At 35.7% G+C, this 253,775-nt stretch overlaps 4 protein-coding genes across 7 annotated transcripts; 3 read left to right on the top strand and 1 right to left on the bottom strand.

Annotated features, from left to right (window-relative positions):
• The first annotated feature begins 37,614 nt into the window (after positions 1-37,614).
• On the top strand, positions 37,615-76,096 carry LOC129260840 (anoctamin-4-like). 3 transcript variants are annotated; one of them, XM_064114190.1, is made up of 22 exons: positions 37,615-37,764; positions 43,462-43,863; positions 45,157-45,229; positions 47,906-48,006; positions 48,424-48,499; positions 49,125-49,279; positions 54,799-54,971; positions 55,433-55,591; positions 57,816-57,901; positions 58,253-58,374; positions 59,216-59,305; positions 60,233-60,385; positions 60,726-60,762; positions 61,152-61,261; positions 61,536-61,681; positions 64,091-64,271; positions 64,927-65,056; positions 66,632-66,765; positions 67,402-67,482; positions 68,549-68,606; positions 71,228-71,254; positions 72,854-74,242. In XM_064114190.1, the coding sequence occupies exons 2-22, from the start codon at positions 43,483-43,485 to the stop codon at positions 72,856-72,858; spliced, it is 2,478 nt and encodes an 825-aa protein (XP_063970260.1). In that variant the 5' UTR covers positions 37,615-37,764; positions 43,462-43,482; the 3' UTR covers positions 72,859-74,242. The 3 variants fall into 3 exon arrangements, with proteins under 3 accessions (XP_063970260.1, XP_063970261.1, XP_063970259.1); XM_064114191.1 differs by lacking the exon at positions 71,228-71,254 and having other exon boundaries at positions 72,854-76,096; XM_064114189.1 differs by lacking the exon at positions 71,228-71,254 and having other exon boundaries at positions 68,549-68,808; positions 72,854-76,096.
• A 1,791-nt stretch (positions 76,097-77,887) lies between these two features.
• Positions 77,888-107,188, top strand: LOC129260841 (motile sperm domain-containing protein 2-like). 2 transcript variants are annotated; one of them, XR_010296722.1, is made up of 17 exons: positions 77,888-78,004; positions 84,900-84,957; positions 85,303-85,455; positions 86,263-86,349; positions 91,145-91,299; positions 92,611-92,671; positions 92,882-92,920; positions 93,531-93,655; positions 95,340-95,528; positions 98,393-98,467; positions 99,089-99,159; positions 99,513-99,621; positions 100,226-100,322; positions 100,935-101,067; positions 102,030-102,117; positions 102,613-105,502; positions 105,715-107,188. XR_010296722.1 is itself a non-coding variant. In XM_054898834.2 (16 exons), the coding sequence occupies exons 1-16, from the start codon at positions 77,939-77,941 to the stop codon at positions 102,823-102,825; spliced, it is 1,719 nt and encodes a 572-aa protein (XP_054754809.2). In that variant the 5' UTR covers positions 77,888-77,938; the 3' UTR covers positions 102,826-107,188. The 2 variants fall into 2 exon arrangements, 1 of the variants encoding a protein (XP_054754809.2); XM_054898834.2 differs by having other exon boundaries at positions 102,613-107,188.
• Positions 107,189-108,315: 1,127 nt separating this feature from the next.
• LOC129260842 (kinase D-interacting substrate of 220 kDa B-like) lies at positions 108,316-158,337 on the bottom strand. The gene is made up of 21 exons (XM_064114508.1): positions 158,237-158,337; positions 155,090-155,188; positions 154,190-154,288; positions 147,388-147,486; positions 147,026-147,124; positions 141,408-141,506; positions 137,626-137,724; positions 131,971-132,069; positions 131,355-131,453; positions 130,741-130,839; positions 129,417-129,594; positions 128,421-128,582; positions 127,928-128,137; positions 127,368-127,524; positions 125,770-125,921; positions 124,599-125,281; positions 118,513-118,711; positions 117,028-117,193; positions 115,565-115,743; positions 114,816-115,003; positions 108,316-114,460 (listed from the first exon to the last, which is right to left on the bottom strand). The coding sequence occupies exons 1-21, from the start codon at positions 158,315-158,317 to the stop codon at positions 112,499-112,501; spliced, it is 5,208 nt and encodes a 1,735-aa protein (XP_063970578.1). The 5' UTR covers positions 158,318-158,337; the 3' UTR covers positions 108,316-112,498.
• An 82,017-nt stretch (positions 158,338-240,354) lies between these two features.
• Positions 240,355-242,654, top strand: LOC135157716 (uncharacterized). Its single transcript, XM_064114403.1, has 3 exons — positions 240,355-240,691; positions 241,905-242,029; positions 242,460-242,654. Exons 1-3 carry the CDS (start codon positions 240,562-240,564, stop codon positions 242,535-242,537), a joined length of 333 nt encoding a protein of 110 aa, XP_063970473.1. The 5' UTR covers positions 240,355-240,561; the 3' UTR covers positions 242,538-242,654.
• Positions 242,655-253,775: the final 11,121 nt, after the last annotated feature.

The raw sequence follows: 253,775 nt of genomic DNA, 5'->3' as shown, positions 1-253,775 counted from the left end.
TTTAGTTCTCCGACGAATCCCCAGGGTTCACAAATAAGGTAGAGAGACAAGGTTCCAAAACAGTACCATCTCATCTATAATTGGATGGTTTGGGGGAATTGTCTACGCTTGATTACAAAATCTCATCACAAATCATAATTATAATACAGACTACTTTTTTGAAAGGAAATGTATTTTAATTGTACTATTGCCACTTAAATCGTAGTCTGTCTTTTCGGTATTTACTTCATGTGGTTATGTTGTGCATAGATTTCCTGCTGTACTTCAAAGTAATGAGTGAATGCTACTCATAAAGATGTACATGTACGATGCTACTTCAATGCACTATCATGAGGGGCCAGACATTATGGGGCAAAATTTATAAAGAGCTGTGAGCGAGCAAAAATTCTGTTTTATATAGAATTTGACATAGCATTCTGAAAATGGTATCATAATTATTTTCATTTACTTTCCTTTCCACTTTTTCTCGTTTTCTTCTTAGTCGTGTTTTTTTTTTTTTGGGGGGGGGTGGGGGTTAATGATCCGTTCATCCCCATCCTCTCCAAATCATGTACACCAGTGGCTACTTTCTTGTACAGCACGCCCTCTCTCATGAAGTTGAGTCAGATCATGCGAATCGTGCGACAGGTGTGTATCATGGAGGTGGATAGAATATCCTGAATCCATAATAGCTCTATCTATGGAATATCCAACTCTATATGGTGTGTATGTGGTATGTTTAAGATGTTTAAGAAAATTGATTTATCAATACACGGTCATGACGGTATGCATGGAGAATGAATTAGTTATCATAATAACATGATTCGAAATTTCTAACCAAATACGCCAACTCGCCAAGGGATCAGCCAACAGGGTACCTCGTGATCATGAAGCATGCGCTCTCTGAAATTCTACCCAGAACATCTACTAACACAGTGCACCTTTACAATTTGTCTTATTTTTAATAGGCCTATAGGTTTATAAAACTGATTCCTAATTAAACTGTAACGCAATTGTAAATACTATGACCAAATAGGGGGATGAAAGTCCCGAATCCTGGAGATGTTCTCTATGGGGAATTGAATCGTGTGCAATTTGCAAAGGCTTATTTGCCAACATAATTTATGATAATCAATAGACCAGTTCGTAGTTACTTCATGGACAATTTTGGTCAAATGACCTTTCATTTCTTTCATTATGATAGGCAGATTTCAAAGCAAGATATTACGTAAGCTTGCCTTACATAGCAGGATGAAGAAAATGAATAGACCAGGTGACTAGAATAGCACACCAATGAACACTTTATGAAGGTATTTGTTGCATTCCTACTTTGAATAGCATGTTGCACAATGTACTTGGCAAACTGTGAAGTCGTTCGTGGACGCATTGTTTTTTTTTTATGGATGTAAATGAATACCACTATTCAAAAGAATATATGAATAATCAAGACATCAAAGTTGGTGCTTATCTCATTAGATTTTAAACCACCATGTCACTTTAGTACAAATGACCTTCCTCTGATCATGCGTAGAATCTTTTGATCATGCGCAGAAAGGAACTACGAACTGGCTTAAATATTCTGTCCGTCCGTGGTCTGACCAAGCACGAATTTGACCAAATTCGTCATTTACTTCGGGTTTTCAAAGTTCTCAACAATCCTCAAATTCTAGACTCTTGAAATTTCAAGTCCAGTTTGGTTAAGCATGCTTTTTTACAAACCAATTCTGGTCAAAGATCAAATAAATCATCAAATTTGAATTTCTATTTTTACTCATTATACTGATTGAATCACCATTTTGCATTCGCCGTTTTAGCTTGAAGCTCCGTTCGCTCAGACAAAGCAATCTTTGTAATTTGTCTATCTAATTTTTAACAATGATCTAAAATTTCATTCCATCACTCTTGTAATGCTCATTTTTCTTTATATTTCAAAATCCACTCCTGTTGACATGGTCTTGAAAATCAGCTTTACTCGTGTTTTTATATGGAGAATCGAAACTAAATGCAAATTTGGCGCGTAGAGCGCATTATGATTATGTAAACAGTTTCTTGATCACGATCTACTTCATTGAAACAAAACGATTCTGCCTATTTGGACAAGACAGACCTAAATAAAGACTTTGGGTGAATTTCTAAATAAAAATGTTTTGTTTAAAATAGGCCAATTAGTATATAGCGTAATTTCTTAGTAACTCGGTTCTGTAGAGGGCGCATGGAAGATAAGGCTTATTCTAACTACCATAGAGATAGACTATTCAAACACAATTGTCAATAGATAAATTTGCTAAAATTGCTCGATGGGCACACATCAACAGATTAAAGACGAAAATAATACAAAATGATGTGATAAGCTATTTGTTTGGTGGTGTTGACAATCGCGACAAAAACACATCGGTGAGCTTCAGGAGTCAAACATAGAGCAGCTCAAATAATCAACTTTGATACAAATGCATCTTATAATACAGCAAAAAAAACTGATTATAAGCGAAAGCCAAAAATGTTAAAATTTGAAGACATCCAAGTTTTATAAAGGCTCTACTTCCTCTACGAAATCCAGACTCAAATCAGAGATTCATTCATTTTTATCAAGGACATTTTCTTATGCAATTTTTATTGTGCTAACTTTGAAATCATAAATGAATGAATCTGCCCTTTTCCGATCAGGCCAGTATATCAAAAATTTCAGCTCGCGCTTCGCGCTCGCATTATTTAATCAGGGCTTATAAGAATCATTTTGTTTATAGGGCTGTATAAGTATATACCCATTATATTATTAAGCTGTATTAAATGAGACAAAATCAAAGCCCCGTATACATCAAATTTATTAATGTGTAAAGGGATGCTCCGGGCTGGGAGTAATATGATTTAAATAAGATTATAAAGAAAAATCAGATATTTTCACAAAATATTGTTTAACTTCAAAATTCAATAACGTCGTTATTTGTTATCCGATTTTGATGAATTTTTTAGCATTTTGCTCTGTGAATTTTACTCTATTTATTTAGATATAAATATGTTCAGCCCGGAGTAACCCTTTAATACAAGCATTGCAATATTTTGAATCGTGTGTAATCATGAATGCCACTCTACCAACTACATGAGCCCTTGCAATTTTTTAATTAATCAGTCACAATGGCGCAAATTTAATATGTTAATGTGCTCTCATAATCATTTAAGGTATTTATTGAGCTTTCACATGAAACTAATTTTATGACAATACCTCACAGTTTAAATGAGATATATGACCGTATAAATTAAAGCTAATGGAATTAGAACACGAAAAGTGGGACGAGTTCAAAACACATGGGAAGGGGTGCTGGAGACCCTAACAACAAAATGTCACCATTTTATTCAATCAAATTAATTTTACATTAGTGACAATAATGACCATGCAGATCGAACCATGAAATGTTTGAACAATGGTAATTCCACATGTTGAGAGAGGAATAATTTTTTTTTCACAGCTAGGACAATGAGAAAATTGTAATATTTAATATGTAATATAATAAAATAGAAAATAAATAGTGAGTGGGTGGCGTCATCAGTCCCCTCCTTTACATTAAAAAGTGATCAGGACGTGTATAGGCCTATAAATATGTTTCGTGAAATTAAAAGGGAAGTTCACCTTGAAGAAAAGTTTGTTGTAAAAATAGCAGAAAAAATAATAAAAAATATTGGTGAAAGTTTGATGAAAATCCAATAAAAAGATTCAAAAAGTTTTTAAATTTGTTAAGTCATAAACGAGCAGCTGCTCCACTATTAAAAATGCATAAATTTCAATTTTTAATGGTTCGTGATTCCTTTTTTTTTCTTTGTAGTAACGGGTGTGAAATGATTTGTCTATTGATATACTGAAAGTACAGTAAAAACTATTTTCAATTTCCAAGAAAATGAAATTTCCTTGATTTTTTTACCATAGGACATGTAGGAAAGCTGCAAATATCAAATAATAAAAATTCTAACTTTTTAAATTCTTTGATGGGTTTTGCTCAAAACATTTGGCTATATTTGTTCTTATATTATTTTTTTGGCTAGTTTTACAACAAATCTTTTGTCAGGGACTCATGGTGAACTTGGGTCGTGTGGTCTAGTGGTTAGAGCATTGGACTCATCATAATCGCAAGGTTGTGAGTTCGAATCCCTACTCTACCATTGTCTCGAGGACCCGAGAGTAATATCTGTCGTCTATCACGTCAGCCACTATGACTGATTAACCTAAACGTAAAATGTTTCCTAGGTAATACATCAAAAATATCTCTGTCATGCCGAGTTCCAATGGGAGTTACCATTATTCTTTTAAAACAAACAGAAACTTCCTCTTTAAAGCGAAACTTTAAATCTATGTAACTTTCTTATTTTAAATTCGATTTTGATGACATTTTCAGTGTCACGCTTGTTTGATTTTTTTTTCGTTTTAATAAAGTCACAATTTTGTTGGGGTTGACTTGTCCTTTAAGATCTGGTTTTCAACAAGACCAGGCCATGCGTAGCTCCCATACACACCGTACCGACCGGGAGCATCATTCACCGGCTCGGTATCGCCTTCTGCAAAGATAGTTAAATGATGACGCATTGTGTGATCTCCTCCCCACCCCCATTCCCCACCCTACCCCCTTCCTCAAGATCTCTTTGAAGTTTGATTCACCCCTTCCAACTATGACTTCTTCATGGCCAAATTGCCATTTCATCCACTGCCAACTCGTTCGACTCACCCCCTTCATTTTAGTCTAATGCCATTCCGTCCATCGACAATTCGATTATTCGTCTACCATTTGGTACATCCAATCATCACTTCGTCTAATCACCAGTTCGCCTATACCATTTTTGGTCTCATAACCAGTTAGTCTACTATATTTGTTTTATTTTCATTCATATTGCCCAATAAACACTTAGTCTAAGTAATGGACCAACTGGTTATTAAACAAAATTTTGAGTGGAGGAAATACAAATTATAGTCCTGATACAAGTGATAGTATTAGTAGTCGAGTTGGCGATTGGACGAATATTATTAGCATTTGACCAAATGAAAATAGAGTTAATAGACCTTCACCACCACTACATAATATTAATACGGTATTGCATACATGACAATGATTAAAAATATGAACTTATTACTATTAGTATATTGAAACGTAACCGACCCACGTGGAAATAGGCAACACGAGGCCGAGGCGAGGAAAGTCCCCATTCAATTTCTTTGTCATGTTCAGTCTCAGCTCCGGTCATATTCATCCTTCCTTTTCTTCCTTCCTCTTTTCTTCACCAATTCACCCATTTTTTTCTCTCTTTCTCTCTCTCTCTCTCTCTCCTTTACAGACACACTAACTCAAATCAAACGGTACTAAATCATGGAGAAAAGAGTACAATGCATTATTATCGAACATGAAATCATGAAACGAATACACTTACCCTTTTTCTACCGTCTAAACTGGAAAATTTTAACAGGATTTCCTCAACTTCGCCGTGGAGATGATGTCCAACTAACTGTGCATGTTGCGCACAGTCTCATTGTCCAATCGAATGTGCACGGCATATACCGGCATGCGGTATGCCAGAGCAGCGCATACACACACAATATACCAGCACACACTGACACACAAAAGGCAGTTTATAAAATTGTGGTAGATTTCCAATTGCACGCAGGATCAGATTGAGACACACAGATCTTTGCGTACTTACTTCGTCGATGGTGATGAAGGAGGTTCCGTCGACGCTTTTCGACGAGGATGGATGTACAGAGAGAGAGCTAGAGAAAGAGCATAGAGCTATTAGAAAGAGAGAGAGGGGGGGGGGGGGAGAGAGTGGCAGAAGTGTGTGTACGCTCGTGCGTGGATTTATACGCGAAAGTCTTTTCGTGCGGTGTTTACATTAGGCCGGGTCGCCAAATCCTGTGTCTAAAATAGAGGCATCAGTAAAGGATGGAGACAGGACAATGACTCCGTGATGTGAAACTATTCTTCGTAAACAATCGACGAAAAAATAAGTGTGAAGTTAAAACAAAGTAAATAACCCGGTAAATAACCCGGGTAAATAGTGGCCAAAACACATTTTGCAAATATCCTGAGCATCAAATTTCAAAGACCTAATCAATACCAGAAGATCAGAAGTTATTGTTAGACTACCCATCCGGGCTACCCATGAAAGAATGATATTGATCGGATTAATTTTGATCAATAATTATGTGCGATTTCGTCGACCAAGAAACAGGTCTCGATGCCCCCATTCATCACCATCATGCGCATAAGCGTTCAGCGACACGTGTGAAGGGGATGGGACACGGAGGGAAGTAATTTCCTTGTCTAACGCCCCCCCCCCCCCCCAGTTTCTGGTAAGCCCAGTCACTTTTGCCTCACAAAAAGGAAATCATTCGGCGTGGGGGGGGGGGGGTAGATAAGGTTCCAGTTGACCTATATATAGGACCAGATAAAGCTAAGCGAGATTAAATAAGGTGGGTTTTTTGTGGGGGGTGTTGTTGAGTCATTACGTGAGCGTTTATAAGAAAATGGCTATTTAACGTCAAAACAAGAGAGTTTAAGACAACGGGGCACCTATTTCCGTTCCTATAGGCCTATAGGTGCACAAAATAATATATCATTATTGTTGAAGATCAATGCATTATGATATGCAATATGACTGTATAAATAAAACTGATAACAAAATAGGGGGAAATGGAAAAGTATAATCAAAAGGATTAAAATGCATTTTTAAATTAATGCCACGCAATATTCACTTGTTGGCGGTCAATTTACCCATTTCCTTTTAGGATATAACACACTTAATAAGAGGTGTCATTGTGCTGATGACAGTCTCGCAGATCACTCACAATAAATGATATTATAGGTGTCTTTTCCCAACATTTGGTTGGGTTTTACCATGGACCTATTACGTAATAGGTCCATGGTTTTACAAAGTCGCTCCTATTCAGCAAGTGGGATGCAAAGCGACGCAACATGAAAAATGTTTTTGAATTCCACTGACTTTATGTTGGAAAGTTAACGTCCTCAGTATGTAAGTTTATTCGTAATTCATAATTATTCATAAGATTATTCCTAATATTATTATTGTTATGAAATAAATATCAATCAGAAGTCAGCTCAAAAGGGCTTTGTTCAATTTGATTAATACAAAACACACAACTACTCACGCATGGTGGAAATATCCGTTTGCACCAAAATGCCCATTATGACATTATAAGTGCCCTTTTTTTGGCTTTGCCCCCACCCCCTGATCGCCACATGTAAGTCCATATATTACAATCCGTCTCTATATAAGTACAACTCTTCTATATTTGCTCCAATACACAAACATGTCCCACTCGCAGACTGGGGCGGCGGAACCGGGACCCGGGGCACCCCCCCCCCCCACAAAAAAATCCCGAAGGAAAAATGCCCTTTTTTCAAATGAAATGTCCCCTTTCTCAAAATGAAATACCCTTTTTGAAGTAAAACATAATAAATTCAGGTTAGAAAATAACAAAATTTTTGGCTCGCGCTTCGCGCTCGCATCAATTATCGTTTAGTAAAGTACTCATTCTGTTCATGGTTACAAAAATGCTTAGAATGTCCAGTTTTCAAGTTGGAATATTGGCGTATCTAGGGGTGCCCCGGGTGCCACTTGCATGGCGGCTAAAAAAAAAGGGAAAAGGGGCTCAAATAAAAACAAGTAAAACAAAAAGAGAAAAGGAATAGGAATAAAGGTGCAGAAAAGGAATACCACAGAAGGTGATTGATACAACCGTTCTATATGCTTTTGGTAATGCCGTTTCCAACACATTGATTAATTTTTGATGTCTTTACCCAGGGATGAATATTCGTGCCAACTTTTGATTACTGATATATTTATTCTCTTGAAAGATTTCCATCAAACAGTCCATAAAATATATATTTTTCAAACGCAAATATATGAATTTTTATCTTTAGCTGCGGGTTTGCATTTTGATACGTAACTCTTCATTAATTCTTACATACAGTTCTGGGGCCCGTCTTACAAAGAGTTGCAATTGATCCGATCAATCACATCTATGGACGGCCAGCAACGTCAACATCTAAAATGCATGTTCAAAATGTTTTCTAGATATGACGTAAATTACGTGAATTCATTGTTTTCTTGACAATTTGGTGTGTTCGCTTTTGTTTACAAAGGACATTTGGAAAATTTTATGTAGAAAAAATAATGACACTGAAGGATTTCCATAGCGTTATGATTGATTGGATCAATCGTAATTGTTTGTAAGACGGGGCCCAAAAATACATACTTTTATGGTTTGATTGTCAAAGCTTTTCATCACGCGCTGATTTGATAAGGGTGGCCTTTTTCACAAACAATAGTTGAGGATATATATAAAACAAATGTACTTCGCGCTCGCATTACGCTGATGAGATACGTTTCCTTTTCATTAAATCCTTAAAATTTCTCCTTGATATAAAAAAAATCAACTCACCCCTCTTGCTTACATTAATTGCTTAGTTAGATCTGCATCGTAGGAATAGGTCTTACTTCTCCCTAAAATGTCCCAATTTCAGATCTACATATCACAATTTTGTTAGCTCGCGTTTCGTGCTTGAATCATTGTTTATTAAGGTACTCATTCCGTTACTGGTTACAAAAAATTCTTAGTTCATTGCAGTTTTCAGGTTGGAAAATCACATTTTTTAGCTCGCGCTTCGCGCTCGCATTAATCGATTGGGGAGATATGCATTATATTAATGAGTGACTGAATGCAGTCCTTAATAGATTTTTTCTGGTCAGTATAATAAAATTTTTATCTCGCGCTTCGCGCTCGGGTTAATTTTTTTTAGTTAGATACACATCTTTTTCATGATTACAAAATCTGCTCGGAATGTTTGATTGTCATGCTTAATACATGAAATGTCAAAAAGTTTGAGCTCGAGATTCGCGCTCGCAACATCTCGCAAGGTTGCCCTTTTCACAATGATTATATAGCGCCATAATTGACCAAAAAGCGAGTTTTATAACTTCAGATTTAAATTTTTTCCAAACCGCTCCCTCGCAACGCTCTCTCGCGGAAAAAATGCCTAAATATATTTATCTTACTAATCAGAAATCACTTAATATGACTTCGCGCAACTTGATGACTACATAACACACAACTTCACGCAGACGATAACCTCATAGTGAAAATATATCCGTTTGCACTATTTAATGCCCATTGTGACATTAAGTGCCCCTTTTCGGCTTTGCCCCCCCCCCCCAAGGAAATACATTCCGCCGCCCCTGTATCCGAGATATTCTTTTTGAAATTTTCCGCAGAATGATATAGTGTAATGTATTTGCATGCAAGGATCTGTATTGAATGTGTACATAACTACTTTCAATTTAAAGGACAAGTCCACCCAACCATTAGTTGATTTGAATAAAAAGAGAAAAATCCAACAAGCATAACACTGAAAATTTCATCAAAATCGGATGTAAAATAAGAAAGTTATAACATTTTAAAGTTTCGCTTAATTTCACAAAACAGTTATATGCACATCCTGTTCAGTATGCAAATGAGCGTCCTGATGACATCACCCACTCACTATTTCTTTTGTATTTTATTATATGAAATGTGAAATATTTTGATTTTCTCGTCATTGTCATGTGAAACAAAGTTTCATTCCTTCCTGAACACGTGGAATTCCATTATTTTAACATTTTGTGGTTCAAGCAAGGAGATCCTATTTGTCAAATTCGTAAAAATTGAAATATTGTATAATTCAAACAATAAAAAACAAAAGAAATAGTGAGTGAGTGACATCATCTACTCTCTCATTTGCATATCACTGAGTTGAGCATAGAACTGTTTTGTGAAAAAATAAGCGAAACTTTAAATTGTCATAACTTTCTTATTTTACATCCGATTTTGATGAAGTTTTCAGCGTTATTCATGTTTGATTTTTCTCTATTTTATTAAATCAATTTTTTTCTGGGGTGGACTTGACCTTTAACCCTGTGGTTGCTATCTCTTAGTAACTCCTCTCTCTCTCCTCCAAAGTCCAAATAGTGGACATTCCATTACTACAATTCATTCTTCTATATTCTTCTGAAATTCTGCTCTCTCCTCTCTGACTCATCATTAGTAGCTTGTAAAAGAGAAAGTACTCTGATTTTGTGGAATAAACACATCTATAGTTTAGACACCAACTAGTGAAGTCGCACCTCTTCTCTGTGCAGTCTGAAGTTCTTCTAATATACCCCAATATATAACAGATAGTTTTTTCTTGTATAGGGCCTATAAACATAATCATCAAACTAGATTCCTGATTATGCTATACTAATTTTTTTTAGACCTAATTAGCCCCTAATTAGCAGGATTAGAAATCCGTGTCTGTCTCTTGCTGAGAACCAATGAACAAAATCGGACAAAGAATAAGGAAAATATGAATTTCTTGAACGAAATTAATGAGACAAAACCCTTTCATTTGTAACTTAATGATTAGATTCTGACAAAAATTGGGTATGTGCCTTAGTAATTTTGTTTAAGTTTTCTTATTCTTTGTCCGATTTCTGTCCAATATGTTAACCATGCATGCAGAATCTATATTTTCTTTGTGCTTTCACGCATAATAATTATCATCATCATTCATATTGTGTATAGGTTGCTCCACACATGGCCAAGTTTCCGATGCCTCGACCAAGATGTTTTCTGTTCTAATTAATCATCATGAATATCACTCTTCATGATTGCTACATAATTTTATGCGTCACAGAAAAAAGGAAAACCCATCAATGAAGTTTGGTTTACTAAAAACGATTGGTTTTTGTGGAAGTATCGTATCGTTTCAAAATGCGTTGCAGCTGCGTTCTTTGGGCATCAACTTGGATATATCACATATACTATGATACAAGTATGTATATCACCGGCAATACATGGCCAAAGACAGACAATTTCAATTGACGATATATAGTATTTTAGTATTTTTGCAGAGATTTGAAATTGAGTCTGCTATACTTTTCAGAATAACGGGACGTTATAGGCGCCATTGTTAAGCCAAGGAGGTTATTAGATTGTTACATTATGATAAGAATAGCTGGCCAAGTCAGTCGTGCCCCACTGATATTTATTGTTGTCTCTTTTGTTTCGTTATGCAAAATACCATGGGTAAAATTCTTACCCATGTTATGCATGATAACATGGGTAAAATCTTTGTTCTGAATATTATTATATAGCTATTAAAACGTTTCACACGGGCAGTGGGTGCATTAACCCAAAGATGATCCGCGGGCAAATACATTCTCATTGCTCCATGGTCGCATTATCAGAAATTATGCAACTTATTTCAAAAAGTTGTAAGATAGTTTGGCAAGAAAGATGGAATAAAACTAACTCAGCACTGAAAGAACTGCAACCATCAGTGCTATCCACATATAAATGTAATCTAGGAAGACAGGAAACTGTGCTCCATCGTCTCCGTTTTGGAGTCGCTGGTCTTAACCAAGATCTACTAAGAATAGGGATCCATCAAACAGGGTTTTGTGATAGATGTCCTGAGGTAGAAACTGTCAGACATTATCTTTTACATTGTCCAAAATATATAATTGAAAGATCAATGCTCCTTGTAGAATTGAATGAATCACAGCCAGGACAAATAATGGAGTATTTAAAAAAAGATGACCCAGGAATACAGAAAGCATTTTTACGTTTCGTTTCAAGAACGAAACGTTTTAGTAAGGAGTGATGTACTATTATTATATTGTATTGTTTATAAGAAATATGAAAGAATATGCTTGTACAAGTCTAATGTGAAAAGAATATAAATATATATATATATATATATATATATTCGAGATCAAGTGTATGGAGAGGGCCGTAGCAAGGTCAATACCTGTCTTCATCAAGCTTTCGGGCACATGCCCTTCATCAGGATCGTAGGGTCCGTAAGTATAGTGTGTTGTACACTATACTATACTTACGGACCCTATACACACTATACTTACGGACCCTACGATCCTGATGAAGGGCATGTGCCCGAAAGCTTGATGAAGACAGATATTGACCTTGCTACGGCCCTCTCCATACACTTGATATCGAATATAATTATGAAGGAGACCCGTACACGTACATCGCCAAGATTGATCACACTTATATATATATATATATATATATATATATATATATATATATATATATATATATACATAATAATGTATGATATAATATATACAATAATTATGATATGTTCTGCACATATAACTAACAAAGCCCACAAGTGTTTTCGCCTTGTTGTTGCTGTTTAAACAAAAAAAATAAAATTATTTTAATGTTTAACCCATCTGTAAGCACAGGTACACTAGCGCCCCTCGTCTATGCATGGGTGACCTAGGCATTTATGTCCGAAAAATCGGCACAATGTACCGTGCTGACCGGTATGATTGTACTTTGAAAGGGCAGGGCAAGCGCAACTAGTTGGAACTGAGCTGAAGATAGCGGTTTGTTTTTGGTAAAGACTTGTTTATATGCCATTTTGACAAGAGTTACGACAAACTTTTGTACATACTATAATTATCATTTTTCATATTAGAAGGATGCACAAAAAAAAAATTCATATATGTATACATCATATTGGTAATAATATCATTATGTGAGAAGTGAGATTTTTTATTATTAATAGAGTCAATGGCGACAATAGTCAAATATGACTAATCGCCACTCAAACCAACATAAGAAGAAGAATAAGTGATTTGCCGAATGGTCTAAACACACACTCTTCGTCTTTTCCGGTTTGGTTTCATTCCTAATAAGGGTCTAATCCAACTTAGTCGAGAACCAGTTGGTCTGCTAACTGTTTGCCGGTCTAATACCATTTAGTCAATTAGGGGGCCTACCCATTTTATCTAAATTTCCAGTCAGGGTTACATCTAGTTCGTCTAATACCCTCTTGATATATCACCACTTATTAGTCTATAGGTGCATATTTCCTATTGATTAAAAGTGGAAATTATACCAACGGTGCATTATAGCCTAAATGGACATTAGACCCCAGGAATTAGACGAAACACTGTATAGTGTATATAGACCAAACGGCAAATAGACTAAATTGGTAGTGGACAAAATGAGTTAGCCTACCAGACTTTCTGAAATATATCCTAACTGCTTTATAGATCAAAAGCTAACCCATATATCAGACATGGAGCATCAACACTGTGCACCCTCCGTGCGTGCATGGTAAAGATACTGTGCAAGAATGTGCAGCCTACTCATGCCTTGTGTACTGAAGGCTCTCTTGCTCAGAAATGAATCAGAAAGTTTTGTATATGTGCTAGTCTTTGCGTGGAGACCCACTTGTTGATCAAATTTTCAATCAGGGTCTGTACCTGCAGACTAAAACGCAGCTCTTGATAACCCATATAGATGTTTTGAGGATTTCAGAATTATGATGAGTTATGCAGATTCTAAGAAATAACCTTGAGAGGAGAAAGAATGAGCAGCGAATCGTATAGAATTTGCTTGACTACGTTTACTATCTGAATACATGTTTGCTTCATAATAGCCCTATTTAATCTCATCTCACCTTGCACGCCTTGCTTAATGTACTGCAGGGGCGGATCCAGCCTTCGCCAATAGGGGGGGGGGGGGCGGATTTTTTTTTCCAATCACATTTTCCCCAATCGGCCGCTCGAAGTTGATTTTTGTTTGTTTCTTTGAAGGGGTAGTCCTAATAGTCACTTCTGAGCTTTATTCTTATAATAATTTCATAAGCATTATTTAAATAGTGCGAGCAAGAAGCGCGAGCTATTTTTTCATATCATATATTGTGTCCTAAATTTCAACATTCTTGGCAATGTTTGTGATCCTAAACAATATGTGTATCCAACTAAATAATTACTGCGAGCGCGAGCAGAAATTTTCAACATACGTTCTGATCTGATCAAAAAAGGATCTGTTGACGGCTGGTTGCAGTTAGCCATGAAGACGTTACATATTTCAACAATCAATAATGCGAGCGCGAAGCTGAAAATTTTGACATTTCTTAAGGGAGTACCACAGGGATCTCTCCTTGGACCCTTACTGTTCAATTTATTTATTGATGATATAATTTCTGTATTTCAAGAGTGTACACCTTTATGCTGACGACACAGTAATATATTTATCACATAAAGATATTAGAGTGATCGAACTCGTCCTTAATAAGGAACTGGAAAGTCTATATATATCTGCCTGGATGAACAGGAATAATTTGAAAATAAAATATGATAAAACTGTAAGCATGTTGATTGGAATACCTAAAATGCTCAAAAGGTCACAACATTTACAACTAAAAATTGACTGTCATTTACTGACTCAAGTGAATAGCTTTAAGTATCTATAGGTGTCTTTGTGGATGAAAACATGAAGTGGGACTATCACGTAAATTATTTATGTAAAAAACTGGGGAGAATGATTGGTTATATTGCACGGCTAAAGCATTTTGTTAAATTTTCAGAATTATAGTTAATATATAACTCAATAATTTTACCTCATTTTGATTATGGTGACATTATCTATCAATCTGCAAACAAATCTCTACTTGACCAACTTCAAAAAAATCAAAATAGAGCTGGAAGAATAATCTTGAAAATTGACCCCTATTTTTATTCACACACTTGATATTATTCATGTATAAGATTAGTAACAACATGTCCACTGAATATATGAAAAATATATTTCATACAAAAGCTACTCCTTACCCTCTTAGAAACGAAAGTAATATATGTTTACCCAGACCTAGAACCAATAGTTGTAAAAGATCTTTCTCTTATATACCGAGCTGCCTCTGAATTCAACTGAATCCCTTTGTGCGTGCGTAATGTCACTACTTTCAATTCTTTTAAAAATACATTTTTGAAATATATCTGTGCTATATGAAATTAAATCACTGATTTGTACCGGGGGAAGGGGGGGGGGAAGGGTAGGTGTAGGTTATACGATTTTTCTTTGTTATTAATGATTTCACTTCTATGTCTGATGGTCAACTTCCCTTACTTTATGGTAATCATAGCCTTTTTGCAAGTAAACTGGCTCCATGGAAGACCAGCAGCAATGCATTATTGCAGCTGAATTATGGACTACCAGCCGTATAATTTACTTTATTTCTTACCTTTTATTATTGTATCTTAACATTGACCTCGTCATCTCATGTTATATGTATTTTATCATGTTATTATGTTATTTTATATACGGAAATAAAACAAACAAGCAAGAAGCGCGAGCTTAAAATATTTGATATTCCGATCTGAAAAAGGCTTAATTAAGCTCTGTAGTTCAAGCACTTTGTCGGAAAATAATATGAGGCGGATATGTATCACAGTTAAAAAAAGAGCTAAACTGTTTCATTATTATAACTTTGAGTTTTGACATACGACCGGTACATTTTAAGAACATTATGTCATCATACTTCTCTTCCAAAGCGAGAGATGAACTTGTCGATATTCCATTCTGAAAAGGGACAATTTGATTATTAAAGTAATATCTTATTTATTTATCTAATTTAAGCCTAATGAGAGCACGAAATCTGTTAATATTGTGGCCTGAAAAGTGGACATGCACTCAAAGCACTTTTGTCATTATTAATAAGATGCATGAGTTAATTTATTTTCAACAATCAATGCCATTGCAAATCGCGAGCCGAAATTTTTGATAAAATCTCATTAAATGGGGATTTTAAAGGTCAAGTCCACCCCAGAAAAATGTTGATTTGAATAAATAGAGAAAAATCAAACTAGCATAATGCTAAAAATTTCATCAAAATCGGATGTAAAATAAGAAAATTATGACATTTTAAAGTTTCGCTTATTTTTCTCAAAAAAGTGATATGCTCTAAATTACAGGGATTTAAAACAAGTCCACATGGACTGTAGTTAGGGACCAATCGAATTCCGGATTTAGTTTGAATCCTTAAGATTCATTTTTAAATCTCGAAAGATTTAAATTTAAATCATTTGAGATTTAAATTTAAGTCGTTAGGATTAAAACTAAATTCAGAAATCGATTGGTCCCTAGCTACAGTCCATCTGGACTTATTTTAAATCCCTGTAATTTAGAGTGTGCACAACTCAGTGACATGCAAATGAGACAGACGATGATATCCCTCACTCACTATTTCTTTTGTTTTTTATTGTTTGAATTGTACAATATTTTATTTTTTACAGATTTGACAAAAAGGACCAACTTGACCGAAGCATATATAATATTAAACAATGCTAATTCCACATGTTCAGGGAGGAATTAATCGCTGTTTCACTTGACAATGAGGAGAAAATTATAATATTTGATATTTCATGTAATAAAATACAAAAGAAATAGTGAGTGGATGACGTTATCAGTCTCCTCATTTGCGTATCAACCAGGATGTGAATATAACTGTTTTGTGAAATTAAGCGAAATTTTAAAATGTCATAACTTTCTTATTTTACATCCGATTTTGATGAAATTTTCAGTGTTATGCTTGTTGGATTTTTCTCTTTTTATTCAAATCAACTTTTGTTGGGTTGGACTTGTCCTTTAAGTAGTTTGTTATAGAATTAATATTGAGATATACATAACTCACCAATCAAATAGCGAGCGTGCAGCGATAGCTGATACGTTTTGACAATCTGACCTCAATGGGGATATCTGTGAACTTTATGGAATACAGGTTAAATAATAGGTATCTGACAAAATCAAATTTTGCGAGCGCGCAGCGTGAGCAGAAAACGTTAATATTAAAACCATAAAAAAGAAAATTTTCAAAGCACTTTTTAAAAATCAATTTGTAAATCAAAAAAAAAAATCGATTTCCGAGCTGAAATATGTTTTTTTATATTGACTTCAAAATTTGATATACATGTATAAGCTCCATATTGAGCAAGATATGTAAATCACCTAAAAAGGCAATGCGACCGCGAGGTGCGAGCGAAAATTTTATATAGTGACATGAAAGATAAAAAAAAAAAAATTTCCAAGTCTTCCCCTCATCTTATTCTATTTACTCGTCTTCCTCCTGTTATGTTTTCCCTTCTTTTGTCTCCTCTCTTTTCCCTTCTTTTTCTTTTTTTCTTTCTTTCCCCCTTGTTCTTGTTTTGCCTCCGCCAATAGAGGGGGGCGGCCCCCTGGATCCGCCTATGTACTGGTTTGTCTTTTAAAAACCATATGAGCGTAGCAAATAAGGGAAAATAAGAACCTTCTGATCTGTATTATTTCGTCTGCTTAATATGGATCCAAATAAATAAACGACCTTCAAAAGAGATACGAATGGGTGATTCCATACGTGTCGTACGGGACATTTTGACAACAATTTCTAGTTTCCTAGCCGAATGCTTGAGCAAGAAAAAAAAAATTGTCAGTGATAAAGCTATAGTGGGTAGTCATGTGAAAAGCTAATAACCAACACAAAAAAATTGATTATGGGTAAATAATAGGTGAAAATGTTGTGTGTCTAGTCGTACGGGACGCAGAAATGTCCCGTACGACACGCAACATTTTATTAAGCTCTAATTCATCTATATACACTACTAAAAAAAAGTTAAGGACCACTTTTTAATGTGTGTATACAATTTTCAAACCGGGTGTTGTATTTCTAGAAATGCCCGAATATGGCTGTCTTGAATCTCCTCAAACACCCTGTAACAATTTCACACATGGGTGGTTTCAGTTGTTGCATGATGTCTCTCGCATTATTGCATATCCTGAAAAGTGGGCCCATTGTGAAGTGGTACAAATGTGGATTCAAATGCATTTTCTGTCTTTAGTCTCTCCAATCAACAAATTGCTGACAACAGCAATGCCAATATACAGCTGTCCAGGATGCCATCAAACACAATGAAATCAATTTCACACATGCAGTTCTTTCATGTCTCTTGCATCATTGCAATGTGCCCGTACAAAAGTGGCTTCCAAAGCATTTTCTGTCTTTAGTCTCTACAATCAACAACTTGCTGACAATAGCAATGCCAAGATACAGCTGTCCAGAATGCCATCAAACACAATGACATCAATTTCACACATGCAGTTCTTTCATGATGTCTCTGGCATCATTGCAGTGGGCCATAAGACAAGTGTCTTCCAAAGCATTTTCCGTCTTTAGTCTGTACAATCAACAACTTGCCTACAACAGCAATGCCAAGACACCACCTAAGTGAAACAGATGTAGCCAGAGCCCTAGGGATGCTGGAAGCTGGCCTCAGTCAGCGAAGAGTAGCCAGAATGATGGGCGTGTCACACAGTGTCATTAGCAGAGCAAATCAAAGACACCGAGAGACAGGGCTATACTCCGAGAGACCCCGCAGTGGCCGACCAGTTTCGACAACCCCTAGAGATGATCGCTACTTGACGAATCTCAGCCTCCGCAACCGCTTTCACAGTGCACGCCGCCTCAACAATGACTTCGCTGCAGCAACTGGAGTGATTGTTTCCACTCAAACAATCCGTAACCGACTTCACAGAGCCAATATGCATGCCAGACGGCCAGCTCAGTGTGTCCCACTCACCCCTGCTCACAGAAGAATTCGTCTCAACTGGGCCCGGGAGCATGTCAGATGGACCAGACAGCAATGGCGTAGAGTTCTGTTCACAGATGAGAGCAGATTTTCCCTTGACCACAATGATGGACGTTCGAGAGTCTGGAGGCGACCAGGAGAGAGATTTGCAGACCCCTGTATTGCAGAACATGACCGTTATGGGGGAGGCAGCGTCATGGTGTGGGGAGGCATCACCTACGCCAACCGTACTCGTCTCTACGTGGTCCCAGGGGGAGCAATGACAGGAGTGAGGTACAGGGATGAGGTCCTTGAACCTATAGTGGTGCCATTTGCAGAAAATGTGGGACAAAACATCATTTTCATGGATGACAATGCCCGTGCCCACCGAGCTAGGGTGGTGACCGAGTTCCTTGAGGGCCAGGGGATTGAGCGCATGGAGTGGCCAGCGAGGTCCCCGGACTTAAACTCGATAGAGCACGTCTGGGACATGATGGGGAGGAGTCTCGAGCAGCTCGAAGCCCATCCACTTGGACTGCAGCAGCTGGGTGTGGCTCTGGAGGCTGCATGGGATGCACTGGACGTCAGAGACATCAATCGCCTCATCAGCTCCATGAGACAGCGCTGTGAAGCCGTTATTGCTGCAGGAGGTGGTCACACTCGTTACTGAACTGCCTGAAAGACACTCAGACATTCGTTTTTACCACTTCATGTCGGTAGCTGATACCCCTCGGGGCCCACTTTTCAGGATGTGCAGTGATGCGAGAGACATTGTGCAACAACTGAAACCACCCATGCGTGAAATTGATTACAGCGTGTTTAAGGACATTTAGGACAGTTGTACTGAGGTATTTCCAGAAATAAAACACCTTGTATAAAATCTTTATGTACGTTTTAAAAAGTGGTCCTTAACTTTTTTTGAGTAGTGTATATGGACGAAATATTTTTGTTGGTTGTCAGGTTTTTGCATGTCTACCCAGTAGTACTTTAATATTACCACAAAGCAAATTGAAGTTCTTTGTTCGTTTAGACAGCAGGTTGATAAATGTTGTGAAAATTGCTGATTTTTCTAGCATGGAATCGCCCGAATGCAGTAAAGGTGGAATAAGCATGAAAAAGGAGTAACTAACAACATGGTTTCAAATAGAAAACAAATTCCGTGGGTAAACCTAACGAACCTATAAACTATCAATATGATACGAACATGTTTTTGCCAGTATAGGAAAGGAAACAGATTTAGAAAGCCAGGAGAGTAAAATAAATAATAATGATAATAAAACATAACCCATACATCTCTTATAATACTAAAAATGTTATTATTCTGTTCAAAGGAAAACATTTTCTTCACTCGCTTTGCTCGCCCATAAAATAAGAAAGGTATAGAATCGGACCGTAAACAATATTTGAAAAGTTAGGCGCCAAAACATGGAATCAATAAAAAGTAACGTCGGACTGATGAAAGGGGAATTATTATTTCTGTCCACATTATGTACCATCTTTATTATTTCTCTGAATAATGACCTTATTTCCCTGTAAAGACTAACAGCTTTCTTCTTCCTGGCCACCAGGCCACAGCGTTCCTATTTATTCAAATATAACATGCAAGCCACTCTGTATTACGGCTAGCGACCCCATAATAATATACTCCCATTATGACTATATCAGACATTCTCTATGATTATTACTATATAGTTATTTCAGTTGATTATGAGTGGGGCGTCGTGGTCTATGACTATCGCCTTTCAATCAGAAGGATCCCATGGCGCAGATGAGTATAGGCACATGCAGCGCTAAATACAAAATTTGACGAACGAGCTCTTAGGGAAATCTACACTCTAAAACAAATCAGTCAAAAATGACTAGTTAATAGGGCCAGCTGGGTGCAATTGTTATTCTAGTCATATTTGACTATTTTCTTGTCACATTTTACCAGAGCATTTCTGACTAGAATATAAAATGTCAGAAATGTGATTATCAGTGTCATAACAGTTGCACATGCAGCTGACTACTGGTCTAGTCAATTTGACTGATTTGTTTTAAGAGTGCACTTGAATTATAGCAACCATTTTCTCTTTTCATTACTATATAATCCTTTTATTTTATTATGGCAAGCGACCATCTTCTCCTGTTCTAGTAACCCACTTTCTAGTGACTCTCTTCTCTTGTAACGATCCTTATCTCTCATTATGACTACACTGTTTAAAAAACCCTGATTTTACAGAAAAAAGAAGATTTTGCAGAAAGCAATAACAGAATCATTCTGTAAATTCATAAAACAGGAATTTTCTGCAATTTAACAGAATAGGTCTGTTTAAAAAGGGGAAAAGGGTGTTTTCTTAAAGGAAATTTGTAAGGTTCCATATACACCAAATACCAATTTCCTGTAAGATTACGCAATCTGGTAAGTTTACAGGTGTTCTCGAGACTCTGCTGCAGGAACTTCTGTTATTTTAAGGATAAATTTTCTAACAGTGTAGTAACCCCTCTACCCCTATTATGACAAGCGACCCTCTTCTCTTCTTAGCCATCCTCTGTTTTCACTTGACAAGTGACCCTCTAATTCCATTATGACTATAGCTACTATATAATGACCCCTTATGACTTCTTCTGGTATTAATGACTAGTGACCATCTTTGTTGACTATCGGACTATAGCGACCCTTATATGATGAATTACCCTCAATGTTTATCGGATTTTATGACTAATGTTTTGTATAGTGACCCCCTTTTGTTTTATGACTCACGAACTTTCGGCTATACAGGAATTTACGCGTTATGAATAGTGGCCCTTTTACGAAAACTTAATAACAAATTTGTAATAACAGTTCAAATTTAATGCAGTCATTCAATATGATTGACTGAAAGTACATTTTTTTTATAATAAATCGGGACCCTCGTAATATTGGCTTCAGGGCCCATGTTTTAGTCATATGAAAGTGTTAAATATTGATACGTTTATACGTCTGGAAAACCATGCATTAAATGTTGATTGAAAGTGAAAGTTCTCCCACCCATATTCAACCGCGTAGCCAGGACGGTAAGTAACTTACTAAACAAGTAGAAAAATACATGAAACCTGAGTAAAAATGAAGAATAATGTTTTCCAAATGTGAAAAATCAATGTTTATCTAATACACATAATATGAATATTCATACTGAGAATATGCAAATTTACTACTTGCAAAATTTTGTTCTTATATTTTGTATTGTTTTTATATTTATTTGCCTATTATAAACAATAAATGTCTAATCTTCTGTATCTTGTTATAAATATTTTGATTTTTCCTCACTGTGGAACAAGGTTTGATTCATCCCTGAGCATGTGGGGTTGCCAATTTGCCATTGTTGCAACCTATTGCATGTGATTTACAAAAAAAATGCATCCACATTTTCAGATTTTGCAAACAATATATGCTAAATGAAATATAGTGATCGGATGACATCAATAACTCTCTCATTTTCATTCACACATCACTGTGTTGTTTTGCATGTGGAAAATAATACAATCTTTAAAGATTTACATCCGATTTTGATGAAATTTTCAGCATTTGGTTTGTATAAGAGGCTCTTTATATTCACAATCCGCTTTTTGTTGGGTCGGATTTAAGACTGCATGTTGTTCTTAGTGACTAGTGTACCAATTCGTAATTTCTCGCTCGCTCGCTCGCTCGCTCTCGAAATCCATATGCATGCATGCAGGCAGATCGATCGAATAGCGATATTTCAACAATCTTGGCGTCCATGCATTAATGCATGCGCTTTTACGGGATGCTGAATTGGCATGGGGAAAAAAAGACAAGCAAACAAAATAGAAAAAATAAAGAGAATAAGAAAAAAGATCAATAGTGGGCATTTCCTCTCCAGAAAACAGGTCATGAGTCTAAAGCTTGACCCCTGTCATCGCACCCGAATGCCCGAATGAAGGCAACATTTACGGGGTGCGCCGTGCACCTCCCATAAAAATTATATGCATACGTGCACTCTCCCCTGGATCCGCGCCTGTTGTCGACATTAGTAAACGGAAACAAACTCAAAATATTAATCGCGTATCAATAATAAGAAAAATGTATAGATATTTAGTTAAACAAGCAATCCTCGATTTACCTCTTTTCTACTTGAATATGTATTTTTATTTATTTATTTATTACGTCTTATTTTACCAGGGTGATTCTGTCAGTGGTTCAAACACTGTTATACTTAGAGGCCCTGGAATACAATAACAAAAATACATTAGAAATCAATTACAGAACATGCACATGAAACTTATTGTCAACTACATATAGTTCAGTGGAGTGGAATCAGTAACCACATGGTGTCAGGCACGTGAAATTGTTTATTAGTATACTAAAATTGGTTAGAAATATAGATATGTAAGATACTGTATTTAGGTGAGTTAGTCATTTACTAAAGAAATTTCAAGGGTGTTGCCTAGTTTTGGGTCACGTACTTATTAATCTTATGAATCTTGCAGAAAATGTGTGTTTAGAAGGTGCCTGCCTTACATCATGCGGTAAACGATTCCACTCCACAGCACCAATATGGGAAAAAGCTTGTTTGCCAGAATTTGTCCTTTCTTTAGGTATCAAAAGTCCCCGCATCAGTTATTGCAGCTCTGCATGGTTCTGTAACCATGAATGGAATTCGCTTTGTCAAATAAATTGGTCAGGTATTTTGGTGCCTGTCAATTTATAGCTATGTATACCAGCTTACATCTTTGCATTTTCCACCGATTTTCAATTGATGTCCAGTTCAACTGACTCAAAACATAATCTGTGGAAGTACGTGTACCAACTCCAAGGACAATTCGTGCCATTCTTTTATGCTGTTTCACAAGCGACTCTTTGGTCGTAATTGCACAATTTGACCAGGGACGTGAGAGGCCCTCTCACGTCCCTGATTTGACCAAGCAGTGCTAGAGTAGTCGAACAGTGGCAATACCAGAGCATTTGCTAACATCTAGATACTATCTAGTGGTAAAAATTGTTTCAATCTTCTCAATAGAGCTAATCTAGGTCCATTTTTTTACTAACATGTTGTAAGTGCTCCTTCCAATTTAGGGCAGGATCTAAGATTACACCTATAAGTATTTGTAGCTGTCTACTTGCATTACTCTATGATTGTCCAAATGTAATGAAAGGGGTCTGCTCGTACTTGCTAATTTCTGGGGTGTTTCAAAAATCATAAATTGTGTCTTAGTGGGGTTTAACCTTAGTCCATTATTATTAACCCAGTTACTGATGTGTTTGTATGAATTTGAAATCGAAATTACTAAAAAGATAGCTGAACTTTTTGTGATTCATTCCTATAAATAATTATTGATATTGATCATGTAAACTTGGTTTTATTATGATCTCTTTTTTTGCCTTTTCTCTAATGATTGCAGAGGAGATTGAGATGGAAATAACCAATTTTATCTGCATCAAAATTTTACTTCAAACTTTGGTTCAAATTTTGTCATTCACAAACCATATGATATTGATTGATGATGTTACGATGTTTGACGATGTTTAATGATTATGGAATTGGAAAGCGAATTTGCTGTCGCTGGGAGTTAGTGACGTATCACGACATTGATATCTAATAATCTGCATGATCTGTAGGATGGAAAAAACAGATTTTCGATTTTGAAATGAACATGATGTTAGTGATTCTAATCGACTAGGTTCTAAACAACGTTATATGACTGGTCATTGATCATTAGAAGGAAAAATTAAATATCTTCTCTTTTTAATAATAATAATTGACAATTAATTTCGGATCTTATTCTTTCTGTATTATAATGCTTTAATCCTTTGTACAGGGCTCTACTTTGCTCTGATGTGCTTAATCTTAATATTGAGTGCATTACCCAATAAAAGTTGAATAACGGTGTACTTTAGGCTCAATAGTCTTTCTTTGAGTATGTTAAGGAGGGGAAGGCGGGGTAAGTTGTGACATTTTTGCTTGTAAGAATTGATATGACTAATAATTTTCTAGAAATAAGTACCTTGCCTTACATTTTAATTCTTATTAAATATTTTCACCTATATATAACTTTCTACCCCCACACTGAAAGTCATTGTCACCTTTGAAAAAAGAGATGTCAAATGGCTCAACTTGCCCCATCTGTGGGGTAAGTTGAGCTACAAAAACTATGTACAAGATGTGTGGAGGAAGAACCAGCATGTAATTTTTTTTATTTAAAGTCTTTTCACTTGCTAATTATCTATACATTGTAAATACTAACATCCTCTAAAACGAGTCATGTAAATTTGCTCCTTTCTGCCTACATATCGATGGTTTTTAAATTTATTTTTATTTACATTACCATAATAATTACCATGGCTCAACTTGCCCCATGTTGGCTGGCTCAACTTACCCCATAGTCCGAACTTAATGCGACAATTTCACATCCACACATATATTATGCATCCATCATGCAAAAGACTATGACAAGAATGAAGATCCATACCTGGACTAATAATATTGTTCTTATCTCTTTATTATATTTAAAGACGTATATGTGTGTGTAAAATGCACTTATCTATTTCACACCTTTTTTTTGGTTAAAATTTGTATTTTTCCCTCTAAAAAAATACTTTTTGTTTCAAAGTTGAAAACAATGTGGTGGGGTTAGGGGTTATGGAATAGACCCGTAGGTGACTAGAATAGCACACCAATGAACACTTTATGAAGGTATTTGTTGCATTCCTACTTTGAATGCATATCATAGCATGTTGCATAATGTACTTGGCAAACTGTGAAATACCAGTCGTTCGTCATGTTCGTGGACGCATTGTTGTTTTTTGTGGATATAAATGAAACCACAATTCAAAAGAATACATGAATAATCAAGACTAAAAGTTGGTGCTTATCTCAAATTCAAGTTCAATTCAAGTTCAATTTATTTAAAAAAAACAGACATATTATGAGTACAAATCAATGATCGGGGGAGCGTTTCATGAAAGGACTTGTCGGACGTTTTATCCGACAAGTCCCATTTTATCCGACAGTTACCATATAGTAACAGTACCTCTCAACCAATCAACATCAGAGAGAGATGTCAGATCTGACAACTTGTCGGATAAAAATGTTGATGAAACACTCCCCGGATGGTACAAAAGAACACATGATACAATATGAACGGTTTTCTAGGACCCCGAAGAAGCACAGCTTGTGAGTGGGGCCCTATACCTCTAAATAAGATGTAGATCTAAATGTATAAAATGACAAAGGAGAATACATATAAATAAACAGATATATCGACTACAAATATGTACAAAATGTACATTAAACAAGTGTCAGCATAAACACACTCACACACACACACACACACCCTCGCAAACACACATGACTAGGGTGGCCAACTACGAGATACATGTAAAACATAATAGACTCTATGGAAGAAAAACTTTCTAAATTAACTAAGATAATATATTGTCAAAGAGGTATTTTTTACATTGCACTTTAAACCGATAAAGAGTTGTACAGTACCTAATATCAGAAGGTAACCTGTTCCACTCCTTGATACAGGTTGTTATGAAAGAATTTAAGGAAACATTAGTTTTTACATAAGGTCGGTGGATAAAGTTATGTTGACGTGTATTGTAATTGTGTATCTGAGAGTTAAGGGGAAATAAGTCTTTTAGTTGGCAAATTTGGGGGCAAAAATGAAGATTAAACATGAAAATCAGACAATTAAATGCAACTAACTCGTCAATCTCATTATATTTTAAACCACCATGTCACTTTAGTACAAATGACCTTCCTCTGCTCATGCGTAGAAACTTTTGATCATGCGCAGAAAGGAACAACGAACTGGCTTATTGGCCTGGGGCTGGTGGCTCAACTCGCCCCTATAGGCTCAACTTACCCCGCCTTCCCCTACTCCACCCAGCCCATGACGACATAGCCTCGATTAAATTGAAACTAGCTCTTCAGCAAATTACATATTTTGAAATCAATTTTTCAATACGTATAAGTGCAAATGAAAAGTATTTCTTCTTTGTTATTATTTATATACATTTTTAGAATATAGGCATATAATTTTCCAACTGAGAGAACAGAAGCAAAATTGCAACAAAAAACTGCAACAAAACAAAACCCACAACTATGACAACTGTAATATTTCACCAATAAGAATGCAATATGTTGCATGATTATTCCACCAGACTGGAGATCTTACCTTATATATTCATATGATTTCGCTCATGCACAGGCTCTTCAAATCGTCAGGTCTTAGAACTCTTTAGACTGAGATCTAGAGGTTATATGTTTAGCCAGCTAAGCGAGACTGTTTTCACCCGGGGTGTTTTCAATGGGATACAGATCAGATATTTTATAGTGTTTGTGAATTTGCCTCACACAAACTTTGTTATTGTCACGTGAATGCGAACCTTGCCCATCGACCGAGAAAATCGTATCCGGACATCTACCCCCTGGACATCCACCCCCCGGACATCCACCCCCTTAGGACATCTACCCCCTAGGACAAGTACCCCCTAGGACATCTACCCCCCGGACATTTACCCCCCGGACATTTACCCCCCCCAGACAGGCTACCCCCGGGCATCTACTCACGGATATTTTGGATACGGGGGGGGGGGGGTAAATGTCCGGGGGGTAGATGTCCAAGGGGTAGATGTCCGGGGGGTAGATGTCCGGGGGGTAGATGTCCGGGGGGTAGATGTCCTAGGGGGTACTTGTCCTAAGGGGGTGGATGTCCGGGGGGTAGATGTCCGGAGGGTAGATATCCGGGGGGTAGATGTCCGGGGGGTAGATGTCCGGGGGGTAGATGTCCGGGGGGTAGATGTCCGGGGGGTAGATGTCCGAGGGGGTAGATGTCCTAGGGGGTACTTGTCCTAAGGGGGTGGATGTCCGGGGGGTGGATGTCCGGGTGGTAGATGTCCGGGGGTGGATGTCCAGGGGGTAGATGTCCTAGAATCGAGAAAATAGTTAAAATGAAATCAGGCATGATGGAAAGATCAATGAATTATTGGATGAAAGAGTCGATATTTCATGGAATTCGTATCTTGATTTCATATTCGGGAATTGCGTTTGAAATTTTTACTTGCATTTAAACGCAGCTCTTACTTCGGTGTAAATTCCCTAATACTGATGTCGTTGTTTAGAATAATGATTATCATTTAGGTTCAATGATCAGGATCTACACAATCATATTTGATCAATAATTCTTCTTTCGTTTAAGAATGAGAATGAAAAAAATACAGACCTGTTAGCCTATATCACCCTCTCATAAAAATCATACAATTTTGTGGTTATTTTGAAATCATATTGGATATTGAATATTATGTTTCCGTATATATTCAGGAAAGAGAAAGGAGGGCCCTATTGTTTTTCATGTTAGAAACGTATTTTCAAGTTATTCTAATATCATTAATATAAATGATTTTGCATCATGAAAAGTGGTCCATAACCTGACTAGACCTATACAGAGATCCTCATCTAAAAAAAAAAAAACAATAGTCGTGTACACGAAAATGGTCGTTTAATTGAAAAAGTACTACAGTTACTTTAATTCATAATTTTGTTTGTTTTTATTCTGCATGGGAGGAAATCTCGACCGATTTTGGCATTGATTATAGGATAAGTGGACGAAAACCAAACTTTGTTTGACAAAGTGAACTATACCTCTAAAAAGACACCCCCAAAAAAACTAATGAGGGCTTGCTGTCCCTCTTAAACCAATTTACAGCTGATTATTATTTTCGAAATTCTTGCACTGTCAGCATCACAATATAAAGTTAACATCACGACGGGTCATGACTGAGAATTGGCGTACAATAAATTTGTGGTTTATAATATCAAAAAGAAAACAGATGTTTACAACTGTTGCATTACGTGTTACCTTTAGACTCATAAAATTAATGATGCCTGTAATGTATTTACTTTTGTTTTCCCCTTCCCCACATATTGCTATGTTTGCATTTACTCCTTTGTGATTTACATTATTGTATGCATCACTCTGTAAACTATATGTTACGGTAATCTTTATGGTAACAATACCAATAGAAGATAAGTTATTTTACGTCCTTTATCTCGTGGAAATTTCTAGATCATTTTATAGGTCAACCGGGGGGGGGGGGTATAAAGTCAGTAGTCAAACAAATTATACATTTTTTTCTCGGTCAACTCGGAATTTCCTCACAAATTTTCGACCGGAGGAGGGAAAGGGCCGGGGATCGGGGTAAAAAGGGCCCTACGTCAAAATTTTCATAAGATCTGATCATAGCCGTGTGAGTAGATTAAGGTAGCTACTAAATAGTACATATTTTTTTATATTGAAATTGTGCATTTGTTATAAAAAGTCCTTATGAAACAGGACAGTCTATATACAGGGCGTCCCTGAAAAAAAAGGAAACCGGGATTCCTATGTCTTTTTTTATTCATAGACAAATTAATTATGATATTTCATTTACATAATGATATAATTCAATTATTCTTCTTTATTTTGATACCTAAAATGAGACAAACACTTCACGCATTGATAAGCAAGGAGAGTTTGAAATTGTAATGTCAGAGCCGGGTTGCGCAGAAAAAATTGGACAAGATTGGTTCGTGATACGACGACCGTGCATTTTCGACGATTGGTTCATTAGCATTATTTTGCATTCTTTGTTAATTATTTTTAATCTGCCATGCGTGAACGATTTAGCTGTTGGTTTTGATGAGAGATGAGATTCCACTCTTGCCATGACTATCAAATTTATATATTAAAAACATATTTAACAATTGCGAAATCTATCTCTGAAAACGGGTTTCCTTTTTTTGTGGGACGCACTGTATATTGTTTCCTTTATGAGGCCAGTTTATAACATCTCCTTTTAAAAATTGGTACCAAATTCAACTGTTTCAACTCAATATAGAGCTGCCAAACGACTCCATGCTACACCAAGGGGAATGTTTACGAATTAGGAATTAGAAGCGGGGATTCTGGTAGGGCGGAGCATGCAGGAAGGGAGGGGGTGGGAGTTGCTGCTTACCAGTGGCAGCACCCCCCCCCCCCTGGAAATAAGGTTTACTGGCTAAAATATCGAGATTTGACCCAAATTTTCGTCATTTTGGAAAAGTAACTTTTTTTTTGCTTGTACAATTTAGAACAAATCCCCTTTATAATTTGGAGTGGAAAACTTGTTTTCGTTTGGCTTTTACAAACAAGCACCCTGGGGAGTGTTCCATCAACATTTTTATCCGACTAGTTGTCAGATCTCTGACAACTTTCCTTGATTCTGATTGGCTGAGAGGTACTGTTACTATGGTGATTGTCGGATAAAACAGGACTTGTCGGATAAAATCCTTTCATGAAACGCTTCCCAGATCTATTCAAAATCGTTCCCAGGGCCCTAGATGGACATAGACTTTCTAAATGAGGGTCTTTTGTCATCAACTCTGTTAATTTAATGCACCTAACCAACCGCCAGACGGGCCGACAGACTAGAGAGAGTAGCATCAAACTCCGCAGAGCCCTGCATGGGAACGATATTTTTACTGAGTGCTGATCAGGGGCGGATCCAGCCTCTGCCAATAGGGGGGGGGGGCCGAATTTTTTTTTCACCCATATTTTCCCCGATCGGCCGCTCAAAGTTGATTTTTGTTTGTTTCTTTGAAGGGGTTGTCTCAGTGGCGTAATGAGCCCAAAAAAATTGAGGGGGCTCGATAAGGGGTATCGCGTAAAATTAATAAGAAGTTACGAGCGAGTGAAGTGAGCGAGCAAAAATTTTGACATTTTGATTACAAAAATTCAAGTTCGTGATAGATTTTGACATAATATTTGGAAAATAATATATATATATATATATTTTTTTTTTTTGGGGGGGGTGGGGCAAAATGCCCATATCCTAACAGTAATTTCTTAGCTTTATTCTTACAAATAACATAAATGTGTAATAATTTCATAAGCCCTATTTAAATAGTGTGAGCGCGAAGTGCGAGCTAAAATTTTTTGAAATTTCATGTATTTTGTCCTGAAAATAGAACATTGTGGGTAATGTTTGTGACATTGTGGGTAATGTTTGTAAATAATTACTGCGAGCGCGAAGCGCGAGCAGACATATTTATAGTGCGTTCTGGCCTTGTCGGAAAGGGACCTGTTAAGGACGTTTTGCAGTTAGCCATTGACACGATACATATTTCAATGATTAAATAATGCGAGCACGAAGCGCGAGCTGAAATTTTTTTGACGTTCCGGCCTAAAAATATTAACGTTCTATGCACTTTTTGTAATCATGAAAGGTATAAATATCATGAAAACCAAAAAATTGATGCGAGTTCGCGCGCAGTGGTGTAGCTACGGGGGGGGGGGGCCTGAAAAAAATTGGCAGAGCAAAAAAAAAAGAAAGGGAGAAAGAAGAAAAGAAAAAAGGAAAAGAAGAAGAAAGACAGAAGAAAAAAAAAGAAGAGGAAAATAAGAGGAGGAAGACGAGTGAATGAAATAATGTGGAGGGAAGACTTGCAAAAAAAAAAAATCTTTCATGTTACTATATAAAACCTTTGCTTGCGCTTCGCGCCAGAATTGCCTGTTCGATGAGATTCATATCTTGCTCAATAGGCTGATATGGAGCAAGTTTTGAAGTCAATATACAAAATGCATTTTAGCTCGGACATCGAGCTTTCATCAATTTTTTTTTCATTAACAAATTTAAGTGCTCTAGCTGTTAAATGTCCCTTTTATAGTCTACATATCAGCATTTTTAAGCTCACGCTGCGTGGTCAAATTGTTTGATTTGCCAAGTTCCTATTGTCTACGTGTATTCCATAATGTTCCAACAAAAAAATGTATTCAGACTGCCCAAATTCTAGGTCTAAATCTAAAACATGCGCGATAGCCTGCATGTTCTTTATATTAAATGTACTTAAATTATCCAGTTTCACATCAGAATATCAATAATTGTCTGCTCACGCTTCACGATCGCATTATAAATGATACCCAATTAACTATATCCTATTTATGATTTACAAAATATGAATAGAGTGTCCCGCTTTTAGGTCTAAAATCTCAATTTTCTTCCTCTCGCGCTTCGCACTCGCATCAATTGTTTAGTTACATACCTATCCCATTCATTAATACAAAAAGTGCTTAGAATGACCATTTTTTTAGGTCGGAATGTCAAAAACATTTGCTCGCGCTTCGCGCTCGCATTATTGAAATATATACCGTCTTCGCGTGGGTAACTGTAAGCAGTCCTTAACAGGTCCCTTTTCGATAATGCTAGAACAGTTAATAAAAATTTCTGCTCGCGCTTGGCGTTCGCAGTAACCATCTAGTTACATACGAATCTTGTTCAGGATCACACATAACATTGCCCAGAATATTACATTTTCAGGACAAAATACATGAAAGTAAAAAAAAAATCGCTCGCGCTTCGCGCTCGCACTTTTTATAAGGCTTATGAGATTATTTCATGTTTATGTTGTTTTATAAGAATAAAACTAAGAAGTGACTGATCGGGGAAATATAGGTGAAGATAATTTCGGGCCCCGTCCCCTATTGGCGAAAGTCAGATAGATCCGCCCTTGTAACACATACACACACAACGGAAAAAACGGTGCCCCCCTGAAAAAGCAAGGACCCCCCAGTGCCCACCCAGGAAAAAAATCCTAGCTACGCCACTGTTCGCGCGAGCAGAACAAAATGAGATGTCATACCTAAAAACGGGACACTCTCTTCGTGTTTTGTAAATCATTAAAAAAAATTGGTATAATTTAGTGCCTTCCTACATTAATAATGCGAGCGCAAAGCGTGAGCAGAAAATTTTTGATATTCTGATCTGAAACTGGATATAGGCTCATAATGATTTAAATAGAGAACAAGCTGCGTATCTGAATAAACATGCGTGCACGTGTTTTAGATTTTGACCTAGAATCTGGGCATTCTAAATACCTTTTATCATCATGAAAATCAATAAAGCGAGCGCGAAGCGCGAGCTTAAAATATTTGATATTCCGATCTAAAAAAGGGTCAATTTAAGCTCTGTCTTTCAAGCACTTTGTAGGAAAATTGTGAGGTGGATATGAATCACAGTTAAAAAAGATCTGATATGTTTCATCATTATTACTTTGAGTTTTGACATAATTATGAATAAGATGCATGAGTTAATATAAACCCCTCAAATAAAGTTTGGAAATCTGTGTTTGGCCATTAATTTCTCCCAACTCCCAGTTTTAAACAATGCATATTTTACATCATTCAAAAGATCATTTAATTTTCTTTAAAATGATACCATGCTTGTTATGATCATCCAATCACGAAAAGAGCAGGATTCAAAAGTGTTGGATGAGGTCTGCAAAACGAGCAAAAAAAAAGTGTTGGACGAGGATAATCATGCCATCACGAAAAGAGCAGGATTCAAAAGTTTTGGATGAGGTGTGAATTGAAAAGCTGCAAAACGAGCAGAAATAGTCTAGAAGGGTCAATACAGAACATGATTCTTTTGTCTGTGTCAATAGAGATGAAAATCCATTCAAATCAAGCCCCTGCTTCTGTAGTGATGGTTCTGTGAGATAACATGGTTTGAGTCGTGGTTTGAAATACCCATGCATGTTTGTTTGTTATGTGCTTGCTTGTGCAGAGGTGTGTTTGATTCCATGTTAATGTTGATGTTAAGGTGCATACAAACAATTAAAAGAAACCGCTGAGAAACTCACTCATCACCACTGAAAAAAGAACAGTGACTTTCAATATTGTGTAATTTTGCAACTTTTGACATTTGACCTTGCCACACAAGGCACTGCACCTCCATGTGAACCATAATCAAATCATGTAGGGTATCATTTTAAAGAAAATTAAATGATCTATTCATTAATATTAATTACACATTGGTATTTACTAAAACCGATGAGAAATTATCAATCAAAGTCAAAAGAAACCGCTGAGAACTTGAACTCACTCATCACCACGGAAAAAAGAACAGTGACTTCCAGTATTGTGTCATTTTGCAACTTTTTTGATTTTGACCTTGCTTCACATTTCAAGGCACTGCTCCTCCATGTGAACCAAAATCATACTAGTAGGGTATCATTTTAAAGGAAATTAAATGTTCTATTCATTAATATTAATTACACATTGATATTTAATAAAACTGAGGAGGGATTATCGATCAAAGTCAGATTTCCAAACTTTTTTTGAGGAGTTTATTTTCAACAATCAATGCGAGCGCAAATCGCGAGCCGAAATTTATGATAAACTGTCATAAAATGGGGATTTTAGTTTGTAATAGAATTTAAATTGAGATATACATATCAAATCACCAATCAAAATGCGAGCGTGCAGCGCTAGCTGTTACGTTTTGACAATTTGACCTGAATAGGGATATTTTATAACTTTATGAAATACAGGAAAATAATAGGTACCTGACAAATCAAATTTTGCGAGCGCGCAGCGCGAGCAGAAAATATTAATATTCAGAAGATAAAATATAAATTTTTACAGAGCACTTTTTAAAAATCAATTTGTAAATCAAACAAAATAATGAAAGTTCGATTTCCGAGCTGAAATATGTTTTATAATATATTGACTACAAAATTTGATATTTGAGCTCCGTATTGAGCAAGATATTAAAATCACCAAAAGTCAATACTGTATAGTGACATGAAATATTTTTAAAATTATTTTCCAAGTCTTCCCCTCATCTTATTTTATTCACTCGTCTTCCTCCTTTTATGTTTCCCCTTCTTTTTTCTCCTCTCTCTTCCCTTTTTTTTCTTTCTTTCCCCCTTTTTTCTTTTTTTAGTCCGCCAATAGGGGGGGGGGGAGGCTGGGCCCCCCTGGATCCGCCTATTCTGATGTTAGATGTCTTCCCTCGAACCATATTAAGGACTGAAACGAATTGAAGAGGCCTTAGACAAAAAAAAACACGAAACACTGGATCTCGGCACTGGACTCCTTAAAACAAACAAACAAACAAAAAGTCACCCCAAAGCCTAGTAAGTATTAAAGTAACCTGGGGCCTGTTGCATGACGAGATGAGCGATACGTAGGAACGTCCTAGGACCATTCTTCCGAGATAGGAAGATTGGCGACAAATCAGCGCTTTCCGTTTCACGAAGCAATTTTGTCTTTCAAGTCCGCGACATCGTTTGATATCGAAAGTATCGGAAAAATATTTAGTCTTCATCGTCACCTGAACCTTTTATTTCGGAATGACGACTTTTCATAAAATCATATATTTCAATAAAAGGGGATCAACTAATGTTTTATTTATTACTGATTGTAGAATTGATGTATGGAGCGTACTTTATGAGGTAAAAAGAGAAAAAAACTTTTAAGATTCACAAACATAACTGGATAAAATCAAAATTTTCATTATTTCCCTTATTTAGAACACGGTGTCCTTTTAGAGACACCTTTCATTGATATTTCAACGAAAGAGACCCTTGTCCGACATAAAAATTGATTTAACTAAGTAATTTCGACATTTTATTAGTCAAATATACTGATTTTTTATAGAATACATATATGTAATGATGATTTTGCAAATTATTTGTTAATATGATATCTGTTGAGGTAAAAATAGGGTTTGCATGGAGTAAACAAAATCAACAGTGTCTGATTGTATAAGACTAAAAAGGAAAATATGAGAGGCTGCCTGTGAAAAATCTAATTTATTTATTTTATTTGTCAGATATAAAGCAAGAAATGCAAATGTGAGTGTTTAGAGTATAAACATGCCTCAGTTGCATGAGTAACCGAAGACAAGGAAAATATGAAAATTGCTGCAAACATGTCCAAGTGGATAAAGTAGTGCTTTGCAATAACAATTAAAACATAGAAAAAGGTGTGCAATCCGCAATGAAAAAAATACTATTTACAGAAATAATGCTAAATATTACAATGATCATAAACGTTGGTCATCTTTAAAGTTGATCACTTAATTTATGGAAGCTTATATAAGAATATAACGTTTAAGAATATAAAAAATATATATGTTCAACATTTCAAAGTTGAGGAGTAGGGACTACATTATTGCTTTAACATTTTTTTACATAGGGGCCGAAATGGGCCTACCCTACGATTTAAAATGTGCCTCTTCGTATGGACTTTCCATAATATTTTCTTTAATGAACTAGCGTATCTTCATTTGTAATAATAGAGAGCGGTGTTGGCTCAGTCGGTAACGCGTCTGCCCGTCGAACCAAAGATCGTGGGTTCGAGTCCACCCCGGGCGGATGACTGAAGCCAGTGCGTTGTGTGTAAACGTCTCTCCCATGTTTCATAGATGCAGGCTATGTTACAATGGAAAACACTCCGTCCCTCGGATAGGACGTTAAATGGAGGCCCCGTGTAGAGGAGAGTCACCACCTTTGCACGTTAAGAACCCACTGCACTATTCGTATAAGAGTAGGGGGAAACCCCGGTGTAGTGGTCCACCTGCATTCCCCCAATCAGTTATATCGGGAGGAGAGACCTGCGGGTCATAGTGATTCAGTTCGCTTTTCGCCTCCCAGGCACGGGTGACGCCAAAACAAAATAATAAATAATAAATAATTGTGATGGATTCGTAATTAGCTATAGGCCTAATCAATTAGCTATTTTGTTACTGCAGATTTTTTGTTTTGTTTCACTGTTTCACATTTCAAGTTAGCCCAAATCCGACAATTAATTTTCATTGATTAAAATTAATCTCAGCAAAAGAAAAATTATTATAATGAAAATGAAATGAACATAAATGAATGATTTACCAAGTTTAACATTTTAGTTTTGTATCGTGTTTTTTTTTCAGAACGTTATAAACACGTTTTTTACCTTACGTACTTTCTTTTAAAGAAATTTGTTTTCATGTTGTTTAATTATCTATAATGAGAAAGCATGAGGGGTCAGAGAGAAGGTGCCGCCCATTTCGATATTTCAAAAAAAAAATTAATGGAAATGGTGTGGGGATAGGACGGAGAATAAAAGAAAACATAAAAAAAAATATTTGGGCCTATACATTACCCCCAGACATAATGCCCAGAGAAGTTGAAATGACATCTGTTTTTGGTCGTCTTGCCGTGCAAAAAGACGACCTGAAATTGATGACAACTAGCCCCCATATAAAAAATAACTTGGCGCCATCCCGGATAAAATGCATCAGTGTGCAACCCAAAAAAATTTTAAAGGTGATATGTCAGTGTACGTGGCTTGCCATAAACGCATTTTCTCTCAATGCCGACGGTGGCGGGCGGTGTGCAAAGAAGATCATGCCTACGTAGGACATGTCTGGAGGTGTCTTTCCAAGGACCATTCTTCGTATCGCCCAAATCGGCTTTGTGAAACAGTAATGTTGAGCGATATCTCGTTCTTACGTAGAATGGTTCTACGAAAGACCCTTTCATGCAACAGGCCCCTGCTTACTCGGTGATCTCCACAAGTCAATTTGGTGCAGTTGCTCCTGAATACAGCAATGAAAACTCTGCAAGCAGTTTTATTGGAAAAGGCATGGAGCTATTAATAGCTGGAAAAGGAAAAAGGTGGAAAAGGTGTGGAAAAAGTCCCTGAACATGTACATGAAACTCTTTTTTAAGTCCATGCTCTACCCATGCCACTCAACGCCAAATAAGTTTAGGTAGGATGGGGGTCGGGTGTCCGGACACTTTATAATTTTGAAGCCTTCTTTTTTGTCTGTGGATTACACTAAAAATATGAATTCAATTCTTGTAATCATCTTCTATTTGTTCTTTATAATATTCCTAACATTTTGTACTAAAAATTTATGAAACTTCGCTTGTAAATTTTTCCAAATGACTTTCTAAAATTGATCGTCCGGACACACAACAACTGGGTATACCAAAAAGGGACCAACGTTTGGATACAGAGGGGCAAATAAGTTGTGTATAACTTTGATCTGCCCCCGGGATCTGCCTCATTTTTTTTTTTAAATAGAATATTGGGCAGCCAAATATTGTTTAATTATAATATAAATTTAGTTTGCAAACAAGTAAATGATTATACATGCAATACTTACTAGGCTATAGCTAGCTATATAGCTATACCACGAGCGCAAGCACTCGCTGTACGAGAATAGTCTGCAGGCACAGACCCTGATTGGAACTATGATCAACAAGTGTGCCTCCACGCAAAGACTAGCACATACAAAACTTGCTGTTCCAATACGCGAGAGAGCCTTCAGTACACAAGGCATGAGTAGGCTGCACATTCAGACCCTTAACTCGAGCGAAGGGTTTGCCCAGCAGACTAGTACGAGAACACGCCTTGGCAACGGTTTCTAATGACATCACAATACTTTTACGCATGCGCTGTGTTATAAGATGGCTGCCAAAGTTGTATTTTTGTGATGTCGTTTTCATTTCATTTGTGGTGGTCAGTGAACGGATCATTCGGAATTTTAATCAGAGTTGGTAGTAGATTCTTATAACAATAGTAAGTGTAGTACCGTATTAGTATTTCAATTTGTAATGAAATGTAATGTAGTCGTACCATGGCGTATAAATTATGCCAGGCTGCATATGGGCTGGGCCTGGGCTTCCCCCTTGGGCCTTGACTGAGTTGCCGACGGGACGGGGCTGGAGCTCCGCCGGACGGCCGGAGCTCGGGAGTCGAGTCGGCACGTGATGGGGGACCTAGAAAATAGTAGAAAAATGTAGCTAGGCCTAAGCTACGCACTCTGTTTACAAACGATAAAAACTAGAAATCTATGCCAAATGGCAAATGTTAATATCATCTTTCAGTCTAAATATAGCCTAGGCCTAGACCAAAAGCTTCGGTCTCTGTTAATAATTGGTTGTTCAGCTGGACTCCGTTGGCTTCACTCACCAAATACAGAGACCGAAGTTCTAGCGCGATCTGTACAGGGGACTCAATGGCCATATGTTTACGTATATATGTTCGGATAAAAGAGGGAGGTGAAGTTGCGCGACAGCCGAGGTACATGTAAGTCACTGTTTTTGTTCCTTTTAACTTTATTTTCCCCGTTTTTGGCAATTAATGCCAAGAGGGAATATTAATTAGCATTTCGGATGCGTTAATTTTCAAAAGTTTGATTCATTCAAGACAAAAATTGAAGAGCCCCGACGGGGGGATTTTGCATTGTAAGTCCCCTAATGGTGGCTGCACGATAGCGAGCCGTCTGTGTACGAGGAGAAATTTAAAAAAGAAAAAAATTTAAAAAACTCGAAACAGACGGCTGCCAGCTGTCTAAATATAGCCTAGCCCTAGGCCTAAATTAAATCAAGAATGACACGATCCTGCAAGAATGAAGAAGAAAATGTCACAAAACTCATTACAACTTGTGCCCCAATAATATAATGGGACACTTAACGTTAAGCATTATTTGGACCAAAACAAAAATATGATGGGGGGGGGGCCTAAAGCTACGCACTTTGTTTTCAAACGATATTAACAGCTCTGCCAATTTTGATATTTGAACAAATTATATTTCACTAATTTGTGGTACACTGTAGGCCTAGTCATAAGCTTGTAACCGATTTTGCAATCGGCAACCGATTCCATTAGATTTCACCACAATCGGCAAACACTTGCCGATCTTCGATCATGCCCCTTGAAGGAAAAAATCGAAAATAAAAAATCGGCGTAGATCTGGTTACAGTGCGTGATCGTTCAGAACATATTTCAAGATTGTTTTTGAGGTGCTAGCTATTATCTATGGCGATGTTTAAGAGGATAGATATCTTCTCTTCCAACTAATGGTGATAGCGGATGCCGCCGTGAATTTTTAAAGGTCGTATTACTGACGGAGATCACTGCGCTACTCTCTCACATCGTTTATGATGATATACATCTTCTCTTTAACCTCGAGTTGATAGCGGACCCCGCCATAAACTTTTAAAGACTGTACTATTGACGGAGCTTATTGCGTTACTCTCTTACATCGTTTATGATGATATTCATTTTATTTTCAACCTCGTGGTGATAGCGGAAGCCGCCGTGAACTTTGAAAGGTCGTATTACCGACGGAGCTCACTGCGCTACACTCTTACCCCCTTTATGATGATAGACATCTTCTCTTCAACCTCGTGGTGATAGCGGATGCCGCCGTGAACTTTGAAAGGTCGTATTACCGACGGAGCTCACTGCGCTACTCTCTTAACCCCTTTATGATGATAGACATCTTCTCTTCAACCTCGTGGTGATAGCGGACCCCGCCGTGACATTTAAATTGATTTGAAAACGCTAGCTACCCAAAATATTTTAATAACATATTTCAAATCATCGTGCGTGCTTGCGTCTTCTACTTCATTTTAATTGCACTTGTGACTTTAAGATGATGCGTCGTAAGAGATCATTCCAATAATTCTAAATCGCTAGCACCTAAAAATACTTCTAAAAGATGTCCCGCCGATCGTTTATTAACCTGTGATCTATGAGAAATATTTTCATTTTATTTTCCTTTGCGCCTTTGCTCTGAAGATCTCGGAAGATGCGTCTTTCGTTTATCTTTCTAATAAAAATCACTCGGTTTATTTTAAAGCAATAACACCTCAAAACCCCTGGCTTTAAAACATGTTCCAAACGATCGCGAATGTTGGCGGCTTCCATTCCAATGCATTCGTCTTTGTGACTTTGTTAGGAAGATGCGCGCGACCGCGAACAACATTTTGATGTATTCCTTTGTTTTTAAACATCGCCTATTCGATTTTCGATTCGATTTCGATTTTAGAAGCTTAACTGCCGATCCGATTTTCGATCTGATTTTTGATCCGATTTACAACATTAGTCCTAGAGTCTAAATTTTAAAGCTCCTTAAGGCTTAACCAAGAAGAAAATGTCACAAAAGTTAAACTCTCTACTACGAAAACCCGCCGTGTTTTCAGAACACCTCTTAGGCTCTTGATTTTGCCCCCCGATGTAGAAGGGGTCCTAAAATTATGCACCCTATTTATCATGCAAAGAGATAATATTCCCTGTGTGCCTCAATTTCTAAAATATGTTCTGAAAGGAAAATAAGAAATTAGTGAAATTAGTGAATATACATGTAGCTTCAATCGTTTGTCACTCTGCAGTCACAGTTCCACACACAGAGTGCGCACTTTGCCATTCCATTGAAATTGTATGCGCGATGAGTGGTGCGTAGCTTAGTTAAGGATCCCCTACCATACTAGTGTGGTGTGTGAGGTTGGTATTAAACCTCACATGAGTGTGAGTGACACGAGTTGAACTGTCCAACAAGCATGTCTTGTCTTTCCGTGATTGCCCACAATCATTCTATTATGGCAATTGAATGTCAAGATTGACTTGACTTTGATTTTTGTCAGGACTGGCAGGTGCAATACACCGGGTGACAGTCCTTCATGTTTATAATTTCGTGGAGCTCAATAAATCGCTCTCCTTATTTTTTCGAAGAGCTCATAAATTGCTCTCCTAGAGGAGCTCAATTTAATACAATACATGTATGTTCAATTGTAGATTTTTCTTAAAATTGTAAATGCAATAGCTGTGTAGCTATTAATTAATCTGTGGTTTACAAAATATCGCGCTCCTGCTAAAAAAAAAAAAGCTACAATTTCACATTTTACATCTTTAAATCCATGAAATGGCCATCTATTTTCCATAATTTCTTGAAATTATTTTGATTTAGGTGAAAACTATCAGGTAAAATGAAGATTATTCAGCTCTTTCTTGACTCTGATTGATGATGTTACGATCGTTAAATATTGTAGTCCCACATGTAGACTTCCACGGTGTTGCAACATTAACTGAAAACGATCGTTATTGATCATTTAACACTTGGTTAACACCATGAAAATCTACATATGGGACTACAATATTTACCGAGTTTAACATAATAAATCAGAGTCAGGAAAGAGGTGAATATTCTTCATTTTTTTGGTAGTTTCCAACTAAATCAAAATAATTTTCAAGGAATTATGAAGATAGATGCCTATTTCATGAATGTAAAGACATTGTATGACAAGGAAGGAATGAATGAAAGAAAGAGAGAAAGGGCTGAAATAGAAGGAAGAAATATAAAACAAGAAAGGGTAAAGAAAGGATGGATGGAAGGAAGAAAGAAGCAAAGAAAGTAAGAAAGAATGAAGGAAAGAAAGGGTAAAAAGAAGGAAGGAAAGAAAGAAAGAAGAGATAAATATAGGATGGATGGACTCAAGAATTAAAGAAAAAGAAAGAAAGAGAAAATAATATTTAATAGGATAGAAAGAATGAAAGAACGAAAGACAAAGAAAAAAGGAAAATTAAAAAAAGAAAGTAACAAAAAATTAAAGAAGAGAGGGAAGAAACAAAGAAAGATTGAAAAGAAAGAAGGAAAGAAAGAAAGAGAACAGAGGAAGAATGCTGAAACTATCATCATAAATAAATTAACAGTTTCTTTTTGGCTCAATGAAAATATAGCTACGAAAGACACCAAGTGTATCAACACACACACAAATGCATATGTGGGGCTATCATGTATTCAGACGATATCACTAAAAACCCGATCTGTTTGAACTAAAACAGTTCTAAGTGAAAAATTTTCCTTTTACTGCTTACAAATGATAGAGTTACCCCAATTTTTAGGAAATATGGACATTATATAAGAGCTTTTCATGAGTGTGAAATGTGAATTTTGACAGTTCTGCAAGAGATTTCTGCCAGAGGTTAGCCAAGCTTCGTTCGTGCAGCCGGTAGAAAATTTACCATGTGGCTGGCAGCTGGCTACATGTACACTGTATGTTACCCTAGCATTACGTCAAACCCCCGTTTGGAGAAAGACTGCAGTTCAGATTGCAAACTGCGGTGTTATACCCCATTTTTCATTTGGATCTCCCAAAAATCATTTCCAAGCCTTTATCAACCGCGCTTGGCCAGGTAATCCCCACTGTCTCAATTTCACCTCCACAGGCCAGTATATGAGCGTTGAGCAAAGGACGAAAAGATAAACAACAGCTGTGCTATTACGTAAGACTTCTCTGCCTGTAGTAGGACCTTCGGAATGAAATTATTGTATTCGATATTTAATCACGTTTTCAAAGGCATATTGTATTCAGTAATCCAATGTTAGTTCATTTTCAATTTCGAACGAAGAAAATCGACCTTAAATTGCTTGCTTGGGGCAGTTAGGGTTTGTCGTACTTGGAGAAGAAAATTGATGAGAAGGGAAACTGGGGTATAGTGTTCTCAAATGGAAGTTTTTCGTCATGGTAAGAATTGCATGCGATTCATTCTGTGTGTATCTGTGTGTGAATGACAGAAAATCACGGGAGGAAAATGGTTTGCAATTTGAGTCATGGAATATTTATTATGTTTATGTTGGACCAGTGAATTTGACCATTTCTGGAAAAGTTACTGGCCCAACAATGGTTTTTATTACTGGTCATGTCCGAGCTATAAGTCTTGCTATTTTTTGAAAAATTACTGGCCCGACAATGATATTTTTTACTGGTCATGTCGGACCAGTAAATCTTGCTATTTCTGAAAATCTACTGGCCTGACAGCGATTTTTACCGGTCATGACCGTCGGACCGGCGCTAGTGTCGTGCCCTGGCATAATGTGCAATTCAGTGGCTCTCACATGCTTGACTTTTAACATACAATGTGCTATGACGAATGAAGGCCGGTACTGTCAATTTTGACCATGAAACATGGCGATACATTTATAGGAAAGTTTAAATTCAACATTGTAATTAAAAATAGACAAATATATTTAGCAAACATTGATGGAAATACTGATCTGTGAAAAGGAAGTTTAGGACAATAAAACATTGCAGAAATGCTTAACATGTCGAATCTTGGGCAGGTCAATCTACAAGTTTATCCTGTTTAGATCTAGACCTGTAGACTGTAGTACATGTAGATCTAGATCTACTCAACTACAATCTTATGGCTACTGAGGTGTACTCTTAGTAGATCCTTCCAAGAATTCACGGTAATACAAGATACTACTAATCTTAATTAGTTGAATTTTCAGGAGATAAATTACCAGGTATAGCACATCATTGGGCAAGATACTATTAATTTTGAACAATGATGTGCTATACACTGTTCCTGGTAGATTATCTCCTGAAAATTCAAATTAATTTTCATTTTCATTAATTCTTTTTATTAAACACTTTTTGATATCATGTATAATAAAAATACTTGTTTTATTATTTATTTTTGTTATAGATTCTGTTAGATGAGATATAAATGGAACCTATTTATGATGACACCTATGGGGGTAGAGCCCTAAATCTTGCTCCAATTGAGATGAATGGCACTAAAAAGAAAAAGAAGAAAAAGAAGAAGCACCGGAAAGCGCATGAGGCCAAAACCATATCCAAGAGAATAGACTATATATTGGTGTACAAGCACCGTGAAGAACATTCCTTTGACACAGTGGAGGAGTTTGAAGAGTACAACAAGGAGAAAGTGCTCCGAGATCGATTCCAGGAGGCTATGGTCACCAAGGAGCGTTTGGAGGTCCAAGAGGAGACGGTAGGAGATCACACCTATGTCAAGATTCACTGCCCATTCAACAGGCTTTGCAAGGAAGCAGAAGATATCAATTTGGAGATGCCACTCAAAGGGGTGAGATTATATCTTTAGCAGCAAAATATTAAATTTTAATTTTTATACCGTTTAACACAAATAGGTGTACCTTTAAAGGAAAATAGCATCAATGATGTTTGATGTACAAAAATAAACTGTATTTACACACTATAAAATGTATGGAGGAGATATAGTTGCTCATGTGGTGAATCATCACTTATCCAAAACCCTTCTGTAGAAGGTCCTTTCGATCATGTAGTGCCACTTGATCCTTTAGCCAATGCCATTTCATCTATTTTCAGTTGGAATACTATATGTCCATCGATTATCATACTTGCGTATGGTGCAGTATAGATTATGAAGGGGATGTTACAAATAAATTTTCAATCTGCATCAAGTTATTCTCAGTGTTGTGCCAGTGACAGTATCAGACGAGACATAGACACACAAACACTGTATGGAGACATATCTTTTAGACCAAATGAGACATGTCATCTACATTGAGTGAGATGTCTCAAGACACCCAATGTTTAACAATCATAAATCTTTCAATTAATTGCAAATCTGCAATTTCTGATGTGTTTCTTTGAACACAAACTATAAATTGATTTTCTATAGTTAAGATTGATCCATCAATTGTGAATTGGCCATCAATATATGTTATTATCAATTGCAGTAGAACTCCTTGAAACACCCAATATACCATTTGAGTTGTTTGATGTACATACTAGTAATAAGGAATTTGGAAAACCAAGAAGTTGTAGTATATGTCACATGAAGATATTTCTGGTTTACACAAAATGACATTTATCCAATTTAGGCAGAATGATACTGTCATTTTAGAAAAAAAAATTTGACAACCTGACTGATAGGAGACCCACGGGCTATAAACTATGGTTTGGATCCTTTTTGTTTTGGTTATGCTCGGCAGTGCTTTTACATGCATATATCATTTAATTTGTTGAAAATGGAACCAATGAAAAACATTCTAAAATAGACCTTTTGTCAGCAGAAGGCATTGTTCCTTTCAAAAGTAATGTTTTAGTTCCAATAGATATTTCTTTGTTCAACATCGGTTGTGATGACTGATTTGTAGATTTGCAGTATATCCTTAATACCTGAAGAGGAATAAGATTTATTCCTCATTTCCTGAAAGTATCTTGGTCTTTACCTGGTATTTTCAATCAAAGAAATGACCATACAATTTACATTAAACTCTGAATGATAATAGATTTTGTGATAAGTGAAACATCAAGGAGCTACATGTAATAGGTGTACATGTATTTGATTATAATGTATGATTTTTTTCTTCTCCATTTTCAATTTTGACAGGCTGCGATAATCCCGAACAAAAAGCATGGATGCATAGCTTCAATTGAGAAAAGGTTAAAGACTGATGATGAATGTAAGTGTAAAATGTATGGGAGGGGGGGGGGGGGGGTTGTAAAGCTTTTGGTTATCCATGACTTTGTGCACAACTGGTTCTTGTACTTACATGTATAATACATCCCTAACATTTCTTTAGTGTTTCAACAAAGTACAAAGATAGATTTAATCTTCCCCCCCAAAAAAAAAAAGGGGGAAAAAAAGAGATAAGTAATAATCTTTGCAGATGCTTGTTAACATCTTGAATTTAAAGTATATACTTGTAGATCAGATTTGATCTGTATAAAGTTTCCCACGATTTTCCCCACAACTTTAATTAAACTCAATTCAATTCAGCGTTTATTTCCAAAGATAAAAGCATTAAAACATTTCTAAAGTTACAATACAATAGAGATAGCAACTTGGTAAGCAATGCTTGTGACAGGTTCGTGTGTTTCTGAGATTTTTCTCCAGTATTTCAACGAAGTGAAATGCAATATCCTCTAAACCAAATTAAATTTGCATTCAAATGCATAACAAGTTTAATTTCAATCGACAACGATCATTTAGTTTAGATGATTAGAATCAGAATTATGAAGAATTTCATTTAAAATCCAATATCATAAATTGTGTACATGTAATGTGCATGAACAGCTTAATGAAAAAATAACCCAGTGTATGTTTATTCTACAGTGCGTATCAAAAAAAAAGTTTACACTTAGAAAAAATCCTGTAAAATTATACATTTGTGATATCCTGAAGATTTTTCCACGTTTTAACATTGGTACAGATCCATTTATGCAAATGACGATATAACTGTTGAAAAATATTTCCGCGTGAGTGAGCACCACTTACTTTTGAAAAGGTAGTGAAAAATGATTTGCCCAGAACTTTTAAATAGTTATGCAAATAAAAGTAGACCTTAATCCTGAAGAACACATGGAATTTAGCTAGTAAAATTAATTTGAAGATATCTTTTACCTTTTTTCACTTATTCCTTGCCCAAAACACTTTGAAAAGTACATTGTGCCCCACAACCGCGTAGCCAGGATTTCATTTTGGAGGGGGCAGTAAATGCACGCAAAGCGTGCCAACACTTACAGAGCGCGCGAAGCGCTCTCCCTAGGGGGTTGGTGCAGGGAGGGGGAGTTTCCCCCTCCCGCGCAAAGCTTTTGGTGTTTCATAAATTAGAATGAAAAGGAGCTGTCTCTCTTGTCTCTAGTACCTATATCAGCTCCAATTCAGTTGACTATATTGTGATTTTGAACCTTGTTTTCAAAAGTGAACGCACAAAAAGGAATACAATGGAGGAAATTAAAATCATAATAACCCCGTAACTTTTTAATTATCAGTATAATTATGATAATACATGTAAAAAATTGTAATCCGCTTTTTATATAGTGCTTAATACATCGGAATGACATGTCTAAGCGCTTTACAGATATATTATTACCCCGGTCATTGCATTCAATCAGTGTACATGTATAAAAGATATTCATTGTGAAGTTCTACAGTTCACTCCAACAATTGCGGAGATGTATGATTCATGTACATTGTACCTCCATGGTTTTTTTAAAGACTTTCAATATTTATTTCCTGTAATGTGATCTTTTTACAGAAGCTAATGTTTCATTGACTTCTTTTAAAACACTGATATGGATATCAGGAAGTATCACCAATTAACATGACAATGTAAAGCACAGCTCAGTTTTCATGATATATTTCAAAAGATTTGATTTATTCTATGGGCAGTTTATAAAAAAATTTGTTCCAGATTCCAAAATCACTTATTCAATCAATCAAAATTGCAATCCTTTTGGTCAGACAGGAATACGTCAGAGCATTACTGTATTATGCTTTTCACACTACAGAAATTTCCCGGGTTAAGCTTAGCCCACTTCGGTTTCACACGACGCTTTACCAAAGTGGGCTAGCACGGTAAATAGTACAGTACTATCTGGCCCTGATAAAAAGCAAGGTTAGCCAGCTTATTGTGGTGCTAAGAACTAGTGTGAAATCAAACCAGGCTAAGGAAAAGTGGGGCTTAGCATTAGCCAAACAAAGAAGTCGAAATTGCACGTAAATCATGTTCTGTGTGGCAAAATCATCAATATTCATCAGCTTTGCGATAGTCCGGGGCATTAACCCCAAGTAAGCAAACAGTATGAGGTTAAGAAAGACAGTGTGAAACCAAAACAAAAGATAGCATGGGGTTAAGGATAGTCCGAGTCTAAGGATAGTATGGGGTTAAGAAAATGCAGTGTGAAAAGCATACATGTATATGACATTATGATTAAGGTACCACCATACTATTAATAATTCTTCTTCTGCTAGGCATTATCTGTGTGTGTCACATGCTGCTGTGCTGGACCATACAATACCTATACAGCAAAACTCAATTATTTGTATCCTCTTCAGATAGTTAATGACTTCCATTTCATATATATGTGCAGTGTAGTTTAGTTATACTAGTATTTGATTATGAATACACTGTATATAATATTAGGAAGAGATGTGGCATACCTCTCATTACATGTATATCAGACACAAACTCTTCTAAATAGTTTTGACAAAGTAAATTCTTTCCTTTTAATGCTTCAGTTGACCTGTTAATACTGTGCATGTCACCTTTCAATATCATATTTCTCTAGATAAAATCTTTCCTAGTGTAATATGTGATTAACAAAGTTTTTTTTTGTTCAATGTATGCTGATAGTGGACTTTGTGAGTGCTCCATTCTGTGTTCAGAAGAGGAATATCTTTGATGGGATTGATGATCCTGAGACATTCTTTAGATCAGCTTCAAGAAGTTATCTGGTAAGTTGAAAGCTCGAGTGATAAACATTCAATGAAGATGAATCATTAACAGCTCATTTTCAGAGAAGTCTTAGCATGTCTGGGCCATGTATCATGACAGATAACATCGATTGTTCAATTAAGCCTAAGAGAAATTGTCGGCAATCCACCTGAAAGAAGTTGAAACAAATTATCACTTATATTTGTTTGTTTTTATTACCCCAGATACCTTTGTGCCATTCATGAATAGGGTCACCATCCTAGAACAAGAAAGTTTATGGTTAATATTTGTTTCAGAATGCTTTGTTTTTGTTTAGTCCTAGATTACTTTACTTACTGACTCTTTACTTACACTTACAAGATGGAAACCTGGCTAGCCATTTTGGGAAGTAACTCATGTTTGTATTTGCTCTCTCTCTCTTCTCTTGTCATTTGTAGACTCATCATATATTGATTAACATGGATGTCAGAGATCCTGGAGATAAGAGTGATAAAGATTCAATGAGGAGAAAGGGTAAGGATAGTCATAAATCCTTCCATAATATCGATCAACAATCAAATTTTTTTGCTCTAATACTGAAAAAGTCTTCTTTGTCTGTGCTGTATTTTAAGTTTTCTTACTTGTGTTATGCATAGCAAATATCTGTATATATATTTTATTGTATGATCTCTTAATCTGATATTTCAATATTACAGGTATGTTTGAATATTTTATTACAGTTAAATTTTCCCCCTGCAATATTTGTGTTTCTATAAATGATTCCACATTTCATCATCTGTAAATCTGTACTTCTACCTTTAAACCATTGTATACTCACCCTGTTTAGTTTTGTTTTCTTTTAATGTAAATTTACTCTTCAAAGTTCCTTTTTCCTCTTTTGATGAAGTACAAATACCCTTTTTAATTCATTCACAGACACAGCAAAGAATCTTACATAATTTGAAAGGACATTTATTTAAAATGATTTATCCTCCATGACCAGCTAGCCAATATGGAATCAAGTTATACTTTTTTTAAAGATTTACCTTACACATACATAATTTAGAAGTCATATACAGTATGTAGAAACCTTCATTCTCAATGACCAGTGAATTGATATATATAAGGATGAACTTTTTTTTTTCCTCTGTTGTTTTAGGACTACCATACATGATTTTGAGGGGCATCTATGTAGATGGTTTCATTCTCCATGATGAGTCATTATACGAGGACTTGGATGAGGATGAGAGAGATGCAATGAGAAAAGAGAGCGAAAGGATGGGACACTTCCAAGCTAATCTGGATCCTAGAGAGGTATGTTATGAAACACTTCAACTCTGAATCGATAGGGCAAGAGTGTGTGTGTTGATCATCTTGGAAATGTATCTTGTGGCAGAATTGTTTGGTGGAAATATATATAGTTGTCTGCTGTTGATATTTGTACAATCATAACACCTAATACTAAGACACAACCACCACCATGTCTAATAGTACCCCCCACCACTATGTCTAATAGTACCCCCCCCCCACCACCATGTCTAATAGTACCCCCCACCACCATGTCTAATAGTACCCCCCACCACCATGTCTAATAGTACCCCCCACCACCATGTCTAATAGTACCCCCACCACCATGTCTAATAGTACCCCCCACCACCATGTCTAATAGTACCCCCACCACCATGTCTAATAGTACCCCCCACCACCATGTCTAATAGTACCCCCACCACCATGTCTAATAGTACCCCCCACCACCATGTCTAATAGTACCCCCACCACCATGTCTAATAGTACCCCCACCACCATGTCTAATAGTACCCCCCACCACCATGTCTAATAGTACCCCCACCACCATGTCTAATAGTACCCCCACCACCATGTCTAATAGTACCCCCACCACCATGTCTAATAGTACCCCCACCACCATGTCTAATAGTACCCCCACCACCATGTCTAATAGTACCCCCACCACCATGTCTAATAGTACCCCCACCACCATGTCTAATAGTACCCCCACCACCATGTCTAATAGTACCCCCACCACCATGTCTAATAGTACCCCCACCACCATGTCTAATAGTACCCATCACCATGTCTAATAGTACCCCCACCACCATGTCTAATAGTACCCCCCACCACCATGTCTAATAGTACTCCCACCACCATGTCTAATAGTACCCCCACCACCATGTCTAATAGTACCCCCACCACCATGTCTAATAGTACCCCCACCACCATGTCTAATAGTACCCCCCACCACCATGTCTAATAGTACCCCCACCACCATGTCTAATAGTACCCCCCACCACCATGTCTAATAGTACCCCCACCACCATGTCTAATAGTACTCCCACCACCATGTCTAATAGTACCCCCCACCACCATGTCTAATAGTACTCCCACCACCATGTCTTATAGTACTCCCCCACCACCATGTCTAATAGTACCCCCACCACCATGTCTAATAGTACCCCCCACCACCATGTCTAATAGTACCCCCCACCACCATGTCTAATAGTACCCCCACCACCATGTCTAATAGTACCCCCCACCACCATGTCTAATAGTACCCCCCACCACCATGTCTAATAGTACCCCCACCACCATGTCTAATAGTACCCCCACCACCATGTCTAGTAGTACCCCCCACCACCATGTCTAATAGTACCCCCCACCACCATGTCTAATAGTACCCCCCACCACCATGTCTAATAGTACCCCCCACCACCATGTCTAATAGTACCCCCACCACCATGTCTAATAGTACCCCCACCACCATGTCTAATAGTACTCCCACCACCATGTCTAATAGTACCCCCACCACCATGTCTAATAGTACCCCCACCACCATGTCTAATAGTACTCCCACCACCATGTCTAATAGTACCCCCACCACCATGTCTAATAGTACTCCCACCACCATGTCTAATAGTACTCCCCCACCACCATGTCTAATAGTACCCCCACCACCATGTCTAATAGTACCCCCCACCACCATGTCTAATAGTACCCCCACCACCATGTCTAATAGTACCCCCCACCACCATGTCTAATAGTACCCCCCACCACCATGTCTAATAGTACTCCCACCACCATGTCTAATAGTACTCCCCCACCACCATGTCTTATAGTACCCCCACCACCATGTCTAATAGTACCCCCCACCACCATGTCTAATAGTACCCCCACCACCATGTCTAATAGTACCCCCCACCACCATGTCTAATAGTACCCCCCACCACCATGTCTAATAGTACCCCCCACCACCATGTCTAATAGTACCCCCCACCACCATGTCTAATAGTACTCCCACCACCATGTCTAATAGTACCCCCACCACCATGTCTAATAGTACCCCCCACCACCATGTCTAATAGTACTCCCACCACCATGTCTAATAGTACCCCCCACCACCATGTCTAATAGTACCCCCCACCACCATGTCTAATAGTACCCCCACCACCATGTCTAATAGTACCCCCCACCACCATGTCTAATAGTACCCCCACCACCATGTCTAATAGTACCCCCCACCACCATGTCTAATAGTACCCCCACCACCATGTCTAATAGTACCCCCCACCACCATGTCTAATAGTACCCCCCACCACCATGTCTAATAGTACTCCCACCACCATGTCTAATAGTACCCCCCACCACCATGTCTAATAGTACCCCCCACCACCATGTCTAATAGTACCCCCCACCACCATGTCTAATAGTACCCCCCACCACCATGTCTAATAGTACCCCCCACCACCATGTCTAATAGTACTCCCACCACCATGTCTAATAGTACCCCCCACCACCATGTCTAATAGTACCCCCCACCACCATGTCTAATAGTACCCCCACCACCATGTCTAATAGTACCCCCCACCACCATGTCTAATAGTACCCCCACCACCATGTCTAATAGTACCCCCCACCACCATGTCTAATAGTACCCCCCACCACCATGTCTAATAGTACCCCCACCACCATGTCTAATAGTACCCCCCACCACCATGTCTAATAGTACCCCCACCACCATGTCTAATAGTACCCCCCACCACCATGTCTAATAGTACCCCCCACCACCATGTCTAATAATACCCCCACCACCATTTCTAATAGTACCCCCCACCACCATTTCTGTTACCACATTGTCTGTGTATATGTAGCACAAATGCTGTAATATAGCCTTGTTCTTTTTTTATTGATCTATTTGCTTGTACATGTACATGTATATCACGTAGTCTTGATCAACATTAAAGTGGAAATCCTTTGTCCAAAAACGATTTTATGGGAACTTGACCAAGTATTATAATTAGCAAAATTCACACCCTTCCGATTACATGTATGTTGTGATTTGTAACTCTTGAATAATTTATCGTAAAACAAGCCTGCCTGTTTAGATATAATGCATTGTACCCTTCAAAGTTATTAATGTTCAAATGAAATGAGACGAGTGACCCCATTCATGTTTATGATCAATTCTTAAATGAATAGGATTTTTGTCAAAACTATAGTAAAAAGTTTTGATGATATATTATATCTTTTGCACTTAAATTGCCAGAACTTTTTTTCAGTCAGGTGTTCAAGCATATCTCCTGCCAAAGTGTTTTTCCCCTCCTCTCCACTGCACAGCATTTACTTATACATCCAAACTTAAACATGTCGCATTAATTTGTTGTATTACAGGCCTTGCATCATATAAAGCACTGTCATTTGTATCAGATGTTTGAATTGTCTATGTTGTTTGTTGTTTATATGTGTAATTGTGTAAGTGTTCTTTGCACATACAGAGAAAGTTTAATGTTACGCATCGAGACCCCAGATTTGTAAGTCACTTTGAATGAAATCAGACTAAAATGCATGGTTTTGTAACTCATGCATTAAACTACCATATAGATCATCAGAGCGCTTGCATGCCTATAATTCTATATTTGCTATGATGATTTACATTACTAACAGCAGGAACGTGACAGCATGTTGGTCGCATGTCTTAGCTAATAATTGACCTGTATCTTAATATCCTATCCAAGGGAATCTGTAATTTACTTGTTTTTAAACTATCAAAAAGGGAGATTTTCCATCTGTAAGTATTATAATCAGGATTTGGAATGTACATGCATGTATTACGTAATCATTAAGTTTTTGGATTAGCAAAATTAGTAGAAATTAAATTGCTGTAAAATTTCAGCTTATGCATTAACAAGGAATCCAAGCAAACTTGAAGTTGTTTTAAAAGAAAAAAAAAACTCAAGAAAAGCAGATAGATGAAAAGTTGAACAAAACTGCTTTATTTCTCCTCCAATTTCTTTCATATTTTCGCCATGTTTTAAAACGTTTTCTCCTTTCATACAAATCATTTACTACCAAGGTTGATTTCTTTTTTTACTATTTTTATATAATGTAGAGAATACATTTGAAGTGACATCATGCCCCCTCCCAAAATCATTAAGCTTACATTGGAGGGGCATATGCCAAAATGATCTTTTTTCATGCTAATACTAACTCGTACTTTTTTTTTCAAAGTGAAATTCTTTTGAAATGTTAGTACTTATCCATCAAATCTCACATACAATAGCGTATGACAAAGATTAAAGCAATTGTGACACCATGGAGCTATAATGCTCCATGGTGACACCACGCTTCCAGAGAGGTACAGAGAGAAAGAGAAAGGAAAGGGGAGGGGGGTTGTTAGAAGATTATTTGTTTGAAAACATAAAGCATTCTGCACTAATATGTTTATTCTGAGTTGACTGATTTAACACTCTTTTTTTCTTTATTTTTTCCCCCATTTTTTCTGAGCAATTTTTTCTAACCCCATAGAATTCATTAAAAGCATGCTAGTTTTAATGTATTTTTATACTTGTTCATCGTGATTAAGAGCATGGATCTATCATGACAAGTGTCTGACAATTAATGAAAATTCATGAAAGCAAATGACTTTGTATTACTATTATCAGTTTAGAAAATTCGAATCTTGTGTGCTATTAAGATGTAAATACAGCCCCCCCTAAAAAAATCCTTTAAGTTTTCAGGCAAAGTATCAAATGATACTAGAAATACTCAACCTTTTTCCTATTTCCTTCTTAAAAAAATGGGAATTGGTCAAAGTATTTTCCTCTGTTTTCTTTGCCTCTCTATTCATGCTGAATTGTGTGAATTCGTATCTCTCAGCTTTATTTCAGACATCTTTTCTTGCTTTCTTTTGATACATGAATTTCTGCATATCTTGAGTTTCTGATGATGTGCTCATTAGGACATTTACTTCAAGGAAAATTGATAACGTGTACATTTAATGTTTAGATTGCCATTAAGAATACATTACTCTTTCATTTTCTCCTACAGTATTTAAAGAGATACAGTGTAGTAATTTCCAAATGTAAGATGTACTTGTTGAAAAGTTGAACATAGTCAGTTTATTTTGAAATATTTGTAGTCAATTGAAGGATTTTAATATTACTCTATTTCGAGTTCCGGACTTTTAAAAATATATTGATGATCTATATAGAGATACAATAATTGACCTTTATGTAGTAATCTATGCAGAAATATTTTCTATTTTAGGAATTTTATGAATAATACCATATGAATATCTACATGTAAATGTGAAAGGGCAAGATACAAACAGATATTATAGTTTTAAAATGAAATATGAATTGTAATCCTCTTAAACTAAGAATTTATCTGAAAGTTTACGCACATTGTACTATATTACTTTAAAAAAAAAAAACCCTCGTTAAGGTTTCTGTCAGTCGCAAAAGAGCCTGTGTATTGAAGTTGCCATTTTGAATGAAGAGAAGAAGTAAAAAGTAATGTTTATTTTCCTTGATTGTATTCAGGATATGCAAAGAACATGGGTGAGATTCTTCAAGTACCAACCATTATGGAAGATCAGGAATTACTATGGAGAGCAGATTGCTTTCTACTTTGCATGGGCAGGAGCATTCGCCACTTATCTCTGGATACCAATGCTCATGGGTCTCGCAATTTGGGGATATGGACTATTCCTCAGGTAAAATTAGATTGAAAAGAAAGCAAAATTATGTGACTTTTAGACTGGGCCATTTTGGAAAAACATGGATTGTTATAAATATAGAGTATTATTATTATTAGTTTAATTAATATTCTTGTTTTCTTCACCGCATTGCATCCAAATATCCTGTTATAACACTTATAAGGGTGCTAGCTAGGTAAATGGCCCACCCGTTTATTGAAACTTAACAATACCAACAAGTGTCCTATGACAAATGCGAAACCCCTATGTCAATTCACTACCAGCCTATCAAATGATACAATTCCAGTAGCTTTAAACAGCTGTATTTATCGTATCAGTTTATGAAACAGGAACTTGGTACTGTGAATGCTCATACAATGTTTGATAAAGAATTAATCCAAAAAATGTGTGAACCCCTTTGATTACCTAATTTCTTCATCCATTTTCTTTTGAAATTTTCTTTTTTAATCCTACCATAGCATTGAGAATTACCAAGATGGAGTGGAAGCGAAAGAGAGGCAGAGAGAGCTGATGGAGGAACTACAAAGGAATCAGAGCATTTATAATCTGAGTGATGCAGATGAGAGTCTGTTAGCAAATCTTACTCAGCAACTAGAGGACGAATCTCTCCTTACCATGTGAGTTTACTATTTAAATCAATGCCTCAATTTTATTATTATTTCTTTTTTACTTTTTGTAATTTATGTTTTGCTTATGATTTCAATGTGCAAAAGAAAATCAACAATAGAGTGCACAAAGAGAAAAAAAATCAAAAGACGACTGTACATTTCCAGGTCCCTGGCTCATATGTTCAAAGAGTTATTTATCAAATCAATATTTATTATGGGAAGCTCATAACACTGTTAGCTACAATATATTATGTTAATTCAAAGTATTCCTTTAAACTGACAAATACTCATGCATACATCACTGTTTATACCAATTGACACGTTCCTTAACGTTACAAAAGGACAATGCGTTCTCTTTCTAGATGGAGTATTATGTAGGGACAGTGATTTTCCGCGATCGCGGAAAACGGACGGAATTCACGGAAAGGGCCTTTTGAAACGGAAAATGGCATTTCAAACGGAAAATCACGGAAAACGTATTTTCCCTCAAAATACACAGAATAGCAACAGAAATTACTCCAAAATCACAACAAAATGAGAATATTAAATGGCCAAAAAAAAACAGAAAACACGATCTCACTTCGCTACTATCATGACAATTCACACATCGTGACTGCACTCGACATCAGCAGCACACTCGATTGTACCCGTACCCCGCACCGTACCCGTACCCGGCCGGCCGGGTTGGGCTTCACATGCACACATGTATCGTTCAACTACATGTACACAGTTGTGTGTTGCTGCCCTCTACGTTTGAAGATGTAACAGCACGATATCGTGGTCTTAAAATCCAAGATGGCGGATTGGGAAAAGACGTTGACTGATGATAACGATGTCCAAAAACCCCCAAAATTATCGATGAAATATCATTTCACCGTGAAATAATGCTAATAATATGAAAGGTGAGGATGTATGCATGCAAAATGGGTGTGTTAAAATATTTTATTCACCCGCATAGATCCGATTAGAACGGATTTTATTGTGTTGTTCGTACAGTAGCAGATACAAATTTTGACCAGTGCGAGTGTGCATGTAAATGTGTAAACGGAATTGTCACTTTTCCGTGTGTACAAAGTCTATGGGGAAACGGAATTTCCGTTTTCTGACATGCTGAAACGGAATTTGAGATTTTCTGAAACGGAAAAGGCAATTTTTTTAAACGGAAAATCACTGTCCCTAATTATGGCATCAAGCATCATCCATATTTTACACTTGTTGGCCAGTCTTCATAATTTGTAAGACATGGCCAAGGTTGGGATAAAATAGATTGATTAAAAAAATTATCCAATTGATTGATGAATATTTGATTGATTAGTTTGAAATGAAAGAAACCATGTTTATATAACTTGTTTCTATATTGTACAGGTATTTCACATTGTCTCTTGATCTCTGTAGAGTAAGAATGCTACTTTTGTACTTGCTTGCTTCATTATACAAAGCTCTGCCTATGATAAAGATTTCAGGCTATCTTTATACTCTTCCACTGTAGACTACAGGGATACCCACTTTATAATTTATTGAAAGAAGAAAATCGAACAATCAATCGAAGAAATCGGTTATTCAAGGATTAAACAGTTTCTTTCGACAAAAACTGAGTTGTTAATAACATGCTTTAAGACGGTGACAAAGCTGTTCAGATGTAATTGCCTAATCAATTATTCAAATGCCATTAGTTTGATCAGACAATGAGATTGCTGCTCTGCAAATTCCTGGATTGGAGTGGATTTGAATGTAAATCAAGTTATTTCTAAATGCAAATTGAAATAGCAAGCGTCCAAAATGAAAGTGTGAATAATGTATAAGGATTTTGGCTCTGCCATCTTGGCAAATCATACAAATCCTTTTAATTCTCATTCAGATTTGGTGTAACAAAATCCAGCCACATTTGTATTATGTTTAAACGTATTGAAACACTCCCCTCTGTCTTGCTACTAAATCCTCATGATATCCTTCAAATGTAAAATAATAGACTGAAGGCGACTTAACATACTCATAAAATCATAATGATTTGATTATGATATCATGATCGAGTTTGTCCAAACAACTCAGGAAAATTTTGTTTGTGCTTCATAAATAAAAAAAAAACAGGGAAAAAATATATTCTTAACACTATCACATCATCTGGTATGAAATTACTGGAATACAAATATATTGACCTATTGATATGGGATGATACAGATTATGTTTTATAAACACCCTTCGTTTAATCTTTAAAAAATATATGCATATACAGGATTACAGATGCAGGCCTAACAGTGTTCAAGAACTCCTTCGACTCAGATGTGACTCCATATTATGCTCTTGTTATTTGCCTTTGGGGTAAGTCTAATTTATTTTAAGCTCCTCTGTTTTTCTCAAAATGACATCCCTGTGTTATTTTGTAAACTATTCTGCTGTTTCTCATAATCAGCATTATTAGTCTAAAATTTTGAGAATCCTGTTGAAATGGCATTGATTCATTTTCTTTTGTATCCTTTGTCCGAGTCAAATGTCTCTTTAGGGTCTTGCTTGAAGATCCTTCTTATTTCCTTCTGCAGTGTCTTCCTTACATCACATCTCTATAGAATTCATGATTTTATTGTCTTATCACATATCCTCATTCATCTAGTGATGAATGAAACACTATTTGACCTTTAACTTTTTAACCTTTGACCCTGTTGACCTGTATAGGTACAATATTCCAGGAAGTATGGAAGAGAAAGCGAGTGAGGCTGGCCTATGAATGGGATGTTGATGGCTATGATATGTCAGAACCTGACAGACCTGAGTTCTATGGTACCAAGGAGAGGCCAGTAAGTGATCAAGGATATTTCATGAATTCATGAGTGGTATGAAGTGCCAAAGTAGATTTATAAAGTGATTTCATGACAGTTTCATTACAGTATGACCCTACAAGTATATTTTTTTTACATTATGGTAAAGATAATATTTTACACTTAGAATAGATATTCTTATTTATTTATTTATTCATTCATTAATTGATCCATCCATCCATCCATCCGTCCGTCCGTTTATTTTATTATTTTTATTATCCACCCTTTCATTCATGAGTCCATTGTTTTGAATTAATGAGTCTACTGTTTTGAATTAATGAGTCCACTCTTCAAACAGTGGACTCGTGAATAAAATAGCGTATCTAACCATGGTAACATGCATCAATTTGGCGCACTGTGACAAAAGCGTGCATCAGCATTGGAATTTTTTATACACGCACTCGATACGCGATAAAATAAGCGTAATTTATACAGGTAATCTGCATAAACTATGGATTCAACCGTGGGTTTTCAAAACCACCTTTGTGAATTCAGGCCATTGTAATATACAGCATGCAAATAGGGTATGGGTGTCAAAGCCTACTACCAATTATACTTTGCACATAATTCAGTAGTTTTTATTCCTAGAGAACAGTTGAACAAGTCCTAGAAATGAGCAAGATGGTCGAAATCTGGAATGATGTCTTGAATTTGATTTAAGATATGTTTGTTAGAATAATAATGAATATCACCAGTTGAATTGAGATAGATGATACCTTTACATCAATGATAGGATGCTATCCATTGATCCTAGACCATCAATACATGCCTATTCTTAAACTTTGTTTTTGTCATTAATATTTTTGTTTGTTCCCATCAGGATCCTGTATCTGACCTGCCAGATTGGTACTACCCATTCTACAAAAGCTTCCTGAAATTCATGGCATCGTTTGGTATCCTTGTATTTATGGTAAGCTATAAAGTTTGTTTACCCCTGGTGGACTTAATTAGGTATGCTAAGTGGTATTAAACAAAGTTGGTATGTGTATAAGGTGGGCAAGGACCAATTGGAAATCTGCCAAATTTCTAGAAATGCTGAGTGGCAAGTTTGCGAGATGGCCATTGTATGAACTAACAGTAAACAGACTGTTATTGCTGAGACCAAACAAGCTTCAGACAATTCATGGTTTATTTACATGTAAAAGAATCTGCAGCTCAAAAACTGAACTTGTTCATTTAACAGAAAATACACATACATCAATATGACATTCCATTTAAATATTAAAAAAATTATTTATTGATGATTTAATTAACATAAAAAGAAGTGGGAGATGCATAAGTAGCAATTTACACATTGTTGAACATGAAAAGGGAATAAGATTTCAATCTAATTTTTGATTTCATATTTTAGACATTTATTCCAATGTTATTATGTAATGAAATGAATAGAGAGGGAAATTTCATATATGCTTTTTACAATTGTTCTCTTTAAGCTCCATGTGATTGTACCTTTGACAGTGATGAATTAACATGACTCTCTGTTTCTCTTTTCATGAAATAATTTATTGTCCTTGAGATCAACTTAATGAAAGCAAACAAAAAATATAGGGAATTCTGCCTTTAAGTAAAATCTCTTTAAACCACAGAAATCTGTTCAACTTGGAGGAAATTTGACTAATGTGTATAAATATATGAAAATATATTGTTTTTCACAATCATTATTTTGAATTTCTGTCAGTTGAATCGATTCAGTAAATTTGACTAGGGCTTTGCATAAATTGGTTTGAAGAACTGCTTTGATTTCAATCAATTAAGTATAATATGCAAGGTTGATGAATGTAAATTTAATAATATGTAGCTTATACAGTAATCATATTCCTCTGTTTTTTTTTTACAGGCAATGCTTGTTATCGTGAGTGTTATCAGTGTGATCATCTATAGATTATTCACAGCTGCTCTTCTCTCTGACTCAGACAGTGTGGTGCAACTTCTCGTCTCTGTCTTGGTCTCATCTCTTCTAAACTCAATATCCATTCTCATCTTGGGAAAAGTAAGTTCTTATTAACCTAAGGGGTGTTGTAAGAAAGTATTTGCAATCAATTGCAAATTTTGTTGCAAATTTTTGTTTCAATTGTATAATTGATAGATGAATTTCAACTTCAGCAATCAGTTAGTACTCCTGGTTGCAAGAAACTGATACGCAATCAGCAAATCCTAGGGCTGATTGTACCATTGATTATAAACAATAATTAATGAAATCGATCATAAATATCAGCCCCATAGTCAATTGCTAAGCTTCATGTAACGGGGCTTTGGTCAATTTAATCTTTATATTAGATGGAATCGTATGATGAACCTAAATGACTATTCACGACCTCTTTCTTTTTCAGATATATGAAAAAATTGCAGTAAAGCTGAATAATTGGGGTGAGTAGAATATTCTCAATCCGGATTTGAAAAGAGCATATTTTTCAATCATTCCATTTTAAAAGAATGATAAAAATGATACTACACTTTTATATGACGCTTATCGGAATGACATCTCCATTAGCACTATTACCATTACCTCAGTCATAGGATCCTGGCTTACAATGAATGTAGTTTCTCCTCTCCCTGCGGAGCATTCCAACAATGTGATCATCAGTGTTCCTTGGTTTGTTTAATGCTGCACTTCATCATAAATAAAAATGTAAAAAAATGATTATCATTATCATTAATTTTATACAGAGAATCACTGAAGCATTTTTTTAAATGCTAAACTCATAACAGAATTAAAATAAAAATGTTCAAAACATTATGCTTACATTTCTTTACAGAGAATCACAGAACAAAGAGTACATATGAAAATGCTCTCATTGTGAAGCTCTTTGCCTTCCAGTTTGTCAACAGTTATTCATCTCTCTTCTATATTGCCTTCTTCAGAGATGTAAGTTTCAAGAATTACTATAAAAACAAGTTTGTTTGATTTCTATATCGTGCTTTGACAGCTTAAGATCGAAATATACAGCCAATATGAAACTCAAGTTATACGTCAAAATTATCCAGTTTCCATTTGTAATAAAATCCCATTTTCACACATCTTGATCATAGCATGTTATTTGCATGAAGAATGAAATATTGTTATATCATGCAAAACTTTGATAATGATGATGATGGTGATGATATAGGTAATTTATATTGTGCAAACTTTTTCTTTTCAGCAATCTGGTTCAGATTCATTTCTTGGCATAGAAGGTTTGAGGGATTCCTGTACGGACAATAACTGTATGTCTATGTTGTCTCTGCAAGTCTTTGTACTCATGTTGGTCAAACCAGTTCCCAAGTTCCTCAAAGATGTCATCCTCCCGTAAGTAAAACCAAAGAATCATTACTGTCACTCATGTCCCCAACCCATCTCCAGAGGTCTCTTAGGATTTCATCCCTGCCTTACACCAAGGGTAGTAATGATATTCTGCTTTTTATAGCTCTTTAATACATTGGAACAATGTCTCCAAGTGCTTTTTTACAGATATATTATTTCAACAGCCATCTGTAAGAGCTTCAAATAATAATAATAATAATAATAGACAGTTCTTGTATAGCGCATAACACATTATAAATAACGTCTCTATGCGCTTCCAAAGGACTTGGATATTATTACCCTGGCTTTAGCCAGGGTAGTAAATGCTAGGAATACTACATTGGTTGAAGATGAACAATCTCTTTAATATAAGAATTGTAATAGGACAACTTTTGATTTATGTTGTTTGTTCTGTTTTTGTACTAGATAAGAATAGTCAATATTTAAAGGAAAGAGAGATTTAGATTTACTCGCAAAATAATTTATGGGGCAATTCTGTAACATAGATACATCCAGCCCCTAGACGTAATTTGTCTCTGCGTTCTAGTTCATATGAAAAGATGTAATACTTGCAAATTATCATGGAATTATCAGTTAAAGGTCAAGTCCATCGCAGGAAAATGCTGGCTTGAATAAATAAAGAGAAATCAAACTAGCATAGTGCTGAAAATTTCATCAAAATCGGATGTAAAATAAGAAAGTTATGACATTTGAAAATTTCGCTTATTTTTCACAAAACAGTGATATGTACAATGAGGTGACTCAGTTGATGATGTCCATCACTCACTATTTCTTTTGTTTTTTATTGTTTGAATTATACAATATTTCATTTTTTATAGATTTGACAATAAGGACCAACTTGACCGAACCTTATAGTATTAAACAATGCTAATTCCACATGTTCAGGGAGGAATTAATTGTTGTATCACTTGACAATGAGGAGAAAATTAGAATATTTCATATTTCATATAATAGAATACAAAAGAAATAGTGAGTGGATGACGTCATCAGTCTCCTCATTTGCATACCCACCAGGATGTACATATAACTGTTTTGTGAAATTAAGCGAAACTTTAAAATGTTATAACTTTCTTATTTTACACATGAGGAAATCCTTACGTTTAAAAATTGAAACATTGAGATGGGAACAAAGGAGAATTCCAGCCCTATCAAAGAAAGTAAACAAGTCCCTCAGGGCACTTATCTTCCTACGACCAGAAACCGCATCAACGCAACGCAGATGATAGGTAGTCTTGTACACATTTTGAAGGCATGAATGGTTCATCTCTCTCACTCGCTCTCTCCCTCCATCTCTTTGCCATCTATCTCTATCTCTCCCTCTCTCACACACACACACACACACACACATACATACATACCTTTTATCTCTTCATCTCTCTCCTAACTCCCTCTTCCTCCGTCAAAATAAAACCATAAAGTCAAAGCAAACATTTACGATGCTGTAATAGTGGTCTAGGAATTAGACTAGTGAAAGATGACTATAGAAGTATGCAACTCCGTGAAACATTGAGATCCGAGTTTTGAGGCGAAACTCGGAACCCAATAAGTCAATATGCGTTCGTTCGTCCGGAAATAATCTTGGCTTTTACTCGGTCCTTATCAGCCATTCAAAGTAATATCTGGGGTAACTATCAATTTAAGAAATCTTTTTGATAAAATTAAAATGAATAAAATAGCATGCAAATAAATCATAAATGTCCAGAAATTCAAGCCAGTCAGAATTAATCTGCTCCTGAGGTCAAATTTCAAGCCGCAGCCCAGCTCGGGTGATGGGGGAAGTGCAGTGTAAACAATATATTTTTGGCGAATCCCTAGAGATGCGAGTCGATCATTAGATTGTTCATTATTTCATTGCAATATCCCAACTTCTTCTGGTCCCTTTTTCATGCTTCAAAGTTTATTTCGGGATATGAATGTTCGTTGGCACTTGGCAACTTTACCATTTACAATTAATCAATTTTTGGCATGGAGACTTTCATTCACCACGCCGGGTGATTTCAGTATAGCGATTCAGTCACTGCTTATTATCTGCGGTTATCCCTAGCGCTCGAGGGCATTCTGTGGTTTGCGGAGAGGACTAAGCGGGTGCAGTAGGATTCCATCTCAATGTTTCAATCCCGAGTTTGAAAGTAAAAACTCAGAAAAATTCAAACGTGCCTGTCTCGTAATGATCCGATTTTGATGAAATTTTCAGTGTTGAGCTTGTTGGAATTTTCTCTTTTTATTCAAATCAACTTTTGTTGGGGTGGACTTGTCCTTTAAATGAAGTGAAGTAAGAATGAGCAGAGATGGGAGTTGTTTGTACAAAAAGGTTTTTTTATTATCTGGAATTGCTCAACATAGAATATGTAACTTTATGAATCTTTATGAATGTGAATATACCACTTCTTACAGATGGTTGATCAGGAAGTTTAAGAAGCGGACATGCTGTCGGCCAAGCCAGGTCAAAGACCTTGACATGGAGAAGATGAGTCCTCATGCTCAGTATCTTACGAGAGAAAGGAACAAGCCACCTGTAGGTGACCTCACACTAGGCGAATACAATGAGAAGGTCATTCTCTATGGTTTCCTTATGGTAAGAGAAAGTTCTTCCTGGCCCTTGTTATCTGTGATTTTGAACCCATGGAAACTCTTATGATACCTTTGCTCAAAAGGCAGTAAAAAGATTTCTCAGTATTAACCATTGATTACAAGGTAATTATCACAGTCCTCACCCCTTCCTTTGAAAAGTAAACTATGTTAATTTAATGAATATTTTAAAAAGTCAATGAAACAGGTCCATATTAGCATGGTTCATTTTTTTCAAGCATGCATGTAGTGATGCCTATAGTTATTTTGAACTGTTTTATAGACTTTTTGCAGGTATTCTTGATATTCATCTCAATTATGAATTCTAACTACAATCCTAGAATTGATCGAGTAATTGAGTAGTTTTGCCAGGATTCTGTAGAATTAGATTTCAATAGGATGATCGCTCCCAGCTTTGATATGGCACTAGGCATTCATTTTGTTTTTCAGTATTAAGTGATCTTAATTACCAATCTCTATATTATTATTATTCTATATTATTGTGTTAATCATTATTCTGTCCCAGATCTTATATCAGGACTATTTTGAATCAATGTCTTTGCATGCTACGAGGCAAAAAGAACTGTTTACAGGTATGGATTTTGTAGAATTAGATTTACCCTTGTGTATTAATGATCTTTGTTTCATTATTTTTGTAACAGATATTTTCTTCTGCACTGCCTATTGCTCCCCTCATCGCTATCACTGTTCTGCTCCTGGATATCAGAATAGATGCAAAGAGACTACTATGGTTCAACAGAAGGCCTGTAGCTTTCATTGCATCTAGTATTGGTAAGTTTAGTATTGGAACTAAAGAGTATGATAAGAAAGCTCTTTATTTAACCACCAAGCTTTAAACCCACACTTATTTGCAAATCAATGTTCTCTCTTTAATGTGATAGTTGTTATTTGCATTTCAAAGTGAAAATTTTGAAAGTTGTCTGAGGGTGTGTTTATGCTTCCATTCCGTAGACAGAATCAGCGTTTTCAAACGTCATTTTAAAACGCCGATCGCAAACGTAGTTATAAGAGTGCTGTTTATGCTTGATTTTTCAGAGGCGTAATCGCGATCTGCAGCTGGCTTTGCATCGTAATTTTTGTTGAGCAGGAAAGCGAGGTCAAATTGGGTGCGCCCTTTTTTGAAAGTTTTTTTTTTAGTGTTGTTATGGTCGACTATTATTTCAAGGGATTTCAACTTCAAACAATTTTTAATCTTTAAGTAATGGCATGGAGCTGCTTGACATAGCTATAGAATTTTCACCATGGTGAGGATAATAGTAAGATAAATAAAATATATTAAAGAATATGTAAGAAAATAATAAGACATCTATTTGTTTATGCTTCTGGGGCTTATGGCTCAGCGATGTCTCCTCATTATAACTCAAGTTCCGCTTTGTTTTTTTGTAAATCCCTCAACATTCATCGTGATAACAATAGTACTTAACTTAATAATCGTACATGCAAATGTACATTGGTCATTCATTATTATAACCAGGGAGATGAGAGGTAAATCTGTGGAGGTAAGTCCATGTTAGAATAAAGCGACTATTTTGCCCGCAGATTTTCATCTCACTGGAAGCATGTACCAAATGATGTCATTTAAACACGTTTACGATCGCGGTCCTGTTTATGCTTCCCCAGAAACCCTGATTCTGGCCAAACAACATTTAGAAACGCACCTTTTTGTGAGTTTACGATTGTCATTCTGAAACATCGTTTAAATGAAAGTAAGCATGGACGCAACCGTGTTTTGGACTAATCAGGTATGAAAATGCTAATTCTGGCCTGAAAAGTGGAAGCATAAACCGGCCTTATTGTAACAGATATATTTTCCTCTTCATACTGTTTAAAATGTACAGTCATAAAATCATAACCAAATCAAGATACAAGTAATTTTTATTTTTATGTTTAAGTAATCTTTTTAGTTGATCAATAATTACAACTTGCAATATCATTTTGCTTTTTAAACAAAATTTTGGCAGATTCTTTTTATTCTTTTTATTTTTTTATTTATTCATTTATTTCTTTCTTTTTTTATAGCAGTACTCGTATGATATTTCCTAGTTAAAGCTTTGTGTATTATATAGAACATGGTGTATGACATAAGCTGATTTTAGTACTTTTTATTCTGAGTTTCCTCTGAATTTATGTATGACCCAAGACAAAGAAAAAAAAGGAGATCAAGAAGATAAAGGGGGAAAAGAAAGAAGGAGATGAGAAGGAGGAAGATGAGGAGGAGAAGGTGAAGTGGTAGGGGAAGAGGAAAAAGACAAAAGAAAGGATGAGGAGAAAGAAGAGGAATAAAGAAGGGAGAAGAGAAGTATTTTTAATTTTCTCTTTCTTTTTTCATGTGGAATTTTCATTCAGGAATGTGGTTCTCCATCTTAGACTTCATCAACTTTGCTGGTGTTATATCCAATGCTTTCATCATTGCATTCACTGCTCAATGGGGAAGGAAGTACTCTAATGTTGAAAAGCTTTGGATTGTCATAGGATTTGAGGTAATCATAAATTTTCTTTTCCTCTGTTTGGAAACGTTTATATGCATAAAATTTGAAATATTTTTCTAAGAAAAGCGATTTTCATTCACTTTCAAGAGACTTCTTCTAAACTGCCTCTTTCGTCAGTGAATATAATGAAATTGCCACTGTGGGAACCATACATGCACCTATGGCATTGAAAATATTATTTAAATGAGTCAGATGTTTCTCTTCAAATGATGTGATTGCATAGTTCAGGGAGCAATTCATTAAAGGACTTGTCAGACATTTTATCAAACAAGTCCTGTTTTATCCAACTGATCAAAGAAGCTGTCAGATTTGATAATTTGTCGAATGAAAGTTTTTGATAAAATGCTCCCCTGAATTTTAGCTATTAAATATTCAATAAGTTTTCAGTGTTTTCTCTAAATTATAAGCTATGTTAAAGGTGCATTTAAGCTCATGTATTAAAAAAAATATCCATTAAAAATCTAAGAAATGGAGTTTGCTATATTTCCATGTCTGTGAAACAATCTCTATTTTTTTTTATATAGATTTTAATCTATCCATTGCTTATTTCAAGAAAGATCCATGAGAATTTAAGCAATTGTGTTCAATTAAGTGTCCAATTCTCAATTTATTTTGATTTATTTACAGCACATTGTATTTGCAGTGAAGTTCTTCATTATGTACATCATACCAGATGTACCATCTGATATAGCACTGGCTATGAGAAGGGTAAGTTGGGAGTTTATATAGCTAACATACTGTACCTTTAAACTCCAAGAAAAAAAAAATCATTATTGGGCACTAGTTGTTTTGATATTGAGATATGATTATATCTGAAGAGTTTGATTTTTTTTACAAGGCAAAGTATAAAAGGTATATGTTGTACTCAAAGTATTAAAAAAAGGCCCATGTCAGGTTATTAAGTATGTCTTTCTGTTCGTAAATGACTTTAAAGGAGAATTAAACACTTGGAGCAAGTTGGCTTTTGTGAAAGCAGAAAAATCAAAGAATAAGATCAACAAAAGTTTGAGTAAAATAGGACTAGCAATAGAAGAGTTCTGAGCATTTGAATGTCGAGATCACTAATGCTATGGAGATCCTCCCATTGGCAATGCGACCAAGATCTATGATGTCATAGATGAACAACTCTCCCCTTTTGGACACTGAACATATACCCCAAAACACCCCTTTTTGCTCATTCTAATCATATGACAAACGATTCATCAATGATATAATGTTGTGAAACCTCTGTACTTGTCCTCTCATAAAGAGAACACCTCACCTTGTGATAGACTCTATAAAAGTGAGAATATAAGTGAAATAAGTACTAAAGTAATGAGGGAGTTGTACGTGTGTGACATCACAGATCTTGGTCGCATTGCCAACAGGAGGATCTACATGGCATTAGTGATCTCGATATTCAAATGCTAATAACTTTCTTATTATTCATTCAATCTTCCTCAAACTTTCAACAATATGTTTCTTTGATTTTTCTCTTTGATATGGATTCAGCTGGTTTCAAGGGTTTCATTTTCCTTTAATTATAATAATAATAACAGTATATATAACAAAGGGTAGCCATTCAGTTCTGAAAACTGTTCTCCCAGCGGGCCATGCTATTATTATTACCCCGGCTTTAGCAGACCACATGCTACAGTATAATAGGAAGGAGCTTCATGATATTTACATAAAGGGAATTTTTTGCCCCTACACTTTATTGGCTGTTGTTACTTTCCACTTTTAAAATATTCCATTCATTTCATCCTCTATTTCTTACTTCTTTTTGTCTGTATAGGAGAAATTCCAGGTGGCGAAGGTCTTGGAGGATGCTGACACCCAGCCTCCAATGAAAAGTAAGGACTTTATGAGTCGAGTGAATCCTAATGGGTCCAACTTCAAGGGCCTTAATTACTATACCTCTGAAGTGGATAGGATTAGCAGCAGCTGTCAGTCGCTTGAACACAGTTTCAACGGCTCCATCAATTATGAGGCCTCGGCTGCCGATGCCGACGACACTTACGACAGAGAGCATGAAATGACTGCTGATAGAACAGAGTATGCCAATCCAAATAGTTTTATTTTGGTGGTTGGATATCATTTGAAAATCAACATTTATTGGCATGCTTGTATCTTTCATTTTGCTTCATTTAATTTAGCATGTTTACCCATGCTCTGTTCTTGAAGTTTGATTCATTGCTATATACTGTGCTGTGTGGTTAAACTTAAAACCAAGTCCTGCCACAAAAATGTGCATTGATTTAACTGAATATCAACTATGGAAGGCCAGGAGCACCATTATTCATCAAGAACATGTACACTTCAGCATACTGCTCTTGAGAGATAGTGTATAATTGTGCATCCATCATTGATCTGATAAACCATCAATCATGTTTTTTTTTTTTGCTTACAAATTAAGGCAAAGTGCATGACCTATATATGACAGGTTATTGCACTTTTGGCTTTCCATATTTGAGTTTTGTTTGAAGCCGCAGCTACACTTCATACACCTTGGCCCATTATGTTTGTATGCTCGCTGTAAAATGGAGGTATTCAGGATTATGAAAATTGGAAATTCTTCAAGTCTCCTCGAAATTTTGTCATAAGTATGAGAGATTATATAGGACTTGATTGTGCCCTCTTGTTAATATAAAGTCATTATCATAAGTTTTTTATATTGATTTTAATTTTACAAATCTGTTGAATTTTCTAAACCTTGGCAGTTTAGGCAATTCTACATCCATGAAAGGTTCCTTTATAGGTTTAAAGTTTGTCTCTGTTTGCATGTGTGTGAATTAACTATATTAATAGGAATAAAAGTATTACGGGGTGAGGTTTAATCACGCAGCACAGTATTGATCATATATCCATGCAAAACTCATTACAGATTATTGTTCAGATTATTTGTAACACTTGCCGTCTCATTTGCATGCATAATATTAACAAAGTTGTCTCTTCCAATAACCTGCTTTTGTGAGCACTAATATATAAATCTTGTGAATTAACTTTATCAATGTATTCAACTTCCATTTTCACCCATTTTACTGTTAATTTTAAACAATATCCTCATTTTTGTTCAGTGGTACTGAACCATCTTTTTTGCATCTGTTTTTTATGTTGGTTTTGTTTGCGTACATTTGACCTGGTATTAAAAAAAAATCAATTTTATGGATAATTTTTTTCACATGATCTATAAACCCTCCACAAAAATATATACTTGAAATATTAATGCTTAAAAACTAAATACTTCAAACTCTAAATATTTCAAAAACTTCTTTAAAAAGGAAAAGCTATTTATATTTTTACATATCGCAAAGTTCGTGAATATACCCTATAGTCCATAGGTTGAATGTCATGAAACTTCTTTAGATGATCTGCACTTAATATTAGATCATTCATAATTTGTTTTCTTTTCCAAAAATGTGTCCTGATCCATTTTTCTTTCTCCTTTCATTTTGATAATTTGCCCTTTAGTCCTGATATTTTTCTCTAAGATATGATTCACAATCAATATCAATGCTCATTGTCTTCATCAGTATCAGAAAACATTCTATGTTTTACCATTTGATGGTCTTGTGGTCATGTGTTAAATGAATCAATGATAAGATGTATCTTTAAATGAATTACAAAAAATCCTCTTCATTAAGGCAGTTGATATGTTTACTAACTCTTTATATCATTTCATACAATTATATTCATGATGCAAATACAACTCACTTCTTTTGTTGAAGTAATTTTGTTTGATGGCCCACACAAAACCCATCTCGGATTTAGTCAATTGTTATGTTGCCCTGATCCGACGAATCCTAAATTGCTCCTTGTCATTGTTTTTTTTTTATAGCAGACTCAAAATAAGCAAATTTATGCATTGTTTTTGTGAGAATATGTTGGGGTTTGGCGAAGAATTTTCTGAAGTGTGTATTCAGTAGCTGAAAATATGTGTTTTGAATGCATAAAGAATCATCCCATTTGATTTAGTTTGTGCAACGCAGCACCAAAGGTATATGTGTAAAAATAAAAGAATGACTGACTGCTCCATCTTTCTGATTTGGGGCTTATGAGGGCAACATGACAATTTCTTTAAGGCTTTACATGATTTGAAATTATTCAAACTTTTCTTTCAGAATTTTCTGAAATTTCCCTTTCTATTTCAGCTATTGTGCTTTATTATACAAGCATTTGTAAAATATGCTCCAACTCTTATTAAACTCTAACCAACTCTTGTTTTTGTGTCTGCTATATCTCTTTGCCTCAGTCTCTTACAGTTTAAGGAATTATTCATTACTACTAGCATTGCTAAATGTACAATAACTTTTGTTTAACTCCCACCAATGCTTGTTTTTTTTATCTGTTTATCTCTTTACTGCAGTCTCTTACAGTTATAATAATGACTTATAACTACTAGCATTGCTAATTGTACTCTCCTTTAACTCTAACAAACTCTTGTTTTTGTATCTGCTTTATCTCTCTGCTTCAGTATCTTACAGTCTATATCAAGTGGAGGGTATGTCTACTAATCCCACCTTAATACAGGTTCTTTGAAGTGGTTGGTCATGTGAAATCATTGTAATTGAATATATAAAACATTTTATCCCATCTTTTAGAGTGAAATTGGGTCGAAGCTTTCTTATTATTTATACTTGCTGTGAACATCCTTTTTCATGTCGTCCACATTAAATTCTTATTACCTTCAGGAATGAAGCAAATTCAAGCAATATGCGCGTGCGATATGTAAATAGATGTATATGTCGAGGCAATACTATTATCAACCAATTCCATTGTCACCAAATTTTTGAAAGGATTGCATATTCTGAAAGAAAATCATGCAAGCAAGAAAACCTGAAATAAACAAAATGAATACACAAACAAATATTAAGTTAAGCAGTGCATAGTGTGGCCAGTCTACAACCAGCTCATAGTAAAAAGATTTGTATTAATGCAAAAAAAAAATAGATTTTAGTGCTACATATCATTCTTTTCTCTGCTATATTAATATTTTTCGCCAATTTACTTTCGTATGTAACTACATTCTAACAAATCATCCATGTGTAATCTATTCATTTTTAAGGAGAAATATTGTTCTCTGTTATCTAATAATTATATAATGATTTTTTTCATTTATTTGTTTTACCCTTTCATTAATTCCGGTACACATTTCAGTTAGTTTATTCATGACTGTTTTCAAGTTTTCAATTGTTAATTATCTGATTGTTTAATTTTATTTGATGAGGACTGTCATAGCATTCACAACTTGAAATTAGCTGTTCTTTATTTTGAGCATCATACCTATCTCCCCAAAAATTTTAGAAAAAAAAGCTATGCATGTTGAACAGACATATATCATTTATCAAATTTAAAAGTGTAATACATGCATAATGACATTTTAAATAGTTAAAATGTGTCTTTAAAGGAGAATGAAACCCTTGAAACCAGCTGAATCCATATCAAAGAGAAAAATCAAAGAAACATATTGTTGAAAGTTTGAGGAAGATTGATTGAATAATAAGAAAGTTATGAGCATTTGCATGTCGAGATCGCTAATGCCATGTAGATCCTCCCATTGGCAATGCGACCAAGATCTGTGATGTCACACACGTACAACTCCCTCATTACTTTAGTACTTATTTCACTTATATTCTCACTTTTATAGAGTCTATCACAAGGTGAGGTGTTCTCTTTATATGAGAGGACAAGTACAGAGGTTTCACAACATTATATCATTGATGAATCGTTTGTCATATAATTAGAATGAGCAAAAAGAGATGTTTTGGGGTATATTTTCAGTGTCCAAAAGGGGAGAGTTGTTCATCTGTGACATCATAGATCTTGGTCTCATTGCCAATGGGAGGATCTCCATAGCATTAGTGATCTCGACATTCAAATGCTCATAACTTTTCTATTGCTAGTCCTATTTTACTCAAACTTTTGTTGATCTTATTCTTTGATTTTTCTGCTTTCACAAAAGCTTACTTGCTCCAAGAGTTTCATTCTCCTTTAAATGCTCATATTCGTAGGCACATGTAACATCCCGTATTAAACAGAGAGAGATTAGATAATATTTTTCTTCATCTTATGACTAACATTGATATTTATTATCCTTCAGGTTAACTTACGATGAGAATGGAGATTCGTACATAGCCAACGGCAATCCTCCCTTATTACCCCCTGTGGAGCCGGTCAAGAAACGCAAGAAGAAGAAGAAGGTTAAGACCCCCCGCTCAGAACCAGTTGATCCTGACCTCCCCCCTATCCAGGGTGCAGGGGTGTACTCCGTCATGAATCCAAACCTTGCTTACCCTCCTAACTATGGTTTCCATCCCTCCTATATGCCTGACAACAGCTTCAACGACACCTCTCAAGAAGTACCAGTCGCATACCCATTACCGGTCAGTAATACATTTACAGGCCCATTCTAGCACTTCATTCATACTCATCGATATGTAATTTGCAATGAAATATTACATCCATCTCATTTTTAGTTTGTTTCTTAGAGAGTTAATTATTCATCCTTTTGAAATATTTTTTGAGAGGCTATTGTAAATTGTGTGGAGATTATTTGTATGTGTATTGAGAGGCTTTTGGATCGGGATTGTCTCCAGTTTTCTTGACAGTTTAAGAAGAGTTGTCTATAAGGGCTGTTTAGCGAAGATATAAAAATATTGAAAAAAGGTGATTATTTGTCCTGAAATAAGTTTTAAGGTGTCCAATTATTTTTTTTGTGTGAAAATGTAACATGGTTTTTAACCTGTAGTTCAGTTAATAATTTCAAAGGTGTCATTCCATAGAGCTGTAGGTTTAATACTTCCAAAGGGAATAAAGAAAATCCTTTTTATAGGTATTGATGATGATTGCAATATATAAAGTCCTTATTTTCCTTGCAAATATTCTTTTGATTTGGTAAAAAATGTAACACTTCCATCATATTAATTTTTGTCTGATTTTGATGAACCTTTATAAACCCTGTCTTTACCAGTTTACATAGGGGTTGGTCTTGCCTTCTTTACTGCCACTGTCTGGAATTTTGAAGTCACTAGTTTCTAACATTCCTCTTACTATTATTTGAATAGTGTATTTTTATATTCATAACTCTGTGTAATGTCTTACCCTGCTTATGAATCAGTGATGCAAAAAGTGCTATTATGAAAAAATTACTTGTACTTAGATTGCAGCTGTAGAACTGTATTTTGTGTCATACTGTATGATTATGAAAGTATATGTATGTATTTTCTTATTTCTGTTATGTATGTATATTTTTGCATTGTATGTGTATACTGCTTTTTGATGCAAATTGTAGTTTGTATATATTGCTTCTGCTGTAAATATCAAACCAGATGTGTACAATTATTTTTATCTATCTTATAACATGTAAATATATTATTAAGATAATGTGCAGAAGTATACAGTGCAAAGATCATTAGAGACTTTTTACTGTGTAATCATTATCAATCTTTCAAATGAAGTGCAAAATAACAGATTGTACTTTATCTACTTTTTGAGAAAAAAAATTCACTCAGGTGACTTTTATGGAAAGCTACTGATATTTTTTTTATTTTTTTTAATTTAAAGATCTTCCATTGGTTGCAGGGTATGTGAAGACAATTTTATAATTTAACAGGGGTGTGATAGTATAGCATTTTCCCTAGCTTATTTTCAGTTTTTTAGGGGTATCCTAAAAAAACACCAAAAGTACATGAGCTTTTGCAATTTCACCTCTTTTCATGTTCTTTATTTTTAAAATTATTTTAGTCATCCACAGCTCTGTTATTATCCTATAAAAAAGGTATGACCGGTAGTTTAATAATAAAAATTTTGTAAAATGTATCATGTTAACATATGATTGCAACTGTTCAGTAGTATTAATATTTAAGTTTGCAGATAATTTTTGTACTATAAACAAACAAATGCGCATTATGTTTTCAGGAAGTCTGAAATATACTACCTCTACCCATGAAATAGCTGAAAGGAACAGATTATGGACATAAAATATTTACATGTAATATTATGCGATTTTGAAATGTATATTTCCATACAATTGTTTTGAACTGGGACAATCACTTTGTATTGTTATAAGGCATGTATCATGAATCTTGTAATCAAGTTTGTTGTTGGGAAGTTAAAGGGTGGGGGACTCTAGATAGAAATTTTTATTTATTTGAAGCAAATATTGCTTAATTAAAAAATAACAATTTGTGATTGGATATTTCAAAATCTGTTTTGATGACAAGTTTGAGAGTATACTTGGTATGTTTGAGATAATCATGAATGTTCCACACTATCTGCATTCTTTAAACTCAATATTATATCATATTGAGCAAGCCTTTTATTTACACCTTTTGCTACAAAACTGTCGGCAACAAAATTATAAATGTTACATAATGTACTTAAAGTTAATACTTAACCTAGAATATGATTACTAAGCTGTCTTTTTATTACGTGACATTTTTATACAATTACTAAATTTAAATTATGAAGTGTGTGAACATACTTTTGGGAAAAAAGATCTTAACTTTGTATGAAATTATTTTTTTTCTCCACATTTCACAGTTGATGTGAGATGTGATACATGCATTCCTTGTATACAGTTGCCAAAGAAGATTCAATGATTTGTCAATGTTTATAATGCATGGTTTAAGATACCGCTACAGATGGGCCACTTGGGGCCATTATGCATGAATCAGCTGTGTATTATTGTATTATACTTGTATTTGACTTAATCATAGTTTCATTTATATACATGTTTTTTATTAAGTAATTAATTTTCTCTTCTATGTGCAATTTCCAAATCGCCTTGAATCATATTTAATTTCGGCATAAATGTGCGATAAAGCCAGGTGAATGATTTTTACTAAGATAACTGTACCTTGATTATGATAGCAAAGAAATATATATATACATCTGAATATAATAAGTACTTAAGCAGATGATTTACTAGAGCAGGGGAGAAATGTACATGCATGCATTGAAAGATTATGATGACCTAATGAAAACCATTTTTTACCAATACTTTACAAGTTCTTTGTGTTATAGGGTACAATATCCTATTACATAAAATGTACTCTCAATTATTGAATGAAGTATAACTGTATGTATATTGCAAACCATGTACTAAAATTACAATCAGTTGTAAAAAGTATGCATATCTCTTGTTACAACACCCTGGGTTCCGTAACACAAAGGTTAGTGATTAATCGTACGCTTGATTTTTATGATTGATTGTACATTGTAGTCATTTCAATCAATCGTAGAAAAGTGTTCTACGATCATTGCTTAGCTTTGTGTTATGGGACCCTGATGACATTAAGATGTGAAATTTTTTTTTATAAAGTTTCTTATTTTCATGTAAAAATTTTCAGTCTCAAGGATTTTATGTTTTTTTGAATATTCAATCACCCCCAGCATTGTTTTCAACCCAATATTTATACCTTGGTCACATTTGCTCTACGGCGGCCGTACGGCGAGTTGAAAACAGCCGTTTTAACATTTTTTTGTCCAACTACATATAGGTGGTTTGAATTAAAATTAATAAAACGGCTGTTTTCGACTCGCCGTACGGCCGCCGTAGAGCAAATGTGACCAAGGTATTAAACGTGCACTTTTTTCACATTTCCGATTTAGAATTTTGTACATTAGTAAAAAAGCCTATTTATCCTCCTTCATAATGATGCCCATTCGTCACTTGTAATTGAAGAATGTGAAGTACACTTGGATGGCAGCCAAGTTTAATAGAAGTGTAATATTACTAAAAATGAATCCTTGTTATTTTTTCTGGATGATAGTTTTGTCTCAAAGGGACTTTTAATTTGGCCAGTTTCACATTTCAAATTGCTGCAAATTATACATATGACATCATTGTAAAGAGGAAGAAACTGGTGGAACTACATATCTGCCTCAAACAATATGAAAAAAAATATCAGATGCATGCATTTCATAAAAAAATTGACTATATTTTTTAATGACATTACTCTCCTATGACCTTTTTGTCAATGGCTAAACAAATATAAGAAAAAAGGGACTGAAATCCTTGATTATGAACTGGATTTTTTTCTTCATAAAAACAGGTCTTTGTGTAGATATTTATTGTGCAAATGTATGTGAGTCACCTTGAATTGAATGCCTTGTTGAAGTATTCATAGAGATCTACTTAATTAGAAGTGTGTGATGTATGATATTTTGTCTAGGATATATTTCTTTGATTGAATGTGATTATAAATTAAAATTGGGAAAAATGAATAATTCAATTAAATTAATATTGAAATAATTGCAACTTTGTTATTTTTTGTTGTTGCTTTAGTTTTCTATTTAGCTACTGAACAACAGATGCAGAGTTGATTTTTTTTGTAGAAAAAAAAAGGAACTTTAGATGGGGAGGGAGGGGGGAGACAGATAGAGAGAAAGAAAGCGGGAAGAGAGAGAGAGAGAAGGGAGAGGAGGGGGTGGGGGGGGGGGGAGAAAGAGCAGTTTGTAGGGTTGATAACCTTACTTTGATCAACCAGTACGCACATTTATTTTCAGATGTGATGATAGGCTTACGTTACTTCCTGCTTTTAATTCAGTAAAGAAATATTTGTGGCAGACTTACAAAAAAGCTTACTATTTGGCAGACAAGTGTGGAGGTGGGGGGGGGGGGGGTCAGGGCCGGGCTTCAGAACATTTTTTAAAGTTGGGTTGTGTGCAAAATGGGGCAACTAGTCATTTTAAGGGAGAAAACTACAGATAATGTCACTCTGATACAACATATACATAGTTTATTAAAGTGTTATACCATATAACTCCATGGTCTTTACAGGACCATATAATATTTAACATGCAACAAAAAAGAAAAAAAATGTACATGGTAATGTGGTTTGTTCGGGAATCAAAGGGAACAAACATTTCCACATTCATTCATGGTGCCCTGGGCTGCTCTTCCCCACCATTTCCCATTTTTATCCGCCGCCCCCCCCCCCCTAATGTGTGTATTATGAAGAGCCAAAATGGGAGACAAAGTTTTTCATGATATAACAGATTTTCATTGTATTCAAAATGATTTTTTCAACAGAAATATGATTTGCTCCCGAATTTAACCTATAAAAGGAGTTGCTTTTATCGTATCAAATGTAAGCTTTTACAATCGAGACACATTTGGCTTGGCATAGTTCTTGGCATTCATCGCACAACTTAACAAACAATAACATTAAATTTAGTCTTGATGAGAGGCGAGGAGAAAATGGCTGGAGCCGTAACCTCAACCGATGAAACTCGACAGAAAATCGAGGTACGTCTGAAGCTCTATGTATGATTATGTTGTTCATCATTATGTTTATGGTTATGTTAAACTTTACATTGATATTGTGTTGTGGTATGGGAGTTAAGAGAGCAGTAAAAGCAAAACGGGAAGCAGGTTCGCTAATACTAATAGACCAAAAGCTTCGGTCTCTGTTATGTTGGTTGTTCAGCTGGGGCCTGTTACATGACGAGATGAGCGATACGTAGGAACGTCCTAGGACCATTCTTCCGAGATAGGAAGATTGGCGACAAATCAGCGCTTTCCGTTTCACGAAGGCAATTTTGTCTTCCAAGTCCGCGACATCGTTTGATATCGATAGTATCGGAAAAATATTTAGTCTTCATCGTCACCTGAACCTTTTATTTCTGAATGACGACTTTACATAAAATCCGATATTTCAATAAAAGGAGATCAAATAATGTTTTATTTATTACTGATAGTAGAATTGATGTATGGAGCTTACTTTATGATGTTAAAAGAGAAAAAACTTTAAAGATTCACAAACATAACTAAATAAAATCGAAATTTTCATTATTTCCCTTATTTAGAACACGGTGTCTTTTTAGAGACACCTTTTATTGATATTTCAACGAAAGAGACCCTTGTCCGACATAAAAATTGATTTAACTAAGTAATTTCGACATTTATGAGTTCAATATTCTGTATTTTTATAGAATACTTGTATATAATGATAATTTTGCAAATTATGCGTTAATATGTTATTTGTTGAGGTAAATATAGGGTTTGAATGGAGTAAACAAAATCAACAGTGTCTGATTGTATGAGACTAAAAAGGAAAATATGAGAGGCTGCGTGTGAAAAATCTAATTTATTTATTTTATTTGTCAGATATAACGCAAGAAATACAAATGTGAGTATTTAGAGTATAAACATACCTCAGTTGCATGATGAGTAACAGAAGAAAATGAAAATATGAAAATTGCTGCAAACATGTCCAAGTGGATAAAGTAGTACTTTGCAATAATAATTAAAACATAGAAAAAGGTGTGAATCAATCCGCAATGGACAAATACTTTTACAGAAATAATGCTAAATATGACAACGATCATAAACGCTGGTCATATTTAAAGATGATCACTTAATTCATGGAAGGTTTAAGAAATAACATAAAAGATTTAAAATGCGCCTCTTCGTATGGACTTTCCATAATCTTTTCTTTAATGAACTTATCTTCATTTGTAATGATTGTGATGGATTCGTAAGCTATAGGCTTAATCTGTATCTTAAAGATAAATTCCAGTTTTGGTAACGATCTCAAAATGACTTTTTACAGAATCTAATAAAATGACCACCCAAGTGTCTGTTTGTATGAATAAAAAATATGTGCCAAAGCATTCTGGAAGAAATTGTGTAATTGCTGAGAAATAAGCAAAATAAGCGCGGATTCTGTCACTTCCGTCGGGTCTTTATTTCAGCAATAATAATACACTGTCCCACGTGTGCCTATCTGTGTTGGCGATCTTCAGTGTGAACATTTTTCAGCGTAGATTTCAAGATTTCACAAAGTTCAGTTTATGTAACTGTACCAGATCTAGATCCTCGATGATATACGGACATTTAAGCCTGGTTTTACAGACTTTCTCATGAAATCTTTGTTTACTGCAACTACTGGCATTTCTCTTTAAATTCAATATTAGCTGCAGGTTTTTTGTTTTGTTTCACTGTTTCAAATCCAACAATTAATTTTCATTGATTAAAATAAATCTCGGCAAAAAAAAAAAATTATAATGAAAATAAAATAAAAATAAATAAATGATTTAGCATGTTTAACATCTTAGTTTTGTTTGTCTTGTTTTTTTTTGCTGAATGTTATTGAACACGTTTTTTACCTTACATAATTTCTTTTAAAGAAATTTGTTGTTTATCTTTAATGAGAAAGCATGACTGGGGTCGGCTAAAGAGATATAGTGCCGCCCATTTCAAGTATTTCAAGTTTATTTTTTTAATAGAAAAGGGGTGGGGATAAGACGGAGGGAGAATAGAAGAAAACATATTATTTTAAAAAATATTTGGCCCTATACATTACCCCCGGGAATAATACATGTACCCCGGCCGGAGAAGTTAAAATGACATCCGTTTTTGGTCGTCCTGCCGTGCAAAAAGACGACCTGAAATTGATGACAACTATAGCCCCCATATAAAACATAACTTGGCACCATCCCAGATAAAATGCATCAGAGTGCAACCAAAAAAAATGTTTAGAGGTGATATGTCAGTGTGGCTTGCCGTAAATGCATTTACTCTCAATGCCGACGGTGGCGGGCGGTGTGCAAAGAAGATCATGCCTACGTAGGACATGTCTGGAGGTGTCTTTCCAAGGACCATTCTTCGTATCGCCCAAATCGGCTTTGTGAAACAGTTGAGCGATATCTCGTTCTTACGTAGAATGGTTCTACGAAAGACCCTTTCATGCAACAGGCCCCTGAACTCCGTTGGCTTCTCTCACCAAATACAGAGACCGAAGTTCTAGCGCGATCTGTACAGGGGACTCAATGGCCATATGTTTATGTACTTAAGATCGGATAAAACGGGGAAGTGAATTTGCGCGACAGCCGAGGTAAGTCACTGTTTTTGTTCCTTTTAACTTGATTTTTCTCCGTTTTTTGGCAATTGATGCCAAGAGGGAATATTAATTTGCATTTTGGTCGCGTGAATTTTCAAAATTTTTACTCATTAAAGACAAAAATTGAAGAGCCCCGACGGGGGGATTTTGCATTGCAAGTCCCCTAATGGTGGCTGCACGCTAGCGAGCCGTCTGTGTATGAGGAGAAATTAAAAAAAAAAAAATGTTAAAAAACTCCTCGAAACAGACGGCTGCCAGCTGTCTAGTTCGCTAACTAACTTAGCTAAGGCCGTAAGGGCGTTTCGATATTGCGATATTTTGTCCACGAGAGTTGCGGCGGAAATTTTCAACAGCATCGCCCCGTTCTACCGGCTAGCTGGGCCCCCGGGGGCGCCACTTACATTGACGAGTGGATACCATGCGCGACCAAAAAACACGTAAAAAGGATGTCTTTTTCAAGAAAGGGCACGTTACGTACTGATAAGGGTGTCAAAAACACAAAAATAATGAAAAAAAGGGTATCTATTTCGCTAGGAAAGTTACGTGTTTAGCATGTTTAGCCTTAGGCCCTTTAGAGTTTAGGGTCAAATTTGCGGGGATGATAAAACAATTGAATATTAAAACGTTTTATAAAGGATGTCCTTTTTGCCCGAACACTACGTGTTTAGAGTCCGATTTGCACGAGGTGTGGAAGGTGGGGTTGTACTAAACCAAATGATGTGTATTACTATTAAAAGGTAAAACCACTCATTCAATGAACAACGTTATGATTAAGCCTGAGTCATATCACCCAAGGGTTCATTACATGCCGCCGCGCACAGAAAAATCAAGCCATAGAAGTCGTGTGTTGTGGACCCAAGAAGTGAGATCCCAGCACGCGCGACCCAATAGTTAGAAATCCATTGCCAAACGCGGTTCGTGGTGCGAGGTTAGTATACTAATACTAACCTCGCAATACGTGTGAGTGGAGTCATATCGATTATTTTGAAAACCGGTGTTCGACAGCTTTAATTCGATCGAACATCGATGCATCGAATTTTGAAGGCGGGGAAATCGAGTCATTTTTTTAGCTCCAGCCGTCGCATCGATGCACTATGCACGCACTGCGCTGCATGCACTGACGGTATGCGCTAGCCGGGTGAGCGTTGCACAAGCAGATGAAGGAGCAAATTTTGTTTGTATTTTCCATCACAAAACACAAAAAAGGCCGTTGACCAATGCAGAATTCTTCCTAAAGTATCTCCAACAATGATATTTGCAGATGACAACATATAAGTTTAAAATGAAACAATATTAAAGACATGAATCAAGCAGAGTCGATCCGAATGATTTTCGGTCAACTAGCACTCGCAGTCCAGACTCGCACACACCAGCCCCGGCCGTACACTCACTCTCCCGAGCGCCAGCAAACAAGTGCGACCAGCGGAGAGCGCTGTAACTCGCCTGAGATTGTGTAGTTGGCGGGGTAGTTGGATCCAAAATGAGCTCCAAATAAATTGATGGGAATAAATACGTAATTTTCTCTGGATGGTCATTTTAATTGGTATTCAATGCTGATATAACGATTGTTAGGAAATATTGTGGAATATGAGTTATGACGATGTTCGAGAATTAATCCTGATAATCCATTCTTTATTTTAGAGTCAGACACAAGAGCATGCGATCGAAATAAATACGAATGTCTCGGATCGAGCTCTAAATTCATATAAAGTATTATTGGATGTTAAATAATTACGATTTAATAAGATTTTATGGCCATACTAAAAAAATGACGATGTCAGCAAAGTATGTTCATATGGAAGAATTAATAGTATTATACTGGCATTTATCTTTATTTTTATTCCATCTCTGGACGACATGTCCGAGCTCCAAGAAAAGAAGCACAATGCGCATGCGCGTTCGATGACGTATGACATATTTTCCATTCATGAAATCAGAGCACAAAGTTGGGCACAAACTAGCTTCAAATTGATGGGAAAAAATATCAAACGCAATTTTCTCTGTTTTGTCATGTAAAATGTTATGGTGATATTACGATCTTGAAAAGAATTTCTGCATGTTTAACAATGTTCGAGAATCAATCCTGACGTGATAATTATTTTTTTAGACAAGTGCACTCACTCAACTCGATCGTCATGTGATGTCCGTCATTGAAAATTGATACGAAATACAAACGTTTCACATCAAGCTCTAAATTCATACTAATGATTATCATATATGCGAATTATTGTCAATTATTACGATTAAATCGTGTGCTATGGTCATGATTTTAATTTGGTTCATGAAAGCAAGATTTATTTTACATTTATCGCGCCAATTTTCCGGCCATTTTCTGGTTTGATTAAAGCACAGTACTGCGCACGCACGATCGATGGCGACTTCCGTTCATAAATTCATCGTGCATACATTATCTCGGCACGAGCAGACTAGTAAGACTCGAACTATGATCGAAATAAACTTCAAATTAATGGTGAATAGGCATCATAATTAAACAATCGGTTTCATTTTGGGGGCAATATAAATCAAGTAAGTAGTAGTCAAGTTGGACATTACTGTTATTTTGATTTTTGATGATTGATTGTGTATTTTTTTTTTTTGATGCACCAATTTTGCAAAATCTGCACCGGCGCTCGATGATATCGATCGAACACCGATTTTAAAATCGATTCGACTCAGGCTTAGTTATGATATAAGTTATAACCTTGTTCTCAGTTATATCTCCATGTGTGGCAAAATAAGGGTGGCAATGTTTGGCTTATTTTCTCTTTTTTGGGGGGACAAATGCTTGATTTTTTACACTGACAGTTTCCATTACACCTATTCGTCATACAACTTGGCCCCTAAGTAAATTTGATTCTTTATTAAATTATTTTTTTCTTAATTAAAAATAGAGATAAAAAATGAAAATTTTCTTGCCATATTACTTTCCACCAATAGAGGGCGTGCACAAAAATATGCCAAAAATTCAAGTTTTTGAGCGCTCTAGTGAATACAAAAATTATTCCCAAGTTACTATTGAAAAATAAATTGCAACTGTATGGAAATTAGTAATTTGGGTCACAAAAATGATATTTTAATGATTTTTTAAGTGTGTGCTCTGTACAGCATTGGCATGCCATAGTCTCCTACCTGTAGATTCCCCACAGGCAGGATGGTTGCAGTGAACAAGTGGGTAAAACCAACGACTGAAGGACCCGTGACAAAATATTCCTGTACTTGTTAAGGGGTTCATTTCAGGGAATACTTGCCAAGAGTATCGTTTTGTTTCCAATACTTGTTAAGGGTAGGGTTTCACACGCCAATACGTGTTAAGGGGTGCATTTTCAGAATATGGAAAATACGTGTTTAGGGTGCTTTTTGAGACCCAATGGTCGCGCATGGTATCCACTCGTCAATGGAAGTCAATCCAATTTGTCAAGAAAATATGTAAATTTTGAAATAACGTACATGTACCTTAGACCAATAGCTTAAATTCCTTAGGTGATCAAAACATAGTCATCCTCGGTCCTTCGGTAGTACCATAAATTACCATCTTGAATCACATCATCATCCTTTATAGACGTCTTTACCATTTGCAATATATCGCAATTTTTATGCTGCTCAGACTTGTCTTTGTATCGCTAATTGTGTGCACGTTCTGAACTTGTAGTTCGCATTAATTGGCCGGGATATCAGAGATTCCATAAATCAGAATGTCTTGATAAAACCCTAACTATAAACAACTTGGCTGCCAGTTTTTCATCTCCGGTGATTAATTTAAGAAAACCAAGAAACAAAATATTTTTACCGTAAACTGGGGTGACTTCAGAAACAGGGGTGACTTTGGACACAGTAGAGAGGGGGTGTTGTTACGTTGGTAATGTATATTTTCAGTATTTGATCCGATAATCAGTAATATCACAAGAAATCGTATAATCTATATAAAGGAAACATGTGGGTATTAATGTATTTCATACACCTATTAAAATCAGAAGAAGAAATGCTAAGAGACAATGTTTCCCCCACCAAATTGGTGGAAGGTTTTACCCATGGGGCTCGTACTATCGGGTTACCGTCGGTGAATGGGGATGATAGTAATATGTCTGAAACAACGTTTTTTCCTGTCTAAGCTGTGCCTGGCATCCCATCGCAGCAGGTAGGCATTAAACAGTAGAATTAATAGCCAAGAGGATATACAGTATATGGACTGGGTATGATCTTTACACATTGTTGTTTTGGACAAATAATCACAATCAAAGACACAAGGGGAATACTATAAAATAAACACTATAAAATGCTTGTGCGATTGTTTCATTACAGGAAAATAAGGAAAACATTGAGGAACTTCGAAGGAAATTTTTTGAAGAAAATGCTCAAGGTTTGTTTCTTCTTTTTTTGCAATTTCATTAGATTTGGATGAGTTCAAAATGCATGACCTTACAGTGTATATGAATAATTTTCAGTGATTGTGCTAATTTCAGAAGAATAACCCAAAGAGAGATGAATGTATTTGAACCTTGAAACTTCTGTAATGATCTATAAATATTGATATCGCTTTTCAAGCACTACTGTGTGGGATTAAAAAATAATTTAATAGTAGTCAAATGTGAAATACAGCGTGATATCATCATTGGACTCATCATGTTTTATTTAAAAAAAAAACTAAATCAATCAGTAATTTAGTATTCTAAGGAATTTATTTTTGTGATTTCTTGTCCAACAGATGACCCAGAATTTGATGCGAGAGATTTGGACTGGATCCGAAGCTCTGATGCCTACATGTACCATGTCCTTCTCATTGGAAAGATGAACCTTGATATTGCTCTGGATAAACTCACCAGGATATTAAAATGGAGGAAAGAATATGGAGTGAACGGTGAGTGAATTCACAGATGATAGGTTTATTACATAGATGATGCATAAATGAATAGTTAGATAGATAGATGGATTTGTAGGTAGGAAGGTAGATAAAAAGAATATGGAATGTTTAGTAAATCAATGTATAATACAGCATCAGAATTTTTCCATACAAGATCTGCAGTTGATGGGATAGAAAAATGGATGGATAGATTGATGGATGGATGGGTGGATGGATGGATGGATGGATAAATAGGTGGATGGATAGATAAAAGGATGGATGGATAGATGGATGGGTGGATGGATGGATGGATAAATGGATGGATAGATAAATGGATGGATGGATAAATGGATGGATGGATAGATAAAAGGATGGATGGATAGATAGATAGATGGATGGATGGATGGATGGATGGATGGATGGATGGATAGATAGATAGATAGATAGATAGATAGATAGATAGATAGATAGATAGATAGATAGATAGATAGATAGATAGATAGATAGATAGATAGATAGATAGATAGATAGATAGATAGATTGAATAGATAGATAGGTGAATAGATATATAGATAGACAGACAGACAGACAGATAGATAGATATATAGATAGATAGATAGATAGATAGATAGATAGATAGATAGATAGATAGATAGATAGATAGATATATAGGTGAATAGATAGGTAGATAGATATACAGTCCCCTTAAAAACCACTATACATGGGAGATATGAATATATTCTCATAAAGTTGAATTTCTTGAGATCATACAAATCTGTTGACTTTTGGAAGGTTGACTCATGTGTATCTTTTTTCCCCCTTCAGACCTTACCTTTGACTCCTTCCCTGAAGATCTCCAACAAATGGGTGGTTTATATTCTCATGCAACAGACAAGAATGGGCATAGAATCTGTAAGTACTTATCAGCTTATCACAGGTAAAACATTAATTAATACATGCTCACAAATTTGAAGTAAAGTCTTGGTATACAGGGAATAATATTGCTTTTTAATATCAAATTTGATTGGCAATTTTGGTCATAAGAGAAAAGCTCACAACTATTAAAGTTCTCTACAATCCTATGTAAAAATCTGTTATGCAAATAACTTTTTGTGTAGCAATCTTTTAAAGATATGGAGCAAATTGCGATTAGGAAAATTATTCCCTGGTAAGGTATACCTCAGTATAAATATCAATGAAACATGTTGAGTCAGAGTAATACACCTTGAACTCTTGAGGACTTTCTCAAACCATTCTTGTCTACATCTGTTTTTCTTCTTTTTGGATGGTGTTTTTATTATTCATTTTGGTGATTGCTACATGTATGTATTCTTATTAGCTATATGTTTATATTGTGGAGGCTTATTACACAGAAAGGTAAAGAACAAAATCAATGACTTGAGGTCTGAAAAAGTCTGGAAAATCATGGAAAATGAATTTTTTTGGTTGGTTACGTGGAATCATATTTTTCAAATGGAAACTAGCAAGTCATTGAAAATCTTTGAAATTATTCTGGGTTATTGGTCAAACCTGTATACATGTATGTACATGATTATTGCCACATTTGGATGATCTGTATGTTGTGGAACTTGAATTGCTTCGACGGAAACCCAAAGACCTGTACTGGTCATGGAAAATATCAAACTGGTTCATGGAAATTCTTGGGGTTTATTCTTCAAAATATGTTCTGTTGGGATAATACATGTATAAGATAGAAAAGAAAGGAAATTCTGATCATCCAAATTCATTATCACTTTTGAAGAACACTTTGTGTTGAGAATCATCACATGATATTTGACAGGAAGTGAGAAATTAGTCTGCTAACAAATAACTAGCTTGGATACTTGCCTTAATGTGCATGTTATGAGATTTACTTTTTGTTTTATGACAGGTATTTTTTTCATGTAATTATGATCAGTTGATCCTTGAAATCTCACAAAGGATAATTTATATTGCTTTTCGATATAAGTTATTTATGTGTGCGCCAGTCAACGACAATAATCTATTCACAATTCTTCTGGGTGATCCCTGTCTTTGAATGGTACTAGATTATGATAGTATTGTTCTGTTATCTTTGTACTAATACTCTAGTTATTGTTTTCTCATCTAGCCTAGTTATAAAATCTACAGGTATGAATAGATGAATAACTTTGTTTTTATAGAGATGATGTGATCAATATTTTATTTCATTTATCATATATGCACAATAAGGCTAAGTGAGCCATTCATCACGACTACCAAGATAAAAATCTGCATTTTAATACCGCTTTACGCAATGTTAAACCTTGATACTATAGGCAAAAGCTCTTTTGTGCACTTGAATGATATATTGAGAAGTCAATACTCATCCACCGAAGTGCTAATAAACTTGATTCCTGCATGTATCATTTATTTTTATCTCTCCTGTGTGAGTTATTCAGCGACAATAGTGTTATCAACACAAAACCTTAACCTAAGATTCAAGCTTGGAGGTACATGTACCTCCATGATTTAAGTGAATCTAACCTTGATGATAAAGGACTTTTGTGAAAGCAGGAAATAAGTATAACAGGATAGTTAAATTTATAAATATAAATGAGAATGTTATGGATGTTTGATAAATATTAATGAGAATGTTATAGATGTTTGATAAATATAAATTTCAATTGGTAATTTGGTGATGAGTAGATGGTGACAAAGTTAAGGAAAAGTTCTCTCATTTGCTATAGCCATGTACCTCATTATTCATTTGATGTAAATCCTCAAGTTAGTGTTTAAAGGTCAAGTCCACCCAAGACAAATGTTGATTTGGATAAATAGAGGAAAATCCATCAAGCATTACACTGAAAATTTCATCGAAATCGGATGTAAAATAAGAAAGTTATGACATTTTAAAGTTTTGCTTATTTTTCACAAAACAGTGATATGCACAACCCAAGTGAGACAGTCGATGACGTCCCTCACTCACTATTTGTTTTGTTTTTTATTGTTTGAATTATACAATATTTCATTTTTTATAGATTTGACATTAAGGACCGATTTGACTGAATCATATACATGTAGTATTAAACAATGCTCATTCCACATGTTCAGGGAAGAATTAATCGTTGTTTCACTTGACAATGAGGAGAAAAATAGAATGTTCCCTATTTCATATATACTAAAATAAAAAAGAAAAAGTGAGTGGATGACGTCATCACTCAGTCTCCTCATTTGCATACCCACCAGGATGTGCATATAACTGTTTTGTGAAATTAAGCAAAACTTTAAAATGTCATAACTTTCTTATTTTTCCTCCGATTTTGATGAAATTTTCAGTTTTATGCTTGTTGGATTTTTCTCTTTTTATTCAAATCAACTTTTCGTTGAGCTGGACTTGTCCTTTAAAGTACACATACATGTACATGTAGGTCCAGAGAAGAAAAAAAATCAAACAAACTATTTTGTTAAACTGTTGAGGAAGACAAAATTGTAGTCATTCTTTGTTTAAACAGCAAATTATAACCAGTTGTCGTGACATTTATTTGCTGTACATATCAGAATACTGATATACAGCAAATTGCAATGGATTGGTAAGTTTGATATTGTAATTGCAAATTATACAATTGAAAAAAAAAAATACTTTCTAGATATATGAATTTTTTCAAATTGCTACTTATATTGAAGATAAACTTTTAATCAACATGTAGGTTGGTTAATCTTTGAATTATTTATACATTATTCTGAAAATGTATTATACTCACAAAACTTGACTATATGAGCTACATGTATCAGTTATCACCAATCAATGGACTGGACTTAACAAATTCATAGTAAAATGTTATTTCAGGTCAACATACTAGGATTCTGTTCTGATTAAAGAAAATAATGAAAATACCTTTTCTAAGAAATAATATTTTAATTTTACTGATAATTTTGAAAATGTAAGTTCCCATTTGCGCTTAGAAACGCCTGTATTAAGCGCCCTATAAATGTTTTTTATTATTATTTTTATTATTCCATGAAACCTAGATATACAATATACACAATATCCAGTACCACCAATTATATTATGAAAGGGGAATGAAACCTTTGGAACAAGTAGGCTTGTGTCGAAACAAAGAAAGTGTAATAAAAAACAGACAAATAATGAGAAAGTTATGAGCATTTGAATATTGCAGTCACTAATGCTATGGAGATCCTCCTATTAGCAATGCGACAAGGATATGTGATGTCACTTGTGAACAACTTTCCCTTTGATGGACTTTAAAATACCCCCAAAATGTCTCTTTTTGCTTTTTCTTATGGTGTATCCATGATGTATTCTTTAAAAATCTGTATTACATGCCCTCTTATACAGTGCGTATCAAAAAAAAATTTACACATAGAAAAAATCCTGTAAAATTATATATTTGTAATATCCTGAAGGATTTTCCACATTTTAACATTGGTACAGATCCATTTAAGCAAATGACGATATAACTGTCGAAAAATATTTCTGCTTGAGTGAGCACCACTTTTGAAAAGTTAGTGAAAAATGATTTGCGCAGAACTTTGAAATAGTTATACGAATAAAAGTAGACCTTAATCATGAAGAACACGTGGAATTTAGCTAGTAAAATTGGAATAGATGATATCTTTTACCTTTTTTAAACTTGTTTCCTTGCCCAAAACACTTCGAAGAGTGCATTGCGCCCCACCCCACTCCCCCACACACCGAGGCCATCGTGACGATATTTGCTTTACATTTAGCTGTGATTTACATGAAATGGCTTAGGCTTCATTTTCATTTTGTTGATCATTGTCAAGCTTGGGAAAGTGTGGAGAAACAAGTATTAAATGAAAAATGAAATGTAAACCCACTTTAAATGTTACAAACTTAGTGAAAAAATGCTGGAGATGTCTGATATAAACTTTTGTTCAGATTCAGTTATGTCCTCAGATCTAGCTGGCACAAAAAAGGGTAGAGGTTGTGCTTACTAAGTGTTGAAATTTCAATTTGGGTGGCAAAATTGTTACAAAATGCTTGGATGTATCCGTTTTATTTCAATTGACTAAAAGTGCAAGGGAAATGGATGAGAAAAGTTTCGCAGGGTAAGTTTGATTTCGCCCCTTCCCCTTTACACAGCGTGAAAACGAGCATTTCTGCGCAAACAGATTTCTGCGAGCTTTACAAAAATGGACAATGCTCACTCAAGTGTAACATTCTGTCAAAACTTTTTACTTTCATTAGATAGATGAGACCCAAACCCAAGATTATATGTGAAAAAATTACCCACATGTATATGTTTTAATTCCCAGGGCTTTTTCAAAGTGTAAAATTTTTTTGTTACGCACTGTAGAAAAAAATATATGCTCTACTGATAGATGTGAAAAAGAGGCAGTTTAAGTGAAATATAAGTAATGGGGAGAGTTGTTCACAAGTGACATCACACATCTTTGTCGCATTGCCAATGTGATGATCTCCATAGCATTAGTGATCGCAATATTTAATTGCTCATAACTTTCTCATTATTTGTCCAATTTTTCTCAAACTTTCGTTGATCTGTTACTTTGATTTTTCTGTTTTCACACAAGCTATCTTGTTCCAAAGATTTCATTCTCCTTTAACTTCTGATTAACTTCATTAAAATCATGTAAACTCAAAAGATACACAAATTTTAAGGGGACTGTTACATTACGTTTGATGCAACATGCATATCCAAATGATGACCTTTTCTACCACATGATGATGTTATATTGTCAATAGTATGGTACCGGGTGAAGCACTATCAGAAGGGACCTGAGAATCAGATGTGGGCTAAAAAGATGACTGTCTACTGGTTGAACAAACTCCAGAAAGAAGATCCAGAGAACAGAATTGTAGTATTAGAGGATATGACAGGTGGAGGAGTATCAAATATGGTGAGTTAGTGAGAATGGTTGAACTGTGGCATTAGTTGGATGAAATGTTATTCCCAGACCTGCCAACTGTCCCAATGTTATCAGGATCATCCCAATTTTCAACTTTCAAAATGGCCCCAAATCAGGACATCCTGGTTTCTGAAATTTCATGTGAGAAAATTAAAATGGGGGAGGAACTACCATAGACCAATCCATGTCTCCAGTCCTAAATACATAGCTCAATCCTTCTAGGGTTAGTTACTTCAAATCCAGGAGCTTCAGGGGGCACTGCCTTTTTGACCCCCACATAGGGCTCTGTTGCTGAACCCTGCCAGGGGCATACTGTACATGTAGTTGACCCCCTGGATCGCCAGCCATTGGTTGTTTAGATTTTGCGTTTCTAAATGTTGGCAGGTATGTATTCCTTATCCATAGTGCAACTTTAGACGAGCCTTATGTTGCTCTGTGTACTACCGACTTTGGGTTGTGGATGTTTTTAATTGAGATCCTGAAAAGATATTATTTAAAACTAATGAAATGTATTTTTTAAAATATGTCATCACTGTGATACTCCATATGATTAACATGGTTTCTATTTAGTATTGATTCTGAAATTCATACTTAAAATATTAGGTACATGTATTGTCTTAAAAATGTTAAAATTTATACTTGGACATAAAAAATATATGCTGGCCCTATTTAATTCGTCAGACATGACTTAATATTGATTATCTTCTTTACTCTCTTGTTTATCTATTTATTTTTTTTTCATTTGATCTTAAAGTTTATGTTTCTTGTACAATTTTATTTTTAAATCTTCTATTTTTTTTACTTATACTAAACCATCCCTTAGCTTTTTGCTCCCACCATTTTCCAATCCAATTTAAATTCCAGTTAAAAAATATTCTGCATTAATTTTTGTGTTAAAGTGTGTTGTGTTTGTCTATAGATATCTTTTTTTTCACTCTTGTATATCTACTGTTTTGTGAAAGTATTTATCAAGTCTTCTTTGATATAAATTTGTTATATATCATATCTGAATTGGTTTGGAAGTAAAGTGTATCTAAGTTTAAACAAAAAAATAAAAACCCAATCAAAATAACAAAGTTGAAGTATGATTTTCCCCATTTTCTAAAGCATGCTAATATCTAAAAAAAAATGTATCCACCTGCAAAGCCCTTATCAATTGAGAAACGTTTACTTGTAATATAATTCCTTGACAGTAGATCTTTGCAGTCCTGCCAAAGATCCGCTAGACCAAATCATTTCTATTTCAGTCAACTCATTTACATCTTCCTTCTCTTATTATTCTTCTCACATATCATCTTACAGGATATAGATTTGATTCGATTCAAGATCCAGTGCTTTGAGCTATACTTCCCTGCTCTCGTTGGTAAGTATTATTTTAAGGATACTCGACCTTATCCATTTATAATAGATTGTATGACATCAAGCTGCTCTATGTGTGAGTAAGAGTTCTTGGATTTTTACCGTATGATACTGCTTCAATTATACTATGTACGTTATATATGCTATATGTAATGCATTATTTTTTGTAAATTACTTGTTCTGACTTACCTTTTATATTTGTTCTTTTGTGCAGAGATGCTGTATATCTATGATATGCCTTGGATACTTAACAGTAAGTATATTGTTGATATGTGTGCATTTTATAAATGTATTGCATTTTGAAGAATATTGGCATAACTAAGAGCATCAACACTCAGCTTTATCTTGTTAGCTATTAACAGTCATTAGTTACTGTCTCACTTGACTTTGAGGAGTTTTATCTGGAGGTACAGACTACTTGGAAATTCATGTATTCTTTTATGATCAACAAATCTTACAGTTAACCTGTGTTATGGTAGATTTTTGTCTCCATCCTGACAAGAAAGAATGATTCTTAGTTTTTTCCTCCTAACGGTCTTGACTTTAAAGAGGGCAAATTAGCCCAGGGACAGATTCAGTTTGTCCATATTTACAGCTCTGTCAAGAAGTTCCACAGCTTTACAAACATCTTGTCAATCAGCTTTGCCACATTCAGGGTTTCACGATAACTTTCCTGATCCCTATTTTGTCAGTGCAGAAACTTGAAGATTAAATGGGAAAAGACGCTGAGCAAGATCTCTAATTGGCTTTTAGATATATTGGCAATATGCCTTTGTAAATATTGAAGCTTTAAATGCCTGACTTGTGAACCGATAAGAATCCTCATCTTATATTCCTTCCACCCTCCCCCTTTGTCTTCACAGCCCTGTGGAAAATCGTTGAGAAGATCCTCTCCCAGCAAGCCAGAGAACACATCAAGTTTATCAGAGGAAAGGAGGTTCAGACATACATTGCTCCAGAATCATTACCAGCACATATGGGCGGCACAGTGAGTGCATGAAAATATATATTTTTTAATATTTAGGGGTCTCCAGCCCCCCCCCCCCCTTTCCCCAATCCCCCCAGTATGCCATTGTTTATGTTTTACAAATAAAGTAGTTGAATTAACCCGTTGTCAAGTAGAAATGGGTTGTCCCTGTACATTGCCTATGGGAATTTCAGAATTCAGTATTTAACAGATTAATACAAACAATTGCGATGGTGTAGGCATCTAGGTGGAGCCTAGCAGCTTTTGACACATTGTGATATGTTATTGACAGAGCGATTATGTAGCTATGAGAATTGCTGATACATTGTTTGTGTTAGAATTCATATAGGTTGGTCTACAACTCCACTCCCCGTATAGGATCTTGGGATAAAGGATGTGGATGAAGGCCAATGGAATATAAGGATTTCAGTAGCTTATCATGATGATGATGATGCACAGCATTTGTATCGTGCCATCTGTCAAAGACCTTCAAAGGCGCATTTTTGGAGGAGCCAGCCAATCTGGGTCACCTATAAGGCGCGCACACAGAACTGTGACCCGCATCTCTCTCCTCCCGATATAACTGGTTAGGGGAATGCAGGTGGACCACTACACCGGGGTTTCCCTCTACTCTTATTCGAATAGTGCAGTGAGTTCTTAACGTGCAATGGTGGTGACTCTCCTATATGCGGGGCCTCTATTTAACGTCCTATCCGAGGGATGGAGTGTTTTCCACTGTAGCATAGCCTGCATCTATGAAACGGGGAGAGACGTTTACACACAATGCACTGGCTTCAGTCATCCACCCGGGATGGACTCGAACCCACGATCTTTGGTTCGACGGGCAGACACCTTACCGACTGAGCCAACTTTGCTCTCAAGCTTATAACAGTGGGTTAAAACTTATTTCTTTTAGGATCCCTATGAGTGGGTCAACATCCCTGAGGATCATGAGATTGAGGATGCAAGTGAAGGGTTGAAAGTGATGAAATTCATCTTGACCAATGGAATAGCAGTATCAGTAGCTTATAACAGTAGCTTGTAACCTATAATTTTTGTTAGGATACTATGAGTGGATCTACATCACTGAAGATCATGAGATGAAGGATGATGAAATGCATCTTGACCAATGGAATAGCAGGATTTCAGTAGCTTTTAACAGTAGATTGTAACCTATAATTTGTGTTAGGATACTATGAGTGGATCTACATCACTGAAGATCATGAGATGAAGGATGATGAAATGCATGTTGACCAATGGAATAGCAGGATTTCAGTAGATTTTAACAGTACTTAGCTTATATCATTTCTGTTAGGATCCCAATGAGTGGGTCTGTATTCCTGAAGATATGAGATGGAGGATGATGAAATTCATCTTAACCAATGGAATAGCAGGATTTCAGTAGCTTTCAACAGTATCTTGTAACCTATACAGTACTTTTTGTTAGGATCCTATGAGTGGATCTACAGCCATGAAGATCATGAGATGAAGGATGATGAAATGCATCTTAACCAATGGAATAGCAGGATTTCAGTAGCTTTTAACAGTATCTTGTAACCTATACAGTACTTTTTGTTAGGATCCTATGAGTGGATCTACATCCCTGAAGATATGAGATGGAGGATGATGAAATTCATCTTAACCAATAGAATAGCAGGATTTCAGTAGCTTCTAACAGTAGCTTATAACCTCTCATTTCTATTAGGATACCTATGAGTGGGTCTATGTCCCTGAAGATCATGAGGTGGAAGATGCAGGTGAAGAGATGGAGGAGGATGATGAGGAGAAGAATGGAGATACGTCTTTCAGATCATTGGATGGTGACGGAGACCCATCTCTCTTACCCATTGTAAATGCAGCTCGGTCGTTAAGACAATCTAGGCAACCAAAGAAGGTATGTTAAGTGACACTTGTCTGTAAAGACTACTCAAGGGAACATAAAAAGTTACATTTCCAGGCAGTTTTTAAAAAATTGCCATTTGGTCTACACCTATTTTGTCTACTTTGCATTTGGTCTACTGTATATGGTCTTTACTTCATTTACAACCATTTGGTGTGAATTGCCATTTAGTCATTAACCCTTTTGTCTAATTTCTGGTTTATAGGCTATACCTATTTTATCTGATATCAACTTGGTCTTTACATTTGATTAGATATGCTGTTTATGAACCCAGTTTTCATTCGACAAAGTAAAAAACAGTGAGTGGACGGAAGTGGAAATTAGGCCAATGGGCTTTACACTAAATGAGAATTATTAAAGGAGAATGAAACCCTTGAAACCAGCTGAATCCATATCAAAGAGAAAAATCAAAGAAACATATTGTTGAAAGTTTGAGGAAGATTGAATGAATAATAAGAAAGTTATGAGCATTCGAATGTTGAGATCACTAGTGCCATGTAGATCCTCCCAACGGCAATGCGACCAAGATCTGTGATATCACACACGTACAACTCCCTCATTACTTTAGTACTTATTTCACTTATATTCTCACTTTTATAGAGTCTATCACAAGGTGAGGTGTTCTCTTTATGAGATGAAAAGTACAGAGGTTTCACAACATTATATCATTGATGAATCGTTTGTCATATGATTAGAATGAGCAAAAAGAGATGTTTTGGGGTATATTTTCAGTGTCCAAATGGGAGAGTTGTACGTGTGTGACATCACAGATCTTGGTCGCATTGCCAATGGGAGGATCTCCATAGCATTAGTGATCTCGACATTCAAATGCTCATAACTCTTTTATTGTTAGTCCTATTTTACTCAAAGTTTTGTTGATCTTATTCTTTGAATTTTCTGCTTTCACAAAAGCTAACTTGCTCCAAGAGTTTCATTCTCCTTTAAGTATTTCTATGATAAATGAAAATGCCATAAATTTCCAATTTGTATCTGATTTATATGGAATTTTCCAGTGCTATTTTTGTTATGTATTTTTCTGTAATTAATAAAATCAACTTGTTGGCCTGGACTTGGCCCTTAATCAATAAAGAAAGGGGGGTGATGTGGCACTCAACTTAATTGCTGTACATAAGGTCAACCACAGATTTTCAACACCACCACTACCTCAGGCTTTTTTACACCCTTAATGTATATATTGCATCTCAAGAAGCCAAATTTCTCTGCACACATGTATTCCTGGTCATGTACATGTATAGAAATATACTTGAGTACACCCCCCCCCCATCTCTCTCTCTCTCTCTCTCTCTGAACTTTCATCATGATGAATTCAGAAATGACTCATCATCTTGTCTTGGTCTCTGTCCTTTATAATATTTTGATATTTACTCTGTCATGTTGAATATTTACATGAACACAATCTCTTTCTTAAGCCACCTTTGAACTTTGAAACATTAGCATCATGCTCTCAAGATTAGGGGAGCATTTTATGAAACAAATAGTCATTGATTTTCACTGTCTGTTGTTATAAGCTACAGAAATCCTAGCATCTGATTGGCTCAGAGAAAATGTATCAGTGAAAATCACTAACTATTTGTTTCATGAAACACTCCCCTGATAAGCATGTTTCATTGTACATGTAATACTGTACATCCTTATTGTCGTGTTGACCTGGGATCCAAATGAATTGTTCATTGATCTTACGAAGTTTCACTTTTGGAACATATAATAGAGGCAAATTCATAGTTTTTATTATTAGTTTTGAAATGTGATGATGTACTGCAGTCTTGATTAGTTCAGTTTGTACTGTCTGTTGATGTGTGTACTCGGGAAACAATTAGATTCTAGACATGGATGGTGTTTTGTCTCAAAATGTCACTTCAGACAATACAAAGCATGTAAGTAGTGCATGAATTATATGGGGCAAAGCTCACCTATTCATTGGTATTAAGGAAGTGGGGGTAAATATAATGAAGTCTGTGTGAAGATAAGGTTCAGATTCATTAGTAGGAATTTTATTGAATTATTGTCCTGATAATCCAATCTTGCAAATGTGTAGCCACAGTGGCTGCCACTGTTACATGTATATATATTTATACATACATGTATATATCCTTTTCATTGACTGGTTCTTAATTTTCATTGATTAGATTTTGCACCCTCTCTCAGCAATGTTTTTATTTTGTTAAATAAGGGCCCATCAAATACCTATCTTACAAATTTAGTGACTGCTTGTCAGGAAGCTTTTTTTTGCATCTTGAATATTTCACCCCGTCTTGTGTGTTAGATGTAGTTTTATACTCCCCCAAAGAATTCTAATTTCTTATTTTGGGGGGTCAGAGACCCATCTCATTTACTTCAGATGTTTTTATAATAAATTTTACCAATAAATGTCAGATTTTACACAAATTTTTTTCATGATACTGACAATTGATTATAAAAATGAACATGAATTATCTTTAGATTTGTTTGATTTAACTTAATTTGATTGGAAAAGTTTATTCATATAATATTGCACTCCACAGGCAAATGGCCAAATCACATTCAGTGTACATTAAAATGCCATTGGCAACGTTTGAAGAAAAAATCCTGTGTTAAATCTATACTGCATTAAGCACTGCATCACTGGCATTCAGTGGAATTCCATGCACCATTACACGTAATACTAGCATTGAGTGAGTTTAAGAAATTTTGCAAATTTCTAGTGAATTTTGGACAATAATGCTTGGAAGTCTCACTACTCATGGGATCTTATCTTTTATCACTGGAATGTAGGTTTATCCTATCCCCTTGTGTGCACAATTGAAATTGAAAAAGTAGTAAAACATATACCATTTCATTGAATGTATATTTGTTTTCAGGTTCACTTTCAAGATGATGTTGATGGCAAGGAAAATGTTGATCCAGATCATTCGTCATCAGGTAGAAAAATTCAAGTGAGTTAGTAAAAGAGCCCCCCCCCTCCTTTGCTTCTCCATGCCCACTCTCAGCAATTTATTGTTTTATCCTGTTTTAAATACAGAAATATGAATTTTGGTGTAATGTATAGAGTAATGAATTGTGACATCATTTTTGTTTGTGTGTGTGTGTGGGTGCATTTCAGGATTTTCATTACCCTATTTTAATAGTAGAGCAATGTGAAAAACTTGCACACTCCAAATTTGTGTGATGTTCTGTATACTTATTATGGGTGTCCTGTGCAAAAATACTTCAACAAATGTCTTTCTGAAAGAAGAGCTTGAAATTGCTTTGCATAAAAATTCCTGTAAATATATATCTTACTTTTGTTATTACAGGCAGTAATTATTGTGCATACAAAAGTATGCATAAAAATAATGATTTTGATGTTCTCTAAATTCTGTATCCTAAAAAAAAACCTTGTTTTAAAAATTGATATTACAATGATGGATTTGTAAAATCAATTTGCATCTTTCAATAGCATTAGCTCTATGTATGCTGCTATGATAAACAAGTTTGACAAAATTGAAGTCGGTCTTCTTTCCTAAATACTTCATATATATTTCATGTCTTTTTTCCCACTTTTTATTAATCCGCAGCGGAAACTTGGCAGCCACCGTAGAAAACCAAAAGTTATGGAAGCACATGCTGGGCCATTAGTGACTATTAGGTAAGACAAAAGACATCATCATCATCATCATCATCATCGTTATCATCACCACCACAACAACGACCACCACCACCATCATCATTATTGTCACCATCATTATCATCATTACAACCACAATCATCATCATCATCATCGTTACCATCATGACTACCACCACCACCATTATTGTCACCATCATCATCATCATCAGCATCATCAGCATCATCAGCATCATCATCATCATAATCATCATCATCATCACCATCATCATCATCATAATCATCATCATCATCATCATCACCATCATCATCATCATCATCAATGTCACTTCTGACTTCAAATGAGTAAATGACAATGTTCTCCCAATCTCTCAGGCCTGGTGAACTACTTGTCTTTACACCTCCTGCTAGTATATCAGGATCAGAGGGGATCTCAGCTAGCCTAACCATCACTAATATCACCGATAAGAAAGTTGCTTACAAGGTCAGTAATAATTTTTGCTTCCTTTATTTCCTTATTGTTATGCCTTTCCCTGTTGTAGACACGTCTTCTCATTGTCTGTCTGTCCGTCCCATTTTCATTCTCAAGGTAACTAAAGAACAGTTTGACTGATCAAATTCAAACTTGGTCCAAGTATCCATATTGGAGGGATGATTAGCTGATTTGATTCGAGGGTCTACAGGTCAAAATTAAAATCAAAATGGTCATTATATACCTGAAAGTATCCTGTTCTCATGAAAACTGAAAGGACCATTTGAGGTATCAACTTAAAATTGGCTCATGTATGCATATGTGATGATGAAATAATTTGATTTTAGGTTCACAAGGATTAGTCAAAGGTCGGTTAGTTCATCATTGAAAGTTTATTATAGTAGTTATGTAATGCAGTACATTCTTTATATTGCAATGGTAGAGGCATCAATATTCACTTTGTCCTGTCGAGAATCTATCTAGTTTGTTTTGTAATTGTGAATTATAATCCAGCCTTAATCATTACTTTTTTAAAGTCTCCTTAGGTAGGCTGCAAATTCTTTAAGTTTTGATAATATAACCTTTTCATCATGATCTTTCTTTTTTCTTATTCCAGATGAAGATAACTACTCCAGAGAGGTATAAAGTTAGGCCTAGTATGGGTCCTATCAACCCAGGCTCATCAATACATATTTCAATTACACTTCTCTCAGGTGAGCCTACATTGATAATGCAAAAATTATATCCTGTATATCAATTTTTTTTTATTAAAGAAAAAGTGGAAAAAGGTGTAAGCAAATTCAAGTAGAAAATGAGAAAATAATACCATTTTGCCAAAAATTTATTCAGATAAGTTTGGATTGAATTTTAGTGAATTAAAATGAGCAAAATTATCAAAATGAAAATGAGCAAAATAATTGAATTCTATCCAATACTCATTCAAAATCAGATTCATTTGGATTATCTCAACAAAAAGTCCCAAGACTAACAATGTGAGTTTACAAAAAACCTTTAAGAATACAACAACTGAGGTGAAAATTCTAAATGAGCTATGTATAGATATATAAATATTCAATTCTGGTTAGAGACAAGTACCGGTAAGCCTATACATAAAGAAGAAGTAGCAATATGACAGAGATCAGTAATGAAACATGAATGGGTCAGATGAGTTTCTTCTGGTATTCATTCCCTCATCATTGGCATTAATTGTGAAATTTATGAAAAAACTCAAAAAAATATACTTTGTCCTAATTCATTGCCCATTTTTATTTAATTTTCTGAAGTTTCACCAAATAACAAGCATTTGTAATTTTTTTTTACTTCAGGTCCAGGAGAGTATGCGGTAAGAGATAAGTTCTTAATCATGAGCAGTGATCCTGGTGATGCATCGTTCAAAACCACCTCAGAGATCACATACTTCTGGAAGAATGTTAAAACAGAAAATGTTGTGGAGCACAGGTAAGGCTTCATAGATGATGGAGGTTTGAGACAAGCGCTGCTGAATTCTGCTACTGAAAATGATATTAAATGAATATCATTATATTTAAAAATTGTTGTGTCGGTGCTAGAACTCCCTTAACACCACACTTTTGCACATTGCATTGCGTACATTGCGTGCCCTTAGCAGCACACATAAGTGAAATATACAACCTGGCGTTTCTGCCCTGATACTGTGCGTGTAAATGTTTTGCAAAGGGCGTTCTTGCACCGACATGACAAAATGTAATGAAAGGTTTATAAAAAATACCTCTTGTGAAGTTTTTGTTTGGAGGCAACAGAGTCCCTATACAATACAGCCACCAGTAAGGCTGTGACTACTCCCAAATTGTCTTCCTTCAATTTTTCAGCAGTTACTCCTTATATTTTGAATGTAGGGCATCTCGGGAAAACTTTATTGCAGTGGACTACCATTTCATAATATTCTTCCTTAATATTGAAATAATTTGATTTCTCGCAATGAATATTTCCATCTTTCTCCAACTACCGGTAGACAATGTGCAATGTCAAATGTGGTGTTGAATGTTATTGTTGGTTTTGAAGTGAAACAAACGCTAGCCATTGTATCCAAATTGAAATATGGTTGATGTCTCTGTCTGAACTAAACTCACTCAGTTTTGAGCAGTTGATACTTCAAGTTTTGATTTTCAGACCACTTCAGCAGTAAGTTATGCTCTGAAAACTTACACCTGACACCATACTTCAAATCACCAGATGTAATGATATCCTGTGGTATTTCTTGACTCATCATGAGCAAGTTCTTTTGGGTACTTCTCTTCACCTACTTACCAGTCAGATAGTAACAATGAACGTCTCAATGATATAAAATCCTATGTTGAATGAGTATGTATACTCTTAATCTCATCTAACTTTGAATCAAGGTGTAAATTTATGAAAATAAAGTGATATTTTTGTATTTTTAGGATGAGTTGTATATTCAATCCCTTGAAGAGCTCTAAAGGAGAACCATCACATCCAACAGATAAGAATATGCAGAATGTACTTAATAAGGTAAGAAAAACATGAATATCAAAACTGGTTATGCATCTCTTAATAGAAAACCTTGGAATACAGTTTAAATATGAATTATTAGATTGCAGGTCAATTATTGGTTTGAGTTTTTATTGCTTCTGGGGCTTAGGCACAACAAACTTAAAAGTACAGGTCAAGTTTGAATCATACTACTTGCCAAAGTTCACTGCTCATTTGATATGCATATTGGTTTTGAGATGATAAGCATGGGCATTTGGAATATCAATTTTTTACTCAAGATTTGATAAAGGGGTACACAGGTGTGATGTTTAAGCTTTGCCAATTTAGGTGTAGGGACTTTTTATCAGAAAATTGTTATTCTTTTTTATTCTTCAAAATATTTGGATAAGAATGTTAGATGATGGAAAATGCCTAGCAAAGAATATGTTGCATATTTCTTTCATTTTGAATTTCCTTTTTATGAAATTTGAATTTCAAAGCAGAATTCAACTTTTCCAAATATTATTTTGACAGTTAAAATCAATGGAAGAGCAGATGAGTGAATTAAGGAGTCAGAATTCTAGAATGATCTGGTTACAGAGTCTACTGTTCTTCATCATCATGTTAGTCTTCCTTTACGTCTTCATTTTCAAAACCAACGAGGGTGCTGTTCTTACTCCTGCTCCTCCGTCACCTTGCTCCGAGGCCACTGAGAAGTTCTTACGAGGAGCGAGAGAAGGCTTGTAATAAACAAAAAATATTCAGAGTGTGTTGGACGTAGATTTGTCTTGACTTGAGTTAGACTGATCTATGGCAGGTCATTTACTGATATTGAATTAGGTCGGATTAAACCATTGCAAGCCATTCCAGGGTATTAAGGTTTCAAGGAGTTCTTCAGACTGATAATAATACTATTTGAATCAATGATTTTTTGTTGTTGTTCATTTCCACTACACCATACATAGAAAGAGTGTAACATTACATTATCAATCCAACTATGCCACATGCAAAATTACAGATCACAATTCTTGTAAGTGTAAATGGTGCAGATTAATTTTTATTTAACTTACTTTATTCTTACCTTCCTTTTTCTTTTCTTCACCTTTTTCCTTTGCCTTTTCTCCTCATTTTTGTCTCACCTGCATAGCAGAGTTAGACTATAGGGGCCGCTTTTCCGACGGCGGCGTCAACACCAAATCTGAACCGAAGGTTAAGTTTTTGAAATGACAGCATAAATTATAAAGTATATGGATCTGATTCATGAAACTTGGACATAATAGTAATCAAGTATCACTGAACATCCTGTGCAAGTTTCAGGTCACATGATTAAGGTCAAAGGTCATTTAGGGTCAATGAACTTTGGCCAAATCGGGGGTATTTGTTGAATTACCATCATAACTTTGAAAGTATATTGGTCTAGTTCATAAAACTTGGACATAAGAGTAATCAAGTATCACTGAACATCCTGTGCGCATTTCTAGTCACATGACCAAGGTCAAAGGTCAATGAACTTTGGCCATAATGGGGGTATCTGTTGAATTACCATCATAACTCTGTAAGTGTATTGGTCTAGTTCATAAAACGTGGACATAAGAGTAACCAAGTATCACTGAACATCTTGTGCGAGTTATAGTAGTTTTCAAAGTCAGCACTGCTGCTATATTGAATCGCGTGATGCAGGTGAGACCGCCAGAGGCATTCCACTTGTTTTTTTTACCTTTTCCTTTCTTGCGCCCCCCCTGAAAGTGGCGCTTGGGGCATGTACTGCGCCCTAAATACGCCACTGATTGTTTGCAAGATTTAAAAAGTACTGTTTTTCTTTCTAAGACTATTTTTTTATGTTGATGAAGGTGGCATCTCTACATCATCAATATGTGAGTCTACATTTCTTTTTTTATTTTGTGATATAAACTAATGTAAATTTTTATTCATCCAGAAAACGTTTCAGTGTTTGGTTATTCAAATTTTTCTCTATTCATTCAAATCACATTATTATCAGTGCCCCTTTCAATTTGGCATTATTTTTTGCCTGCCAAAGATGAACAAGAGAACAAAGAAAACCCTATAAAGCTAGGCTTCTGCTCTAATGATGGGTTTATATAGGCTTGTGATTATCATTAAACAAATGATAATTTGTTTTATAATTGATGATACACCAAAGCATTTTTTAAACTAAAATACGATTGTTCAAAAAAAAATTGATGATCAGTAGATTGCTCTGATTGGATGCTGCAAAATATTTTGTATAAATTGAGGTTCATATTGGGACAAATAGGTATTTGTCTATATTTTATGCAAATTATCATGCATTGCATTATTATTTGCCAGTGTGTGAGAATAAGGTCCTTTTCCAATCATTGTCTGCCATTTTATTTGATACCATGAAGGAAACATTATTTTGTATCATTTTTGTAGCATGTAAGTTTGATGTGTATAAGTCATTTCTACATTCTTACTCTTTTATGAATCGAGTGTATTGCAATGTTAATTTGCAATAATTCTTATCTCTGAGATAGACTTATGTACTTTTTATTAATACAATATTGTTTTTTAAAGATTTTTTTTATAATAAAAAAAATATTTTATCAGATTCTGACTGTAAAAGAAAAATCATAAAATAATGGTTGGTAGGGTTTGAGGAAATATTCTGTCGGTAGGACGAATCTTTTCTTGAGTTTTTGACTGATCTTGTATGATAGAAACCAGTTACCAGTATGTATGTCTCTGTGAGAAGAATGCATGTTTTACATAGATATGTGTTGTATCAGGTTTCCAATGCAGATAGAGTTGAGTTGTTTAATGCAACTTTTCAAGTTAGTGCACATCTCAAACGTATGCTTGTGAAGGGTTGGAAATCGAATTGCGTTTGATTTTTAGATTATTTAGTTTATTTATTGCAACTTTACAAGTAAGTGCAAATCTCATACGTATGCTTGTGAAGGGTTGGAAATCAACTTGCGTTTTATTTTTAGATTTGCATTTAATTGCTGCTTTCTGCTATGGGGCCCTGATTTATCTTCATAGATTTGCTCTTGCCATTCTTAATATTAATATGTCAACTGTCTTTATAGAGATCTCCTAGGTTGTAGTAATTATATTTAACATACTGTGTTATTGTGAATATTTATTACAAACATGATTTGCTTACATTGAATGAGATTTATGGGCCTAAATTCACACACAAAGGTGGTTTTTAATGGGGGGGGGGGGATGAAACCACGGTTCTTGAGAAGAAAGCAACTGAACAGGTGAATTGTCATTCCCTGTAATTTTATTCTATGACAGACCTGCCAACCTTCTACAAAAAAAAAGTATTCAGAAGGAAAAAAAAAGTAGACAGGTCATATTACTGTTCCGACAAGTTGGGAGCCTGTGATACGGTACTTAGAATGATTTTTATAATGTTAATTAATTCACATAAACAGTGGACTCACTTACGGTTGTGCTAAAAAGTTAGTGAACCCCACCAGAAAATGCATTCTTTCATGCCGAGTGTTGAATATAGACAACCCTACAATGTTCAGTAAACCAAGAGAAACAATCTTTATTGAATGGAAATATTTTATCACCTGACTTCAATATAAAATATCTGAAACATGGCGGAACCTTAAAACTTTAAATATGTTCATTTTCTAGTGGGGTTCACTAACTTTTTACCACCACTGTTTGCAGTCACCTCATAAATAAGTGTAACAAAAGTAATCATTCAATATTGGACTCCTTTTCTATATTGTAATCAATGAATGCATCCACATGCACTAAAAAGCATTAAAATTTTTATTTTCATGCATGAAATTTTAACAAGTTAAAAATTTTGGTATCATCTAAAAGAGTTATAAATGTTCGACAACCTCTGTTAACATTATCTTATCTTATTCTGTCAATGAACTGGTAGCATTTGAATAGTCATTATGGTACAGGAATTGATAGTCTTCAACAAGCAAAGACCTTTGGTGCTGTATGAGTTATACTTCGTTGTTAAGACCAGAACCTGTGTTTTTGTCTCGCCTGCATAGCATAGCGAGACTATAGGCACCGCTTTTCCGACGGTGATAGCGGCGATAGCGACGGTGATAACATCAAATCTTAACCTAAGGTTAAGTTTTTGAAATGACATCATAACTTAGAAAGTATATGGACCTAGTTCATGAAACTTGGACATAAGGTCAATCAAGTATTACTGAACATCCTGCCTGAGTTTCAGGTCACATGACCAAGGTCAAAGGTCATTTAGGGTCAATGAACTTTGGCCAAGTTGGGGGTATTTGTTGAATTACCTTCATAACTTTGAAAATTTATGGATCTAGTTCATGAAACTTGGACATTAGGTTAATCAAGTACCACTGAATATTCTGTGCGAGTTTCAGGTCACATGACCATGGTCAATGGTCATTTAAGGTCAATGAACTTTGGCCGTGTTGGGGGTCTTTGTTAAATTACCATCCTAACTCTGAAGTTTATGGATCTATTTCATAAAACTTGGGATATAAGAGTAATCAAGTATCACTGAACATCCCCCTCTGAGTTTCAGGTCACAAAACCAAGGTCAAAGGTCAGTTAAGGTCAATAAACGTAGGCCATGTTGGGGTAATTGTTGAATTGCCATCATAACTTTGAAAGTTTATGGATAGAGTGAATGAAATGTGGACATGGGTGTAGTTGACAAGTCTTAAGTCACTGTTCAAATGTCATCTATGGTCAATGAACGTGGTATTATGTCATTATATGAATGGTGTTTTTGTGAATGATTATTTTATAGTAGTTTTCAAAGTTAGCACTGCTGCTATATTAAATCCTGTAATGCAGGCGAGACTGCCAGAGGCGTTCCACTTGTTAAATGTAAAGAATACTGTTTTTTTTCTTCAATTTTTCATACAATTACATGTATGATTGTAAACTGAAGAAAAGATATACTTTGAATTGAGATTCTGCAAGTGTATTATGTTAATCATTCTGAAAACAACAGATCTCAATCATGTTTACATTTTTTTTCATGCCGATTTGGATTGAACTTCTGTGCAGGGGTGTGAGTGGTCACTATATAAAAAGATCAGAAAAAAGCTGAAACTTGTAGAAAAAGTCTGAAATAGAAAGAGCTCCCATACTTTTTGTACAGAGGAAAGCCAAAAATAAGCTGAAAATCAAAACGAAAAAAATCTGAACTCTCACACCCCTGCATCTGTGTCAAGTTCGATCCAAATATTTTAGGTCATTGATTGTCATGCTTTAAAATCACACCACCATAAATAGCAACATCATTTATTATCATATTTTGTTGGCAAGATAGCTTAGATTTTTTTTATCGCTATATCAATGAAGGGTACATACCATACGTACCCTTTTTCTTTGATAATAGATGTACTTATCATGTGTGTTCATGATATGGAATAACAGTTGATTTATTTATTAATCATGAATGAAATATTATATCAGTATTGTCCATAGATTGTATATGAAAATTCCTATTTTTGTAAAGATTTGTAAAGTGAAATAAATTGATGGTGAATCAAAAGCTTGTTAGCATAGTGATATATTCTTGGTATAATGCCAATAGGAATGACCATTTCCAATTATTTCATATATAACTCTCTATCTCCCCTTTCCTCTCTCTCTCTCTACCTCTCTGAATGGCAACAGCCAAGTAATGTTTAACAAACATGGTGCAATTCATATATACCTATCATTTAAAGCTCATAAGACATCAGGGAAATGTCATTTGAAATGGATGTGATATAGTGGGCGATGAATTGCACAAAGTTAAGTTTTCATGCGGCACAGCACTTGATTACAATTGTGAATAATTTGCCATATATTTGTGTATATTCGTAGATTTCAATTTCCAAGTTCATTCTCAATGTCTGATATTGTTAATGGACTATCTAGGAATTACCTGTACTTTCGGAGGGAGAACAGACCATTTCAAGTAAAGACTGTTCATGACCCCCTCCCAACCCCCTTTATCCCTTGTGAGGGTTGCAGCCTTAATTGCTCATTTAAAAGAAATTTAATTGTGAAATAATTGGATTTTAAGGTTAGTCTTGTCAATTAATGATCCCTAAAACTTTGTATGTTTTTTCATTCCAATAAATATTCTTATATCAATATTGGATAGGTAGACCTGCTTTTTCCCCAAAAATGTGAAATGATTCTCTTGTTTTGGTAGTCTCGAAATCTTTCTCTCTCTTTCAATTCCCCATGTCATTTCATAAACTCGAAAAGATCACAAGACAAATTCCGTTGCATTTTTTCAAAGTTGCTTTCACGCCATGAAAGCTATTTATATATTTTCATCATCAATTTTCAAATAGTTTCAACACTTGGTATGAGGTTAAAAATTCATAGTGGTACACCATACACTAAGAAACTGTTCACACATCTCATCTGTTAATACTGTACATTGTGTTCTAACTACCAGTATCTTATTGTCAGACCGGAATATCAAACGTGAATATGGCCTTCATGTATTCTACATCCTACATAAAAAGCATGTGAGATATGACAAAACTGTGGGCATAAAAAAAGGGAGAAAAACATCTATTTCAGTAAATACAATTTGTACTGTAAACAAAAACAAAACAAATCCCTATATAAAGTAGAATCTGCTCCACTTCTTCCCCATATCGACAAATCAAAATATACAAATAAATACAAAACATAAAATACAGCGAAATGGAGAGTTTGTACATTATAATTCATCTCCATATGATAATCTGCTGTCCTCAAACTAGGCAATTGCACACAATTTTGTTTTTATACAGATGACAAACGGTGACCTAAAATGATTTGGCTCTCTTGTACTGGAAATGCAATGTATATTGTAAATTTACTGTAATACTAAACACCCCTCATGTTCAAAACAATCATGAGGTTGGGATAGGTAGACACAAAAACCCTTTCACGTAAAAGCATGCAGTCATGTTCCTTTATAGCTAGATTATAAATCACTAAATAGAAATGCAATTTGCTGTTTTATGGGAGATTTGGACGAAAAAAAAACTTCTCAAGCTGCAAATAATGATATAATTTCGCACCTAAAAAGTCTAAATAAGCTTCAATGATAATAATAATCATCAATATAACAATGATCTAATCCACATAGCCATTTGCATTTATTCATTTACTCACACACAAGGCCAATAATTGCAATAAATCAGATCACCAAAATATCAAATTAGACAGGAACAGGTAAAACAATTGTTCTTATACCTACATGTATATGTATCTAACAATATATAAATTTCTTATGAGAAATTCAGCAAGATAAATAAGAGACACAAAACTAAGAAAATGTTTAGTAGATTTCAATCAAAGATAATAAAACATTATGCTTTAAGCAGTTCAAAAGGGGACAATTTAACTCCCAACACCCCCCCCCCCCCCCGGCAAAAGAGAATCATTTAAGAAAAAGAAAACTGAAAGTATGATGGAAATCCCACTATATATAAATAGACATTCCAATAAAATCAATCTCTAACTTGATATTGAATACATGTATGTTAATGTTGCCACTGTGATGCTCTCCACTTCACAACCAATAAATTCAAATCATGAGGTTCAAAATTGGTTCCCATACATTATCATCATACCAAAACTTTATATCATATGGTAGACAAAATAATACCATTCTGTACTGGCTATTTGACATGTACATGTACACTGTCATTACAGTTGCGACTGGATTTGATACAGGTCTAAGATCACTTGCGATCGTATCAATTTATGATTTGAATTTTGATCGCAACTAGCTTCAAATTCATTACTTTTTTTCACAACTACCTGACACTTTAGCCCATTACAGGGCTTACCTGACATGGCAAACAAGCTAGGAAGAAATATTACCAGGCACTCAGGGGAAAGATTCATTGTTTTGAATACATTTGTTAGTATTGTAAATTAATGTAAATAAATGAATGTAAATGTATTGTTTATGGTACCTTCAATGAACAAATATTAATTTAATGAAGTGAATAGCTGGGAATTAAATGCCAATTTATCATCCATTTGACAATAGTTGTGTATTCACCAAACTGCATTATGAAAATTTATTAATTTCTGACAAAAAGAGAAGGAAAGAATTTTTGTTTTTATGCAGTTAGTCAACAGAAAAAAGCTACATGTCTTTCTCATTTGTTTACTGAAAAAAAAGAAGTATACTTAAAATGACTAGTGCAAACTCATTAGAGTCTATGAAACTAATGTCACTGTGTTAATGTTGTAACATGCTATTAGTATTTTTGAAAGATTATGAATGAACCCGTTATTAATCAGGTTTACATCATTCAATGAATGTACTATCATCATACAGTATATGAAAAGAAGACTCATGAGATAAAACTAGCAATACTTGTCATATTCCTTTACTGCTTACAATGAAATATTACTTAACCTGATGACTCTATGGCTTCTATTGTTTCTTTGGTATTTCTCAGCTTAATAAGATGTACATGTATTGCACCTTCTAACCTATGTGAGCTTTTATTCTAGACTTACTGCTATCATCCTACAAGATAGGCCGGTCAATCAATTAATCCAGTGGAAATATTCAAGAGGAACCCCATGGGTTTTTCATCAAATTTCTGGGAAGAATAATAATTGTACATTGAATTTCTGGGAAGAATAATAATTGTAATAAGTACAAAAAAAAATTATCATTTCATTAATAAGTACAAAATTGAATTATTGTCAGTTCATGAAATGAGTGCAAAAATGAGGTGAATGTCAGCAATTGGAAAATGACAACATTCTGAATCAGCTTGATTTGAATGCAAAAATTTCCCCTGTGACAATTGCCTCCATTCAAAATCTACACATTATTATAGACAAACATAATCCCTTCCATCAGCCCTAATAATGATCCTCACTGTTCTAAATCAATAGTAAATATTTAGTTGTCACCAATCAAAACCAAATAATACACATTAATCCCATAAAACTGCAATTCATCTTAATAATAATTACAATCTTAATCATTTTGACATTCAGTCAAACCATACCTTAATTAGTTTTTTGCCCTTAATAAGCAGTTAGTTGTTGCCAGATCATGTGTAGGATCAATGCTAAATATGACTTACTAAGAAGAACCAAATATTGGTAAGAGATGCTAGTAATCCTAGAAGTGACACTTAAGAGGAATTGAACTAAATGATAATGAACCCTTTTTATACAAGAAATTGATTTTTTTTAATATTCTATGAAATGAGAAATGGATATTGGTATTACAGCAAAAACAGAGGGATACTGAATTTATTAACATTCAAAACATAAACTGGATCACAAAATATTTTCTTCTATTATTGCAAGTCTTCAGTTCATTCTTTCCATTTTCAGGTGTACCCCTTTTCTATCAGTGCTTCAAAGTTCAAGTTTGTAGAGGTTACATTAATAGGTATTAACCCTTTTAAACTCCGGTTCCCTAAAGCCCAATAAACTTTTGAGAGGACAAGCCAGGCTTTGATGTGTCAAAGGGAAAGTACTGACTGATACAAAGGTCAGTAACTACACATTTGTGCAGTCATTCATTAATCAATCAATCAATAAAATAAATGAAAAAATAAATATAGCTGCAAACAACAAATCACTCTCACATTTCATTTACAATTCATAAACATGTCAAACCCTTGTCCCTTTTCATAGCTGAAATGGAATTATCTCTGTATTCAAATATCTTACTTTATTATAGGAAATTCATGGAATTTACTTGGGGATGAAAATTTTAACAAGGATCATCTGTGTAGATTTGTGAAACGAAAGCATAACAAAATACAAAAAATTATCAATTAAAATAGTCGTTCACGATTGATCTAATTTCTACAGATATAAGTTTTAGGATCATTGTGTTTTTACATATACTACCGTAATTCTATGACACAAATATAAAACTAATTAGGTTACCACTTTATGTTTAAAATGAATATCATTCAATACATAGCAAAAATTTACTTAAATATAGCTTTGAAACGATCATGAAAAATTACAGACATCACATTATTCAAGTTCATATATTTTATTACAAAGTTTATTTAATAGTACCCATTAAAGATATTAATTTGATATTCATCTTCTCTGCAATTCTTTCAACAGCTACTGTCGACCAATGCTGGCATCAATGCCATCCTGACAAAATTTATTTTTGCACAGCAAACTTTGAAAAAAATGCAACCATGTGCATCGATGCTAGAAAAGAGACATCACATCATTCTCAAATATATATATATATTTTAAAATATATATAAGCTTTCCATGACACTCTCATATTCAATAAGATCTATCTATCAGATAATATAATCATACTGCTCAAGTAATATTTGAACGTACCACAATTAGTCTTGAATCTTGGGTAAAGCGCATACTTTGGCAAGATTAAGTTACTCTCTATGAGCAGTACTACCAATAATATATAACAGACAAAGAGGGCGCTTTATCAAACAACCGAATGACCATCATCCACAGACTTCTGCTTCTCCGTGGTAGGGGTGGCTTCATCATCGATGTCGATGCTTTGTTCGGGAGATCGTCCCATGGGGTTGAGTAGCATGGGTGCCGATCTCCTGATCAGTTCGCTCTGGTTCATCTGTCGCTGTCCACCTCTCCCTGGCTTCCTCTCATTCTCAAACGAGAGCTGTGTGTGAATCTGATGACGCTTCTTGCGCTGCTCGCCCAGCGAGAGCTTGATGAACTCGTCAAAGCTTTGGTCTAAAGTCCGCTTGTTTTCATGGAGACCGGCTCCTGTATCAGAGAAGCGGCTGTAGGATTCCTGACTGGTGATGGACGGTGAGGGGGCGGGAATGGCCCCCACGGATTGCGAATGTTTGATAGGGCTCCCTCCCATGACACGTCGCTGCTTCCCAACGGACGACACTGACGTGGAACTTGCCACGTGCGACTCTGGCACACTGTCTAACTCACGTACCGGTGGTATGAAGGTGGAATAACTAGCAAGCAACGATAAATCATGCGTTTGCTGCTCTACTTTGACAGGACGTATAACGCGTATCCGACCCGTCGTAGGACTTGTAATTACGGTGGGCTGACCTTCCTTGGAACGACTTGTAATTTCTGTCTGCAAATTCTCAAACATTTTATTGACATCTCTTGTGACCTGCTCCTTAAGGGTGGGACTTATTTGATAACGGTCATCCTGTTCAACCGGTCGTGAGCCCTGCTCACTGCTACTTGTTTCTTCACCTGATACCAAGCTCGACAGGTGCAACGGACTCTCGCTACTCTCTGTCAACATCTCATTTACACTCCCATTTGACAACTTTTCTTTAACTTTGCTCTTTGATTTGATGTCTATGGGCTCTTTTATTTGCAATAATGGTGAACTTTCTTTGTCATCTTCCTCCTCTTCTTCCACTTCCTGAATCTGCCTTTCTAATTTATGCTTTGCTTTATCACCACCACCACTACTTAACAAAGATGTAGTTCTTGTTTCCTGTTTGGCATCCTCAGGTGTGAGAGTAGCATCATCTTCTGAGATGTCTCCTCTGCTATCTCTTCTTAGTGCTGTGATATCAGTACTACTCTCTGATGACGTACTGCTATTTGCCTCTTTCTCTCTTCCTCCTCCATCACTTGGTTTCTGTCCGTTGCTGCTCGGATGAACAGCAGCAACCGTCATCTGCCCTGTGCTGGTCCCTACGCTGGCTGTTGATTTGGTGGTGGTTGTCACTGGGACAACCCTGGTGTTTTTAGAAGGTGTGGTTGTCACAGTGGTATTGTTCACACTAGTACCTACACTAACAGTCTGCTGAGCACCATCCTGAATATTTTTATTGCTTTGTTCAATGCCACTATCCATGCTGACCAACATACCGGCGAGGCTCGTGGACGTGGAGTACTTTTGTGGCCCACTTGTTGTGCGCTTCCTTGCCGGTGTGTTCTCACCACTGGAAGTCTCTGGGTGAGAGGATTCGCTTCTCAATGTCCCCAGGGACAGATGCGAGTTATGAATCGATGACCGTTGCGACGACATCTGTGAGTTCTTCCGCAGCTCCTCGTAACTCAGGTTAAGATAGTCGTTGGCCGGATCAACCGGCTCCTCTGGCTTCTCCTCAGGTTCTTCCTCTCCATCTACTAGAGGGTCGCTACTGGCCTGACTGGGGCTATGTGGAGTGGCGGCGGCGCTCATGGCCTGACCCCTCATCTGCATCACCATGGCCTTGAAGAGTTGCCAATCACCAAACGTCATGTCCAGGACTGTCTTGAGTTCATCAAGTTCACACTGTAACAGGACGTGGCCATTGATGTGGTGTTCTGCGATGCGAGTCTGGTAACGGGGAATCGAATGTTTGTCGATGCCGTCCAGACTAAGAAGTCTGTCGCAAACGTCCTTGACAGTGAGAATCCCTGGCTGAGGGGTGGATGCAGGACTTTGTAGAATCTGGGTTAAAGGTGAGAGGAATACTTTAATTATTACTAGTGGATAACAGATATAACACTTCTTTTTATAATAAAATATGTCAGTCAGTGGATCAGGCAAATTTCTCAAAAATAAATGCCCAATCCAAAAGCACAATTCTCATTAGGATAGTATAATGAACCAGTGATATCTACATGTATGATATAGGCAATAATTATGATAATGCTGACAAAAGCAGGAATGAAATTTATCTTCTTTCATAATGAAAATTGAGAATCACAGCATACTGCTGTCAAATATCCCAGGGCACAAGCATCAATAATATTAAAACCCTCCACTGAGTAAAAAGTTTGAAGAATTGAGAACCTTGTCTTACCTTCTTCATGAAAGGATTGGAAGCCATCATTTGGTAGTTGAGACGAGATGGGGTATCGCTGATAGAGGAGTAAAGGGAGGCTCGTGATGCGATGGGTTGGGATGGGAAGCTATGGGCAAAGCTTTGTGGTCTGACCAGGCTACTCATGTTTGGAAGGGTTCCTGCAGGATCTGTGGTCTCAATGGAATCTATCAAGAAAATAAAATATAGAGATATTTGAGAAGTTATGTATTACTTGATTATTTTAGTCAATGGATAATTTTCAAATTTGGTGTTGCAAGCACAATTTGGATTGTTTCTAAAACCTATTCTAAGTTTACAAAAAACGAAACAGATCACAATATTAAATGCTCAACACCTCGTGAATGACTTTTCAGGAAAAATTCGATTTTATGTTTGGTGCTATGCTAGTGTAAAAATTGACCTAACACCAACACCAAAAGGTCAACACTGAAATTGAAATCACCCAACTTCTAAGAAGAATTATACTGTCACAGTGCTATTAGCAATATTGTATACCACAGCTTGAATGCAAATCAACTACAAATTTGCATTTAAACTAAGGACCTGTGCTCGATTTTTCAGCTTATGCTTGATTTTGAATGGAAAATATTAAGTTTCTTGCAAATATCCCATGGTTTCTTTGCAGGTAAGAAGAGATATAGAGCAAATAATTCTGTCAGACTTCCCATTTGCTCTACAACTCCCTCAATACCCTACATCACCATCAATTGAAATACATCTCTCACCTCTGATCTGTTTCCTAAGCTGTGGATCCAGGTTACAGGTACATGAGAGAAAGTTTCTGAGATCTCCACAGGTTAGTTGAGGGGTATGCCTGGCAAGACAAACCATAAAGCTACGTCCATCTTGGTCCAAGTCTGCAAATGGGTCTGATTCATGGAGTGTCAGAAGATCATCACTGATCCTGGAAATAGGAATCCATAGAACAAGGGGGGTGATTAGAAATTACGGTAAAATATGTGACATATATTGTAACACCACATTGGTCAGCTAACACTTGAAGGATGCAATCTACAGTGTATTGGGATTACAAGTTACATATCATGCGTATGTTGCTGCTTAACCCTTATTAAACTGGGGGGGGGGGTCAATTTGACCCCCCCCCTCAACAAATTTTGTCACTACGCCGTCGCACAATTTTTTTTGACTGCCCCGCTCACTGACTTTTTACTTTCAAGTCTTGCGCATCTTTTGAGACCAAATTTGCGACGCCCGGGTACGCGGTTCCAAAATTACGCAACGTTTTGTATGACCAGAAATTGCTCAAAAACGTGATTCCGTGTAAAAAGTCAATGCAAATTGTGTTTTTCGACCAAAAATCATAAATGTATGATTATTTTTAGTTTTGTTGGTTTAAATGGATTTATTTTATGCTATTTATGATCACAAAAGGGTCCTCGACAAAGTTCATCGGGAAAAACATGAAAAAAAGAAATACATAAGAATTAAAAAAAAAAAAAAATACATAAGAAATTAATTATATTTTTGCTATTTTTTGTAGATATTTGTTAGAAATGTAATAATTGATACTCCCACCAAAAATTAGCATTCTTCTAGCTATATAAATTGAGTTAAAGGCAAATACATACACAAAAAACCTAATTTATGGCAAATTTCATATGCTTATTTGCATAATTAATTAATAAAAAATCTCAAAAACTTTACTATACACTCTTGTAGTTTAAATCCGGCTCTACGCGCTTGCAAATTTTCGCGGTGATTGCGCAATCAGCGGCCGAGATCTGAGGGGGGGTCAAATTGACCCCCCAGTATATACTGGTCCGAAATAGCCCAGTTAAGATAGGGTTAAACATGATTTTAAGTCACATTTAACTCTTTATGAAACATCACTCAAGATATCTAAAAAACATCATAATGTAAGGATGAAGTATTACTTGAACCTGCTAAATAAATAGACTGTCAAAATGCTTTGCAAGATCTGCTCTTCATCATTATTCTCCTTTTTCACACTTTTCTTTTACCCTTTACATGTTATTAAGTTGTCAGTTTGTATATCAAATGCAATATATCCTATCGAATTGTCATTTTTTGTTTACATTATCTTTGATCTTATTATTTATGACAAAATACAGACATGATACTATCTAGCATCGCAACAAAGTTATCTCCAAATAGTAAAACCTATCAGCAACTACAGATATGAGGAGCATGTTAGATACCTACATACCTGTCAGTAATGACCTTGAGAACGACATCATCTTCAATATGTTCTTCATTCTCTTGGTAGTACACTATGAGACGAGAGATCCGATACGGCCATCTCTCAGTTAGGTTGATCCAATGAGCCAAGGTCTGCCACTTGAAAGAGATGTTATTGGCACGCAGAAGACGACCTGAAAGAATGAAATGGGTGTTGATTCATCATCAGATATAGTAAAACCGGTATATTAAGACGCCTGAAGGGTGTGAAGAGAGTGGTCTATCTGGACAGGTGGTCTTCACAGACAGGATCTTGTAATATAATACATGCTTCAATGGGGAAAGCCTTTCACAGGAAAACAAATCCATGGTCTTTATAGATAGAGGGTCTTTCTATACATGTACGTGTAGATGCTATAGCAGGTTTGAATATTACAGGGATACCACATAATCACTAAACCTAAAGTGTCAACTCACCAATGACTGAGACAATATTGTGCAATCTTCTCATACTACAAAAACTGAGATCACTAAACCTAAAGTGTCAACTCACCAGTGAATGAGACAATATTGAGTAATCTTACCTAAAATGTCAACTCACCAGTGATTGAGACGATATTGAGTAATCTTGTCATACTACGAGGACTGAGATCACTAAACCTAAAGTGTCAACTCACCAGTGATTGAGACGATATTGAGTTATCTTCTCATACTACGAGGACTGAGATCACTAAACCTAAAGTGTCAACTCACCAGTGATTGAGACGATATTGAGTAATCTTCTCATACTACGAGGACTGAGATCACTAAACCTAAAGTGTCAACTCACCAGTGATTGAGACAATATTGAGTAATCTTCTCATACTACGAGGACTGAGATCACTAAACCTAAAGTGTTAACTCACCAGTGATTGAGACGATATTGAGTAATCTTCTCATACTACGAGGACTGAGATCACTAAACCTAAAGTGTCAACTCACCAGTGATTGAGACGATATTGAGTAATCTTCTCATACTACGAGGACTGAGATCACTAAACCTAAAGTGTCAACTCACCAGTGATTGAGACGATATTGAGTAATCTTCTCATACTACGAGGACTGAGATCACTAAACCTAAAGTGTCAACTCACCAGTGATTGAGACGATATTGAGTAGTCTTCTCATACTACAAGGACTGAGATCACTAAACCTAAAGTGTCAACTCACCAGTGATTGTGATGATATTGGGTAATCTTGTCATACTACGAGGACTGAGATCACTAAACCTTAAGTGTTAACTCACCAGTGATTGAGACGATATTGAGTAATCTTCTCATACTACGAGGACTGAGATCACTAAACCTAAAGTGTCAACTCACCAGTGATTGAGACGATATTGAGTAGTCTTCTCATACTACAAGGACTGAGATCACTAAACCTAAAGTGTCAACTCACCAGTGATTGTGATGATATTGGGTAATCTTGTCATACTACGAGGACTGAGATCACTAAACCTTAAGTGTTAACTCACCAGTGATTGAGACGATATTGAGTAATCTTCTCATACTACGAGGACTGAGATCACTAAACTGTTCATCAGAGGAGAGCATCTGAGATAGATCCTTGGTGGTCGATCGTTGCCTCTGTAGGAGAGGTGCATTCATTGCATCAGGGCTGCCGTACCTAGGCGGGGAATCCCCTGGGATGGCTGTTACAATCGTCATCTCCGTCTAAATATCATATAGAAAAAATGCAAGACAATTTGAAAGTGATGGTGCTCCAACTCGGTCTTCTACAACTCTTGGAATTTACTTGACACCAAATAAAAGAATGCATACTTTTTTTTTTACTATTAAGTATTAAAAAAGGTCCAAAAACATTGAGTTATAGAAGTGACCCATAGTTCTGCTCTTATTCATTCATTTGTTAAATATTTGGGATCCATTGCATAAAATTACTATAACATGTATCTTTGGCATTTAAGGTAACATTCATGGAATCCTTGAGTTTGATTGGCTGTTAAGCAATGACATATTTATTACCATTGAAGGCAGATGCACAATTTACAATTAATTTTATAACAGGGATCCTAAGACTTTTTATAATATAAGCACTTAGCAAATCAACTACAAATTCTCCATTATTAAAGTTTCATACAGGAAACAGCATTCTTTATATTGAATTTTGTAGAAATATGAGAGTAAGATCAAGATGCATACATCCTCAAACCAGAATGGTAAACATGCCACAATCCTGTAGAGCATATACTAGATTATGATGCATTTCAAAGAATTATACCCTCCCTCGTATTGAGATAATTTCTAAGTTGAAAATTATAGAATTAGTTTTAAATAATCACTTAAAATCATATTACAATATGTAATCGATATTGATACCACTGCAAATAACAAAAAAGGGTTACCAAATGGATTTGTTTAATGAAATACTTGGCTTACAGTTTGTAACACACAAAAGTAGCAAGAAGTACTTTGTATTTTATAAAAAAGACTACTTTGACAAATGATACACAACAAAGAGATGAATAGAATATGTAGCAGTCAAATCTTGAAGATATATCATTTCTGAAGAAATGGGGAAAAGAGTTAAATTATGCAGCAACTTTTTCTTGTAAATATTTCTGGAACTGGAAGAAGGATAAACATAATAAATTTCAGAGGATTCATTGATGGAATCTAAAATCATGCTTTGTCAATTTCTCTCATTTTATCAAAAGTGACTATGACACTTGTATGAAGACAATTGTCCTGACACATTTTATTTAAAAACAAAGAAGAAAATATGGACCTAATGTAAAGGATTACAGTATACTGTATACTACTATACTTGAAAACAAATTCATTATGATACTTTGTATAAGAATGAGATTCACAATGACGTAGAAACAAATGACAGTTATGAGGCAGTGTGGACATGATCATTCCAAGACTATTATTTGGGCTGCAACAAAATGCACTACAGTGTACATGCAAATACACATAAGCATGCACAAACACAAGCAGAAATCCTATGTTTGTGAAAGAAATAAGGAGTATACCAATCAAATATTTACATCTTATTCAGAAAGAATTATTTTGTATTATACTGTTGCATCAAATTAAATCCAAATGAAATGTCAATGTAACTAAAATCATATGCAAAGTACCAAAAGTGAGTAAAATCAACTTTGAAATGTACATTAGAAAGTTCAATACAATATTCCTGAGATTAATAAGAGGAATATCATTTTCACAATGTGATGACCGTCACTGAAGGTGCATCTGTGACAATCAATATAAACCAAGAACTTGAGAGCCCTTTTATGGCTTCCCCTTTTTAAAATGTAAGCAATTATGATATTAGAGAACATTTCAATTTTCAAGACACTGCACAATTGTAAATACTACACATAATTGAAGTCATTAGAAATAGAAGTACCATTTCCTATTTACACAATCACAATTGTTTTTTCCTGCTAGAACAGTTTTAAAAAAAATCCATCCTCAACTCATTTAGTGAAATAAAATACAAGTATCATTTCTTTAGTGTGAAACTAGGTTTCACAACATGGAGACACAGTTACACAAATGCAACCTTGCATGAAGATCTTTTAAACAACTTTTTTTTGGATTAATTCTAGTGACTATTGCTCCTTCTTTTCTAAGAAGAAAGTAATACTAAATGAAAAGAATAAAAAAGATGCAAAGTTGTTGAAACTATTACAAGGAATAATGCAAAAAGTGAAAGTAATTTATGTTTTTCTGTTCACTAATTGCTTCTGAAAAGATTTGAAAAGCAACTCCAGTGAGTAAACAGCTGAAGAGGAAGATACAAGAACGGAAAGGTGATACATCCGTAATATAAAATCAGAATGGAAAAATTAAATTGATCTTTGCAAAACATGACAACAGATCTACAGATGTAAGAACTAAAGATGGATGTATGAAAGAACTAAAATTTCAAGGTATGATATTGTTGATCATGAAAAAAGAAGTGAAAGATACATACATGTAGGTCAGATACATCTAGTGTATCACAATGGAACTGAACTTAAAGTTGATGTGATATTGTACAACAAGAGATAAGTTAGTAACTTGAAAAATACACAGTTGTGCTTTAGTAAAGTTTCGGTGAACAGGGACCATTATCAGTGTTTTTTTCTTTGGTGGGGCTGGGGGATGGAGGGACCATGCCATGCCGTGACAGGAAGTCAATATCATAAAGCTATTAGGAAAAGGGGGCGGGGGCAGGTTAAGGGGTATGAAGGGGAGGGGGGCAGCCAGACTATTATAACGCAATCATCAAAAATAAAAGCTGCACGCCAAGAAACCAAACTGAGAAACCAAATGCCATGATACAACTCAGCCCATTTGTCAAATTTGAATATCGGGCATTCCACTGATTAATGCAAATAAGTATTTTTTTTCTTTTTTGTGAGTCTGTTTACCCTTTTTGTTTTAAGTGGCTGAGTCTTCCGATCAGAGGGGCTGGGCGTGGAATCATTTTCAGGCAGTTCGGGTATACTGGGGAGGGTTAACGAAGGAGCCCACCGAGACATCTATCGTAGGCATTAAAAAAAACCAAACACGTCGCAGAGATAGATGGGGTGTGGGGGAAAAAAACACAGGAAATACAGTCAGTTAAATTTTGCTTATATAGAGCATAAAAATTTTTAACTTCTTTATTATAAAACTTAAGTTCGGTAAAGCACATCGTATTAATTTAATAGTTATTGTATATATCTTTCTTGAAGCCATGAATATATGGAGGAATTAAAGTATTAAACAAACAATATAGATCATCATAGGACAATAAGTATCTTCCTAATTTGGAATTTGAGAAGGGGAAAATATATTATCTGTTTTCAATTCATGAATAACTCATCAATGAAATTGAAATATAGCTTCATGTGTTCTACAATCTTCATATTAACCAAATTTTAGTGAAACCAATCAAATCCCAACATATTTCAGGACAGGAAATATATTGAGTTAAAACAATTGCAAATTATATTTTCCATTGGCAAAACTTTGAATTAAATAAAATTAGTGTATGAAAAATTAAAAAGCAAATTCTAAAATATGCCCCATTCTGGGACAGCCACTCTTTTTAAAAGCTGTTTTTTCTGCCATGCATTTGGTAAAATAACAAGTGGAACGCCTCTGGTAGTTTTGCCTGCAGTACGCAATTCGATATAGCAGCAGTGCTGCGTTTGAAAACTGCTAATGAATAATCATTCACATAAGAAAACACTAATATGATAATAAAATATTATGCCCATTAGCCCAAAATGACCTTTGACATAACCATTTGACCTAAGACATGTGCAAAACAATAATTCATACTTGATTACCCTAATGTCGATGTTTCATGAGCTAGATCCATAAACTTTCTAAGTGATGATGCCAATTAAACACATACTCCCAACACGGCCAGGGTTCATTGACCTTTAAATGACCTTTAATCTTGGCCATATTCCTGAAACGCGCACAGGGTATTTAGGGATACATTATTGCTCTTATTCAAAGGTTCATGAACTAGATCCATAAACTTTTAAAGTTATGATGACAATTCCACAACATTACCAAAGTTTGTTGACCCTAAATGACCTTGTCAAGTGACCTGAAACTTGCACAGGATGTTCAAGGATACTTGATTGCTCTTATGTCCAAGTTTCATGAACTAGATCCATAAAATTTAAAAGTTATGATGACAACCCTAACATGTCCAAAGTTTGTTGACCCTAAGTGACCTTTGACATTGGTCATGTGATCTGAAGCTCACACATGACATTCAGGAATACATGCTTGCTCTTATGTCCATGTTTCATGAACTAGATCCATAAACTTAAAGTTATGATGACAATTCCTCAAATACCCCAAAAATGGCCAAAGATTGCTGACCCTAAGTAACCTTTGACTTTAATCATGTGACCTGTAACTCAGGCAGGATCTTCAGTGATACAAAACTACCTAAATTTGTCTAAATTTTATGAACTAGGTCCATATACTCTCAAAGTTATGACGACATTTCAAAAACTTAACCTTGGGATTTCGATATTGATTCCCCCAACATGGTCTAAGTTCATTGACCCTAAATGACCTTTGACCTTGATCATGTGCCCTGAAACTCAGGCAGGATGTTCAGTAATACTTGATTACCCTTATGTCCAAGTTTCATGAACTAAGTCTATATTCTTTTCAAGTTATGACATTTAAAAAACTGCACCTTGGTTAAGATTTCAATGTTGACGATGCCGCCACCGTTGGAAAAGCGGCGCCTATAGTCTCGCTCTGCTATGCAGGCGAGACAAAAATATAATATTTCTTGATGTGTTAAACAAATTTTTTTCAGAGAACAATGGTATGTTATTCTATGAATGGGAGTCATCCAAATTCTATTTTGGGGGCTACAAAAGGCATCCATATAGAGAAGGGTTAACTCTGTTAGTGTGATGGTTTTTGCTTAAACATGGGAGGGTCCGAACAAGAACAGGGAGTCACATATTGATCAGGAGGAGGAATTCCAACATTGATAGCTTTGCAATCTCTACTGCATATAAAATAAAGAAATACACTCCATTCAAGCATCTACAAGACTGAGTGTAGTAGGTCAAGTTTGCTCAGAGATTTAAAAGAAAAGTATTATTATTGGATTGTCAAGTCTTCAGATCTACAGGGGGAAAAAGTATTAGCTATGTGGAAATAATTCTTACTAAAATTATTGTACAGCCTGTTCATTTATATTCAACAGATGGAAAAACACATATATACTAAATGCTTGTAAAAGCATGCTTTTCTTCTAAATTCTATACAACAAACAAATGTGAAATATGATTTGAAGCAGCTGCTTGCTTGGTCTTGGAAAAGTGTAAGTTTTTTTGACTGACAGGAATGCAACTAGCACTAATTAAAAGAAAGAATACTGCTATTTGATAAGATTTAATAAAGGCCAAGTCCACCCTAATGTCATGATAATTTAATTTAAAATAAATCCAAACTAGCAAAGACGAAGATATGTAAAATAAGTTAGTTAGAAATTTTCAAGCTTTTGTTTCCCAGTCTTGGGTGATGCAATAATAATTTTTTTTAAATGCTTTGAATTTCTTATTTTAAATCTGATTTAGATATTTTTATGAAGGTTATTACGTTCATTTGATTATCTGTATTTATTCAAATTAACTTGATGTTAGAGTGGATTTGGCCTTTAAAGCAGAGCATTGTGAAGCTGCATTTTAAAGAAAAAGAAGAGAGGCAGGAACACTGAATGCCAATGAAATGCGTTCAAGCAAAGAAGAATGAAAATATCCCTAGTTAACAAAAAACAAAATTGCTTTTGCAATTTACTGATTCAGGGGGAGGGGCCTCTCAGGACATATTTTATGGCTGGACAGTAATAGAAAGAAATTAATTTAAAAAAAAATCATATCAATATAAAAAAATATATAGAAATTTATTCTACTTCAGGAAACAAAGTGTCTGTAATTATCAAGAATTTTGCAATTCAAAGAGTCATTTTGAACAAGATAACAAAGAAGTGTGCTTCTTCAAATTCAGATTAACAATTCCATACCATACATAAAACAGAACATGAAAGATCTTGGACTCATGCAACACTTACCCTCGAAGTAGATGGAGAGACGTGATTGGCCAGTGGCATCTCTGCGCTGTCCTTCAGACGAACACCAACCTCTAAATAGAATGGTAGATGGACCAGGTTGCGAAGGTAGTCATGCCCACGGACATTTGACTCCTTGAAGACATTATGAAGATTCTGATCAATGGCCTTAGTGATGATGTAAGGATCAATGGCTAGGATTGTGATGTAGGGGGAGTACGGGGAAGAGAACAATGCCTTGATGGAATCCAGGATGTTCAAGATCTGCTCCTGCTCGCAGCTGTCCAACCCGTCGACGATGACCACCATCCGCGTCTGGAGTCCTTGGAAGGCATCCATACACTGGGTCATGTTGGTCAGTGTGGTCACCTCTTGCTTCATGCTTCGCAAGAAATCATCAGGTTTCATATGTCCTGCCTGCCGCGCCTTTCTCTCCATCCTCATCCTCGGAGGGTATACCATCTGATAGACAAACTGGACAAAGTTCCAGAGGTTGGCCAGTACTGATAATGCCACAATGCTTGCCAAGACAAAGATGGCTATCTTGTCTTTAGTGACCTCTCGGTTAGGGTCTCCTCTGGTTTTATCATAAGCTAGAAGTACAAGTCCTGTTATGAAACATCCTATAATTATTAAAGTCACTATGAATCTGGGAATGCAGCAGTACCTCTTCCAATGTGATTTACCTGTAAAGAAAGAAGGATCAAGGAACAGTCGGGTAACAGCATCTCACATTCATTCAGTTTTATGTATATTTTATCACCAATTACATCTTCAATAAAAAAAAATGAAATTGCAATGTATTATATGCAAGTCTCTTAAAATCATATCTGGAAAAAATGCAAATTTAAACCTTTGGTTCAAAACACATTAAAAAGCTACACTATAAAGAATGAATTCAAACAAATTATAAATAAAAAAACTTGGGATAAATTAAACTTTGATTCAAGCAAAAAAATAAAGTTGCATCTTTTCCATTTAGCTTATATCTACTGCGCCTTCTCTAATGATACCCCTAGGAACCAACAGTATCTGCTTAGAGAGACACAATACTTACTATCTACTGGTTTGAACTGGACCAATCTATAGAGCCTGAACACTAGTGAACCAAGCTCCTTCTCTAATGATGCCTCAAACTACCAATGATATGGGATTAGAAGGACATAATACTTACCATCTACTGGTCTTGATTGGACCACTCTATAGAGCCTAGATACCAGTGTACCGAGCTCTTTCTCTAATGATACCCCTAGGCTACCAATAGTTCGAGCTAGAGGGGCTTCACTTCCTAAATTGCTCAGGTGGAGGTGATCTCCAAATATAAACCTGGGTAAGGAGAGACACAAATGGAAAGAGGTGAAAAGAACATGTAGTTTGTGTTTTGATGTGACAATTGGCAAAATATATGGTATGACATGGGGAATAAGGATAAAGGAATACAAACTGCAATAAAGAATAATAAATTTTTCAAAGGGACCATATGGATAGTTTCAACTTTTGACATACATGGCAAAAAAAGAAGAAGCTATATCATGACAATTTAGGCAGCCCCAACTGTACTTTGAAGGATACCACAATGTATATTCTCCTATGAAATTGAAGAGAAGGAAAAGATATTATCCCCCCAAAAAGGACAAAAGCCTGTGGTAACAAAAAAAAAAGGGAATATAGCAGAGAAAGAAAGACAGAAATGGAGAAAAGGGGCAGAGAGAGAGATAGAAAACAAGTGGAATGCCTCTGGCTGTCTCACCTGCATCACGCGATTCAATATAGCAGCAGTGCTGATTTTGAAAACTACTATAACTCGCACAAGATGTTCAGTGATACTTGGTTACTCTTATTTCCACGTTTTATGAACTAGACCAATACACTTATAGAGATATGATGGCAATTCAAAAAATACCCCCAACGTGGCCAAAGTTCTTTGACCTTACATGACCTTTGACCTTGATCATGTGACCTGAAACTCGCACAGGATGTTCAGTGATACTTGATTACTATTATGTCCAAGTTTTATGAACTAGACCAACACACTTTCAAATTTATGGCTGTAATTCAACAAATACCCCAATTTGGCCAGAGTTCATTGACCCTAAATGACCTTTGACCTTGATCATGTGACCTGAAACTTGCACAGGATGTTCAGTAATACTTGATTACTATTATGTCCAAGTTTCATGAATCAGATCCATAAACTTTCAAAGTTATGATGGTAATTCAACAGATACCCCCAATTCGGCCAAAGTTCATTGACCCTAAATGACCTTTGACCTTGGTCATGTGACGTGAAACTCATGCAGGATGTTCAGTGATACTTGATTAACCTTATGTATAAGTTTCATGAACTAGGTCCATATATTTTCTAAGTTATGATGACATTTCAAAAACTTAACCTTAGGTTAAGATTTTGATGTTGATTCCCCCAACATGGTCTAAGTTCATTGACCCTAAATGACCTTTGACCTTAGTCATGTGACATGAAACTCAGGCAGGATGTTCAGTAATACTTGATTAACCTTATGGCCAAGTTTCATGAACTAGGTCCATATACTTTCTAAGTTATGCTGTCATTTCAAAAACTTAACCTCAGGTTAAGATTTGGTGTTGACGCCGCCGTCGCCGCCGCCGCCGCCGCCGTCGCCGTCGGAAAAGCGGCGCCTATAGTCTCACTCTGCTATGCAGGTGAGACAAAAATGACTTGAAATAAGGTTAAGACAGAGGCTACACTTTAGCAGACATTGTTTCATTGGCATTATCCTCATACTGACTCACCTAACTGGCAAGACTTTAGCTGTCCTTTCCGAGGAGACAGGAGGATTACAGTAGCACAGCGCCATCACAAGGCGAAAGTAGTTGAATTGCCGTGCGAGCCATTCACTCATTTTCCCTGACCCCCTCCACTTCTGACGATGACCAAAATATACTAAAGCTGAAATAAAGAAAACAAGATACAGTATTACAAGAAGTACACATGCTTGTTCTCACAAAGGGAAGTGAGATGAATAAATATCAACATTTTTCAGGAATTATTCAGCGAATTTTTTCAGGACAATTTCTTTATATAAAACTTAAAAAAAAACACAAATCAAACCCTAAGTATAGAAGATCTATGTAATTACAGAAAATAAACACAACATATCTTACATACTTCATGTTCATTGTAAAACTTCTATATTACAATCGTTAGAACTTGATATAAATTAATAGGTTTACATTCAGAGTTTCTCTTAAATTGTGTGGCAACAATCACTTCATTGAAAATGATGATACAATTTTGTTATACATATATACACATATATACCTATAGACAATACTCAATCGTTCTGACTTACCTAAGATAATATACAATAAAAGAAAGACACCCAGTGCAACCCCACCGGCTTGACTAAGAGTACTCTTGAAGCTGAAATCATCCACCATGAAAGGAATAAAGAGAACTATTGTTCCAATGGCAAGACCTATCAGCACACATAAGACAAACACCCAACAAGTGAAACGAAAGATGGGCTGGTAGTCCTGACGAGCAAACTGATACATCTCATCTGAAATGATAAATAAAATAATATCAGCATTACTGTCACAGTTTTTTTGTGTAAATTTCTCATTGTTATGATTGTTAATGATCATGTTCATCATCATCATCACCAACACCCTTGTCATCATCATCATCATCATCATCATCATCGTCGTCTTCGTCGTTGTCATCATCATTATCACCACCACCACCACCACCACCACCACCACCACCACCACCACCACCACCACCACCATCATCAGCATGATGGTCTGGGAATGGAAGCAAACTGAAATATTAGGGAGACTTACCTTGCAGCTTTTTGAGGATGAAAGACTTGCCGCTGCCCCAGCGTGCATACAGACCTACTGTAACCGGTGGCAGGAGGGTGGGTTCACTGAGGATATCAGCTAATGAACTGCTACATAGATCACTTAATTCATTTTCTACCTCATCACCGGGGCTGAAACTCCCTACAGATCAATCAAAGGACAGCATGTGTTAGATTCATTAAATCATTGTATAATACTATGAAAATCCATCTAGTGTTTACACAAGGGACTATTTCATTGTTCTTTTCCTTTATAGACCCTGCACAATAAGCGTAACGCAGGAGTCAACTAGGTAAGGTGTTCACTGACATTGGTGGAAAGGGGAGAGATGTTGAGTTGGTTTCTAATTTGCATTAGGGAAGATAGTAATACTGTCATTTTGAAGGTTCTATAGAATTTATTGCAAGCTTTTTACAATGTCAATATGAAGACATAACATAAAACAGGGACATATGAGGCACTAGGATGCATGTGAATGCCGGGAGGACAAACAGGATTTCCATGGAGAAACCAGGCCATCTCATGAATGTAAAATGCTTGGATTTACCTTTTGTTTGACACCTTGTTGACAATAGTGGACATGTATGGACAAAATTCCACAATATTTAACAGAGAGTTTAGGAAATTCTTTGTGAGAAGGTTACAGAAGCCTTGAAGGGCCAAATATATGGCATTTAATGGAGGAAAGAACAGAAAATATGGTCCAACTTACTACGGTGAGTAAAAAGTAATCATTTCAAATCAACAGAAACAAGTATGAACTTAGGGTAGTCTAAACCAGTTCAAGTTAGAAATGCCCTTCTCAGATTATTATACTTAAAGGTGTACATGCCAAATACATGCACACTTAAAACACAAAATCTACATAAAGTACATATCAAGTTGGCCAATCCTCGTAACTTAAACCCAGAAGCTGCATTAGGAAATGAAACAAGAGATGGAGATTGAATCGTAAACAGAGAAAGAAATACTTACTAGCACCAAAAATTTGTGTAAGGATGCCCTTTTGATGATTACAATCAATGTTATAAGGGGTTTCCCCTTCCTTGTTAGGCTTGTAAAGTAGCCTACCATCTTTAGGGTTTCTTAGAAGTAATTCAGAGATCTTTTTATCCCTGAATCGGATTGCTATATGAAGTGGGGTATCTCCTCTCTGTGAAGAAATGAGATAACAAATCACATTCAACTCAGACCAGATAAGATGTTTCACATAGAAAACAGGAGGAACTATGTAAATACCAAGTGATAGAGAGTGAAACCTGTCTACAGTGACCACAGGAAGGAGACAAAATATAACCTTTAAAACATTTGTCTGCTATAGACAGGTTCTTATACACATGATCTACCATCATGGTAATCTAGTCTGCTGTGCAAACCCTTCACTCGAGTAAAGGGTCTGAATTGCAGCCTACTAATGCCTTGTGTACTGAAGGCCCTCTCGCTCATTGAAACAGCAAATTTTGTATGTACTAGTCTATGCATGGAGACACACTTGTTGATCAAAGTTTCAATCAGGGTCTGTGCCTGCAGACTAATGGTTATCAGTTTCAGTGGCCACTACACAGGTGGCTGATATTGAGAGTTGGCCGCTAGCACAGGTGTGACCACTTGACAGTTACAAGATCTTTATAGGCAAATGGTATTCACAGACACATTTATTCTTTTACTTTAAGTAAAGGCTTCAATGCAAGTAATTATGAATGGAATATAATCATGGATTTAAGGATAATATGGAAGGAGAAGTGAATATGAATATTTAAGGAGAAATCAAAATGTGATCTTTATAAATAGAATCCATACTGACTGGTTTTTGATCAAGCTGGTTAACTGTAAGAGATCTTTTTTCAGACAAGTTACCCCTGAATAGATACCTCATGCATACAATTGTAAAAATCGTTTGAAAAGCCTATTAAATGCTTGACCTTTGTAGCATACACTTCTACTGCTTTGTTATATCAATCAAACCAAATATAGTCCAAGACTTGATGATCAGAATCCCTGCAGGGAAATCCAGAAATAACTCTTAAAAATCTTTCTTGAAACAAGTCTGCATTCATCAGTGACAAATATTCATTACCACAATGTATATTTCTGATCCTTTATCCATCAAAGGCATCAATATTAATGAATTAAAAAAGGGCACATCACTTCAAGCAATCGTCATGAGATTTTGCCTACTATATCCATTCTGTTATTACTTACAGAATTGATCCGAACTGTGACCTTTGAATCTAAAATAAACTACTTGATGAAATTATTCATCAAGCAATCAAACTAGTTATTCATGACAATCGATTACCTTGTCAGTTGCTGATACTTTGGCTCCTTTGTCAAGCAACGCTCTAACCACTTCTCGGTTTCGATTTCTCGTTGCTCGCAGTAAAGGGGTTTCCCCATCCTACAAGTGAAAAAACAAACAAAATGCAAACATTGCAAGGATACATCAGAACTGGGACACTTTACATCGCTAACAGAAGAAACACATTATACAATGATTATTTGTTATAAATTGCAACATGGTAATAGCCAATGACCTTTTTTTTTACATGTGTTTTTTTTTTGGGTCAACATAACCACCACCAACCAATAAGAATCGTTCTCTAATATTTGTAATTGATCACTAATCTTTGTTTCACATGATTCTGGATATATGATCAGGAAAATCTATGAACAGAAAATCATGACATGATGTATCACATTATTCATGTGAACTTCAATGAACCTCTTTAATCTGTCAATGGTTAAAAATGTGTGATCAATATTCCAAAAATACAGATCCTGTTGATGCCTATGAACAGAGACGTGTCTCCATACGAGACATGGGGAGGGGGTGTTGTCTACAACTGTAGTCTTGATCAGTTCTTACAACAGACACCTAGTAAAGCAATAACAATATGGAAGCATGATACTTACCTTTGCTGCTAATTCAGTATTTGGATTACTATCTAAGATTGCTTCTAAGATGTCTACATGACCTTTCTCAGCTGCCCAGTATAATGCTGTCTTCTTCTCCTGAAATAAGTAAGCAACAACAATAAAAAGATTAGTATTCACATTCTGGAATACATATTTGAAAGCGAACAGTATTTGTATGGAGCTATATATCTGTTCAAAAGCGTTAGAAATGATTAGAAACTGTGTCTCATAAATGAGTTTTAAGTCTTACAATCACAGCTTAAAATCACAATTGGTACTGAAATTATATGAGTATTATCTGGAAAGAGGGGAAAAGCAGCAAAATATCAGGGATAGAATGAGAAAAAGATAGAGAAATAAATGTAGTAGGTGGACGAGTCAGATCTAGAGAGGGAAAAGGAAGTAAAAAAAAGGACAAGAAAAAAAGAGAAGGAAAGTAGAAATGAAAAGAACATGGAGGAAGATAAAGATGAATGAGAAGGAGAAGGAAGAGAGGGAGGAAGAGAAAGAAGATGCAGAAAGATGATGAGAAATATGAAGTGTATGACAGAGGAGGAAGGAAGAGGAAAGAGCAAGTTGATGAAGAGAAGTAGGAGGATTGTTTTATACTTACGTCACCCTGTATATCCACATCAGCAAACTTCTTGAGAAGTAACTTGACGACCTCTGTTTGACCCCCTTTGACTGCATGTATCAAGACTGTGTCATCATGCTGATAGATGAAAATTAAACAGTATGGTATCTTAAACTATATTTCATGTAATGCACTATAAGAGCAACAAAACAAAAGAAAATAGCATAAGTCAAATTTATCTTAAAAAATTAAGGATAAATTTTCCACAAACTAATGAGTAATGCAGATATTATGATTTTCTAATGTGGTTTTATTTCAGCATTGGGTTGTAAAGGGGAGGGGATTCTAGACAGTGTAGAAATTGTCATACCAATATCATAATAAATTAAATAAAGGCATTTCAAGTTTCCAAGTTGAATTGGAACACATCAATAGCACACCCAGTACATTCAGCTTTCATGAACATCAGTCTATTTCACTTTTCTACATCTCTTTCATCTTTTCTTGTCCTCTACCTTCTGCTTTCTTTTCCCCCTTTTTCCTTTTTCTCTTCTCATTCTACTTGCACATTCTTACTTCTATCCATCTCTACCCATACCCATTTTTTTTTTCAAACTTGATTATTTCTTCTGTTGTGTGTATGTGTTCTTATCTGATCTATTTTGGGAGTCATTTCTCTCTAACATTATGTGAGGTATGAAACCACACCATTAGTTAGCCTAAAAGGTGTGGAGTCCTTTTCACAAGTAAAAAAATAACCAGAGGATACCAGATAGAATTGATTAACTCCTAAACCAAATCATTATCCGCTTAAATACTTTTGATATTGATGTTGGAGGAAAGATATTCCATTGGCCTATTCATATGGTTTTTTTTTCATTCATAGAAGCAAGGTCATCCCTTCACATCTATGGAATTCAAAAGTTGTATCCATTTATAAACTTTTTTTTGTGGGGGTCTCATTTGCATAATACATCTGTTTTCCTCTTTTATGATTTGTTCCTGTTTCTTTCTTATTTTGTTTTTAGAGCTGAAACAAATAATCTGAGAGAAAAAGTTAAATTATCCTTATTCAATGTGAAGAGGGGTTTCCCACTCTCAACCTCTAAACATCTTGTCTAATGGATAACAATCTCAGCACAGCATGACAAAGGGGTACGGAAAGGTTCATTTCTAGGCCCTAATTACTCAGAACTCCATCAGAAAAGGCTATTTTAGCTCACAAATGTAATGGTCTAGAGAAGACATGCATACATAATCATGCATAACATGTCATCTGTACAGGCTTTGAATGTTTGTTTCAATTGGTTTATTCTTGTGCAATTTGTAAATGCAGCAATGTTGAAATGTTCACTTCTGTACTTTTGCTACACATATATCATGAATATTTTGAATAAATAAGAAATATTTGTATTTAAATCGCAAGTGTCTCGTGTCGTAAAATGTTTATTTATTTTGTTTTCAATTATTACCAAAAACATGCTTCAAGATTCAATTTCGAATCTCTATAGTCAAATGCACATTATAACAGTGAATTAAAAAAAGGAAGAACTGCAATGAATTGAAAGATACACCCCAAACTACTTACAAGGAACATCTATGAATATTCTTTATGGTCATATATGGGTTCATGTGTCATTTTAACATCAAGTGCATAATATGCTTGAGGATGTACATGGGAAGGTGGAGTGCCTTATCTTGAAAATGCTAATGTGTTTGTTCTGTTCTGCTTGTTTGCAGACAGAAGAGGATAGTGATGCTACACGTATTAGATAACAAGATAAGAGACAAATGAAGAATTACAATAGGAGAGAGGTGATAACAAAGAGTGATACAGTGGAAAATTAGATGAGGAAAAGAGGGGGACAGTACAGAAGAGAAGAAAAAAGATGAGATGGAGGAAGAGAAGAGAAGCAAATGGAGAGGAATAAAGAGGTACCGGCAAGGAAAATGGGATCAGATTAGAGGAAGTGGAGAATAAAGAACTACAGAAGAGACATAACACAGAAGAAAGAATATAAAGGAAAAAATAATGCAGAACATATATATGCAGTGCACACTATCATTAGATGTTTAAGATCTATAACATCTGAATTTTAAAGATTTCTTTATGAATATGGATTGCTTTACTTAAAGACATAACACCTAAAATGCATCACAATCAATGAAACAAATAAAAGCTTCTGGTTTAGACCATAAACGTTGATCAAGTGACATGCTCTTAATCTAAATCCAATCAAATGATGATACAATAAAAGTTACTGAAATGGCAATGCAATTCCACAAGGGCAGACCTACTTAACACTGATATGATATCCAATGACACTGGTAAACATGTATCATTTATGAGGGAAATGCAGACAGAGTATACCATCTTAAGATTGAAACATTGTAACATATGAAGACTTTGATATTATCAAGCATGAAACACTTTGCCCCAGTTCTTTATTGAGCTGGAAAGGTAATCTAACCATGAAAAAAGAATGATACTTGTAAGGTTATTTCATGTCACATGTAAAGTGTGAACAAGTGAATTAACTAATGATATTATTGTCAAAGAGTACATGTAATATACTTGAAAATGAAAGTTTATTGGTTTGATTCAAGAAAATGCATTGCTGTCTTCTGGAAGTCTTTGATCAATATTTGCCACTTGAAACCCAGGAGATAATCTTGTTCCTATGTCATATTTCACATATTCATACGGACTCCCCAGGGAGTGGAGATGTGGCATATTGTGCACATTTAATGACCTGTCTATTGCAATCAATCTTCTTATTATTTTTTGAAATATAAAACAGATCCCTGATATCAGCAGAACATTTTTGTGCCTCTGAATTAGGAACAAGTGTGAATACAACCCCTGCCCGTTCCACATCTCTTCCTCTCATCTCAACATAGCACCAAGGAGAAACAAGAGACAGAGAGGTGTATAGATGGAGTGAAGTGATGCAGGTTTCCTCCGGTCTCCCTCTCCAGATGTCTGGCATTCAAAGGAGGTAATAGTCTGAAAAAGCTTTACGCAACATTTGGTGGAAGTACTACCAAAGGAGGAACAATCAAACATCACTAAAAGGTCAATCAATTGACACAGTGGCTCGATCGCTTGCTATAGGCTAGATACATTATAACTTTAAATAAGTCACCAACATTGCTCTGCAAAGAAGTGCCTTTTGTACATGGTTGCAATGAAGGCATTGTGTATATATGCTTGCCAGTAAATAACCAGGAGACTTATAGTCTTGTTTCCTCTCCAGACTTTGTAAACAATTATTATCCATTTACCACTGATGTTTGTAAGCTGTTCAAAAATCTGAAAATATTGTTTTGATGTCTTTTAGGTCACTCCCTTTCTGAAACTAATCTGGATGCTGTGCTTATAGCACAACCAAATTAGTTTGATTATTCTCCAGAAATAATTCCTAAAAAGGTTTTCTTGTATTTCTTTGCACAGGTAACTGCAGATTATTAAGTAAGAGAAACGGAAGCATCTTTTGTACATAAACCAACGGTTGGATTTCAAGTACCCGGTGTCCTCCATTTATGGAATGTAATCCCACCATAAACTGCTTCTGAGTGGGTGATAGAGGGAGATGCTGAAACATGAAACAAATTTATAGGGTAATCGTATGTCTCTCAAGTACCGCCTTGAATTATTCACGGGGTCTTACTGTGGGTGGTTTCATCCAAAAGAAAGATGTTTCTTTAATTCATTTGTCTAAATTCGCAACCAAGATGGCAACAAACTATATGTCTGTTGGAAGGGCGATAAAATTAGAATAATGACTTTCATGGACTTTCTATGCTGGGAAGATAAGTCAGCCTATAGGTAATCTCCAATCAAATGAGAAAGTCCAAAAATTTAATAATTTATCATAGGAATGACTTGAAAGATTGACTTCAGTGATCATCATCCAGAATCAAAATTGAATTCAACTTTATGATAAATCATTATACTTTATTTTAATACTGAGTGGTGAAATTTTGAGGGAGCAAAATCTTGGTCCAAACCTATAGAAAAATTTTCCTGACCCTGAATGTGATTTTCATAACTTTTACATTCATCGTCAGCCTATGTGCACACTTTGGTTAATATTCTGGTTCAATGTATTTCAGCCCAAAGCAATAACTTGCAAACTCTCTACCATCTATATGTAGTATTCTTGTGAAAATCCTGTGAGGCAATAGTGGTTAACTAGGCCATTGACGTGGGCAATAAATAAATTTTTCATTAAACGATTGCAGAAGTCACAAATATGGCATGGTTGGGAGAAATGAGACCCCTGTCCGTCTGCCCGTCCTCCAAATTGTAGCCACAATTGATGCACTTGAAGTGGCACCCCTATTCCTCATCCAGAAGGGCACTCTGAAGACCAAGCAGAATTTTTTTTTTGGTTGCTGAATTTGCAAAGCACTTGAGAGGAGAGAAGGCGTGTTGAAACGAGATGCGTCTCTTTAATAGCTGACTGCATATCAGATGCCTACCGCATTGCCCTCCTATGCTTGTGATGTTAGAATATAGCATGGCCGCCGGTGTCTGATTTCTGATAGTTTATCACGCATCCGGGCAGGGCAAACACCCATAGAAGGGGGCCCTCTATTGCATCGTTGTAGATTAGGGTAGGGGTGGAATGTTCACATCAGGAGCTGTATTGTGAATTGCTTTTCTGCTGTTTTGATAGAGCAATGTGAACAGGTTCAATGGTTTAGTTCATGAATGGATTGATCTCAGACATGACCACTGATATAATAGGCTCTTCCTTTATGTTTGCTTCAGTATGTATTTTCTTTCCATTTTGTTTGGAAAAATATCCAGATAACATATATCCAGCTGTTTTATAATATTTAATTCATTCCCCCACAGCTCTCAATCTTCCCCTTTATCACCAACGATGAAAATCTTTCCTCCTTCTTCATTATTGAAAATTCATTGTGCTACCTAGGATTTTTTCTTCTTTCTTTCTCTCTTCTCTCCTCTCACCACTCTGATCCAATCTCAGACCCCATTCACTAAGGCTCTACAATTACATTTGACACCGTAGGAAGCTTTAATGAAATCTGAGAAATTGCTTCATTCTCTACCCTCCAAACAACATCTTCCCAATCACACAGGGTTTAATCACAATCAGAACTAGGTCTCCAATTTGAGAGCAATGTCTCTATTCTTAGCCTTTTCCTCAAACATTCCAAAATCATCAAAACAGGTGCATTTCCGATCTTTTCAATTTCAAATCTGTCAGTATAAAAGCACTCCTTCATACTAAACTCTTTGCCTGAACATTCCATATCATTTTCAAGAGGAAATGTTCATTTTATTTCATCAATCAAAAAAATTGGAATGTTCAAGTTTACATTCACAACCATAATAATCTATTCACAAAGTCAATGCTATGCCTCCTATTTTGGAATGAGTAAAAACATGATGTGAAACAGATAAGTGGCAACAAAAAACATTAAAGTTCACCTTTTTGTTTTAAAATCATTAAAAAAAATAACTGGGCTTTCATGTTCATACTCATAAAGGCCTTTATTTCTTCTTTCCTTTATTCATGGTATTTTTCAACAAAAAATAATTCATGGCACTAAATAAAATTGAATATGCTAACTAGGCCTTCATCTTTTTCTCTAATGAGGCAATATATCTTTATCAATTATTTGATGACTATTCAATCTTCCAGTCAGAAAAAAACTCACCTTGTCTTGTATATTGACATAGGCACCTGAATTCAGCAAAAGTTCAGTGACCTCTGTATGTCCTTCCATGGCAGAGCAGCACAAGCTTGTCAGCCCATCCTGGATGGGAAACAAAGATGATACAATAGATAAGCCATCGAAGGCAAAAAGAATGAAATAACCCTACATGTATGTTCCGATGCAGAGGCAGCTTCAGCATTTTAAAAGCAAATCAATCTGAAAAAGAGGGGAGCAACTGATAACTTTCTTAGATTTAGTTTCATTAATATGTACTGCATGTTCAATGGGTGATTCTCAAAATATGGAGGGTGTACATCTCTTACGCTTACTGCAAATGCAAATTTACAATGCTAGACAACTCTGCTGGGTTGCTTTATAATGATGGAAGTATGGCTGACAATGACTTTTGAACATCTTGAACAATATCAAAATAACAAGATAAACATCTAAGTTTAAATCATAAAAAGGATAATATTTTATAAGGGTGGGGTGATAACTTACGGATGAGAACAAATGTAAGATCTGTCACAATGACATTGTATTGACTCATAAATGGAACTGCAAACATTAGGCTGTGCAATCACATAATAGAACCCCCTCTGAAAATTAATCAACATGAATAGCTTGAGAGCAAACAATTGTGCCCATGCATCTCAGCATGAAAGCAGAGGGAACGACATGAACAGCACAGATAGCAGGGATGCACTCTCTGTTGCCATAGCGCACCATCAAATCATAACAATACTTGTCATCTCCAGAGGCTTTTGAGATGCTTTCAGGTCATCCAACCTTTTCCTCTGCCATGAAATAGACACCGTAGCGATGACAAGTGGTAGGAATGAGCTCAATTAAGGGAAGAGATTGGATGAGAGTAATGCAGGGAGGTACTCAGGTTCTATGGTAAACCAAAGAGGGGCATCAGGGAAGTTTTCTGATTCTATGGTAAGCCTCAGGGAGGAGACAAATTTTTGTCAGGGGCAGATACAGTCTCAACCCTTTGCATGTGAATGTTGCAAAAACTTATATTTGTTTAATCAAATTTAAAAAAAAAAGGTAAATTTTCTCCTTACTTCTGTACCAGATAAGTTAACAAATTGCTAAAAAGCTCCAGTAAAATAATAATAAACAAGCTGTATAACTTGATTTCTCTGTTCTGCAAGGCTCAGAATAGGCCCCCACTTTAATATTTAACATGTATACCATGCAACTTCATGATGGGACTGCATCTCTGACATACGGAAGTGGATGAATGATTGTTTTCTTAAACTCAATGATGATAACACAGAATTTCTCATGTTAGGCTCAAGGCAACAACTAGCAAAGACTAATATTAGTCACATACAGGTCGGCTCAGCTCACATCATTCCTTCTGAAAAGGCAAAAAATCTTGGTGTCATTTTTAATTCTACCATAACCTTGATTTTCACATCTCTTATATTGTTAAGTCTGCTAATTACTATCTCCGGAACATCCGAGCAATAAGAAATTACCTAACCCCCAAAACGACTGAACAGCTAGTAGTATCAAATTCCTAGATTACAGAAAATTCAAATCATGGCTGCCCGACTCGTCACAAAATCTGTACGTTCGACCCCCACTACCCAACTACTTAAAACACATTAAATATAAGATATTGCTTCTAACCTACTGCTCAGTTCATAACCTTGAAACTAAATGTAATTATTATTAATGTATGATTATATATTTTTATATTTTACTAATTATTCTAATTTACTTGTTTATTATGTTGAATTCATAATGTCAGGTGCCTTGAGCATTCCTTGGAGTGGATATGTGCACGTTAGACAAAAAGCATAGAAAGAGTGTAAAATTCATACATAATTCACAATATTGTTTATTGTGTTTCTTTCTTTTAACTGATGCAAATTATAATTTAGTTTAAGTTAAATGTGTTTTAAAGTTATCAAGATCATCCACATTCATGATGAAAGTTAGCTAATGATTACTTGACAAGAGATATGGATGGTCAAAACATGATAAGGAATGTGCAATGGATTCATGTAAAGTCTGAATCACCAGAAGGGAGCATTAAGAATGGATAAAGGGGAATACAGAGCACTCGGTATATTGCAGTCAACATCTCAAGTACACTTATCTTTCTCCATCCTGCCGATGTCATTTTCTGAAGAACAAAGTCCTTTTCTGAAGAAATTTTCATATTCTCTGGCATATTTTATCGCATTTATAGTAATCAAGAGAATCAAAATACCAAGAAGCATTCAGATTGTTAAAGAGATCTAATAAGGGATTCCTGAATCTATCCTTGTCAAGTTCAAGCTTAAAGTGCTTCTGAAAGCTATACACCTGCTCCTTTCATCACTGTTTCTTGTGAAAGCACTTCAACAACATTCCAACCACTGAGCTTTCAAAAGTCAAGCAAGCCTCAGTTATGTTGAAAGATACACACTTCAAAGTTCGTTCACACAGATCTCCCTCCCATCAGCTTGCCAAGGTTAGCCTGTGCCCCTGAAACTTGCAGCTTAATTCAGTATTTGTTTACACACTCAGCTAGCCAAAGGCATCGCTGAAGATACCGACTGGCCAGTGTTAAGTTGCATGAACAAACAAGAATAGACTTGACATTGGAATGAACCTTCATGTGTATAGGAGGCATGGAGGTGTCCAGAGAGATGAGCTGGTTATAGCATTCAGTTGCTTAATTCTGTTCTTGATTGTGCATAAAAGTGTGCTTAGGGCATGACTGAAGTTGTTGAGTGCTTATATGGGGTTTCATTTGAAAGACAAATTTGAGACTTGTCAAGAAGGCCAAGATTAGAAAGAAAGAAAGCAAGTTTGATAGTTACCTTCTAAAACAGGAATAGGAAGGCGACACACGACCCATTTCTTGTTACAAGCTATTAAAAGAATCCACTTTATTCAAAACCAAACAAAGATCTGATAGAACGTGCCTGATAAAGCACTGTCACTATTACCAACGCTGAACCAGATGCACAAGACTCTGAAGAAAACATTGCTTCCGGGTTCTTTTTTTTAAAACCTTGCCCAGAATATCCTGGTCATGAATACACAGGACTCACTACACAATCTCAAAAGAGGGACATCCACAAAGATGTGCCACTAATCTATTTCTTCAGAGGAGGCTTCTTAACCAAGCTATTAATACTTATTAGTACAATGATTCACAAATGAGCAGAGATGATAGGATTTTTTTACAGACTAGTAGTGAAGCTGGTGTTATCTGTATATCATCCTAATGCAAGAATTTAAAGATTAAATACCTATTTGTGCAAACAGCTTAAAAGAATCATTAGAAGAAAAAAGAATTATGCAAACATGTCCAGTCACTTTTATGACATATTTAAAGCTATTACCACAGCATTATGAATACAATTGTAGCCCTATGATAAGCTTTCAAGGGGGGCAAGAAATTTGTTCTTGAAAAAAAAAAATTGCCTTAGAACCACTGTTGGTAATAGGGGACTTTTAAGAGTAGGAAGGTAAGACGATTATCTTGTCCACTTGGACTAATGTGAGGGCTGTACTACCATGAACATTATGTGGACATATCCATAGGCCACCATATCAGCTGGGCTTAAGAAATATTAAGGATCAGATATAAAACTGTCCTCTGCTTAGATAGTCAAACAGATTAAAGTTTGGAGAGAATCTTTTGGATACTGTTTTGTAATAACTTCAGAAGACCAAGTGGGTAATAAACACATTACATAGTAAACTATGAGGATGGATGAGTACCCTAGGGGCCCAGTTTCACAAACAGAGGAAGTTCTAGACATACTGACCTTATCCACAGCATTGATGTTTGGATGTCTCTCTAACAGCATCCGAACAACATCCATGTAACCTCCCCTTGCAGATACTAACAGGGCCGTCCAGGAATTCTGAAAATAGAGACAAGATTGATAGATGATTAGCTGATAATAATTATCTAACTTATCTGTGCTAAAGTTAGCTGGCTACAACAAAGTTCTTATTGTCCAATATTGTCTATTATACTTGTGGCAGAACTTAATCACATTTATCTGACAAAGTAGGACCAAAAAATAAAAAATATTGTAGTCTTCCCTTTAAAATTTTATCATTGAAGTCCATATACATGTAGACCATCTGCCTATAAAGACGACTTTCATTGTCTTCTTTAATTGGTCTCATACATCAACATTTCTTGATCACATACTAAATCTTTGTTAGATGTGAAAACAGCACCAAGGTCACTAAATGTTTCTTTCAAGGGCCCAGTAACATAAAGCTTACTGAGTGGTCATGGGGATGATTTTTACAATCGATCACACACAATAATCAATGCAATCAATCGTAGAAATTAAACCCACAACCAATCACTATGCTTTATGTAAAAGAGCCCATTTTTTTAAAGTACAAAGTAAAGACTCTTAGCATTAACACACTGAAAGGCTATGAATACGAGACAGAATGATTTTCAGAATGTAAATATGATTGAGAGCTATCCATCATATCATCGATGTCACTCATTAACATGTATTGACCCCCCTTTACATAAGGGGTTCATACTGAGGTGTTTGTGCAAATGGGAACTGTAGGAGTGTTCCCACTGCATGGTAATGATACATTACTGCAAAATAAAACAACTTTATACACTATGCTACTATAAAACATTAAACATGATCTATGGCAGTGTTCTCACTGCTAATAAGTTCACAAAAATAATTGATTGCATGAAGGCACTTGTCATGATGCTGTATGTTTGCTGCATTAACCATTTGGTAAAGTATGCTATTTTGTGTACGTGCTGCTTCCCAAGTCAAGAAGGATTGTTCACACTAGAAACACAAGGTACATTATCTACTACAAAATTACATGGATAGGATCACAGGTTGTTCATAGGCTTGCACTTATCAATCTATTATGCCCAGGTGTGTTAACATTGCTAGTGTGCTCACCCATCATGCAAATGGGTGAATATTGTTGATATAAGTGAAATGATACTACTAAGAAAATTGCATCCATTCACACACACACTTCATAATGCATGATTACCAATGGATAAGACAGCCTGGAAAAATATCAGGCCAAAGCAATGGGAACCCTCTTCAGTTATTATAAAAAGAAATTGACTTGGTGACAGTATGTAAATATATATGGTATCACATACTACACACTGCCATACATACCACTGTATTGAATTATGCAGCAGTAAAGGAATGGACACAGCTAGTAAGTTCATAAGCATACATCAGTGAGGCTAAACAGGAATTAAGTGATAATTTAGAGGAGCGCTAATGCATTCTTGGGTGCGACCAGCATATGGGTCCCAAACTCAATACCGATCTAAGAATCTAAATTAACTCTTCCAATCCCTTCCATGACCCTTTCACATCGATCGATGAATTGTGGGATACGATGGAAAGTAGCGCAGGTTTCGGTTTCTTCGCCACCATCAAAAGATAAGTGTCCCTTTTAAAATGCCTATCGATGCTTTTTCACCTTGGTCGTTGCAAGGGTTTTTATCTTGTTAACCTATTTTTTGAATCTTTTTATTCTCTCTCTGATGCTAAAAAGCGCTAGATTACTAGACGGCAAGAAGAAAGATATTGACAATACATGGTACATAACTTGTCCTTTTGCACAACTGTCCTTGATACTCATGTTATCAAATATGTGTCTTAAATTTTTGGAACAAATCAAAAGTTATTTTCATCATTACAATATCATATTTGATCATTGATTATTTTCTATTCATATGATTTATCATTAAAATATAATTAATCTATACAACTATATCAAGACAAAGAGTGTATTCATTGTCTCTTTGTTTAAAATCGGGGAGGGGGGGGGGGGGAAGTAAAGCAGATTTAAAAAAAGTTGTGTACTATTACAAGACTTATAAAGAAATATAGAAAAATCTTTGCATTATATTTTCCAAGTCTCAAACTCGTTTAAAAGAACTAAACAGTATATAATTTAGCCATTTAAAAATATACCCTTTTCCCCTTTGAAATGCACTGAAAGGATGGTTAGAAATCTTGTAATATGCCATAGACACGTGACATTGTACGATGATGCCAGGAATCCAGTTTGGATCCTATCTTTCCCAAATTCAGCTAAATTCACTTTAGAATTCCTAATCAGGTCGGAAAAAGAATGAATTCCAATAAACTGTCTTGGGAGGAAATAGAGCCTGACTAGCAAATGCAAGAATTCACTGATAATAAGAAGTCGGCATCATCGCTTGATCCCGATAGATGGATAAGGGTATTAGACAGAGATATAAATGGTTAGGTGGTAGTAACATGATACACCTAGGCCTGCCTATCCCACTCCATTCTCTGTTTCTTCTCTCTGAACAAATTAAAAGTGAAATCGATTCACTTTAGTCTACATGCCAATGGAAGAAAGAGAGGACAAATGCTGAACGTCATGAATTCTCTCAATCATCTGTTCAATAGATCAGGGTCCCGTAAAACAAAGGTTAGTGACTGATCGTACGCTTGATTTTCACGATTGATTGTAAATTGTAGTCAATGCAATCAATCGTAAATTCATTCTTCTATGATGATTGCTAAGCTTTGTGTTACCGGCCCCAGGCGAGTACTATTAATTCATGAAACTTTTGTCAGTGATTTTCACTGACTAATTTGCTTTCAGCCAATCAGATGCAAGGATTTTCAGTAGCTTATAACATTTGTCATTTAAAATCAGTATTTGCTTCATGAAACATTGCCCTGGATAGGAGAAATATGCCACTCCGTCCGTCTATGCCCCATCCCCTCCATCTACCCCCCTCCATGTACCCCCTTCCCTCCTACCATCAAAACTAATGAGAATCTACTTTCGCTTCATGCTCTACATGTTTATTACATTGGCATCTTCTCGGGCACAGGAGGCGTTTGTGACTGTTGCAAATTGGAATTAGATCAAGGACAAAGCTTTCTCGACTTACAAAAGGATGGACACCGACAGCACTTTCACTTCTTCACATGTGTATTAATTTTGAGTTTGTTGCAAAAGGTACTACTAAATAACTTGAAGGTAAGATCATTAACAATTTCATAAAGGGTATGATTGATGTATCTAAGAATTCTAAAGTCCTAAGCATCATTAACTTTAGTTACTTATGGTTTACTCTGCCGCAATTCTGTAATGGTACTCAGTAACTCAGAGTCGCAAACAGAACAAAATGGTAGCCCCCACACTCTGGGATTTAATGTTAGGGGACAATAAGTTACAACAAGAAAACTGAAAATATCCTGCTCAGTACTAACATTTCTGGAGCTCTACTTGGTCGATTAGTGATTTGAGATATAGTATCATGTGAAAGTTTTGATAAAGATTTCTAGATAAGGAAATATTGATCTTAAGGTGGTTGATATTCTCATAGTCATTGGTGACATTAAATTTTTTATGTATTTCTTCATTTCAGTCATCCACCGATTCCCCCCCCCCCCCCCAAAAAAAAAAGACTCAGCCCTAAACAATTTTCAATAATTTAAGATGAAAATAAAATCTAAAGGTTTTATTAAAGATAAAAATCATCTTCTCTACCAAAATGCATACTACCACTGCACTTTTCAACAGTTAGTGCCACTTTGGCTGCCCCAATGTCTCTTAAGAACCCATCCATAAAAAGCAATGCGGTGTCAGTCTGAGTGTCTAATTAAGAAGAATAATTCCCGAACAGCTCCCTCGTCATCCTTGCAACATACATACATCATGCTGCCCACATATTACCTCTTTGTCTCTTTCAATTCTACAACATGAAATGCAAACTAACTCCTGACCTTGAATAAGTAGGGTTCTAAGAAGAGTTATCACCATCATAATTGCAACCAGTAACACTGTTCTTCAACATACAATGCTTTGTTCACACTTACATTTGACATATCCCCATCTTAACGATTCTCTGCACGTTTTAAACGTATGTCGATGGGCTCTCACTTCAGAACGGCTATAAACAACCGTGGTTGCCTATACCTGTTGAGGGCTATACTTCACTCATGCCTCATGTATATGATGATCATGTATTCAAGTTGATTTGGTGATACTCACATTTCCTTCCTCAAGGTCAACATTGTCAATAAATACTTATTCACACCATACGAAGTCAAGTTGAAAATGTGAACATAGTCAACGAACTCTGAAGCCCGAGATCAAAACGTTATCTTTATTTATTGGGAATTGGAAAAAGGAGACAAAAATTAGGTACTATAAATGCCTATGCAGGATGAGACAGAATCTCTAGCTTTGACCTGCCTAATTGTTATCACATCACATGTATTTTCACGAGGGAACTTTTAATGCAAAAAGATGCCCATATGCATGTGAATTTGATTTGAGTATGTACACACAGGTAGTTAGTAGCATTTGGGACCACAAGATTTTTTTTCTCAAAAGGTTACAAAGTAAAATAAAAAAATAGGACCTCAAGATAGTTTAGACCAATCATGAAGCTCTTTTCTAAACATTTCTATACATGTATATCCTAATCCTTAACTCTGCATATAACTACGTACCTTAATTTTCACATTTTTATATCCTTGTAAAAATGTGGAAAAGAATTAATTGCTTTAAGAACAGAAGTCATGTCACCTTCCTTAATACAAATTGAGGAATAAGCCATGTGTGTTGAAACTTGTTATCCTACTATGTATTTTTATGTTTTGTAACAATGAAGTTCCCATATGATTTGATATTGTAGACTAAACATCATACATCCAATGGTGTGAACAACCCAATCACTTCACACTACAGCCACAGTACAGACACCCATCCTCATTCAGACCGCACACTGAGTCTGGTTAGGGAGTAATTTGGTGGTAATTACAAGCCGTGATTGATTTGGGAGTTTGGTGAATCCAGGACAGCAAGAGACGAGATGGAGTCATCCTCGCCATTATTCAATCCCTAGCCGCAAGTCGTCGTCAGAGTAATGGAGTAACAAGCGCTTCAGTGAATTATTCAAAAACCATTTATCCCAATGAAGTCCCACGCAAGTAATCAACTAACCATGAGCCATGAAGGTTCTAAGATCATGCACAAGATACAATCTATCCCTCATGATTCAATTAAAACATTTTGCTTTTCAGAGTATTCTATAGATCTGCATGTACAGTTCCTGTTGATCTTCTTGCCTAAAGCACCCTCTTGGTTTGACGATTTTAAAGTCATGACCCTTGAATAATGCCTTATGATATCTTAAATCTCGCCTTAAATTAGAAATGCCTTAAGAATGACCCAACACTGCCATCTTTTTCCGTAGCTGATATTTGATCTTTAGACGAAAGTCTAAGAAGAGACTGTTTTCACCATGTCATTAGTTCCTTTCAAGCTCACTTCTTTCTTACCATTGAAAAAAAATAAAAAAAATAATGCACCAACTGCTAAATATTCCTTTGTATTTCTCCTTATATTTGAGTTCACTCACCATGCCTGCCATATCAACATTAGCACCATGCTCTAAGAGAAGTCTCGCACAGTCCACATGTCCTTTCCGGGCAGCCCATACCAAACCAGATGTACCATACTGTTATGGGCGAAAAGACAAACCATGAAGTTGTTAAAAATAAATCTATTCTTTGATACACTTGATTAAATTAGATAAAGTGAAAGAAAAGATTTGGTAACAAAGTAAATATTTAGCATGATATAATAGGAAAAGCAAGGAATAGTAAAATGAGAGATAAATGATATAAAAGAATGATATCTGTAGAAAAGAAAGAAGGGGAATACAGAGAATTAATATTGAGCAGGAAGGAGAATATTTATGAAGGGGTTGAAGGCACTCACCTTGTCTGCAGAATTGACCTTTGCCCCTGATGAAAGAAGAGCAGCTACCACTCCGCTGTGACCACGCCCTGCTGCCCAGATAATGGGAGTAACCCCATGCTATATGGTAGGAGAACAAACAGAAGAAAAAAACCTTAGGGTAGGGCCAGTTTTCTATCTATAGGGCACATTTCTATGTTACAGCAAAATTGGAAAAATTGAAAAGAGCATCCAGGGCCATGATCTTGGTAGTCTTGAATTACTTTCAGCCCTATTCTATACTCTTTTTAAGTATCAACAAATTGAAATTTATTTGAACTGTAATAGCATGCTTACAACAAGGTTGGTTGCATACTACATGATCGAAACCATCTTGCTACAATGATTTAAAAATGAAATATGAAATAACCACCACTAAATTCGCTTGTAAACAAATAAGAAATGCTGAATGCCATGGAAATGCTATTTGGGATGGCAAACCCATTTTCTGCATTGACTTGCTTGTGCGTGCATATCCAAACCATCTCAATATGAACCAATCGATTATTGACATGACACAGATATTCAAACGATAATGAACAACTAGGGGATTCATCAATTCCATCATAAACACATTTGCCCTACTTATTCTTCTAACATAATAGCCAAAAACAAATGCTGAAATGCAATAAGAGTGTATCCTATTATCACATGCAGGTGAAACACGAAAGTGGGTCGGATCGATGACGGACACCTCCCATTTTCACATCCGTGATCATCAATTCGGCTTTCATCATCAATAAGTCTACACCTTATGAAAGCCATTACAGCACATGTGAGCGCAGTTTGACCGAGGCAATGATATCCATGTTGTCTGTAACCTGAATGTTATCGTTTTCATGTGACGATGGCACGGACCACTTTACCACCCGCTGCTAGCCATCAGCATGAGAAAGGATACGGTAATATAAATAACAAAGCCATATGTTGATTGTCTATTGAGATTCCTTGTGATGGCTATGACATCTGTCTCCTATGTGACCCTCTCAGGAAGGGATTTTAAATGCACTTGTACATAGGAAATCATGACAGTTGGGACTAGTTAACCCATTGCCTACTGGAACAAAATAGTCTCAGCATAAATCAAATGGGAATGGACAGAATTCAGCATTCATTGGGTTAAAGCAAAACTGGTCACGACTAGTAGATCGAGGACTAGTCAAAATCATTTTCACTCCTAAATATGTGTATTTGTTTTTTTTTAAATACAATCATGCCCCAAAACCATGATAGAAATCAATCTAGAAATCATTTCCAAGACCAGATTCACACATCAATGAAATCTAAGGGAGATGTGAAGATAGCAGGCAATCAAATCACCTAAATGTTCTTTGGACCATATCTGAGATATGGTCCATAACAGGGAGCAATATAAACATTCATCACATGATTAATATTGCATCAGATAATATCTGTCATTAAATGGTTGAATTAACATGCATGCTGCCACCTATGGATAACAGTGTACAAACTGAGCTGTGGAATCAAGGCCTCATTACACTCCGACAGATAAATATAGAGGATGAATCAAATGGTCCAATGACTTCATTAACATCAATTACTTCCTGCATGGTTTGTCAAATCAGAGCTGTTTAATCAGAGACAGATCAAGGAGATTAGTCAATGAGCAACTAGTAGAGACCATGCATGGCCTGGAGTGGATAGAGGTGAAGGGATAGGCATGAGGGGGGGGGGGGGCAGATTGAGAAATGGATTGATTGATAGAAAGACAGATATTACTACTTAGGTGGAGATGAAAAAGTGAAAAAGAAAGGGAGAATGGGATAAATAGTCATATAGACAAACAAATTTAAATTGATGATGGATGGATGGGTGGGTGGATGGATGGATGGATGGATGGATGGATAGATAGATATAAAGATCTAGACAGATAGATAAAGTGTGGATGCTTGTCAACAGATGGATAGGAAGAAAAATTAGAAGGGAGGAAGAGAAAAAACACCAAATTATGGCAGAAACAGAATCAAGATAGGAAAAGCAAAGTTAAGCTATGTGAATATTATAAAAACATTTTTCATAAGTATGGATGAAGAATGGAAAGGAAGACAAAGAGAGAGAGAGAGAGAAAGAGAGAACAAATGAGGAGGGGGAAGTTAGAAGGAAGAAGGACAGTACTACAGCTTGGTAATTTCCTCTCATTTACATGGCAAGATAACGCTCGGGTCCTTTCTAGGAACTAATTTGCAAATGCGTAGTCGGTTGCAATCTTTCACTTAGCGCAATGAGCGTGGCTGGAAGCTAAGACCTCATCTCTCGGGTGGTTTTCAATAACGCGTTAGGAGCAAACGGGTTCTATTCTGTTCTGTTTGACGTTGAATCCCCCTCTCACCCTGGTTATGTAGAGTCATGTAAGCCTGAAATGTCAATTATTTGATTACCTTACTCAGAGTCAGAGAAGACCTTGTAGGAGAGAGATCACGACTACTATTATACCAGGGGCAAAATATGGAATTGGAAGATTGGGTTAGATGATGGGTTAATGAGTATTGTGATGAGATTCCAGAGAGATTGTCAAGGATTAGGATTAGATGATTATTCCAGTACTGGCTTGGGGGAGAGAGGATTGGGCTGGGGATATTCATACTCATAGCTTGTAACCAAATAAAATGATGGCAATAACAATGTTCAATCTTCTACCACTGTAGTGATTTTAAAGCTGTGATGTAATGCAAGGTAGAAAATCTCCTTTCTTTTCCATTTTCTGTTGACTGCTTGTGAATAGAGCAGGGCAATTAACAATGCACAGAGAAGAGTCCATAAGCATTAGTATTGAGTAAAAAAACTTTGTGAACACCCAAAAAAAGGTGTATGCTGGCAATGTGAAACAATTTTCAATTTAAATTCATAGATATGTGTAACTATTAGTTATGACTTGTGGTACATCCTTTGCAAGGGGTTGTGCACCACACATAGACAGCATCCTGGGGTGATGAATATCAAGCAGTGTGAACCAGCCTTTACATCATAACCTGTGTTATCAGTGCCCCTGTTAGAAATTTCTTACCACATCTGAAAAAAGGGGTTGTGTTTCACACCTAGTGAGAGGCTTCATATGGCAATGTGAAAGTCCTCCAATTTTCATTCACTGTTGTGCGTGACCCAGTTAGATATGTGGCGCATCATAATCCAGCCTCAATTCTTGTTCACAAAATGTCATAGCTGAATATAATGATGGGTCGGTAATAAGCAGTGAATATCCTTGTCAAGAGGTATAAAAGGAAACCAATAAATGCTTCCTACATCTATCAATCACTCCCCTTCACCAAACTTTAAAATATTTCTTTCTACTTATCTACTCCAGGTTTTCATTAACATCTACTAAGCCAAAAAGCAATTTTGAGCTGAAGGAACAGAACAATTTATTGAAAAATTAAAATTCATAGGAACTTGGAACATTTCTGGAAAAGGGAAACTGATGAAAAAGGATATGGAAGCAGGAAAGTGGAAAGATGAAAGATTGGAATATGATAAAGCAGTAGAATTTAAACAAATGTGGGCACTCAAGTCTAGAGTAAAGGGAGCTAAGGGATGGCATTTAAATGCAAGAGTCAGTTAACTTACTTGTAAAAGAAAAATTGACATTTTAATTAATAATGAGGATACAATACATATCCCTAGTTTATTATTAAATCAAAACTTGCTACAGTAATTCTCATATGATTTATTCATGATTAATGGCTCAAATTTCTGATTAATGCAATCCAAGTGAATGCTCATGGCTTTGTCAAGTGCTGTGGAGTGAACAATTCTGTTTACCGTTTTAAACCAGAATATGAATTGCTTACAGTATGTCTCCTTACAACAAATGAACAATCACTGTTTAAAAAAAAAAAAATATTTACTATGTTTGTGATATGTGAATTGAATAGTCCTTACAAGACACTCCAATATCCTTATAAAGTGGGACTCGGTTTTTTGGTGAATCACATGTTTTTCTGAATAGGGTGCGAGAGTATATAGTTACTTTTTATTTTTTCTGTGTCTTTTACGTTTGTGTGATTATTTGGCAAGAACAATGATGTGTGCATGTTATACTTAAGACCCATTTTGTTGCTTAAAGCCCATTAGGCTGACTGCATGCATGCAGATCCATGAATCAATCTACGTCACTCAAGAAAGGAAACAGTGACTCTCACCTTGAAACAGATTTTTAAAAAAGTTTGAGGAATAGATCTTATTCTGTTTTCTATTTCATAAAAAAAAAGGAACTAAAAGAGTCATTGTACTGTTGAATTATAATTGTCAAATTAATTTATATAGCATTCAAGGATACCATAAGCATCCTTTTTCAAGTAGCTTATCAAATATCGTACACTATTAAATTAAAGTTCATTTTTATTCAAAACACAATGGGTTTTTTTTTTGGAATCTATATCTATGTCTAGCATTGTCTAATGATAGTAGTCTAGACAGTATTCTTTCAGCGCTCTATATAAAAATACCCAAGGTATATCCCATAGATCAAAAGGTCAATGACCTCTAATACTCGAGTACACTTGCATTGGTATTCATTTTCAAGCATCTCTGTGGGGCAGTCTACAACCATAATGGCTGAAATGCTCTTTAATACGGTTAGCTTGACAATATTCCTAAATCATAACAATATATATCAATTTGTTCTAAATCATTAGAAGATATCCCATACCAAATTCCTCCTTTCCTCTGACCTCTTCCCATACCTTCCTATCTCCATCCTTCAATCTCAGCCCAGAATAACCTAGACGTGCCTAGAAACCTGACATGACTAGTAATGTCTCATCGCATGACAAACTGGCATTGGTATTCATGCTACCATCTTCCATGACATATAGCATGTTGAACACACCCTGTTGAAGTCCCATGCCACCAAAGCTCCTGATAATAATTCAGATTTTTACAACCTCATTCATCATCATCCTTGCTTCTTTCCCCCAGCTGCGGAACAACGAGGATAGGAGCTGGAGGGCGAACGAAGAGCTTGCTAACATTCTACGATGGCTGCCCGTGAATTATTGAGGGGTTGATTATTTTTCATGTCATTTCTCATCAGTAATGTTAGATGCACACTCATTACAAATTCAAGTCGCTTTCAATTTACAGCTCGTTCGACCGGTTAGGTGTCGTTGGCTCTTTGTAGAAAATGAGGGAATTTCTACATCACTCCCTATCTTAACATTTTAAGAATAAGAAATATGTCTCCAGTAATCTATTGGTAGTTAAAAATTAATCAGCACAATTTGAACAACAGACATATAATTAGGTTGACATATTGTTCAATTAATATCATGCAATGCTTTGACAGAATCAATTAAAGAATGAAGGATCTCCCTTAGCTCCACAATGTATTATGAAAATCTAAGACACGGTGAATGAATTTCAATTGAATAATTTGAGAGCTGCTAACAAGAGAAAGTCCATAGATGAAGCTGATGGGATAAATGTAACGCTACTCTTTATTATTCATTTATACAAACATTTTTGTCAAAGCACTCTCGCCAGGTCCAGATATATCCTAGGAATTACACTAGACTAAACTGAAAGCACAAAGGCCAGGACAGTCTATTAGCTGTCTATCAAAGCTAAAAACTTTTTTTCACATTGTTGTTTCCTCACTTCTTCCTTTCCTACACAGTTCATCCAAGGTAAAGAACACATGGATGACCTTCTGATGTACACCTTTGAAACAAGCATAGAGCAACCAGATTGTCCTAACCACAAACCAAGACGAATGGTACAAGCCAATCAACCTTGTTAATACCACACATATGCTTCATTGTTATCCCCATCAGGTTATGAACGCTCAAGTAAGACCATCCAATGCGTGTCGGCTATAAATATCAAACCGCTTGAAGCGAAAATATGGAGACACTCGCACGAATGCTTTTGTTGAATTCAGACCAATACTTTCAAAGGCTCCAGGTAACTAAATGTTGTTGGCTCAAGATATACCTGAAAATGTCTCCCAACCTGGACACTGATTTACAGGAATGAATATCTGGAAGTGGCTTTCAAAATCAATGAGATTAAGGTTTAGCTCACGGCATTTATGTAAATGGCAGTTTTACCTGATGGCATACTACTGTAAATGTGCAATGGGATGTTAACCTGATGTAAACAACTAACTACATCAATGCATGCAAAAAAAATTCCAAAATAATCCTGATGTGTGCTTTCTGTTTTTCTTTTTCTTTTTTTCCAGTCTGTCTAAAATTACCGTGCTCGTACATGGCATAACATAGCTCAACGTGTTTTGTACTTGTGTACAAAATTAATAGAACACAAATAAAACATACTTATGTAGACAAAGCAAATATTTTTTTCCTGCCTGGCTACCAAAATATGTGGACCAAAAAACTTATTCAATATGTCCAGAGTTACACTGACCAATTCCTATCTTCACAATTACCATCACAAATTTGTCCACACCCCTTTTTTAAATATTTTTTTTCAAAGGAAGGTTGCGTACAATGCCTTTTTTAATTATCATTATAAACATTAGAGGGACAATTAATCTCAACCTGCCTGAACTCTTAAAATATTAAAAGAGTGTTATTGAGTTTTGTCATGCCATGTATGAACTAAGCTGAAATTTATGTTTGGTGATGGAACACAATTTATTCTACGAACGAGCTATACTTAAAAGTAAAAATTTAACAATTTTGATCGCCAGGGGCAATTATAACTGGCATTATAATGGGCAATCATTACATTTTTCTCAGTAAGTAAAGTGAAATCAAATAGATCAAAGCAAAGAAATAATAATGATGTAAATTGATGAACTTACATGGGCTTGAACATTGGGGTTAGCTTTCCTTTCTAAGAGTTCCACAACAACGTCTGTATGGCCTTTATAACTGGCCCACATCAAAGGTGTCCATCCATTCTGAGCAGTAAAAAAAAGAAAAACAAAGAGAGGTGAGGATAAAAATCAGCTTATTAAAAAAAAAAGCTGACGAAAATTGCCATAATTAACACAAATTTTTTTTATGCAGAAAAGTTTATCAGATTTTGTGACTTACGTACTTATACAAAATTGAAATGGTGAATTTACTTTTATAGGGGAAGGGCCTTCTTTTTTAAAGAATATCACTGATGATGAATATTGTAAATAGTAGGTGTACCAGAAAAGTTTGGACGAAAAATGAGCCAAAGTAGTACTTAAAGTTGTGTTCTAGTGCCGATGTGCACATTATTTAATATTATATACTTGCTTATATAGCGCTTAACACTTACATTATCAGAAGTCTCTAAGCGATCTACAGTAATGCAGCATAATTACCCTGGCTTTAGCAGTGCAGCTGTTATGCTAGCTGCATTTCAAGGAATAAATTCCTGCCAGTATCCATTCACCTCACCAGGGTTGAGTGCAGCACAATGTGGGTAAATATCTTGCGGAAGGAAAACATGCCATGGCTTGGAATCGAATCCACATCCCACAGATTGAAAGACTATAGTCATAACCACTAAACCATAATGCCCCAACATCTAATCTCAATGACTAATACACAGTAGCCCTTATCCTCTTGGCATAATCTGTTCAATACATGTATATCCCATGCAACAGGAAATTCAACTGCAATTTTTAGATACACTTGATTCAAACTAAAACACTCCTTCATAATTTTTGTTAATACAAATAATCTTTTCTCTTTTCATTTGTCCCAATGTGAGATCTTTCTCTTACCACATCTGCATGGTCTACTTCAGCCCCTTTGTCTAGGAGAGCCTTGGCTATGTCCAGGTGTCCCTCCCTAGCTGCAAAGATTAGTGGTGTCCACTTGTCCTGTAGAATAATAATAATGATCATAAATAATATATGAGAGATAATGTCCTAGAGACTTGTGAGAAGATGGGAAAGATCAACGAGAACGTAATATCATGAGCTGGAGTGATTTTTTGTGGCAACTAACCCAATGAGAAACATGAAGGAAAGAAGGAAAATCACAACATATTTAATAGGCTTTTATTTTGATCATAAGCTGGGGTAGTGCTTTTTTGGGGGCAAATATCCCTATGAACCTACTACAATACTTGATAAAGTGAAATATTAAAGTGCATTGAAATCCTTCAACAATAAATGCATAACTAAAAAAAGGACATTCCTGTGATAATCAGGATTTGTTTCATTGCTGAATACCATTTTCACTGAAATATGATCCAAAAAAAAACTTCACATAGATTTCCTCTACACTCTAAGGCCACATTTGTTGCCTTGCATGTAAGCGAATTTACCCAAGAAGACATATTTATCATATTCATAAATATATTAAATTTTATATCATACAATTTTTTTTATTATTTTATATTATATAAATATTCCATATTGTAAATCAAAATATAATACCTTTAGCATGTTCATGTATCTTATAAATACATTTAGAGCACAAATAAAATTTAGCCAACAGAAGAATCTAAAAAATGAATAAAAAGAATATACGGTGGAGAGTTTAATTGATTTTATAGGTTCCAGAAATAATAAAAAAAAAGAAAAATAAAGAGAAGTAAGTAAAGAGATGTAAGTTTTTAATTAGTTTTCTACTGGAAGCCAGTGGTTGCTGTATAGAATTCAGTGAGTCAATGTGTTATCAGACATTGTTGCCACTTCCTACCCATTCTCTCATCTTACCCTCCCTCCAGCTCCATCTCACATCTATCACTTTCAGTCCCATATACCTAGGATGGTGTATGTCCCTCCCACCCCTAAGTAAGTGGAATGTTTAACTAGGATCGAGGATCGGGGTTCTCTTTCGCGGGACCTCATGTTAGACGAGAAGTCTGCTGAATTTTTATGCAGGCCTGGAGCAAGGTGATCAAACAGACCATGGCTTTCATTCATTATCAGGGTTTAAAATTGGACAGTCTGTATTCACATACAGGTTAGTTTGGACGGCAGAAAGGGATAAATTCTGTAATAATTTATTTTGGAGAAGTATACTTGAATGCATTGACACAGTAGAATGAAAATTCTTATTAAAATGTGGATCTAAACATTGTGAGAGCTTGACTGTTATTTAGATTAACAAATCTCAATAGAATTCATTATAATTTATGGATAAATGAATATTAAATGAATGCATTCCTCATGATGAAAACTTATATAACATAAACAACATATAAGGTGACTATGAAGGCTCAACTTATTTCTCTTATCTTCAGACAAAGTACAATATGACACACATAGTATGTCCCATAAGCTGGACATCAGATTTGTATGTAAAGAGAATGCAAGATATATACATGATTACATACACGTAATGGTCAACCTGGCCACATTTGAATTTGTGTACAAACCCTTCTATTTCTGACAATTTTATGTAAAGATGAATGACTTTGAGATAGCGATTTATATAACATATGTACATGTCAGTACAATGTTTATGAATATAAATGGAGAATGAATCATTCAAACTCATAAAGCGTAAATTGCTTCCACATGAAACTCTTCATCATAATTAAGGTCCCACATACCTGATTCATCCTTAAAAATATTGATGCAAATACCAAGTCTGAAGTATTTGACAGAAAAAATAGATTATTTCGTGTGATATTTCAATTCATGGATGTTTTCTTTTTTCTTTTTCCCTTTCACATGAAAATCCACAAAAATTTTATGAAAGAATCAACTTCAGTAAATCCTCTCTACAAGTCATGTTGCTACTTGTCAGGCTAGCTTTTCACATTTTCAGAAGCAAACCATATTTGAATAAAGTATGTGTGTAATTGGGTTAGTAAAACCCCTAAAAAAATTTAGTTATAAAGTTACATTAAAAAAAAAACATGAACAAGTTTGAACCTCTACAATCTCATCTCCATAATTCCACCGTCTATATTACCCTGTTAAAACCGCAGGAATCGATGTCACGCTCAATGTGGTATGAGTTTATGTATCATTGCACATACTAGTTCTATTTTGAGAGAGTAATAAGATTCGGTAGAAGAAATCTAAACACAGATACACATAGCGAATCAGACAGGAGATCTAGGGTAGATTGTAACAGTCTATTTTGTGGTCAACTTCTTCTCCACTGCAGACAGAACATCCTGTCCATCAACTGTACAGTGACATGACTGCATATCTGGATGAAAACTACATTCCTCCATCAACATAATATCTGAAATACCTGTCCCAATTTCAAATGGGGTATTGCATATATTTTAATGAAAAATGTACATCCCTTCCTGTCATACAAACTACCGGTACATATTTCTTTACGAACATCAAATATCACCATGTAAAAATTCCTGTTTGGATGAAAACTACATATAGATATACATCAACCGTTTTCCAACTTTTTAAGAGTGAAAACAACATTTTCCTCCTTAAGTTCTCTAATCAAAATTAAAAATGTACACGAGGGTAAAAACTATATATTTCCCCTATATCACTAGGAATTACAATATGCATGTTTGGATGAAAACTAGATATTCAAATTTGGTCCACAAGTATTTCCCAATCAACATTTTAGCTGTACAACATGTTTGGAAGAAAACAGATTTTGCCTCCATAAATCAATTCTTTTTTTCTTCCCAGGAGTGATGAATATTTCAGATTTTGTCTCACAATAAGGAATAGGTATGGTTTCTATCAACTACATTTTGCATACATGAGCATGTACATTAGCTCTGGAGAAAATGAATGTTCTGAAAACTGTTTATAACAACTCTATGAGACTGTTTAGAAATATATCAATGCAAAAAGGAAATAAAAAACAGAATTAGATTTAGATACAAAGTATGAGATAGAAGGGGAGAAAGAGAGACAGGTATAGATAGAGAAAGATAGAGGGGGGGGAGAGTTGTGAGATGGTTCAAAGAATAAAATGATCCATACCTCATCCATGGCCTTGACGTCAGCACCCTTGAGTAAGAGTTCTTGCACCAATTCTAGATTTCCCACTTGGGCTGCGCACATGAGGGCTGTCTGGCCACCCTATATAATGAGAACAAACAGTGATACAAAGATATAATTAGGACCAGTTCACAAAAGAATTTTTCTACACCACACTTGCGTGAAGAAGCACGGTGAAGCACAGATGACACAAAAATGTTCTAATTAACAAAATTTTGTGTTTCATAAATCTGTTGTAAATTACGCATGACTCTGAATGACATTACCCACAACTAGTGACCCTCTTTGCAGGTAAATGTAGATTACAAGCTTCTCATTTTTCGCAACCACCTGGATGGGATTTTTTTTTTCAAAGTTAGATTTATAGGTTTATTGCACATGCACTCACATGATGGTAAAACAGGGAAAATATGTAATATCTCATTGGACGCAAAAGAGGGTCACCAGTCCATAAAATCATGAATAACGTACATACAGCTTTATGATTGGTCCCAGAAGAATCATGGTTACCATAACCCTTGTTTATCAAATATTTGGGCTTCATCTTCTACATCAAATATATTCAATAGACATTTAAATAAGTTTGAAGGAGTAATTTTGTGATTATAACCATAGCAATACTGAACTCTGACAAGGCCATAGTGTGCAGCACTCTACTATCAAATCTGTATTTTTGTCTGTTTATAAAACTGTGGTGGTATTGGTTGAAAATGTCAATTTGAATTTGAATTTCTGACAAGGAAAGCCAATTAACTACCAATGTGCATTGCACCTTGTTATATACATGTAGCTGCACCATGAATTTTACTGTCTGAATGTGAGTTCAGCCACAGTGGAACTATGTAAGAGGAGAAGTTTGTTTTGTGGAGAGAATTCTTCGCAATGCATAAGGTAATAAACAGAGGACACTACGGAATTGATTGATCAAGGAAGAGGACACAGCATGAAAATGAAAAGAAACAATTTTCTGAGGACGACATTGCTTGTTATGGAAAGAGCAAACCGAGAGAGGCGCAATGTACTCAGTGTATGCTGATAGAATGACCTTGACTCATGTGTCATCGTAGTGATGCAATGGATGTCAAGCTTGGATTTCAAAACCAGAGGTGAATTACTTTATTACAGATTAAATTAGATGTATACCAAACCAATCATAAACAATTCACTCTACATTTATCCAGAGGACAGGGTTGTAACTAAAAGTGTAAAATACTTGTATCTTTAAAGCAGTGGCTAAGATTACAAAGATGTACAAACTAAAATGTTCAATAGTAGGATAAATGATAAATTTATGATTCAATCATTGGTAGCCAAATTCTACAGCACTGTCTTCACTATATGAACCATACATTCAACAAATAAGCTTCCTCTCTTAATCCTACAATTTTCATGTTAACAAAAAATGATAAAAGATATCACCAACAAGTATATGCCACAAATATCTTTGTATCTCTACATACATGTAACAGGATATACTTCTCCATAGGAAGACACATATGCAAAATAAACACCATACAATATCAATAATACTATGCAGAAGTCCTTATAGGACCCCCAAAAGGAATTTATTTCAATTTCGATCTGAAAGTAATATCACCTCACAAAACACATAATGAAATCTTCTCGATGCTTTAAATGAAAAACTCACTCTGTAATAAATCTAAGCCAGATGAATATCCCACCGTGGAGCAATTGATAACCAAAACCGCTCATATTTCTTGACATTAGCGTGATGCTCCATCGTCTATACACTCAATGCTATCTTAGCTACGCCAATATCCATCCACTATTACAAATACAAGATCCCAACTAAAGAGCTCCAGCACGTCTAATGAAACAATATCCTGTACTCTTGAGAGGATGCGGATGGACGACGTTATACTCTGGCCCGCAGGAAAGCACATTAACAACCTCACTAGTCATCTATACCTCCATGCATCTATGCAAATTAGGGCCATAGACACTGTGCATTGAGATGCATAAATCCATGAAGATTGAATGAATCGGTGGCCTGACAAACCTGGCACAATCTATAAAACATGGTTATTTTGGGAGACGGATGGTGTCTTTTGCAGCTGCCCTATCCCCGTGCGACGCACTGCCTTTTGAATCTGGAGATTATTCCATGTTAGATAGACAAACGTCAAGGTTTTTTTTATATGTAATGCGAATTATTGATAACAAGTTCTCGCATATTGATTTTGATTCTACGACATATAATAACACTTTGTTCACTTCCTGGTAACCATATAATCCACACTTCATCCTTTACTCTAAAACAGTTTTTCTAAGGAACAAAAATTATTATACTTGCTTCTTCATGACAACATTAACCTGTTCATTACTGAACTTTGTAATTCCTGTAGGCATTGAACAATGGCCCATTCCAGCATTGGTTCCAACAGGTTAATATCTTCTAAAGATAACCAGCAATCAAACATGGTGACAGAAACACTCCCACACTGGAGACATCATGGTCAGCCATGTTTATATCGAACTAATCACGAAACACAATGAGATTCTCCAAAACATTTTGAAACTGAAAAAGTTCAAGTCACAATATTCAGAAGCAGATGATTTTGATTCACATACAAGGATGATTCCCAGGTCATCTGTGAAGTTGGTTCTGAGGATACCTCTCTCTTAAAGATAATGCAGTATGGTATCCATGGCAACTCAAATGACTGGTATCTTTTATCTCCTCCTGATTGTTACTATCATCCAACGGGTCAAACCCACTTTGTAAAGAATCTCTAAAATATTCCAATTGTAAAGAATATGCACAACATGAGCGAAAGATGTAGTGCAATAAAAAAATTATGAAGCAATTAAAAGGAAACAAAAGAAAATGAAAATGTGAGAGAGCGAAGAAGAGGGAGACATAGATGCTTTGAGATAGAATAAAAATAGTACTTATTGCCCGGGGCTAAAATGGCCCGTGCATCCTGCCTTGAGTAGCGGCCATCTGCGGTATGAGTAAAGTACCAGGCTAAAGCAGCCACTAGCATCTAATCATAACTGGAATTCACTCATTCGCTGACAGCGCAAGTGCATCGTGGGAGAGAGATAGAGAGAGAGAGAGAAACAGAGAGGGAAACACAACTCATCCTTTCGTCATTGCTATCCATGGTACCATTCAAATTATACACACACTGATATATGCATGCTACATAGCTTTTGATGAAGGAATAGCATCACTCTGTGGACTCTAGATTGAGATTTTCATTGACATAGACACCAAAGATTGAGACACCAAGAAGGAATGACAGAGAAGAGACTTACATGAAGACAGGATGAGAAGGCATAGAGGAGATAGAGAAAAAGAAAAGATGGAGAAAGGAAAGGAATTGAGAAATAAACAGAAGGAAAGAGATAGAATAAGAGTGAAAGAGAGAGTGAGAGGGTAAAATGAAAATAATGCTTGAGAGCACTATATGGGGAAAAGGTATAAAGAGGAAAAAAATACAAACAAGTTACAAATTTGATATAGGAAAGTATAAGAATAGGGACCGATTCAATAAATTCATGAGATAAATTGTAGATAGTAGAAAGAGAGAAAGTTGAAGAATACACATAAAGAAATGAGATTGGACGAGACAGAAAAAAGGAAGCCTAAAATGGGGTGAGAATGGAACGAGATGAAGACAGTAAGCAAAAAGATGGGATGAGACAGCTTAAGAGAGAGAGAGAGGAGGAGGCAGAGTGGGTGAAAAAGAGAGAAAAAGTGAGAGGAAGAAAGAGAGAGAGAGAAAGATAAAGAGTGCACAAGTGACTTCAGAGAGATGGGATAAAGTGATGGATCTGGGATATAGGTGATCTGCTTTCGATCGGCTATCAGCCCACACATTTTTCAGTGAGATATTGATGTGATATGACAAGATGTAAGCTGTCGTGCCTCGGTCCATCACACACACAGATGGAGTAGAAACAGCATATCATAATATACTGCTTTGATTTATATGCTACAAGTCATCTCGATATTATACTGCTCCTAAGTGATTCTCCTCCTTGGATGAATAATAAAGCAACTTTTAAAAAATATATATCTATTTGGATAACATACATTGTTGAGCACTTGATATCATATTAAAATGAGACAAAGGAACAAAATAATTAGTTTATGACATGTATTATTCAGTTAGAGCAGTAAAGCACATGCAAAACAATGTAATAAATGACCATTTAAGGAAAGCATTAATATTAGAAAATAATTACTACTAAAAAACAAACAGCTCTACCACTCTAAATCAAAGAACTTGGTTTGACAGCAATACTGAAGTACATTCTTGAATGTTTACAGGGATATCACAATATCAAAATTAATTAAGAAAGTCAGAGTATTAATAAGTATACAACTTTCAGCTTCTTAAATTCACTGATTTGCTTTTTTGCACAATTAGTCTACAGAACTTAGAATTATCTGTCATTTTACAAGTTAAGAAAAAAAAAGAAAATGTAAATGTTACTGTCACCAAACAATTCAACTGCAAATGACTTTCTTTTTATGGTATTACTAATTCAAGACATTTTGGAAGCTATATTAAGCATCTCTCACATATGCACACACTCATGTTAATCAATTGATTGAGTGTAACACTGTAGAGAAAGCCTGGCGTCCAGGCAGAAAAACACACTGAATACTTTACCAAGAGTGGTGATCTCAAGTTCCGACAGACTCTCTCTCACTCCTGCCAATTTCTTAGCTCCGGCCCCTTGGGCGCCAAAGCCCGCGCAGCACCCCCTCCCCCAAACCACATCCCTTACCCAACCGGCGCAGCATAGAAGCATTGATTCTTGTAAAGAAATGAATGGAAAGAGTGGCCCGACTGGTTTCACGTTTAGTGCTTTAATGCACTTGCGTAGAGAGGTAAAAGGCTGTGGTAATATATCGTTGCAAAAGGGAGATGTGCATACGTGTGGTGGAATGCAAACCTAGGCAGGCTATGGTCTCTGCAGAGCAACTTTTGTTTTAGCAGGTCTTTATTGGATTAACTGTCTAGAGAATGTTGATGCATAGATCTTTGTTTGTATTGCTATCAGCGCAGCATTCAGGCGGTTGTCCCTGAGATATCAATTACCATAAAATGTTGACTGCTATTTATTAAATATTTACAATTCTGATATCATTTTCAAAACAATTTCATATTTCAGATTAATTACAATTGATTGTGACTGTACATTGGAAGCAATAAGAAAAAAACGTGCACATGAAAAAGCAGCACTAAAATAGCTCCAAATCTCAATAATAAATAAATTGAATGAAAATGTACATTTAGCATGAGACAAAATTAAATTATAGAAATAAGAAGAATCTTCTTCTTTTTTATTTAATGTATCAGAATTTTAACTTACTTTGATACTAATGAGGGACTAAGAACATATAGCACGATGAAAAAAATGTTTCTTATCATGCTGCCAAAATATAATAATCTCATCTCATTCAAACTTCTCCAAGACAGCACAGAGGTGACAACCTCTTGCCCAGTGTGATTGACAAGAGAATTTAAGGCATGGTTGAGGTGTGCTATGACAGGCACAGCAGAACACACACACCTGCACCCTGGGGATCAGGTTGTTGATACCTCACTCAATATCATCCTGGCTCCCATTTTACAAAACCTGTTCATTCGTAGCAAGGTGTGCTAATTGTTATAAGCTATCATATCCTTGCATTTGATTGGTTGTGACCAGAAGGAACATTGGAACAATTTTGCAAGGTAAACAGTGCTAGCATTCAGTGAAGTACAATGAAAGAACTGCTTTATCTGGCAATAGACCAGTTCGTAGTACATCAGGGACAATTTTGATCAAATGACCTTTCATTTATTTCATTATGATAGGCAGATTTCAAAGCAGGATATAACATATGCATGCCTTACATAGCAGGATGAAGAAATTGAATTATACCAGGTGACTAGAATAGCACACCATTGAAGACTCCATGAAGTTATTTGTTGCATTTCTACTTTGAATGCATGTTATAGCATGTTGTACAATGTACTTGGCAAATTGCAGTGAAATACCAGTCGTGGACGCATTTTTGTTCTTTGTGGATGCAAATGAAAAACACAATTGAAAAGAATATATGAATAATCAAGACACCAAAGTTGGTGCTTATCTCATTAAATTTTAAACCACCATGCCACTTTAGTACCAATGACCTTTCTCTGATCATGCGCAGAATGGAATTACGAACTGGCTTATTGACATACTCTCCACTAACACAGAACTTAGTCATCCAATGTATTTTTCAGAACTATACATTTTCATTTTTTATTTTATTATAAAGAAGATATTAATATCAAATTAAATTATGACAAACGTCTTATCTCAATAATCGAAATAAGGGGATAAATCTTTACTAAGCCAATAACTTTAATTCATATGTTGAATTAAATGAAATTGTAGAGTGTAATAATTTGAGGAAACAATTGTTTTTTTAAGATATAATTTCCAAAGCATTTTTCTATGACTCCCTGTTATAAGTATAAATCTTTCCTGAGTATATATATTTTAGCACAAAAGTGAAGAAGTTAATTTTAAATCTTTCAGAGATTAAAGAGATTTAATTAAGCATCAAAGTGAAAATATAGTTTGATCTTCTCAACCTCTACATTCATGCACCATACATGCTGTTATAAAAAAAATGTGACTGTAAATCGAGTATGATTTACCGACTAGGTCAGCGCGTTGACATTTCAGATTAGAAACTCTCGATTCCAATTAGATGGTGTATTATGAACCCCCAATATCAATCATACCAAGCTCTCTCCTAAAGCATGCTGGACAGACAAGGACGCTAAATGACCTTCAATGTCATACGTCTCTTTATGCTGATGATATCCCCTAAAGATGCACTTCTCAATCCCAACCATCATTCGTCCTTGGTCTTCACTGGCTTTCCAATAAGACTGCTGGATGATATTTTATGTTCATGTAAGCCATACACAACCTTTCATCAATATTAGACTAGTGGGCCTAGATGTAGCAGGAAAGGACACTGTTCTTTCACCGATGAAGCGTAGTTCTAGAGGGATTTATTTTTATGTTTTGTGGATACAATCATGATGCAGTAAGAATAGATAACTTCTTTTAATTCAATTTTTTATTTCTCAAAGAAATCTGGTTAATGAAATTATTTAATAAGGGTGGAAAATGCTGTCACTACTTAGCCCTTTTCCACCCTTTATGCCTTTTGAGTTTTTAATGCATTTCTGATCTCCTCTACAATATGAACTACTGTTGAAAATATATTTCTATACTGTACTGTGATGTCACTGAGCTCCAAACCTGTAAAACTGCAATACAAAGAGTGTCGGGAAAAAGGAAAGTTTCTGAAATATAGTTGTTCCATCAAGTCTATTTTGGAATCCCTTTTTCAAAAAATTTTTTAATGGAAGTCTCAATTTTTCCCCTACCAAACTCCATAAGTTTTCAGTTTTTGCTGTACTTAGCTCGGTGGGTATGTGTACATAACATTTCCAGTAATAACATTCACCACAAAGTAAGTATATCTTGAGGTATAAGAATATACATAGATATCTAAAAGACAATACTTTCCTCAATGCTTGCTATATTCTCATCTGGTATATCATTCCCCTTCCCTAGTAGGTACTCAAACTGTGCCACGGTATACTCTTCCATAAGACCTTCCTCATCTTCATACCGGGCAGGTTCCGCTTCCATCTCCAGAAGGCCCTTGTCACAAAACGCATCAAACTCAGCCATTCTAGATGGCTACTGCACTGAATGGTTATCTCCAAAAATGTCCCAGGGCTCATTCTCCAAAATAACTTATGAGAATATTGGCAAACCAATAGACCTTTGAAAGCATGATGATGTTCCGTAGCTGTTGATTGCCTTCCCAGTTTATACCATTGGATTGAAAATAAGAAAAGAAAGTCTAAATCTAATAATATGTCATTTCAAGGAGACTGTTTGAAGGACGATCAATTAAGAATTGTTGTGTGATATTCCATTAGGATAATCAGCGAGGGAACTTGAAGACTACGCCTATCTTCTTTAGATGTGGACAAAGTCTTCAGAATGTACAGTAATATCCAGAGGAAATCCAGGCATAAAATGGTGTTGTCCAGGCATCAACTAGATGTGATAAAATCCACATGGTTCTTTAATTTCAATCGGAAGAACGTCTTAACATCTTGAAGTGAAGAAAGAGTTTCAAATAGAATTTTACATGATCAAGGGTGCTTTAACAAATGCATAATCTCTCAACAAAAGCAGATATTATCCTGAGAACAAGAAGTGCTTTCCAAGTCTCGTCCATGTAGATTCAGAATGTACTACGGCAAGAAGACGGCATCTTACACACAAAGTCTATGTAATGCGATGGTCCTATGTACCTGTAAATAGCGTCTGTTAAGATGAACACTAACCGATTACGCATACCAACGCTAACGAACATGATGACTAGACCAAGCGGTTAGCGCTTAGCCCCAATGTGTACCTTCACCAACAACTGGAAAAGAGATTACCTGCCTAAACCCATGTACATCTCCTTACAACACCGGCCAAGAAAAAGAGGGAGAATCAGAAATGCCAATGTACATATTCGCAAACGTTACACTTACCAGTATCAAGAACATTTAGTGAAAGGCGCCATTCTTTAATTGATTGTTAACGAGTGGGAAGGTTGTTCGATGGCCTTCTTTAATCAAGCAATATCAAATCAGGAGCATCTTCGATTGAGCAGCGTGGCTTAGATAAAGGAACCATTGGTATGTTCAATTAACGTGTCGGGAGTTAAGTAACTTCTTAAAGGGAAAGCCATGTTTTACCAACACATGCCAAGATCACAGCTTAACATACACATGTATCCAGATCAGTAACGATTCATATGTTACAAAATACACTTAAGTTAGTATTGGTGACTAAAAAAATCTATGAATTCTGGAAACAGTTTTCTTGATGGTTTGTAAATGCACATTCTTTTGCTACAAAATGTTATCAAATTTATGCAGGAATGATTATTATTAATATACTCTTAGAGTGTTTCCTTTGAGACTCCTGTTTACAACACTCTTTCACTGAAAGATAGTAGCCATTACCATTGCAAAGTCATTCAGAACAAAGAACAAAAACAAATGTAGTGTTTTTAGAACATTTTATTATTTTTTTTCTGATTCTTTCTCTGAGTATCTTGTCATTCCACCAATCCCCTTGCCTAGATGTAGCAGGAAAGGACACTGTTCTTTCACTGATGAAGCATAGTTCTAGAAGAAATTTATTATTATTATTGTGGATACAATCATGATGCAGTAAGAATTGATAACTTCTTTTAATTCATTTTTTAAAAAGAAACTGGTTAATTAAAATATTTAATAAGAGTGGAAAATGCTGTCACTAATTGGCCCTTTTCCACCCTTTTTGCCTTTTGAGTTTTTATTGCATTTCTGATCTCCTCTACAATATGATCCACTGTTGAAAATATATTTCTATACTGTACTGTGATATGTCACTGAGCTCCAAACCTGTAAAACTGCAATACAAAGTGTGTCCGAAAAAAAAAAGACTATCGAAAGTTTCTGAAAAATAGTTGTTCCATCAAGTCTATTTTGGAATCTCTTTTTCAATAAATTTTTTAATGGAAGTCTCCTTTTTTTCCTACCAAACTTCATGTGTTTTCAGTTTTGCTGTACTTAGCTCCCTTTCACCCAGACCTTTCATTCTTCATGTTTTGCTTTTGGTTGTACCTGAATCCTTATGCATTTCTTACCCCCCCCCCCTCTCCTCTGTCCCATCAGGGCTACACTGTCTATAGCCAATGAAGCAGACAGATTAATAGTGTCCTAATCCCCTTATAGATGAAATTACATGCAGATAAAATGCCCGAGAGCCTCTGGAACAGGGTACACGCTACAGGAGGCATTCTAATCATGCCCTGATTTTCTTTTCTTGGCTCTTCTACTCCTTTCCCTCTATCCCGTCATATTCCTTCTGAATCGCATCATTCATATTCTGGATAATCCCATAGATGTAATACATGTATGTGAAATATACAGCTGCAACCATCCTAGAATCATGGCTTTCACAGAGAGTTTAAGGAATTCATCATTGGCAATTTGGTCATCTTTAACAAACATCTCTTGAAATACAATCATAAGACAGAAACAGTATATGTTAAATTGATTCTGCAGAACCAAGCTCCCTGAAATCGTGTGAACACAATAGAAATCTCGAATATGATTCAATAAAATTATATTAGCCATGTCCTGTTTCAGGTTCAGACATATTGAGATATACTTTCTTTGTCAAACTTTACAATACTTTCATGCAAAGTTGCATGAAGGAATGGTGAAAACGCACTTGAACGCTCTTTAATAATTACCGTGTTTCAAATGTGTTTTGATTTGTGACTCACGTTTTGGAAAATTCAATTGTTTGAACGCACCCGAAGAGGAAGGAGTGAAGATGTGTGGACGGACGGGTAAAGCTGTTGTATACGTGAAGCAATTACCACTGAGATTGAGGAGACAAGCATGATTAAACACAAAGCTGCAAGTTATAGAAATCATTGATGAGCTGTATCTTATTCTGGGATTTCAATGAGGTTGAAAGTTATCTCAATTAAACCCCAACTCAATACTAAACAGTCATGTATTCTTGTCATAGTTTAAATTGACATATACTAAATACAAACTTATCAACTGGATTTAAGAAAACTGCTCCACAAAGATATATAATTTTATAATGATAGTGAAATATTAAATCTAAGAATTTTGACGCAAGATATGAAAGAATATTTCCATTGATATTTATATAACCATTAATTCATACTCTGCACCTCATATCCCCCTTTCCATCTCATCTTAAAATACTACACAACAAATTGGATGCATCCGAGAATTGTTAACAATGGTACGCCAGGCTTTGTGATCCATGACAGTTGGTAAATCATGTAACAAATTATCATTGGTACGCCAGGCTTTGTGATCCATGACAGTTGGTAAATCATGTAACAAATTATCAATGGTACACCAGGCTTTGTGATCCATGACAGTTGGTAAATCATGTAACAAATTATCAATGGTACGCCAGGCTTTGTGATCTATGACAGTTGGTAAATCATGTAACAAATTATCAATGGTACACCAGGCTTTGTGATCCATGACAGTTGGTAAATCATGTAACAAATTATCAATGGTACGCCAGGCTTTGTGATCCATGACAGTTGGTAAATCATGTAACAAATTATCAATGGTACGCCAGGCTTTGTGATCCATGACAGTTGGTAAATCATGTAACAAATTATCAATGGTACACCAGGCTTTGTGATCCATGACAGTTGGTAAATCATGTAACAAATTATCAATGGTACACCATGCTTTGTGATCTATGACAGTTGGTAAATCATGTAACAAATTATCAATGGTACACCAGGCTTTGTGATCCATGACAGTTGGTAAATCATGTAACAAATTATCAATGGTACACCAGGCTTTGTGATCCATGACAGTTGGTAAATCATGTAACAAATTATCAATGGTACGCCAGGCTTTGTGATCCATGACAGTTGGTAAATCATGTAACAAATTATCAATGGTACACCAGGCTTTGTGATCCATGACAGTTGGTAAATCATGTAACAAATTATCAATGGTACACCAGGCTTTGTGATCTATGACAGTTGGTAAATCATGTAACAAATTATCAATGGTACGCCAGGCTTTGTGATCTATGACAGTTGGTAAATTATGTAACAAATTATCAATGGTACACCAGGCTTTGTGATCCATGACAGTTGGTAAATCATGTAACAAATTATCAATGGTACACCAGGCTTTGTGATCTATGACAGTTGGTAAATCATGTAACAAATTATCAATGGTACACCAGGCTTTGTGATCTATGACAGTTGGTAAATCATGTAACAAATTATCAATGGTACGCCAGGCTTTGTGATCCATGACAGTTGGTAAATCATGTAACAAATTATCAATGGTACGCCAGGCTTTGTGATCTACGACAGTTGGTAAATCATGTAACAAATTATCAATGGTACACCAGGCTTTGTGATCCATGACAGTTGGTAAATCATGTAACAAATTATCAATGGTACGCCAGGCTTTGTGATCCATGACAGTTGGTAAATCATGTAACAAATTATCAATGGTACGCCAGGCTTTGTGATCCATGACAGTTGGTAAATCATGTAACAAATTATCAATGGTACGCCAGGCTTTGTGATCCATGACAGTTGGTAAATCATGTAACAAATTATCAATGGTACGCCAGGCTTTGTGATCCATGACAGTTGGTAAATCATGTAACAAATTATCAATGGTACACCAGGCTTTGTGATCTATGACAGTTGGTAAATCATGTAACAAATTATCAATGGTACACCAGGCTTTGTGATCCATGACAGTTGGTAAATCATGTAACAAATTATCAATGGTACGCCAGGCTTTGTGATCTATGACAGTTGGTAAATCATGTAACAAATTATCAATGGTACGCCAGGCTTTGTGATCTATGACAGTTGGTAAATCATGTAACAAATTATCAATGGTACACCAGGCTTTGTGATCTATGACAGTTGGTAAATCATGTAACAAATTATCAATGGTACACCAGGCTTTGTGATCCATGACAGTTGGTAAATCATGTAACAAATTATCAATGGTACGCCAGGCTTTGTGATCTATGACAGTTGGTAAATCATGTAACAAATTATCAATGGTACGCCAGGCTTTGTGATCTATGACAGTTGGTAAATCATGTAACAAATTATCAATGGTACGCCAGGCTTTGTGATCCATGACAGTTGGTAAATCATGTAACAAATTATCAATGGTACACCAGGCTTTGTGATCTATGACAGTTGGTAAATCATGTAACAAATTATCAATGGTACACCAGGCTTTGTGATCCATGACAGTTGGTAAATCATGTAACAAATTATCAATGGTACACCAGGCTTTGTGATCCATGACAGTTGGTAAATCATGTAACAAATTATCAATGGTACACCAGGCTTTGTGATCCATGACAGTTGGTAAATCATGTAACAAATTATCAATGGTACACCAGGCTTTGTGATCCATGACAGTTGGTAAATCATGTAACAAATTATCAATGGTACGCCAGGCTTTGTGATCCATGACAGTTGGTAAATCATGTAACAAATTATCAATGGTACACCAGGCTTTGTGATCTATGACAGTTGGTAAATCATGTAACAAATTATCAATGGTACGCCAGGCTTTGTGATCCATGACAGTTGGTAAATCATGTAACAAATTATTTGTTACATCATGAAATATAAATACCAATTTTGTTAAATACGCAGGCCAGAAATGGATAATGTCTTTTTTGTAGGGGACGGGTTTGGAGGGAACCCCTATAAGTATCATGCATAAACTGCAATTATCATTTTCAATGAAGTGCTATAAGCACAGAGTTACCTATAAAAACTAAATTTGTTATGATGAAAAACAAACACTATGCCCCCTAAATGCAGAAAAGAAAATTAACTGATCCTATAGTTCTGCTTTCAAATCACACCTTGTTACCCTTGAAACTGAAGTAATAATTAATGATTCTCAAAAACATCACAAGATCATCCAGTCAGAAGAGAAATGAAACCATGAATTTCGTTTTCTGTCTTGTCAGTTGTGATTGCCATGCATTGCTTTGCCTTGCAGACTGCTACCTTTAAATATTATTATAATGGCTTTGTTGAAGCAAACATGATGAAATTCAGAGATACAGTGATGGGGACATACATGAATGTATCAAGTGAACCAGTCTGATGGATGTTATCTTTGCAAACCATCGTCCCTTCTCCGCTGCCTCACGCACGGGACAATCATGACTGATGATTTGGTTACAGTCCATTGAGTGAAAGAGGGGCTACTCAGGCTTTGTCAAATCTAAACAGTTGTATCCAGAAAAACAGGGAATGACCAATTTTTCAAATATATTCAAAGATCTTTGCATTTCCAAAGAGATGTGTTTCTGACATTTACATGAAGAATACAACTGAAGACGTTTTTTTAACTCATGAATGGAAAAGGAAAACTTCTGTTAGTTTTTAGTTTTTGTAAGCTGAAAAGTTGCACATTTTTGTCATAATATCATAATTTCTAAGGACTATGTTCCTTGTTGGCCATGACAGTTCTTTTTTTTAAATTGAGGGTGCTGCAAACAAGATAAGTCATGATTATATATATTCCCACTCTTGACTCAAGCGACAGTTATGATGGTCTACTCTACCCAATGACATTGCGATTATTCAGTCATCAAAAGTAAAATTTCTAGTTTTCTATATTCCAAATGACAACTCCATGCAAAATCTTCAATGAACATTAACCGCTTAGTGCTTCAGCAGAAAGAGATTAGCTACACAGACAAGAGATAAACATCAGTTTAAGAATACTCTCAGTGACCCATTTGATGATACCCATTCATACAGTGCACTGTATCAAGTGACAAAAATACCATTTATCTCAAACCCACATCTACAGGCTAAAGCTAAGATTTCCTAAATTTATCCACTCATTGTACAGTGTACAGTCGGACGTACACTACAAGTAACACATACTTCTCTTTTTAAAATGGTTTTGTTCTTCTCCAGAAAGTTGCAAACTTTGTTTCTAAGCCATTTCCATTTCTACTTTTTGTATTTTTAATGAGAACCAATATGAATATACTCACATAATCATTCATCAGGCAAGCCATCTTTGAGAGTCAGTCTTGATTCAGCAACCCAAATTACAAAACTAGAAATTAAGTCCAAAGAGGTGCTTCTCTATAAACAATGAACTTCGATAGACCCAATTTCAGTTCTCATTTGCCAAGCTGTCTGAATCTGCCAAGGCACAGATAGCTCTTGGTCTAGACCCTTAATTCCCTCACGCACCAAATAGTGACTGTACTCATCTACTATTTGATGAGCTCTTTGTAAGCATGCTGAAGGATAACTCGACAAGAAATACATTTACAAAACATTCACAACATGAATACATACATGGAGAACAGAAGGTGCGGCCTTTTCAATTGAGATGACAGGTGTAATTGAAAAGCGCATCCAAGGTAATTAGCACCACTGGGCCCTCCTCCTGTAGCTGGGACCAGACGGAAATTAGTTTAGGGCTGCACTCTAGATGATGAAATTGGTCCTTAATAAGTTTCTACTTCTTTAACTTACTTTATTTTACACCAACATGAATCAATTTAAACCAACAAGATTAGGAAATATCATTAGTTGCATCCACAGTTGTTTTTCATCGATCATTGTATGTTGTAAACCAATGCTTGGTAAGTTTAAAGGAGTTAATAAATTCCATTATGTGAGCTAATATTCAATGTGTATTTGTAACCCAATTTCAAGTATAACAAGTTAAATTTGTGACTTGTTATGCCCTGCCCCCCCCCAAAAAAAAAAAATCAGGTGAAAATTTTACAAAAACTAAAAGGCATAAAAATAAAAAGATTGATTCCAGCGTAGTAAGTTAGCAAACCAAATCTTTTCATATGTCAATTCATGAATATTGAAATTGTTTTGAAAAATTATTTCAGATTTCAGAACCAAAGTAAAAAAAAAAAAAGGAAGAAGAAGTAAAGAAATGTATCAAGAATTAAGAGGAAACAAGAGATATCCCAATACAGCCAGGGTACATTCAAATTTGACTAATACAGAGTTCTGATTCTGAAATTTATTTCCTTTCCAAGAACTCCATAATTCAATATTACTTTTAAAACAAAATATGCAGTAACAGAAATCTAATTTCATGAACTAGTTTCAAAGACTATAAATCATCCTATGATAAAGAAGGATTTAAAACATGAAATTAAAACTTTTGGAAGGGTTTATCAATGTTTTGCACATTGTGATAACATTAATAGGGGAAACGATTCCCAGATGAGTGTTTTCTAATCCAGCTTTAATGATGACATTTCAAATGAGCCTGTTGCAGACAGATTTCTGTCTGTTAGAACACATCCTGAGCCTTAAAAGTCATGGCCTAGTTTCATTGAGATCTCAAAATGATTTAGAGAGGGAGACACTGTTTATATGATGCACCACTGGATCGATCTAAACCAATCCAGGTAAAAAATAATGCCGCAGTGTCATGTCACAGATTACAAGATATATTACTAAAAAATGAAAACGAGTATTATCCTAAATCCGTGTAAAAAATAACGGCACAGCTCCTGGCAGCAGTGTCATGTCACAGATTACAAGATATATATTTTTCAATTATTATAAAAATATTACTAAAAAATGAAAACGAGTATTATCCTCTTTTTCCTATGTAAACGAAACTTAAATCACAATATACTGCTTGATTTGTAGCGGTATGACTCTGAATGTACAAGCCCCTCGAAAATATGAGGATCCCCTGGACCCTGCTTGTAATCAAAATGAATTCCATTGGAGTTCATCCAGTAACCTACATGTCTCTATCGGTCTTTTCATCTTTCTATCCATCCATCTTTCTATCCCTCTTCCCTTCTCATTCCATTCAATCTAATCCATGTTTTGTCCAAGCTACATTCATCTCATCTATTGACTTTATTGCTGATTTGCTTCATATCCGTCCATCCACCTGTATATCCATCCATCTGTATATCCATCAATCTGTCCATCCATCCATCCCTCCCTCCACCATATCTATCATTGTCTACCTATATATTGTTTTCTATAAACCATCACATGTCTATCAATCTATCCATCTTTCTCACAAATTTTCTTTCTCCTTCCTTCTCTCATTACCCTATACTTTTTCTACTGAGTATCATTCAGATATCCAACAAGCTATCCAAGTTTAGACTGATACAATTTCACTTACAACTTTTCCTGTTCAATGTCAAGAAAGTGAACAATGGAGGAAATTGCTGATAATGTACCTTGGAAGTTATTGTAATGAAAATGGCAGGAACAAAAATACACTAATTGGTGTAACTGCATCTTTAATCGCTTATTCATCAATATTTTAGGGAGGGCAGATACCTTACAGGCATTGTTTGCAAACAAATCTTCAAAGTGCTACACTGTGAACTTGTAAAACACTTATTCATCAATGTATCAGAGAGGACAGAGACCTTTTTGGTATTGTTTGCATACAGTCTCCAAAACATTACTCCTTGAACTACTTTCTGAACTTTTCCCCACACATTAACCTGCTCATTTTGAGAAAATTACCAAGATGATCATGGGCTAAGTGATTCATATCTTTTAGAAATACCAACAATAATTTCAATCTTTCATGAGTGAATTTTTACCTTTTTAGGAGTAAAAGTGTGCATCTTATTACACTTTCACACAAAAAAGGGTAAAAATTCACTCTTGAAATATTGAAATCTCATTTCATCGGGACTGGTCCCTCATCTCACTCTGAGAGGAGTGTGATTAGATAAAGATTGGCTCTTTTGCATTTAGAGAGAATATTCTTTTTTTTTTTCAGGAGTAAAACTGCAGTGGATTTTTTTTTTACGATGCCTCAAACTAAAGCTTAAAAAATTGAATTCATTTTGAGATCCAACCAAATAATACTTGAGCTTTACAGCGCTCTGGTCCTTAGCAAGATATGATCATATACCGTAAATACAAACAAGTACAACCTGTCATTAATCAACAGTCTCTGCATTTCTCCCAAGGTCCGGCAAAAACTGTACCCCAATTTATCTTTCATCTAAAACATTATCTAATTACCAATATTTTTTAGGTTTAAAAAGAGAGAGAAACGAAATAATAAAGAAAGAGCAAAGGTGAAAGAATGAAATAGATGGAAAGAAATTAAATACATAGAGAAATAAATAAAAAGGTTTTCAGGGTTGACTTCATTCTTTAATTGGTGAAGATTTGTGTAATAAGCAGTCTCAGCATCACTTTGCTCTTTCCCTAATCACATTAAGAAAGAAAACAAGTGGACCTGTAGTATGTTAACCACACACGATTGTCTCATTTATCTTGTTAATTACAACATGGTTGAATGCTTCTATATCCCTCTCAACATGCTTTCTACACAGTTATCCCCCTGAGGGATTCTAGACTTGACGTCATAATTACCACTACTGCTACTGTTGCCCCAAATATGTACTTTGGAGTGGGGTGTTATTGTGTTTGCCAAGGAAGATAAGAAATCAGTAATATAATCATGATCAAATGATGAAATGTCAGTTCTATTTTGAAAGAAGATACAGCAAAAAGACGACTTTAAGGGGTACTTTGGCATTGAATTAAGACAGTTCGTTAAGAATATATAAAACACTTGAAATCTGTGAAAAATAATGAAGATCAGTGAATTTATTCTTTTCCATTATATCATTAGTTTGGTGAAACAAATGAATATGTCAATGAGTCATTTCATGATGTCAACATGTATACACAAGAATAGAGATAATTGTTAAGACCCCTTCCCAGAAAGTAAAAATTTAAATCAGTAAAAGTATTTAGAAGATTATTAAAATGAAAGATTAATTTATCTCGTGGTGAGGAAAAGGGAATTAGCTGAATCTGATCAATTCATAATTCTGTATATTTACTCTTTAACAGACTTTAAAAAAGGGGAGGGGGGTTGAGGTAAAATGCCCCTCTCCAAAATAATGTTGCATCATCCACTTCAAACACTTCTATGCTATAATTTTTTATACAAATATAAAACATGCAAATCATTTAAGTTCTTGTTAGCCTTTTCATCCATATGCCATTCATTCAAGTAATTGTCATTAAAAAAACCCAGGAAAATGAAACAGGTCTAGTTTCCTCAATAAAACAATGACAGAAGGTCAAAGCATAACATAAAAATTATCAATTATTGAAGCTAATAAGCGGGTATGAAATACACAAAAAATATTTTGATACGATCAGATTGTTGAAACGTGTTAACACCAATAAATATTTGATAATTCAAACCATAACAAGATTCTACAAAAGAACAGAGACAGTAAAGTGCCATTGTTTTATTCCCAAGCAAATACGCTGACCTGTGCTATTAATCTCCTACATCAACTATTAACAGAGTGTTGGCTTTTTGAACTTTGAAACATAGTGAAGGACAATGGCTAACTGTAATGGAAGCTTATTTTAGAAGTCTGTTTGCCATTAAAAGGGTAAAAACAAAAGAATAGCGTAAGTGTCTGAAACAGGTAATTGTCTGACTTTGACTTTGTTTGTCAGTATAATAGTGGCTTTGAGGTTTTAATAAATGTCATAGATGTCACTCACAAACTGTCAGATTCTGCAATTTAGCCATCTCCCCAAATAAGACTTATATCACCCAATACACTCTAAATTCCAATGATTTAAATTATATCCAGATCAGCTATGAATAGTAACCAGCCGAATTTTGAATTTATTTTAATCTTAAGGATTAACTTTTAATTCTCAAAAGATTGAAATTCAAATCTTTTAAATTTATATTTAAATCAACAAGGTTTAAATCTAAATTTTATATTCGGCTGGTCAGTATACACACCTGATCTGGATATATTTTGGGCGCGTCGTGGTCTAGTGGTTCTGACTCTCGCCTTTCAAACAGAGGGTAGTGGGTTCGAATCCTAGCCATGGCATGTTTTCCTTTAGCAAGAAATTTATCCACACTGTGCTGCACTCGGCCCTGGTGAGGTGAATGGGTACCCGGCAGGATTAATTCCTTGCATGCACTGAATGCCGGTGATGGTAGCTCGAGCTAAAGCCAGTGTAATAATAGCAGAACTTTGCATCCTCACTCCTCAGGCAAAAAGTGCTTTATAAATCCAGCTATTATTATTATTCATTTTAAATCCTTGGAATTTAGAATGTATTTTACCACTTTGATACATGCAGCGGTTTGAAAATTTCAAATGCTGTTAACTTTAAAAATAATTTCGTGAACCTGATTAAATACCTATTTTTTAAAATCAACATCTACTAAAAAGTATCTTTGACAGAGCAAACATGAGAAAAACCTGAATTTTGATTCATCAAACACAACTGATACCACTGTCCCAAGGAGTATTATGACCCCATTTACAGTGCAGGGCCGGGCTGAATTGTGGTACTCGGCATCCCTATTTTGTGCGTTTACAGATGCGGGCTCGGACCGCGCTAAATTTTAGCCTTTCAATACTTTGTCGTAGTGGCACTCTACATGTAAACAAACGATTATTTATTTTATGGCACGCCGGGGTCACACTGGAGTTGTGTTTGGTAATGCATTGGGCCTTTTGAGTATTTACAGTGAAATTTGGGCATTTACATTGAATTTATTTTTTTATTCTTTACATAATATGAATTTGGATCGGAAATCTGGTAATTCAATAGAGTGAAACATGGGCCTTCAGAATATGAAAAATTTTTTTGTTGAAAATTTGACAAAATATTAGGTGTGAGCCGGTTCATTAAATCACTGACGATGTGAAAAACTAAATTTGCATTGTATTAAAACTTTGGCCGGGCAGAAGTCTTGAACTATTTTGTATGTGTAGATGGGAATGAGGTATTCACAATGACGAAACCTTGTTAACCTTCAACTTCATTTATCTTTGTTTGCTTTGGAGAAACATGGGCTGACAAGAACATAATGCAAATTTAAAGCAACCAAATTATATGGCATATAAATATATACAGGTCAAGCAAACACTATGTTGTGAAACATTTTCTGTGTGTTTACTACAAACAATTTTATTGGAAAAGTGTGAACTTATTATACTGGTCAATGTCATTCAGAATTAACAAATTGGATAGCAAAAGACAATCGTTCATAAGTTTTAAGGAGATTGACGAAACATATTTTCAAAAGTACAGGGCTACACATTTAACTCCATCTGACGTTTGAAATGAGTGGAAAGGAGGGTCTTGACTTTGGCACAATATTGCTTGATGCCTGTTTATTTGAGTTGATAAGACAACATTTATCAATGAAAACATAATGAATTAAGCATTGGCAATGAGATGAGATAGTCATTCCCCAAGTCAAAGTCATATTACGAGCCATCACTTACAGGATAACTTGACAATAAGAAAAAAAAAGTGTGATCATGATCTAAAATTCATCCGCATGATGTTGCACCCTTAATGGTTTAAACTTTCCTGAATCTAATAAACTTTCCTTTGAAGGGATAGAGTTCAAAATAAATTTCAGCAATTGGAGGGATTAAAAAATATAGCAAATTACATTATTTTACCTGTTGTTGATAGCATAAGGGATTTGGAAAGTAGTTTTATATTTGCTCTTAATTTAATTTCCTACTCTTTTAAAATCATGTTTAATAATAAAGCATACAATTTTTCAAAATCCAAGTTGAAACAAGATATGGATAGCTTAAATATCCACTCAAAAACTAAAAACAAACTGAATTTTCAATAAAAGCTTGATAGCTGAAATGTTGTAGTAATACAGCGATTGTGAGTATATGCATTATTCCCATGACAGAAATTAAAATTTAAGGACTAGAAATCATGAATATCTTATAATTTATTTTCAAATATCAGGGCTCCACACTCACCCTTTTTTCTACTGGTCCAACCTGCTCATGTTGGACCAGTAGATACCCAGTTCTTCAATTTTTACTGGTTTGAACCTAAACTTGACTGGTCCCCAAAATAGAAAAACTTTAAAAAGACTTTAGTTTATTTTGCTCTCTTTATTGCTTTTATCCCCCCCCCCAAAAAAAAAAAAAAACCATACAAACAAACACTACATATACAACATAATTCATGAGAACTATTTCTCAATTTTGGAGAGCCTTTTTTTAAGTTGCCAGTGCTAGTTTTATAATTTACAAAAGAGGAGAAAATATCATTTATCAGTTTGATATATTTTTTCTGGTCATGCCGGACCAATAAGTAAATCTGGCTATTTCTGTAAAGTTACTGGTCCAATAGCAATTTTTACTGGCCTGGTCCGTCGGACCGGCGCCAGTGTCACATGCTGCAAATATTTGAAAAACATATTTATAGATATATAAGCAGGAAACAAATGGTGTTTACATGAACTGACTACTAAAGATAAACATTTTTATTTTTCTGATTAATACAGTTCCTATCTACTTCCAGAGAGGTCTTTTAACTAATCAATATTTATTCCATATTCAAGATTCAAATCAAGAAACAAAAGACTAAACAAATTGTTTTTAGATCCTATACAAACTTAGAATTGATGTTTAAGTTAATGGGCTTTTGTGTGAACATTGCTACAGGTACTGGCAAGTTTTCATATTTGATATGTTCATATTCATAACAAACCATAAATCATTAGAGACTATCCCTAACCCAATACAAAAATAAACATCATAAATTGAAGACATCACTTCATGCCTACAATAGCAAACTCTAAAAAGAACTAAACGAATTAAAGGGGAAAAATAGAGAAGAAAAGAAAAATCCCATAACCTCATACCGAAAAAGGAATACCGGTTCATCATCAAAAACCTTTTCATATTTAATGAATAACATTTAATATTAATAGTCACTGTGTACAGTAAACTACCTCAATGACATTATGTTAATGATCTGATGGGAAATATTAATATGAGAATGCTGTTTGCAAAAGGAATTAAGACTTAAGATATACTTTTTTGCAAATAATATTATTCCAGAAAGGTGTATTGTAGTTTGTGGTTGGGTGGGCTTGTGTTGTGCAGTGCACGTATGTAAAATGAAAGCCAACATTGAGAGTCATTGTTAAATAATTCTATCAGGCTGAAAAGAATATTGGAGAGTATAAATTGGAATTGTTTAAAGTTATGGGACAATGCTGAAATCAGGGTAAGAAATAATTTTTATTTTTTTCGGGTTTATCTTTTTTTCCTCCACATTGGGGCTATTTCATAATTTGGGGGGCTATTTCTTTCATTTTACGGGCTACGTTTTAGGGGTAACAAGCAATTAGGCAGTAAAAGCAAATATCTAATTATGCCATAGATAGAATATGAACTATATTATCTTGAATATCGTTTGTGACAGATCTTGGGCAACTGAAGAAAGAATAGTCAAACCAGGCATGCAATTTGGGGGGACTTTAGGGGCGATTTGGGCTGTCATGAGGGCGAAATCACCTGTTACCCTCATGTATTCCCTAAGCTGTTTCTGACTTTAAATGATCATAGAATAAGCTAATTACCTCAATAACAGTAGGTTCTGCATCAGGCTGGCCAAATAATTTACACCAAGGTTTCTTGTAGATGAATGAGAGAGCCAACATTCGAGACTCTCGTCCAATAGTACCCAGTGGTGATCTGGGGCGTGTTGTTGGCATCTTGGCATATCCCAGAGTTTTAAAAACTTTGTCTACGTTCTCAACAGAATCAGGGTTCCAACTGGATTGGTTATGAGTTGGTAAATTTGTACCAGATTGTCAAAGTAACATCAAAAGTGATTCCAAGACTATCCAAACCAAACTATATGTATTATTATTAATATAAGCATCCAAATAGAGCTATGAAATAAAATCATAAAGTTCTAGCTGAGGTGGTGTTTGATGAAGTCCCTAAAGATGAAATTCCAAGGTTTTGTTATAAGAATTAAGATAAAATAATAGCATACACAATTACTGCATCGATCAAATTCAAATATGTGATAATTCAATAAAAAAGTGAATCCAGATATTGTTGGGCAGCAACAAACTTGACTCCACTTATAAGGTACGTAGAATCTGAATGGAAGAAAAGCTGATCCTCAGATTGGAATATTCTACTTAGGAGACACACCTAGGAAGATGACACTCCATGACCGAGGATGAAGCGACAATGTCATATTTTCAACAGTGAAGGTGTATAAATACACAGACAATAACCGGCATTTCTCAATGAATGAATGTAAAGTGATACAGGATGTTCCTTTCTATAGGTGGGAGGATGATGACATAACCTTTACCAAAGGTCATGTTCATTGAACATCTATCTGGAAGGTCAAGAGGCTATAGCCACCAGTTCTGGAGTAGGAGAGGTTGGCTGGAGGCGGTCAGAGGAGCAAGTGGTTACACTGCCTGCCACACCCACCTGCTCTGGTTGCTCAAGTGGTAGAGCCAGACCCCACCACAGCCCGTCTTATGACAGGGAAGAGGATGGGGGAGATGGCAGGAGTTGAATCGCAGGTCCCTGGCTGCTGCTACTGCTGCTGCTGCCTCTGGCCAACTTGTGTTCTGATGCAGCATGTTTTTGTAAACAGTACACTCAACCCTTGAGCTGTGTAATCACGATACCCTCCCCATTCTCCCTGACACTCTGTATAGTAAACTGCAAACAGAACAGCTGATTAGGGACATGTGCTCACTGGATGTGATTCACATGATCAGCTGGGTGAGCTCCACGGGCAGAGTCTATTGTTACTACACATCAACAGGAGAAAGCCAATGCCCAACCACTCCTCAACAGATTCATTCATCTTGATCTTTCCTATTGTATGCACAATTTCATCAAAACACTGGAACTTGCATTTGTAATGCAAGAAGTCTTGAGGGTGCATTTACACTCATGCGAAAGTCAAGATTAAACATTCTTAAATGCTAATAGTTTTGGGGGTTTTTGGTGCAAATATTTCTTTTTCCATTTTCGTACACACAATGATCTATCACACTGATTATAATCTGACAAAAGAATTTATTCGAGATTGAATTTTCATGAAGAAAAACATTAAATCTCTTACAATTTTAATTGTGGAGATATAACTTTTCAACCATGAACATTTCATCTACAGGCCCCTGAAGTATTCTCTTTGTCAACTCATTTCCTTATAGCATGGAGGTAAAAACAAGGAGGCTTGCACTCATACAGGTGTGGATCTAGTAGGAGTAGACACAATAGTTTTGAGGGCTCGACTGTTGTAAAAAAAACAATATTGCCCCTAAAATGGTATTGTGCTGGATCTGCGCCTGCTCATACGAGCATATGAAAGCTGAACATTAACCTGTTGACAGGTCTGCATTTACCATAAACGTTTCAAAACGCTCTTTTTAACTTTGAAAATGAATGCATCCACTGTCCATTGGAACTTGCCTATGTAATACAGGATGGGTGAGTTAACACAAGAAGCATTGGATCTCCACTTGACATCCTTTTCTTGTGATCCCTATCTTTCATGACATTGTTACATGATATGCCCCACTAATCATTCCAAACATCAACAAGAAGCAGATATTTCATTTGCATATAGTGGTCAACACAGCTTGAAATCTTACTACAGGTCTGAAAGAAAGTTGTGTGTGTGTGTTTAAGCATCAGTACCTGGGAATACATGTATTACCTCTTCTGAACAGTTCATTGTCAAGAAGGACCTAGCTTGTGTGTCAGCTCATGATTGGTTGGTCAAAACTTGTTGATCCATTCACATTTTATTCAATTTCAACTCTTTTCTTTATGAGGATTAAAGCCAAGACAGTGCATTCCTAATCTTCGGGAAGGGGGTGTCTCTTCTGGAGGGCGTGGTCTTGAGGTAAGGTAACTAAAAACACTGCTTAAAATATTAAATAGCCTGCAGGAGAGCATGGCATGCTACTTCACTATTACACCTCACATTAAATGCAATCTTCAGAAGTCAAGTTTGGCAACTGCAATCCACTGTTATTCTTTTGCATAGCCCATAAACTAATTAAGATTAATAGTGAGTTTGGAGGAGAGAGGGAACTCCCAGACATTCCCAGAATTTCGAAACTTCCTAAAAATCACACATTTCAAATAGATGAAAAAAGTAACCAAAAGAAAACTTTCAAAGCCATCTCAATTTCTATCATGAGTACTTTCTCAATACTTTCTCTGACCCTGTTCTCATCCACTTTCTCAAACTAGTTTACAAGAAGTGAAAACCAGTTTAACATGTAAATGGGAATGCTTGAAGTGGTCTTCCTTTCCAAACCAGTTTGGAAAACCAACTTGCAATAAGGTTTTCAAGACCGCTTTGCTTCATTAAACTGGTTTAAGCGTAGGTGAGGACACAGCCATTCTTTGGGAAGCAATCTCTTGTACCGACTAATGAGAGTGTGTGCATTTTTGGTATGCTTTTTTGTGCACACTGTGTGTTGAATGCCTATACTGCGGTGTCAAATTTTGCGTGAAATATGTGACTCCACTGACAGCGTTCCCATAGCAACAAGACCACTTTAAATGAAGTGGTTCTGGAAGCCAGTTCAGGAGATGGTGATGAGGAAGCAATTTTCCAAACTGGTTTCCTTCATTGGTTTAAGTGAAACCAGATCAAGAAGAGAGATGAGAACTGGGTCTCTATCTCCCCTACATTATATCTGACATTCAGAGGAGTCTGTAAACTACCATAAAAAGGAACCATACAAGTGCCGGAAGTAATCAAGCCATTCAATTCCAGGAAGTATTTGTCAGTCTATCACTTAAACAATAGACCCCAATGCAGTAACAATGACCATGGAACATTTTCCTATTGATGACAATGAGACACAGAAAGTATAAAAACATATCAATAGGTCACAAGTTGGTGACATAAAAACAATTATTCGAGAAAAGAAATCTGATAAAAATGTCTCAAAGGCAAGTCAAATTTTGTTTCTTATTTTAGCTTATAAGAAGTCACAAGGACAAACATTAGAAATAAAGGGGGAAATTAAGCAATAAGTAATCATAAGCATCTTCACTAACATTGATACAGCATGGATGGGACTATGAGGCCGTTCTCATTACCCTTTCTAAAACTAGTTTACTGGAAACCGATTCAGGAAACCACTTTGGAAGATCGCTTTGCTAGCGTTCCCACTTGATCACACGAAAGTGGTTTTCAAAATCACTTCACGTAAAGCGCTCTTGTTGCTATGGAAACGCTCTCGTGGGGTGACAAGTTTCGCGCGAAATTCGAAACCGCAGCATGGGCATTCTACACCTGTCGTGTGGAGTAGCGCGCTCAAAATGTGCGAAGATCGCTTCCTGAAGAACGGTTGTGTCCTCACTTACGCTAAAACCAGTTTAACGAGGCAAAGCGATCTTGAAAACTACATCGCGAGGTGGTTTTCCAAACTGGTTTGGAAGATCGCTTCCAAGACCGCTTCGACCGTTCTCACTACGCGTTATACTAGTTTCCACTAAACTAGTTTCCAGTAAACTAGTTTTAGGAACGTAGTGAGAACAGCCTCTTACTCACAGAATAACCTGATCACCAAGATGGCTGCTCGCATGAAAAAAGTTGATTTTTAATGATTTTTGTTCCTTAATTTGGTTCATCACCTGCCACAAAATGGGGGAATGTTGACAGGCAATAAAACTTACCCACATTTACATGACAGAATGTAAGTAGAAAGATCCAAAGAAGAAACCAGGCAACTTTATATGTCCCCACATGCTCAAACTTGTGTATTATATGTGTCATAGATCTAGATTTGAATATGCAAATCTTCCGTCATTGTTTCACTTCATTTTCCATTCAAATTAGTATTATTTACTATTTTAGTACTGAAATATACATCTAATACCCCTTTCATATTGCACTTCTCCCCGGCGAAGTTCGCCAGCGAAGGGGAAAGTGTCCAGTATGAAAGGTACACCGGAGAACTTCACCGGCGAACTTCTCAAACTCTAGAGGTGGAGAACTTCGCCGGTGAAACTGTTTCCCCGGCGAAGTTCGCCGGTGAAACAGCCAGTATGAAAGCAAACCGGAGAACTTCTCCTCCTTAATGACGTCAGATGTCATTTTTTTCCTCCCCGAAATACCCTGAACTGAGATTCCGCGCGCGTGCTAGCTATAATTTCCGCGGCTAAATGTAGAAGGCCAAGCTTTATGAGCTATTCGATCATTCCATAGTTAAATACCCTCGAACATACAGTTTGTTTTTTCCACTAACGATATTTATTTTAAAAGCGTTAGTTTACATGCTAAAAATGCGCTTAAAATATCAAAATACTTTGATTCTTCTTTTGTTTTGCTTCTAATATTTCTAGAATATATTTTTTAAAAACATTTTTTTAAACCCTTTTGTAATCGGTAAGAAGCAATGTTTATAATTTTCTTTTCGTTCGTTCTAAATCTGCATGGATGTGCCGAGTAAGCTGATCAGCAACTGCTGCTGAGAAGTGTTTACCAGCCGTCATCTAAAAAACTTCACTGATAAAATTAATTAGGTATCTGCAATTAATAAGGAAAGAGTACGATTAAAATTCAGATTAAAAAAAAAAACATGCACTTTCATTGACACCGGGTATGCACTTACTTTCCCCCGAGCAAATCACCCGTTGACTTTCGCCGGGTAAGAGATATCAGTGCGAAAGGGTACATTTTTTTCTTTGCCGGGGAAGTGAGGAATGCGTGCCGGAGAAGTTCCCCGGCGAAGTTCGCCGGGGAAAATGAAGAGGCCAGTCTGAAAGGGGTATAAGTTCATGTCAACACAGTATAAAATGAATTGGGAATATTTGGGCAATTTTAATTTTTAAGTGGTTTTTTTCAGTGATTTCTTTTTTTGAAATTTGCCCGTTTATACATAATGTTTATATGTTTTTTTTTAGTAAACGTAATGACTTGGCCCTACAAGATATGTTACTGAATATCACTGACTATTACCAAGACCTTTTTTTTATTTTGCCAGTTTCATGACAATTTCTTTGAAAAAATAACAAGTGATTTGATTTGAAAGGTTTTGCACACCGATTGCAATGATATGCCTTTACCATACACACGGGTCTGAAAATGGTGGAGGCAGAAACTGAATCAGGTTAGTGGGAGAAAGAATAATCCTCTAAAGCTTTATTTTTGTGCGGCCGAAAGGGAAAAGTTCAGGAGATGCTGTATTCCATTTGCATGGATTAAATTTAATATGTGTTTAATTATGGATGCAGATGAATGATATTGTTGAACTACTGGTAACTGACCGCAAAAATACATGGGAGGGAAAAGACGATAGAAATGCATCAGTAACATATGCTTCAATTGAAAGAACGATTCCATAACTTATCTTCTGCAGAAAAGTGTTCAAATGTAATAAATGCAAGCTATTTGGAGTTTAAAAGGTATTTGGGGTGTTTATAAATCTATAGATGTATCCCTAGTATCAAAATATAACAAGTTTTATAAAACATCAAAGACAAGTGCAGTGTCATATTGGAGGAGGGAGGTGTACATAGAAAATAACTTTAAGGGGCATGATATAAAAATAAACAAGAAACATATCCCATCCCCCCAAAAAATGAATTAATACATAAACTAATAAATAACAAATAAATGAATAAATAAATAAATAAACAAACACATGAATAATAAAATGAATTAATACAAAAATTAAAAAGAATCATTATTATGAAAATCAATAAAATCAAAGAAACAGAAGAAGAAATTGCAATACAATGAAAATAATTTAATACATAAAATTAATAAACAAAAGGTAAAAACTGAAATACCAAAGGGGAAATAGGGTGATAAAAGAAATTAGGGAGCATAATAATCTCATTTTTATTTCATCCCAAGGTGCTGTTTCTCTAAGATCATGCAACCAGATAATAGTACCAAATTATTTTGATTCTAAGAAATGACTAATACATTGAAACATCAAGTTTTGACAATTTAGAAATTATTCTACAATTCACCAATGACTCATAGATGCCATGGTGATGTCAAATATTCCTACATGCAAAACAATATCAAATGTAGATTTCTTGTAAATGAGGGGATCCGTAATATATTAACTAATTATGAGTACTTCTGGGATATTACCACAACTTAATGAATTAATAATAGATAATTGAAATGGTCCTGTATCAATTTCATATATAGATTATTAAATTAATGGGACTATTATGTTTATGAATCACCATGCCATTCTGTATATACAAATCTCTTTCACATTGCCTGGTTGATGCAACATTATGCTGCATCATAGAGCTATAGCTCCATGGCTGCATGAAGCACAACCACTCATTGTTAGTATCAGTTATTGTAAAGAGGGCAACTACTGGTTATTCCAGGTGACTTCATTTCTATAATCTTTACTGGTCACTATTAAGCCTGAGTCGAATCGATTTTAAAATCGGTGTTCGATCGATGTCATCGAACACCGGTGCAGATTTTGCAAAATCGGTGCATCGAAAAAAAAAAAAATCGTCGGCCGGCCGATTCGTTTGGTTCACACAATCAATCATCAAAATATCAGTAATGTCCAACTTGACTACTACTTACTTGATTGCTATTGCCCCCAAAATGAAACCGATTGTGTAATTATGATGCCTATTCACCATTAATTTGAAGTTTATTTCGATCATAGTTCGAGTCTTACTCGTCTGCTCGTGCTGACATAATTTATGCACGATGAATTCATGAATGGAAGTCATGGCCATCGATCGTGCATGCGCAGTACTGTTCTTTAATCAAACCAGAAAATGGCCGGAAATTGACGCGATCAACGTAAAATAAATCTTGCTTTCATGAACAATATTAATATCATGACCACAGTACATTATTTAATTGTAATATTTAACAATAATTTGCATTTCGTTTCAATTTTCAATGGCGGACATCTCATGACAATCGACTTGAGTCGAGTGAGTGCACTTGTCTAAAAAAAAAATAATTATCACGTCAGGATTGATTCTCGAACATTGTCTACAGGCAAAAACTCTTTTCAAGATCGTAATATCACCATATAATAACATTTTACATGACAAAACAGAGAAAATTGCGTTTAATATTTTTTCCCCATCAATTTGAAGCTAGTTTGTGCCCAACTTTGGGCTCTGATTTCATGAATGGAAAATACATGTATGTCATACGTCATCGAACACGCATGCGCATTGTGCTTCTTTTCTCGGAGCTCGGAGGAGACGTCCAGAGATGGAATAACAAAATAAATAATGCCAGTATTAATTCTTCCATATGAACATAACATACTTTGCTGACATCGTCAATATTCTTAGTATGACCATAAAATCTTGTTAAATCGTAATAATTTATATGAATTTAGGGCTCAATTCGAAACATGGATTGTCATTATCAGGATTAATTCTCGAACATCGTCATAACTCATATTCCACAATCTTTCCTCACAATCGTTATATCAGCATTGAATAGCAATTCAAATGACAATCCAGAGAAAATTACGTATTTATTCCCATAAATTTATTTGGAGCTCATTTTGGATCCAACTACACAATCTCAGGCAAGTTATAGCGCTCTCCGTTGGTTGCACTTGTTTGCTGGCGCTGACAAGCACGCCTGTCGTTTCGGGAGAGTGAGTGTACGGGGCTGCGGACGGGGCTGGTGAATGCGAGTCTGGACTGCGTATGCTAGTTGACCGAAAATCATTCGGATCGACTCTGCGTGATTCATGTCTTTATTATTGTTTCATTTTAAACTTATATGTCGTCATCTGCAAATATCATTGTTGAAGATATTTTGGGAAGAATTCTGCATTGGTCCCCGGCTTTTTTTTGTGTGTTTTGTGATCATGGAAAATACAAACGAACTTTGCTCTGTCATCTGCTTGTGCAACCCTCACCCGGCTAACGCCAGCGCATACCGTCAGTGCGTAGTGCATGCATAGCGCATCGACGCGATGGCCGGAGCAAATTTTTTCCCGCCTTCAATATTCGATGCATCAATGTTCGATCGAATTAAAGCTGTCGAACACCGGTTTTCAAAATAATCGATATGACTCAGGCTTAGTCACTATATACTACTCTGTAAGATAAACCAATTCACAGAACTTTCTTGTGCTCAACAACTTCACTCCAACGTTTGGATCCCTACTCTCCAATCATTTAGCACATAAATCATACAATGGGCCTTTTCCCATTGCCATTATTTCTCAGCTGATGGATATGATAAAATGTACGCAGAGTGGACAGACCCATGACAGCTGCCTAAAGACAACATGGCTGACATTCAAGACAACAAATTGGTATCTTGACAAGACAGGTCATTACACTCTTAAACTGTATCAATTCACTGTAGAAAGATAAAGATTTCAAAGTGATCTAGAGTAGTTGAATATTAATTAGAACAATCTGAGGGCATGGAATGAGAAGGATTACCATGTTTAATAATCACTATGGAAACTGAATCATTCTTTACCTGTATAACCTGTATGTAGAAAACATGTATGTATCTCTATATTTTTGAAATTGAAAAAATATATTTTCTTTCCCCGTTTCATGAGATACAAAATGCCAAATTCACATAAGGTGGTTTCAGACCGCCTTGAAGTTCGTCAGTTCCAGGTATTCTCTGATTGGGAAATTTACCCCGATCAGAAAATACCAGGTATTTTGGTAATGTGAAAGCAAACTACGCGTAATATCCCCGAAAGAAAATACCCGCTAAATAGTAGGTACTTGGCGAAATTACGAGAACTCTCGCGGGGATTTTTCCAAGGTCGTGGGTATTTTGGCAATCTGAAAGCAAACTACGGGAACTTGTATCCCATCGATCACCGCGATAAGTGAATTTCCGGTTCATAGCCCGCGCTGTTCGATATGCATGGATATGCGAGGCTAGCTGATGCGAGGCCTACCAGCAAGCCAGCGCCAGTGCATATGCAGCGATAAACATACGTACACTTTTCATGTGACGTGACCCGGGTTCGACTTTGACTAGGCGGTTGATTCTTCTTCTTAAAAAAATAGTTTTACGAATTAAGGATGATATTATTTACCGGTATTCTACATTTTCATACCAGATGACATCGCACTGGAGTGAGGAGGCCACCAAGGCCTTAATTTCAATGTGGAGAGAAATCTAGTGCAATTGCAGATGATCAAGGGAACAAATGATTTGCGCATACGATCGAGTAAAGTTATTACGTGCTAGAGCTACTCCGGCCGGCAGGCGGATTTCCCGCCCCGGCGGTCCCCCGATCGTACCGCTAAAAGCGCGCTTCTTCTGCTACCAGACAGTACTGCGCATGCTCATAACTTCGAGAAATTTCCCCAAAGAGTGTGTTTCGGGGCGGTCTGAATGTGGGAATAATTATCTGGTATTTTTGAGCATGTAAATGTTCTCATAATTTAACGGGGATTCTTGTGTTCGAGGCGGTTTGAAACCACCTATAGAGTATATTAATTTTTTTTTTATAAATTACCTTTTCTTCATTGTTAATTATTTTATTTTGTGATGATCTTTTTTTTTTAAATTTACTAAGTAAACCCAAATGCCTTTTTTCTCTCTCAATTAATATTCTCGCTGTGATTCTTCTATCTCCACCCAAAGCTCATGTCAAATAATGCTCCTTTTTTTTGGGGGGGGAAGGGGCGGGAATGGTCATTATCTACAAAAACAAACTGCAATGAACACAATAAACCAAACTTAAAAAGCATAATAGCTTGGCTTGTCCCTTGTACTTTGACCATATCTGTATGTACAAACCATGAACCTATGCTACTGACTGATAATATAGAATCATCATACCAAACTGCCTGTCTGTGATTATAATACATGATTATCTCTCAGATATTTCTGATAATGTTTTGATTCAAGCCATTTATTTGTGAAGATGATATTGAGGAGACAGTCAGACTACACAAGGCAGGCAAGTCTGCAGTCGGAAGGCAATAAAGTGTCTTTATACGCAAGTTTTGAATACAGAATTAACTTTTTGAAACAAACGTGATAAACACATACTGGAAGTACAGCATTTGTACTCAACTTCTCATGCTCAAAATGTGTGCCAGTCTATATTAACCAAAACAAAGAGAAAGAGAGCTACATGTATACTAATACACAAAGTCATTAGTGATACTGAGCTTACGCTTTTTAAAAATCAGAATCTTCAAAGAAATGCCAATCTCAAAAACACTATTGCATGCATTTGAGATAGGCATTTCAAAACAATGTTTAAACAAAAGGAAGCAAGAATATAACTGCATTCTAAATCTCCAATACTGGCACAATTATTCAAGTCCAAATACTCCCCCAGGAAAGCAAGACTGCAATGGGCAGAATGCAGTCAAGGGTAGATGAGGATACAGAAACAATGACCTATATTTCCGAGATACACAAATGATTTCAGAATGTTGGTTTTGTTTCAATACAGGAGACTAATTTCTGTCTCAGTGGTGAATGGAACAAGTGCTTGATAATGAAAGGAAATTTTTAATAACAGCCAAATGGCAGTTTGTATCCATGCTTCTTAACCCACGTCTACTGCTTTCTGTAGTCCATATTTAAGATCAATTCTGCTTGGGTGCTGTGTTTATGGTTACTACTAACCAGGAAGATGGGAGGGGGGTCTTCAAGTATACCTAAGATAGATAATTAATTTCCTGACATAGCAACACATCTGACTCAATAAATAACCACTGAAAGTGCAAATTAGTTTTTGGAAGCCTTCTGTTATACATGTATGAACCACCGATCTTACACTTGAAGTTAGGTCAGCCTCACTTAGAAGGGGTACTTTTTTACACTTTGATAAAAGTAGTCATAATTAATTTTTAAAAAAGACATAAAATTATATTCGAGGGCATAATGGGGGGAGCTGTTCACATGTGCTATGATATCTTTGTAATTCGTTCATAAGTATTCCTATCCTTATATGTTTCTCCCATTTTCCCAAATGTGACACAAGATGAACTTCTCTTCCAATTATTCTATTCATTTTTTTTTCTATCTGTCCCCATTTCTTGGGGGGGGGGGGATTATGCTATGTCACAGCTGCAAATAACAGCTTTTAGAGTGCAGGTAGGTATTCTGAGCTCTCATATTAGTTGCAAGTACTGATTTTTTTAATCCATTTCTTTTCATCAGTTTCTTATTTTAATTTTTTTTCATTCATTTTTAAAAGCAATTTTCCTTCCTATAAATATTTGTATAATTTATCTCCTAATGAGACAATTATAAATAAATAATGCAAAGAGAATCTCTATCTCAATAAAAAGCAAATTACTCATTGCATTTCTACTAAAACAGCCATGTGTCATGCAAGGCAATTTCCTGATTAATGTACTGTATATTAATTTAATTAGCTGAATAGCAGTAAAGAGGGGAAAACAGGTATTCCTACATGACCTATCATAAATCAATTTTAATTAGCATTCATACTATTTTGAGAAGTCAAACATGACTTTGTCTCCAGCAAACAAACAAAAAATTATTAGAAGAAAACAGATTATTTTCATAATAATGACATGGATTTTAATTAATGAATGCCAGATGGTGAGGAAATTATATCTAGTTTGAATTTAATTTTTTTTCGTACAATTTTGAACGAAAAAGTCCTCAAATATCTTTTGGGGATCATTATTTTATTGTTGAAATTAGAATTTTGAAGATTTATGAAGTTTAAATTATCTCTTTTTCACATTTCAAAAAGAATAATGGTCCAATATTAATGAACATTAAGGAATACAGATTACATGGAGAGTGAATAACATATTTCCATACATGTAACATGAGTGGATTGCGGTCAACAGACATTCCATGAGCATTGCCGATAGGGGATTTCAAAAATTGGAAATTAAAACCTGAATTATTGATGTGAAGCAGGGCAGCATGTCATTCCTGCGGTAATAGTCCAGGCAGGGTGACACATTGGCGTAATCAATTACAGTTATATAAATCATACTATTAATCTTGGTTGGTCGCTTCCTTCCAGACGATAGGTATCTTTTCAGATTATTAATCTCCTCGGCGATTGAGCTACAAGACATATTTGAATTAAGAGTTCTTTAATATCAGAAATGAAATAAAAGATCATTGATAGGTGAAATGCATTTTTGTGACATGATAATCTTCATCTTTTTTCCTTTTCTTGTTTATTGATCTTCCAGAGTATCCAAGAAAGAACTAAATACTACATCATGTATAGCCTAAATTTTGAATTTAAACACACTGACTAATTACAGATTTGTGTGACATTACCCTATCAATCTTAGGTCTTCCATAACACTGACAGCCATATTCATGCAAAAAAACCTGATCAAAATTCAGCCACATTGGGGTTTACAAATTCATATCTTTCCAGCTTTGTAAATGGGTGTTCAATATTTTTTCTTAAAGACCCTGACCGGTGTAAAAACAATCATATATCAAAATAAAGGTAATGATTCATACAATACGAATATACCAAAAATATTATATATATCTCCTTCCAATAGTTAAAAATATTAAATAAAAATCAAAGAAACTGCTCCTCCAAAGTACGCTTCGATTGAGCACCCCCACGTCGCCTGGAAATGATGACGTCACGTTGTGTCAGGAGGGTTGTGATTCCATAGGTTTGTGTACAAAAGCATTGGGTATTTTCTTCCATTTCCATGTTATGAATCCATTTTTTTTTTTCGTTTTCAGATGAAAATGGCACTCAAAATTATTCACTGTTCAAATTGTTGTAAACCTACAACTATTCACTACCTTTTTTGTGATTTCTTTGTTTGGCTCTTATTGGGCCTAAATTGCTATGTCAGGAAAAGTTGTTATACATAATCTAAATGCAGATAGAATTGAAATCTGCGCCAAATAAGCAGAAAATAAAATATGGCAAAAACTAGTTCAAAACTGCAGATTTCATAAATTCAAGCTTGTGGGTAAAAATATATGTGATATCCCTCTGTGATAGAAGTGAAGAGAATGAAATGCGTTATCTGGAAAGCAAAAAAATCACCCAGTTTTTTTGTGTACAAACCTATGGAATCACGACGCTTCTTACACAACGTGACGTCACGGTTTCGAGGCAGGTGAAAAGCACAATAAAGCCTATTTTCTAAGCGGGGTTCGAAACCCGATAATTGGAATATTCTTAAGCAAAATACTCAGCTGGGAAGCGGTGAAAATGCATAAAGCATACCTTGGTGTATTTAGTAGCTTATAAGCTTTCGATTGGTATATAATTTATCAATTTCATTTTCGGGTCCGGTCTGGATCTTTAATTGTTGGTCTGCTCTAAAAATTGACCTATTGATTCTTATAAAACAGCTATAGGGAAGGAAAGTCGTCTGTATGAATAAAGAAAGGTGTTTAATGCGCAATCACTCAGTCAACTCCAACAGGTCAACAACTCAAATGAGCAGGTCAGTTTTGCCATGGAAGCCCAAATGTGTACTTTTACAGGTCACTGTCTATGTCCTCAATGCAACAGTAAAAGGTAAAAAAAGTTTTGAAATTTTTAGAAAGTCAATTACTTACATTCACCCAAAATTAACGCACCTATCAGACACACAGTAGACCTGTGTAATAATAACATAATCTTATATGTAGGAAAGTTTAGATTTGGATGGTAAGAAAGATCTACTGCATTTCTTTTTTTTGTTGCAAAACAATGCATCTCATGCACAACAAGTAGGAGATTGACTTCCAAATCTAGAAAAAATAATTATTAAAATAATCATTCTAAGGATTATTTTATAAAAAATGGAAATAAAATGTTTCTTTGTTTAGATGGATAAATCCATATTTATGAACCATTTATATTGGGCATATGGCTAACGTGAAATAATCTTTCTTTGTTTAAAAAAAAATACTCTGATAAACAACAAAAAAAAAAATCTCTTCCACTCATGTGATGAAGTAGAGATTGAATTTGTAATCTTATTCATAAGACGGAGCATGCAGATGGATTTCAAGATGAATCATCCCTTTAAAGAAAGACTGGTATCCCATCTTAGCTGAGAATCGGACAGCTTCATACAGGGCATTTAGTCAGTGGAATTAATGAAGCATCGTAAAATCAATACCAATATTTGAGAGACAGGGTCAGTGTATTTGATTAGCAAATGGAGTAACATTGAAAGAGCTATGCGCAAAGGGAAGATACAGAAGAAGACAGGTAGGTTACGGGGAGAGGGAGGGATAAGAAAGGAGAGATGGAAAGAGGGAGGTGGAAAGAGAAAGGGATGAGAGGGGTGAGATGAAGAGAGAGAGAAAGAGGGGGGGTGGGGGTACTAGGGATTGAGATGAAGATGAAGGGTAGAGAGAGGGAGAAAGTGGGATTGATAGAGTAGAGGAGGAAATGGGAGAGCAGTAAAACAAATTTTGCAACAAAAGGCAAATTCTGGTTTTATCAAAGGCTAAATGGGGAAAAATGGAATGAAGATATATAAGGTTCTGAAAAAATATTTAAAAAGAAGCAGAATATATTTGAAGATCAATCTTAAAAAAAGTGAATCAAATTGAGAGAGGTATGGAGAAAGAAAAGAGAGAGAAGAGTGATGGAGAAGAGGGAAAGAGGTAAAAAGAGAAATAGTCAGGGAGGGGATGGTGAATGAAGGGCTTGGGGGATATGATCAGCTTGAGAGAGTTAATGTACACCTGTAAAAAAAGTCATGTGCAGAGATACTAAAAACCACTCCCTATACAAATGTCATAGGTGATGGTTATCACAGCCACATAAATGAAAGTAAACCAAATTTAAAATATAATATTGATTTAATCATGAAAACCTTCACATAAATTTCAGAGAAAAAAACTCTGGCAATTGTCCTTTGATCATAATCATAAAGGCCTAGATACATGAGACACATTATTAACGTGTCTGCACATCATGGCCGTCCGTAGCGTGGAGACACACATGGATTCAATCATACGTCACATGAATGTACATCTCCATGGCATTTTCAATTCTCTATGATAAATATACGCTTTCATACACAAGTCCATACGCCGCTTATAAAACAAGAAATACATAATTATTTTCTTCATAAATCTATATTGTATAATTATGTAGCAACTAATGAACCATCAGATGAAATAAACACACACTAACAAATCACTTCCACACATGTGTATGTTTGTACCCATCCAACACGATAAGACACAGCAACATGTCCCAATCAATCACACACCGACATGAATGTCCGAGGAAGAAAAAGACATGACGATGATAAACAGAGTCCGGGAGCATCTAGCAGAGCCTTAATTGAAGTTGATGAACCTTTCTAGCTGGCAATCTGAGCTTACGCATTATACATGCATCTAGTGATGCTTTACCTTACCTCAAAACACTGCTCTTCTTCCCCTAGCTCCTCGATATAAGATGATGTGGTTTACTAAATATAAAATGGAGATATGGGTGGATGGCCGTTGATGCTGCCTCCTCATGTGAAAGAAAGCCAAAGCAAACGGGTCTCAGGAATCGTTGATTGAAAAGAGGTGAATAAGTTATCTCCCGGTCTTCCCACAGCGTACATAAATAGATGGATATACATATATCTATCAATATTGCTATGTGTATTGATCTGGGCGAAGTACAAGAGGCCCTGGGTCTGTACGCATGTTATCATCATCATCAGAGATATGTTAATACGTAAACATGGAGTAGTGTTTGCCTGGCTTGCTGGCCGGTTGGTTGGTGGGTCCGTTGGTTGGTTGGGCAGCATCTATACCGGTATTCATACATGTAGGTTTAGGGAAGTAGGGCTTCATTATGTCATCACTCAAGGCCAGGATGCTTCTAAGGTTTCAAATCGTACACCCGGAGACCTGTCTTAATCTACTCTTCTATGTTCAACATTGCCCTACATCCTTCAACTCCATTTTGAAAAATGCATACACATACAACCCAAAACATCCCATAACTCCTTTGTGCATTCCCTCCAATTAAATAAATGATAATGAAGATGACATTTATGTTATGCAGGGGGTGCGTGAGTTATGGTTGGAGTTGGAAGTATACTTGAATATTAGGTTTCCATTCTACTTAGGTTTCTTGAAGAATACACTAATGCCAAATTTATTCTTTGGTTCCCCATTGCAGGACCCCAGCTAACATATAGATAGGCTCAGTCTCCAAAAAGTTAATTATCTTAAGAGACATACACCTTCATTTTCCAAAAATTAAACATGTACATGAATATGCAAAATTTAATGAGCATGAGTAATACTAATTCGACAAATCATATTACTAAAACAAATAATGCTCAGATGTTTCACTAAGAGTTTCATTTTTCCACCTCTTTTTTAAATAAGCCTTTACAATTGATTTGATGCATTATATATACATATATATATATACACTCATACATCCATACATACATACATACATATATACATACATATATATATATGTATATATGTATATATAATCAAGAATGTTTATCTTTCTCCAATATTGAAGGAAAATTGAGAATGTGAACTCCTTATCTAATTAAAAGCATTTTTCAAAATACAATGTGGGTACCAGGGCCCAATCTAATTGATGCCAACATAAAATCTAGTTTTGAAATCTGAACTTTGTATCGCCTGACTCACAAAATAAACTAATCAATCATTCAATCATTAAAACTTAAATAAACACAAAGCTTATTGTACAAAATAAACTTATTCCAAAGTACAAAAAACCCTATTACATTTATGTGTATAATGGGCCTTTGAGTTATTGGAAATCCCAGATGACTTGTATGTGAAAATATTGAATTTGGGCATGCTGCATTTTGGGAAGTCTGGTACATTGCAGTGTTCAATAAAAGTATTTTAATGTATATTCTAAAGAACCTATAATTCATAATTTAGGTAAGATGTAAAATATGTCTCGAGTATAAAACATCCAAATATCGCCCAATACCTGACAGTGTTGTGTTTTAACACACACAATCCAAATACTGTATGGTGGTTTTTTTTTATCAATTTCACTAATGTTAATAAATATTACAATTTGTATTTTATATTCAAAATATCCAAAATACTAAAAATATCTATATAGAATGCAGTAATTTTAAATATAAAGTTTAATAAGCCAGCAAAGCGCAGCATAGGCTAAACTTAATATATTCTGATAATTTATTTATTCATGCATTCATTTATATACTTTTATTATATTCAAATTTATATCTAATCTGTGTTATCCCATGTAGGCACCAGCCAATGTGGAGAACCTCTCAATTGAATTTTCAATTCTTTTAGGTATTGCCCAGCCCAGGCATTGGCTGGTGCTCAATTTTACATTTCTTTTGTAATTTTTCTATTGCTGTCATGCTTTCTTGCCTGGAAATAAAACAAATGAATAAATAAATATATTCATTAATTCATTTTTCTTTGGGGGATTTCAAATTCTTGGAAAAAGCCATTATAAATGCAAACATTTTTTTTTCTTTTTAAGAATAGGAACACATTTAAAACAAATTCTGGCAATTTCTTGGATAGAAGACACATTAGTCTGATTGAAACCTTAGCATTAGGTCCACATATTAAACCAATGTCTTTGTATGCATTGAAGCAATAGTGCCCCTTATAATGGGTTTATGCAGACAATTCAGTCAATAAATTATTGCACTGCATGGTGACATGGGGGGTATTAAAGAAGGTCATTTTCGGATATTATGTTGATATTACTTGATCTCTAATGGAGATATTTTGCATGGCTTGAAATGGGGTGCAAACCCCTTTGACATTAGAGAGAATAAATGGAATAATATTTACCATCACAAAGAATCATGGGCATATCATAATTCTTCTTATTTTTTTATAGTTTCATTAAGCAAAGGAAATAATCTCAATAATTTCTAGGATGTTTGGTTTAAAAATATCCACTATTAAGCTCTGATTTCAATTTGAAAATATCAGTGCAGGCCTCTACAAATTTTTTTCTTTGTCATTTGCCCTGTCGGGCAAGTGATGAAAAAATTTGCTTGCCTGATAGAAAAAACTGCTTGCCCAATTTGTGTTATAATTTTTTATTATGACGGCACTACTTTTAATTTTAAAGGTCATACAAATAACAACAATTGAGAATCATGTACAGTATAAAAGAACAAACATTTAAAAGTTTATTTTCAGCAACGTTAGCCTGAGTCATTACGTTTATTTTGAAAAAAACTTTCGCTATTTATAAATGGGTGTATAAGGTTTAAAAAAAAACCTTCACCAAAAGTTGCTAAAATTTGGCATCTGTTTGCCATATTTCCTTAGAATTGTTTTGATTTAGTTAGAAACTATAAAGAAAGCCAGTGAAAAATATTCAGATCTTTATTGACTCTGAAAAAGATCGTTTTATGTTGTAAAAAAAAAATCATCAAATGTGGAGTGGCTAAAATTTCTAATTTTGCATCTTTAGATCCATGAAATGGTCATTTATTTTCCATATATCCTTGAATTTTTTTATTTTTATTTTTATCAGTTGGAAACTATCAAGAAAATTTAGAATGTTCACCTCTCTCTTGTCTTTTCTTCATCATTTTATGATGTTACACTCAGTCAATTTTTTTTTATTGTAGTCCCGCATGTAGACTTTCATGGGTTTTTTTCATGGTGTTGCAACATTAACAGAAAACGATCGTTGATCGTTTGATCGTTTTACACTTGGTCAACACCACCGTGAAAGTCTACATGTGGGACCACAATAATAAAAAACATTTACCGAGTGTAACATCATCATAAATCAGAGTCAAGAAAGAGAGTAAGAAAGAGCTGAATATTCCTCATTTTTCGGTAGTTTCCAACTAAATCAAAACAATTTCAAGGTAATATGGAAAATAGATGGCCATTTCATGGATTTTTGCAAAATGTGAAATTTCTAGCCACTTTTGGTGTTTTTTTTTTGGGGGGGGGGTTTGCATCGGCAAAATGCGCAGTCATTACACACATAGAACGTAAGATGAGATGGCACGGTTTTTTAACGAGGTACCTGGCGATAAATTATTGGTAATTGGCGCTGATTTAACATCAGTTTCTACTGTTTTTTTTTACTGGTTTGACATAATATGACCCTTTTTACACACGCTAAAATTTCCTTAACCCCGTACTAGAGGTGGGGCTAAATTGCCATTTAGCCCCACCTATAGTACGGGGTTAAGCTTAGCCCACTTTCTTTTTACACAGCATTTTTGCAAAGTGGGCTAACCCCACCTTTAGTACGGGATTATTTGGCCCTGCAAAAAAGCAGGGTTATCCCAGCAATTGCGGTGCTAAGAGCGATAGTACGGGGTTAAGATCGCTAGTGTAAAACGTAAGTGGGCTAAGCGCTCCCATTCATGCCCCGCAACAGAGCAGGCCCTGTTATCCAATCAGAGGTAAGCATAATGAATATTCATGAACAGCGAACACGGCGATGAGAAATTCCGAGTGAAGTACCGAATGATCGACAAATGTATTTAAAGCGCGCGCAATTATGGATATGACCCGAATGAACCCTCAGTGCGCTCGTGAATATTCATGAGCTACCACTAGTCCGGGGGTTAGCGAGTTTCGTGTGTGAAAAGCAAGCATTCCTTATCCGGGGTTAGCAACAACAATTTGGCTTGTGTGAAAAGGATAAAAAATAGTACGGGGTTAAGGATAGTACGGGGTTAGCGATAGTCCGGGGTTAATAAAATCCTGTGTAAAAAGGGTATATGAGAGATAGTTGTGATTATCCAAAAGATATTGAAATTTAGAGGGTCTACTGATATTTTATTATTTTATTTTCAAAACAAGCACTTGCCCGATCGGGCAATTGACTTTGAGAAATGCTTGCCCGCACGTCATTTTCACTTGCCCCGGGCAAGCGGGTTCCCCCCCCCCCCATGATCACAGCATGAGATAGTCCTTAATTCAAATAAAAAGGTGTCATTAGATATGTTGCTGAATTATATTTGTAAGACAAAAATAATCCTTGACTTGCTTCGATAAATATATGCATTTTTTTCTGAGGAATGAGGAATTGGACAGAATGGGGGAAAGGGGGGGGGGGTGGATATAAGCTCAGAGGCTACAGTCAGAGATTTTATTTTTATTTTAATTGGTGTACTTTAGAACTTGATTCTGTCCAATAAAGAATGGACTGAGCCTTCTGCTTCTGCTTCCAAGCAGTGGAAAATTAATTTCACATTCAATTAAACAGTATTAAATATTTAGTAAAACTTGGATGAAGCAAGGTACACGTAATTGACACATGACTGTAATTCCCTCTAAAAAAAAGCTTCAATTTTTTAATAGCAAGCTTAAAATTTCATTTTATTCAAACCCAGCACTTACTTGAAGCTATGTTGTATTATTCTTTGATATACTGCTGGCCCAGCAGTTTATCAAAAAATAATATAGCTTCAAGTAACATTAGCTCTAAATAGTTTTTCAAAAATGTTGTGAATGGATTCCAATACCTTTAAAAACTATAAATGGGTAATTAAGACATTAACGTAAATGCTATTGATTGAACATTACATGTCTAACTGTACTATCAATAATGATCAATAAAGACCAATGATTGGCATGAATGACTGACGTAAACAATGAGCATCCATCTGTTCTTTTTTTTCTTCTGACATTATTTCTAATCAAAGTAATTAATGTGTCCTTGTCTGTGCAGTATTCTTTTCAAATGCTTAACATATCAAAATAAGACTCAAAGATAATGAGTACAAGAACTATTATACCCTTTTTACACAGGGTTTTCTTAACCCCGGACTATCGCTAACCCCGGACTATCCTTAACCCCGTACTATTTTTTTTCCTTTTTACACATGCCAAATTGTTATTGCTAACCCCGGATAAGGAATGCTTGCTTTTCACACACGAAACTCGCTAACCCCGGACTAGTGGTTTTTGTCGATCATTTGTAGTACAAGTACTTCACTCGTACCATTTTACACACGCTACAATTTCCTTAACCCCGTACTATAGGTGGGGCCAAATTGCCATTTAGCCCCACCTATAGTACGGGGTTAAGCTTAGCCCACTTTCGTTTTACACTAGCGATCTTAACCCCGTACTATCGCTCTTAGCACCGCAATTGCTGGGATAACCCTGCTTTTTTGCAGGGCCAAATAATCCCGTACTAAAGGTGGGGTTAGCCCACTTTGCAAAAATGCTGTGTAAAAAGAAAGTGGGCTAAGCTTAAACCCGTACTATAGGTGGGGCTAAATGGCAATTTAGCCCCACCTATAGTACGGGGTTAAGGAAATTTTAGCGTGTGTAAAAAGGGTAATAGAGAACTTATATGAGATGTTGAAACAAATCTGATTATTGAATTATTCCTTTGAATTCTCCTAGATTTAAACCCCAGTTCATTCAGCTCTTTGCATCCAAGTCTTCACCTAAAGATGTGACACGACAAACACTTAAAAAGTGGCAGATAATTTTCCGTTCAAATCTTTGCTTAATTCTGTAAAATAACTTTTACTAGTATAAACATAAAGATATACAAGGAATTAAAAAAGAAAATCTGCAATTTTAATTGGAGACATCTGAATAAGAATATATTTCAAAATGCTAATTACAAAAACATGCCCTATAACTATTGATCACTGTTTAAAGAAACCAAAATATGTATGTCAAATTAATGCCATATAACAAAAACTGAATAAAGATGAATGCATGACAACCTGTGCATAGATGCTGTGTTGGAGAGGTTGGATACTGTGTATATTTGTAGAATATAATGTATTCATGAATGCTACTAGTAACTGAGATTGGTGTATTAGAATAAGATTGCTATTAAAGCAGACGCAGGTTGGAGAGTCAGGGGATGGAAAGATGATGCAGGGTGGATAATAGCGATAGATCAGATGAAATACCAAATGTCATCGGGTCTAAGGGTGAGATGGCTGCCAACAGGCCAAGCACAGCTGCCGTAGCAGCAACGCAGAGAGCTGGGCCCCATCCCATCATCTTCACATCTATGGAAGATGGAGATGAGAGAGGGGGAGAGAGGGGGAGAGAGAGGGGGAGAGAGAGGGAGAGTGGGGGAGAGAGGTGGAGAGATGAGGGGAGATGGGAAGAGAGATGGAGAGAAATGGAAAGATAATGAGGAACAAGATGGCAAGAAGTAAAGTAAAGATTGAAGATAGATGGATAGTGTTAGGAAAAAGAGCAAGACAAGTAGAAAGATGAAAATAAAGAAAAGTGGGAATGAGAAAAAAAAGATTAAGAGGAATAGCAATGCATGTGGAAAGATAAATATAGAGAAGATAGCTGAAAAGAAATGATGATAGAATTATTAAGAGGGGAGAGACAGATAAAGATAGGGAGAGATAAAGATACAAATGGACAGATAGATGGACAGACAGGAACTTGAGAAAAAGGAAAAGAGAGAAAGACTGATGGGAATACAAAAGAGAAATAATAAAAATTAAATCATCTCAAGAGTGATGAAAGGGAAAATGAATTTTACCTTTATAACACACCCACACATACAAAAAAAAATCTAACTTGAAAAAACCTGAAGTTATTAAATCAATTTGCGAAATGTAGGAGTAAATAAATCTACAAGACTACAAATATACTAGAACAATTATACTTCCTTAGAAATTGCCACTTCTTCTATGCCACGCCACCATTGCCCATGCTCCCACTTATAACTTTCACATGGGTACCTCATGGCGGACAACACTACTCTTATAGACCAATCACAAGCAGGATGTTCCATTGATTACAACGTTTGGGAACAACTTATATACAAAAAAAAGTACAATTCCTCTGTCAATTCTCACCCTAAAACATTGTAACTAGTATTTCCTATCATTAAAAAGGAAGTTATACTTCAGAAAATAGGAAATGGGTGGTAGCATTTTGTATTGTTCTTCATCCATTTTTTCCCTGTCCTGCAGCTAAAGATGCAGCAGTCTCTCAGCTTGTAATTGTTTTGAGATCAGGATCACGGTGAAGCCCTTATCAGCGCTCTAATGGTCATGATGAAAGCTTTGTCTCTTACTAAACTTGGTCAAGAAAACAAGACAAGATGACAGACAACGTACCACAGTCGAACAGCACTCTCCTTACATGTCGGCATATATTCTCTCTCCATAAATAAGTAAGAAAACAGTACACATATTCACTCTTTATAGAGAGTATTGTCAAGTATTTATCAAAAGTATTTAGAATTGAAAGAGTTCCATTATTCATTCTATGCCCATTCTTCAAGTTACCCATCCTGTCACTCTAAGATTGCTAGTGAAAATAAATGCACTCTTTGTATTATTTACTTTGAATCTAATTTTTGTTCACAATTTTCTCCATATGTGTTTTTCACTCTTTTTTTTCTTTAAAATGATCACAGCGTGGCGTTTGCTGGCAAGTTTGCAAGACAACGCCCTTCTCCATATTGTGATACCAATAATATATTTATAAAGCTCAAAGTAACCTCATGTGCACGAGTGGTAATCTCATACCACCACTTGGAAAATTCCTTTCATCATCAGATGTAATTTTTATGGCTAATTTGATCACATATTATAATTTATATTGGCATTTGGCAATTAAAAGAATGATAAGGCAACACCTAGAGACTGAGCAAAACATTTTCTATCAGGAAAAGGGGGCCATTTTGAAAATACAACAACCACATCTGTCAGGCCTGTGAAATCAGCCTCTTACAGTATATCCATAGTTTGGCCTGAACCTGCACAAGTAGATCATTAAACAGTATGATCATAGTTCAAAGTCATATCACTATTTTAATAAAATCAATATTTCTGTCATACACAAAAATGTCAAAACATGTTGACTGAAAATGCTCTCTCTACTCTCTTTAATGTAATGATTAACCAGTCCATGTGAACACCATGTGACAGTTTTTTGGTTCAAGCTTGTGATGTGGATATGAACCCTTTGATCAGGACAAGTTTATTTTTGCTGGAGAATCTTGCTCTTCCGTCTCAAAGACAATTAAAATGTTTGGATTTTGGGTGACAAAAATAAAGAAGTCTATTTGACAGTCCAAAGGCAATAATCCAACTTAAGTAGGAAATGTGCATAAAGCTTAATCAAAATTAAATAATGTTTACACACACAATTACTGATATAGTTATAGACACAAAGAGTTCAGGACTTCACAATAAATTTGATTCATGTAAAAATCACAATGGGAAACAGTTTATGGCTTCACAAAAAAAAGGCGATAATGACCTGCGATGCAGCAACTGCATAATGCATTGATGATCTCCATAACCTCCCATGATCAATGAGCGAATTGACTTACCAATTCTTCTGTTACTAATTAATTGCAATAGATTGTGATATATGCAAGAATATAAAAACTATGAATTGTACATTAAAGGCTTTTTTTTATCAGAATGCCATAGATTACGTGACAGGTCTAAGATAGCTACACCATGAGATAACTGTCAAGTGTAAGGCCATACGTTTCTGCAACCAACAAGCAGCATGGGTATACCTTGATAGAAGTTCCTTTCGGTAACTAATCGTGATAATTCAGTTACTCTCACTCAAATGCCCACATCTCTACCCTACAGGGGATCTATGTGATGGCTACCTGGTCGCTTGATTGGATAAAGCTTACGCTATAGAAATATGAGGTCTACTTTTTTTTCTGATGATGAAATAATCTCATCGTCAAAAACAAGGTGTATGTCTGTCTGTCTGAGGTAAGGAGGTTTCATCAAGACCTGTAGCCAAAACAGACATCTCACAAGACCGGGTTTCATTCAAAATACGATATTCAAATTACTACATGTACATTCAATTACTCGAGAAAAAAATCCTGGAAATTGAAACCCTCTTAAGCTTTCTATTTTGTATACCTTTTAATTTCCTCTTTTGTCATCCAGTAAATATCATAATGTGGAATGTTTATAAGTTAATCAATGTTTTATCGGTTGTGGATGTAAATAGCAATCTAAAAAAAAAAATTTATTTCTCAACTCTACAGGATATCTAATACTGGGCTACTTAAATACAATAAGGGAAATTCCCTTACAATTTAGTTGGAACCACAATGTATTAATATGTTTGTGACAAGATACAAGATAGGCCTACATCTTTTTTACTCTATAACAGGCTATGTGCTAATGCAATTATCACTGCAATTCTTCCTGAACAGAACTATTAAAAAAAGTTTCATTATCTGCCAAGTACCAGAGTGGATTCACTTTCTATAGACTGATACAACACCCAGGGGGTAACAATACATGGGGGGGGGGGGGGGCTCGGTAGCCCCCAAAATGCTTGCCCTGAGAAATCCTCATTCACTGCCATATGAAAGCAATGTAGCAGACTCAGGCAGGAGGTTGTGAAAAGGAGCACCTGAAAGTAAGAAATTTAAATTTTTGCCTGATAACACCTTTCTAATACTAAACGAGACAAATCTATGGTATGTAATTCATCATACTACAGAGAGACTTTTTCCAACTATTGCGTACAATTTACAACCAATTCACAACCAACTCACGTTATAATCAAACATACACGTACAGTAATATAACCTAGATGACTCGCAGAGAGAGCATATAACATACTCAACAAAACTTTATTTTATAACATGTGTAACCCCAGCTCCATCATAACTGATTTTGATCTGCAAAAAGGCAAAGCACTGTTCACTATGATTTATAAGTTCCTTAAAAGTTATTGCATCAGGATGTGATTCAAGAAAACAAAATATCAAAAGCAGTCCCCAACGGACCAGTCCATCATTTTGTTCACAACTTCACATCCTTGAAAGTAGACAGCTCGGAGTTAAATATGAGATACCCAATTCCCATGTACACACCATGTGATATCTGGGTGTAATATCAAGGCACTTGGGGAGGCCCTCAGTACACCTAGGCTACTATTTCTCAAATGATTATTTGTTTGGCAAATTTGCATGAGAAGCAGAGTAGAGCGCAGACTTACCTCGTCTCGAATGTCCACATTATGAAGCCGTCGTAAGAGGTCCCTGGCGCTGCCGGTGTTGCCACTGACAATGTGGCCAAAGAGGATCCCGGCACCAGACACGGCCGCCATGTTGGTATAGGTGGCTAGGATTTATGAGTTTATTCCATGAGCATCTGATCTTTGTAAAGGGTGGGTAACTAAATTCAATGCATGAAGTCACTTGTCCTTACTTCCTTCCTAAGGAGCGGCTAGTCCAAACAATGCATATACCTGTAAACACATAACAAAACAACAAATCATTAATTTGGAGACATGACTAAAAAAAAAGTTGGGAAAGCAAAAAAAAAAATGGCACTGTTTCAAGGACAAGTAAAAAAAAAATTGGCTATACAAGATGGGCTGAATGATGTAAATAAAAGATAAAAAGAGAGAGATCCAAGCAGGATTTTGTGTCAAAATTTTATAAATCTGAAAAAATATACAAAATAGATTAATAAGATTCCATACCTTAAAGAATATTCACATTCTCATTCCCCACACCCCTGTTCTCCATTTCTCGAGAACGCTCTCTTTTCTGTTATACTTTATAACTTAATTCTTATCTTTTGTGGTTATTCCTATTTCTCTCTCTCCTATATCTCCCCTATGCCCCCCTTCCTCCTCATCATCCTCTTTCTCATTAACTCAGCATCTTTTTGTTTCTTATCAGTATCCTCACACTTCCTCAGCCTCTCAAGGCTCTAGGTCCACATCTAATGCAGACAGGAAATAACACATGAATGAAATGATAAATCTATTTTACTCTCCAAAACTTTTTAGATAGTAGTGCAATAACAAGTATTTTAAAGTTTTCCTGTCTACCTCTTTAAAACTTTACTACGTATGTAAATCCATACATGAGAAATAAAGCAAAAGTTCTGCACACACCTTCAAAAAGCATTAAAATGCAACCTTTTAGACTGAAGGCTACATGGAATTGTAGGCCTATATAAATGATAAAAATCATGTTGTACTTTTATCTTCTTCACTTTCACTATGCCATTGTTCTGTTGCAAGACAGTTTCATTTTCATTTAACATTCAGACAGCTGTCATCCTATAATAGAAAGGTAAAAGGTCGCCTTGCTAACAGGAATTGACGGACCTTCCTGTATGCTTATAACAGCTTCATCACGTCAGGTTCAAGGTATTCGGGTCAATTAAGGACATTCACACTAGACTAAGTTCAATATTTATGGGGTAAAGAGGGTATCATGCATGACTGTTGGGTACAGTATGGCATAAATTTTACACAACATTGAGTGAATTTATACACATGAAACATGCACTTTAATCATAACTTTCATCGCATATTTCTTTTTACTGATCATTCTCGATACTGTTTAGAGTACAGAGATATAATATGCATATAGAGAGTAGACTGTACATCAAACAATGTTCTCAGAAGTCCAAGTCAGGTAATACATTTTGAAATTCATGTAATGGAAGAGGATGGCCCCTGCATCCATAAACCCCTCTTTCAACATTCATATTCAGTTCTTTGTTATTTACAGGCATCCTTATATCCTCACCATGGTACACACAAGTCAGTATGGAATATCTAAAATACATTTTATTATTTTCTCAAATGAATGACGTTGTTGAAAATCAGACCATGAATAAAACTGTCTGTCTTTCTCTGCAGGAAAATAGGCCAGACAGACTAGAACTAGAAAATGTGTCTACTTATGAACTATAGAGGGCTCTAGTCCAATATATACACACTGCAAGATTAACAGCCAACCGCAGTGACTTGAGGTTTTCTCCAAAATAATGATTGGAACTTCATTATCACAATTTGCAGTTTGGCATAAGCTTTTGAATTATGTATGTACAAGAAAAGGCATCTTCCAAGTTTCAGTAAAAAGCAAAGGTTTACAACCCACTCTTCCTACAAAAGCAGGTCAAACGGACAAAGGACAAGATCACACACAAATACTGATTATGTGCATTTTTGTTTTAAAAATTGCACATTCAAACTTAGTGTTGATATATTTTACACATGATATGTACTAATCTCACAAAATTTGAATTTTGTCCTGCTTATCAAAGCCCTCCCCCTTTTTTCCTAGGCTACAAAATAATAAAGTGAAAAACTTGTTTTAAAGTGCAGGCCAATGCAAGTAAAGATCAAAAGAGTGTACTTTCTTAATTTGTTGTTGGAATATTTTCTCACAAAAAAAAAGAAGCTAAATGTTTCTTAAAAATGATCTACATATAAGATGAAAGTGAAAAGTTGAAGTGAGAAAAAAAACAAAGAGACAAAAGACAGAAAATTGTCATAATAAAACACAATATAAAAACATAATAGACAAAGGGAAGGCATGAAAATCAGCAACCCAACTCGTCAACAGATCATAATACCTTCCTTTTCCAATGGATGGGGAGACAGATTACAGAGCCCAATCAATTTCATGTCTACCTTAAGGCATTGTTGGGAGTGTTCACATGGTATTTCAAGCACTGTTTTTATGCAGTTTGAATAACCTTGTGTTTACACAAGAGCAGAAATAGCTAATGCAATGATGAAGTTCAAACAACCGTCAAAATTAAAAAAAGGCTGGATATACACTTTAAGAATGGTGATTGAGGGTGAAGGAAAGAAGGAATAATACATGGAAGTGGAGTAGAGTAGAAGAGTTGGATTTAAGGTGGAGGATGCATTTAATCGGGCAATTTGGGTGGGGGGGGGGGGTTCATGTGAGTGTGAAATGGACCTGCTCTCTTTTGTTCACAGGGAAAATGTACTACTTTAATGCATCTATATCAGGGATTGGTACATTATCCATAAATGGTTAAAAGGCCGCTTAAGGTTATAAAGCCTGGAATTAAGTGAGACCAAGCATCCAAACAAGGTTTGCAGTAAATATGACAGTTGCATATATCCTCCCGACCATCAATCTATATAATTTGTATTCAACTTCACACTTAAAATATATCATCAATAGACTGGCACTGGAAACCCTCATGTGAAAAGACTTTAAGCTGCTGTCTTTGCTATCCATCAAACCTAAGGCAGTTAATACTCTATCACCTCGTACCAAAATCGACCTAGAATTCCACTTTCCTATATTTCATATGAATTATGAATGGTATTCTCGGAGGATCTGTTTTCTCACCGATACCACACAGGTAAAGCCCCAGTCACATATAGACACGGATCCTCACGGATCAACACGGCAATGCCGGCATGATCCGGGGAGGTCCGGGATCGTTTTGCCCCGGATTGAGCGTTGATGACTGTAAACACGGCAGCTACACGGCATCTTCACACGGATATACACGGACCATGCCGGCAGAGCACGTCGTCAACACGGACCAACACGTCAGCAACGCGGACCAACACGTCAGCTACACGGACCAACACGTCAGCAACACGGACCAACACGTCAGCTACAAGGACCAACACGGACCAACACGTCAGCAACACGGACCTACACGTCACCAACACGGACCAACACGTCAGCTACACGGACCAACACGTCAGCTACACGGACCAACACGTCAGCTCAAGGACCAACACGGCAGCTATATTGACCAGCACGGCAAATGAAAATCTGGTCATAATAATGAGCTGATATTCTTTTTTTTCTCTCATCCTTGTCGCAACATTATATTATGTTGTTTTTAAAAAAGATATAAAAACTTAAAAATTCCTTAACCAGTAGAAACGCAGTTTTTTTTATACAACACAGTTTACTGTTTTAACAGTAGTTGTTAAGTACTTTAAATCTGTAAAAAGAATGTCAGCATGCATGTACCTTTTGGGAAGAGTTTTTGAAATGGTGGTACACAAAATTTGATATTAATTTACAACTAAATGATGAAGATATTTTGTTTGGTATATCAGATGGAAGACCACATAAATTACTTTTGAATCAATGCTTAGTTGTTGCTAAACAAATGATTTATACATGCAGACATTTGAATATTTCACCGTCTTTTGATTTGTTCCTTGTAAAGCTGAAACGAATATACAAAAAAGAAAAGCAAATTGGCATTCAAAATAAACAATTATCCAAGTTTGAAAAGAAATGGAAAATTCTACATCCCTCTTTCATATAATAGTTTGGGCAGCTTGATGGAAAACGAAATCATATGTGATGTCATAACCATTCAATCCTGAAATGTTTTCTATTTTATTTTTTAATTCCCCCCTTTTTTTTATATGCTTTGTTTTGTATTTTATTTCAATTTGTATATAATATGTACAATGTATAATGATTATGTTTGTTATATGTATATGAAGTTATGAAAATAAAAAAATAATTGAAAGAAAAAAAAGTACTTTAAATCTTGAACGACAAATTTAATTTCGATTTGATTTGATATCACTTTATTGAAATCACAATAAAGGAAAGAAATTTACAAAGTCAATAGAAAACATAATAAAAATTAAGATAGGCCTAGGTCATGACGCATAACTGTCGATGTAGGGCAGTAGTATAAAACTTAATGTACAATTTTGATGTAACAGATACATAACATTTATTTTAAGAAAATGAAATGTGAAATAATAATAACAGATAAAGTTGGGGTAAATATTAAAAAAATAGAGAAAAAGAATTATTCATACATGCACTAAGTTTACAAATATTAGGTTGGGGCCAATCTCCAAAGCGTAAGAAAATATGAATCGTTTAATCATAAATAAATTAATCATGTTTGTGTCAACTGTTTATCAACTTCTGAAAAGTTCATAAAGTAAATAGTGTTGTAAAGATTTTATGGGAAAACAGAACACGGACTGCCAAGGATACTCCAGGCAGCCACACGGACCTACACGGCAGCTACACGGACCTACACGGCAGCTACACGGACCTACACGGCAGCCACACGGACCATCCCGGATGGCTTTGCCAACCCGGCAGTCCACGGATGACGCCGGATGTTTTTGACAGTCAAAAACTGCCGTGTTGGCCTCCCGGACGTTCAAGGACCAACACGGACCACCCCGGACGTCCAAGGATGCCCAAGGCGCCAACACGGATCTCTCCCCGGACCACCCCGGATCAGATCCGGGATGGTCCGGGGTGGTCCGGGGTCTATATGTGACTGGGGCTTAAGCAAATTTTGATTACTCCTTGCTTTTCCGTCAAAATCTTACGAAGTAGCGTCAATATTACATCGTGTTCGTGAGTTTGTAGAATCTATCGCTACGTGCACAAAGTCACTTGATTTCCGGGTTTCGGTGCGTCGAATGCGCCAGCCAATCGCGATCGTGCTACCATTTTCGGTGTATGCTGAACTGAAAATGGTAACATGAACGTGATTGGCTGGTGCTTCGTATGCTCAAGCTGCAATTGCGCAAAAAGAAACATGGCAACGATTGAACGATCTCAGTCACATCATCACTTGAAAAACTTGTATATTTATTGATATTTCGAGGGTTATTGGTGAGATCAAAATGAGACTTGTGTACTTTTGTGATGAGTTACAATCATGTCTTGCACTACGCAATACAAATCAAATACATATACTTTATACTGGTAAGCAATTTTCGGGAATCGGGTATTGATTTTTCTACCCGGGTACCCGAGGCTTCCGGGCGGGACCCGGGTACCGGGGTTTTAGTCCCAGCCCTATTCTAAACATAGATGTATTACGGGGAGAAAGATACAACATTCGTAATGCAATCCATTATAGGGTCATTATTAAAGGGATCAAATAACTTTATGGAAGCTTGCATCAATGGACAATTATTTTCCCATTGATTTTTTAGGTGTTTTTTTCTAAATATGGACAAAAGATATGATGAATATGAATATATTCATAATTAATTGAACAGGAAATAATATATAAACATATGTTTTATCTTAATCTCAAGATACAAAGTTGTAATACCATCAATTACTAAACTCTCAATAATTTTATCGTAAATTATAAAAGGATCTTCAGATTGACTGTATAGAAAGATCATTCAAACTCAGCATGGGAAAAGATTTAAACTGTAAAGATTTCCCTTTTTCACTAAAATTATATTAATTCACACTTTCAAATTGTTGCTATGTATACACACCTGATATGGATTCATTTGTAAATCCATGAAATTTTAGAGTGAATATCATACTTAGTCTATACTACTGCCATCTATGGGGGATGAGAGCATCTTTCTTTTTGTAACACTGGATGTTGGTTTTTGAATGCATTTTCAGGGTCTCCTATTTCAAATCAAATTATAATGGAAATTAGCATGCAGGGCTACACAGCATTTTTTAAAGCACTTAGAATATTAATTATTCATCTGGTATTTCTATGATTCCATGTGAAAAAGTGGGGTGCTCGGTCAGATACACGAAATGAGTGAACAAAATTAAATTAATTAATTTTTTTTTTTTGTATTGTTGAAAAAAAAAATATTTCAGGAAACTTGCCCTTCCCCCATAAATTCTCTGACTCTTTAAAAAAAAAGATTAACTATAAAAAATATATACATGTATAAAAATGGATTCAAAACATTGGATGGATTGATGATGATGATGATGAAAGAACAATAGTGGCATTTACCTTTTTTTTAAATAAAATATCACTTGAATGGAAGAATGCTTGAAAGCAGCAGTCTGGCATATTTCAACATATACCCCTTGCCAAAAATACATTGCCATCTTGCCCTGATAGCCAGAAAAGTTGGAAATACCTTGATCACAGATTGCACACCTGAATGTTACCATGGTAAGAAATTGTATTGATTTTTTGTTCTTTATATGAATACTTGGATGCTTTATTGGATTTGGGCCTAGTTATTAACTCTGTAAATTGGTTTGCTTCATGGGATCCATGCCTGTATTAAGTTTGCCCACATATTTGTTTAAGGAGGTGACAATAAAGATTTCTTTCATTATTGTTCAAGCTGATCTCTATATTTTCACAAGATCGATATTAAAGGTCTTGAAAAATGTATACTGTAACACAGGGGGAAAATAGGGTAATTCAGTATTTCATTATTTTTGTAAAGGTAGGATATGGAGATTGACTGTTATGTAGGCCAAGTGTTATCTACTTACAATATGGATGGTAATTTACAGCACCACTGTTGAAAATGAATGAATTTTTAGGGTTAGTTGGAACATTCTTTTTTTTTTTGGGGGGGGGGGGTCAAATTGAATACATAGCAACAGTGAGCAGGTTTAGCTAGAGTTTGTTGGGTTATGACACAGATTTTCTTTGTTTTATAATTGATCTTTTTTTTTTGGGGGGGGGGTAATACACATTTCAAAATAATTCATATCATTATACCATCTTGATTTTACAATCATAGTTACATTCTAGTGATTATTATAACAGAAGATAATAACAGGAAAAATATTGTTTCTGATTTTTCAAAAATTCAAATGAAAATGGTGGTGAAATGTTTACTATAATATTTGCGAAAACATACAAAAGTGTCATTTTGAGAGCTTACAAACTTTTTAGTGACTATTCAAAACATTGACCTCTTCAAGCTGCTAATGATTTTGGGAATTCCTTTCTATAATGTCTCCTTACAGGCATAGGAATTAATATGAGGCATATTACAATACAATATGTGCAGGCCAGGCCAATATTGTGTCAAAACAAATCAACTGGGAGCTATTTAATAATGCAAGACCTTGATTTAATTACTTAAATCTTATATGGACTTGAAAATGAATGTTCTCCTTAAAATAAAGGTCTATTGGGAATAATATGACAATTTAAATTCTAAATATATGCCTATTCTGATGTCTGATAAATTTCATTAAAAAAATGAACCAATCTATTTTCAAACCTGGCAAGGGGAGACTTTTTCTTGATAAATCAATTGACCTTTAACCAAAGTACATACTGACAATCCACAAAGGTCTAGATGTGGAACATCAGAACTTTTGACAATTGAAAAGTAAACTTTTTCCCCTCCACGTAAATCCACTGCCTCCCCTGCCTTGGAGAATTCTGCTATACATGTATATGGATAACATACTGTAACTACATGTAGGATCAAATCAATTTCAACTCCTCAGTCTCAAATTAATAAATTGTAATTTGGGTCCCATATATCTAAATACATATTAGTTTATTCATTCTCCAATACAAAACATTTTTTATATCCCCTTGTTTATATAAATAAGGCACATCACATAACCATGGAACTTGCAAGTTATTTACTGTCTGAGGGTTGGACTCTCTGTCTCTCACTTATCAGAGAATGTTACTGTTTTATCTGTCATTGTTTTATCTGTTATTGTTGCAACATTGATATGGCATCGTCCAGACTAAACCTGTTCAAGCATTAGATTTAGATTAAAGTTCATACTAAGAAAAACAACATGAATTGGAGATGTCAGTAAACTTGAAATTCAATTATCCTTTTAAAAACGCACATTTTTTAGGTAATTATCATGCACTTTTTTTAAAGAATGGAATATAAAATAAGGTTCAAAACAATTAAGTTCAATATACAATACATGACCTCAAATTCCTCAATGGCATATTACTGCTTCTCGTCATCAAAGAACAATGCTAAGATACATGGTCCAACTTCCTTTTTTCAAAGGCAGATCTGCTTTTGAAAAAAGAACATTTTTAACATCATGTTATGAAGGTAATATTATCTTATTTATCCCCATGAAGAAGTTCTGATATTTCTGTTCATGGATCAATCCAACAGAGCTGCCAATAATGTAAACACATTACCAGTTCTGGTAATACAAAATAAATTACAAAGAAGAATCAAACCAAATGATAGCCTCAGTGTTTTAATAAAAAATATTGCTACATCATATAACTCTGGTAGAAGATGAGTTATTACTTAATAAATCACGAATTAAGCAAAATATGCATGGCATTTTGTTTGTTGTCTATTTTTAAAGCTATAATTCATGTCCAGTAATTGTACTACTAGTCTGTTGCTGTTCTCATTATAGGTGTGAACTACCAGTTATCGATTTATCAGAAATCAAACCGAATTGTCAGATGACCTCAAAGATATATTTTTTTATTGAAGACAGATAATTTGACACAACTGATATTTAATCAGTTTCAGGTCAATAGCACTTTGCTGCCAACTTTTTAAAGGGGGAAGTCAGCCATAAATTTTTATTAAGAAAATACTTGTAGAAAATGAGTGAAGTCAAACTAATTGTCTGCGGTCATCTGAATCGTTGTATCAGAGATACGATAGTGCAAACCCATTAAAAAAAAAAAATTAAAAGTTTACTATAACATCCGCATTTTGTCCCCCAGCCTTACAAGATTTTCATTGCTAGATAAATACATTGAATGTAAGACCAAGACAATTGCTTGACATTGTATGTTTATTTTTACGTAGACCCAAGAATCAGAGAAAATTGCAAGAGCTACAAGCTTATAATTTCGGTTTGAGTGGTTTAGATTTTCGTTGTACAAAATGCAATAGGGCATACAATAAAAATTGACTGCATTTTCAATACACGCGATTAGCAAACCATTTTAGCTCCCTTTCAAGTGCAAAGTCAATGCACTGCAGATGATGGTTAGCTAACTGCATATTTGCATATTAAGTGCACGCAGATGTTGTTTGCAAGCTACAGTACAAATATTCAATGGGATTTGAACATTCTATGAAAAATTTTGATAGAATCACCTTGAAAATCCTCACATATATCTCAGAAACTATTTATTAATCGTTGCCTAAAAATTTAACTCTGTATATATTAGGACTTTCATTTTGCGTAAAATCTCAAACTCGTTATTTTGACCAAAATTGACTGATACATTTAGAATGAATGCTGATGTAATGAGACAAACTAACTTTGAGACAAATAGTACTACGTACCTGTTTAAGTTATAAAGCAATGATCTTTCAACAAAGTGTATTCCAAAGTACTAGTCTGTTTCAAATAAAATTCACATCAGAAGTTTCATTCTTCAAGCCAAATTCAGATCATAGCATTCATTTATACATTGATGACACTAAACCAATATAAGCTGTGTACACAAAATGCAAAGAATTTCATAAAATGTAGATATTGTCAAATCCATCAGATCTCATCTACTTAATTCATAGACTTACAACTTGGCACAATCTAGGAGCACAAAAATATGCAATCACATACTACAACTGACTGCCTGTTTGTGAAACATAAGACCAGCAACAGCAAGGGATGCATACATGTGCGTACGTTATGTTTTGTACACTTAACTTGCTGACATCATACCCCCATTTTCCTCTTTTACAATCAGGTGACTGCGCTTAGGAACAATGACCTTCTTCCTGTTAAAGTTGAATTAAGAAGACGATTCCAAATATTGAGATATTTACATTAATAGCAACCTTACAACCCCCCAAACACTAATAGGTGATTCGACCCCCCATTTTCTTTTTTCAAAATAGTGAATTTGAACGATTTATCCCTACCCATTTTCCCTGAGTTCGCTCCTGCAATGCCTACCGAGACGGGTGTTCTTTGAGTGTGACGTCACCGGGGGGTATTCGGTCCCGGTGTAGTAAACAAGGCAGTGCCGTTTTGTGTACTATGCACGTACTCCTTCATATGGAATAACTGCAGTTGAAGTTGTATCTGCGAGCCATAGAACTTGCAAAGAGGAAATGATTAAAATATTTGTTGCCGTACTATTATTCCAAATATGTGAATTCCCTCAGAATGATACCATAGACCCTAAAGGAATAATTTCAAGGTGAATAATATGAAATTTGATCGAGATCTTCTCACCAGTCGATAACGTAGCAGACGTGTTATTATGACATATTTATCCGCGTGTGACGCGGCTCTTGCAAAAAAACACAGTTGGTTGCGGAATTGCTTTGTGCCGACCGGCCGCCCGCTCGGGCGCAGCTAGCTGTCGAGCTACCGTACCGTTCTTGTTGTCTTCAACCATATAGAGATGTATACTAATTACTATATATCTTTCTGTCTTCAACTCACTTGCGAATTGCGTTTGTATGTGTGACGGTGACCCCTAGCGTAATTAAATATAGAAAACAACTCAGAAGGCCGAGAAAGAATACTATACGTTTGGTTCAAGATTGTTCTGTGGAATGAGCTATGAGTGGAAATGATCCAGATGATATAAAAGTGGAGTCAAAGACAAAAGAAAAGAAGAAAAAACGCCAGGGGATCGCTGCAAGGCCATGAACTAAGATACCAGACCATAACAGTACACTCAATGCCTGGGTGTTGTGTGTACTAGTATTATGCGTTCAGCGCGCGCTGAGCTAGCCGCCGGAATTACTTTCCAGCTACTCACTTGATTGAACATCGTGATAAAATAAATGAGAAATAGTGAAAATATCATTCAATAACTCACTGTTTGCTATCTTACATCATGATTGAAGAGTTCATGGTGGTTATTCATACTGTTTTTTTACAGGGAAAGTAAAGATTTGTACATATCAGTCCTATTTGTTTGATTTGAGTTGCTTTGAAAAAAAATTGTAAAATATCTTTCTCTCTCTGCATAGCATTTCTGTATGACATTCAGGCACCTCTTATACTAAATTCCCTCCGGTGACGTCACACTCCGAGTGACTTTTCTGTACACTCGTCTCTCGGGCTCTGACAGGTGGCTTATTTCATAGACTTTCAAAGCAACATATCGAGAAGGCAGAGGATTTTTGTGACATGCTATCTGTTTGAACAACTGATATATACTATATATTATATGTAGAACCTATATTTATGGAAACTCACCCCCTTCTTAATTCAACTTTAAGGATTAGCTGAATTGTTCAATGGTCATTTAATATTGAAGGTGACTGATCTTTACAGATTAGAGATAATTCAATAGGAATTATGGTGTGTTCAATGTCAAGTTTCAAATTTAAACAGCAACATGAATCATGATTGAACAATCAATTACAAAACACAGAACACATACACGATCAGGGGTGCACTGTTTAGTGTTGAAAATATAAAACTAACTGTTTATATGTTGATCATCTTTAAATTTCCCACTTTCGTTAGCGCAGTTTGACCCATCACAAGAAGGGACAGTGATTTCCCGCGATCGCGGAAAACGGACTGAATTAACGGAAATCGCCTTTTGAAACGGAAAGTGGCATTTCAAATGGAAAATCATGGAAAACATATTTTTCCACAGAACAGGAACAGAAATTACTCCAAAATCTCAACAAAATACAAATATTAAATGGCCACAAAACCTCACAAATCACAATCGCACTTTACTAAAATCATGACAATCCACACATCGTGACTGCTCTTGACTCCATCACTCGATCGTAGCCCTCGCCCTGGCCCTTGCCGATGTTCAAAAAACCAAAAAATTCTCGAAAATTCATTCAACTGTAAAATAATGCTAATAATGTGAAAGGTGAGGATGTGTTGTTGGTACAGTGGCAGATACAAATTTTGACCAGCACGAGTGTTGTGATATTGCTACTGAATGGGTAAACGGAATTGTCACTTTTTTATGTACACAAAGTCTAAGGGGAAACAGAATTTCCGTTTTCTGACATGCCGCTGAAACGGAACTTAAGATTTTCTGAAACGGAAAAGGCAATTCTTTGAAACGGAAAATCACTGTCCCTACACAAGGTCAATTTGGCACCTGCTTGTGTAGGTGTCCACTGCGAGAGCAAATTTAAAGACGTTTCAAAACTCAATCGTGTTCAATGTTGCATTTGCGATTCTGAAGCTCATAAAATCTGAGGTGATCGCGTTTACAAACGTATCTTTTTCAACTTTTGAATTTTCCTCCGAATCATGATTTGAAAGATGTTTACTTTTACGACCAGGAATGGAAAACTTTGAACACAACCTTTGTTTCTCATTATATCTGCATTATGTAATCACATTTTCAATCATGATTCATGTTGCCATTTAAATTTTGAAACCGACATTGAACACACCCTTAGTTATTCCAAGGAGGTATTACTTTGATGAGTATTCTGTTTTTACAAAACATAGGGGGGGGGGGCTAAATGTTTGAGCATGATGTTATCAGATTTTAATAAAAAGAAAAAAATTATATTGGTGCCCGAAACACGCCTCCACAAGGTCTAGTTTTCATAAAAGATGAATGATTCCTGAAGGCTTTAAAAATGACAGAAAAATGAAGTGTCATAGGTATGAGCCTAAAGTTTTTTTTAGTTGTTGAAAAAAATTGGTACAGTTATTACAGTATTTGTAACTTTCATTTCAAATGATTTCATTTAAATTGTGGAAAATACCATACTTTGCACAAAAAATGGATGAGATAGTAAACATCATCATCTATATACAGAGCGTTTTAGCGATGCATTAAAAAGCATTTTTTGGTCAGCATCAATTGCCTGTGCAATATCAGAGCATTTCTTTAAAAAGGACCGAAATCTGACTAATATCCCGTAGACTCCTGTACAAAATTTGCCATTAAATATGAAACCGTAATCAACAATCTAGTTCGAATGTGTGAAATATACAATGCGTACAACAATGAAAGCAATGCGATGCGCAGCACAGAGTACAATGGTACTCAATGACGTCATAATGAACTACACGTCAGTCGCATGTCAATGACAAAATTGATCCTAATGAAGTGATGATGCCATAATGTCATAAGTGATATGACATGTTCAATCAAATTTCTCCCTCATTTTTTTGGGGGGGGGGTGGGATAGATGATAATAATCATATTGGATGGCTTTATTTCACGAAATGAAAGTACAAATATTCTGGCATTCATCTAATTTCATAAAAATTATAAATATCGACAGAATTCAACCTTTCTAAATTATATAATGACCTAACTGGAAATAAAACGGAAATTAAACATTATTTAACAATAAAATAGGCAATTGATGCAAAATCTTTCCTTCTTTAAATAGTATTTCAGTTTCTATTTTCTGTCAAAAAGTAAAATTAGAAGTAGATAGGGATGCATTAAAAAAATGTCTACTTTTGATTGGTTGCAAATAAAGTCGTATTTTGTATTTTCAGGTGTGTTAAAGGAGAATGAAACCTTTGGAACTAGATAGCTTGCGTGAAAACAGAAAAATCAAAGAAACAGATCAATGATAGTTTGAGAAAAATCGGACAAATAATGAGAAAGTTATGAGCATTTGAATATTGCGATCACTAATACTATGGCAATGCGACAGAGATGTGTGATGTCACTTGTGAACAACTCTCCCCATTACTTAAGTATATATTTCACTTAAATTGCCTCTTTTATCACATCTATCAGCAGATCATGTGTTCTTTCTATAGGAGGGCATGTAATATAGATTTTTAAAGAATACATCCTGGATAAAGAGTTTGTATCACATAAGAAAAAGCAAAAAGATACATTTTGAGGGTATTTTATAGTCCATCAAAGGGAAAGTTGTTCACATGTGACATCACACATCCTTGTCGCATTGCCGATGGGAGGATCTCCATAGCATTAGTGATTGCAATAATCAAATGCTCATAACTTTCTCATTATTTGTCCGATTTTTCTCAAATTTTCTTGATTCTTATTCTTTGAATTTTCTGTTTCAACACAAGTCTACTTGTTCAAAAGGTTTCATTCCCCTTTAAAATTAAACCTCTTTCAGCATCAGGCCCCTTACATGTATAACTGAAGCCTTCTCAATCACTCTCAATCTTGGTAAAAGTGCATGAAGAAGGGGGGGGGGGTGGGGGGGGGGGGGCTCTCGCTAATTTTGCGTATTCATCCATGAGTTCCTTCCTCTTCTATTATGAGTAAACCAAACCAAAGCAAACACTCAATTTAGAGAAATTTACCTCAAAGCCCAGGTGTGCGATGACTAGGATTTCATTCATAGACTTAAAGGTGATTATAAAAGCAATTTGCCCTAGATTAACACTGTGGTGTGAATCATCCCGCTCTGTGACACAAGTACATTGCCTGATCCTTTTGTGATATTCACACTAGATAAGATTTATGCAGCTTTTCCTCTCTAAATTTCAGCAATTTATTCTGCTAAAGGAGAAGCCATAATCACAAGCACTAAGAGCTAACTCATTCTTACAATTATATTCCGGCCATCCACATATGCAAAATGTGAATCATATCACACAAAATAATGACATCCAGAAATTAATGTTCCAAAATATGTACTTATATGCAGAATGATTGGAGCAGAATAAGTGGAAAAGGAATTCCAAAATTAAATGTCTTCTGCAAAGCTCATAAAGGATACCATCACATTTCTCAGATCTGATTTATACCATTAGGCCCGTATTCTGAGTTGGATTTAATTCAATCTCTGGTCTAAAGTTGTGGTTTAACTATGGATAGCCAATTTTAACATAAAATCTCAAACAGTAGAGGTTCATAGTATAAGATCATTTGACTCTCAAATCATTCTTAACTGTCTGGGAATGATAAATTATACCCCTTTCATAGTGCGCTTTTCCCCGGTGAACTTCGCCAGCGAAGGGGAAAGTGTCCAGTATGAAAGATACACAGAAGAACTTCGCCGGCAAACTTCTCCACCTCTAGAGGTGGAGAACTTCGCCGCAGAAGTTTGCCAGTTCAACAGCCAGTATGAAAGATAACCGGAGATACCTTAATACCTTCCAACATACAGTTTGGGTTTTTTTAACTAACAATATTTATTATAAAAGCATTATTTTACATGCTGAAAATGCGCTTCAAATATCAAAATACTTTGATTTTTTTTGTTTTGCTTCTAATATTTCTAGGATATGCTGTAATTAATTTTTTTACTCCTTTTTGTAATCGGTAAGAAGCAATGTTTACAATTTTCTTTTCTTTCTTTCTAATTCTGCATGCACGTGCCGAGTGAGCTGATCAGCAGCAGCAGCTGAGAAGTGTTTACCTGCCATCATCTCCAAAACTTCACTGTTAAAATTAATTAGGTATCTGCAATTAATAAGGAAAGAGTACGACTGAAAATGCAAACTAAAAAAAGCGCAAGCTTTCACTGACACCTGGTCTGCACTTACTTCCGCCTGAGCGAATCAATTTCTCCCTCATTTTTTTGGGGGGGGGGTGGGATAGATGATAATAATCATATTGGATGGCTTTATTTCACGAAATGAAAGTACAAATATTCTGGCATTCATCTAATTTCATAAAAATTATAAATATCGACAGAATTCAACCTTTCTAAATTATATAATGACCTAACTGGAAATAAAACGGAAATTAAACATTATTTAACAATAAAATAGGCAATTGATGCAAAATCTTTCCTTCTTTAAATAGTATTTCAGTTTCTATTTTCTGTCAAAAAGTAAAATTAGAAGTAGATAGGGATGCATTAAAAAAATGTCTACTTTTGATTGGTTGCAAATAAAGTCGTATTTTGTATTTTCAGGTGTGTTAAAGGAGAATGAAACCTTTGGAACTAGATAGCTTGCGTGAAAACAGAAAAATCAAAGAAACAGATCAATGATAGTTTGAGAAAAATCGGACAAATAATGAGAAAGTTATGAGCATTTGAATATTGCGATCACTAATACTATGGCAATGCGACAGAGATGTGTGATGTCACTTGTGAACAACTCTCCCCATTACTTAAGTATATATTTCACTTAAATTGCCTCTTTTATCACATCTATCAGTAGATCATGTGTTCTTTCTATAGGAGGGCATGTAATATAGATTTTTAAAGAATACATCCTGGATAAAGAGTTTGTATCACATAAGAAAAAGCAAAAAGATACATTTTGAGGGTATTTTATAGTCCATCAAAGGGAAAGTTGTTCACATGTGACATCACACATCCTTGTCGCATTGCCGATGGGAGGATCTCCATAGCATTAGTGATTGCAATAATCAAATGCTCATAACTTTCTCATTATTTGTCCGATTTTTCTCAAATTTTCTTGATTCTTATTCTTTGAATTTTCTGTTTCAACACAAGTCTACTTGTTCAAAAGGTTTCATTCCCCTTTAAAATTAAACCTCTTTCAGCATCAGGCCCCTTACATGTATAACTGAAGCCTTCTCAATCACTCTCAATCTTGGTAAAAGTGCATGAAGAAGGGGGGGGTGGGGGGGGGGGGCTCTCGCTAATTTTGCGTATTCATCCATGAGTTCCTTCCTCTTCTATTATGAGTAAACCAAACCAAAGCAAACACTCAATTTAGAGAAATTTACCTCAAAGCCCAGGTGTGCGATGACTAGGATTTCATTCATAGACTTAAAGGTGATTATAAAAGCAATTTGCCCTAGATTAACACTGTGGTGTGAATCATCCCGCTCTGTGACACAAGTACATTGCCTGATCCTTTTGTGATATTCACACTAGATAAGATTTATGCAGCTTTTCCTCTCTAAATTTCAGCAATTTATTCTGCTAAAGGAGAAGCCATAATCACAAGCACTAAGAGCTAACTCATTCTTACAATTATATTCCGGCCATCCACATATGCAAAATGTGAATCATATCACACAAAATAATGACATCCAGAAATTAATGTTCCAAAATATGTACTTATATGCAGAATGATTGGAGCAGAATAAGTGGAAAAGGAATTCCAAAATTAAATGTCTTCTGCAAAGCTCATAAAGGATACCATCACATTTCTCAGATCTGATTTATACCATTAGGCCCGTATTCTGAGTTGGATTTAATTCAATCTCTGGTCTAAAGTTGTGGTTTAACTATGGATAGCCAATTTTAACATAAAATCTCAAACAGTAGAGGTTCATAGTATAAGATCATTTGACTCTCAAATCATTCTTAACTGTCTGGGAATGATAAATTATACCCCTTTCATAGTGCGCTTTTCCTCGGTGAACTTCGCCAGCGAAGGGGAAAGTGTCCAGTATGAAAGATACACAGAAGAACTTCGCCGGCAAACTTCTCCACCTCTAGAGGTGGAGAACTTCGCCGCAGAAGTTTGCCAGTTCAACAGCCAGTATGAAAGATAACCGGAGAACTTCTCTTCTATAATGACGTCAGAGGTCATTTTTTTTCTCCCCGAAATCCCCTGAACTGGGATTCCGCGCGCTAGCTAGCTATTATTTCCGTGGCTAAATGTAGAAGGCCACGCTTTATGAGCGATTCGATCATGCCATAGAGTTTAATACCTTCCAACATACAGTTTGGGTTTTTTTAACTAACAATATTTATTATAAAAGCATTATTTTACATGCTGAAAATGCGCTTCAAATATCAAAATACTTTGATTTTTTTTGTTTTGCTTCTAATATTTCTAGGATATGCTGTAATTAATTTTTTTACTCCTTTTTGTAATCGGTAAGAAGCAATGTTTACAATTTTCTTTTCTTTCTTTCTAATTCTGCATGCACGTGCCGAGTGAGCTGATCAGCAGCAGCAGCTGAGAAGTGTTTACCTGCCATCATCTCCAAAACTTCACTGTTAAAATTAATTAGGTATCTGCAATTAATAAGGAAAGAGTACGACTGAAAATGCAAACTAAAAAAAGCGCAAGCTTTCACTGACACCTGGTCTGCACTTACTTCCGCCTGAGCGAATCACCTGTCGACTTTCGCCTTTCGCCGGGGAAGAGATGTCAGTGCGAAAGTGTACATTTTTTTCTTTGCCGGGGAAGTGAAGAATGCGTGCCGGAGAAGTTCGCCGGGGGAAAATGAAGAGGCCAGTCTGAGAGGGGTATTAGATAATCGTCTTCACCATTATAAAGAGTTAGGAAAGAGCACAGTAAACATAAAAAACATACCATGTGAACAAATTTTGACATGTTTGGCTTCTCATAATTTCAATCCAGAGTTATACCACAGTCTAAGTTTAACCAGACTTCAGAATACGGGCCAATAGGTTTCAAGTCATAAAATCAGTAAGTAATATATAGACAATTATGATGCAAAGATGCTGAAAAAAAATACAGAAAACTATTAGACATGAACAGGACCCCCCTGCAAAAAATAAAACATTAGTGTCTAAAGGCCAATTACCGACTGCCCCCCCCCCCCCAAAAAAAAAAAAAAAAAAAAACTGTTTACAAGTATAGGGATCATGATCTCTTTTTAAAGCAGGTGTATCTGCATTTATTGACAGAATGAGGGAAAGAAAGCTCTACAGAACATACTATTTTTTAAACATGTTTTTTAGTCACACGTTATTTACTGGTGTGAATGTGGTGCTATTAACTCATTCCTAACCAATTACTTCTTTGACTTCCTGCCATTGGTACAATGCCAGGTTCATTTCATCACCATCAGTCAAGATAGAGCCAACTCATCCTTTATAAGGGGCCATCCCTTAACCTGCCAATCTCTTCTAAAAGAAGAAACAGTCATGTTTGAAATTGAACATAAAAGAGTAATAATATTACATTTGAAAATATATAAAAGAGGCCTTGTCCTTAAAAGAAAATATGGCCTGTAGATCTGCTTTTGAACTTCAAAACAATTGCAAATTCTATTGAAAAAATATAAAGTGAAGAAAGGGCATATCACTTTTTAAAGATACAGTAAGTAAAACTTCCGAAGGATTACATGTAGTTGTTTAGACTGGAAAAGGTTGTGGCTGGTGACTTCTTGCGTTTCCTGAGGTGGTTTGTATTAGAGACTGCAACGGACAGATGATGAAATCGATGTGAAGTGACATTTCTCATTTCATATCTATTGATTGTTGACACACGCAGAGTCTGGGGCTTGCTTCGGGTGGGTGTTGTTTGGGTGGGTTCGGATCGGTTTGGCATGTAGAGAATTCAGGGAATTACAAAGGAATCTGTTTGATGTACAATCACACTTTCATGGGATCGGGAATAGTTTTCAGATGTGAACAGACCCTGATATCCTGTCAGAGAAAGAATGGAATCCTTAGACACACTTTACATGTAGATAATCACAACATGCATGTTGAACATCACTGTGAAGTTCTATGATTTGATTTGTGTATATTCATACTAGTTTCCCCTAATAATAAGTAGCTTGCAGAATCTGGTAAAAAGAATGACAATACTTCTCTTGAATACATAATAATTATTTCAACACATACTTCGTCTGCGTTCATCCAAACCGTCGTATCATTCCATTTTGGTCCAAAAAAAAATATTGATTTTGAGATTTTTGCATAAAATGAATGTACAAGTCCTATTCTATTCATAAATGAATTTCTAGGCAGCAATTTATTTTAGTTTCTGAGATATGAGGGGATTTTCATGGCGATGTCATACAATTTTTTAAATTGCGCAAATCCCATTGGAAACGTGTACTGTAGCAGAGCGATACGACGTTTTGATAGACCAAGCGCATTGAAATCGCGGTCAGGGTTGTTGTATTCCCTATGGCGTTTTTGTACAGGGGAAATCTAAACCGCTAAAACCAAAATTACAAGCACGGAGCTGTTTTGCGATATTTTCTATAATCCTTGGTTTTGTGTAAAAATAAGGATACCATTGTCAAGCAATTGTCTTGGTCTTTCCAACCATGTATTTTTCTAGCAATGAATATGTTGTAAGGCCGGAGAACTAAGTGTGAAAATTATAGTAAACTTTGAAGTCGATTTTCTCTGTAATGGGTTTTCAACCGTCGTATGTGGATACGACGGTTCGGATGACCGCCGAAGACTTGTATGATATTCATATTCACCTAGTACTGGCAACAGGCTTTTGTCCATTTCAATTAAATTCCAAATTTTCAAAGTTTTACTGGAAATTGTCAAGAATATAATAATAATAATAATAATAATAATAAATAATAATAATAATAATAATAATGATAATGATAATAATAATAATAATGATAATAATAATAGTAATCATAATAATAATAATCTGCTTTTATATAGCACTTAATACAGTGCTTTACAGATATATTATTACCCCGGTCATCGGATTCAATCAGTCATTCCCACACACAATGTGTGCACATCCTCAACTCCATGAGGAGTATACAAAAATTTTGATTTGCATGAATTGGTAGTGCTCACCCCCCTCCCCCCCCCCCCCATAAAAGATTCCTAAACATATAATGACCTTACATGTAGCTGGCAAGATGTATCCCAAATTTATGAAACATTTGAAAACGAAGAAAAAAAAAATTGACTGCATCTCATAAAACAAAAGGCAACATCGTTGTAAATACGCATTATTTGTACAAAGATATGAGCGAGAACCCCTTTCAAGGGATGATGCACAATACAACCTCAGGGAATTCCGAGCACATTTTCCACAGAGTAAGCAAGAAGTGTTAACCTGCGGTGTCTCCATTGTACTCATATGAATTTGATTTCTTACACTTGATTAGCGATCTGTTGGGAGCACGTTCAGCAGTCAATGAATTAGAAATGTGATCCACGTTTGGCTAGAAAGGTGCAAGTTTTCCAGCTCAAACTTTCAAAATAATATCACCATCATCATATGATCTGTCATTCAGGAGGTGATGACATTTGGAGAGTAGTATTGATTCAGAAAGTATCCTACATGTACCTCTACATCCTAAGTCCACAGTAAAGGGGAAAGCAATCGGGAGATGCAGTAGAAGTCGCGATTCCGTAAGCCCCATTTAATCGCACACAAACCTCATACTCCTGCGTGTCCGTCGGACTAGTACAGCAATCTCCGAATGTGTCCGAAAACATCTGAAAGTGACCGAAGTCAGAGGCTACACCTTCGGAAAATTCACAGCTTGCACTCTAACTGGATGTGAGCTAGACTGCTCACCGAGCTAGACGAAGCCAACAATCGCACCGAACACCTAGCCTAGCTAGCCTGTAGCATGGGCCGCTGGCTGGGGTGCCGTGAGGATATATCTTGTGCATGCATGCTGCAATTATGTGAGTGTTGATAGACCGAGTGAGGTAAATTCAAGCAAAGACAGCAGAATTCGACAATAACGGATTTGTTAGAGGCCAAAAAAAGGACAAACCCCAGTGCAAGGATATATCTTCACAATGCTTACGAAGAGTGGGTCTGACAAAGGGACAGTTTTCATAAATCGCGGCCTAGAAGCAGGCTTGGGCGATTAGATGAGGAATTCACCCTCCACCTTCTCCATCACCATGGCTTGCAGGCCCATGGTTCTGGCGGCGAAATTGAACTGAACGAATTGGGATAGCTTGGCTATTCGATTCGCTGCACCATGTATGCAGATGCATGCAAGCTATCGCCGCCAGAACCGTGGCGATAGTTTGCATGCATCTGCATACATGGTGCAGCGAATCGAATAGCCAAGCTATCCCAATTCGTTCAGTTCAAATTCGCTGGTCCTAAAAAATGGAGATTATAATGCCTGCAGTCCAGAGAAAGCGAATTGCTCGCAAATACATGAATTACCCCTGGCTGGTCGCTTTAAAGGATTCTCTACTAAAATTTATGCCTCCACCATTACCAGATCAGAAACATACTACGCACATAGCTCTTAGCATTTTGACTAGTCTTCAGATTTATTCAGACTGCTGAAGATGCCTCTGGTGTTCATGGTAAATCCACATTCTAATGTTGTACAACTAGAAGATATATATGTCAATAATGGAATTGAACCTTCATTACTGCATAATATGAATACAATAATATCCATGGATAACCAAGCTTCAGTGTTACTTGTACAGCTGAACATGCCTGTCATGATAGTGTTGGGCTAGTGGTCTATATATTGCATAGAGATTTAATAATGAAAGTAGACGGTTGCATTCACAATGTAGATTGTCCTGTAGCAGGTGATCACAATCTATATTCTCATAGATAAAGATGCTATGTGATTCCTTGCTCATATACTTTACACATTGTAATCCACTTAACAACCAACAATCAATTGGGATAAAAAAATTAGTTTTACAATTATTTTTTACAAAGCATGTATTTAAAAAAAGGTTTATTTTACTCATTTATTAGCTAATTAGCTTTAGAATATAATAGGCATGAAAACAAATAACTATTGTGTGTAATTGAAATGTATACGTCTGATGACAGGGTATCGATGAAAAACAGCCTTGCTGAATCGAATATTTCTTTTTATTCCTGTATAATATGTTGAATGAATGAATAAATATATAAATAAATAAATGAATAAATAAATAAATAAATAAAAGAATGCAAACTATACAAAAACTAATAATCGTAATTTATTAAAACTTGTTCAGTAGCAACTGAAAAATAATGTTGAATATCTGGTTGTGAAATATTAATCACATTTGAAGGTTATTTTGTGGTTGTGCGGGGAAAATCAATTTAGAATATGTGTGAATTATAGCATACTTGGAAAGTCTGACAATCAACAAAGCTAAATGACACATTTTGGCATATATGCATCTATATATACTTCAAAAGGGTCAAGGATATTTGCTATATGAAACACAAGTCATCCAAAGAAGAATCAGTGAATGCATCAATAACTTGTCAAATATTCTTTTGATAACGAAAATTTCCCATTCATCTTGATATTGAATATACTTACAATTTGTTATTTCTTCTACACAGCATTTAAATAGGTGATAAGCTCACTTCTCTCACAATACTGTATAGCAATCAATTCATAATTATATGATACTCTTCTTACGAGGGGGGGGGGATATGCAGAGAAATTACTCAGAAAAGAAATAGAAGCAGGAAAGACCAGTTGCAAATAAAAGTAATTGCCTAACAAAATTGAAATATAATTTTTAAACACTATATTCTTCCCAGGGTTGTACAAATTTGGACAAAGGAGAAGACATACATTCCGTTTTACTTCTAAATGAGTGCTCTTGAAGATGATATAAAGAAAGAGGAGAGGAAAGCAGCAATACGCTAACTCAAACAAGAGGAGGGAAGGGACATAATAAAATGACTTAGATGGAAAAGAAATGAAACATAATTTAAAGCGCAAACCGTTTTTCAAGGTTATGCTAATTTGAACCAAATATTGGGCAAAGCGCAGCGCCACCAGAGAATATTCACGGAACGCAAACTTGTGTCAGATGAATATTCCTGTCTTTACCTCCCCATCGGTTTTATTTATTTGGAAACGTCCAAAGGAATTGACAGAGATAAACTGGATGAAGGCAAATGAAACAATACCCCCGGGTGCAGCCGTGGCAAATTTGAACGTCCGGAAATTGGATGATAAAACGGAGGAGATGTAGAATGAAATAGAGAAGGGCGGGTGATGATATTTCATTGAATGGGGGGTGCGAGGGGGAGATAAGGGGTAGAATTAATTTAGCTATGTCAGGTCCAATTGGTGGTAGTTGATAATACGATACACTGACTCATAGGAATGGAAGATATGTGAAGATAGAAAGAATGTCAGAATCTTCTATTACCCCCTGATGAAATAGAATTAAGCAATGAAAAACTAGGACATGAGGCTAAATGGAAAGGTAAATATGGATGAAAAATATATACGTAGGAGGGTGGATGGTAGGATGCATAGATAGATTGACAGATGAATATACAGGGAAGAAGATCAAGGATAGCGATGGATATGGCTAAGATGGATAAAAATGAAAAAGATCGCAGTTGATTGTGTGCATACATAAGGTATGGCATTTATAAGGATGCATAGATCAATGAAGGGAAGCTGAATGGATATACAGGTTTGATGGAAGGATGGGTGGATTTGTTGGTGGATGGATGAGGGAGTGAATGGAAGGTTGGATGGATAGATGGGTTGATAGATAAATAGATGGATAAGGATGACTTGACTAATGGGGGAATGGGAAAGAAAAGAATGGGTAGTAAACTGATGATGTAAATCAAACTAAATATAAGATACAGTGATCTATCCACAACTGCATTACCCATCATAGTTTCATACAAAACATAATATCAATAATGGTAACTAAATTCAAGTTCTTTGAGGCTCAGACAACCTTTTCTTTTCCCCTCTCTCCCTATCCTTCTCCCTCATCAAAACACTATCTTTGAATTCTTGTTTTCACTTCTCAAAACTAACAAAAAGAAACCTTTCTTCCTAGAAGTCTCTCTACAGGAAATGTCAAAATGAGTAATGGATGAGACCCTTCACATGGGATTAATATTTTTCTCACCCAATGAGACAATGTTCAAAATAAATATTGGAAATCTTGGGGGAACCACATGAATGCAAATGTCTACATTATACATGCCTATGGCAGACCTGCCAACCTCTGGGAATGAAAAACTGTATTCTGTGATTAAAAAAACTATTTTTCCCCAAAAAAGTGTATTTCATAATAAAATGCTCGGCGCACTCGCTCATCGCGGTGCTCTAGCTGCATGCAAGCTAAAATGCGCACTGCTCTTGCAGATGAAAAAAAAAAAATTGAAACATGTGTATAACTCACCCTGGTTTTTACAAAATGATTGAAAAAAAAACAAGTTACCTGAAATTACATTGATCTAATAAACATAATTTTTCTCAATAAATTACGAAAAAAAAAAAATTTAAACCGTATTTTTTAAAGAAAAAACGTACTGCCGTATTTTGGTTGCAAAAACGTACTAAATACGCCTAAAACGTACTGCTTGGCAGGTCTGTACTCATAGCCATACATGCCTATGGCAGTCTGTACTCATAGCCATGCACTATATTTTTCTCAAAGAAATCACTGGCGCAATCTGATACACTTGTAATAGATGAGGTCAAGATATAAATTAAATAATGAACAACCATTTGAAATGAAACAATGATTCTCCTTTCTGTCATACTATTATCTAACTTTATTGATTTATTCAATTACTTTTAGATTCTATTTTCTATTGATTTTATTCTATTTCTAATCCATTTCAGTTATATATGATTATTTTTTGTTTTATTCATTATTTACTTAATTATTCATTGACATATTTATTTATTAATCAATTAATTTATTTATTTTCTTAGTTTTTATTTGGGGGGGGATTAATAGTGTCAAGGCCTATTATCCATTATTTATAAATGAATATTTCATCAACGTACCAGGTGAAGCATTTCTTACAAACCCATTGTGCATTTTGTCAAATTTGATTTACAGACAAAATGTCTTTACTGGAGTGAGTATAGAAATGTTCATTCATCCTAATAATGCATTAGGTTAAATGCCTATTTGATAGGCCTACTGCATACTGTACATTTGGTTCACTTACCAAATGAATGTTATTCCACTTTAGTTATCACTGGTGGTTTTGGAATCCTTTGGATAAATATTTCACTAGTGATCTTCAGATCTAGAGAAGAAAAGCAAGATGATAGAAAAATAAGCAATTAAATACAAATATGTTAAATTTCACTAAGGACACTAAACAATAACTATATTATCAACAATATTCTGTGCGATTTTGAAGGTGTCCTGCGTGTAGATGGCTGTGGTGCATTATGCTTAAAAAATATTCATGTCATACGTGTTATATATGAACATGTCCTCTAAACCAGTTCATTCACATCTAATGGAGATATGATAAGATGAATAACAATCATGAGACAAAACAAAATGACCTGCGGGTAAAAGAGAGAAGATGGATATGGATTGGGATAAGAAGGGAGTAGGATGTAGGAGTTATATATTATGAGAGGATGTAATAGGGAGTTAGTTTTATATTGATGGGTTTTTAGTGATCGAAAACTGGGGGAGGTGAGAGAAGAGAGTAAGGGAGGAGGTTAGAAGGGTGGATGTGAGTGGGAAACGGAGGTGGGGAGTGGGGGATGAAGGTGAAGAGTGAGAAGGGAAGGGAAAGTGGAGAGTTGGAAAGAGAGGTGGGGAGGAAGGTGAAGAGTGGGAAGGGAAGGGAGAGTGGGGAATAGAGGTGGGGGATGAAGGTGGAGAGTGGGGGACAGAGGTGGGGAGTGGGGAAGGAATATGGAGAGTGAGAAGGGAAGGGAGAGTTGGGAAGACAGGTGGAGAGTGGGGGAGGAAGGTGAAGAGTGGGAAGGGAGAGTGGGGGACAGAGGTGGGGAGTGGGGAAGGAATATGGAGAGTGAGAAGGGAAGGGAGAGTTGGGAAGAGAGGTGGGGAGTGGGGGAGGAAGGTGAAGAATGGGAAGGGAGAGTGTGGAGGGAGGTGGAGTGAGAAACATTGGTGGGAGGTGGGAATTGAGGGAGGGAGGGGTTCCGAGGAGATTGGAGTGAGGAATGTGAGGGAAGTTTGGGGGATAGGACGATAGGATGGTGAATGGGAAGAGAGGGAATAATTATAGAGGGAACAATGAAGAAGAGGATAGGAGATGGGGTGATAAATTGAGAACGAGGGAAGAAGAGGAAAGGGGTATTAAGAGACAAATGGGCACAGGGGAGCAATGGATAGGAAGGGAGGAAGTAGCTCATGATCATTTTAATAACTGATTCCCATCACATCAGCTTCTTCAACTGATCTTCCACCCACTCCTAAGAATGCTAGGGATGGTAGGAGTGTCTATATGCATTCCACTGTGTATTCACACCTGCATGCTACTAGAAACTTCACACCAGTTTAACCCGTCTCATAAATTATGGCATGGAGTATAGTACCTGAACACTGCATGATCGGGGTAAGAACTCTACATGCAAAAGTGCAGTGGGGCAATGTACGGAAATCAGTCACAAAGGGTTCTTTAACCGAAGAGTGTGGAAAAGGAGAAGACAATAACGTAAAATGGAGAATACCTGACCTTGTGTGTATGTAAAGGGATATCTGATAATATAAAATTGTATTAATCACAAACAGAAATTCATACCAATTTTCTCAGCCTTAATAATTTTTGTGTGTATTATGTTGATGCAAAAATGTAGCCATCAAAGATAACTCACTGGTATCAACATGTATATGTTCATGTTAATTAGCTAATATAAAAAGCTAATACAAAAACCCCAAGCATTTTTAAAATACCCTAATATTTATAAATTGATGCAAATAAGGCAGCCATCCACAATAATTTATTGTAAAATCATTGCTCCCATTCATTTTATTTTTCAATGTTGCTATGTGTACAATTGTGCAGAGTTTTCCTCAACAATATTATATTGTGTGATAATGCAATCAATATGACATATCATCACATACGGGAATAAAAAGCAATGGCATGCATGCAATGCTAACCATAAGACTAAGAGGGGCAGCAGTTTAGAAACTACAGGTTGTGTGGGTTTGGTATTTTAATAGATCCGGATTGATGAAGCGGTTTGATGAGGCGCAGGAGTATGATAGGATCATACATGACGGATAAGCCCACTCGGAGCCATGTTATGATAAGAGCTCAAAATAATCCCATTAAAATACCTTTGGTCACATGGCACATAGAATATCTAGAATAATGATTGCAGCTGTAGCTCATTTCCTCAATGGACTCCACAATCTAGTCATGTTATTTCACTCACCCCCCCCCCCCCCATCATACAATGTAGATCTTTGTGATGCAGTACATGAAACTACAATCAAAGAATGATATTCAGATGGTAATAATTACAAGTAAATTGATATCTAGCAGCAATATCTTATAGAAAATGCATGAACTTACTTCATTTCAAACTGAAAATTTCCAATACAACATTCAAATATCTATCCCATTTGTCTATATTCAGGCAAAGAAGTTGAACGAAATCAGAGAATTGGATTGCCCTTTTAAGAGTATTCAATGCTTTTGCACCTGCTTTTATTGGGCAATTGATGAAGTATAGCACATTTCTGCAAGCTGACATTGTTCACAGTCATAGTATGAAATGACATGATCCAAGCATAATATAGACAAATTGGCCATGGGCTGCGGGCAATAAGAAGTGTATTGAGAAAATATGACTGTGTTTGATCATGTTGATGATCAATTCAAGTTTCTTTATCACTTGACGCAAGGAACTGGCACTCAAAACAGATTACCATGAATCAGAGACAGAGGAATACTCAATACTGGGTGTTTGCATGTAGGATATTGTGTGAGTGAAATGAGAAACTAGATAAGAACAACTAAGGCTGCGTTTATCCGACCTCAAGCCAGAATCGTGATTTGAATCATGATTGGAATCATGATTCAAATCACAAACATGAATCACAATTACTACAGAATCAGGGTTTAGACGACCTTCGTTCCAACGCTGTTTCTCCTCGGATTTGGACCGATCCAGTGCGCATCACAGTGCGCAGTTTGACCCAGGAAGTATAGGTCAACGTTGGACACTTAATTGGAGGTCGGCGACGTACATGTGATGTGACAACGTGGGGCGCGCGCCTTGGCAAGAACCGGAAATAGCTCGACACAATGACGTCATATAATCATGATTCAAATCACGATATCGTTTATCCGAACATTTTCGTACGTGATTCTGCAGAAACGTCTTTCCAAACGCCCTTTTTTTCGTAGTTCATGTTTGTGATTCTAATCATGATTATATTCAATTTCGACTAAACGCAATCGTGATTCTGCAGAATCGTGATTTGAATCATGATTGGAATCATGATTATAGGGTAAAAAAGTGGCGGATAAACGCACCCTAAGACTTCTGAAGATTTCCTTAAGGCATAGAGAGGTGTGACATTAAAAGATGAATACCAAAATTCCTACAAGCCGCTCTTGCATCTTCAAAAATGGATCTCCAAAATTGAGAAATGGCTCTCATGAATTATGTTGAGGGGGGCAATAAAAGCAATTAAAGTCAGCAAAATAAACTCGAAGTCTCTTTTTACATTTTTCTTTATTTTGGGATCAGTAAATCTTAGGTTCGGACCAGTAATAAATTAAAAAATTGGGGATCTACTGGTCCGACATGAGGAGGTTGGACCAGTAGAAAAAAAGGTTTAGTGTGGAGCCCTGATTAATCATTAAAAGGCAAAAAACCCTATACACATTCTGAGCATCAATTATTTCACAAGTCAAAATTTACCCAAGGAACCTGAAGATTGCTTTATTGCAATCACTCTTTAAAATACAAAAATGATATGCAACATTGTAGAATTGACCTCACACACAACAATTTTAATGAAATTGAGCCTATTCTCTGTCTCCTAGTAGAATTTGTATTTGGCTGAACTATGTAACAAATGTCCCACGAGAAAGCTCTGACAGTATTAAATGATCTAGTGCAGTATCTGGCAACTGCCCAAAGGACAGTATCTACCTTCACATCACTGGGATCAGAGCAACCAAAGGACATTTCGTGGCTGAAGAAAACTTGTTGGAGGATTTTTTTTTTGCCAACTAAGATCAAATAATAACATTCTGCTTTTGAAAAGTGTGTAATAGATATCTGCACATGCTCGGGGGGGGGGGGGGGGGGGCATTCAGTATATAATGCATAGTGGGTATGTGCCGCGGAGGGGACCCCCATTTTTGCACTCAAATTTCCATTCCAAGGCATAGCATTTTTGTCTTATTGAGAAAAAGAACAAAGAAAGCCGCTCCAAAGCATAGCATTTTCTTCTTATCGAGAAAGAAGAAGAAATCCGCTCCAAAGCTTCGCATATTTTCCGTTACGCCGTTCCGGCCGTATTGATCTGCTACAATGAGCCGCAATTTTGGTGAAAAGCGGCCACAGAGCGCTGTCCGACCATCGCCTCTGCGCTAGCGCACCCAGCGCCCGTGCCGCCGGGCTAGTTGCATGCACGTTCCATAGGGTTGCATACGCACTTACATGCAGGCGACCCATTCCAAGGACCCCCGTTTTCAAAAGCATTTGTAGTTCCGAAGCCCGTTCTGAGGACCCTCCTTTTTACAATAAGCCCGCTCCAAGGCCCCCGTTTTTTGTCTCGACTGCGGCACATACCTACTACTTTTTTGGTCGAGTACCCCCCCCCCCCCCCCCCCCCCCGGGCACGTGCTTAAGGGATGTCCACTGTCTTCTGATCTTGGCTATATTACAGGCATTCTGCAAACAATAGATTATCAAAGCAATGAACTGTGGTGCTTACAGAAACTCAATTGACCTTCTTATCCTACAGACAGGTCTTCAAGCTCGTCAGGGGGGGCAAAAAAAGTTTTTCAAGCCCGTCAGGGGGGGCAAAGATACGTTTTTGCATGGGTTGTGACTCGTCAGGGGGGGCAGAGTGCCCCCCCTGCCCCCCCCCCCCCCCCCCCCGTAGGTACGCTAGTGCCTACAGATACACCTGGGTGGAGAGCATCATATACACATGGGTTGCCAAATGCTGCTTGTGCTGACATTGGAAACTTTGTCATGACCTAGGGTTTTTAGGAGCAATGCACACACAAAGCATATGTTATATAACCTTTTCCATAAGACCTCAAGAAAAATAATTCCTCTATATCTCTGATTTCTCATCTTGTCTAGGATGAAACTTTCCAATTTCTCTCTCTGTATTTCATTCATTCGCTCTTTCTCTTCCCCTCCTTCTTTCCCCCCTTTCTCTCTCATCTTGCTTTCTCTCTCTCTCCCTCTTTCTCTAACCTCTACTCTAGACTGGCTCCATACAACATTGTAATGAGATCACAGGCCAAGAAGTGTCTGGGACATGACTATACATACACATATTGAAGCATTACAGCTAGGTATACATGTATGAGCAGAAAAAGCACATGTAACGAGTATCGTCGAAAGTAAAGCTCCCACACGAGAACCAGTGTCACTGCTGGTTGGGCTACCCATTTTAAATATGTGTAATAACTAAATAAATATGTGCAATGCATTGGTTGAAGTTTAGAGTCAGACAATTCTATGGAATACCTAAGATCATGATGTGAATACTTTCTAGAAGTGAAAAAAATAAAACAGTACTAATTCAATCAAAATAAACTGTAAATCATCTATTTTGGGGGAAAAAATTATAGACAAATTACTTGACATAGAGAAATACCCTAATTTGTCAATGAAAAAAAAAATACTGGTCATGCACTAGAAAATGAAACACTAAAAATATGAGACATATGATCATGCTAATGAATTCATTTCAAAAATCATGATTTAAGGATTTTCCCATCTACAAATTTCAACATTAATACATTAACATACAGAAGACTTTTTATCCAGATTTAGAGAAAAAATGTGTCCCACAACCGGGAGGTCGGGAGTTCAAACCCCTGCCGCATCAAACCAAAAGATGTTTTAAACAATGGGAGTTGCTACTACCCTGTTTGGCATTCAATAATTTTAGGGATAGAGCAACATCGATCTGGTACTGCTCACTGGCTGCCTGGCCTATAATCACTATAAGGGCAAAATGAATTTTTTTAAAATTTCTGTTTCAGCTTTCAATTTCAAATATGGATTTTATAGAAACATTATAAAGCTAAAATTATTTCTCTTCAAAAGTGTGTTTTCAATCTACATGTAATGTGTAGATTCACTCCAGATCTTGGGCATGCAATAAAACTACAAGGAAAGTCTTGGTATGCCACCTTCTTATTTTCTTAGCTGACATGCATCAGCTAATTTTATATAAGAATTTCCTTTGGTAAAGAATAACGTTGGAAAGACAGGGTGCTAAATTTAATATCATGGACAGGTTCAAATTTTGGGGGTACAAAATGAAATTGATGTTATGTACACTCACTAAGTGCTTGCAGACTTTAATTATTTTTATACAACAAGAAAAATATATATATTCTCAAATTTGTATTATTCTCTTTAAAGGTATCCCTATAAATTAATCATCTCTACCTCACCAATGAACAGGTGATTGTGCTTCATATCTTCACTCTTCTTCTTTCTCATCTTTGATTAAGATTGCCTCAAGCATCTCATCTGGGATGAATGAGATTTATCCTAGATAAATATGACCATCCACTGACTCCTTTTCATTCATCAATTCATTTTTACAAGGGTTTTTGTTGATACAAGTTCTATCTGAATTATTGGTATCTAGCCTCGAATCAACAGTACAGCACAAGGGTTATGTAAAAACAAAGGAAAGTAAAATCAAATTGGTTTCGTGTCAATATTCTCTGCTAGTCAATATACCACATACCACTATCTCTGGGACACATTTCATTTAAGATATAACTTGTATGTTTAATGATAATCACAGAAATCTGTTTTGTTTATTCTTGGTGCAACACTGTAAAAAATTGCTGTAATTTGTACGGTAAATTGATGTAAATTTTAACAGTAAGATACTGTAATGATGATTTTACAGTAATTTGCCGTATTATTCAGGCGGTTCACGGTAATTTACAGCAATCATTCGAGTTCTTTTTTTGGGAGATCAACTTTACAGTAATTTACTGTAATTGAGCACGCGAAATGCATTCTGGGATACAACACGTCACACGCGCATGCGCCTCTTACTCGGCGCGGAGCATAAATTCTTGCAAAATTTCGAGTGTCAGATCGATAAGAAGTGCCGTCGGAACTGCTGTTGTTTTGAATTCAACTTTACGTCTCCGGTCAAGTACACATTCCCTGGTAAGTAGTGATATTTTCATCCTGTAGATCCTTCACATGTAGAAATGTTTTGTTGAACTGTTTTACATATAATGTAATCTTTCATGGAACTCTGACATTCACCATCCTCACTTTTCGCGCTCTCTCTCTGTTGTCTATGAAGATGTATGTGTTAATGTGTGTTGTGCGGATGTTGTCTACGGAAGATGTGTACTGTGTAGATTTAGACTTAGAGTTGTGCGGGGTGTTGACTCAAATTTCGACTGTTTTTAACTTGCTAAAAAATAGTAAAGACCTATGCATAGAAATTTGGTATGTGTTGAAATTATCATTAAAATGCCTCTTAGCAATTCCATCATATCGACTAAATTTCATTACGCTACTTTTTGCTAGATCAGCTAGATAGATTGCATCGGATTCCGATGTCTGCACGCAGTTTAGCCATGCAACCCTGGCCATACTCGTACAGTACAGTCATGCAGCGCAGCATGCAGTGCTAGTGCAGTGCTGTATGGTGCGAGCTAGCTAGCCAGCGCATGCATGCAGCGCGCGCTAGCGCTAGCGATATGGCAAGGAGTTCCGGCCGACCGTGGGCAATCGTCTGTTACAGTCTGGTCTTTTGCATTGTGACGTCATCACTGTTTGAAAGCGTGCGCGTGCATATAATTAGCCAAGGATGGGGAAGGGGGATACTCCCATGAATTCATTTGTGTCTTTTTCACAATGTAACACATATATATTTCCTTTGCTATTGCAGTTTTTACACTTTGATAATGGTAAACTTTTCTTGAAAATATAGACTTATCCATTTGTAAATATTTTTAAAGTTGATCACAAATAACACACAAACAATTTTTTTTCTCCAACTCTATATTTCTACTTCTCGGTTCTCCACTTTTTTGTTTTGTCCTTTTCTTCCCGCTGCTTCTAATTATTCACCTCCTTTGTCTTCTTTCTTCACCAATTTCTTCTCCTTTGCCTTCCTTCTTGCCACCTCCCCTTTCCTTTTTTTTTTTTTTCATTTCCTCTTTTAATATTCTAATTAATTCTTATCTCTTCTTTTGGCTTCTCCTACTTCTCATATCTCTTCCATCTTGTCAAACTCTTTCTCATTTTGCTTCTTACTCATTCCATGTCTATCTTCTTGTCCCCTATCTCCCTCCCCTCCTGCCCAGGACCCTACTCATTCAACTTATTATTTTTTTCTATTTTTTCCCTCTCTCTCTTCCTCCAGTACTTCTCGTGGAAGCTGCGGCTGCAAAAGATGATGCAAACCTGCATGATGTAGCATCTGGTGTGCTGAGAGGGTTGCAGAGCCTGTTTAAAGAAGGGAATGACTCCCTTTTCCTCATCCGTGATGTAAGATTTAATAATTACTCTCCTGAAAAATGTTTTGCGCTATTAGTCCTGAGTGAAAAAGTTAGTATTTAATAATTGCTTTTGTATCGATGACTCTGGACTTTTCAAGACCCTTTGTGGAACCTTTCCTTAGATCTGTTTTTTTTTCTTTTTTTTTCTTCAATTTTTAATTTTTTGTTGTGGGGGGGGGGGGTGTTTTGTTGCTAAGGCACGCCCCCATTTGAAAAAAGAAATGAGAGAGATCACTTGCCCTTCCCCCTTCGAGGTGGTACATAATTGAAAATTAATTGATGATTATTTCTAGATTGTATTGGACCTTCACTCTTGGGGACTGCATGCTGTATGAAAATTAAAATCAATTAAATGACACTGAAGAGTTGAATCTTGTGTGTAATGGTAATGGAAACATGGGATTATCATATCTTTTCAGGTTACAGATACTGCTGAGGACATGGAGAAAGAGGGAGATGCATCTGATTCACCCAAACTCATAATCCAAGGTGCATGACAACTTCCAGTGTTTTTAATCAAACCTCTTAGAATAATATAATACAGACATTTAAAACATTCTCAGATTTAGGTTTAGACTAAATCTGTACAGACATGTACGTTTATTTTGTGTCAATTTTCTTAAACAGACTTGTATTTCATATGTACAGTCCGACCTCTCTTATCCGGACACGTTGGGACCAGCACCAATCCGGATAAGGGATTTATCCGGATCTGGGAGACCCAATATTAAATACACGCAGCTGCTGCCTGCCCAACATTAACAGCGGTAGCTACACGTTATTTATTGTAGTGGGCGTACAGACAGTATTCACTGCAGTGTCAGTGCAAATTATAGGCGGTATTTTTACGGAAATGAAATCGATCGATGGCCAAAACTGTTGGATAGTTTACCTGCTAAAATGATTGAGCATACCTCGAAAGAGAATGACTCAATGAAAGTTTAAAAATTAGATCATCGCGGTGGGTATCGCAGCTTCCCAATGTCAGCCATTGTTATACTGACTGTAGGCTCAAACATGATAGATGGCGCTGTCCGTATTGAAGCCTAGCGTTAGCTAGCGAGACACGCATTGTTTTTCCCGGGAAACGAAAAGAGAACGTGATGAAATGTTTGCGCTGCGCCCTGATTTACTGGAAAATTATCCTGCCTAAATTCTTTCAGTGATTTTCATGAAAAATAATGTTGTAGGTAGACTATATTGGAAAATAATTAATATATGTAATCTAAGTGAGTTTGCGCATAGGATTGAGTTTAGATTGAAATCTCATTTCCTCACATACTAGATTGAATTGAAAAAAAAAAAAAAAAATCTCGGCAAATGTGCGTCCGGATAATAGAGAGATCCGGATAAGGGGAGGCCGGATAAGAGAGGTCGGACTGTACATCTTTCACTTTCAGCATTTCAGATTTGCCATGCTTGTAATTATATGCAGTCATTAACAAAAGAGACATGTGAATACTGCATGATCCCAGCCTTTAAAACTGGGCAAAAAACATAAATTATAGTTTTTCACTTTGTAACGCGTCCATAAGGGGGGGGGGGGGGAATCAGGACAATTGGAAATAAATAACTGAATTTTACTCTAGTGAATTTGTACCAGAGATTTTCCCATCAGCTAGTGTTAAAACAAATTATAGAAAATGAAGCTCATAACGATTACATCTTAACATTATTTTGTTTGATAGGAGATCCATTTGACTCGGCCAAGTCCCAGTGGATGGTCATGGTTGAAAGCAGAGTTATTGGCCATTCATCATCAACAACTGAAGGCTTTCTTTGTGGGGTGGCATACCTTTTTGCCACCTATTACAACCTCAATTTGGAATATCCAAGCACGGCTGCAGCAACACTGGAGTTTATTCAGAGGTACAATATGGCATGCAAAATATCGGACCATTTTCTGGAACTGACATAAGTCCAATTTCATGGACATCCTAGCTAAATGGAATTTCAGTCTGAAAAATAACTTGATTTTAAAAAATGTGGAAAAATAAAGAAAAATATTGGTGAAGGTTTGAAGAAAATCCGTCAAAATTTTTTGTTAGAGTTGTGAATATTTCAAGTTATGATGTTGTGACGTCACATCCGAGCAGCTCATAAATTTAAGCATTTTGATTCTAGAACATACTTTCTTATCTGATAAATAGGCTTTTTATTAATGTGCTACTGCTTTGCGACTTGATGGAGCGAGCAACATCCGACTGTTGCCTTGCCTTAGAAAACAAAGACATTCTTCACAGTACTTCTGCATTTATTTGGGAGCCAAATATGATTTCCATTGCAAGTGTCACGTTTTGAAAGTAAGCAAACCCAGCAGTACTGTGGGGAACTCCAAAATTTCAAGAACTTATTAGCGACTAGCACACTAACATCTGGTGTATTTTGGTGCAGGTTAATGATTACGTACTTGAGTAGAGAAGAGTGTGTCTCTGTACTAACAATAGAAAAAAGTGATTTAAAAAGTATTCTTTTTTAAGTAAAGCTGGCTTGATGGAGCCATCTATAATTACTGTTTGATAAATTTCATTTTAGGTTTGTCAATTTATTTTGACTCCCTCAGTTTTCATTTGATTGTTTTTATTTTTTTTTTTCTGTAATATCTTTTTCTCCCTGTCTCTCAGATGTCTCCTCGGAATAAGCCCTGATGGGTCGAAGTGCCATGCGTCGAAGAGTCACTGCAACGCGAAAGTAGTGTCATTTGTGCGTCGGTTTGCTGATTTCCAGTGGCTTTAATTTCCTGATTTGTACATTTTACCCCATCATCTAAAAACATGTGATTTTATATATCACCCAATAATACTATGTTCGCTTGGTCACCATCCTCTTGAATAATTGGTTGAGCTTTGTCTGACCAAGCAACTACAGAGTTTATGCCCAATATTGCATAACATGAGAAACTTGCTGAAATAGATTGTCGACATGCTAGTTATGAGAGAACATTCATTTGAATATGCTATTAAGTTGACATTGCCCACAACTTTATTTTAGCCGTTTCTCAAATCCAGGTCAAGTAAGAGTGGGGGAGGGGTAAAATTCATATAGAAATTGTAAATGTAAAGGGGTTTCATACTTGGAAAAATAAAGTTAAGAATATCTCCTTACAACCGAATTTGAACCATACAAAAAAAAAGATATATGGCACTACACACTGTTTGTATGCCTCCGCCCACCAAAGGTGGTGTCGGAGGCATTATGTTTTTGTGTTGTCCGTCGGTCCGTCTGTCCCACTTTCGTTCTCGCGATAACTTAAAAACCGGTCAACAGGTCAACTTCATACTTTTTGACTTGAGGATACATATCTGGGCGACAATGAGCTGATAAGTGTTTGGGTCCAAAGGTCAAAGGTCATAGAATTCACTAAAATACATAAGAAATAGACCATTCTTACAATAACTCCAAAACCCTTTGATAGATCAACTTCAAACTTGTCTCGTGTGTATATGTTAAAGTAACAATGATCTGTTCAGATTTTGGGGTCTCAAGGTCAAAAGTCAAGGTCATTGAATACAATAAAGTACATATAACATATACCGTTCTCGCAATAACTCCAAACCATTTGACGAATCAACTTCAAACTTCGCTCATTTGTGCATATACAAGTGACAATGATCTATTAAGATTTTGGGTCTGAAAGTCAAATCTCAAGCTCTCTGGATTCAATCAAATGCATATATTTGCTTTTTTGAGAAACAGTTATCTGACTAGATTTTGAAGTCACAAGATCAAAGGTCTTGAGGGTTTTTTTTTTCTTTATGGAAATAAAAACTAGGAAATATATTTCTGGTATGGCAGTAGCGGAGGCATCTATTTCCAACATTCGTGGTCGAAAATTCATCTTTAGTTAGGATTAACATTGCTGTAAATCAATTTCGATTTCAACATTGTGCTACATTATATATATATGTATATATATATACTGCGTAGTAAGCGCTTGGTCATCAAGATGTTGACAAATATTGCAATAAGCTGTTTACTGAGAACGATGTAAACTTCTGTAATGTATGTGGCTTTAACACAGCCTACCAAGGTGGAGTGAGATTATTATTATATTATTATTACATGAATGACACAGTGATCTCCATTATTGCATATCATGCATGGCTGAGAGGACCAAATTATATCAAGAAATTCAGGAAATCTTAAGGTGATGTAGCAATTTTTTGTTTTCTTATAGTCAGAAAAGGATATTAAATGTATCAGAAATTCCTCAAATGAAAAAGCATGTGACATTTTGATTACATTTCAAGAGTTTCTCAAAATAGCAGATTTGCATGATGTAGTACAGAAAAATTTGAAAATTGTAGATACTTCTCACAGATTGACATTTTTCTTCATTATGATTACTGAGGATTTACTACATTGTATTTTGTTGTTCACAGAATTATAACATTTTCATACTTTCACTTTCGCAGCTGTTCAAGTGTCACAGTACAAACATTACTTTGGCAAAATTGGAGGTCATATTTGTACATGTTTGTTCGTCAAATATTCATGTAAATATTAAGTATTTGCAATGGTAGCAATACTCTCATTCGGGTTCTTTCTTGCCAGTTTCAATATCAAATTGATAGTACTGTTATAAGAAACTTTATTTGTGAGGAATATTGTATGCAATGTAATATTATTGTCACAATTTAATGTATTCATGGCAGTTAATGTATTTGTATGCTTGTAATATAAATTATTGGTTCAGTGTGTGTTTAGGACTATTCATTATTTTGATATAGGATTGAATAAGGTTTTCTGTCTTAATAAGATTTTTGGGAATATGTATATATAAGAAGTTGACATACACTTAATTTTTTATCAATTAATAGTATACATGTAAAATTACTCATAAGTGAGAAGTTTCACTTAAAAATTCAGTTTTCTTCTGGTAGAAGCATTGTCGTCAGGTTACCATGGAGTAAGCATTTTGCGTGTTACTACGGATATGTGGATGTAAGAGATAGAGAGTCTGTGTGTGTGCGTGTGTGTGTGTGTGCGTGTGTGCGTGTGTATGTTCATCCAAGGTCAGCTGAGACAAGCCCTCCTAGAAGGAAGTTCACTTTAGTCAGATTTGTTTTCTTAAAGAAATTGAAAGTTTGCCATTATTTCAGGCAGTAGTTGCATAAGTGAAAAATTGCTTTCACTTGTAATTGATTCTAATGGGTTATGACTGAATATTTGAATGATTATGGTACCCTTCATGTAAATGGATTGCTTTAAAACACACCTGTTCATTAATGTACTCTCATTTAATATACAGTGGCCTGAAAGTTTGTGTAAGGTTAGCAATTACAACTACTTTAATGCATGCAAGGTGAATTTTACTTGTTGAATAGATTTATTTACAAAATGTTTAAGTCAACTGAATTGCAAACAGCAGATAAAGTAACACCAACCAAATTTTATGGTTGTTCTTACAACCTTTGTTGCTTGCTCTGACAGGTCCAACAAATACATAAAGAGTTTATGCATGCAAAAAGGATGCCACTTATTGTAATATCATTCAGTACATGGTAATTACCTATTACCAAATCCAGAGGAACAAAGTATTCATGAAATTTGACTACATTAGTGAACAGGTCTGTAATGAACATCAGCATTCTTAGGACATTTCTGTGTACATAGTTTCTGTATAATTGTCATCTTTGAAATTTGATTATGCAACACATTCTACTTGCCAGCATTTTGCCCATGATCCTTACAAAAATTGTACTGTTTGTGAAATATGGCATTGTCAGTTCTACTGCATGTTAATGCAATAAAGACTTTTCAAAGTTTCATTCAAAAGTTTTACTCAAGTGTATTTTTGTCATTGGAAGTTGTGCCAATTACAGTAAAACATACTGTAAATGGGGTCAATTTACAGTAAATTACTGTAGGGAGTGTACAGTACTGGGGGTAAATTGGGAAGGTGTACAGCATTTTACTGTAGGAAGTGTACAGTACCTCACTGTAATGCAAGGGAAATTTACAGTAGTTTACTGTAATTTAACCAAATTTACAGTAGCAACAATTCTAAAATTTGGTAAATTTTACAGTAAGCTACAGCACTTTTCACGGTATTTTCCTGTAGCTAGTTCAAATTTACAGTAATTTACTGTAGGACGAAACTACAGTAGCTTACTGTAAAATAAAAATTACAGTAAATTACCGTGCAGCAGAGTTGCCAGTAATTTACTGTAAAATCTACAGTAAACTTTTTACAGTGAATAATAGTTATCATTATAGCAATTTATCACAATAATAATTTCTTAAGAAAACAAGCCCAAAATATATCTTCTCTCCCACACAAACACAATCACAAATACTGTACAGAAATATCTCTTCTCTTTACCTATGATCCCATTCTGTCTGTACTCTATGTACACCTCCTTTTTTAATTATTCTTATTTCTCCTTTATGTCCTATCTCTGCTATTTCTCCTGCAGTCAACCACCCTATCCCTGAGCACCCATCATCTTCATCATCCCCTATAATTATCTACCCAATCACTATCCAGGATAAACCTATCTCTAGGGCTACCAAACATCCCTCCAGAAATCTCCATCAGAATATTCTGTCCTCCCCAACCCATCGATTGAACTACTTATGTAGCTCTGCTATGCTTTTATCGCCATTTCTTCGAAGTTTTCTCATCTCTGGTTGCTGATGATGAATCTGCTTTGCCTGAGGGTTGGATAAGCTTGGACCCACCATCACTGCATTGCCATTAGCCAATAATTCCAAAACAACCTGTTATAATACAGATCAGCCAAACTGGGATAATAATCTGCACAGTGATGCCATGAGTCTCCTATATCGTTTCTCTGGAAATTAAGTAGACTACTATCCTGTCACATTTACCAAAGCATGAACAAAAACCAATCCTTCACCTAAAAATAGTATTTATATGAAGAATATGGTTTTATTCCAGAAATGAGAAAAATATCTTCTTCACAGACCCAGATATCCAATTACACAAACTGAGAAAAATTTTCCTGGGCATAACTCCTCTTTTAGACAGTCCACTTAAATTTCAAGAACTGAAATTTTTACGGAATGTAGCAAACTTTTTCTGATAGATGTTTTTCATGTAACTTAATTCTCCAGGATCATCCAGCTCTCTGATGTCACACTTGAATTGCTTGGAAATGTTTCTATCTTACTTGTTCTTTACACTCAAAGTACTGCAGGTTCTTGCAGAGGTAATAATGATAAAGCATTCTACCAATAGAGAAGAAGCGAGAGAAGAAACTGACCTCCTCACAACTCCCAGACTCAATCCCAAAGAGAAGATGAAAGACTGTTCTCATTATAGGAGAGGAATGCAGATTTAGCTACAGAGTACAATTCTGTGAGGTCCATTGGCATTTCATACAACAACAATACTCACTAGTTATCAAACATTCGCTATAGACATCATTAAGATAGTTGATATATCACTGATACCAATGAGTTTAAAAATACAGCATTTTGTGAAATTATTACAATACTGAACCTATTGTTAGTTGGTTCAAGATGGCAAGGTGAATGATATTTTACAGTGAAAGAATCCTGAGAGTTGACATTGTATCTTATCTTAGAAATCCCCTACACAAAAATACAAGTCAACCAGAAATCAAGTAATGTCAAGTCAAAATATTTTGAGAACCTTTGCAGGAAGGGCATAACCTAATCCAGCCTGGATTATACTATCTATTGCAATGAGAATAGGGTTTGAGACAAATGAAATATTCATCTTGAAGGAGAGGGGGAATCATCAGGATTTCAGGGGATAGCTTACAACACCCTTCAGATGCAAAAATACATTATGCAAAAGTAAATACTCTATTTTGCTTGAGGTCACTGTTTGGTAGGATACAGAGGGTGGTGAGTGTTGAATGTGACATCGAGGTCAAAGAAAAACTTAAAGTTACCATGTTGTAACTAAATGAATGCATATGTGAGTATTATCATTTACCTACATGTATTTCAAATTCTTGTTTAAGAAAAAGTGTAATAGAATGGCATAGTTGAGTACATATAAAGAACAAGAATTATTTATATGGTAAAGTCAAATCCACTTCTATGCCATGATTATCATTATATTAATTGAATTACATGTGAATCAATTCAAATCTTAAACAAAATACACAAAGTCCTCAGGTAATTGCACTTTCAAACATTTCATATAGCAGATATAACTAAAATGACGGTTTGTAAAAAGAGAAGCCCTCAGTACACAACCTGTATACAAGTATCCTATATCCCTCGGGAACAACTAGATATGTTCACAAGTGCTTGCATAAGAGAAATTTCCACCACTAAAAATGCAGGACATCATATGGACAAACATTTGTACAGGTTAATATTTCATGTAGCTGAATAATTTCCATGGCTATAGCTCTCATTTTGCCAGACATTTCAATGCAGTTTGAATGTTGATTTTGACCTTTTGTTTAAGTGCTTACCATTGAACGTTGGTTTATGCAGGGCTTATTTACATGTCTAGGCTGTGATACCATCATGAATATGTCGAACGGTTAACCATTTGGGGTATTAGCCAGAAATATCACATCCAAAATAGATGGCATATGGATAGCTGCAAAGCTTATAGCCATCATCAGTAGGAGTAGCTGGAATGAATACGGTAGGCAATCTGCCACTTTTGAAAATGTCTTTCATGGTCTTTTCATTTTTTTTACTTTTATACTATTTGTAGTGCATTTTATTAAAAATTTGTATGGCATCGCCGTGAAAATCCCCTCATATCTCAGAGACTAAATAAATTGCTGCCTAGAAATTCAGTAATGAATAGAATAGGACTTGTACATTCATTTTCTGCAAAAATCTAAAAATCAATTTTTTGACCAAAATTGACTGATACAACGGTTCGGATGAACGCCGACGATATTTGCTGTGCATTACTACATTTCCAATGGGTAATTATGATAATTTGTTTTCTTGAAATGTCAAAATCAATGATGTAATTTTTCACCCACTATAACAAATGAGAATAAAAATTGTATATTAAAAGCATAAATCCAAACCCATTAAATGAATGCCACTAGCTATAAGGGAAATAAGATTGAAAAAGATATATTTCACTTGTGGGAAAATAGTTATGGTATAAATATGGCTAACATGATTAAAATGTCTCAGTTTATATGGCCTCGTCATTTACTTCATTGAGGAAATGATCACATCATCCTGAAGCAATATCTGTTATGCAAATGTTACAAAGAGTCAATCTAATTATGATCATATTGTTTTGGTCACATTAAACTACTATCTGATGAAGATGTGAAATTACTACAGACATGGAGAAAGTGAAATGTCTAAAAGTAAAAAGCTTTTATTAAAAGAGGAAAAATGGGAAATATAGCCTTCTAAAAAAGATACAAAAAAATATTGAAAGGGGAGAAAGAGAGAAGATAGAATAAAGAAAAGTATAGAGAGAATCATCAGAGACAGAAGACATCAAATTTTCATCAGGTTGATTTTATTTCTTATGAAAATGTGAGAGAAAGGGGACAATAAAGGGGGAAGAGGGAGAAAGAGAGGGGGTATGGACTTAGAAGACAGATAGAGGGAAAGAGGGAGAAATTGAGACAGACAGGAAAAGGGAAAGAGGGAGAAAGAAAGAAAGAAAGAAAGAAAGAGGGAGAAAGGATGAGGGGAGAAAGAAAAATATGAACGAGAAAGACACAAGGGAGATGAGAGGAAAAAGAAAGAGAGAGAAGATACTGCATCTGTCATCACCCATACCAGATGGTAATCAGTCTCAGTGCGTTCATTATGCAAGAAGGAATTGAGAAGATGGTTGAACTGGGAGCCAAGAAGCAAAGTTATTAATGCCATATTCATCTCAGCCTAAACAAAGGTCAATATCATAGCAGTAGGAAACAAACATAAAGGGCATCACGGTCTAAACCAAGGATGCAAGTGGCAATAAAGAATGCTCAGATTATGCAAAACTAAATAATGTAAAAATCATGCAGTGACTTGAGTTCTTTGATAGGGTTAAAAAATAAACATTGATCAAGATGTATGTATTGGCAAAACAGCGAAATTCAATAATGTTGGAAAAGACAATCTAACTTTAAAATTACAAATAACAAAATGACATTTGATGATGTGTTTAAAGAAAAAGAAAGCCAAGAAAAGCGCCATCTCAAGTGATTTCTTTGTACAGAGTGAGGTTACAAAGATAATTAATGCAGCACTTCATAATATAAATCAAATTTCAACCAATTTGAAACTCTGAACCATTCTGAAGTGTCATCAAAGATTGAAATATGAAACGTAATCCTGGCCACAAACAAAATCAAAATTAAACAACATTTCCTAAAGAGGTGAATGGCCTAAAATACATGAAATATCAACTATCATCATAAGTGAAATATATTTGTACTCAAGAACCCATGTATAAGTGCAAGGTAATTGAAATTGCTTATATTGGAAATAAATAAAGCAGTTTCTCCTCTGAGTAACTTGATTGTTGCATAGAATTTCAATACTTGATTTCTATCATAAATTTGTATTGCTATTGATGAACACTAACTGAAGAACTGTCCAGCATTTAACTCCAGAATAAAAATATGATACAGAAAACATCTTGTAAGGAGCGGAATGTATATGAAAATTTTTTATCACTAAACATAAACAAGTTTACAAATACTTCAGGGGTTGGAGAAATCCAATCTCATAGACTCTATGACTCGAAAGCTGACTTAATGGCAATATAGTCAACTATAGAATGAAAATATATGATACAGAAAAACATCTTGTAAGGAGCGGAATGTATATCTAAAGTTTCTTATCACTAAACATAAGCAAGTTTACAAATACTTTCAGGGGTTGGAGAAATTCAATCTTATAGACTCTATGACACGAAAGCTGACTTATTGGCAATATAGTCAAAATGACTGCACAAAGGGTCACATATGTATCTTTGAAACCTAAAACTATATAATTGATTGTATTGTTGTCAGAAAATTATTAGATCATCAATATGAGAAGTAAACTGAATATTTATTATTCATATAAATCTACTGAAGATGTGAAAACAGTGAAAGTTATCAGTTTATTTTTTCTATATACAATGAAATTCTTCAAAACCTATCCAGCAGGAATAAACTTTAATGTCTATGGAAAGCTGTATGGTATTAGAAATGAACTTCTATGACTACAGATAAACAGATTCTTATATAATTATGAAAAGACATGTAATGTACCACTCCAAAGAAATCACAGGAGTATTTTTTTTCATTCCATTTTATAATGGAAAGTGGTAAGAGGCACGACAACTTTGTATTGTATAGCAACAGAGCAATCAGGCAACCAATATCAATAACCATGACAGGATCAAGTGTCATTAGATAAGGCATTCATCCTCATATCAGATCCCTCAGAAAGGACTGAAAACCATCAGTCCTCTGTTTGCTAACTCACATTCATGCTTTCTTAGTAAGATAAAACAACAATACTAAGATGAAGTTTAATATAAGATCATATAGTCTGGTCTGTTAGCGAAATTATGTGGACACGGTGGACAAAAGCATGATTTTTTCTCCAGACCTTTGTTTATGTATAAGAATTAAAAATGGGGTATGCTCCAAAAAATCTGGCTGCAGGAACATAAAAAAAATGGGTGAAAATGTCAGAATTTATGAGTTTAGATTGGTCTGATATATAGACTAGCGGTAGTGCAATACTCAATAGCAGTGCATTATTTTGCATTGGTTTAGTTCTTGATTTCAGACCCTTTTTTAACAGATGTTCTG

Source organism: Lytechinus pictus, unplaced genomic scaffold (assembly GCF_037042905.1).
Source record: "Lytechinus pictus isolate F3 Inbred unplaced genomic scaffold, Lp3.0 scaffold_19, whole genome shotgun sequence".
NCBI lineage: Eukaryota > Metazoa > Echinodermata > Echinoidea > Temnopleuroida > Toxopneustidae > Lytechinus > Lytechinus pictus.
The sequence above is the reverse complement of the archived record's forward strand: the minus strand, read 5'-3'. Positions and strand labels throughout refer to the sequence as shown.

Excerpts from the sequence above, each read along its gene's own strand:
- LOC129260840 (XM_064114189.1), top strand. The coding sequence starts at position 43,483 with ATGGAACCTATTTATGATGACACCTATGGGGGTAGAGCCCTAAATCTT. Across the intron at positions 48,007-48,423 it reads CAGCTTCAAGAAGTTATCTG|ACTCATCATATATTGATTAA; the intron begins GTAAGTTGAAAG and ends TGTCATTTGTAG. Across the intron at positions 64,272-64,926 it reads TTCTCTATGGTTTCCTTATG|ATATTTTCTTCTGCACTGCC; the intron begins GTAAGAGAAAGT and ends TTTTTGTAACAG.
- LOC129260841 (XM_054898834.2), top strand. The coding sequence starts at position 77,939 with ATGAGAGGCGAGGAGAAAATGGCTGGAGCCGTAACCTCAACCGATGAA. Across the intron at positions 100,323-100,934 it reads TTCAATTACACTTCTCTCAG|GTCCAGGAGAGTATGCGGTA; the intron begins GTGAGCCTACAT and ends TTTTTACTTCAG. Across the intron at positions 102,118-102,612 it reads TGCAGAATGTACTTAATAAG|TTAAAATCAATGGAAGAGCA; the intron begins GTAAGAAAAACA and ends TTATTTTGACAG.
- LOC135157716 (XM_064114403.1), top strand. The coding sequence starts at position 240,562 with ATGCGCCTCTTACTCGGCGCGGAGCATAAATTCTTGCAAAATTTCGAG. Across the intron at positions 240,692-241,904 it reads GGTCAAGTACACATTCCCTG|TACTTCTCGTGGAAGCTGCG; the intron begins GTAAGTAGTGAT and ends CTCTTCCTCCAG. Across the intron at positions 242,030-242,459 it reads CCCTTTTCCTCATCCGTGAT|GTTACAGATACTGCTGAGGA; the intron begins GTAAGATTTAAT and ends ATATCTTTTCAG.
- LOC129260842 (XM_064114508.1), bottom strand. The coding sequence starts at position 158,317 with ATGTGCGCAGCCCAAGTGGGAAATCTAGAATTGGTGCAAGAACTCTTA. Across the intron at positions 130,840-131,354 it reads ATACTGAATTAGCAGCAAAG|GATGGGGAAACCCCTTTACT; the intron begins GTAAGTATCATG and ends TTTCACTTGTAG. Across the intron at positions 129,595-130,740 it reads AAGTATCAGCAACTGACAAG|AGAGGAGATACCCCACTTCA; the intron begins GTAATCGATTGT and ends ATTTCTTCACAG.